This window comes from Cheilinus undulatus, linkage group 4, assembly GCF_018320785.1.
Source record: "Cheilinus undulatus linkage group 4, ASM1832078v1, whole genome shotgun sequence".
NCBI classification, from domain to species: domain Eukaryota; kingdom Metazoa; phylum Chordata; class Actinopteri; order Labriformes; family Labridae; genus Cheilinus; species Cheilinus undulatus.
The window spans coordinates 6,248,727-6,492,519 of NC_054868.1; the positions used below are offsets into that span (position 1 = coordinate 6,248,727).

A 243,793-nucleotide genomic window follows, 5' to 3' on the forward strand; every position below is an offset into this window, starting at 1 on the left:
CACAACAGCAGGTGGCAAGAATGGAAAAAGTGGCAACGATTTAAGATTAAAAAACTATTTAATTTTATATAACCTGTGTCTCTTTTTGTTGTATACAACAACGTCAGTCTCAGAGGGTTAAAATCACGCTTTGGGAGGTAAAACCGTCTCTGAAATGTTTAACACTGAAACGTCAAAAATCCTATGTACCAAGCTGAGCTAACAGGCTTCTCCTGGAGACTGGTGTGTGAACTAGTGTTGTAAGGCCATACACGCTTTCTACTGAGATAGCTGATAAAGTCCCATAGAGCTGAAAGCAGGCACATATGGCACTACATGGAAATAGGATTGACATCATTCAACCTGTTGAAAGTTTTTGTGCTGTTCGATTGACTTTTTAAACTACTAATTAAAATTCAAATTAAAACTGTTGCTATGAAGTACTGTGAAAGAAAATACAAAATTTAAAGTGTAAATTACCTGGTTAATCATGTAATCAGTTTGATCTAACTAGCAAACGTTTTCCTGTTTATTTCAAAATAGTGTCAGCTATCTGGACAACAGAGCTGCTGCCTGATGCTGCTACTGAGTAAATAACAGCATCAGCTCAAAATGTCGTTGGAACTGTTTGTTTTGAACGCTCAATCTTGGCTGTTTTTCTTCTGTCCACAGGCTTTGACTCAAGCTAAGCTAAGCTAATCCTCTGCTGGCTTGAAGAAATGTCAGTTGTCTTAATTTTCTCATATAACTGGTTTATAAGTTAAACAGAAATAATAAGCTCTTTCAAATGTGTCACAGCTTGATTTGATTAATTTAATTCAGAGTTTGTTTAAGGCTTTAAAAACTGAACAACTGTCAAAGCATTTTCTGACAAATACTTGAGTGTATTAGCTCCAGCTGTGTTTACACGACGGCCGTGTGTTTAAACAATCCCTGCACCGATGAGTGGATGGATCTAATATTCATACATGCATTAAATGCACATCATCTCTCAACATCACATGCATGAATTCACGCTTTTCTTATTTTTATGATCTGCTGTCTGTTGCCTTCAGGCCTGTGACGCTACTGCTGAGTTCATACTTGAGTACCATCTGTGTCTTTATGTGCTTCACACTCTGCTGCTCTCTGAAGCCTGCATGTTTAAGTTTCAGTGTGAGTGCAACACAGTCAGGCCAAGTCTCATGTAAATACACAGTGGTAGCTTTATTCCAGCATTTTCTTTTTTACACAATAGAATAAATTATGATCATATGCACAAACTTAAGTAATTCTCCACTCCTTGGATAAAGCGTGATGATTTGTTGGCTAAGTTCTCGTCACATTACAGCTAAGCTACCCGTCTCAAACAAATGAACTGTTTGTTGATGTTTTCTGGCTCGGGAAATTACAAAATACTGTTGGCCGGTTGGTTGAAGAACAAAAATGTTACTCTCAGCCCAGTTTTCATTATTCTTTTCCATTACAACATCTCACAATTAGCTACGTCTGTCATGAAATGCCCTCTATGAACGTTTCAGTTCTTGTGTGCTAGAAAGGGTTGATGCGGATTCCTGTTCCCAGAGGAGAGAAGGGGTTTACTTTAGCCCACATCAGAGCATCATTCAGGGAGATCGCCGATTTACCATCCTCCAGTAAAAACACCGGACCCTAAGAATAAAGAAAAAAAACATGAGAAAGATGAGGACAGAATGGCATCTTGTAGGAGAAGTGCAGGTTAACTGGCATAAAAATACAGTGTGTGACCTGAGTAATCATGCATTTTCCCAGGCATGTTCAACATTCATGGTTGTCCATCCATCAGCAATAATAAATACAACATAAAAGACTAGGGATGGAATTTTTCTGTATTTTCAGTATCAAAAGTACTCGCAGAGCCTAATGAACGAGTACTTGAGTACTCACATATTATGATTACCACTAGAAAACCATCACACACGGGACTGCAGGCAGCCTGCTACGTTAATTTCTATCCTCTCCTGCCCATCAGCATTTCAAATCCCAGCTCTAAATGAATTTACAGGATAATGTTACCGAGGGCTGTTGACTGTATAAATATAAAGACAACTTCAATGTGGAGCTCTGCAGTAGTAACAAGAGAGTCCTAACATTATTCAGCCATCCAGGCCATCTCCTCCACAGACCAAAACATGCTACACTCAGAGAAAACCTAACTTAAACTAGACTAACCCCTCACCAGGTTTAACTTAATATGAACTAGCCTCCCTTAACCAAGCCTGATCTAAACTTACCTAACCTTGCCTAATATAACATAACTAACCTAATCTAGCCTAGCCTGAACAAGCCTGGTTTATCTTTGTTGTACCTAACCTAATCTAAACTAACCTAGCCTAATCTAACCTAGTCTAGCCTAACCTTATTTAGCGTAGTCTTGCCTTACCTAGCCTAGTCTAGCCCAACCTAACCTAACCTAGCTAAGCTAAAGCTAATCTGAATTAACCTCATCTAACCTAGCCTAATCTAACCTCACCTAACATATCATAACATAGCCTAGCCTAGCTTAACCTAACATGACCAAGCCTGGTCCATCCTTGCCTCACCTAACCTAATCTAGCCTACCCATACCTAACCTAACCTTGTATGACATAGCAAAAATTAACCTAGCCTGACCTCACCTAGCCTAGTCCAGCCCAACCTAACCTAACTTAACCCAACCCAACCAAACTAGCCTAGCCTAACTTACCCATACCTAATCTAGAGGAAATTAACCTAATAAATAATTGTGTTTTTTATCTGATATATTTAATGCAGGTGGCAGGACATGATGTGTACAATAGAACTGAATAACTTTCCTCAAATGCATTAAAGACTGCTTGAAAAAATTTGGGTTTATAAAAAAATAATAAAATGTAACAAAAACACTAAAGTACGGGTACTTAAAAATCTTCATTAAGAGGAAAAGGTATTTGTACTATCTATACTTTCATGCCTGGTGTAGAAATTGATACAATCCTATAAGCACACACACCTGTATCCTGTGTCCAGTGAAGCAGGAGAGCTGAACGTCAGAGTGACTCGGCAGATTGGAACCCGTCACATAATCAGCACCACATAAAACTAAAGCATCTGAGAGAAAGAGACTGTGTCACTGGTTGAAAGATTGAAACACATAATAACATCATAATCAGGGGCAGAGCCAAAAGTGTAAAATATCCAGGGCTTAGCTGAAACTTAGGAGGGTCTGAGGTAGGGAAATGACTAAACTGATGCCTTAGGGCTACTCCATTATGGGAAAAACCAAAACCAAACAAAGGATTATTTTTGACAGATTTTGAGATCACTGTTAATAAACACAGTTACTCCTTAATTTTAACATGTCTGCATTACATGCATTTCTCAACTTAAACACTCACATTTGAAAATTAAAGATAAAATGACAAATAAGTGACAGAACCTAAATATATAGAAGTTCAGATGTAACAGTGAATAAAAAATAATTATAATTATATATATGGCCAACAACAAACACTGAAACATTTACCACATGACAAAACCGTTAGGCAAAGGGAGTGTAGCACGATGCGGCACAGAAATGGTATAATTATGATCGATGGAAGCCAAAATTGTCATTGAAATTGAAGGTGATTAAAAGTCTACGTATCTGGTATCATTTTACAGCATCATGCTAGCCTTTATTTATGTGAACAGGTTGGTAAAGTTGGAGCCTATGAGAAAGCCTATGAAATATAGAACTATGCACTGCTAAACTGTCAACAAGAGGGGGAGGACCATCTGATGAAAATAAAACAAACCTTTAAAATAATTTTAAGAACTGTAATAGTATTCATATTAGTACTCAGTGAGTACCTGAATCTAAGTACTTGTTATATCTATGCATTCCAAATCTGAAGCTCCCCCATAAACTTGTTCCTTATCAGGCAGTTACACACACTATTTACAAGCCATCTCATGTACAAATGTAGATTTAAAACGCCAACAAATCCAATCAGCATTTCAGCAAAAGTCATACAGTTCCACCTTCGAAAAACATCCTTTAGAGCCAACATAATTTTACAATCCTTTTTTCTCAAATTGTCCAAATCACTGTGAAATCAACATGTTAAAGATCAATTATTTTCATTTCTGCCTCCTAAAAAGAACAGTGTCTGATGTTAATTACTCAAATAAAGGTAAGGAAGGAATTTAGTATAAAAATTTGCTGGTGGCAAAATTTTTTATGAAAAGGAGCATGTAAAGTAAAATATCTGGTTCCTGCTTCATGCAATTTGGCTAAATCTTAGAAAAACAAATACGACAAAACAACATCCAGGTAGATGTATGCTATATTAAAAAATCAAGGCTGTCCTGATCGCTTGTATCAGACTGGAACAAATTTAAGCATTTTTTAATTTATCAGTGTTCTTGATTTGATTAAATCAGCCCAGCTGATTATTTATGTCAGCTGTCGTAAACATGTGACAGTTCGCAGCAGGCCGCATGAGTAAGACAACAGAGTGGCATTAGCAACATTAGCAATCCTGTAGCTAAAATGACAGTGGACTGGAAATACTTTAAGTTTGAGGGGTAACAGTCTAACAGCACCTGCAACATGACTGTTTCTCAAGGCAGTGGCAGCAAAACTGCGTTTAATCCATTGGATCCAACATCTTTGAATTCAACATGCAATGGAAAATGGTGACTTCACTATAGCAACATTTTTGGACTAATTACTAAAGTGAAACAGAGCTACTACACCATTTTGGGTAGAGATGGTTTACGACAATGTTGGCTGTACTAAGTTAACTGGAAAAAAGCTTGAGACATCTAGTGGTTATTCTGTGTACTCAGGTTATTTTTGTAAACAAAAACCATTGAAACTCAAATATGAGTATCAGATTGGGACTTGGAATCGGTAAAAAATCAGATCAGGATCAGAAGCCAAAAATGCTGTTTGGGAAATTGCTAGAAAAAAATTCAAAGTGCTTAACCTTCGCACCAGCAAGCCCTGTTGGTTTGGTTCTAGTTTGTCACATAACTTCTTCCCCCTGCAGGACACTTAGAAATAAAGCCTCTAAGTACATAAAAAATGCTCTATAATACTGAACGATCACTATAAATATGGTTTCTTCTGACAGCTCAGCAGTCAGGCTCTTAAATTCAGCTTCTTTGATTTGTTAACAGACTTTCTTGTTTCTCGGTGGCACATCCAGCAGATTAACACAATCATGATTTATGAGTATTTTATTTCCCTAATCCCACTGAAACCCTTTGTATTCAAAAGTTATAATTTTACCAGGGTCTGTAGGTTGGATTCTCCTCTCGAGGCAGCTGAACTCATCTCTCTGACTCTCTGATGGAGGACTGTTGAAGACAGACAGACAATATGATAAATGTGATGCTGTCAAGAACCATCAGAGATGCAAAGTCCTTATAGAAACAACAGTTACTGCAACACTGAACAAAACCTGACAAAAACATGCTCTCTGGTTTAATATCTGTATGTTTTTTCCCCTTGGACTGATTTCAACCTCAAGTAGATCTAACAGTTTGAGCTGCAATGTAAATATTCTAACAGTGTAAGACGAGGTCATGAGCAGAGTCTAAAAGTCTGGATTTAATGCAATCAATAAAATCCAGACCTTTTATTTAGTTGGCCTCCTTTTGCAGCTCTAACAGCATCCACCCCTCTCGAAAGGCTTTCTACAAGAAGGCTTTCTGTTCCAGTTCATCCCAAAGGTGCTCAATGGTGCTGAGGTCAGGGTTTTGTGCGGGCCAGTCAACTTCTTCCAAACTGAACTTGTCTCATCAAACCATCTTTTTATAGTCCTTGCTCTGTGCACTGAAGCACAGTCATGCTGGAATAGAAAAGGGCCTTCCCCAAACTGTTGCCACAAAGTTGGACACATAGCATTGTCCAAAATGTCTTTGTGTGCTGAAGAACCTTAAGAGGATTAGCTGAAAAAATGTTGATGTCCATCTAATTTAAACAAAAAACTTTCTTTGGGCGAAGGTGGCTTGGCAGTTAGGTTGCTCCCCATGTACAAAATCTGATTGTCCAAGCAGACAGCGCAGGATCAAATCTGACTTGTGGCTCCTTTCCTGCATGTCATTCCCCACTTTCTCTCTTCCTCTGATTTTCAACACCTTCTACTGTCCTGTCTGCTTTAAAGGTATAGTGTGCAACATAGCATTTAGTGTATCATCATTAGTCTTTAATCACCAGAACAAAGGAAATTGTTTGTATTATTGTTTGCTCCCTTCTGTGATGCTGTAGAAACATGCAAGATGTAAATATTCAAGATGGCCGAGTCCAGGGTGAGGACCCTAATAATGTCAGATGATTAAACACTAATTTAAAGGGGTGTACTTATGACTACTATGTTCCATTTTTACCAAGTTTGCTTTGCTAAATGCTACTTGGCAACATTTTACACGCTGTACCTTCAAACAAATAGCTGAATAATGACATTTAAAACTTGAGCTTCTCTTTGGTTGAGTTTTCTTTTTTTATATAATGACCTGTGTTGTTGACATCTTGGCCAGATCACAGCTGTGAAAGAGATCTCGATCTCAGGGTGTCTTCATCTGGTTAAATCAAAGTAAAATAAAAACTAAAAAAACAGGCACAGGAGGAGGAGGAGGATGACTTCTGGTGATTAGTGACACCAGAGCAGAGCAGGGAGAGCTCAGTGTGTCTTTGCTCATGTGTCATTGTTGGTGTGTGCTGTCAGCTCTGTCACCCTCTGCAGCCTGACACATCAGTCAGACTCTACCTCTCATGCCATCACAAAAACAAAGTCATAACCCGGTTATTTCACACAGATAACAATGTCTGACGGCAGATTGTCAGACACTCAGGATTGTGCTTGAGCCTGAATCTTGTCATGAGACCTCAGAAACATGTTTTTATCTCCTGTTACCTGATCTGTCAGTCAGGCTGCAGCGTGAACATCTGTCATTAATCAGACAGCACTTCTGTTGCCTCAGAGGGGGTTATACCCTGTTTCTTTGTTTTATACTACGAGATTTTAAGGTAGATAAGTCTGTATGTGTGTATAAATGCCTGTGAGTGTACATGTATGTTTATAGAACAGAAAAGAAAAACTTAGAGGAACACTTTTTTACTTTTGCATGTAACCAAAACATTTTCATTTATAAAAATCAGCAATTTGATGTTTGTTTTTTCTGCATTTATATATTAACTTCCCAGCTACCTCATTAGGTATACCATTGCAAATGCTCATAAAGGCAAAGATCTACTCTAGTATTAAAAGCATTTACAGTGTTATTGATAAGGACTGGGATTTTTAAGGTGTATCAGAAAGGGTATTTATATCTTTAAAAGCTAACCTACAGGGAAAATACTCTCCAATATGTCCTTGATCAAAGATATGGCAGTAAACTCTTAAGAGTTTATCTTAAAGAAAGGGAGATTGGTGATGGTTTTGACACTGGGAGAGTTGTAACACCACTATTTCCACAAATCAGGGAGACATGATCATTTCAGTGTTAACCCACTTCCTCTCTGATTCCTCGTGGTGATTTTCAAGACTGAGGACTGTTGGCATGTGGATTATACGTAGGAAAAAAGGATTTTGAGGTAAGAAAGTAACAATTATTACAGTAGAAGTGTTTTCCATTATTGTTCAGCCAAACTTTTCTCCATTTTCAAACCTAAAATCAGATTTTTGTCTTGGTTTTTGGATATCTTCTTAGTTATAATAACAATATCTTTCAGTATACGTGTGCATGTGCATAACATACTTGCTGTTACTTTGTGTGCAGGCCCTCCAGGCATCGAGCTCCACGGACAGCTGCTCGATCTTCAGAGGAACACACACCTCCCTCCTCTTCAACAACTGACTGAGAATCAGAGGGAAACACAGTAACTGGGCTGATTCAATTTAAACTTCATTATCACAATTATCCCAGGAAAGAAACATCGAATGAGCAGCATGACATCAAATTATCACCCAAACCCCTGAGAAAATTACTGCTGCGTACTCCAGTTTGGTCTGAAACTCCTCTACTGTAACTGCTCTGACATTTTTGGCTTTGATTGTCTTGTTTATTTCCTATTCAACCCACTAGACCAGTGGTTCTCAACCTTGGGGTCGGGACCCCATTGGGGGTCACGAGACACTGAAAGAGGGTCACCAAAAAACTCAGAATATTTTTAAAATTACACTGTTGCCACTTTACACAAATTTTACCAAATTTTAACCATTTTTCATCACTTTTTAACACCAAACTTGCCAATTTTAGCACATTTTTGCCACTTAAAACCCACTTTTTTCTGCCTGTTTTGGTCACTGTTAAACCATTTCTTGCCACTTTTTGCTTCATTATTGCCACTATTATGCCACTATTAACCACTTTTAACACCCCTTTTTGCTCATTTTAACCACAATTATCCCATTTTTGCCAGTTTATATCAATTTTTCATACCAGTCCACCTAATTTCCCTCATTTTTTTGCATTTTAAAGCCGTTTGAGCCACCTTTAATCCACTTATACAACTTTGTGTGCCCATTATTGCCAATTTAACACATTTTGGTTATTTTTTGGCCACTTTTATCTAATTTTTGCCACTTTAAACCCATTTATGTTCTTTAAAAATCCAATTTCAACACCTTTTTCCACCATTTTTTGCAATTATTCACTAATTCCATCTTAAATATGTTTTTAACAAAAGCTATTTAATTGTAAGAAGGCTATTTACTACACAAATTAATAGAAATAATTTTTTTCTTCATAAAGAGTGGTTATTACTTAGGTCAAATATAAAATACGGTTTTCATAGCTTAACTTCCCAATGGACCATGATTTTGCTGACCTCCATGGGCCCCAGGTTTGGCTGGGTCCCACAAACCTCCCCCTTTACCCCTCCTTATGGACAGTCTTGTCTTTACACGACTATTCTTGAATGTGAATGGCTGTGTTCAACCACCTTCAGGTACAGCGGGGGTCCCCGGTCTTTGGCACCTATATTTTGGGGGTCCTGGGCTGAAAAGGTTGAGAACCACTGCTCTAGATGACTAAGAAATGTTATAACGCTGCTGCAGTTCACAAGTAAACTTCACTCAAATCACCATTTGTTGACATTGCACCAAAGAGGGAAATCTATAAAAGCCCATACTTTTTACTTTGGGCATGGCACATTAAACCTTTTAGACACATGAAATTCTCCAGAAAGGGATATTGTTTGAAGTTTTACTGAATGTTAACAAAAAAACACATTCTCTCAGTTGTGTGTCTACCTGGTGTACTCGTAGAGAGCAGGTACAATGCTGGAATACTGTCGTCTTATGGCGAGCAGACCTCCGATATAACCACACAGGATCAACAGCTCACTGCGAGTTCTACACACAAAAACACACACGACAATAAGCTCCAGCCCTGTCTTAACACATTAACACGAAATATTTAAATATACATTAAAGTAACACATGTTCTCACTCTGTGAATTTGGACACAATAAGGCGGTCTGTTCTGATGTAACTCATCAGGTCAAGGATCGGATAAACACTGTCCAGCGTCCAATCAGATTGAGTCAGCTGTTCTGGTGAGGAAGAAAAGATTAAAATAAATAATATATTTACATGGATTTTCTCTGTTATTTATTTAGCTGTGTTGTCTTTTAATCTAGGAGTATAACTTCATGATTGGTAGAAGGGTTAGCGCTGTTTTCCACCTCAAAAGTTAACTTGGCAGCTCCATAACCCACTGAGTCTATCAGGTTTATCTTTTCTATAATAGATGTGGGGTTTCATTAAAATTCTGTGGGTTTCTACTTCAAAAGTCAACTTTTTCTCGTTAATGGCATCGTAGTAGTTTTGTGACCTCCTGATGACCTGATACTTGTGCCACAGGATGAGACGCGATGTTGATATAATGCTGATTTACTGTCAGGAGTCTGTGTATTGTGTTGTATTTGAAGTTCACCAGATACCTTGCATGCTTTCCAGCTGTTTACAGCCATGAAATTAGACCATCACAGTGCAGCTGGAGTATGTGTAAATTAGGGGTCAGCCATGCCAGGTAAATACTAGGAGGCATAAATCCAACGCTAACTCCAATACCACTCAAAGATTCTCTGGGAATGTGAGCCTTTATTCAAGTCAAGTGAATCTACCTGAGCTTTGACATTACCTTTTGTGCCTAGTAGTCATTAAAAATACATTGCAGGTTTAAAAATAGAGGGGTTCCCCTTTAAATGAACATTTCAGTGTTGTTGTGTCATGTGAAAGCTGATTTGAATGAAGATCTGTCTTCGCTATTAAATGTTACAGTTAACCTCAAAATCACAGTAGGACTGAGCTGTCAATACCTTTAACGTGATCTATCCCGATCTGCAGAGCATTTTCAGGTTCAGAGCTCAGCAGATAAAATTTAACCGCTGAAAACAAATCTTTTTCCCGCTTTGCCTCCTCAGCCAAGACCTTACACTCTTCTATCGAAGGCAGACCACACTGGAAAGACAGAAAAATGCATAATCTTAAAGGTAATCTTATCATATCGCATACAGTACCTCTATCTTCATCTAAAACGTGTTTTAGTTTAAAGTTAATGATTCCCACTGACCTTTTGATGTAACTGGTTGATTTCAGCAGCACTTGCGGGATACAATGCACAAAGCTTGGCCAATAAAATGTGATTGTCGGGGATCATTTGCAAAAGTTCAGCAGATAGATCCCTGGATGGAGATCAAGGTAAAGAAGAGAGTGATTTTCAAAGACTTCATCTTGGTGAAAGCCACACTGCACGAATGCTTGAGCACAACCAACTTACAACTTGTAAGATAACTCCTAGCTTTATTTCTGCTCAGGTTAAAGCAAACGTACCTACTGCAACACGTGTAAACACCAACAAGCCAGAAATTGACCTGTTAGTTTGAATTACTATTACAGTTTTTGGGTACAGTGATAGGGTATCCACAAATGGGACATATGTGAATAAAGACGTACCATGAAGGTGTGCTCATGTATTTCCTGGCCAAGAGTTCAAGGCAGTAAGCTGTGCACTGATTGGCTGGCTCTCCCAGGACAAGGCCCACACACGCAGTTAGCTCCAGCTCATTTCCTCTGATCAGACTGGACATCGCTAACTAAAAACAAAACACACACATACACACCCTGAATGCTGGAGTTTTTGTATCATTAATCATTAGCTGTGGGAAAGGAGGCAGGCTTGCATGCAAATACAATATGTGGCTTTGAATAATACAAAAAAGTATTTAATAAGCTAAAAAATCAACTGTGAAAAAGTTTATGATACTATAAGCTTAATTTTTGCACTGAAACATCTGTGCAAGTCAAAAATGACAACTCCCATGAGATACACCTATATAAGATTTTTTAGAACTTTAATATTACGTGTCTTGTTAACATGGCTGTCATGATGGAGCCACCATGACAGTCAGGACTTGATTTTCATTGCTATATAAATGCCGGATATTGCCTGAAAGACTGCGACTTAACAGTGTTAATTTCATCGACTAAAACTATGACTAAAGCTATTTGTCGACAGCATTTTTTTCCATGAAAAAGTATACTAAGACTGTATCTCTTCTGTCTCTCAGCTGTAGAAAGCAGGGACCCCAGGTTTGGCAGAGCGCATAGAACACACTACCATGACTTGGTACCAGATTCAGGCAAGAAAATAAATGCTTGGACTGAAAGTAAAGACTAAAAGGTGAGGACTTCTTATGGACTAAAACTAAAAAGGATAGAACTGACTAAAATGGGACTAAAACTAAAAGACATTTCATCTAAAGACTAAGACTAACATTAAAAATATCTGCCAAAATTAACACTGCTACATAATGAAGACGGAACTGCTGCTGCAACCTGCTGTTCTGTTGCTGTACCTCATTCATGTTTTGTGCTGCTTACTTGTGATCGATGACGGATATTCTCTACTATCAGTTACGAGTTCAGTTACCCAGGCTCGCCCCTGCAACGGGGACCTCCATCCCCCCTCCCCCTGTAAACACTGTAGCCCCACTAGGCATTTCCAAGAGACCAGATGCACTACTCAAACGTTCTCATCTCTATAGTTTACCTCTGGATCTGAAGGGAGGACTTTGCTCATTAAAGCTACACTCCATAAGGTGTTTTACTAAACAGTAAAGCAATGTTTTGGTTTCATGGATGAATTCCACATAATGAGGGGGAAAAACCGCTTGCGCTACAAGCATTGCTTTCCTGACAACTTTGTGAGTAGTTTGCACTTTAATCAGAAAGGAAGAAAATGGTGGAGATGACTCATGTTTTTTTTTTATATAAACCTGTTTCAGGTTTATCTCTGATGGAAACTCCAAGCATTGCTGCTTAACACTCCCTGCAGCATCAAACCATTTATTAAATAGGCATTTTTTAAACTAGTCACTGGATATTAAGTACTGCAAAGAAAGTGAATTAATGTGTCTCTCCAGATGTTAAGAAGAAAAACTGTGACTTTAAAATTTTGATGTACTACCAGATGAGTGGCTATAACTGAATTATATCAGTTTATGGTCAGGTGTTATCAACACATCCAGTATTTGTATTAAAAATCTACCACTTGATTCAGACTTAAAAGTGTACCTTGCACAGACATGATGAGGACTTACTGTGATGTTATCCACAGCTAGATGGCAGCACGCAGCCAGAACAGAACACCCATCCTGGAAGTACCACTCTGCTAGCTCCTTACAAACCTTATGGAGGAGACTGGACATAGAAGAGATGAAAAAAATCAGAGATAATGATCTTAAATGTCAACTAAAACATATTCAACAGTCATAGACCAGTGAAAAAAACACTAAAATTTCCGTTTATTTCCGTATGGTCTGGATACACAACAGGGCAGGGCACACTTTCTTGCATTGCAGGCTTCCTTTTCTGGGCTGGCCTATTCAAATGAGGTTTGAAGAAGACTTTCTTAAGATGTTAAAATAAATATAAACTTTAGAAAAGAAACAATAATACAAATATGTTCTTGCTGGCCTTGCCCTTTATGCCAACAGCTGGGTGGGGATGTCTGTCGTGCAACTGTACTTTCAATGTCCACATCTGCAGCATCACTGTCAAATCTGCTGTTTTTTACTTACTCATTTATTAAAGTGTACACCACTGAACTACTCCCCTGTTGGACTAAATCTGTCTGTATTTCTGCTAAACCATCATAGCTTAGTCTCTGTAAAGTGAATTAATAACAGAATAATTTAATTGGTGTCTAAATATGTGTAAGAGAGAGTGAAAAAGAGTGGTGTGTGTGTTTTACCTCTGGTATTGCTGTCTGTTATCCACATCATTATTTGTGTGGTTGACTGCAGAGCTCTGAGGTGAGCGAATGTTTCCTTCACACGCTCCCTGAAAACAAAGATTATTTCTTTATTTTACCATTTCAGAGCTATCTTATCACAACTGACACATACACAGTAATTTCTGACTTTCTCTCCTTGAGCTTGTAATTGCCTGTGCATTTTTTATTTTGGATATCTTCTTTCTATCTTGTCTAATCTTTAGATGTATTAAATGATCTGAAACATTGAAGGGCGACAAATACACGAAAAAGAAAAAAAATAGGAAGGAGGCAAATACTTTTTTTCTCTTTATCCTCTCATTACCTGTGCTACTATTAAGGCTTCCAGTAGTTGTCCCCTTCCTGTGAAGAAAGTTACAAGTTTTTTTATGTCTCCTGTGGCAATGCAGTACGGGATGGCATCATCATTATCCTCTGCCATCAGCTGATCAGCTCTCCTGCAGAACAAGCAAATGTCATTATAATACAGACTTAAAGGAGCAGAATCAAAATGCATTGCAGATTTTTTTTGTAATTTGGTGCATATCTATCCATATGAGTATTTGTATTACTTTTTAAACATATAACTGGCCTCTAGATTTAGGCTTTTGCATCTGACATCACAGTATCTGTCCCACCCCAACCTGGAATGCAAAAAGGAGTAGCACTAGTGGTGTCTGATACAGGCTCAACAGCTAAACAGAGAACGAAGAGTCTGCTGCTGGAAGCCTCCTGTAATACACAGATCTAAGTGTGGCGTATCATATTAGATTTATAAAAAAACACAAAACTTGTCCAACCTTTAAGTGATTCAAGCAGGACAGCTGTTCTCTTTCTACCCCCTTTCTTTCTTTCTCATCATGAGGCCATTTATTACAAGAGAGATTATCAGTTGAAACAGGCTAAAACTTTGTTCTAACCCCTCCTTTTATCAAAATCAAGATGTCAGTAAATCAGAAGTAATCTGGATTCCTCACTGTAACATCATATGCCACAGACTAAGGGTCAATCCAATTTCTACCCCTTAACCCTTCCCCTTGAAACAGAGAGGTAAGGGGTAGGGGTGAAAACCTTCCCTTAAGAAATGAGACGCGACTTGATTGCTGTTCATCATCACACAAATTGCTGATAAATAGCAGCGTCATCAGAGGTGACAATAAAGCTTTGACCATCTCATTCATACTATGGATCTCCCTGCTGATCTTCTCCAGTTAGTTACACAGTTAATAGCCCTGGTTTACACATGTACATACAATAAATTTTCTATAATCATTATGCTGAAATCATTTTTACACTTCTGCGCCTCCTTTTTTGTCTGATGTGCCACTTTTCAACTGAACGCAGTGCATGGAGGGAAACTCATCATATCCCTTGGTTTCAAGTGTGGCCCTGGAAATCTTCGTTTCGAGGGCTATGTAGGCTTTGGACCTAGCTCTAGATTCAAAAGAGAACTGGGACACCCCTTCACCTGACGTGAATGCGCAAAACCAAGGGGAAGAGCTAAGATAAATGTACTATATGCCAATTTAATAGGCCCCCATGTAAAGTGTGAATGGCTGAAATAGAGCACAAATAACTATTAAAGTCCGCATTTCCTTTTGCTTTTGTTTTTGGCTTTCGATTATGTACATTTATATTACATTTGTAACACTGTGCCATAGGATTGGGGGGACTCAGTGATAAAAAGAGGAAGAAATGCTGGTATAAATTTGTGTTTATATGTGATTTATAACCTTGCAAAGCAGATGGATATGCCCGTTTCCGTGTTTCTCACTGGCGAATCCATCTTGCAAAGCTCCCGTCTGAACCGTTTGGGCCCGGTTAGAAAATGACAGGACCAATCAGTGTCAAGGGGCAGTACTTTCAGGCGCAGTGGAGTCATGATGTAAGCAAGCAGCAACAAGAGGATAGTGCCATTATGGCGGAAGACATTAGTGTGGATGCTGCTAAAGCACCAGTTTTATCAGAACTTGATGACATTTCTTCATTAAAAGAGGAACAAAGAACAGCAGTGAGTTGTTTTCTTTTCAGAAATGACAAGTCATGTACTGACATGTCCACAGTTGCCATGGTTCATGGTTATGCAGTTCTATATGGAGTTTATTCCTCGGTAGCTGCGCATGCACACCTCGGTAGCGGCAACGATGTCACGTGTTTTGTTGCTCTGATTGGCCCTTAAAGATGTGACAGAACGTTCATCCAATCATCCTCCAAGTATTTTTTCAAAGGCTCTGCCCTTTCCCAAATGCTGTATATTGAAGGTTTTCCAAATGGATGTGTGAGACAAATCCATCTGGCGTGTCAGGTTATGTGATTTAACCTTCATATTGAAAAGAAAAATTGTTACAGAAAATATACATATCATAAGAAGAATCATTAGTGTATTGTATTATGATTAAACAGGTGATTTACACCCCAAGACAGTACTAGCATTTGAAACACACTGATCTATTTTTGTACGTTAAAGTGAGCATAAATGAGCCTGAACTGATGTATGTTAACTCTATTATGTTACCTTATGTTTCTTTTATGACAGGAGGTCAAATACAACTTGGACATAATTATAGACTAAAATGCCTTGTAGCTTAATGTCAACACCAGTACTTCTGCTGTCCAATGTAATGAGTCCAAATCGTGTGTCTGCAAATGACAGACATGAGTATAAAATCCCTGAAGGTGTTTATAATGCTAACTGCATCTCTCAGCTGTGAAATCAGATGTTCTTAAAGCGCAATGCAAAACAAAGTTGGTGGCGTTGGTTGTACTTGAAGCATGCTATTAAAATGCTGAAGCTGCTTGATGCAATGCATCCTAGTATATGCAGGCAAACATACTCTCATTTTAATAGGATGGCTCCAGGAATCAGATTTTTAGTTCGGTGGAATTAAAAAAGCAAAAATAGATGGTAAAGTATTTTTGAAGTGTTTTTTATTGCTAAGAATTTATGAGTGCGATGTGAAGTCTAAATCAAGCTTTACTGTCTTTTTGGGGTTTCCAAACGTGTTCAAAAAACTAAAAACCAACCAAATCATGGCTTACCTCTGCATGAGCTTTTTCCAGTATTTCATGGAGACTCCTGGTGCCACAGATAAAGCTTTCTCCCACTGAAACAGAGATAATGATGCCAATGTTATGGATTTCATCAGTTTCCTTTCATTCCTGTGTGGTCCTAGTAATAAAAGCATTACTGCAGCAGCTGCAATTGAAAAATAAAGAATAGGCTGGTTTGTCTGCCATGATGCCCACATGTCATGCTCTGTCACCTTGTCACACACCTCTACACCTGGTGTCCGTCTGTGCAGGTGATACATGTAGCTTCATGTCTGTGCCTGCTTTAACGCCTCGCTCTGAGATTCCTTTAAATCTGAGGTTTCAAATGTGACTGCTGCTTTGAAAAGTGTTTCATTAAGATAAATCCAAAACAAAACAATTAAAACCAAAATGTGTAATCTGTATATTTTTTATTTAAGAAGAGAGCATAAAATCTCAGAAATTAAGGTATGCACACGATCTATCCATCCATTTTCTATCCCACTTGACATATAGAGGCTGACATGAGCATGCAGCAGCTCGGCCGTGGAAACCCATTCATGAAGCTCCAGCCACACAGATTTTGTGCTTACATTAAAGCCAGTGGGAGTTCAGAACTCTTCAGCTATATAACCAGCACCTTGCACCTTAGCAGTTGTTGACCCTGTGATTTTACGTGGTCTTCCACTTTGTTGCCGAGTTGCTTTCATTCTCATATGTTTCCAGTTTTTCATACTACTTACAGTTGACTGTGGGATATCCAGCAGGGATTGAATTTCATGAACAGCCATATTGTAAAGCTGGCCTCCATTTCAATACCATGCTTAGAGTCACTGAGCTCTTCCACATGACACATTTTACATCACAAATGTTTGAAAATAGAGACTTTATGGCTAGGTGATGATTTTGTACACCTGTGTAAACAGATCTGATTAAAACATCTGAATGAAATAACTAAAAAGTGTGGCCAAATACTTTTGTCCATAGAGTATATAACGGATTTTTAGCCGGACTCTCATAATCATAAAAATAAATTTTGAAGGTGGTGGTGTGTTATTAGTACTGAAATATTCCACCTGTTTATTTTTGTCATTGCAAACTGTTTCTACTGTATACACCGATGCATGCTGGTCTGTGATTTGGTCAATACAGCTCAGGCTACAAATGTACCAGAAACTGTAACAAAAGACTTTACATGCTGAAAATCCAGCACCCTGTGTCCAGTTTATATTTTTATTTATTTAAATAGAGTTTAGAAAAAACGTGAGGCAACACAAGTCTAGTAGAAAGGACTGGGCCTTCAATTTGGATGTGCTTTGGATGACCTACATTCATTTCATTGCAACATTTTAACATAATATGCAACATTTTAAATCTTAAATGCAGAACATTAGAAGCCATGACTTCTTAGATTATTATTTCTCACATGTTTCACTAAATGTATACACATCAGTAAGGGAAGGGGTGGTTCTGTCAACCATTGGCAGCTTTACAGCCACTAGATGGCACTGTGACTGCGGGGTTTGATGTTTCAAACCTTTTAATCTTTTTGTACATGAACAGAAAAAAGTCAGCCCTAAACATCATAAGATTCCATCCACCAATAACCACCTGATGATAAAGATGATCCTAGGAGTTGATTTATGTAAACACGAAACCATGAATACTGACACTGATGTCTGTGGTATTTCTTGTTTTAATCGTAGAAAGAATCAGCAAAAACAAAAAACTCTGTGTACCTGCCCCAGCTCCACCATTAATTCACAGTATCTCTGAATCTGTCCCAGCCTCAGGTGGATGTCTGCTGCTTCTTTCAGCCTCTCCTCTTTACTCGGAGCTCCGATTCCTCCTCCAAACTTTGACATCTTCACTATGGTCAGCTCCTGTGCTTCAGACTGGAAAAGATGACAGAAAAATTAAGGGATGAAAAATATCCAGTGTTCATTTCTTTAAACTAACTTTTAATGACCTATTTGCACATTAATTTTGTTGTATCATTATTGTATCATACTTATTGTGTGATTCAATTCTACAGAGTGTAGAAATCATCAGCAAGATGAAAATCAAGAAGACTCCACATTATATATTTTTACACTACTACATTTTGCTTAAAACTTAAGTTCTAAAATATTTGATGAATCAATATTTTCTGAATACCATGTTTTAAAATGATATTTTGATGATTAAAACTTTATAAAAGCAGCAAAAGTAAAAAAAAGGAAATGTTTTTCTTTGGACATGTGCATAGGAGGGGAATGACTCCATCTCAAACTGCATCTTGTAAAAAGTTAGAGACAGCAGTTAATGTAGTACAAATTATTTTACTGGCAACCTTAATAGTATGTTCTAACCTTTTTTATCTCCTCATAAGAGGCCACCAAACCAGGAGAAAACAGCAAACGTTAGGACAGATTCAATCATGGAGTGATAAAACAATGACAATAGTTTTCTGCACACTCCAAACTGGTTAAGCTTCCTGAAGAAGTGCAGTCGTTGCTGTGATTTTTTTTTTTATAAACTACATCAGTAGTGGAAAAACAGCTTATTGTCCATGACAACACCACGGTACTTATAGCTGAGAACGTGCTCCTGAGTCTCCTTCCTGGTAGTAAAGTCTGCATGTCCAATGTAATGAGGCTGTCAACCTTTAAATGGGTGACCAGGGTCTAAATCTGGCCGTAGCTCCTTTCCTGAATGTTATTACCATCTTTCTCTCACCCTCCACTTTCTGAGTCCATCCACTGTCTCAAGAAAGGAATAAAACAGCCCAACAACAAATCTTCAAAAACATAAATGAATAATGAAATCTGCACCAAGAGTAAGAGAACAAACCCATTTTAAAAAATTCCTTTAGTTTTCTACAAAATTAAGAAAATATGTTGTACTTATATATATGATATATTATAAGTAAATTAAAGTAAATATTAAGGCACACTGCTAAAACGTTTTCTCCTACGTTCTTGTGAAAATGAGAATAAAATAGCAAGTCAAAGTAAAATACTTTAATCCTGCTCTGCTGCTTGGTGAACTTTGATTTTCAGGATGTTTATGCACATGGGAACATCCAATAAACAACACAAACGTTTCCATAGCTAAGTGTCACATCAACATTATTGACTATTTATTCTTTTATTCATTTGTTTTTAATTTAAAGATGGATTAAGCAGCAGTTCAGTTCTTTATCTGATGTCTTTTCTGCTTAAATATTGACTCATCATGATCCCATGTACTCACTGTTTTAAACTTGAGCAGGTGTTTCATGTGCATCACTCCTTTGCTGTAGCTGGCAGGAAGCAGAGAGTCGTCCTGACCGTTCACAACTGACACCAGATCCCACAGGTTAGCGCTGCCCCCTGGAGGCTGAGACGAGAAAGTGTACATGTTTAAGAAGACACAAACACACGTGGATAAAAATCAATGTTACATTTTTATGTCAGAATCTGTAGTCACCCAGTTGTTTTCCTGTTGAAGAATAAGAAACTTGAGCTCTGTTGAGTTTTCACAGACTTATTTTTCATCATCTCTGCAATGCGCTGCAACTTGCATGTGACTGTTACATGAAAAAGTAACCCCAGAGCAATCCTTTTTTTAAATGTGGTTTTACTTTGCCGTTTTTTTTTTAACGATTGTAGATCAAGTTTACTTCCATGCAGGGATAAGAATAGAAGAACACATTAAATGTATTGCAAAAACAATTGGAAATCAGAGATAGGCAAAAATGAATTAATCAATTTCTATTGTGTTTTTTGTTTGTTTGTTTGTTTGTTTTATAAAAGGAAGATTTATTAAGTCATTGCCTTGTTTTCTCTTCTATCATTCCTTTTAAATTAGCTCTAGATAAAGGGTGTGTTTTGTTGAATCATTTTCATCATAGTATGTCACATATTTGAACAGATGGTACAAATTGACAAAGGAAGTAAGGATATATACTTAATATGTCAGTGATTCTATACTCATATTCAGAGGGGGATAAACTATTATACTATTGTACTCAAGTGGAAGTACAGTTACTTTGGTTAAAATTTACTTAGTAAATCATTCAAAGTTTACTCAAGTTTACTCATTTTTGAAAAAAATCCTATGTGCTCTTAAAGTGCTGTAAAAGAATGGCTTAAATAAATAAATAAAGATTTTAGAGTGGCCTTGTCAAAGTCTGGACTTAAATCTGATTGAGATGCTGTGGCATGACCTTAAACAGGCTGTTTATGCTGGAAGACCCTCGAATGTGGCTGAATTAAAACGATTCTGCAAAGAGGAGTGGGTCAAAATTCCTCCACAGTTACGTTAAAGACTCATTGCAAATGCTTGCTTGCGGTTGTTGCCGCCAAGAGTGTCACAGCCAGTTGTTAGGTTTAGGGGGGTATAACTATTCACACAGGGCCAGGTAGGTCTGTATGACTGTTTTCCCCTCAATAAATGAAATCATCCTTTAAAAAATTCATTTTGCATTTACTCAGGTTATCTTTGTCTAATATTAAAACTGGTTTGATGATCTGAAACAATATTTTTCACAGCTCAGTAATCTGTATATTGATGAGGTAACGTGTAGTCTATTGACAGATGAAAATGCAGACATAGACTGCAACAGATCTCAGAGGAAGAGTCTGGAGCAGTGACAGATCGTTGAAGATTTCACAAATATTCAGGTTCCATACAAACACTGAGTATATCAATGATCAGAGGGCTCTGTGAGTGAGATTACCGAGAAGCATTCAGAGAACCAGCGCAGCTTCTTTTCCCTGATGTCTAAACTCAGTTTGTCAAGCTCTTGTTTGATGTCTCGAGAAACTTTACCGCAGAGCAGCGGCGGCGAGCCGGGAACCATTGCTGTGTCTGGAGATACACAACCAGAGTGGTTAGACCAGGTTTAAAAGCATTGAATCCAAAAATAATAGACCTGGAGAATGGATTCACCTGTGTTCCCAATGATCCTCTCCCATGGCTGGTCAGTGAGGATGTTCAGCAGCAGCGGAGAAATGAGAGGTGTGAGAGACCAGAGTCTCACTGTGCTGTCTCTGCTGCAGCTCGCCATGGTGAATGGACGGCTCTGATGGCACGTTAACCCTACACGCATACATGTTTATCAGTATAAACAATAAATAAACAACAGGATAGTTTATATAAGTAAGCATGTAATGATGAAACAAAGCAGAATAACTTTACTGCAGTATTACTTTCTAAAAGCAGTTTTAAATGGCTTCTGCATTTTTCCGACAGTTTTATCTAGCCACAGCTCATGTTTTCAACTCATTTCAACCAGCGAACAGTGTGGTTAATATACTGATTGTATTTTTTGAGCCTTTATTAAAACTTATTTTCCTCTTATTGTAACTCTTACTACTGTTATTGTTGCTGTTACTGTCTCATTATTAGAGTTTGTAAAGAGTATTTATCCATGGATATCTAGCCCAATTTATTCTGTCTTTTTAAGCATTTATTTTGAACTTTTATCTTGTTTTATCTTGTCTTAATGTCATGTGAATGCCAGGTTGTTTTGTGCATTGATGCAGTGCCAATAAAATGATTCAGCCCCTTGTATGTTTTACCTTTTTATTGATTCTATTAATCAATCATGGTCAATATAATTTTGATGCTTTGACCAAAAATTATGAAAAAAAAAATACTCTTTAATGTCAAAGTGAAACAGATTTCTACAACCTAATGTCTGTTTAATAAAAATATGTCATGTAAAGTAAGTGACTGCATAAATATTCATCCCCTTCAGGTCAGTATTTATTAGAGTCGCCTTTGAGTCTGTGTGTTTAGGTCTCAATCAGGCTCTGTCAGGTTGCACGAGGATCAGGCGTGAATAGTCCTTTTCAAGTCCAGCCACAAATTCTCTATTGGACTGAGGTCTGGGCTTTGACTCGGCCACTCTGGAACATTCCCCTTGTTGTCTTTAAATCATTTCTGTGTCGCGTTCTCTGTATGCTACTGGTCACTGTCTTGCTGGAAAAGAAATTTTCTTCCAAGCTGTTGATCTCCTGCAGACAGAATAAGATTATCCTCAGATTTTTTCTACATTTTGCTGCATTCATTTTACCCTCTACCTTTACAAGCCTTCCAGGGCCGGCTGCGAAGAAGCACCCCCACAGCATGATGCTGCCAACACCATGCCTCACAGTGGGGATGGTGTGTTTGTGGTGATGTGCAGTGTCTGGTGTCCGTCAACCAAGACGTCTTTCCTGATGGACAAAGAGCATCATTTTGGTCTCATTAGACCAAAGAACTTTTTTCCACTTGACCATGGAGTCTCCCACATGCCTTTTGATGAACTCTAGTCCAGATTTAATCTGAGTTTTCTTCAAAAGTGTCTTTCTCTTTGTCACTCTCCCATTAAGCTTTGACAGGAGATCAGGTGATCCCCATTTCATTAATTTAGAGACTATTAGCAACAACTGGCAGGACCTCTGTTGAATCAGGTCAGTCAAAGGGGGAAATATTCATGCAGTCACTTATTTTAAATCACATATTTTAGTTGAATTGGCATTACTTTTTAGAAATCTGTTTTCTCTTTGATGCTAAAGAAGTTGAGTATAGAATTTTTTTTCTTTTCAAAAAAGCCAAATTATATTGACCACGATTGATTTATAAAATCAATAAAATGGTTAAACATGCAAGGGGGTGAATACGTTTTATAGGCACGGTATGAAAGTCCTTGTTCAGCATATTTTGTACTTCGTTATAAGTCTTATTCTCGAAACCAAAGAATATCAAAACTTTGGGTTAAAAAAGGGGACAAATAAAAAGATTTCTCTTTTTCTCTCCTGCAGTTCTGTCTTACCATAGACATCAGCTCCGTGATCGTAGACTGAATCCAAACACGTCCCATCTCTCGTATCCCAAACTCTGATCGTATAATCCCAAGAACCTGCAGAATAACACAACAATACTCAGTTTAGGCACAGAATAATCCAGGAATCCTGTATTCCAGTGCAGTTCTAAACCATTACAGCACTTACTGAGCAAAGGAGACCACAAAATATGAGCAAATATGTCTTTCAACTTTCATTAATGGGTTTCAACTAATGCTATTTTAGATAGAACAAAAGAAGTGGTAGCTGGCCTGAGCATCACATTTGCAAACATTTTACATTATAAAGGCATTCCCTCAATGTATTCAGTTTTGGCATTAAACTTATTTAGGATAAACTGAAGGCAAACATCTTTAGCCTTTACTGTGAGTTAAAATGCAATATAACAAAAATCGGTAAATACAATATAAAACTTCATAATTTCAGCCTCTTTCAGATCTCAGTTGGGAAGTATGAGGATATAATTTATAAGCATGCAGCGGCTTCAACTCTCACTCCTTTTAACATTGCCCATCACTATGCCCTAAGATGTATACCTGGTGACAGCAGTAATCCCTGTGTCCTGAATTAGACAGTAGGCTTGCCTACTCTGATTGGCTAGTTCTTAAAATCTTTTTATGTTGCACTGAAATAGGTAAAACTGTATTTTCCTTTGATGCCCCAAATTCAGAGACTACACTCCAACAAATTCTAGAGAATTAAGTTCTTCCCTCTCTTGCAGAATTTAGGACTTTAATTTCTAGCCACTTCATTTCCAGATGTGACTGTTTTTTTTTTTGTTTTTTTGGGTTTTTTTTTTTGTTATTTCTTTACTGTTTTTGTGATTATATGTGTTTGATGTCCTATTTAGTTTTCATGTGTTTAAGGTGCTCATAATCTCAACAGCATTGGAAAAAGGGAAACCTCAATGTTATTTTGAGAATGAATAAATAGTCTCAATTAAATTAAATTAAATGAAAAAAGTATTTTTTTGTCACCAAGCATCAATATACTTCCTTTGTGCAGTCAAAGCAAAGAGATCAACATTTCTTGTGTTTCTATACATGTACCAAAATCAATTCTGTAAGTTTGGGTGTGGGTACAGCATTGCCAAAAATGTATGCTCATGTTTATATTTGTATTCTTGCACACTTAAAGTAGGTGATAAGATAGACTTTAATGTCCCTGAGGAGAAATTCGTCCTAGACTCTGACACAGAGTAACAAAATCTATAAATACATAGCTAAAGAGAGATCACACGAAACACACAATGGTACATCCCATAAGAGCAGCAATTCCAACTCTTTTTTTTTTCATAGTCTTTTTATTGAATTTTGCACATCCCCACAAACAGACAAACAAACAAAAAACCCTACACCCACCCCCCACCCTACAATCCCTTATCCCTAGCTGCCACTCAATAATCCAGTCTGCTACACTTCATTGCAAAGTTGTATACAGAGTAAAATAGACACAAAGAAAGAAAAGATTAATAGAAGACTTTCTGTGAATATGTTAATGAGATAGTAACAGCAGTAGTAACCCGCTGTATTAAAAAGAAAAAAAAAAAAAAAAAAGGTGTGACATGTCAGCGTCGGGCCACAACCCGCATCTCCAAACAGAACTATATTTCATAGAATAAACACTGTATTTCCACATGTTCTACCATGAATATCATAGCACCATGTTTGACTCCTTTCATGGGTCAAGACTTTTAAAAAACCCACTAACAAAGCAGATAATTACCTACATAAAATTTGGGGAAAAGAAAAAAAAAAAAAAACAGAAAAGAGGGTAAAGTGGGATCAATGTCACTAATAGAAAGAAAAATAAGTACAGTAAATTCAAAATAAATAGACAGTAAGAATTTAAAAGTAAAAATTATGAGAGCCTTAGATAACAAGCCACAGCCCAACACTAATACAGCGAAGAGTTAACCAGGAACAGCAATTCCAACTCTAACGGTACAATTACAGATACAGTTTCCTGTTCTTGCAATAGACTGCCCATAGAGTGTTTGAAGAGATGGATGCTTTTTGACAGCCATGATTTTCATTGCAGTCTGCATGAGACGAGTTATCTGTGATTTCAAATGAACAGAGAAGTGACTGTACCAGGCTGTGATCATCTAATTTGGTATCTACTAATGCTGTAGAGGACAGCAGAATAAAACAATAACACTAACTTCTGTTAAAGATGAGAAAAATGCATGCTATTGATATTCTTTTTCTTCCAGAAGCACTTTATGGAAATTTAGAAATGGGCCTCAAAATGTACACATATTTTGCACTAAAAGACAAAAGAGACCTTCCAGAAGACACATTTCTGCTGAAAATCCTGTTATTACCACCCACCACCACTGGATGCCACTAAAGAGCCATGACATACTTGTTGTCAGAAGGAGTCAGAGTAGTGTAACCTCCAAATCATTCAGATTTATCAATAACGTCTCCCATCACTGTCACATGTAACAGGATATCAAACAGTTAATGAGTCATTAATTTAATCTGAACTACTGTTGTGGTATTTTCAACCTCGGCTCTTCCTGCTGATACACAAACTTATTGTTTGGCTGAAAAAACCCACAGGGATTTTCTACATAAAATATTTGCTGCACAAGAACTCAACAGTATTTGGAATAAAGATTACCTGAAATGAGCAGATACGGTACTTCCGTGTTCCACATCAGTCCTCTGACTGGAGCTGTGTGACCACTGAGCACATTGATGCAGGCGTCCTGTGTGTAGTCCCAGATGCGGACAGTGCTGCAACAGATACACATTTTGATTAGATACTGCTGGGACATATTCACATTTGAATGCAGAGTTCAGGTTACAGATAATAAATCATTGCTTTCTTCTCTAGTTGTGCAAAAAGTATTTTTGATAAATATTTAATGTTTAAATTTGTAATGTTATCTTTGTTTCTATCTTAATCTTGTGTATTTCTGTCTGTTTTTGTCACTATCTTTGTCATCTGCTGCTGTCTGTCTTGGCCAAGATACTTTCAAAAAGGAGGTTTTTCATCACAACACTGTTTTTCTGGAAGAATAAAAGTTAAAAATATCTTAACAGTATTATAACTTGTCCACATTTTTGCCTCTTTATAGCTCAATAGCAGGTTTTAGTTTCAGGTTCTAAGATTATGAATGAAAATAATTCTTATAAGAGTTCTAGACAATTAAAAAATGTTCACAAGAGAAATGATAGAAGAAAGAAATAATCCTTGACGCGTTTTGGACTGATGATATCATTTCTCTTCTTTTATTTATCACCACTGTGGTGGATTTCTGTCTTCCAATTCATTTGCACATTTTTTATTTTTGCATCATAAAATCTGACAAGAAACACTGTAAATAAATAAAAATAAAAACACTGAATATCACCAAAGTTCTGTGTTTGGAGGAGGTGGAAAGTTGGCTTATTGATAAATGAGGAATGTGACGCTTTGCAGTGAAAACACATTTAGCTAATAAACAATGACATCTTTGGATGAAAAGGCTTAAGTCAGCACCCAGGGCTGTTACTAGAATTCTTTTAAGAGCACATTGGTTTACTAGCAGCTGTTCTAAAGTCACCATTGCCTCAATAAATCCTCCTTCATTTTGTTCATTTCTTTACTAGCTTTAGTGGTACACTCTCTGGACAACAGCTTATGCATACAGGATGAAGCCATCTTTTTTCTGCAGTATTTTCCCTTTTTGAATCACAAGTAGCGCCACCTACTGCTCGCTTCTAGGACTCCTAATATTCAAATAAGAAGAGTGGTTGGAAACTAGGCCTGAACAATTTTGGAAAATAATCTAATCACGATTTTTTTCTACAATATCAAAATTGTGATTTGATATGTGATCATTCCTTAACTCTCTTTTATTCCTAAACAAGGGCTGAAAAATTCTTTAAAAATATCTAATTCTGATGATTTGGAATCATATTGCAAATTGGATATAATTGTTGCTTTGAGGGGGTTCTGCCATTCTCATATTTAAAAAGAAAACAGTAAAAAAATGAAGGTAGGATTTTTTTATGGACTATTCCAAATAAATTGAATTTGAATGACTGCATATGTCATGCATAGCATCTCTGCTGCAAAAAAAGTTTAAAACTACTTTTCTTGACACAGTTTCAGGTAAAAAAAATATTGCAACCTCTGCGATTTGAAAATTGCATCAGGCCAAATTGTGAATTAATCTCATTTTCAATTAATTGCTCAGCCCTATTGGAAACACATATAAATAAAATGTAAGTTTGATAAATTTGCTTCAGTTTTGCATCTCATTTGGATAGAAATCCCACTAATGTGACTGCCTGCATTGCCATAATTGTGACATTGTTCTGAATGTATTACTGCTGTTCAAATTAGGTGTTTAAAAGATTAATCTAAATTTAGTGTCCGTGATGCACCAATGCATCGAATCAGGTCAGTAAGGTATGGGAGCATAAGCCAGTTTGGCACTATGCTGTGTCAACCTTGGCCCTGTACTACTCCAGCCTGGTTATCATCCAGGCCTGCACCAGACTCATGCTCCATCTCTCCAAGGTATCTTCCCAGCCGACCCCTTCACGATGCATGCTCCCAACATCTGGTCCAGCTCACTGGGTTTAGGTCACCCTTTATGAGGTGTATGCATGCCAGGTGCCCTGTAGAAGCATAGCTGGCGCTCCAATATCAAGCAGCTGACCCTTCCCATCCCCGCTCCTCTTATCATGGCATCATTAAACACGTGGTCTTGCCTACAACACTCAAAAATGCACCAAAGGTAAGACGTCACAAGGAGTACAGCCAGCGCCTCTTGCCATCAGTGAGTGTCTAGGCCTCACAGGAGTATAGTAAAACCTGGGGGACCAAGGACTTTCATTCACAGGCTCAGATACTATGAACTGTTGGACACTCTCTGATTTGTATTCAAGGCCAAACACAGGAGAAAATGTTGACATATTGGAAGTGTTACACCAAAAGAAAATGTTTTTTAAAAACACGATTATCAGCCAAATTGTTATTCTAAATGTTAGTATCAGTCCTATTTTTGTAGTCTGTGCATGTCTAACAAATGTGGTCCATATTTGCCCATAAAAATCTTTAAAACATTATGTCCACATTTTCTAAATGACATTTAACTCTTCTTGTTTTTCCACTTAGTGAGTCCTTGCTGTGTGTGTATTCACTCACCCATCATCTGATCCAGAACATAGTATTCCCTCTCTGAGTGGAGACCAGCGAACATGAAAAACTTTAGCTAAGTGTCCAGTGAAGACCTTCAGAGGCTGATCTGAGCTGGTAGCCAGGTAGTACACACGAACGTTTTTATCCTCACAGCCTGTTGCTATCATGTCTCTAAAGAGAGAGAGAGAAAGAAACAAAGGGAGTATGATATACTGTGTTAAGTGTCTGAAATGTCATCCATGCATATTGATGCTTAACATTAAATTTCCTCCTAAGTTTCTCATACTTGAGCTAAAACAAACACTTCTGCAGATTTTCGAGAACACCCCACTTTTTCCCTGTGATGGACTACAGATGGGGTCTTACTTGTTGTTTTGGCTCCAGTCACATCCAAACACAGCAGCAGGATGTTTGTATTTGTGAAGGATTTTTCCATCAATGGTGCGGATAATACTGTAGTCAAACCAAAGAAAACATTTAAAACTCTCTATGTAAAAGAAATATCCTGATCCTTTTCACTAGTACAATAAAATCTTTGAATAACAGGCTAACCAAAATGATGAAGACTCACCAGAATCCATCCCCACTACACGTTGCAATCCTCTTGGAGTCCTTGTGGCTCCATGATATACAGAAAATACCGTTCTTTCCATGCTGCAGGAATACAAAGGAAGTCAATGGACACAACATAAAACCAGGGAATTTTCCTGATCAGATTTGTCTCAAAGCTTTGGCTGAAAACAAAAGAATTTTAAATCTGAACTGAATTTGGAAGACACAATCTCAGAGCCAATAAGCTATTATGATCCATCATTGTCTGATGGTGTATGCCTCTGGGGACAGACATGAATTCTTAGCAATTCAGGAGAAGCTAGTAGTTAACCCCTTAAAGCCTGAAAACACAAATAATAGCCAGAAAATTTGTTTTTTTGGGGGGGGGGGGGGGAACTGAAATGTTCATTTAACTTTCTACTGAAATTTAAAAAAAATCCAAATTTCCATAAAGTTTAACAATTATATTTTTAGTATCTCATTTTATTCATTAGGTGTTTTTAGTAACCTGTAATCCACTTTAGGGCATTTTTTATCATTTATCAGATTGTATTCAGAAGTTTTTTTGTGTAATTTATTGAGCATATTGAGCAGATAGAGGTATCATAAAAGTATGTATCAAATATGCGACAATAGGCGTTAAGGGGTTAATGTTAGATGACCTACAAGCAAGTTTTTCTTTTTCATCTAGCAAAAGCCACCATCATAATCCGTCATTTCTATGTCCACCATTCACCTTTTGAGTCAATCATAGAATGAAGGTTATGGCTAGAGTTAGGGTAGCTACCATGCATGTGGCAGCTTGGCCATCTGCTCCATAGACATAACAAATGTAGACACTGCACTGACTTTGCCCATTGCTGCAGTACGTTAGCATGTCCGCCATATTGGAAGAGGCAAGCGTTCCCCATAAGCATATACAAGTATATGCGGGAAATGTGGGTTTTCTGAATAAAAAGCAATGGTGTTTACATTGTTTTTGTACTCAATGATCCATGTTCATGTAATAATAATGACAGTAACTGTGACAAAAAATAGGCAAGGTCTGTACATCATAAACATCGCAACTGACGGTAAGCACTGGATATTAGTAATGATTTCAACAGATACATTTAAAAATGTCTGTTACAATGTTTTCCTAAATGTCAGGTAATGTGTCATTTTTTTTCCACTTATTTTTTTAATACGTCATTGATTGCAGCATTTGTAAGAAGCCTGTCTGTGTTTGTAGGTTTGTGCGTGAGTTGGCAAGATAAAAACTAAGTACACAAGTTGGCCGCTGTAGCTCTCACTGTGCAATTAGTATGTTCAGTGTGGACCCCAAGGCAAGGTCCTTGACGCCATGTGCACCTGCTCATCTATACTTCAGATATGAGTACAAACAATTCAATGGCTCAGATGTCGCCCAGGTAAACAAGGTCTGCGTTTGGTGTTTGGGAACCAGGGCGACCTGATGATACATTGGCTACTAGAACTAGACATCAGTGGAGTTGGGTGGAGAACATGGAACTGTTGGAATACTATGCAAGCAACCCTAGGGAAAGGGGATGGATGATTACTTCGACACTATATATCTACTATTTACTACTAAAATAAAAGAAAGGAGATTCTGCTTTGTGTTTCACTAATAAAACATTGATTTTTGTCTCAGTCCTTATTTATACTTACATGAATATGGATCATTAAGTATTACAATCCATTAAAATCATAATGCAATCATTTGGGCTTTCTTGCACTTAGATAGTCATTGTCTACTTGTATTGTTCCACATAGCGGACCTGCCCATAAATATGGTGGAGATGTCGACGTACAACTCAGCCAATCAATACAGCATCTATGTATATCTATGATCCGGCCCCCCAAAACTTGTGAAATGCTTTTTTTAAATGGAGGTCAGAGCGATCTTTCTTCAGTATTTTAGGACATGAGGAAAAATAAAATCTGATTAAATTTATCTACACGGCTTCATTTTCATTTGTGACTTAAGCTGACATGCTAATTGATTGTTAGCTGTACTTATTGCAAGCATCTGTGTAGAGAGACAAATGAATCATTGTTAGATTAATGCTGACATAAACTAGTGTGCCATTAGCATAGATAAGGTTGGGTTAGCGGTTTTGGCCTTGGTCAGTGAAGCTGAGATGTCAAATGTACAACACATGAAAACCAGAACTCTTAATATGCTGAAAACCAAAACCTCTTTGTGCATTTTCTATACCTTTTAGTTCAGTCTGTGAATAGAGATGATGGAAGACATGTTTTTTAAAATAATTTCAGGCCACATTGAAGTATGTTTCAGTGAGAGATCGAAATACCTCATTAAACCGAGTGATAATCTTTCCTTTCCTGACATCCCAGATGAACGCTCCGTTACGGGACGTTGCTCCTGCGATGCAGTTCAGGTCTCCTTCAAAAGAGAGAAAAGTCAACACCTTTTCCACTGTACCGCATTTTACTGAGATATTTCTTCTTGAATAGGAAATGAAGTATTTAAAGTATGCTACGTAAACAGTTTGCACGTGTTGCTTTTTAGTGTTGCAGAGGCATTATGCTTTATTATGGTTGTGTAGGTTTGTTTGATTTATATTGAATTGCAACAGATTATAAAAGTCAAACTTGTTATTGAAAGAACCTATGAATGAATCGGACAATACGTAAAATTCTACCACTAAGTCAATTTTTGTGGTTTCATAAGCCACAAAATTAGCGTTTACACCTTTGTTTGCCACTTCTTTTTGCCACATTTTGCCATTTTTTGCCCTTTTCACCCATTTTACCACTTTTTTGCCACTTGTGGCCCATTTTTGCGATTCTTTGTCTCACTTCTCACCCATGTAGCCACTTTTTGCCTTTTTTGCCACTTTTTAACCCAGTCTTGCCCCTTGTGAACATTGCCGTATAAGCATAAATACATAAGTAATTTTTGTTGCTCTAGTAAGAGTGGTTAACATTTAGGTTTCCAAATAATAATTTTGTTATCATAGCTTGAATTTACAATGGATCATGATTTTGCTGACCTCCATGGGCCCTGTTTGGCTGCCCCAGAAAGCTCTCCTCTTTATCCCTCCTTATAGGCGGCCTTGCTCCAAGGGAATGTCAGAGTTGCTGTTAAGGAGCTTGCTATTGCTTATTAAAAGTTGGCAAGGGTTTTGATTTAATAGCAGGAAATAAAGTTTAGGAACTAAATGTCGAAAGTATGAGTGTAGGATTGAAAAACTAACTGTTTATTTGGTATCTATTCCTCCACTCAGTATACCAAATAAATATACTATATAGCAGAAAGAGAATACATTGTAGAACATTCTTTGTATTGTGCTGCCCTACTCTAAACCATTTTAAAAAGCTCTAACAGGAACAAAAAAGGGGTCCTTTATGGGCAAACTGAAAAGCTATTATACATCTAGTTAGCACCTTTATTCCTCAGAGTGCATGTGTGCTCATGTGTGCAGAATGGTGGAAGTAGGACTACCTGGAGCCCAAGACAGAGAGTAGACCACGCCCTCATTGCCAGGAGAGGTGTAAACAGCTGTCAGCGTGTTTGTGTCCCAGATTTTAATGGTTCCATCAAAACTAGCGGTGGCGAGCAGGTTTGGATCGTCAGGTTTAAACTTGCAGTCAAAGATCGTCTCTACATGACCCTGAAGAAAACAAAAAACATATTCATTCAGTCAGGTGTCAGCATGTTTAAGGTGTTTACTCCACAAAAATGTAACAGAATACCAAGTCTCGTAGGAAGTCCCACTTCTTGGCCCCCATGTCGTAGAGTCCCACACCCCCATCCATGAAGCAACACACGGCATGGCCCGGAGGCAGAGAGAAGGACTGGTTCTGTGACAGGGTTGGTGGGGGGATGGCCTCGCTGGTGGAACTGGTGTGCTGACTTTTACTGGGAGAGCAGGAACTCTGAGCTGCAGAGCGAAAAAGAGAAGAGAGGAAGAAAGACTGGAGAAAAAAGATAAGATTACTCTGACAATTGTAAAAGGCTGATCAAGGCCTTAATTCAGGGATAGACACTACTGACTCAGACAGCAAATATACAAAGAAAACTAGAGTAAGTGTGCCTCACTCTAGGCATACAGCCAACCAGACAAGATTCAGCTAACATCCATAATTGTTACACTGTTCAAAACTTCCATTCAAAAATATTTAAATCCATTTATTATCTTATTATTGTTCATTATTCACCCATGAGTACAGATAAGCATCTTTGTTTCAAAATACTAAAGGCAAAAAATAAGCCCTAATTTCTTGAAGTGAGCAAGTAATTCCATCATTCAGGTAAACAAACTTTAATTTTTGAGATTCTTAAAGTCCCTGTCAAGTTGAACCTAACACTTGTGTCTCAACACACTAGATATGGTGGGAAAAGGTTGCTGTAAACATGTGAAAACACTGAAATCTACATGTGACTGATTTTTTTTAGACCATTAGAAAGTCATTCACCTCTTTCATGGCTGGGTTTAATTTGGGCAGAACAACTATAGTGCCCCATGACATCACAGGGCGCTATGGAAATTTCCATTCCCCCCTAATGCTACAACAATATAAAATCATGAGCAGTTCATCTAAATACAGTCTGTTGTTAGCTGGTGTCACTGCCTTCATTGAAAATTAACATCCAGTTAAATGTTGTGTTTTTGTTCCGTGTGAGATCAGTTTGCCAGATCTATCAGCTACAGTGGTCTACAGATCATTAAGAGCAACCTAAAAGAGTAATTTGAGACAGAAAACAGACCTGCATTTATCCGCTCTGGGACAGAGCCAGGCAGCTGCTCTGGCCATAGTTCCCCGTAAGATCAGGGGGCACGCTAACTGCTGGAATACTTGCCTGTTTTTCACTTGAACAAGGTGCAGCAGGAACAAACATCTTACATGCTGAAGATGTTTAAAGCCATATTTAACTTGGCTTAGTCCTGGATGATTTGTGGCTTTGTCTCTCTCAAAGCAGCAAAAGTTCAATTCCTCCTGTTTGATAGCTTCGTGATAATAAAGTTGAGTAAAGTATCGGATGATAGACACATTCTATTCCTGCTAGTCTCTCACAATAAAATTCTCTATATCTAATCATTACTAAAGACTTTTATTTTGAAGATTACTATTGGGAAATGAAGAATTTTAAGCAACACCTTAACAACTCAGACGTCCCAAATATGAGATAGAGACTGACCTTCACATAACTCAAAAAATTAGATGTAAGTAATACCTGAAGAGTTAAACAGAGGATGGGAAAATGAAACAGGGACTTTTTAGCACCAAACTGTCTTTATGTCTTCACATAAATGTGATTGTTTCTCTGGTGGTCTCCTTGTGGACACAATGAGTGTCTGTATTGGCAGGCAGTTTTACTCCCTACAAGCAATTAGTAGTTGTTATCTTCAAATACATAATTCATCCAGAGTAATCAGTTAAATGGACTCGCTACAGAAAATAAACTCCGAGTAGAGACACCATGTCATCTGCAAACTCACTGCTTTCTGTTGCCTCCCTCATCCTATACCTTCTGTACAAGAGCATCATCCAGCCCATCCTGTTCCCCCTTCTCGCAGCCATCAACAAAACAAACTCAGCAAGATTTCACACACTGGTTTCAAAATCATTCAATCCCACATGTCAAACCTTTCTGACCTCAACCACAGAGCCATCATATGCCTTAGACAGACAAAAGCCAGTACTTATCTGCATCCACTACAAAACCAACCCTGCATTTAAGTACATGTTCAGTGTGTACTTATGGGTCCACGTGACGTATGGGTGCTTACATTTCCATCCATCCATGTATCAATCTAAAGGGGTCTGAATTGAGTGCAACGACATATTTTGATCAGAAAAATGAGATCTTGAGTTTTTGACGTTTACTTATAGAATGGCAAGATACCCTCTGCCAGGTAAGAGTTATACTATGTAAAGTCTTAGTTTCCTGTGTGTAGTGTGCATTCACCTCAGAAGTTTCTAGAAATTTTCAGGGGTTCTGGGCATGTGTGAAAGGGGGCTTGATTGTCAGTAGAGTGTTCTGACAATGGCATAACCAAATAGTACTGGAGGTTGTCCATTAATTTGTCGTGGATGATTTCAATCCTCCAGGCCTTTTTACGATGTGAAAGAGACCCAAGTCAAGTGACCTCACACCTTCAACTACAAAAATTTTAACTCCTGTCTTAAAGATTGTTCATGCAGGCAAAAAGACATATCCTTCCACAAGAATTATAACCTGTTGTGCTTTGCCGGTGGTTTAATTAAAGATAAAAACAGACAAAAACACAGCTGTCCCTGAGATGCAGTAGTGTTTTGTATTTCATGCATCAGTCTTACCTTTCTTGGCCAGAGGGGAGTTGAGGACATGTAAAGCATGAAATCCGGTCTTTTTCAGTTTGAAGCTGTCCAAAGGAGTTGAGCGTGACACGTTCCAGACCCTCAACACACCAACCTGTGAGTCTGAAAGACACACGAGGACAAAACAATTAATCAATTAATCAACAAGTCAAATTTCTTTATAAAGTAGCAATGTATAAAAACACAGCATCAAAACACTCCTAGGACTCAAAAAGAGAAGAAAAGAGAAGTAAAACCAAGAAAACAGGGCACAGTGTCTTCTCGGGGAATCTGACACTGGTATACTGTGAAAAAAATGTACCTAGATGATGAGCAGTTAACGAAAAGGTTGAATCTGATCAGAGAGAAGAGGCTCTCAAGCGGGGTACACTACAAGATAATCATGCTGATTTTGGTTGGTTGTACCTGAAGATTATCTTGCCAGATTTTCCTGCTATGTGAGGAGTGTTAAGAGGGATCTTTCCCTCTCTGATCTGCTCAGAAGAGCCACTCCTGTTTGAGGTCATAAATATTAAATATTTTTAAGATCTACGATCAGAAATACTGTTGTGTGACAGAGGGACAGTCAAGCAGGCACTCTGTTGTTTGTTATGTAGAATGGAAAGATAGCAAGCTGACTGAGGAGGAAGCACAACAAGCACAGCCACGGCAACAGTAATAAACATTTAGCATAAAGTTAAATGGATGTCAAAAATAAAGGAGCAGCTTGTTGATTTTTAGCAACATGTTTGTGTGTCCAACCTGATCTGCAAATCTTTATACAATCCAACTGACAAGGAGAGGAGCTGGACCAAAACTGTGATGGATGTAGCAGGTAGTGTACAGCTGGCCACATTCAGCTTCTTTACTCCTAAAATCGCCAGGCAAGATTTGGAGTTTGAGTCAAGACTGGTTGTTAGAGAACTGAATCTGTTTGTGTGTAGCATGCTGTGTTGGTCATCTCGGCGCACACCACACACTATGAGAACATTAACTGTCTTCATGTGTGGGGTCTTTCCCACTTTAAAATCAGTCAAATTTTTTTAAAAAATCATTCAATGTGTGTCAGGCTTTGCACCATCAAGTGGCTGGTACAGCACCTACAGAGTCTTTTCACTTATAAAGTGCATGAAAATTTTACATCTTGCAGAAATAAAAATGCAGAATCAGTCACCATTATATAGGCTAAAACTCAGGTATATAAATAAAGACAAAAACTACCTGCCTCAACCTAAAGTGAAATAAAGAAAGAGACTGAAAGTAAAGCAAAGGGGCTGGTTTTCCTGACAGGAGACGCAAGCTGGGTAAGCTCTCCTACATGCCGGTCAGCTGGGCCTCAGGCCTTGTTTGCTCTTGAGTGCATTGGAATGAGCAGTGCACCCAGACTTCGTTGGACTTCTGTTTTAGTTTGGTTGAATCAGAAGCAGATCTGACCTGATACTTGTGATGTCATTTAAAAGGTGGCACTACACCTGTTTCATACGCACCTGTGGAATGGTTCATTTAAGACTATCGGACAACCCTGTGACGTTTCAGCACAGCTTAAACCAACATGAGAACCAGAAATTTGAAGAACCGAAAAGTAAAAAAGAAAACAAAAGAAAAGAGGAAATGTGAAAATGTAACTGATCCGCCTGCAGCCTTTTGTTAGCATCTCTATGAACTTCATTTGACTGAATCAGTCCGATTTGTCAAATGTTAATGTGCTTCATAAGCCAGTTTAAGAGGCTAGTAGGAAGCCTGTTTATAGGACTGATAATGACTTTGATGCATTTTTTGACCGTTTGCAGGTGGGACAGGGAAGACCAGCTGAGCCAAGTATGCATGGAGTTACATTAACTGACCCAGAAGGAGTTGAAAGCATGTTATGAATCAACATGAATGTCTCAAAACCTTCTCCAGAAATTATGTTGTACATTCTTGATAAGACAATTTACCCCCCTCCAGAACAAAAAACAACTATATAGATACATGTAGATATAGATAAATATAAAGGCAGTCTATTATATCACAGCTCTATAATACCAAAAAGGTTATTATGATTATAAAAAGGCAAAAATACTAATTAATATACCAGCCAGGGAGCATGTGCGGACAGATGGCCCTGTGAAACAACACATCCCACATACCAGCTGCTTGGTATGTAGGAGGTTGAAAGGCAATTTAAACCTGTAGAAATAAGAGGGGTTAACATGTAATGAATAAAGATATTAAAGAAGACAATATAGTTTATTTAACTAATTGGTTAATCTTTAGTTTGTCTCCATCTTCCTTTTCTGTTCTATGATGGTGAAAGAACAACTATGCGCTCTGATCCTGGTTTGTTTAAAGGGGTCATATTTTACCCCTTTAAGGCATTGTAACTGCCTAATCTTGTGATGAGTGACTAGTCGACTTCAAGCAAAAAGAGTCATCACACAGCAGTAAAGTCGACTAGTCTACTAGTCTATGCAGCCCCTAATGTGAAAACACATCAAACGTAGCAGGCAGGAATACAACTATGAAGTAGTCATTAATAGCTTTGCCCTGGCCTTTGCTAAACTTGGCACTTTTCAAATGAAAAGGCACTTCGCTGGCATTGGCCTGTGGCTTGGTGCAACTGATGCTTTGTATTTGGTTTAAAGTCTGTCCTTAGGGATGACTCTTATGTGGCTTATAAAATCTGGTGTGTTACAAATTAAAACCTGCTGTGTTCCTCTGGAACACCAAAAAACTTCCACACTAGTAACACTCATTAAGTTGCTGCAGCTGCACTCTTCTTGCTGTTCTTCTTGTCTGTGCTTACTAGTGGATGACATACCACCACACTACCTACTTTTTCAGAATGTGTAGTCTTGTGAGGGAGTAAAAAATGCTTTGATTATTGATAAAATCATTTGTTAATATTTTACAATAGAATAATAGAATAATATAAAATGTTTGCTACATCAGCTAATAGTTAATCTTTATCCTGCGTCCCTGCTCTTTACCTCCAGTGATGAACATGCCGGGTGCAGAGGGGACCCAGGCCAGACACTGAACTGAAGCAGCAGCTGAGGGGAAGCAGAAGGAGGTGATACAAGCCAAGGCCTCGCTGTCCACCAGTCTGATGCCATTATGGAGGTTTGACACTGTTAAAGAGAAAATTGTCACTCATAATAAAAGTACTGTAGTATAAAATGCCGCTACGTTGTTTCAGCTACAATATCAATTCATATTTTAAAATTTAAAATGCTCTGGTTATAAAATTTACATGAGAATGTTTTTAAGTGTTTTGTCCAACCTAGTAAATAGTCCGTTGAAAGAAGGTCCCATTCCAGTGCACTGACAGGATCCTCTTCATCTGTCCCCTCTAATGACTCTGGACGCAGAACATGCTTTTGACTTTTACTTCCTTAACAAGATAGGATGAAAAAATGAATACAGTTCATGTTAATGATGTTCTGTGTTACAATCCTTCAGAAGAAGAGCTGTGCTATGATTTTTCCAGTTGGGTTTGAAGTTGAGATGCCTCAAGAGAGGAAAAGGAAAGAAAAAGGAAAAATTCCCAAGACATATAGTGGTGCTGTGTATCTGAAACTGTATTCAGAAAGGAATTATCATTATCAGCAGTTATGAAAATGTCTGCCAATATTTGCTATACTTGTGCGTTATCCAAACATCCATCTTTTCCTAGTTTAATTCAGTATGCCTTTAAATGTTGTAATTAAAGCTTTTTACATCCCTATAAATTTTACTTAATTGTTTGAATAGTCTTAGGCCGGTCACACACTAGACGAATGTTTAAATCTGAAACGATTTTAAAACCGTGTGAGACCACAGGTATGAGGACAATTTCAAAATATTTTTCATCTTTAATCCACCGAGCGCACACACGAGACAACTCAGCCACACTGTCAGATCACTGGAGACCACACACCTGCTGACTTGCCAACGACCTCAGTGATCACGTGACTTCAGAAAAAACAAGCACGGATGTCGGTCAATATACCCTCTTGCTGTCCCTCCACAACAGGTTGCCTTTGCATGCATTAAAGGTGCAGCAAAAATTATAAAACACGGGAAAGACTCAGGATAAAATCCTGGCTGGAATTAAGTTAAAGCTGTGATTTTGGTTGTGAGAGGTCAAAGTACATATGATCTGGCTGGTGAGGCTACCCTGTTTCCTCGCTCTCATTGGTTGTTGTGGGTACTTCATCAGAGGAACTACAACCTAGAATCATAAATATCAAACATGTTTGATATTACTATTAAGGATTTTGGAGGCTATGACGTGATTTGGAGCAGAAAAACAATCATGTTGACACCACACACTTGAGGATTATTCAGGCAAACAGTCGATTGCGACGAGGCTCCTCTCGGGATACGCCCCCACGATTGTCGGGGGAGAAAAATCTTGCCCCAAATTGGGCTTAAAACCCTGTAGTGTGTGGCCGGCCTTATATAGACAAAGTTTAAATGATGAACTGATTATAATAATAATCAAAGATCGATAATTCCGCCATCACAGACACAGACAGATTATTTTTCTCTGAAATGTATTAAATCTTGTTTGATTTTGGTTACACAAACATACCTGGTTGAAAAATGGACAAACTCCCGTCTGTGTGTCCGAACACTAGTTTGCCTTTCTTGGTGGGATGCCATCTGAAGAGGCAGATATCAGACAGGAAGGAGTGGGCTTCTTTGTGCACAGTGACCCCAGGGTCAGGACCTCCATAGACCCAGATGTAAAGTGGCCCACGCTGGGAGACAAAGGCCACGCCGTCAGCTGAGTTCCAGCACCAGCTGACTGATGCAGGGATGCCTGAGAGAGAAGCAGAGATTATTTATTAGAGCTAACCTCATAAAATTAAACTAAACTTTAACCTCCTGTCAGCTAATGAATTCAGGTGTAGACCCTCTCTCACCTTTAGTGTTTTCAAGCCGAGCAACAGCCTTTTGTTCTGCTACGTTCCACACGATGAGGAGGTTATCAGCAGATGCTGACACAAACAGGTCTGGGTTGTCAGGACACCAGCTGATGGCTGTTATGGTCTTCTTGTGTTCAGACATGATGGAGCGCAGCTTGAACTCATTGTATTGCTGATCCAACTACAAGGCAGAGTGAGAGAGCTGGAGTATTTAATAATAGATCTGGTTTTTAGGCAAATAAACAGTAAGTCAAATACAACATATGACGGAAGAAATATTATTAAAATATTTACACAAAAAAAAACAGAAAACATTGTCAGTAAATGTACAATTATTTCATCAACGCAGTCTGAGGTCTGAAAAGTGGCAATAATGGCTTTTTAAGTTTATAAAAAAATGTACTCTTTAATGCAAGCATATTTCTCGGTAGTGGTCCTGTCTGCACCATTGTTAGACATTTATAGAAAAACAGGAGCCTGTCAGTTACAAACACTAAATGGATAATCTCTATTAAGCCAATGCAGCTTTTAATCCCCCAAAATTACATTACAGCCAATTTCCTGACAACTTGTTGTTACTTTCTAGTCTTTTAGACCCCCAAAAAATGAAGACACAGGACACTAAAATACCACAATACAAAAATACCTGGTAGATGTATATTGCCAAAGTAGCACAGTAGGCAAAGCGGTCTCCACTGGCGACACACACGTCTTTGTTCCAGGGCTGACAGCCTGCTGCCAGCAAGCCCACCTGCTTCACTTTGGCCATCCTCACCTACAGATACACATCAAGCAAGTTAAAGGTAGCACGTCATGATAATTATTAAAGTAAAGCCAGCAAAAAGGAAATGTACATTTTTGCAAACAACTTACTAAATTAGACCATTCATGTGTTTTATACACTTTTCATGCACTCCCTTGTACATTTGTTTCTTCTCTTTAATCTTCCCAGAGTCAAAGAAGAAAACATATTGAGCTGCCCCCTTAATTCAAAGGTGAATTAACATGACTGCACATCCATTAACTCAGAATAAGCCTTTTATTTATACATAGGGAGGGTCCCCTCAACAAATGCCGCCATCTTGGATTTTTGCATTGTTAATGTTTCTATTAGGGATGAGTTTTGAAAACCGGTATGGAAATGGTACCGGTGCCAACATATACCGGTACCTACTGGATCGAATTACAATGCAGGTATCCACACTTCATTTTGATATCATGCCACTCAATGAAAGCAAGAAATGGTCTGTCATGCTTAATAAATGGATCTTTGCTTTTTGGCTGTCTCTGACACACAGTCTGTAGTCTCCAAATGCTTGCTGGATAGGCACTTTGCTGGCATTAGCCCGTGGCTTAGTGCTAGGCTACTGCCACTTCGTATTTCTTTAATAGGTCATCATTGGGATGGCGCCCTTGATGTGACTTCTAAGGGTTGTTGTGTTAAAACACAAGAACTTTTTCTTCCTCTAGGAATCTTTGCAGAGCATTTTTTTTTCAAATCACAAAAGTGTTATGCTTCTCTGCAACACCAAAAAAAAAAAAGTCTACACCTGTGACGCCATGTTTAGTGTCTCATGTGTTGCAGCTGCACTGTTGTTCTCCGTCTTTTCTGTGCAGAGCACATACTGCCACCTTTTGTTTCAGAATGTGTAGTCCTGAGAGGATGTAATGAATGCCATTAGTATCAGTTGATTTTATTGGTTAAAATGTTATAATCAGACTAAGAAAAATATGAAATATTTCCTAAACAGATGGACAATTTAATGTCACCAATTAATATTTTGTGCATCTTACTTTTTTTTTAAAAAAAAACATAGGCTTTTCGTCAATGCAACCTACGTGATGCAAGCTTCAATTCCAACAGAAATCATCATCCCTGTGTCACTCTACTTGCAAAGTCCGAAAGAAACTTGGAGTTTAAAGTGATAACACAAGGCACTCAAAGATTATTTTTCAGCAGGGAGACTGTCTGCTTTTTAATTGCATTGTTTATATTATTTTGCAATCTCTAAAAACAAACTGAAAAATAAAAACCAACACTCTATTATATTTTATGGATTTCAAATTCAGTGGTAGTGTCTTTAAGTACCAGAGTAAGGCTCCCAGCATTTCTTAGATACGCCTCAGAGTCACAGGTTGAAGAGGATAAGATGATTAAAGAGAAGGAGACATGTAGAGAGGATTGAATTAATCTCTGCTCTGATTGGTTAAGACTGCTGCTTATCTTCTGACTGAACAGTCTCTGTGAGGAACTAACTCAACCTGCAATTTGTCTGGCAAAAGAACATACAGCTTATGGTTGATTTTTAAGAATGTATTACTCTGTGTTAGTTAAATTATTTGCCCTTTTAAATTCTGTTAAACTGCAATGTTCTTTGACTATCTTCCAGGAAATTATCCAATTTAAACTCCTAAACCATTCCCAGTTTTTAATTCAGTTACCGTAAGTTAAATGGAATAATCACATTAAATTTAGTGAATGTGGAGAGGGAGGTAAGAGGAGTACCTGCATCATTGCAGCTCTGGGGCTTGACTGAAGTCATTTAGAGTTATATTATTTTGGAGAGTCTATCTTAGAGTAAATATAATTAAGTTTTCTAATATAATCTCAAAGAGAAAAAAAATCTTATTATTTGCCAGTAGTTTGCAGCTACAACTTGATTATAAAAATTTTGCTCTCTTCAAGTCCTCATGAACTTTATTGAGGACGTCTCACACACAGTATGCTGCAGACTTGTGTATAGATAGGATACAAGGATTCATTTTTTGACACTGAGGTCTTAACATTTTCTCCAATATTTCCATAGGTTTTCAGACAGAAAAACTCATAAGTTTTATAACTGTAAGGGGATATGTTTCGTTATGGCGGCTGCCATCTGGTGTAAGTTCAATTGCCCAAGCTCACCTCTGTAACATAGAGCCCCCTCCCACGCTTTGCATTTACAAGAAGTCGAGACCAGCATCACTCAGCGTCATCCACCTCCCACGGCCCCCTTCTCAATTCTACTTCTCGTTTTCAATTGATGAGACCGTTCAATAAAAACAGCACCTCATTAGGCATATTTACCAAGCAGAGAACCTATGTTTTGTTTTCATTCATAAATTCCTCATAATGAAGGAGAGAAACACTTAAAAGTGCACTTACATGTTTGCACTAAGGGCGATGTCAAAGCACTTGTGCATCCTTGGATCCCAGTGCACTCTGGGACTGCTTCCAGCATGAAAGCAGAAGAGCACTTGTTTGTGAATTTCTCCCTTATTATGAGAAATTTATGAATGAAAACAAAATGTTGGCTTTCTGTTTAGTAAACACGTCTTATGAGGAGCTGTTTTCATTGAACAGTGCTTGCCCAGGGCGCTCTTTGACCAGCACACTGTTGCAAATGAGATTCACACTCTCAATTAGGTTTACCTACGAAAATAAATTTAAATTAAAAAAATAAAATAAAACAAGAATTAAACAGCTGAGATGGTGGACAGGGCAGCACCGGTCTGTATTCATCACACTGTGCTGTTGTTCTGGTTGAGAGACCCCTGGTGCAGAATTTTACACACTGTGCATTTGAATGGATTTTCTTCCACATTTGCACCAATGTCCACCCAGAATCAGTGATTAACTGATTAGAACTTTGGGATCAAAGGTGAGTGTCATGGGCCTCATGTTCATCTCTTGCTTTCTAGACCATTCTTGTGAACATGATATCATTAGAACTTTTTGAGGATTTTTTAAAACTTTGCACAAATGTCACTTTTAGGATGAACTGATAAGATTTTGGAGATCAAGGTCAAAGGTAAAGGTCATTAGGCCTTATGGTCAGCCCTTACTTATGGCATTTGCACCACAAAACACCCCGCCCCTTCTTTTAGACCCAATTCTGTACTTTCACTGTCAACTGGAAACTTTGTGGAGGTATTTAACCACCAGGAGGCGGTTGTAGTGCAACTTTAATAAGATGCTGGTAAAAATCAAACATTGATAACTGTTTGGATACAGCAGCAGGACAAGAAGTCCTAAGCACTCAACATTGGGTAATTTAATTTTTTACTTACTAAAAATTTCAGGCAAATTCCTGCACACTGTCCAGATTACAGATACACATTTGCAAAGTTTCGGAACTGAACTGAACAGAACTGAGAGGATTCTGGGAGTTTGCCTCCAATCTTGAAAGGATTTATTTCTCTCCTGCACATCAGTGTTCTGAAAAGAGACATATTTTGTAAGTTTTGCAACTTCTCTATAAAATCATTAATTAAAATGATTATGGTTGTTTTAAAATACATGGTATCAAAAAGGGGGCTTGCATAAATAAAAATTCTGGGTAATCTTGGAGTGAGAAATCAAGTTGTTCACTTTCACTAACTCACTTGAACCTATTTTGCTGGATTCTTTTGAGTTTTGTGCATGTGTGAACATTTAATTGTGATATCCTTTAGAAAGCAAACTTCAAGTCAAATATACAGAAGAAGTGCCATCTTAAATAAACAACTATACTCTGTATCTTTAGGGAAAGTATATGAGCAAAAAAGCTCCTAAAAATTCAAATATCTGAGAATTATATAAAGAGATATCTCTAAGTAACACATGGAATAAGAAGAGTATTCAAACAGTCACAACAGGATGGGCTGTAATGGGAAATCAACATGCATACGTTTCATTGTAGACTGTTAAAAAAGGAGGTTTGTAACACAAAATGAGAGATTATCTTAAAAATGCAGGTTCACCTAAACAACAGCGGAAATAAAGACCACAAGGAAGGGAAACAGCACTGCAAAGGGTTTGTTTTTTTTCTCTAATCAAAGGTATAATCTTCAAAAACCAGCCCACCAGTTATCCTGTAACCTCTTCCTGTAAGATGCAAATTAGCTTTTTTACATGCAAATTTCTCATTGACCCTCTCTCTTTTAATAGATTATGGTGCAAAAAAGTAATGATGTGGAGTCATCACATTGACTGCACTGCACTTTGATCAAGCAGAGTGCTTTAACACAAGGAGGTTAATGTGCAGCAATCCCATTTGCCAGTGAATGTCTTTAGTGCATGCTATTCCTCTATAAAAGTTTAGTTTTTAGTCTTTATTTCTGTTTCATTGTCTTTTTACTTTGCTAGCTTGGGTTTCTGAGTTTGTTTTCTTCCTCTGTTCAGCCTTAGACATCCCAAACATGAGCAGCAGCACCAGCATTTCAGTGAACACTGACTGGTACTATTTAGGGAGCTCTTAAACACTGACACCTCTTAAGGTTTAAGGGCTTCGACACGCAAGAAACATCTTACTCTAAATTTAGAGTTATTTCTACAAGGTTTTTCATTAGTGTAGACTTTGAGTTCATGAAATCAACCCATCAAATCAGTCCATCCTTAGGGACTAAAAAATGATCTAAGATTAACTGTTTCTGGAAAGTTGTGTCCTAAGATGTTGCAATCTTGCAACCTAAAATTTAGACTCATTAAAAACTCTGATATTGTTGTTATATGAAGAGACTTGCTCTAATACTGACATAAAAGGAGAGAGGAGGATAAAATACAGATGATGTAGGGCTCTACTGTTGTAAAGGGATGAAATTAACACTGCATTATTAAAGAAAGACACTAAATTGGCTATAGTTAGCTTCCTGCAGCAGTGGGGATAAAGTAGCATTGTAATTCTTTGTAGCACAAAATGTGGGTGAGGTAACAACTGAACCTTAGATTTAAGACCTTGTTAGTCTACCACTTTGGTTTCAAACTATATTCTGGATCAGTCTAGAAACAGACAAAGGGGTGAAGCTGAGGGGGGGTTAAACCTTCAGACAAAAAGCTACATATCAACCCCTCAATAACATCTTTAAGTATCATCAAGATGATATTACTTAGAACAAATGAGAAAGTGTGAAGCATGCAAACTGACTCTCGAGTTCCTGTCTTTCTCAAATATTAGGTACCCTCCTCTGTTAAACCTCCTGGCAAACAAAAACTTTCTTCTTTTTTCAAATAACACTATAACCCTCAGATTCTTATCTCATTAATGCAGAAAAAAACATATTTCTATTTATTTTTTTTTTTCAAAAGAATGTAATATGCTTTCAGATAATTAAAACACCCTTTTTAAATGCCACATAAAGAACCTTACTGTTTATTCCAAGAACCACATGAACCCATTTTTGAATGAAAACCTGCATTTTCAGGTCAAGTACATCGGATCATAAATACAAGTCTGTTGTTCGTGACAAAAAAACAGCTTGGAAATGGATTCACATTATTGTAGTTTATAGACAATTTTCAACATCTAAATGTCGTTGATATGTAAAGTTTCTTTCAACATTTGAATGTGTTCTATCGCCTCCACCTTATTCCTGGCCCCCATGATTCTTTGTGTGAAATATGGGAGCAACTATTGGTCGGTTCTATCTAAATGGGACTTTGCATTGAAACGAGACGCTAAACAGGATGATTAGAGTGATGTGGATACCAAAATATGTAAACTTTGACTGCTTCACCTCAAACAGGATAACATTATTATTTTTCTGCCCTCGACTAGAGGGTACAAAGTGACGACATTACCTCAGATAACCTAGACAAGCATGTTCAGCTAACTTTATTAGCTTCATATCAGTATAAAAAGAGATGATCACGTTTTGTTAAAGGAGTTTGGACACCGCCTTCAGATAGCAGTTCTAGTTTTTAGGGTTGCTGAAATCCTTATTCTACCAACTAATCCCTCTTAAAATGTGGGAATTACATTGATAAAACTATCCATGTCTCAAGTTGTCAGCTCTTCAGTTTGGTAAATGTCAAGTTTTGTGTCAAGAATTAATGATAAATTAATATTTGAAGAATCACATCCCTGATGCACTTAGTGAACAGCACATTTAAAACACTGTGGTGAGAGACAGATTTATCTTTGTCACAGTACCACGGATGTAGCAACAGGTACTGAGCATTACAGAAAATATAAACCTTTCAGCTCTGATTTAACAAAAATGAAACAGCATTTATTGCAACAAATATTTATTTATTTCCGAACAACCACCGTTGACGCTAAATCCCTTTACTAAGCCCTTGGAAGAATCGCGTTTTTGCTATTGAAGTTACTGTATGGGAAGTTTGACCCACATTCATAAAACCCCAGGAAAAATGTGGTATCCACCTTATTTACTTATTTACAATACAAACAATATGAACATGTGATTACAAAAATATATCAATATACATGCATTTAACTCATTGAGTGCCAGCCCTTTTATAAAATGGAAAGTGTCTTGTGCCAGCGTTTTTGGCCATTTTGAGTCATCTTTCAAGACCCACAGAATATTTTGTACTATGATACTGAAAACACCAAATAGCTCAAATGAAAGAAGAAACTCTCTATTTCATCATGGAAAAATCGTTTGTTTGTAGCTTGTTCCGTTCTTGATTTATCTGAAGTTGAATAGAGGCTAATTTCACCAAAAAGACCACTTTTTTCTAGAAAGCTGAGAAAAATGCATTTTTGTGAAAGAGAGTCTGTCAAGCAGAACAGTGATTTGAATGTTATAATTTTTCCTTCAATAATATAAAAGACATCTGAAAATTGTATTACAAATGTTATTTTATTGTAAAATAAATAACAATGCTTCCAGTCACTGATATGCCATTCACACTCTGGAACTGGACGGCCTCCACGGGACCTCCCTATGCACCCACGTCCTCTCCTGCTTGTTGCTGTGTGCATCCAGCTGGCGAGAGGCTGCCTTATTTCTCCGAGGCACGGGAGGGAACCTCGCGGCATTCTTTAGCCTCCCGACCACATAGACAGATGAATTAAAGTGCCGATCCCTGGATTCGCTGTCGTTAAGTTCAGTGTCAGTTTCAGTGAGTAAGCGATTTCTCAGGCAAAAGTTTAAGTTTCTTCCAGCATCTAAGTTAGAACTTTTAGCTTAGATTACCTCTGTAACGATCGCTCTGCTCTTTGACCCCAGGATCTCCACCTCTGACGTTTGATCTACCCTCACTTCCGGCTGTAGTGTTCCGACTATGTATCCCAGAGGCCTCAAAATTACTCACAGGGAGCATGAGAGCACCCCCTTGTGCCAGCCGCCAAAAAAAACACTTCGATGTATATATACGTCTATGGCACTCAAGTGTTGGTTTTTAAATGACGTATATATACGTCAATGGCACTCAATGAGATAATGTATTTCCGCTTTAGCACCGGAAGTTTTGCCCATACTCAGATTTACAGTAGTGGCCCCAGGAAAAAGGTGGATAAGAAGAACTTTGTTAATGGGCAAATACTCTCTATATGAAGACATTTTCTCAATGTAAAAAATTATATGTAGACATGTAGATTTAAAAGTAGTTTATAAATAAACCTATGGGCTGTTTTAACGTTTAAGTGTGGTTTGTGTAGACAAACCACATCTAAAGAAGTCAACACTGAAAATATCCATGGAGGGTTTACATTTCAACCTGCATTCATGTTCAATTTTGGCTAAAGTGGATCAACATGAGAAACGCCAAACTGAAAGATCTTTGTGGCATTTCACTTGTCCCACTGTTTTTGTAGAAGAGACTGCCACAAAAGCCTTGTGTGAATAAATAATGAAAGAACTGATGAAATCATTAAAAGAAAAAAAAGCTAGGCTAATGTTAGCAGTAGCTCAGCTGGAAGTCCCCTCTCAACAGCCTGCTTTACCTACAGTTAGAAAAGACTGTTCTTTGTTTGCTTATCAAGAAACAACGTAAGCACAAGTTAACAAATACATTCTAATTTAAACTGATCAACAGGCTGTTTTTTCATTATCAGGAGACTCCACAAATCTGCAGCAGATCTGAATTATAATAATAATATTTATTGGTCAGTATATGAATCCTTATTGTTTTTGCCATATATCATAGATACTTGTCAATGATAATTAGTCCTGCTCTCTGCCTGCCTTCACCTGTCAACATGTGACAGAACATCTATCACAACTAAAGATGTTCCCAGGAGAACAATTAGGACAGCTCATCCTTGAGAGAGGGAGAGTGGAGACTGGCTCACACTTTAACGCCAATGAGAGGTTACCTAAGCCAATGAGGGGTTACCTTTTGGATTACCAGTGGGTTCATCCAGGTCTCATTGGTGTTGATTGCAGCTGTTATTGTGCGCTTTTCATTATCCCTGTTCTAATTTGGATTTTTACATCTGTATGTTTCTCCCATTTGGACTTTTATGATTGTAATTTACAAGGAGTTTGCCTGTGTGGATCCCAGGAAGTGTAGCTGCTACATCAGTAGTGACTGATGGAGAGCCAAATTAATAAATAATTAAAACACAGAGCTGAAAAGGCATTCCCATAATTAAGAGCAGAGCTTTCTTCACACAGTTATTTGTTAATTTAAGCATATCAATAGTTAATAACTATTACTGCCAATGATGAGCAAAAATGTATCTATTTGAGCTCATGCATGATTAGGTTTAATTCATTTTACATATAGTACTCATATTTTTGACCATCAAACCCCATCACCTCATACAGTCTGTGATGCTTTAGTGGATGTAATTATTTTTCCTATTCATTGTAGACTTACCACACGCTACCTGGGTATAAAACAAGGTAAGTGCTCTTGTAGAAGACACATGACTGGATGACATGAACCTAATTCTAAGAAAAATATAGTTTATTCATATTCAAGGAATATAACTACACTACCCACAATTCTAAGCATCACAGTAATGTCTCTAAATGGTGGAATCAGCTATTAACATTAAAAAGTTTATGGACCCTACACGTCACTCAGCTCTGGACAAGCTGACATATAAATTCACCTGCAGTAGCTGTATATCAACCTGTAGAGGGCAGTCACTATGCATATTTCAGCATAATGTGTAAAAATTAAATACTTTGAATTAAAATGTTGATTCTGATCACAATAGCTCAACAATTCTACACCCAATATATAGGTTTTCAGGTGAAAGAATAGGCCTGGGGGTTCAGTTACGAAAGTGAATAAAGAAAAAGACCTCAACTGACATTGCTCTGTTGGTCCTGCCTAAAACTCCACGAACTTATTAGTGCACAGGGGCGTAGCTAGGGATTTTGGGCTCCCAGAAAGAATATTATACAGCCCCTTATCCCCACCCTCACCCCACCCAACTGGCCATTTAGACATTTTAAGGGAGGGGCAGAGGACACTCAGTATTTTTTTTTAGTCTATTTGATACAGATTTCAGTCTGTTGACCAATTCATTTTGTTGCTTTTGATTCAGAGACACTAGAAAAATTGATACAAACAAACTTTTCATTGCAGGCTCCTCAAGGGCCCCTCACTATTGCAGGCCTGGGTAATCAGTGCCCTTTTCCCCCCTTTGCTACGCCCCTGTTTGTGCATATTACCTGAATTTAAAGTTGACATATTCTGCTATTTACAGCCAAAATATTTGTTGTAAATATCTGCAGAAATGTTTATAATAATGTGCATTCTTAGAAATTACCCCTTTTTGGTCTTGAATTACTATTTTCTATGGTCAGAGTTGCTATGTTATCTGATTTTTGACTAGAGTTATAAAGAAGTTTACATTCTGGTATCATGATAACTCTGGACAAACAAAGGTGAAGATAACTAATGAGTATTTGTTGTAAATATTGAAAAATACCATGGAAACAGTAACACTTTATAGTAAAATCTTGGTTGGAAATTTTAATGATTGTAGGTTTACATCTAGAGAGAGGTAAAACAACACGACAAGAATAAAACAACACCTCTTGTATGCAGCTTCTCATTATATCAGTAAAAACTGAATCAAATGTGTTTAGATAGAAGTACATTCACCATTATAAGCCTATAAGATTCAGTTAACTTACACTTTCACATTCATCAATGGCAGATTTTTTCTTTACATTAAGAATAGTAGGTCTTTCTTAAATAAAGCACATTTACACTTTGCTTTTCCTGGAATACCAAGTATGTTATAATGTCTGTCAGTTTGATTACGTTGCAGTTAGTAGGTATGAGGCAAAATTTATGGCATTTGTAAGGCTTGATTTACAATTGTTCATTAAATGAAGTTATAAATTTCTACAAATCAGAGGTCAAAACAGTGAATTTAGCCTTCAAAGTCAGAGGTGGTCCTTACTGAAAAGCCGTTTATGACATAAAAAACATCTCACTCAGACGAAACGGGAACCCCATCAGTAGTATTTACTTAGCGAGGATTTATTAACACAACAGTCCGTTTAAGATATCCTAATAATGATCAATTAGCTCAAAATAAGAAGCTCGTCCGGGGCACCGTTAAATCGATTTGCTAGCCTTGTTTCTTAGCGACAAACCAGCCAATTTCTAACCAAATTGCTGCCTCTGCTTGGCAACCGGACGCGTTTTCTCGTCTCTTTTCTGTCTCTTCTCTGATAGAATTCAGTCAGATGTTAATGGCATCAACAGGTTTCGGAGGCAAAAACTAATCCGTGTTAAAACTGTCTGTTATCAGGACACCTGAATGTCGCAGATGTGGTCCGTCACAACCAAACAACGCAGGTTTTTTGGGGGGAAAAGGTGAATTGAACTGAATTTCACGGCGTTGTTTTGTCTGTCATCGCTGTTGACTCGTTTTGCAGTGCTAGCATGCAGCTAATGTGTGTGTCCGTGTGTGTGTGTGTGTGTTTTCGTCTTACCGTTAGTTGTCAGCAGGCTCGTGCACAACGGACAGCTCCCAGGTACTGAAATGCTCCCTGCTCACCGTCCTCCGCGTGAGCTGGGAGAAACCGATGGCTCTGATTGGTCCGATGGAAAGTCGGTTCTGATCACCTATTGGCTGTTGGGATTGTCAGTTGGTCGGTCTCTGTGTAAATCCAGAGGTGAATCTAAATTCATGACTCCAGTCAGCATGATGTATGATTTTATTATAGAGATACAGACAGACACGGTTCATTTACAGCGACACCATTTTCAACAGGATTGGTATAATTCCGTTTAAATGACTGTTTTAAGATCATTAACGCTAAGCTATTTTCGTAAAATAGTTTTTTTAAAACGGTTAAATCAGCAACAGATGGTCAAAAAACACAAATATTGCCAAACTCATCATCCTAAAGGGCAGAGGTGATTTGTTGATCTGAGAGTGTTTTACTTCATCCTTTAAATTTTTTAAATTTCTTTCTTTTTGAACCAATTTAACTATCATAATGTAATTGTCTCAAACGCCTGGAAAAGAAGAAAAGCTCGTCTTTTGAAGTAGTCTTTAGTGTTTTTTTTAATTCTCCTCTTTTGTTTCATGTAATTGAAAAGACCCACAATGCACTCTGATCCTGCACTGAGAAAAATATTCATCCCAATCTACTTAGAAAAACCTAGGTAACTTTTTGCATTTTTTTTTTTTTTTTTTTTTTGTAGAATAGCCAGATTAATCTTGTAAAAACTACTTCTCGGTTTTAGTTCTTGAACGAAAAAATCGAAGTGAAATTTACTTACATTTTCAAGTAGATTCAACAAGACGAATCTTTGTTTTACTTAAAATTTGTCTTTGAAACTTGCAGTTTTAATGATTGCAAATGAAGTATTTGCATTTTCCACACTTTCTTGATTTTCCCTCATCAATTAAATTCACAGAGAATATACACTATATTGCCAAAAGTATTGCTCGCTTATCTTGACTCGCATATGAACTTCAGTGACATCCCATTCTTAATCCATGGGGTTTAATATGATGTCGGTCTCTCTTTGCAGCTACAACAACTTCAATTCTTCTGGGAAGGCTTTCCACAAGGTTTAGGAGTGTGTTTATGGGAATTTTTGACCATTCTTCCAGAAGCACATTTGTGAGGTCACACACTGATGTTGGACGAGAAGGCCTGGCTCTCAGTCTCCGCTCTAATTCATCCCAAAGGTGTTCTATCAGGTTGAGGTCAGGACTCTGTGCAGGCCAGTCAAGTTCATCCCCATCAAACTCTCTCATCCATGTCTTTATGGACCTTGCTTTGTGCACTGGTGCACAGTCATGTTGGAACAGGGAGGGGCCATCCCCAAACTGTTCCCACAAAGTTTGGAGCATGGAATTGTCCAAAATCTCTTGGTATGCTGAAGTATTCAGAGTTCCTTTCACTGGAACTAAGTGGCCAAGCCCAGCTCCTGAAAAACAACCCCACACCATAATCCCCCCTCCACCAAACTTTACACTTGGCACAATGCTGTCAGACAAGTACCGTTCTCCTGGTAACCACCAACGAATGTTTGTAGAAACAGTCTGCATGCCTAGGTGCTTGATTTTATACACCTGTGGCCATGGAAGTGATTGGAACACCTGATTTCAATTACTTGGATGGGTGAGTGAATACTTTTGGCAATATAATGTATGGCTACATTACCAATTCAGGCAGTCAAACTCATTTTCAGGAAGTACTCTGATCACTCATGGTGCAAAAGTGACCATCAAAATCAACAACAATCCATCAGAAAGATGAACAAAGGTATCACAGCAGTAATGTCTGTACAACATTCAACATCTAAACTCACCTGATCACATTTAAGCATATCTAAACACATGTAAACACTCTGCCCCAGGGAATCATGGGAAAATTCTGTTGTTTCCCACCAGCCTGATCTATCATCACTGCCATGTCTTCAGCTAGCAGTTCATCTACTCCTGATTGTTAGAAAAGCCATTTATCACTAATTTGAAATACCCACAATGCATCACAGGGGGCATTTATTCATGGATAATGTCTTATTTTGCAGTTTTGAAACACAGAATGAAACTGAGTAAAGGTAACAAAGTCAGGCTTAGTTATGTGGATAAACTTTGGAAGATTGACTTACATTACCTGAATTATACCTGTTTAGGAAAAAGTTCACAGTGTCTTGTATTTTTAACAAAAGAAAATGACACTGCTGGATTGAAGCCCTCCTACAGTCCTGCCCAGCTCTCCTTGTGTATCTGCCAGTCCTCTGGTCTCTCTTCCATGCTCTTGAGATTGTGCTGGGAGAGTCAGCACAGCCTCTTGCCCCTGCAAAAGTACATGTGCAATCTTTGGACTGGACTACCTGTGGAACCTGATTGGACTGCAAATATCGCCTAACAGTGACAGCAGTGACAAGGATCAAGCAGAAATGGGGGAAATGGATTCACTGTCACCCAAGATGCAAAATGGACAGGTACCTTGAAGTTGGTGTTACACTGTGATTTCTTTTCTTTTTCTTTTTTTTTTTAAGATTTATTTTGGGCATTTTTGTGCCTTTATTTGATAGATGAGGACAGCAGATAGAATAGGAAACAGGGACAAGACATGTTATAAATGGCCTCAGGCCAGATTCGAACCCAGGCCACATACATGGGGTGCGCCTTAAACCACTAGGCCACCTGCACCCCTACACTGGGATTTTTAACCTGTTAGTTTCTAAAGCTGTCTATGTTTCCAGTGGCCTATGAATCTTACGTAACCCATTTAGACCAGATGTAATGCTTGCATGCATATGCAGTATCTGTAAGACTAAATGAGACCTCCATGCATTCTGGATGATTTAAACAGCAACAGGATTTGCTACAATACAAGTCTGGAAGGCAGAAGGGAAAAATGCTTTGGTTAACGCTTTTTGGCTTCTACACTAAATAAGTCCATGTATGAAAAAGTTTTCAGTGATAAATATGATGGCTGACAACCTAAGCAAGGAGAGTGACACAGAGGCGGACTAGAACAGACTAGATGAGACGAGACATCCAAGATTATGATGTGACTGCTGACCTGCTAGACAAGGCTCTGCGGATAAGAGGCATGTTTGGAGGAAGAGGATGGTGATGATTTTGATTTGACTAATGAGTTAAAAAATGAATTTAAGGGCAAAGGCAATGACCGACTATGAAAGCCAAGGACTTATGCTTTCATGAATTTTTTTGTTTCATTTCCTGGTCTGCAACAAAAATTGAGAAATAATGATTTTGGTAAATGTTGAGATCCTGTGCAGAAAGCCTTCCAGTTTTAGAGCATGTTTTTAGACAGCCTGAGGTCTACATGAGTTAATATTCCATCCATCCATCTGTGCATGAGCTGGTTTGTACCTGTTACTGTAAATAAAAAAGTGCAGCTTTCTCCTGAACTGACTTACAAAATCTTTTAAATGCAGGATGATTAGCTTCCTGTTCCCCACAATCCCTCCAACAAGCAGAGCTACCTGATAACTTGTATTTTGATGTGATTTTTGGTGTCATAACAGGGTTCATGCATGTGTTTAAAAAACAAATTCAAGACTTCTTAATACCTTTAAAAAAAAATAACACTACTTTTGTACAGTAAACAGCCAGTAAATGAAAGGTGTATGTGATTTTTCAGTACTCCAGACCAGGGCTGTATTTTCTGCTTTAATGAACCGTTTATGAAATGTCGACTGGTATAGGGCAAATAAATATTTGGTCACTAACACATAGATTTTGATGATTTCTGGCACATTTAATGCCTCTGTTCTGTCAATATACCATATACTGACCTTTATCAGCATCAGCAGCACAGCTGCTAATATTTATCAGGTGTGCTGAGCTTATTCTAAAGCAGGGGTATCAAACTCAAGGCCCGGGGGCCAAATCTGGCCCGTAGAACAGTTAAATCCGGCCCCCAAGATGGTCTCATATATCTGTTAAAACTGACCCATCAGTATGAGGTCTTCAGATATCCTCAAGTATATCCTTGATTTAAAATATCCTTGTTAATTCATAAAATTTGAAAAAAGTAAGGAGTAAAAAGCATTAGATAAGAAGTCAGGAATGTGGGAAAAGAAATTAATTTGTGTTTTAATTTCACATTTTCAATTTTGCATCTGGCAATGAGCACTCAAACTTGCATCTAGCAATCAGCACTCAAGCATTTCAACTCATAATTTTGACTTCTTATATAATTTTTGAGCTTTTAGATTCACAATTTTAAATTTTAAGTTATATTTTGACCTTTTTAACTCATTACTTTGTATTTTAACTCATATTTTTAACTCCCAGCTTTGGTCTCACAATTCCATAGTTTGACCTTTTAGACACAATTAAAAAATTTGAAAAATATTTTGACTATTAATTTCATGATTACAAATTTTACTTCAGATTTTGACCTTTTAAACTCATAAATTTGATTTTCTTGCTCATATATTTGAAAGTTTCATAAATATTAGTTTAAAAAACATTATTTTTCAAGTTCATGTTTTGACCATTTTGAACTAATAAATGTACTTTTCTCAGATTGTGAGCCTTTAAACTTATCTCTTTAACTTTTTAAATTTCAAAATCATTGATCATCAGGTTAAAAAGGTGACCCTGTTAGGCCCTCAGATTAGACCTGAATCCAGAATCCTGCCCCTGCTGTGATTGAGTCTGACACCCCCGTTCTAAAGAATGTAACTCTTAAAAAGTAGACTAATGCTTTTTAAATAAGGGTGCCCAGATGTTGAGTAAATAACTGTTTAAATAAGCTACATTAGCTCTCTCACCCACAGTCTCATCAAAATAGATTTCATTTTAAGATTCAGTAACAAACTCAAGTTGCTTGATTTCAGAATCACACAAAAAGCATCAATAAAAAAAATGCAGTTTATTGAGCAGAATACTTCTGACTTCAAGCATGTTAAAACAACATTGTAAAGAAATTATATAGCCTGATTTCAGTAGAAACATAAAGATGGTCTAAAATAAGGTTTAGTTTTAACATATATTTAGATTTATTTCAGGAGGAACCAACTTGTTTTAAGACAGAGCTTAATCAACTTTACTACTATTTAAGATTTTTTTCTACTAAATTTGACAATATTTTATTATATTATTATAGTTTTTCCAGCTTAATTTGCTAAAAGCAAGACATTAAGGACATTAATTTGCTTATATTAAGAATAGTTCACTTATTTTAAGGCTGTAGGAAGTTCAGTTTTAAGCATTTTCAGCTTAAAACCAGCATTTTCTGCTTATTTTAACCTTTTGAAGGGTTCTGCCGCCTTACTTATTTCTAGATTTAACAATCTTATTTCAAGATATCTTATTACGTCAAATGATCTTGCTGCATGGACAGATCATTTCTTCAGTTTTAGTCAACTAAAATGATTTTTACGTTTTAGTTATTTAGTTAACTATATTAACCTTGATACTCGCATGCCCTCTCAAAGTCTGAAGTGTTCTCACAACCCAGTTTTCCTTCAAGAATTGATAGTGTCAAGGCCCTTTTTCTCATTCAGCATGAAAACATTTTACTTTACTTTACTTACTACTCCTTTCACTTTATAATAATGTAAGTTCGACTTCTCATTCAACCTCCCCAGGAAACTTTCAATCACTAAAAATACTCATTAGTATCACAGGAGTGGCCTTTTCTCAGGTTTTGCCATGTTATCATTCTAGCATCACCTTTTAGTCACAGATCACTAAGAGCAGCTTCTAGTGAATGCTGAATTACAATACAAGAACTTTATTTATCCCCGAAGGGAAATTCAGTGTGAATTAAATGGAGATCTAAATATTTGTAGCTTACGTCTTGAGCTCAAGTCTAGTTTCATGACTTATTAGTAATATTTTTGACTAGTTTACTGTTCCAGTTTGAGGTCTGGGTTTGTCAACTACTTTTGTTATCTTTAGCAACTAATATACTTCTTCTAATGCACTGCATTTCCAATAAACTCTTTAGAGACACACCAAACAAAATTTACAGTGGTCGGCATGGCTTTCACGTCCATTTCAAGCTGATTTACAATTTTCTTTACCAAAAGTTTAGTTTAAGTTCTTCTTGGCAAGTTTGGTTCAAGAAAATTACAGGCACATCTAAAAAAAACAGAATATCATGAAAAAGTTCAATATTTTTTATCACTTTTCAGAAAGTTAAAACCATATTATAGACTCTTTACAGAGTGAAATGTTGATTATGGTTCAAAGATAAATTACATAAGATCAATAAAGATATATTTTATTAACCCTTAATTCCAAGAAATAAAGGCTTCAAATATTTCCCTGTGTAATGAGTCTGTGGGTTTCACTTTCTGAAATGAGTGACAAAAAATATTAAACTTTGATATTTTAATTTTTTGAGAATTACCTGTACATTTTATCCCACCCATCAATAACGAGGAACTACCGGATATAAAACTTTCAGAGTCCACACATTTATAATCAATATACAAAACTTTTATTAAAAAAAAGAAAATCTGTTCTACATGAAATTTTTAAGTTCCACATTAAAAATGGCTGCAAACAGTTTTAATACTCAAACTACAGAAAAACCCTGGTAGTAAAACGACAGTGAAGACAACCAGCACCACTAAACCAAGAAAAGCAGTGCTTCCAGAAAAAACATTTTTAAAACTTATGCTGCCTGCATAGAAGTTTCAGTCCATCATGTGATCACATTTATTTCATGTAGCTGGCTGGTTTGATAGCAAACGGGGCTTAAAGGGGGAAAAATCAGAGTTCAGCAGAAAAAGATCAAAGGGGGCTAAGTAACAAAAGAAAAACATCATCCCTGAATTTAAGGAGGAATACATATGATGCCTGATGAAGAGGCAGACCAACAGTGCAGACAAATACTGTTGGGACCAACCACGCAAAAACAGGAGTAAAACAGAACAATGCATTGCAAGATCCACAACCCTTCAACACACAGAACCCTTAGTCGTCATCCTCGTCATCATCATCCTCATCTTCTTCCTCATCCTCGTCCTCATCGTCATCGTCGTCATCATCATCGATGGGTTCTGCTTTCTTGCCAGCGGGTCTGCCAGGGCCGCTCTTCTTTCCAGCATCGCTCTTCCCTGAACCACCCTTGGCTCTGTAGGCAGCGACATCCTGGTGTGGATTGAACAAACAGATTTACCATTAAATAAACGTGACTTAATAATTTATGCTAAATTAAGTGTCAAATTTGGCCTCCCATTGCCAGAGTTGTCAATAACATACACAAAACATTTAATCCTCTGACACCTACAATTTTAATGTTACGTGCTATGTACCTTGTCATATTTTTCCTTCAGTTTGGCAGCCTTGGAAGCATATGGGGCCTTGTCTTTGTCGCTCGTCTTACTCCACAACTCGCCGAGCTTCTTGGCAATGTCACCAATGGCAATACCAGGGTTCTCCTCCTTGATCCTTGGGCGGTGTTCGGAGCAGAACACGAAAAATGCAGATCTGGAGAGAATTTGCAACACATTAATGGTCAGGAAAAGTCCAAGCACCTTAAAGAGTTCTTGACGTATGAAAAGTTTCTTACGGTGGCCTTTTGGGTGCATTGGGATCCTTCTTCTTCTTCTTGCCTTTGACACCTTTCGGGGGGACGTATGACTTCATTTCCCGGTCATATCGGACTTTGTCATTTCTAGCCATCTCCTCAAACTTTGACTTCTCCTTGCCTGACATGGTCTAGGAAAATTGAACAAATTAAGCTTAACTAACCCGAATTAACAAATTTGGCAAGTACAAAAAAAGTGTCCAAATCATTTTTTGTATGATCAGTACAATCAAAACAACCGGAATATATAGCAGTTTCAGAGAGTATTAACACAAATATGCCAAATAACTTGCACTTTTACTAACAAAGATGGCATTTAAGTGCCACAATGTGCTACTTGGCTAATTTTAATGACTTCACTTAAACCAGACTTACCTTCCATCTCTCTGAGCATTTCTTGGAGAACTCTGCGAAGTTCACTGAGGTCCCTGGGTGTTTCTTCTTGTGCTCCTCGCGGCAGGTCTGAACGAAAAATGCGTATGAAGTGGTCTTTCCTCTGGGCCTATTTGGGTCCTTCATGGTGCAGATGAACTAAAAACATAGAATAAAACAAAACGTGAAATTAAAGAGCAGCTAGCAGACTGCATAAAGCCATTTAAAACTTTTTCTGCGTCAGTGAAAAAGTTATATCCCGCGTTTTAATGTCCAAGTTACAAATACATATTCACATGTATAGTTGTTCTAGCTTTCAAAGGTGTTACTGTGGCACAAACAGGGCAAACAGACGCCCGGAGCCGTTTTAAGGCTCTAATCGGATTTCTGCTTCACTGTGACAAAAAGACACGACTCCATTTTGTATCTTCCCGCCTAAAGTTAACTGCGCCAAAAACCTCGCCCAGCAAAGTGACTCAAAAAGCGCACTTTTGAGTTAAAGTATGGGCATGTCTTTCCTTATCTACGTAGGGCGAACCCATATCAGTCTGAACCAAACAGGAGCGTAACTTACACTGCCTTACAGATAGCAGTTTTTACCTCGTAGCAGCTAAGCTACATGACCAAATGGCGTTTGAACTACATGCGCACACAGCGTTGAATAACGTCGACACATATCCTCCACACCCTGAAGAGAATAAAATGTTAACCTCTGAGACTTTTTGCCTGTGGAAATGATCAGTTTTTGTCGAATTTTCTTTGACATAAGTATAATTAAAGGGCAAAATCATTTTTACACAAACACGTATACGTCTGCAATTCATAGTTAAAATAAAACTCAGTACACGCGGATAATTGACCCAAAACTTTTACGAAAACCCCTACAAAAGTCGTCAAATACACTAGCTCGTTTTAGCTAAATACGTGTAGAAAGACTTCAGACTCTTACCTCTTCTCAGCAACACCAGTAGTAACGACTGAATGAGGAAGAAAGCTCAACTGTTTTGTCACTGCCTGCAGGGCCGACCGAACTTAACTAGAACTACTTTTGCAACTCCTCCCCGCCCGTCAGTGGATTGGTCAGTTAGGTGTATTTTTATTTGAACATGAGGCCAAAGGAGAATACAGTGTTTTGATTGGCTGTGGTGTCAAGCACTGAGGCAGCGGGTTTGGCTGTGTTATCTGAACGCTGATTGGTTGAAGTGGGGGTTTAAACGTGCGGCGCGAAAACTCCTTTGTTCGCTTGGAGTCAAAATACGCTCATCTGTTGTTTTGCTGTCGATGGTGCGTCAACGTTTGAACCGTTTGTTTGTTAGAAGACGGAAATCACCAAACCACTTCAATTTGCTGCGCTAATTTGACAAAGAGAGATTTAACGCGGACGTTTTTTGAGAATATGCTCTGATATCCAACTGGTTTTAAACGCAAATATCGTTTAAACATTTCCTCCGTCCCTTTTCAAAATGCATCCATCCCATGCTCCAATATCAGATAATTCAGTAATGAAAGATGTTAAAACGCATCTGAATGGATAACAAAACTACTGCAATTTATTAACTGATGTCTGGAACAAAATGGGGAAGGAAAAAATGTGCAGTCAGAAAGAAGTTTTTTTCTTTTCTTTTTTAATGCAAATGGTTCCTGTTTTACTAAACTAGCCTTTACAAACTTAAGAATGTTGTAGCCTAATTCAAGAGCTGAAAACATTTTTATAATGTTAAAATGAGACTCCAATATAAACCTTTATTAGTGCAATTTTTTTGGTTCATAAACAGGGAATTTCAGTGCAACCCTTTTGTCCTCAAATATATTAACATTACTCAAAACGGTTTTGGGGTCACAAACTACAATAAATAAGCCACTGCCATTCATTTTCTTTACAGCAGGTATCTGAATTTTCTTTTCTTTTATTTATCAATGCAAATATACTTTGTGGCCCAGATAGCAGTAATGTCTCAGAAGACACTGATAAATTCTTAAATTCTAGTGGTATAGTTGAATGTTACATGCAGTGTCACCACTTAATCCAACACCAGCTGAACCATGTTACTGGTTGCATACATCAAACAAAATAACTGATGAAATGGTGACATGAGTTATAATTTCTGGCTGTGTTTTGTTACTTCTGAGTTTTAAAATAACATTGTTGTTAAGTTTATTTTCATCATTACAAACAAGCTCACTTTTTTAACTGCAATGATTTGGATTTTTAGTTATTGTAAATGACGTCTCTGGGCCTGACCTTTGGAAAGCACTGTCTTTAACCATATCAAAGTGATTAGGTTTAGGAAAAGCCTTGCAACACTTTTAGGGCAATGAAATACACTGCTTGACAGAGTTGATTTTTTTCCATAGGTAATGATTTGCACACCAAATCTGAAAAAATAATCAAGAAAATTGGTTCTTGATCAATAAGATATACACTGAGTATTATTGTATCGTGTCTTGAAGTAGCACAGTTGCAGATTATGTTTTCTTAAATAGTCTATGACTCCTCATTGCTAGGTCATCAGCGTATTTGCAGCTTGACTACACAGCTTATAGTTGAAAAGCAATTGTCCATGCCAAAAGCATAATATACTGATTATAAATTTTGCTGTATCTAAAAATATCAGAGAAGTACCAACTTTTCTGAGTCAAAATAAGTCCAGAAATCAGTTTTTTGTCATCACTGCATGCAACATCACATTTAAGGCAGGGATCATCAACTACATCTGTACAAGATGTCAAAATCATAAGTTTACAACAGTGTAAAGTCACAGATTTCCAAGAAAGCAAACTGAACACAGACATTGGTAAGTTTGATTTTATATTCTCAAAAATTATATCTACAAAAATGACCTTTTAGATTGAGAATTTTTGTTTTTTTCTCGAATTCAACAGATCTTCTTTATCTTTTTAAAAATATCCTTGTACGCCATTTTAATAATGAATAGTTGATTTATTTACAGATTTGTTTTTGTCAAGATCAAGTGAATATTGGCCTATTATGTTGGGATTTGTCAGTGAAAACAATTAGAATTGATGGGTTCCTTTTTCCAAGTGGGTACTGAGAGGCCAGTCTACCTGGGTATCATTGCTGACCATGTCCATGCCTTTGTAACCACAGTTTATTTCCATCTGAAATCATCTTGAACTGGTTTCTTGTATGGGATAGTGAAGCAACTGCTCTCAATTGGCCTCTACAGTCACAAGATTTAAATCTGATTTAGCATCTTAGAGCATGAGATTTGCATACTGGATGTGCAGCTGACAGATAGGTCAAACACATGTGTGGTGTTTTTATGCTAATATGGACTCAAATCTAATAGGGATGTTTCCATCAATCTTTAAGGGGGTCCAATCAACCATCTCTTGCAAGGTGCACCAAAGAAAGTGCAGAATGAATGTATTCTTACTTTTTAGCTACAACGAAGAAGCTAAAATTCACACTCAGCAGCAGGTGGCGACATGCTCCTTCTTCATTGCTATACCAGCACAAATTGTTTAAAGAGAAGAAGTCTCTCCCTCCTCTCTAGTAGCATAGTGTTGTAGCATAGTTGTCAGTGTTGTAGTTCAGGCAGCTTCATTATTCTGTGGAGGGACTAAACAGGGAAGAATAGTCCTGAAAACAAACGGAGACTGACAGTGAGTAAACGATCACTCTACACCCGCAAAGGAACCGCTGTCTGTGATAAGACAAAAAATCAAAATCATCCTAAACAGATCGGAAACAGAAGAACTATAAAATGGGTGAAGTGGACTCAAGCACGCTCTGCCTCTTCGACGTTGATGGTACATTGACAGCTGCGAGACAGGTAATAAATGTAGACGTGTGAGTTTAAACTCATTGTAACACCTGACTCCATTCATACGAATGTCTGACAACACGTATTGTCAGTGCAACATCCGGCTCCACGTTGTTATTGTAGTTCTTCCTAGCTTGAAATTGTTCCGCTTAAGTTATGCCTTTGCAACACAGTTCCGCCCGGAACCATGCCGCTCATCGGGTTGGGACGTAAACTGTTCGAAAATACAGATAAGGTCCAGCTTTTGAACAAACATTTTTTACTTTTTTATTTTATCAAAACATATTTGAAAGGGGACATTCATGTGATCACTTTCCATGCGCTTTAGCCAAAGACGTCTCAGTCGAAAGTCACCACACAACACGGATAGTGGTCCAAACAAAACACCGGATGTGCCAAAAATTAGGGTATCGCGCTGAATGTGTTATCCCATTTTGGCCGTTTGTCTGTGTTTGAAGTAAATTTGAAAATCAAAATCTGCGCTCCCTGGCACATTTTGGAGCTGTTGTCACTATGATCACACAAAATATTCGTAGCATGATCACTGAAACAAGTTTGTCCGGTTTCCTATTGCTTCTGCTAGCATTTAGCTAGCAAGTTGAACCAGCTTTACAAGTTTTCCTTTTGTCAAAAAGATAATTTTACCAAGCTGATCCTATGTCCTGCAAGGGAACTGGTACAATACCTGCCTAACATGACATGCATTAATGGCACTATATAATATTTTTATTTTTTAAGTTTACAACGTTTTTTTTTAATAGGACAAATAGATTAGCTTTAATAAGGACCCAGCAAAGGGAAAGCATCAGGACAAAACAAAAGAAACCAGAATAGACCTGAGAAAAACAATTGTTGATGCTCACAAAGCAGGAGAAGGATGAACCAAGGTATGCAGCATTTCCAAGTTGTCAAGAACTGGAGTGAGAAGGATCATCTAGATATTCAAAGAGAGCCAGACAGTCCAGAACAACCCCGGCAGAGGTAGGAAGAGAAGGATTTCAAAGACTATGAAAAGAAAAAGAACTAGAGAGTAATGTGTCTAAAGATCCCTGAACAACTGCCAAGACATGAGTGAATGACTTAGCCAAGTCAGGAATAGTAGTCTAAGAGAAGACCATTGCTAGAGCCCTGCACAGGAATGGACTGTGAGGATGCAGACCAAGAAAAACACCATCTCTGCAGAAGAGACACCCCCAAGCCAAAGACTGCCTGGAGAAATATTCTGCTTACTGGAAGCATGCCCTTTGGTCAGATGAGATCAAACTAGAGCTCCTTTTTAGGCTAATCTTTTACATGGTTATAATTTTATGATGTCTGGTTTTGTCCCTGGGATTAAGGGCTGGGCAATATAGCCTTAGAATTAAGTCTTTAATTGTTTTTCCCTCCTGCTTAATATTGCAACATGTACCCAAGGATTAGAGAGACAAACTGATATTGTCAACTAGCATATTGGTTTAGAGGGCTATCTTATGTGGAGAAAAAAAAAACTTCAATAGTTGGCACAGATTTCTTAAGCAGGCTACACATTTACATTCTATGAAATGTTGATTAAATCAATGTATCACTCAGGCTACTGTGATTGTTTATTGATCTTTTTTATTTCTTATGTGTTTAAACATGACTTGCATGTCTGTGCTTTCAGCGAGTGACTCCTGAAATGTCCGAGTTTCTCCAGAAGCTGAGGACTCGTGTTCGAGTTGGAGTGGTCGGGGGGTCGGACCTCAGCAAGATCAAAGAACAGCTGGGAGAGGATGGTGGGGCACTAGCATGCACACATCTGTAGCTTTCCAGTGGAATGTTTAGGCATCCTTATATGTTTAGGAGGTTGATACTTTTTCAAGAATGAATGGGCACAAATTCCACAGAAACACTCAAAAATTTGGTGGAAAGCCTTCCAAGAAGAGCGGATGCTGTTATAGATCCAGACAGGAGGGTTAACTCCATATAAAATGCATGTGTTTGAATACAATGTCATTACAGTCCCTATTACAAGGACATACAGGACATAGGATATAAAAGCAGGCATCATTACTCTTGATTTCTTATAGGATCATATCCAAGTTAAATATTCTGGTATTGTGGCGTCTCTATTATGTTATAACTGCAGCTCTGTTTTTGAACCCTCACAGTCATCCAGAGAGTTGACTATGTGTTTGCTGAGAACGGTCTGGAGGCCTATAAAGATGGAGAGTTTCTCTCTGTCCAGGTAAGATTTACTTTAAAATGTCCAAAACTCATCTACTCTTGCGTTCCAGGGTCGATACATGAAGACAAAGACGGTCTTATCCTAGCATATACTTAAAATATGAAGCTGCATCATAAGGTAGTGCTTTAACTCTTCTTCTTGCTGTCATCAGTCCATTCAGGCTCACATGGGAGAAGAGCTGCTGCAGGATTTCATCAACTTCTGTCTCAACTACATGGCCAAGATCAAGCTGCCTAAAAAGAGGTACAGAAACAACAGAATTATGATCATTGAGGTAGATAATTATCTGTTTTATATTATACAGTGGGATGATTTTTAATACTACTATGTCATGTTTAACATTATACAGGGGTACATTCATTGAATTTCGTAACGGCATGTTGAACGTCTCACCCATCGGACGCAGCTGCACGCAGGAAGAGAGGAAAGAATTTTTCGAACTTGACAAGGTAACGCACATGCTCAGGTTTGGTGGTTTGATTCAGAAGGAGCACAACTTAAAGCATCACTTCAGTCCACGACTGGCCAACAGCGCTAACTTTCAAAGCCAGTGTGACCCTGGTAGGAAAATGCAGACAGAGCAGAGACTTTGTTTTGGCCTGATAATTCAGTCTGGTAGGTACTGGATGTGTTGGAACCGGTTCCAAGTTTCAATACTAAAGTGCACAGAACTTGGGGGCATGCAAATCTACATTTAGCTCTCTTCAAGATGCAATAATTAACTATAGAGGATGGATTAAGTGGCTTAACTATGGTACAGTCCTATCCTCTAAAACATTCATTCCCAACCATTTTTCCTTGGATTAGTTTACAGTGTTCAACACTGAATATGAGTTGCAAATTTTGCTGAAGTTCTCTTTTACTGAATCAGTAATTTATTAACTGTTTAATGTTTGGATTTGAAGGATAATAATGATTAAAGATGTGCTTTTCATGTTTCTCTTTCAGAAAGAGAAAATCAGAGAGAAGTTTGTGGCAGTGTTAAAGGAGGAGTTTAAAGGAAAAGGATTATCGTTTTCAATCGGTGAGTGGTCACAGAATTACTTATAATAAGTTCAGAAAAAGAATGGTTGGGTAGCAGCTTAAAACTAAACTACTCCGGACCCACAACAGCGTGAGACATCAGGGAACTTGTGTGTTTCTCTGTAGGTTAACTGTGATGATGAATTGTCTCTCTGCAGGAGGGCAGATCAGCTTCGACGTGTTTCCTGATGGCTGGGATAAGAGGTTCTGTCTGGGGATCGTCGAGAAGGACAACTACTCAGTCATTCACTTCTTTGGAGACAAAACCAAGCCTGTAAGCTTGCTAACAACAAAGAGGACATACAGCAGGGGTCATCAACTCTATTCACAGAAGGGCCAGCTTTTTCTTGGCAGATGCTGTGGGGGCCAGACATTGAAATAAACTAGACTAAAATCAATATTTTGGTCAAGTTAACAGAATCTCGTAATAATATTATTTCTTTAAAAAATTAATGGAACTTGCAGCTTTTAACAATGAGGCAATACTTATCCCCTCTAATATACTTATCACCTATCAGCCAGCCACAAGGGGGCGATTGAGATATTTTAGCCATATATTTCTGGGGTCCTCTTGATGTCTATTACTGAGTTTGATGCTAATAAGCTGTGCTGTGATTGGTCACATATACATGCTGGAAACAGATCTTTTGCACAGATGCACAGAAAGGAAAATTTCACCCTCGAAGGGCTGCTTTAATCAATACAGGAATAAGTATTTTTTACCATGCCAAATTACAGAAATACAATATCTATTTGCTTCTTGTTTGCAAAGTTGAAGGTTTTATTTAAACGTTAAGGAAAAAAGTTCAACAATAGCATGCCATTTTTTTCCCTTCTCAATTTTAATTTAATTGTTCGATGGGGGCCGGATGGGAAGCCATGGGGGGCCTGATGTGGCCTCCAGTTGATGATCACTGACACACAGCTTCTTTACAAGGCAGGTAAACACAGATTACCTCAGACAGCAGAGTAAAACCAACATAAATTACACATTTTGTGAATGTATGGCTGCCTAAACAGTAGCCTGGTGGTAATTTTCTGTGGTTTTCTTTGTCTTCTTTAACAAACAACATCCCACCCCAAGTTTAGCTTCTTTACATGGGCTTCCTGTTAGTTTTAGAATTGATTTTAAGGATTTTACCCATCATTTTTAAGCAGGTATGGGTCTATTTCGGTAATATTTTGGCCCCCAGAGCTCTTCATCTTTTCCCATTTTATATCTTTAAACAAAACAAAAAACAGAAGAAAACCCCCACCTCTTTAACCTTGTTCATAAAAGGACAACTGTCTTGTAAGTTGTGTTGTCATTTCAATCCAATCCCCCCCATGAGTTTTTTTAAAGGTACATCATGGCAATATGAGGGAGAAAAGTAGTTAAAGAGGCACTGCTAGCCCCATAGCTTGTGGCTAATTCACCCACATTCATGTTTCTTTGAGCAGCTTTACTGCACACAGCATGTAGGGAAACTAATCCATGGTGAAGAGCCACAGAAATGAGGGAGGGCTATTTGGAAAAGAGGCAGCTCAGAGAGCTCAGATATCAGGCCATCAGTGAAGATGTGCTCATGCAGCCATTTGGTATGTGAATGCTCAAAACAGATGCTAATGTGAGGTATAAACGATCCACTAAGTGGGTTCTTCACATCAAATAAAGGATCAAACTGGCAGCTGACAACCACCTCCATTCATTAACATTTTCCTTTCTTATTGAGAAAGTGAGTGCCGCTGACTTCAAGCAGAAAACATGAAGGGTGGTTGGTTTATAACCAGCCACACTGCTGCTCTTGAATACTCTCTAAATGACTTTTTAACAACTACTTTTTCAACTTGACTGTTGGGGATGCTAAGAGAGAGAAGAACTTCAGTATAAATCTTTAAAACATGTGCTTATCACATTAATAAAGTAAATAAATACAGTTATAAATATAGTTTTGGGGCTTTTTATGCCTTTATTTATGGAAGAGGACAGTGGATAGAGTCAGAACAGGGATAAGACTGGGGGAGGGAGGTGCGGGAAAGAAGCCACAGGACGGATTTGAACCCAGGCCGTGCACATATATGGGGAACGCCCTAAACCATCTGTGCCCCTATTTTCATGTTTTATGCTCTTATTTTTGTATCCTGACACACCAAACTGACTATTTAATTATACCATTACAAGACTAGTGAACAGTCAGAAGACAGCAGTTTATCCTGGCTTCTTTACTTCTCTGACCTGGAGACTAAAATCATAAGGGAGCTGGTTTCTCTGCCATATAAAGTATCTCGGTGTCTTAAACTCTGGAGACAAGGCTGGCTGAACTGTGAATATACAGGGACGTGTTATTTAAATGATTGTTTTCAGCTGCAGCATTTATCAGTGACCAGTTAAATAGTTGTACTCTGTACTCTGTAATCCACCACATTTCATAGATCATGTGGACCTTATTGTAAGAAGACTTCTTCACCCAAATCTATGCTGGTGTCTACGCAAGTATTATAAATGAGGGCCATGGTGTTTACTAAGGCGGCCCAGACATATAGACAGGACAACCTAAATGCCTCTGGTCTCAGTTAATGCCGTCATATGCCCTATTCACACGGGATTAGTATTACCGTGGGACCTCTGGTAATTTATTATAATCTTGCAGGACATCTGTGTTTTTAATCCCATGTGAATCGACCATGGCCGTAATTTGCAAGGTAAAAGTTCCAGGGTAAATTACTGACCATATTTCAGCACACTTAGACATCCACAGGTAATACTAATCCTGTGCAAATTGGCATCTCTGTAATTTATTCTTTTTGTGAGCCTTTATCTGCTAAAAAAATAAGAGAGGCTGTATAGATTTTGGAACATATAGGTTACAACTAGTGCTTCATTCCAGTGAATTTCATCCTAAATTGTGTAAAGATGCCTTTTTTTTTTACTTTATTTAAACTCTGCTGTCCAAACGTGCATGCGCACACACCACTGCTCTCTTATATACACAGCGCCTCTGTTGTGCTTCCTACAGTTTCTCTTTGCAAGTGCCTGATCTTATTCCAGCATTATTTAGCCATACATTTCATGCATAACACAATTTGGGATTTGAAATGTGTCACTCAACATTCAGTGGTTAGGCTTCAACAGCTGATCTGCACAAGGAGAGTTGTTGTGGATGTGTAATGATCCCATATTTATGAGGTTCATATTTAACGTTAGACGTCTCTCTTTCTCATATATTAACTGGAGGTATGCTTGACTTGCTCTCTCTCTCTTCCTCTGTCTGATCAGCTGCTGATATGCACAGTTGACTTATGCAACCTCAGTTCTTATGGCCACATGCAGGAAACATCACCTGCAGAATACAGTGTGCACAACATTGCATTTTTTAAAAATAATTTTAGAAGTAAAAATTCACTGCATTTTCATTGTTGCAGCCATGCAGCACTCTTATGTTCTTCAGAAATATCTATAAGTTTGAGTACATTACAGACTTCGCTTATCCCATGCAAATGCACCACCATCATGGGGGAAATTCATAAATTATTAGAGGTCCACTGGAAATGGTAGTCCTGTGTGAACAGTACTATAGAGACATAAAATCTCCCCTTGCCTTGTGATTCAGCACATAAGAGGACAGTGTAGCTGAGCTAACCTCTCTATTCATGTCTTTCTTCTTACAGGGAGGAAACGACTACGAGATCTACAGCGACCCTCGGACCATCGGACATGAAGTCTCCAGTCCAGAAGAAACACAGAGACTGTGTGAAGAACTTTTCTTCTCCTGAAGAAGAAAAATCAAACTGCTCTTTTCTACTGTTACAAAGCAGATCTGTTTGATAAAGAGTCCGTCTAAAAAGAATTTGAGGCACACAGAGGAGGATTATTAATGCCACAGGATTTACCGTCATGAGTCTGCTATGAAGGAGGAAGGATTCTGGATATTTTCCCTGGCTTTGATTAGGAGCTGTCATGGGTTTTAGTGTGAATAATGTTTTTAAAATGAGCTTATGTATCAGCTGTGCCACAGTACGAGAGGAGTCAAACAAACAGACACTAAATAATGCATCATTCACTGGTACTCAGATTAATTTTGTCTGTAGTACATCTCATCCCATCCGATGTTTCTGACATCAGTGTGGGGTTTTTATTGACCGAGCCGGTTTCATGTTACTGTCCGTGTCACTCAGAGATTTCAATGCAGCTTTGATTTTTCTCAGAGAAGTATTTTTATTCAAATGTTGTCACTTCTTCTTTTCTTTGGAGTTTGTTTCAAAGTCTTCACACAATTTTTATTCACTTTATAATCACATTTGTCCTTTTATGACACCTAAAAGCTGAAAATGAGAAGTATACAGAGCTAATCAGTGCAGTTCATTCAGAAAGTATTCAGGCTGCAAATGTGCCAAAGGTGCTTCAACTAAGTACTGAGTGAAGGGCCTGAATAATGTCAATGTGATTATTCAGTTTTTTATTTTTCATGAAGTTGCAAAAAAATTGTAAATTTTTGCTTGTTGTGATGGGGTACTGAGTTTAGATTAATTGAGATTAATCTCCCCCGGCAATCTTATTAATGACCAGCAGGGGGCGATGAGTCAGGGAGCAAAGATGGTCCTAAATGCACAGAAAAAGATGAAATAGGGGCCTTTCTGACATTGATTTGTTGTCAACAGATTCTCTGAGTGTTTGGTCTCAGTTTAGTTTCAAGTCTTCTTTACTTCAGTGTGATTATTTCTTCACTGAGTCTCATGTTACAGCTGCAACAACATTTTATGTACAATCTTAAATGCCGTTTGACTTTTTCCTCTTGATTTTCTTTTAAATGTTACCGAAAAATAACGTCCACAGTAGTTCAATAGAAGCATCTTTATAAAATATGCAAACATTCCTGCAGAGTTGCAGCAGGGGTGTGTAAAGTCTGGTAAAGTTGTTTGTAAATGGGTAGCACTGAAAAGACTTGAATCATAATCATGTATAAAACCAGCTGTAAAGAGAACCAATTAAAAAAACGGGAACAATTCTCAGCCATGTGTCTGTGATTGAAATGTGCAATATCCACAGATTGAAAAAAACTCTGCAGTTAAAAAAGTGGTACAGATCATGTTTTCAGACTATTATCGGAAATGTCCTTAAATGTATTTTAATGAAACCTTTAATTTCTCTGATGTCTAAACTACAGAAGCTAGATGAGGACATCCATCAGTTCAATTTACTCCCCTGTTTTTCTGTGATGAGGAGTTTGATTTGGTTGTTTTCTCAAGATCTCAAAAAGTTAACACCACAGAAAAAGCAGATTTCTCAAGATCAGTGTTAATATTTGCAGCTATTTTTAATTTTAGTTTGAGTATTTAAATTAAATGAATTTTAGTTTTAGTACCATTTTAGTCATTTCTTTTTTAGTTTTAGTCCAGCTTTAGTTGATGAAAACTCAAAACATTTTAGTCTATTTTTAGTCCATAAAAAGTCCTCTCATTTTAGTCTTTACTTTTAGTCCAAGCATTTTTTTTCTTGCCTAAATCAGGTACCAAATCATGGTAGTGTGTTCTCTGCACCCTGCCAAACCTGGGGTCCCTGCTTTCTACAGCTGAGAGGCAGATGAGATGCAGATGCATTGTATTTTGACAGATTTACCCACAGTAGAGAAATATCACAGATTTTGAATGTCCAACAAAAACTAAATTACATTTTAGTCTAGTTTTAGTCAAAAACTAAACTTAGTTTTTATCAGTTTTAGTAATCACAGATCTATTTTTCTTAGTCTTAGTCTAGTTTTTGTCATGGAAAAAAGGCTGTTGATGAATAGTTTAGTCATAGCTTTATTCGACGAAATTAACATTGCTAAAGATAATGCAATAAGTCAGAATCTCCAAAAATAGATGGGAGTTGCTCATTATCAAAGAAAACTGGAGCAAAATTAACAGTATAGATGTACACATACTTAACTCACATTTAACCAGTGACAGACTGGCCATGTGGATTTTTTGGAATTGCCAGATTGATGGCCCAACTATGGGCTGTTTGAGCCAATCAGACTGCCTCATCATTCCACTAATTACAAAAACCAAAAAAAAGGACAAAAGCATATAAAAATGATAATAATAGTATTAATTTAATAAGTGTTTTTAACAAGAAAGGGATAATGATGAAGGCAAAAATGTTTGAGACAGTCCTAACTACAGTGTTGTGAAAAAGTGTTTGCTTGCTGATTTCCTTTCTTCTGTTGCATCTTTGTTAAATGTTTCAGATCATTACATTTTGATACGAGACAAAGATAATCTGAGTAAATACAAAATAACATTTTTAAGAAATTCAAGACCAGATGAGAAACAAAGTCATTGACATCTATCAGTCTGGAAAGGTTCACATAGCCATTTCTAAGGCTTTTGGATTCCAGCGAACCAATGGGAGCTTTTATCCACAAATGGGGAAAACTTGGATCAGTGGTGAACTTTCCCAGGAGTGGCTGGCCAAACAAAATGACTCCAAGCGTGCAACAACGACTCATCCAGAAGGTCACAAAAAGAACCCAGAACAACAGCTAAAGACCTGCAGGCCTCACTGGCCTCAGTCAAGGTCAGAGTTCATGACCCAACAATAAGAAAGAGACTGTGCAAAAATGGCATCATGGGAGAGTTCCAATGCCAAAACCATGGCGGACCAAAAATAACATGAAGGCTTTGCTCATATTTGCAAGAAAGAAGCATCCTGATGATCCCCAAGACTTTGGGGAAAATATTCTGTGGACTGACAAGACAAAAATGAACTTTTTGGAAGGTGTGAATGATGATTAAATGACTGAAGTTGGTGAAAATAAATGTTACCCCCAAACTGGAGGAGAAATATTTTTATATAATTTTGTAATGATTGTTTAATCAAAGTGGATATTTCTAACCCTGAATGTCTCATTAGGGTGGTAGACTTGAATGATACTGGAAGATTCAGCAATTTAAAAGCCCTTATAGGGTTTACCTTCAGATACTGTTTGCCATGTTTAAATAAAACACCGGACCCAGTGTGTTGCAGTGTTTCTCCCTTTAACAGTGCATTTATTGATAGATCATTTACATGGATGGATACAGAACACACACGCTAACACACACCACAGGCTACAGTGAAATTTACAAGAGATCCAAGACCTTCAGCTGGAAAACACCAACACCTTCTCATTTATTCTAACTTTAAACAAATATTTAACAGCAGTCTAAAGAGGGGGAAATCTTCTCTCATGTTCTCAATGTGGCCGATTTAATAGCAAGTGTACACATGATTTAATCGGGTAAATCCACACGTTGAAACAGGGCAGCACAATATAACCAAACCCACAAATATAACCATTGATAGATTTAATGTCACTGCTCAACAGTGAACACGTCAGACTCAGCAAGTTTCAGCAATAGTGTTTGTCTTTAAAGGAGAAGCTTTTCAGTTTCAGCTTTGAATATCCAAACATAGCAATTACTCCCATTATGTCAGTTATGTGCTCGTTCAAATCTGGATCACACTTCATCTAAAAGATCCCTGTAGGCAGTCTATTGGTGCTTTTCTAAATGTGGCACTGGCTCCACTTGACTGCTCTGTTTTGGTACTTCACACTTTATCTTATTACAGTATAAGTTGATAGTACCTCCTCAAAGTGGGCAGAGTCATCACAGCACTGCTGTGTGAAACTGGTGTGACACCCAACACAACAACCAACACTGAGGACACTGAGGCAAAAGAGTAATTGGTTCTTGGGTTAAAAGTAGGGATGCATGATATCAATATTGGCAGATATTTTAATATCTGCTAATATTTACAACCAATAGTTTGGCTTTAATAATCTGCCTATATAATCTGTAAATATTAGCCAAACAACAAATAAGTTACTGGAGTTTTAAGATGGACCAAAAGTCCTGTATCAGCTGATGACTGCCTTCTTTCAGTATTTTATTTTTAATTAATTTTCAAAGATTTTTTAAATTCTGTTTTCACTTTGTCATGATGGGCTACTCGGTGTAGATTATTGAGAATAAAAAGGATTTTTTTCAACTGTACTGTCAGCTGTAACAGAACAAAATTGAAAAGAGTGAAGGGGGTCTGAATACTTTTTGAATGTGCTGTAAGAGCTCAAGAGAGATGCTGATTCCCGCCTGATATTAATTTGTTAATGATGGGAGATTTAAAAAAAATAAGGCACATATATTAACATGAATCTCTCAGACAAAGGGAGGAATTTTTCAGGGGCACAGTCATTTTGTGAGCAGACCTGTCTCTTTATCAGTCAGTGTCACACTTTAATGCTGATCCAGCTTTCTAAGAACATCCCCAAAGGTGGTTTGAAAACACATCCACACATGACCTCATGAGGGGAAAATCTGAGAACGGCTTGTTTCAGCACACATTTTCTGAAAACTGAAGAAAGAGAGGGGAGGGAATGGATTTTTCTGATTCTTGGGGGGATTGTGGACAGGCCAGGGGCACACATTTTTGTTAGAAAAACCCTTACAAAAGTGATTTTTGCGTAATATGTCCCCTTTAGAGCAAGCAGAAGCGAGTTGAGCCAGTACCACATTGTGGAAAAGCACCATAAAGTTCTTAAAAAACGACTTCAGCTGTGTTGTAATCATTTTGGACATTTCTCCAAAGCTGAAGCAGGAATGTTAAAGTCACAGAAACCCTGAAAGGAGACGAACCTTGATTTCTTACATGTCAGATGACATTCAAATCATGTGTTTCTGAGGATAAATGATGGACATACGGTGTTAAACAGAGAACAGAAACATAATAAAAACAAACAAACAAAAAAAAAGGCTTTAAAATGACATATTGCACACAAAAGGACAAATAAAATACCATTTTTCAACATTTACTTGTAAACATTTAAATTTTGTTCACATTTTGCTCCTTTTTACTCCTTTTATTCTTATATTTATTTTTTTGTATTTTTTTTAAAGCCAGGATGCACACTGAGTTTTTAAAAGAACAATAAATTTTGATTTTTAGCTGCTCATATTTGACCACTGTAGTTTCTAGTTTGATTTTAGCTTTCTTTGATCTCTTAAAGTCTAATTACTGACCCCTAGAGGCAGGCTGTTGTCTAATAAAGAAGATACAATAGGTTCAGAAAGATTACAAGTGAGGAAATGAGTAAAAGCTTTAATTCTGGAACCAGTTCAGCTCAGTTTATGGTGAAGGAGTCCATATATAGAGTTTACAGTACACAATGCACTGGTTACAGGTTTTAATCTCCATCCTGGAGCTGTTTGGTGCATGTCTTCCTCCACTTTCTTTCCCATCTTTTCTCACTTCAACTGTCCTATCTGCTCAAGGAAATTCAGTGCAAGATGAGGCTCAAAGTCAGTTAACATGGAGGAAGTTGTAGGCTGATTTAAGCTGTCAGCTCATCAATACTCAGTGTTTCAACTCACAACAGGCTCACATTTTCCCTTCAAACATTTCAAAGCTTATTTTATTTGTTTTTGGTGTAAGACTTCAAAAGGGGCTTTTGAAGTCTGATATTAGCACAAGCTGGAGACTACCTATGTCTAAAACCCCTCAAATTCTGCTTTTACATAAAAGAATAAAATGATTTTCCAGAAAATTGCAGTTTCTGTAGACTCTGATTTGCTTTTTATCACGTTATAGGTGAAGTACAGACTTTAAACCGAAAGGTATGCTGGCCCGACATTAAAATACATTTAGGAATCTGTTTAAATTCTAGTAAATCGTATTGTTTTAACTTAAAAAACTGTCTTACTTCCTTCAACACTTAAGAAGAAAAAATATATTTTCCTACACATAAATTATTACATTTATTTTAAGACTTGGTGGTGCATTCTGTCAAAACCCTGCTTGCGCATTTAAAACTTTACTTTCACTCAGATTTACTCTGCCTGTCTTTTACTTTGACCCTGTTAGCATTTTGCATAAACATCCATGCTGGACAATCAGATACCAAGTTGACTGTACTTTAGTTTGTGTGTTCTCACTGTGCATTAACAATATGCCGATGGTAAAAGAGCACTATTACTTTGTTTAAAAAATACTCAAGTAGGAGTAAAATTACTGGCCAATAAATCTACTCTAGTAAAAGTTAAAAGTATTTCATTAAAAGTTTACTTAAAGTAATGGGGACCTATAGAGGAGCTGTACAGTAGAATATGATCTTTTCCTAACTGCAATAAAATCATAAGAATACGAATCTTCGTTCAGATAGTTTAGGTTTAGACACACCTTTACAATAAAGTGAAATGCTACAGCTGTTTTTGGATCTGATATGGAATCCTTCTCTCTTGTTATGTGAAGTTGACCTTGCTGGTCACTTGTCATCTTGGACTGAGTTGTTATTTTAATCTAAGCACTACCCCAGAAGGTTTAGTTACTAAACAGTACTACATAGTAAGTATGTTTATGAAAAAATGAAGGAGAAAAGCTGTTAAAAAGGCACTGCTAGCCTCTTTTCTAACTGCTAATCTGCTTCATTTTTAAGTTCTGCCAGCAGCTTTACCCACCATTAGAATACTTGGACACCTAGCCACAGGCTAAGAGGCCTGCAGTGCCTCTTTTAACAGCTTTTCTCCCTCACTTTGTCATAGGCACGCTTTTTAATGACACAGCAATGCCGATAGAAGAGAACAAGGCAGTAGCTACAAGTGGGGTTTAGTTGCACTGCAAGATGGAAAACAATGGCTGCCAAAGGCTGTGACGTGATTAGCTTGGACGAAGCTGTAGAGGCAGTTTTACCAGAACTGGACCAATTAGAGATGTGCAAAGAACTGCATTGAAAGCTTTTTTTGGAGGAAGATATGTTTTTGGTCCTCTCCTGATTTATGGGTCGCCCCGATGGATATAAAGTACAGTATATCCGATGCAATGGGTACATAAAATGGTCTTTCTGGCCTGTCAGGTTAGCGGTATATTTTTTAAGTAAATAAATCTTCTGGGGTTCTGGTTGGATTAAAGTGATAGAGACAAGTTACGAGGGGCTTGTGGTATATCGTTCTCAAAAGAGTCAGATCAGCAGAAGAGCAAAAACATATTTCCCATCATGAAAAGCTTTTAGAGTTGTTTTTTATTCTTTATTTCTTTAGTTCCTACAGGTCCAGTTCTGGTCAAACACCATTGCAACTGGCTTCTAGTATAACTAAACCCTGCTCGTAGTTACCACCTCGTTTTTCTCAAATGACGCTGATTTGACAACAGTGTGGATTGGAGCTTTTCAAGATAGATTTGCCTGATGACAGAAATAGTCTTGCAAATCCATCTGCTCTGAAAGGTTAATGCTGTTTATTTACCAGAGGAATATAGCAGATTATGTCAGTCATGGAGGCGGTCTTTAATGCATGCCGGTATGAGTTGTGTCTACACAGCTAATCCAGTCTGGATGTAGGCATCACAGACCACTCCTGTATCGGATATCAGACTGTCATTAGTATGCACTTCAGTGCTTTGACTCTTAACATTAAGGAATAACACTTGGCATGAGAATATCAAGCATGAAGTGTAACTGGGTCTTTGAAATACTATTTTTTTCAAGGTGCGGCTCAGTCTACATTTGCATGTATTTGTTTTGCTCTGCTCCCATTTTTATACACCTCAAAAATCTTAGGACGAGCAGGGACTGTCTTGAGAGTGAGGGCAAAGCTTTTAAGAGAAAAAGTGACAAATATTTATGGTCTTGAACTGAAAGATTGAACTATAAAGACCAGATCTCTGTACATTATGAGGCTGGATTCATGTCACATTCATCCTTCTCACAGTAGCAACAGTGCATTCTTTAACAAAGTAGAAACAACAGGTTTGTGCCTAAAAACAGCAAACGTATAAAAAAAAAAACAGCTTCTCTGCAACAAATAAGACATTAAAAAAGAAGTTTTAAAAAACACTTAAGTGGTGTCTTTCAGTGCCTTCATCAAACAGCTGAACTGAAAACAGACAGCAAGGTTTTTCCCTTCAATGTTAAGAAAAAAAAACAAAAAATAAACTCAAACTGCCTCTCAGGTAATCAGCAGCCATCTTTACCTGCTCACACTCTCCTCCAGGTGCATGAATAAATATTGTAGGGTTGTACTGTGAGAGCCAGACGGCAGGGTTCCCTTTGTTAGTGTAAGTCAGGCAGAAGCGAAGGCGGCCTCGTTTGTGTCTGGGTCTTTGCCTTCGTCTCCGCCGCTGGATGAGCGGCTGCTGAGGTCGGCCACGCCCGACTCCAGGTCGCTGCAGGCAGAGAGGTCATCAGGCTCGTGACCTTTGAGATGTGTGTGCTGACCTAGAGGCAGAGTGAGAGCGGGGTCCTTCATCAGAGCGTTCTGATTGGCTCGTTCAGTAAAGAGGGCGTGGCCATAGTCCTGTGAAGGGCTGGTGATTGGGTGTGTGTAAGTGGAAGGCGGGTCCGGCCCGCAGTGTTTCGGTCTAAGTTGATTAATCCTCCTCCTCGGAACCTCTATCTTCTCCCACATGATTGGCTTCCCCGTCAGGGCTGCAATCCTCTGCAGAGACCAGAAAGTGACAAGACCAGACATTTTTAACAAGATGGAATCTTTACTTAATTCATCAGCAAATCATCCTTCTCTGTACCTGTCATTCACTAGAGTCTATGCAGTTGTTCTGGGGTCTTTAGACACATCTCTCACTAGTTTTCTTTCCAGTCTTTGAAATCTTTCTTTTCCTACCTCTGCCAGGCTTGTTCTGGATTGTGTGGCTCTCTTGCAATTTCTCAACGATACTTCTCTCTCAGGTTCTTGACACTTGGAAACGTTGTAATACCTTTGTATATCCTTCTCCTGCTTTTTGAGCATCAGCAATTCTTTTTCTCAAGTCTCAACGGATTGTTTTTGTTTTTACCGCAATGCACTCTCCTGTTATAAGACTGTGAGTAAATATGACGATAACCCTCAGTTTTAACTTGATTTTACAAGCTTTGAGCATTACAAAGTTAAAACAAATCATTGTACAACAGTGGTTTGTGCTATAACTCAACAAAAAGGTCAATTCTAAAGAGGGCTAAGAATTTAGTCCCTGGTACTTTTTAGTTCTTGTGAAACAATTTTGTTTCTGTGTGTGTGTAAAATAGTGTAAGCATCCAAAATGAAACTAGGATGTTTGGAAAAGCTGTGTTATTAATTCCCTTCTCTGTTTAACAGCATTTGGGAAATAATTAGGAAAAACTGAAACCTCTTATAAGACATCAGTCAATTAAACAGACAATAGTCACATGCCAATCTTACTATACCTATGGTGCCAAAATAAAATTCAGCACAGGTTTTAGCACCAGAGGGAAACCAGTACATCTTGGCTTGTCCTATCAGGATAAAGTCTGTCACTGGAGGCGTGTGTAGATCCTGTACTTTGATGTGATTTTTATGATATATATATCTGTTGAATTGGGGTGATGGTGGTGTCCTGATAAAGGTGTGTCTTTGTGAGTTGTATGCCTTGTCTGGAGCCCGGGTGGTGGTGGTGGTGGTGGGCGTTTCCTCCTGGCGGTACCTCCTGGTGATTGGTCAGCTCCTCCTCCAGCTGCCGGGATTCTTCCCTCACTGCAGACAGGTAGTCTGAAGGTGACTGGCGAGGAGGCGTTGTTTTCTCCACATGGTTATAGAGACCCTTCCACATCCTGGGAAAAGAAAGAGAGAATGTGACTCATAAAACTACGTTTAAGGTTTTAAAAGTTTAGGTTTGTAAAGAAATGGAGAAAAATGGAAAACTCATTTACAATAAGGAATAATCCAATACTGGACACTTTCATGATTTTTGGTATTTGGAGTGATATATGCTTTAAGGCCCTTGCACACCAAATGCATTTTTAGTGAGTAAGTGCAAGTTTTCATGGTTTCGAACAATGTTCAATTTTTTTCAAAGTTTCAGTCCAACGAGCAAACACCTGACCAATCAAAAACACTTGTTGTTGCCTATGGTAGAGAGGTTTTAAAGCAGACAGAGAAGTGAAACCTTCTCCTATTTTTTTCTTTTTTTGTGTCTTTCCAGTGACAGGTTATTTCAGTCTTTAATCTGATATTATGTTGTCTGGTAGGGGAGGGAGACAGGCAGCAGACAGCCTGGCTCTGGGTCAATCATCTCCCTAAAATTACTTCTCTGCCCAGTCCCCTATCACAAAAAGGTGAGTCCCCCTTGCAGGGAACCTCCAGCGTGTCTTAATATTATCAATAACATGATTTAATTTATAGAAAGAATAAAACGGTGAAATAAAACTGCACTGACCTCCTACCTGTGCATAAGGGTGCTATTACACATGGACTGGAGGAGACAGTGGCAGAAACCACATTTTATCTTCTGCTCTTTTATATCTCAGTCTACCAGAGGATCGTGTAAAACACACTGTGGACTTTTGCAGGGCAAGTGTTTTACAGAATCTGCATAATTTAGTTGCAAAATGGTGTCGCTCCTGATGTGAATAGAAAGGTGCAACAAAATTAGCCTCTGAATTATCCACAATTTCTTGTTGTTTGTTCACAACATCCTTGGCCTTAAAAAATATGATCTTTATATTCTGAATTCATCTAGGAATCTCTCTTACTCTCCCATGTATTTTCTTAGGAATGTTTTCATCGAAGAGCTTTTCCTTTCCAAGATGTTTTTCTCATAAACTCAACGAGGAAACAGTTTTTCTGTTTTGCCAACATTAGTTTGGTGCCTATTTTTCTCCTGAAACTTGAACTTTTTATTATTTTTAGATATTTTTATTGCATTGTCTTTGTTGAGCAGCAAGTGTGCAGATTGTGTGCTAAAAGATCCTCATGTTCTCATTATTATAATAAATTGAGATACTTCGCAAAAGGACAAACAACCAAAGGGCAGTTTTATTAAATGTTATTTTTCATGTTCAGCATCTACATAAGAGTCAAATATGTGGCATCTGTGTATCTGTATGCGGAAGTGGCTCACTTGAAGCAGTAGGGGGTGGTGTTGGGTCTCAGGACGCCCTGACTCTGGCTCTGCTCTGCCTTGTAAAGAGGGTTGGTGTACTCGGCTCGGTCCTTCCACAGCTGAGGCCACACAGAGTGACTCCGCTCGTGAAGCCTGGGGACAATAACAAACACAAAAACACTTTATTATTATAAAAACAGTCATTCAGGGGTCAACTCCACACTCCTGAAGTCAAACAGGCTCTGTTTACATTTTGGACTTTTGGATACCAAATGACTGCTCTTCAGAACTGTTTCCATACTATGCATTAAAGGGATATTTTGGTCATTTTGAGGTTGGGTTGTATGAGGTACTTCGCTATGGTATTGCCATTAGCCTCCACTGATTTCAGTAAGCGTTGCCCATTGAAACAGGATGTGCTTGGAGAAGCTAGGCTACACAGCATAGGTAGGTGGGGAAACTGTGAGGTACTGAGAGGTACTACTGTCTTGAGTGGGACTTAGTAACAACACTTCTTCAGGATATCTCTGATTGAGGATAGTGGCTCACAGACACCTGCAGCCTGCATCACTCCCCACCCATAGTTCCCTCTTTACTGAACACCGGTGTTTTACTGACCATCAACTTTCCAAAAGGGCTGGGCAATTGACTGCAAATTAGATTAAATCACAATATGAACCGTTGCAACTTTCCAATCGCAGAAGGAGCAATATGTCTTTGACCTGAAAATACTCGTTCAAAACCTTTTTTTGCAGCAGTGATGTTACGCATTGCATGTCATGCAATCATTCAAGTGCCGTTTTTAAAGAAAAGCCAACAAAAAAATCCTACTTTCTTCATTTTTGTATGTTTTTCTTATTGAAAAGAGAATGACATAAAGAATATCACTCCCTTCAATACAAGAATTCATGCAATATGAGTCAAAATCATCACAATTACAGATTCTTCAAAATTGTTTAGCCCTTGTTTAATTTAAAATTGCGTTGGTTATAGTACTGAATGATTTATTGCTTGTTTTTTGGAAAATACACAAGATGAGGAACTTTAGAAATAATTGCAATAATCACAATAATTTTTTAGAAGATTATTTAAGATTATTTTCTCAAATTTCCAAGGATAAATTGGAGAAACCAACCCCGATCAGAAGAGCTGAATGGAACTTTTTCATCCAAGTGAGTCACTTTATTCTTCTAAAGGCTGATAACAAGACAAGCTACAGTCAGCAAGATATGTTTACTTGGTTAAAACAGTGTCAGCTGTTGAAGTGGAAAAGCTGAGCTGAAATGACCTGCTTTAGGTTAATAGACTGTTGTTTCCTCTGATGAAATCTGCAGACTCAAACAGCACTTCAGATATACTGAGGCGAAAGAGAGTAAGCTAAGCTTGTATTGAAAATAGTGCCAAACACAAAGGCTTTCTGGGTGAAAAAATAACTTAAAACATTTCTATATAGCAAACAATTCAGCCAGCATTGTTTTTTGGCCCATTTTTCTGTTAAACTCACTAAATTACACAGAGGAAGTGTAACGTCTGCTACGCTGTATAGCCTAGCATCTCCAGGTGCATCATGCATAAAGAGGCAACAAGACTGAAATCCCAGCCAGAGCCCATGCCCAGATCCTACTGAAAATTTGAGGGCTGACCTGAAGATGACTGTGCTGGAAGAGTGGGGACATTTACAAAGTCATGACAGATAGACTCCTACCCAAACATACCAAATGCTGTAATACATCAATAGGTTCAACACGGTTAATCAAAGGGTGCACCATGTTTTTTTCTTAATTTTCATCAGATCCTCCTAAAAGATTTTGGTTATTTTTTAACTGAATTGTATTTGTTAAAGGTCATGTCGGAAGTGGAAATAGTTCTGTAATGTTTATCTTTGCTTCATTATTTAACATTCCATCAATGTGGCTTTTTAAAAAGGGTGTAGACTTCTTATGGCCACTGTTGCCAAAAAATATCTGAGTGTTTGGTCCCTTGATTTTGTTTTATTAGGGAGTGACAAAATTAGCATTATATTTATCCACCCAAAGTCCTTCCACCTTCAAGATTACCTGATAGCTAGTTATTTCAAACAAGAGGCCAAACTTTTTATTCGGAAACAGGCATAATTTGGTGTCTGAGATTAGATTTCACTCACTTGTAAATTTGTATTTTCTTCATAAATAAAATGGGCATGGGTAACAGCCTGGCGTTACACCTATAAACCTATTTGTGATGGGGTTAACCACAGACCTCTGATTTTTGAGCCTCGTCATACAACCAATCGAGTATTAACTCTGTGTTTGTGTCACTGCTGTTACCTGATGTCTCTGCGTTCCTTCTGGCAGTTTCCAAGGAAAGTCCCGTACTGACAGGAGTAGACATGAGTGTGTATAGCAATAAGGAAGCGCTCATTGAACTCGAAGGCACACGGGAACTGCTCGGACAGCTGCCAGACACACTCCAAGAACTGATCAATGACTGGGGACACCTCTTTGGGATCTCCGTCTAGATGGGCATACCTGCAGGGACACACTCTGTTCTTACTGAGTAAAGTATGGAACAATCTTAAGTTATTCATTTTTTTGTGTTACCTAAAATGTTTATTTGGTGTGACATAGACTATCACAATGTTAGAGATGTAAAAGTGAAGAAAACTGCTCTCAAAACAGAGAAAGGAAACACAAGGGCATAAAATTCATGTAAAATAGCTCTTGCTTGTTACAAAGTGCACATTTAAAGAGTTATTATTTTCCATTGAATAGTTTAGAGCTAAAGTATATGCAGTTTTCATTCTCTGCCTGTCACAAACAAATCCAACAACTTCTCTACAGTTTCTTAATTAATGTATAATCACAAAGAGTTTTTCTCTGCCACAGTCTTTTTTCTGCTCATTCTGTAATCATCTGTGAGGCATTACACTAAAAAAGGAGGATCTAATTTATCTTTATTTTCTTGAAATGTGTTTTAACTGAGTTACATCACTGTGATTTTTGATGTTATAACATTTTCTGAGACACTAAAAGATGCAGTTTTATGCTTTGCCCTCACATTAAAATCTTGAATAAAGATCTAAAGCAAAGAAACAGAAGAGTGAACAGTTATAGAGTGTTGGTTGGCCATGTTTAACAAAATAAAGGCACTGAACAGTGTGTTTTCCATGTCACTGACCTGTGGGAGAATTTGTGTCCAAAGGAAACCCAGTCTCTCTCTATTAGCACCTGAGAGAAGGACAGGAAGTAACAAGAAACAGAACAAAGAGGGGAGGAGAGGAGAAACAGATTACAGAGGAAAGGGAGGAAATCAGAGATAAGAACTGGAACAGTTTCAGAATAAGAGTCTGTGTCAGTGCTTTGAGCATTACCATGAGTCCTTTGATAGTTCTGTAGTAGGGGTCTAAGAGTATACTGGCTACAGAGCAGGCCTGAGCCGTCCTGTCCCAACCGTCTGAACAGTGAACCAACACGCTGACTCCTTCATCAGCTACTGCCTGAAGAGGGAGACAGACAGAGGGAATTTCCCCCTCTTGTGAAGATCCTTCCTCTGTGATCAGATTGCAAGTGGATGACTAAATACAGAGTTCACACGTTGCATCAACATGCCTCTAAAAAAAGTTTCCAGTGACCAACGCTGATCAGATCTCATCTCCCTTCATATGCAAATCAACACAAAGCCTCATTCACCTTCATAGGAGAATTTTTGCACTTGTTCTGCAAAGTACAGAAGGAGAGTGGTCTGTTGGGCTACTCCATATGATTATTGCCTTAAATGCAAGAAAAGTCCTTAATGTCGCCCAGAACATGAGCACACACAAGAAACCAATGGGGACAAAAGTGTCCTAGACAACCTTCAAAGTGGTCTGGACTGTTTGATCTCAGTGCGTCCTCACACCAAGCAAGGAAGTTTGTTAATGCAAGGTACAAACAGGTTCAACTCAAATGTCTATTAGTCTGTTTGTGCACATACCCTGGCGATGAAGACTCCAGCATCTAGCACAGCTTTTATGTGTTTGAGCCAGCCTGAGTTCTCCAGACCCCACAGGAAGTCAGTCATAGATGGAGTTCTCATCTCACCCACTGCAGGGGAGGAGAGAGAAGGAGATGAACAGGCACATAGGAACATGTGAAAACGCATCAGTATGTTTAGTGAAAGTGGCTCTACGTGTTAACACCGGGGCTTTTTCTCCTCTTCTCTCAGCTGTTCCCTGTCTCCATCCCAGGCTGCCCCTTTATCATCAACCGTTTAAAGGAACTGAAACATTTTTTTTCTATCCATCCCCTGACTTCTACTTTTTAATAACCTTTTCTCTGAGTTGCTTGGAGTGTTCTTTTGTCTTTATGGTGTAATGGTAGCCAGGAATACTGACTGACCAGTGGCTGGACCTTCTAGACACAGGTGTCTTTATACTACAAACTCTTGGAAAACATTGACTGGACTCATTGATCCCCATTTCACTACTAGTTGGAATACTAGCACCAACTGGCTGGATCTCTGTTGAGTTAGGTCGATCACTTTAAAATGAGTGAACATATAGGCAGTTACTTACTCTACCTACAAATTTTATTTAATTGACATTGCTTTGTATAAATCTGTCGTTCACTTTGACATTAAGGAGGGTTTTTTGCCAAAAAAAGCCCAACTATATTGACCATAATAATAATAATAATACATTTTATTTATAAAGCGATTTTCATAAAAAAATCTAAAACACTGTACAAAGCAGAAAAAGATAAAATCACATAAACAGTACCATAAAAAAACAGATAAAGTCAACACATGCAAAAACAAACAGACAAAAAAACCCATAAAGACAAAGAAAGATCAGAATCACAGATTAAAAGCTTGTCTAAAGAGGTGTGTTTTGAGGAGTGATTTGAAAATAGGAAGGTCTATGCAGTTTTGATTTATAAAATCAACACAAGAGTAAAATATCCAAAGGAGAGAACACTTTTTATAAGCACTCTATCTCTCAGATTTAGCTTTGCTTATCTTAACACATGGCCACTTCTCAAGCTCTGAACTGGACAGAAAGAACAATACAGCACAAGGAAGGGTTAGCTGGAAGTCATTTCACAATAACTGCTGGCTTTGTTTTTAGTTTGCCAAGGTTCCTGAAGAAAGACATGCATAATCATCAAATGATACCTGATAGGGTCTGATGTCAAGGTAGCACTTACTGAACACTTGCAAGTTGCTAACCTCTTGCTTTTCTCAAACTCCAGCATCTCACTAAATGGCCACTTCTGGATCAGAAACTAAGAGAGGCCAAGCCTCAATGCTGACTAACCAAAGGGGACTCCACCACAGTTGTGTCCACTTCTTGAAAAATCATAAGGTATGCTTATTCTTTTCTCTGAGACACAAAAACCCACTCTTTTCTCACCGTCAATGATTTTCTGCTGGCTGCTCCTCATCACGTGAATGTTTTCAATGCCGATGAACTGAAGCTTGATGTTGGTGTAATGATCCTCATTCTCGTAGCCTTTACCTGCTGCTCGGTTTGCCATGGCGTTCAGCTGAACACACACATCCAGACAAACACAAACAGAGCTGTATATAAGACTCTTGTAACCTTCCTTTTATTTTGGAAGTTAGAGTGTGTGGGCTACCTTAGGCCTGGTGTCCACCACGTAGATGTATTCACTGCCAGGGTTGGACTTCATCAAAGCCTGCAGCATCATCTCGTCCTCCTGACAGCGTCCACTGAAGCCTGACAGTGGTTGACTGCAGCGGCACACTGCTGCCTGAGTGAGCAACAAAAAAACAGCATGTTTAATGGCTTACCAATTCAGCATTAACACATTTTTAACTCCTATGAAGTCTTATTAAATTAGTAGTGTAGTGGTAGGATAACCCTTCGTCTGTGTGTACGAAGTTATTTGTATGTTTTATCTTTTATTACACTGACCAGTGTGTCCTGATGGAAGTAGGACAGAGCAGGAAATCGTCCTCGACTCCTAAACCTCGAGCTGCCTACGATGATGGCAGGTGTGGCCGACTTTGGGACAAACAGCTCTGACGGGTACGTGTCACACACCTGAGAGAGAACACACACACTGATATGATGAGTAACTGTTATTTGAAGATTACATTAACTTTATATATCTTGCACTTATCTGACACAACAATCACATCATAGTCATTTTGTTGGTTCCTGTCTTACTGGTGAACAGCACTTAACCCTCGGTCCCTACTATGTCCGTTTTGAGGACATTCATCATTTTTATCATCGTTTTTTTGAGTTAATAGTCACCTTTTTATAGACTGAGGCATCAAGTTTGGCCAAAGTTATTATTTTTCTTCATATAAAAAAAAATGTAAAAATGAAAACCGTGTGTCGGCCATAGAACACCCATGACGCGAAATAGCTACATCCAGCCTTGTTTGTCCAAAATCGGACATATAGACTTCCATTAAAAACACGTTTTTTGACTGTGTGTCTATGGCACCAAAACAACTTATAGCAACTGTTTTTTTGCAGTCAGTCGATCACCAGGGATCTCAATTTCACCATTCCACAGTGATCTACAGATAGTGCAGCGCACCATTTTAACCCTTTCAGCAGCGCAGACATGGTTTTCCTTCCATGCACTCAGAGTGTTCGGAGCGCTATTTCACCCTCTACGCATCATCAGAATTAAATGAACCGATTCATGCCACTAGATATGGATGTCTGAGAGTGGGCTAGATGTGTAAGGAAAAGTCTGTGTGCTCCTACGTGTGTGATCGGGTGCAAATCCGCGTGTATGTTTACAAGCAAACATGCCATAAGTGAAGTGTTTACATTAGGATATGTTACCTCTGGATTCTGCCGTCTGGGACTAAGAAAGAGGGACATTTGGACAATTTCAACTTTGCCCTCACTTCATAACAAGTGGATTAACAAGCATGAGGATGCACAGGTCCTTTCCATCAATAGGTAAGAATATATCATATCTCAAAGATGCAGTAAATTTATATCTGCGTGTAGTTGGCTTATTTGTGGTCACATTTTGGTTAGAGGTGGAAATGTGCATGTTCGTGGTTCATATCCTACATATATCCTCTGATTCTTTATGCCTGTACACAAAATAAACCTAACATGAACAAATGCATTCACTCGCATTAGATTTGGTCGAGGAGGAGGCGTGAGAAAAGGAGAGTAAAACCGGCATGTTTTACGCACGGATGGACTCATCTGTTTAGCATGGACGAATCTAAGTCATAGGCGTAGTGTACAGTAAGTGGCATAAAAAGGGTGTAACATTGAATTTAATTTTTTTTTTCAGTAGTCAGGGTTGAAGTTGTTGAATAGATCTGAAGCAGTGAAAGTAAAAAAAAAAAAAAAGTTGAAAAATGAGTATTTTATTAACACCTTTCTGCATGTCCATTTTCGGACAAACAAGGACAGATGTAGCTAAAATATGGCATTCAGCACTACAGAAAAAATGTCAATGCATCAAAATCAATTTTAGTACTCATCATTGGCATGGCCCAGACTCTATTTATAAAAAAAAAGATTTTTTTTCTAGATCATTATATATGGGCATTATGGTGTTTTTGTGTTTTTTTACCATAAAAAATAGCAGTGACGTGGTGTACAATAACTGGCATAAAAAGGGTGTGACATTGAATTTTTTAATTTTCTTTTTTTTTTTAAGTGGTCAGGGTTGAAGTTGTTGAAGAGATTTGAAGCAGTGAAAGTAAAAAAAAAATGTTGAAAAATGAGTATTTTATTAAGACCTTTCTGCATGTCCGTTTTCAGGACAAACAAGGACAGATGTAGATAAAAATTACAAGGGACCAAGGGTTAAGTTGGTAAACATTGTGGTTGGAGCTGGTTCTACTTGGAAAACAATAAAATTTGAGTCTGAATCTACTTTTAACTCTTACTTGAGTAAATTTATATACTAGTACTTTTACTTCTACTTAAGCAAATTTTAACCAAAGTAGCTGTATTTTTCTTGAGTACAATTACCTTGCACTTTTTCAACCTCAGTGAAAGAGCCATGTCTCCTAATATTAACAGCATTAGAAATTAAACTTATTATTTTGATTATTAGATTCTTATTTGATACTACATGCTTTAAACAATTTCATTATTCTGGTGTCTCTCATCTTCCTCTTCACAATACTTCAGAGATTCTTTATGGGGTTTAGGTTTGATGAGTTGGCTGGCCAATCAAACACAGTAATATCAACCATTCTGTAGTTTTTGCTTCACTGTAGTCAGGTGCCAAGACTTGCTGGAAAAGGAAATCAGTATAAAGCTTCTCAGCAGAGGGAAGCAAAAAGTGCTCTAAAATCTCATTATGGAGAACCGACAGCATTGACTCTGGACTTGATAAAAACCAGAGGGCCAACAGCAGCAGATGGCATGGCAACTCAAACCAGCAGTGACTATGGAAACTGAAAACACTGGACTTGAAGCATCTTGGATTCAGTGCCTCTCTGAACTTCCCCCCAGAGTCTGGGACACTATTTCCAAATGAAATGCTAAATTTACTTTCATCTGAAAGCAGGACTTTGGACCACTGGGCAACAGTCCAGTTCTTTTTCTCCACAGCCCAGGAGAGATGCTGCTGTGGTTCAGGAGCGTCTTGATACTAAGAACACTAAACTTGTAGTCCATTTCCAGGACACATCTGTGTGGTGGCTCTTGCTCCACTGACTCTGGCCTCTGTCCACTCTTTGTGAAGCTCCCCTAAGTTCTTGAATCTTCTATTTTTGATCCTCTGAAGGCTGAGCTCATGCCTGTTGTTTGTGCACTTTTTCTTACCACACTTTTCTCTTCCAGTCAACTTTCCATGAATATGCTTTGATACAGCACTCTATGAACCTTCTGCAGCTTACCCTCCTTATTGACAGTGTCAGTGACTGACATCTGGACAACTGTCAAGTCAGCAGTCTTCCCCATGATTGTGGTTTTAATATTTGTAGTTGTCTTGAGTTAATTAGCTGATTACAGGTCTTTTTGGGACAGAAATAACTGACAACAAGTTGGACTTTTCCAGAATATTCTGAGATGGTTATTATATTTTTGTCAGCTGTAAGCAGCAACCATCAAGATTAAAAGAAACACTCTTTGAAATAGTTCACTTTATGAGTGTTACATCTTGAATATACAGAATTTCTGCTTTTTGAATTAAAAAAAAGAACATTTTCATGAAATTTGGTTTTTCAGATGCAGAGATTGAGTTTGCTCACCTGGAAACAGGGACAGACACCTGCAACAGAACAGCTATGAGGATATTAGTGTATGTTGGATGGGGCAGAAGGACAAGAGGGTTATGTAAGACTATACCCTCTAGTGTAATAGTTCTCAACCCTTTCAGCCCGCAACCCCCAAAATAAAGGTGTCAGAGATCAGGGACCCCCACTGTGCCTGAGGGTGGTTAAACACAGCCATGCACATTCAATAGTCATGTGCAGACAAGGTCGCCCATAAGGAGTGATAAATGGGAGAGCTTTCTGGAACCCAGTCAAAAAGGAGGCTAACAATATCATTGTCCATCGTAAAGTTATTCTGTGGTATCCATATTATATATTTAACCTGATTAATAATCACTCTTATCAAAGAAACATATATCTTTTTGTTCATTTGTGTAGTGAGGAGTCCTCTTAAAAATATAAATCCCTTTTCTTAAAAACAGAATTAAAATGTGTTAATTATGGCAAAAAAAGGTGGATAAGGTGGTGAGACTGGATTTTAAAAGTAGCAGAAATGAATTAGAGGTGCAAAAAGTAAAACAAATGGAAAAAAAACAACGGCAAAAATGGGTATGTAGAGTGGAAAAAGTGGCTGAAATGGCTTTAAAGTGGCAAAAAATAGGTGGAAATTTGGTAAAATAGGATGAAAAGTTGATATGAACTGGCAAAAAAGGTTAGCTGAGGCAGAAATGGGTTAAACTGTCAACAACGGCCATATCAAAAAGTGAAATGTAGTTAAAATGGGCATAAAAAAGTAGTGAAGAGGGGTCAACAGCGCCAACAATAGATGGAAAGTGGCAAGATTTGGTTTAGAAGTAGGAAAAACAGGCAGAAAAAAAGTGGTGGAAAGGATTTAAAATGGACAAATATGGGTTTTGGGTGGCAAAAAATGTGCCAAAATTGGTGGGAAATTTTTTTTGCCAGAATTGGTGTAAAGTGACAACAGTGTCATTTGAAAAATATATGAAGTTTTTTCAAGGCATTTGGAGACCCCCTCTCAGTGTTTCGCGACCCCCAATGGGGTCCAAACCCCAACATTGAGAACCACTGCTCTAGTGGATGAGGCTTTGCACCTTATTCAGAAGTTATAATACTCACCCTGTATTCACTGTTAGCTGCTGTAGTGACCCAAAGGTTATTAGGAACTCCCATCCTCTTGTAGTCAGCCATGAGGTCTACGAAGCTCCACGACTCCTCTCTCTCCTCTTTGTTCACATTGGGATTGAAGGACATACAGTAGAGCTCACTGTATTTCTCTGTGGAGAGGAGAGGATTAAATATGCTGTATACAGTGTAAAACAGACACACCTGCTCATGCCACCCCGAAAGACGACTGTCCATCCAACATATTTAACCTCTTAAATAAACACACACCTGGCCGTGACAACCTGACCAACGAGGTGTGGACGTCTATACAGTCTCTCTCCTGTGGAATCAGGATCTGGTAGACCCGGAAGTCCTTACAGCGCAGGATCAGCTGACTTCCAGCAGGGATGGTTGGTGGCCTCTCCACGCTGCTCACCATGCTGTGCAACACCTTAAACACACAAAAACATTATTTTCTTTTGCACATTCTCACTATTTAAGAGTTTAACTATTAGTGCAAAAGGCATGCGTTGTCAGTCAGCAGTATAAAAACCAAGCAGCATTAACATGTGAAACATTATGTAATTCATCTTGTGATTAACAACATTCAGGAAGGACTGTCCACATTATTTTGTGGGGACCCTCCTGTGCTTTTCTCGCGTGGTAAAGAAGGAGAAGTAGACAGTGGCTTTAGCATCTTTTTTAATTTAACAAAAAACAAAGTGGTCTTCTTTGTAGCAGCTAATCCAGCAGACACAGTCTGTGCCTACTGGGTGAAATCTGAAAGCCCCAGGAGGCCTTTTTCTTTTTTAATCTCATCAGGTCCACAGAGACAGTCCAGTGTCCTCTTCCATCCCCCTATCAAGAAGGGAAAGGGGGGATGGGATGGTATCTCTCCTTCCTGTGTCTGGAAAACTCAATTTTTTTTCAGTGATGAGGTAAAACAAATTTTATAAAAGGTTACATAATGAAAACTCCGCTAGTGCATGCTGTCTTTAAAAGAAGTGACATTGACGATATCTTTAAAAAGAACTTAATGACACTTTTGTTTAGTATGCTTGAAAAAACATACTGCATTATACATATATATTTTGCACATCAATTCAAATCATTTACATTTGTACTGACTATGCTACATCCATGTAAATTACAACTATTTTGAAGACAGTCTGGCTGCAGACCGCTCATCTCTGACGGCTCATCTCCGACTCACAGACCGCACATCTGAGACGCAGTGTATCTCAGAATGTAAATACATGCAAAAACGTCCAAAAATAAAATCGGTTTTAGCTTCCGCTGTAAATCTACCACTGAAATGAACACAAACCTTTCAAAATAAAACCACATTACACTTCCGGATTAAGCGTTTTAGCTATACATCTATTTATAATGAGTTAGACAGTTGAAAGCCTTTGTTTTGCGTCTGAGGTGTGCTGTTTATTAGAACCGTTACATGTGAAATAGTCTATGAATAACGACGTCAATTCCTCTTTTTCTTCATTGGTGTTTATATGCGGTTGGCATTCGCTTTGTTCTTCTTCTTCAATACCAGTACTTAGCTGTCGTCTGAGATATGCAGCGTCTCACATAGGCGGTCTGCTGGAGAGCTGTTTGAGTTTGACGGTCTACAGCCAGACTCCTCTCACTAATTTAGTACAATTTCTAGTGCTTATGGTAACTTGATACAATAATTGAGCAATTCATGCATTGACTACTGAAGACAATCTGTGTCAACAAGCAGTGCAGATCATGAGTCTATCACTGAGAAAAAAACTGATGAGCAAATTAATGTCACAGCAGTAACTAAAGTTTCTCTACAACTCTTTCTCCACTGTATCATTAATAAAGTTTAAACTATATGATGATCAGAAATGTTATCAGCCAATGTAGGCCAAACACACATAAATCAGTACAGGCTCATATCTTTGATTATTTTTCTCTACGGAAATTGAATTTTTTTAGGGACATTTAGAAATGGTGTCCTCAAATTGTTTGTGCAGCAGGGTTCACTCTTAACTAAAGACTCAAAAATCCTCTCAGTGTTATCTGCAGCACATCTGAGCAGAGCAGCAACCCTAAGCAGACAGCAGTCGTCAGTCAGAACACAGTCAAAAAGAGCAAAAACACAAAAACAAGCATTAAACTGAGGCATGGTGAGATGACCCTCATCTGAAACTCTCAGAGTGCCCACAATCCTTTTCAAACAGTGGAATGCTCAAAAATGTGCAATGTTGATCACTTTCTTACCAGTTCAAATATTCAGCCTTACTTTTCTGCTAATCGTCTGCATATCTGTATTCTACAGATATGACACTATTCATACCATCATTCTGGGTGGAGCTCCAGTTTGCTGGCTAAGTAGACCCATTGATTCTGCCTCACTTATGGTGTTCTTTGGAGGATTTTGTGTTAACTATCTTTCAGCATAATGTTATGACATAATTTGTGATCCTTTTGGCACGCAGATTGGCAGCAAACACAAGCTCCAACCCATTCTGCCCTCATGACTGACGTTATGTCTCATCTGCAATTGGAGAGGATTACAAACCTCACTGAAAGAGTGTGAAGACAAAGTCCTCTGAGCCTGGCAGCCCTACATAGAACATTTAAAGAGAGGCGCAACCCCCCCCCCCAATCTAGTCTGGTGAAGTGTTAGAAAACTCAGTTCAACTTCAACTACCTGCATCCAACATCCTTGCTGTGTCACTTAAATAAGTACTTTTTTCTATTATTTCTTTCTCTTCTGTCTTCTATGTATTCAACGTGTGTGTGTATACATTTGTGAAAACATGTCTTTTTCATTCTTTGTGTGTTCAATATTTTTGTGACTTGAATTATATTTCTCATCTTTTGAAACCTCTCTAGTTGTATCCCAAACACCAGGAAACCTCAAATATTTAAATCAAACAAACAAACAAAAACAGGATTTTAACCTCTCACAACACAGGATTTGAACATTTACAATTGTTTAACCAGTTAAATGGTTGGTAATAATTTGTATTGTTGAATCTAAGTCTGTCTTTAAATCTAAATCCAAACATTTATCGAAGAACCTTGAAGTTCCAGCAGCAGTACACAAGCAACTCTCCATAAAATATTCTGGCCAAAGGAGTCTGTGGGCTTTGAATGGGCTAAAGAATAGCTGCCTCTGGCTTAAAAGTCATCTGACTCTCCAAAAATGGTTTATCTATGCAGTGATCCTTCACAAATTGTTCCCAGACCATTTTAACAACATTCTGTTGCCCAAAGAGATAGCATCTGCAGCTGGCTGAGCAGATCTACTGCAGCAGTTTGCTGTTTTTTTCACCCTGACAGTCATTTTAATCTCTAAATATGTTAAAGGTAAAATTGTATACTCAGGTAACACATACAGCACGGTGCTTCCAGCTTACCCATGTCTCCTTGCGTGTCTCAGGGTTGTTCTCTACAAAGATGGTGTGTGTGGCGGACAGATAAAGTGTCCCAATGCTGGCCTTCCTTTGACCTGATGAGCGATCCAAGAGACGCACATTTTCCACCTACAAGAGTGGAACATGTGAGATATTAGTGGCAAAAGCAGTCATGGTTAGAGTATAATGAATAATCTGGAGAAAGATCCACAATGCATCTTTTCATTCTTGAAGACATTCATGGGAAGACGAATCAGATTATTTAAGAGCAAAACAAAATCAGTCTCCTCTGCCATGACTCAGCGTACTCAAACAAAAATATGAAGGTCATTCAGTAGCTAGAAGTTTTGTGGCAAATTACCCTGAGCTTGTTTCCTGCATTTTAATCATACCTCCCCTAGAGAAAGATTTCAAGGTGGTCAATGCACATTGTATTAGCCGGTTAAAGGAGCCTACGGTTTGATGTACCAGTCAGGCTCAAAGATGGAAACAAATTAGATGAGGTTTTCTTGCTGTAATTCATGTGTCATTACAGACTCTATACTCTGGTGACTTTAAAACTTTTCAATCTCTTTATAAACACAACCAGATCACAGTCATGTAAAATCTTTCAGGCACTACTTGAGACAAATGCTGTCAGCATAGCAAATAATCTAAAACTTTGATATGGTTCTTGCAAAAAAACACATGGTTTCTATCCTGTTTATATATCGAGGCAACAAAAATACTTGTACTTGATACCCAATGGAGAGTTTTTCTTTTAAAGTGATAAAAAAATGCAGGCTAACTGCTGCACACGGTCTAAACTAAACAAATATGTTGGAAATATTTCACAACATGTTTTCCATTGAAAATTAAATTGAACTATAGTGAAGATCTTAAGTTTTGTTAAGTTTGAGAACTTATAAATGTTAGCCACCATTAAAAATACAGATTGTATCATTTAAACATGTGGTTAAAGAAAACGTTGAAAAGAATTGCAGTATTCTACTCAACTCAACTTAATTGTATAGCACTTTTCATACATGGGACATGTAGCCTAAAGCGCTTTAGAGGGAACAGACACACACCAAAGATCAATAAACAAAAAAGAACAACAGACAGTTAGGAATAGAATAAAAATAAAATTAAGGGAAAAAAATCAATACAGTAGAAACCAAAACAAAAGTAAAAAGGCAATAAAATACAAAACCATCAATTAGAAAAATGATAAAACTAAGGCAAAAATATAAAAGAACAGTAAAAAATTACCTCATGTTAAAAACGAAATTTTAAAAAGATGTGTCTTCAGCTTTCTTTTAAAAACATCAATGGAGCTGGATAGTCTAATGTCCAGGGGGATTGAACTCCAAGGTTTTGAGGAACAGAAACAGAACGCTCTCTCCCCGGTGCTTGTGTGGGTCACACGTTGGACATTTAAAAGTGAAGCAGTCGAGGACCTAAGGGATCTTCTAGGGACATAAAGTAAAAGGAGGTCTGTGATGTATGGAGGAGCAGGGCCATGCCCAGCTTTGAAAAACAATTAAGAGAACAATAAAATCGATTCTAAAAGAAACTCTCTTCTTTCTGGTTAAAATTCTTGCAGCAGAATTCTGAATGAGCTGTATATTTTTTTATTGACTTTGGGGGGTAGTCCAATAAAAATAGTTACAATAATCTAAGCGGTTGGTAATAAAAGCAGGAATTAAAATATTACGAATTCTGATGACCTTACTCAGACAGTGCTGAGAGAACTGTAAAAATGTAGCTGGAGTGCAAAAGGTAGGATTGTATCAATTACAAATCACCTTGAGCAATATTTTCTGCAAAATTAATCCTGACATAAAAAATGGCACATACATATCAGAACATATGTAGTGACCTTTACTGTGTATCTCTCTTGGCCAATGATATTGGTCAACTGTGTGACGTTTCAGTCAGGCCTTAGTGTAAGAATGGTCATCGCTGTAATTCATTACAGATTCTGTACACTGCTTTGCTTACTCTATAACTCAAACTCATGTCTGTAATAAATGTTAACAGATCACCATGATGCAACAGCTTCTGGGTCCTACTTCTGACAGTGGAGTATTTCAAAAAATAGAGATGCACAGATTGTGAAAAAGTAGGCTGATATTAAACCAATGTTTAAAATAAATTTGGCAGATTTCCGTTACATTGGGCTGTTTGAGGCTGCATCAGAGTGATTCATCACAAAATCCCACTCGTTATTACCGTCGTAGCACAGAAGCACAGTTTCACAGCACATACACTATATGGACAAAAGCATTTGGCTGCCCCACTATTACAACAACAGGGACTGTAATGACATAGTATTCAAATACATATGGAGTCGGTCCCCATTTTGCGGCTATAACAGCCTCCACTCTTCTTGGAGGGCTTCCACAAGATTTTGGAGTGTTTCTGTGGGAAATGTTGCCCATTCATTCTGTAGAACATTTATGAGGTCAGCCACTGATGTTGGACGAGACCGCCTGGCTCGCAATCTTCGTTTCAGTTCGTCACAAAGGTGCTCAATTAAACTGAGGTCAGGGGTCTGTGCAGGCCGGTCAAGTTCTTTGAAACCAAACTCTCCAATCATGTCTTTATAGTCCTTGCTTTGTGCACTGGGGCACAGCCTTGTTGGAATAGAGAAGGGCCTTTCCCAAACTGTTGCCACAAAGTTGGAAGCACAGCATTGTCCAAAATGTCTTGGTATGCTGAAGCATTGAGATTGTTCTCCACTGGAGATAAGGGGCCCATACCATTGTCCCTCCTCCCCCAAACTTCACAGTTGACACAGTGCAGTTAGGCAGTTAATGTTCTCCCGGCATCCGCCAAACCCAGGCTTACCCAGCTGACTGCCAGAGACATGTGATTGATCACTCCACTGAACATGTTTCCACTGCTCCACTGATAGGAGGATCAAAACAAGATTTCCATTTACTATTTATCTGCTTGCTACATTCCCAAATCCGCTGTGGCCAGTTTGATTAATCAAATTGCAGGAAAGATCATCAGCCAGCTTGATTCGAGGTACATCCAACAGCTCAGTTGACACTGAAAACGGTCTCATTGCATCACAAAGTTTTGGTCTGAACTGGGCTAAGGGCTCCCACTAATGCCAACATTTATTTTCATGTTTGAACATAGAAACAGATCAGTGTTTGCCCAGCAGGTGGCTTCTTCTGCCCAGTAAATTTTTTTTTTTTTTTTAATTCAACAGGTAGATTTGCCAGATGCAAGCATTAAACTGAATGGAGACAAAAGATAAGCATTGCCACCTGATGTCTGTTTATGCAACATTATGTTTGTCAACACAGACAGCAGATATTGAGGTTAAACTGATGCATCAATGCATCCCTAGTTCCAAAATGTGTGATGACTCAGTCCCACCCTACTAGATCACCAGGTCACAACAATGTGGTTAAAAGGAAGATGGGTCATGAGGCCTGTGTGCGTGTCAGAGTGGCAGTCAGGAGGACTATGGTGGTTATCAGGACAATGTTATGCTGTGTCATGTCTAGGGAGAAGAGTGTGAGCAGCGAGCTTCGACTATATTACATTCTTATTTTTAATACGTTATTAAGACCTAACCAGGAGGTGCCAATGAGTATTATAACATTCACATGGGTTTACAGCTACGTCAGAATCAGCAGCTGAGTCCATTATCGGACAGAAAATGTTTGCTTGGCAAAAATTGTTCACTGAACAAGATATTGTAACGCACAGGATAAATTGGTCAAACGTGTCTGAACGCAATGTAATACATGTCAATAGCAGCGTAACATAGGAGACAGAAAAAGTGGAATTAAAAGACGTCTTCCTGACGATTGCCCCATAACGGAAAGGTTCAGTTTGGAGAATGTACAGCATGTATCAACATTGTGCAGACTAAAGGTGGCAGAGGGGTTAGGATGGAGAGATGTTAATGGTGAAAGGAAGGTGGAAAAAGAATACTAAACAAACGGGCAACCAGCAGAGGAGAGACAAGGACAAAGCACGGAAAGAGACATGTCCCTGGTGCTGAAATGCTAGCTTGAGTGTTGTTACCTTGGGCGTCCGGATGTGCTCCATCACTGACAACCAAAATGGAGGAGATGGAGAAAGAGGAGCCCGACGTGCCTGGTGGTTTCTAACCGACAGCGATTAAATTCCTCGTTTCGGGCCAGTAGGTGAGCAGTTTCCTCTACGGCTGCTGTTCCAGATGAGTCGTGAAATGTTTCCCATGATTCCCGCCCCTCTGTATCCCTAGTTCGTTCGGTTTTAATTGGAAGAAAAGGGTTCTACATTCCCCCCACCCGTTAATAGCGGTACCCAAGCTTCCTCTGTCCCTGTCTCCGTTAGATAGTGACGCTGATAACAGCTGCGTTACTGCGTACTACACAATTGTGAAGTTAACGGTCATACAGCAGTCAGCTTCCGGGTTTTACTTTCAAAATAAAAGCTAAAACTGTCCTCAAATGTTCCAAAGCTGACATCTCCAGCGATTTTACACAATCCTAGACATATTCTCACTAAAGCAACCATTGAATATATGATTTTGCAGATAAAAGGCGATTTCACTTTTGACATTATTCAATAACTTAAATAGCTTTTTGCCCTTATACTATTTTGAAAGACCTCCCTGACCGTTTAACCGTTCATTCTTCCCAACATATCACCAATTCACAGATCGTGCTAGGAGCGTGCTCGTGCGCTCCAAGGATCAGCCACAACCGCGCGTGCGCAAATTTCATCCTCTGTCTCCTGTCTTGTAAAGCTTGGAATTTAAAGATTATTTTTTATATACATTTTGTATTTTAACTGGGTACTGTGGACTCATTATATGAATACATATAATAAAGAAACATAGAAATCTTAATTCTACGGGATTAAACTATTAACATTAAGAAAATTAGTCATATTTCAAGAATATAGTGAGACATTCATATTAGCATTAAGGCCCACCATAGGCTGAAAGAAAAATATAGATAGAATTAAAAAAAACAATCTCCAAAACACAAAATTCTGGATGTTACTGTCTAATATTTTTTTTAATTAAATTATTACTTCATTTTCAAATTATTGCAACTTAAGGCACTCTGACTTTAATACTATAAAGATTAGGGATGAACAGTATTATTAGCATGATATCGGTATCTGCAGATATGGATTAATAAGTGAAATATTGTAGATCTATATATAAAAGCATACATTGTTCAGACCTTCATAACGTTGATTTTTTATAGTAAATGACATGATAAAGGGCTGAGTACCAAAATATTTGGACACTGTTGGAATTGCAACAGCAGAAACCAGTGTGTTAGAGTCTTTGTTTTCTACTTCTACTTCTATTTTTGTTCTTTTTTCACCCAAAATAAATATTTACTACTCATAGTTTACATATCTAATATCAGCGGGGCATTTTTCATCCAGTGTCCCTCGAATCATTGTAGTGTAGGAATGATGATGAATAAAGAAGAAGACTACAGCTAAAGCCAGTATTTATATCTGATAAAGGCAGATTTTATAGCCAAAATATCAGTTGTAAATATTGGTAGAAATACTTATTTCATACTGGTAATCCTGTGCCTCCCTAGAAATGTCTGTTCTGTACTCTTAGGTTGTCTCATCTCTGATTTCAACTATGACTCACATTTTCTCTCTGAACTGGTCTAGACTGGTCCAAATCATCAAGTGTTTTCAGTTTTGACTGGCTGTGTTTAACGATGACATCTCTGCTTAAATTGTGTCTATCTTCTGCCATCAGTGGTTACCATTCTGCATCACAAGAGCATCACAATGGGAACGTGTTTTACTGAGTGAGGTTGTGTTTAGAGTTTGGGAAATAGAGCAAAGAGCAGATGAGTTTTGCTGATTGTATCTAACCAAGAAAAGTGTTGAAGGTTTTACCAAAAGGGGGGCCGATATTGGCTAAAATTAATTAAGATACATCAGCATATCAGACACCAGAAAATTCTTATATTGTGCATCTCTAAGTCTTTATACCCATAAAATTAAAACTTTACGTTTTCCTTAAATAACAACTTTATTCTCCAACAACTTAAATCATTTAATATTAGGGCTTCATTTTTAAAAAAAACATGACTTTGTACTAGATGTCTTATGCCTTTATTTCTATTTCTTTTATTTCAAACATTTATTTTTCTATAAGGTGGCCTCAGTATTCATTTGCTATAAATTCACTGTGGGTTTTATTTTTATTTTTAATTGTGTTTAGTCTTAGCTATTATTTTATTTCTTTCTAGCAGGGTCCCTTGAAATATTCATCACTGAGAAAATGAAAATTTTTTTGTTTGATGTTTTGTAACAACTTATAACTCAAATAAAATAACTTTTTAAGCAGCTGTATTATTTGTAGAATCAGTTCAGTGGTGGAGAAAGGTTCATCCAAGGTAAAATAAGTGGATCCCTGTTTCTAGGTAACATAAACTGAGATTTTACGTGACCAAGAATTAAGGAATTGTTAGCTTTATATCTTATTCATTAGTAGATTCAGGCACGAGAGCTCGGACAGCAAACCAGAGCATTAGAGCATCTCCTTTGTATCTTGATTGGAAAAGCTATGTTCTATAAACAATTAAATGTTTATTTTGGCTAGTAAAAGTTTTAAACATGGTGAAAGAAAATCAGAATTGTAATTTTCATTTGAGCCACTGTCTAAAGGATCCTGAAAGTTCAGCCAATTTCCCCTTTAAGCTTCAACAGTATTACAGGGCAAAGCGACCTGCACATTAACTGCAAATATTTTTAAACTAACTTAAAGTCACAACACTGAAGAGAAATATCAACTTGAAGGAAATAGAAGATAAAGTTTTCAGAACAGGTTTTGCTAGACTTGCAAAAGCTTTCCAGAGTTTTACATTTTGCCAGTCAGGATCAAGAAACTTGCAGAGCAGATTTAAAAAAGCTGACTGTGTGTTTGAGTTGTGCATGTGAAATGACATTTCCATTCCAGACACCTGGGTGATTAAAAGAATTTTATTTTAACTAAGCTATTTCAATTTTTCATAACAAAAATTATTCTTGCAAAATTACAGGTTTGTCACGTGCCGTGTTGAGCGCTCACATTCTTCTCCCATCGTGTGTCTTGTCATGAGTTTGTGAGCTGCACAGTAATCAGGCAGAGCAGATGGAAGTCACATTGCAGAGGGATTCACTTTGGTGAGTAAGAACAGTTAGGGTTATTATGAAACTTGTTGTTATGCAATATTTAACACAAGTCATAAAAACCAGGAAGAAGGAGAAGAGACTGAACAGCAGAGGTGATCATGTATGCATTTAAGGAACTGGTCGGTTGTTTGGTGCACTCATCCTGATTTATCCGTTTGGCCTTTACAACACTTTCATGTGAACTACATTCTTTCCATTTATTTAAGCAATAATACTGATGCCTGGACACTGCAGGTGGAAGGAAAAGGACTGGCAAAAGGGGAAAGGGTGCATTTATGTACTTTTTGTTTGTTTGGATTTGTTACTATAAAGGTAAAATATGCAGAATCAATCATCAGGCTCCTCATGCTAACTTGACTCGTGAAATTAAAGAAGTCCTTTAGATGAGAAAAACAATCCAAATGCCAAAATAAGCTCTTATTACATAGGGAATTGTTTTTATAAACCTATTACAAGGACGACAACCTTAATTTGAAGCTTTAAATAAGTCATTTGCATAATTGAGGTGCAGTTATAGACCTGGGAATTGTGGGAATTGTGACAAACCACAATTTCTGCTGTGGGGTTTCATGATAACATTTGTGATTTGGAGTGAAAGCTAAACAAAGAAGTGAGCATTTTTATGTTACTTTCTTTTTAAAGTCACTTTAAGTGTTTTTGAAAGTGATAGAAAGAAAAATAGGAGAACCTGAAGAGTTCTTAACTGTTGTAATAGCTAATACACACTTAAACTTTAGGGGGAAAAACAGGAAGTACACAGTGCACAAGCTCTGACTTCATGAAAAGTCCTCATATGAGAGCGGACACCTTATACACATTTACTATATACACACAGGTGACTGACATATTCTTTAAAAGACCATCAGCTATATAATCATAATTATCATCAATTAGAATGATGATAGTTGAAAAACCCAAATAAAACCTGAAATTCAGCATCTCAGAAAATTAGAATATTGTGAAAAAATTCAATATTTGAGACTCATGGTTTCACACTTTAATCAGCTAATTAACTCAGAACACCTGCAAAGGTTTCCTGAGCCTTTAAATGGTCTCTCAGTCTGGACCAGTAGGCTATCATAGGGAAGATTGCTGACTTGATAGATGTCCAGAAGACAGTCACTGACACCCTCCACAAGGAGGGTAAGCCACAAAGGTCATTGCTAAAGAAGCTGGTTGTTCACAGACTGCTGTATCCAAGCACATTAATGGACAGTTTAATGGAAGGAAACACAGTGGCAAAATGGAGCACAAGCAACGGGGATAACGGCAGCCTTGAGAGGATCGTGAAATGAAGCCCATTCAAGAATTTAGGGGAGCTTCACAAGGAATGGACTGCAGCTGGAGTCACAGCTCTTAAGAGCCACTACGCACAAACATACACAGGACTACAACTGTCAACTGTTGCATTTCTTGTGCCAAGCCACTCCAGAGCCAGAGACAAAGTCATTGGCATCTTACCTGGGCTGAGGACAAAAAAGGACAGGACTGTTCCTCAGTGGTCCAAAGTCCCTTTTTTCAGATGAAAGTACATTTTGCATTTCTTTTGGAAATCAAGATCCCAGAGTCTGGAGAGAGAGAGGAGAGGCACAGAATCCACGCTGCTTGAGGTCCAGTGTAAAGTTTCCAGTCAGTGATTGTTTGGGGAGCCATGTCATCTGCCGGTGTTGGTCCAGTGGGTTTTTTTCCAGCAGGACTTGGCACCTGCCCACACTGCCAAAAGTACCAATTCCTGGTTTAAGGACCATGGTATCCCTGTGCTTTATTAGCCAGCAAACTAGCCTGACCCATAGAGAATCTATGCGGCATTGTGAATAGGAAGATGCAAGACACCAGACCCAACAACGCAGAAACGCTGAAGGCGGCTATCAGAGCAACCTCCATACCAGTTATTCATGCAAAAGGAGCCCCGTCCAAGTATTGAGTGCTGTACATGTTCATACTTTTCAGTAGTCCAACATGTTAAAAATCCTTTTTCTTTTAAATTACTTTAAGTAATATTCTAATATTCTAAATTAGTGAATTTGTGGTTTTCATTTGATGTAAACCATAAATGTCAAAATTAAAAGAAACTAACACATGCACCAGTCTGAGTGTAATGGATCTATATAATATATGAGTTTCACTTTTTGAATTGAATTAATGAAATAAATCAACTTTTTGATGATATTCCATACCTGCTAAAGATTAGCTTTGCATTTTTTGATGGGGGAGGGCTGACCTAGGCCCAATAACACACGAGTCTGTAAAGATAAGAAACTAACAGCTTATATTAATGTAAGAAACGATCAAATTTGACAGATTGTTGACAATGATAGCGAATTTCTCAAACAAAAATATCCCTGATAATGATACTAATACTCTTTGCTGGTTAAAGGCGGTTTCCATATGATAGCATCCAACAAATGAAGGGGTTGCCCATATCCCAGCCCATCAATGAGAATCAACGCTCCCTGGAGAATTTTTAAAAAAGCATCCCGTGGGATGCAATTAAATCAGATTTAGATGGTCGCTTACCCACGAGATGGCAGTGTTATACATGCAAAAGTCCACTAGATGGCAGTGTTATACATGCAAAAGTCCACTAGATGGCAGTGTTATACATGCAAAAGTCCACTAGTGAGGCAAGTAAGGTGAAGCTGGTATGAGCTGTTTATTCTTGTCCTCAAATTAATAAAGAATCCGTTTAAAACAAATCAAAAAGCATTATTAATTAAATAGCGAAAGAAAATAAAGAGTTATAGAAATAATTCAACCAGATAAACAGTTTTTTCTTGAAAAGAAAGGGAAATTTAAGCTCATTTTATCTTGATTTAATTAGCCCTGTTTTTTTGTCTTTTTAGCTTAGACCTACTCTTAATCCATGTCGATGAAAATTAAAGGCTAAGTTGGTTCTTTTCTCTTAAAATCTACAAATAAGTGTAGGAAAAATATCCATGACATAATGGATATGAGTGTGACATCAGACAGGTTAAAAGCCTAAAATGCGTGAAAACTTGTTCCTAAATTAGCATGAATGTGCTTTAATGAGAGTATCACTTACATAATAAATGTCCTCCTGCCATTGTAGTCCCTGAACACGTGGACAGACCAGCAGGAAAATAATTAATTTGATTGATTAAGTCTTTATCCACAGGTGTGTGAGCTGTTTCTGTGAATGTAGGAGCTCTGTCGTGACTCAGCCGATCAGGTTCGTGGGCTGAGGCTATCACTGACCATCTGAAAAAGATAGCCCATTGGAAGCAGCGTATTCTTTCCAGAAAAATACCTTCATGAGGATTGGAAGAATCCGCAGTGGAGAAGTGATTTGAAAGGGTTCGCGCAGTTGTCAGGGTGTTTCCAGGTGAAAACAGCAGGTTGATACTTTACGACCAAGGCTGGACAAAGACGGTAAGACAGCTAAACTCTCAGTCTCTAAGATGCAGTACTTTCCCTTTGTCTTTACATTATCAGTTTTAATTTTTATTCCGGTGCATTAAGCTTGAGACGTTAATTAGCCTGTTTCTCCTAGAGCTCGGTAGCAACGAACTTCGTTAAAAAAAATTGAAGTGTAAGGATTACTTGCTCGTAGTAGATTAAGGATACTCATGAAAACGCTTTTTACACTTTAATAAAGTTGGCACGCTGTCTTGGAAAATTCGGCTTTGGTTTGGAACAAAAATCTCTTCAATTTTAACTTTAAAACGAATTTTTGGGGCTCGATATTGCAGTCCGGAGCACGGTTACTGTTGTCTTTAACGGTTGGAAGCATTTTATTTAGCAAGAATTTACACAGCTAGTGTTATTTTCTTTTTGAAATTCATGTGAATAAAAACAGAAGTCTGAATTTGTGGACAAGCTGAAAAAAAAATGGTACGCTATTCAACCGTTGTAATTTTTGCAGCCAACCTAGCTTAAATTGGTAATTTTTTGAAGGGAGTTTGGCGTCACTTCCTTTTCATAGCAGCATTGGACGAACTCCGTTAACAATATTACAGTTTTATGATTGCTCGCTCACATTGAGATGCAGGTAAGTAATTTAGTTAATTTTCACAATTTTTTCGAGCTGCCAAGATTTTCTGGAATATTCGGCATAGGGTTGAGACAAAAATCTCCTTAATTTTTTACTTTTTAACGAATGTTTGGTGCTAGATATTGACGTACTGGGGACTGTAACGGTTATCTTGTACAGTCGTAAAATTATTGAATTTAGCAAGACTTTATACAGAAAGTAAGAACGGTTCTTTTTTGAAGTGTATGTGGATAAAAACAGAGGTCTGAATTTGCAAACTAGCTAAAGACATGGTCAGGTATTCTATTGTATGCAATTTCTGCTGTCAACCTAGCTTAAATCGGCAAGTTTTTATATGGAGATTGGCGTCACTTCCTACTCACAGCAGCAATGGACGAACTCCATCAACAATTCAAGACATTTATGATTGCTCACTGACTCTGACATGCTGGTCGTAATTTAACCAAATATTTACACTTTTGTGAAGCTTCAAGATTGCCTGGAAAATGCGGCATAATTTTGGAACAACCAGATCAATGTATACTTTAAAACTATTGTATTGCCTGATAGTGCATACCCGAGCCCATTAACGGCCGTCTTAAACTGTGAGAAACATCACTAAATGTGGTCAGACTTCATTACAGAAACGATTCTATTGTTTTAATAGTTTTGTCAATCAAATACCATGCTCTTATTTTGCTCTTCTGTTCAAATTTGGTAATTAATTCTACCTTATATTACCTCTGCAGTAAACCTAGATAAAACTGACTCATTTGTGAATGGACTTTGGTGTCACCTCATTCTCACCGTCAGAAATGACGTTTCTCTTTAATAGCCTGGAAAAAAGTTAATTTATATTAATTCCTATGGAAAATTAAGGTTTTTTTTTCTTAAGGCTTCAAATATGGATGGTCTAAATATGCAAAAAAAGAAGAGCTAAAAACTCAAACAGTTTAATTTAACGTCTTTTATCCTGAATAAGATGTATATTAAGCAAATTTAAATGAGTCTTGAGGTATTTAGATGGTATACTTTCAGATAGAAACCCAAGCTGTTAGGAATCTTTTTGTTCTATGGCTCTGCATTTGCATTGGGCACACATAGAATTGCATAAAATGCTGCTTTTGGAGAACTATATGTGTAGCCTTAAACCAGTGTAACTGCATTATTTTGTGTAGGCTAAGTGCACTGCTGTTTACATGCATAAATATCCACTCATGTCAGTCTGCAGTTATGACTGGCATTGTGCAGTAATGTCAGCACTGCTGCTGTTGCTTGTAGCATTGTGTTGGTGTGTGTCCACTGTGAGTATCTATGCAGTGAAGTGTGCCGGTGTAATGGACATTTCTGCTGCAGCAGCGTTATGGGTGTTACATAACAGGTTGTCCTCTGCATCATCCTGCAGGGCTGCCCAGGATTAAATAAAGACTCGGTGCTTCTCCTTGGCATGGTGGAGGGCTTTGTGTGTGTGATATGAGTGTGCACGTCTCTGCTACTTCATGACGAACAGACTGAGTGCATCATTGTGATGGTGAATGATTTCTTTCCTGAGGAAAATTAAAGTCACATATGCCTCTCTAGATTTCTGCCTATTAAAATCCTTAAGTGTGCCTATTTGTGTTTTACTTGAGCAAAAAAGCATTTTTGCTGAGTCATGTCACATGGTGATAAACACTCATGTATCGCTTTATGTATACCTGTATGTATACCTGTTTAGCTGCTTTTTCCTGCAAGTATCTCATCAGTCTACAACATGGTAGCCATTAATGGTTTTAGGCATGTAGACATGGAGAAGATGTGCTGAAGTGCTAACAGAATCAGAATGAGGAAGAAAGCAGATTTAAGTAACTTTAAACATGGCATGAGCACAATATTTAGTCCTTGTGGCATTAGGCAAACGAGTTTATGGTACCGTTGGAATGGATTCACTGTGGGTGGGTGAAAAGTCCTGCTGGAAAAGGAAATCAGTATCTCCATAAAGCTTCTTAGCAACTGGGCCAACAACAGCAGATGACATGGCACCCCAAACCATCACTGACTGTGTTACTTAAAATTGCTTGTCTTCAGGGACCTTGGATTCTGTGTACTTTCATCTGAAAGCAGGACCTGGACCACTGAGCAACAGTCCAGTTCTTTTTCTCCTTGGACCAGGTCAGATGCTGATGACGTCTGTGGTTCAAGAGTCGCCCAGCACTCAGAACGTGACACTTGTGGCCCATTTCCTGGACCTGTCTGTGTGGTGGCTCTTGATCCACTGACTCCAGCTGCAGTCTACTCCTTGTGAATCTCCTCTGAGTTCTTGAATCTGCTTTGTTTGACAATTCTCCAAAGGCTGAGCTTATCCATGTTGCTTGTGTACCTTTTCTTATCACACTTTTCCCTTCAGTGAACTTTTGATGAATATGCTTTTATACAGCCTCTGAGAACAGCCTGACCTTTCAGCAGTGACCTTCTGGGGCTTACCCTCCATATGGACGGTGATAATAATTGACTTCTGGACAACTTTAATTGAGCAGTCTTCTCCACGATTGTGGTTATGTGTAGGGGAGAACAGCATTGGTTGTCACGTGGGTTGGTTGTCACACTCACTGTGTATCGTCACCACAGGGCAATGCCTTCCAAAATGTGTTATGGAAATGTCCAGAATTGGTACCAAAGCTCACCTACATAGTTTTCTCTGGAGTAGGACAGCTGAACTTGAGATCAAAGGACTTTTTGAAAATACTTGGCTCCTCCTCCAGTATTTTTCCTCAAGGGTTTTATACAATGGATTTATAACAAAACAATTGCCACCCTTAAAGTCTGAAGGGAAAGCCATAGCTATAGTTTAGGTTGTTGTTAGCCTAGATGCTGGTAGGAATTTCCATTCAGGGTTGGTTGTCACAGCTGTTCAGGGGAGGTATGGGAGTAGTGTTGCATGTGCAACCAGTGAGCACACAAGCTCTGCTTAGCTGGAGTGCACAAACCCATATACACACATACATTTGCTGTCACCTTAACTAAGATTGTGAAAGTGTGTAGCCTAGTTGGGTAGGCTATTTTTGTTAGGCCTATTTGATTTGTTCTGTAAGTTGCTATAGGCTGCACTAAAGATGCTCCTTACTTATTTTGTGTTAAGATGCATTATGTTATTTACCAATTTTAGTTCTGCTTCCTTCCTTCTTTTTTAAGACTTTTCCCATTAAAACAACATTGCGACAACTCCATAGTGTGTGACAACCATCCCCATGATGGGGCTGGTTTTCACAATGTTTCAGAGTCTTTGATTGTTAATTACCTCTTTGTTTCGATAAGCTGGAAAATGAGAGGGGTACACATTTCAAGCCAACACCTTAAGCTTCAATTAATTTAGGATTGACTTTTGACATGTTTTGATGATGTTTTGAGCAATTCACACTGAAGTGTGACATCCAACCGCTCCTCTCCCCTTCTGAACCAGAAGTTGAGGTTAAAGGTTCAGCAAACCTTTGCAAGTTGAACTTTTCCAAAGTGTTCTAATATTTAGACATATTGTGTGTTTTTTGTATGAATCATGAAGTTTAGGTGGACAAACAAATACAGTATAGTACAGCATAAATGCAGTGTTTGTTCAGTCTTATTCCTGGGTGTTGTCTATAGCCCTGCCTCTCCTCCTTTCCTCTTCCCATCAGTTCTAATAACTGATGATCTCACACCTTTGTGCCATTGATCAAGTCTCAGCCTGCAGGGAAGGCCTTAAGATTGCCCTACTGACATGATGACGATTGTGATCTCAGCTTTGCTCCTCGTCATCTCCAAGTTATTCCACCTTTCAGAACTATCACCATAACAACCATATTGTACAGAGGACTTTACACCTACTTAGAGCTATGTGTAGGTGTAACTTCTGCCTACATTGGGACTAATTCAGCTGGTGCAACACCTTAAATGTTAAAAGAGCACGAACTCCATCCTAGCTTACCTAAATAACATATTTAAACTCAATAATTGAACTTGCTCAGGTGTAGTGAACCCCCAAGCTAGTAAATCTGTATTGCCTGCAGTCAGTCCATGCATTTCTTGTAATCGTATGGTTATTTGACTCCACAGTTAACCAGAAGTTAGCAGTGAATTCTTAACCCTTAACCCCAGAAAAATCAAAAGTATAATATTAAATGCAAAATTAATCTTAACTTTAAGATCTTTATTTGGAGCTCTGTTTTTTTCATCTTCTGCAGTTTATCTGTACAGATGTGGATGCCTAGATGAAGCAGACAGGTGATTTCTGTCAATTCTTGAAGAGAAAACTTTTTTGCAGGAATAAAACTCCAACTTTGCAGCTTTAAAAGGCTGTTTGCATAAAAATTCTGTTTCTCCTGCTTTCCTCTGCTTGTTTGTGAGGATTTGTCCTAAGCAGGGCTCTTCAGTTGATTCTATATTCTGTTCACATTTTAAACCCTGCTTTGAGTGTTACACTGCATGTTGGGTGTTTCTGCAGGGCCTTGCAGACTCTTCTCCTACCATACAGCATTTGCCTCGTCGGCAGTAGAGCTTAAAGCATCAAGTGCCAAGTTTCTGCAAGTCTAATCCAGCCATTCCTCATTCATCAGAGTGATTGTGCACTCAGATGAGGCTGTGTGTGTTCCTGGGGAGTTTGCCATGATTGGCATATTTGTGTGTTTGGTATTTAAAAGGATTCCTCTGCCTGGACTTGTCGCTTGGATTAACACAGTAACATGCTGTGATTGATGGAGCTATTATCCAACAGAACACATAAATGAAGCAACATTTCTCTTTGATGCCATTTTTTTCTCCTCCAACCCAACTCTAAACCACAACAGCAGTCAGACTTCCAACTTTACTAAAGCAGAGATTGTTAACTGTCAATCAGAGTAGCAATGGTTCAAAACATCAGATCTGCAGATTCTCATGAGAAACTTTCTTTACTTAAAAATTGTTGTTTTTCTTAATTGTTATAGAATATATCCTTTCATTTTCCTCTAAAAATGAATTTACTTAAGTCCACTCATCACTGGTTGGGAAACAAAGGAAGTATGGTTAAACATTTAGAGTCTGAACAATAATATTATAGAGGAATACTAATGCATCTGAGCATGTAGATATGTTCTTTAATACTAAAATACTGAAAATGTCCGAAACAGTTTTTGTGGCTCTCTGATGCAAAGCCATAAAAAATGCATATTCACTCTCAAAAACACTATTTGTTATATTTCTGGAAAATACTTTTTCTGCAGATATTTGAGGCTGTTATCTATTAAACTCCAAAAGTCCAGTTATCAGTTCAATTTGCACGAACCCATATTTTATCCACAATCAAAAGTAAACAACATATCATATGTTGAAAGTGAGGCATTTTACCTTTTCATGAAAAATATGCTTATTCTGAATTTAATGGCAGCAATGCATCCAAAAAAATAGAGCCATGTTAACCATTGTTTAGAATTACCTTGTCTTTTAACAACAGTCTGTGAACGTCTGGGAAGTGAGGAGACCAGTTGCTGGAGTTTTGGGAGAAGAATGTTAACCCATTCTTCTCTGATGTCATCCTTGCCAAATTTGTGGTTTTATGATGTGCCTGTTGTTTTCTATGGGTGAAAGGTCTGGACTCCAGGTAGGCCAGTACCTGAAAGAGATGTTGTGTGGATGGAGCGTATGTTGCTCCAAAACCTCCATCTACTTTTCAGCATTGATAGTTCCTTTCCAGATGTGTAAGCTGCCCATGCCACAGGCACTAATGGAACCCCATACCATCAGAGATTCAGGCTTTTGAACTGTGTGTTGATAAAATGGTCCCTCTCCTCTCTAGTTCACAGGATAAAGCATCTGTGGTTTTCAAAAATAGTTTCAAATTTTTATCCGACCCCAGAACAGTTTTCCATTTTGCCCCAGCCAATTTTAAATGAGCTTTGGCCCAGAGAGGATGGTTTCTGGATCATGATCACATATAGCTTCTTCTTGACATGATACAGCTTTAACTTGTATTTGATGCTGAACTTGGACAGACAGTGATTTCTGGCAGTGTTTCGGAGCCTATGCCGTCATTTCCAGTACAGAATCATGCCTAATTATATGCAGTGCTGCCTGAGGTCCTGAAGATCATGAGCATCAAGTATTGACCTTTGGCCTTGTCCCTTGTGCACAGAGATTTCTCCAGATTCTCCATATCTTTTGGTGATGTCATGTACTGTAGATGGTGGGATACTCAAAGTCTTTACAATTTCACAATGAGGAGCATTTTTCTGAAATTGTTCCACAATTTTTAGGTGGCATTTTTGGCAGATTCATGGACAACTGCCCATCTTTACTTCTGGGCAACTCTGCCTCTCTAAAATGCTCATTTTTTATTCCAGTCATGTTACTGACTTGTCAGTTAACCTAACTGGATGCAAAATGCTCCTCCAACTCTTTTTTTTTTTTTCAGTAGTACTACAAAATCTCTAGTCTTTTGTTGGCCTGTCCAAACTTTTTTTTTTTTTTTTTTGCAATTAGGGTTGTATTTTGCTTTTCTGTCTTTGGATTATCATATGTACATTAAACATTGCCTCTGCTGTTCACACCGTAAACGTTTACACAGCTTAAACATTTCTATACCAGTGCTGAAGTTTTTTTGATCACCAGAGATTATCATTGTCAATATTTTAAACAGTGACAGTATTTCATTCTGTTGAAGTGTTCTGAAATAAGCTTACCTAGTTTCCTATTTTATCCTTTCTTTTTTTTTACAGTATTGCATGGTAGGTGTTTGGTATCACCTTTGATTAAAGGTTAATACTAATAATAAGAAAAAAACTACTATTGTTTATTAGCTGAAGCTACTGTGGCTCTAAACGCCATAAAATCATCAAAACTGCTTTTAGTTCAACTTGTATGACAAGTCAGAGGAGTTGGTTTTGTGGCACTCACTCCCATTTAAATCCATGATGATGCGTTACATAATCAGAGTACTTCTTAGTGTATGAAGTCACCTCTTTGAGCTGACGGTCTGTGTAATGAAAACAGACAAGAGCTGCAATTTCTGGAATGAAATCTGAATGTAAACACAGCACATAGAGTTTAAAGGCCACTGAATATGTTTTTCAAGCTTGCTTATTTGGGTTTGTGGCTCTGTGACTTCTTTTCAAGGTCCTACGACCCTAATAAAGCCAGGATTTCATTTCTGTATGCCATGTGTGAGCAGGCTTTTCAATGTGATGAATATTTTGCTTCTGTGGAAAAAAGAACCATGGTTCCCATTTGAGCAATTTTAAGAGACTTTTAACATTGAGTCTTCATGCACATTTAAACTTACATAATTTGAACTGGTTTCTGAATTCAAACAAGGTAGCAGATGGTGGAGACACACTCCCACACACAATTTGCTCCTCAGTCCGTGGCTAGAGTCTATTTTGGGTTGTTTTTCAGTCTTTCACACAGACACAGAGCAGCTCTCCTCTGCAGGCCTCAGTTTGTGAATGTATCTCAGGTTTATGTGACCAGGAGGAGGCAGCGAGTGCACAGTGGATCTATTCAGCCACAGCAACATCGTGTTATTTACACACCATTTATAGCAGAAATACGGTATATCATTACCATTTTAATGGCCTCTATCTATGATACCATGTGATACTAGACTTTATTGTCCCATTGGGAAATTTCTCTTGGACTTGAAGTGCTGCACACATTTTCCTCCCTCTACAGTTAAATCAATAAATAAATCAACAGAAACAAACAGTCCTTGTATGTAGCAGGCACTTATAAAAATGCAGTCAAAAACAACATCCCTGCAATGAATGATACAACCCTATTTCCATAAAAGCTGGGACATTTAGTAAAATGTAAATGAAAACAGAATAAGATGTAGGGAGACATTTGTTTTTGAGAAATTTAGACGGTGTGTGCAAGAGTTTGCCTGTATCTTTTTTTGAGATTCACAAACATTAGCCTAGATATTTTATCAAGAGTTCATTAGGACATTCCATTTTTTTGGTGGTTGTGGTTTGTGTAATATTTCAAAAATCATTCAAATCAATCTGAATGAAAAATCTTTTAATGGGGATTCTGAAAGCGCTGTTTCACAAATGCTGAATAAAGTGATCTAATTATGATGCGTACATGCAACAAGCAGTTAATGAGAATAGAAGCATTTGTGCTAGACATGTGCAGAGCTGTCCCAGATATTGGTTCACTCTATTTATAAGGTACAAGTTAATTATGTTTTTGTTAATGAACATACAGTATATATTATTCATGCATCATTACTAGCATTTTTTTCCAAGCACCTTTTGACATCTGATGATTAATTGGTCATAGCTACAGTTGACATAAGCAGACTTAAGAATCTAAATCTCACCAGATAGAAGAGCTGGAGTGGAGTGTTACAGAGCAGTCGATGGAAACAGTGCTGACTCTTTGTTTATCATAATAGCTATACACATGCATAGACACACACTTGTCCCTCGCACGCCATGTGCGAAAGGGACAGGAATTGATAATAGTTTCTATTTCAGTCTATGTTTCCAGCAACTCCAGTGGCTGACAGATTATCTAATCTTCTGCTGTCACTGCCAACCTCAAAATAGTCACTACTACTTTTCACTGTTCGCATAGTTTGGCCGTCATAGAGTTGAGGAGTAAAATCCTGCATAGCATGACCAGAGGGGTGTATAATGAAGCCACCAGTTGACAGGTCCAGGCTTTCTTTTCCTAAAGATGGCTCAACAAACCTCAAAGCTCAGTCAGAGATTACTGGTATGAGGAAGGTGGTTATCAACTTTTTCTTCTAATCTTTTTTTCTCATAGAGAAACCAAGACACGTTTGTGCAAGCTGGCCATATAAAATCCACATAGAATGAGGGCTGTGTCCAAAACGGCATACTTTCACAATTTTCATACCAAATGTGGCAGCATGTTGACTGTAGTGCATTCCAAATTCAATTTATGCAGTAGCCTATCTGAACTCAGCTGCACTCACCCAAAATTTTTAAGTATGAAACAGGAGCATGCTGTTTATACTGGGCTGCCCCATAATGCACTGCAACTTGTAGTGAAGTTACCTTATGGTTACTTTAAAAATCAAGTAACCATACGGTAACACCTTTGGTGTAGTATTTAGTCAGTTGTTAGCATTACAGTGTCAACGTGTATGACTCAAGGGAACACTTAATGGGATTAAACAGAGGTATAAGTAAGGCTGGGCAATTCATCGCAAATTAGATTAAATCGCAATTTGGCATGCTGCCATTTTCAAATCGCGGACAGTGCAATATTTCTTTAACCTGAAAGTATCAAAATAACCACTTTGATACAATCTTTTCTTTTTTATGCTTTACACATTATTGAAACATTCAACTGTCTTTTTTATTGACAAAAATCCTACTTTTGCTCATGTAGCTATTTATTTTTCTTCATCAAAATGAGAGTAATATGAGAAATGATCACCCCTTCAATATAGCAATGGACATCATATTGGCCAAAATCGCAATAAGATATCTTTGTCTAAATTATTTGTCTCTAGTTTAACTTTTCTAATATTGTGCTTTTTTATGTGTTGAACACATAAAATGAGGAACTTAAATAATGGCATATTAAATTGCAATCGCAATTTGTGGGAAAAAAATTGCAATTAAAATATTTTTACAAATCATTCAGCTTTGTTTCTTAGAGGTTAGTCTTATCTTTCGATTTTTTGAAAGAGATTCAGGCTGCAATCCCAGTAAAATAATCTGCCAAACTGTAACATAACACTCTGCCATAAACTCAGGCTAATGGCTGGTGTCATGCTACCATAATACTCTTCTACCGTGATGTCAAAGGTGTAAATCACCTGTTTCGTCATAATACAATAGGATTAATTAATTCTTTGGACAATGATCCATTATTTTCGGATGCCAAAAAAAAAATCTGCCACTATACAATTTCAAAACGATTCAGCAGTCATTATCAGAAGATAGTATGCGCCATTTAGTTTTGGTAATTAAATACTGACAAGTTTCTGCTTTTTAATGAAAAAATGTCTTTTCAACAGAACAATGACCTGAGTTTCACCTAATTTTCCAAATGTTTTTTATTTCAAAATAATAAGCTTAGCTCAAAGGTGACCATATAGATTGATGTTTTGACTTTCAGTCATTTTGATTTGAAAATTGATCAACCAATCAATATTAATCAACATCGATGCATCATTACACCCCTACTTGATGTAGGGGTGTATGTAATCGAGGACAGTGGGTGGATAGCATTGATAGCATCTTGTTGGCACAGTGAGGGTTGGCAGTATTTTGATTTAGAAATAAAGTTGAACTCAGGCTGTGTCAGGGTATATTTGTGTTTAACATTTCAGGAGTTTAGACGCTAACCTGCTAGGAAGACTGAATGCTGACAGTGCACTCTCTCAGCAGACCAGTTTCACATTTGTTTATTCACTGACACTGTGATCCAGAGTTTGCATGATTCTTAGTTTGATGGTTTTCTGAGAAATTTCTTAGATTAAGACTTGTCAGTTAAACCCACGTACAATTTGTAATTTAAAGGATTAGAAATGAGTTGCCTAATTTAAACATTTTGACTGTGACCGGTATGGTCTTTTTAGTTAAACTGTCACAAATCCTAAATGGGGTGCCACAATTAATCTACTGCCAAGATAATCTGCAAATCTCAGTGATGTGCTCAACTCTTGGACCCTCTGACCATTCTGAATCAGTTTGAGTCAAAAAGAAAATACTTTTTTTGTCCACAGATGCATGCACAAATTAAAACAGCAAGGTAAAATGTGCAGTTTTTTTTTAAGTTAAAGTCCCTTAATTGACCCTTTTTTCACCATTTGGTTGCTTGATTTGAGCTTCAGCAGCTCATCTTGATCATGTGAACATGACTAAATGCATTGTTGCTCATGTCATATTTCTAATGAGGTGTTTTCATTATTGAGGAGTTAAAGGGGTATACCAATTGAAGGAATTAGTGAAAGTACAGCTTTGGATTTTAAGCTCTTTAGCTGTTGCTATTTGACAGGTACTAACTTTATTTTTATGCACATTTTTTACAGTGTAGGCTCAGCATACCTTGCTCAGTCTTGCTTTATAGCACATCATCTTCATTGCTCTGTAGGTTTTCTGTGTGTTATCACATAAACTCTTGGTATGTGCACACTCATGCAGAGACACGTTTGTAATTTTTATGTCTCTGTTCTTTTCATTTAAACTCTGTTAAATACAGGAGCACTAATAGAGAGAGCCTTAAGATTTCAGTATTGACTCCCTCAGCTTTATCTGCCGTGTTTGTGTGTGGTGCATGTCTGTACCCACATGTGGTGTTCTCTGAGCCTTTGCATGCTTTCAAGGCTTAAAGTTTGAGCCCACGCGACCACATTAGCTTCACTAGTGGAAGGTCTTTTGTTACGATTTGAAGTTAATCCCATTATTATGTCATGAATTATTTCAACAAGTTTCACAGAACATTTGAAGTTAAAAGACTCCCTTTCTATTGTTAAAAGTTTCTGACTTGTTTAGACAGTTATAGTAAGATTGTTTCCTATGTGTTTGTCTGTAACATGATGTTAACCTACATTCTGCTGATCCATTATGCACAGGAAAGTAAGGTTGCAGGGTTTACTTCACTAATCTCTAGCATGTGCTGCAGTGTGTGACTTCTGGGATTAAGTTTGATCAACTTTCTCTCACATCTACCATAACAATTCCTCTTCCTATTTTACTGTAAAACCTAATTCTACGTATATTTATTGGTGCCTAAATCCAAAAATTAAACAAGTACAAACTCAGTCAGGTTTCATGGAGAAGTTGAATGCATTCCTTCTTCTTCCGGGGACCTACTTCCCACAGACTTTTCCCAGTTTTTGTACTCAACCTCTTATTTCGCACTTAATCTAATACAAAGTGAACAAAGAATGACAGGCAGCTTGTCTTATATAATTCTGAAGTAAAAAAAAATCACTCCAGATATTATTTTACCCACAGATTGTTCTCCAAAAGTATTTTGTAACTGCAGCTGTAAGCATTTCTTACACTCCACCTCTCCACCAGAAATAAAATCCAGTCTGAATGGAGCTTTGGTTGAACTTGTCTCATGATCAGACTCCATCTGATATAATTAAACCACCAGCAGGCTTATTTAAGATTAAGACCTTCTAATTGTTCGACTCTAGGACATTCTTGTTTAGAAGCTGTTGGTAGACAAAGTGCCTTTTTCTTTGGCATTTTTAAGTTCAGAGGAATTATTTTTTCTGTATTTCTGATATATTTTAAACCATGCTTTCTAATTGGATCGTGTTTAAATTAACATCTGCAGTATTTGGACTCTCATTCATAGTGTTTGCCCTACTGTTAATTTGGGGTTAGACTTGCTCATAAAAAGAAAAAGAAGCTTGTTTAAGACTAATGGTTTTAGCTTGTTTAGAGTCTCCGTTGCAGTGAAATCCTCAAAGGTTGCTTTAACTGTAACTAAACATTGACCAAGACCCAATGATTAACTTATTTCAAAATTGCATGATCTTACATGAGGAGAATTAAGTGATACAAATGAAAACAGAACAAGTAAAAGACTGTGATTCAACTGATGTTGCTTTCTGTCACTTATCACTCTGTTGGATTACATTTATTTACCTGGTACCGTGGCTGATAGGTTGAGTAAATTCACCTGACACTGCACAAAAAACCAACCAAACAAAAAACACCTGCATTTGGCTGGTGGCAGTTGCTGTCTTCCAACCCTGGCACACACAAAAGATCATAATTTATTCCCCATACTCAGTGCTTTAAGTGGGCCGGTATGCAGTGGTACGCAGTACCTGCACTTCTAAATTTTGCCCTTTGGCATACCGGGACTTCTTCCAGTGTACCGTCACTTCTCATCGTTTGCCAGTACACTCTCCTGTCCTCTCCACAGCTGACAGCTTTAATTAATGATCCATGACAGTATCTAAATAGGTGCATTATGTAGCACACAGCGCTCTTCCCGCTGTATGTGACGTTTTTATCTGTACACAAATTCAGGTGAACTCACCTGCCACTGTTGAAAGGAAACCAGAGATTGAATCGTTCACCTGTCCTGGACAGTGACGCGGCGCGCGAGTGCAGCGCCTCCTCCACCAAGGAGCTTGATGCTCCACTGACACCTGTTTGCACTGCTGTTGAACGAGACATCAACACTAATAATATTCAATAACAGTTTCAAAATGACCTATCAGACTGTTGGTGAAAGGATCAAGGGCTGTAGTTTTGCTTAAAGAACAGCTGACTCACTGACAAAGACAAAAAGCCTGGATCAACGATGGCAAAGTCAACTCACAGCCGGAGCAGAGACTCAGGGTGTCAGTGAGAGGAGGGGCTGATTAATCTCTACATTTGGTTACAAAGAACAACTATTAAACTCACTGCATTTTCTATTTGTATTTTATCAAACAGCCTTTTTACTTTTTATGTACAGTATATTTTGGTTTTATTTTTTATGTTATTATTTCATGTTTTTTAAAGATTTATTTTAGGGCTTGTTGCCTTTATTTAGAGAGGACAGGACAGTGGACGGTGAAGGGAATCATGGTGAGAAAGTCAGGAATACTAGGACTATGAATCACTAACACTAATACGCTTACTGACCACAAAATCATCTATTTCAATGCTGTGTCCAGTGGGGAAGTGGCATTTCATTTTTCTTATTTAAGGAGCTTTATTGTTTAATAGTGTCTTCCCCACACACGTAGTTTATTTTTATTAATTTTTCATGTCCATGTTGACAATGATCAGGTTGCTGTTCATAAAATTGGATCATCTGGACATTTGATCCTTGTGGATTTGACTTAGAGGTGACTGTTTTTGTTAATTCTTTGTAGATTAAAAATATTCAAATATAAAACATGTATTGCCATTCAGCTAAATTACTACCAAGATATGATTTTTGCTCCACACCGCCAACATTAGTTCTGAGATTGTGTGAGAAGAGAGTACCGGCACTTATTTTTTTCCACTTTAAGCACTGCCCATACCGTCCCCTCTCATCATTTCTAATTTTAACAATTATGTATTTAAATTTAAATAGAGATTGGACAATCGGCACCACTAAAAAAAAAACCCAAAAAACTTTACATCTGGTGTCAGCTTAAGAAAGTAGTCGCGAAGTTTATTTACTCCTCAACAATTAAATAATTGAACCAAAAGAACATTAATATATAGTATATTTACATTTTTAAACTCCAGTGCAAATAGCCATACTTGTTTGAGTTAAACACAGATTTAAATTATTTTATTTTTCCTTTTTTATCGTAAAAGACAAATTACTTACCTGTTAAAGTGTACTTTATAGTTATTTTTTTCAAATGCAGTTAATAATTTTGTTATAAAATCTACACTGTAAAAAATGTCCGTAGAAAATACGGCAAAAGACTGTCAAATAGCAACAGTAAAAGACCGTAAAACAAATAAACATATATTACTGTATAAAATACACAGAATTGCTGTAAATCAAGCAACGGTATGAAACATAAATTTTTACAATTAAAGTACGTAATAATTACAAAATTGTACCGTTTAAACGAAAGAAGATTGTGAAAATAAAGGAAAAATACTGTAATCTTCAAGACGGGCAATTACTCTAAAAATTACAGTAGTATTTTGTTAAAATTACAGACTTTTCTCTCATGTACATTTAAATTCACAGTAAAAATCTGTGAAAAAAATTGCAATCACATACCGTAATTTTAGCAGGGACAAGAGGTTAAAAATACTGCATGATCAGGAAAGTTCTGTAGAAAATACAGTAAAAACCTGTCAACCTGCAAAACCTGTGAACAAGCACCAATTTGTTGTTATGTCCACATTTGTTTCTCAGTGCTACACCACATGATGCTGCCTTGTGAAATAAGCGGACAGTTACAGTTAATATGAAAACCTTATTGAAACCAAGAATGGTACCAAAAATCATTTTGTTTGTTCTTAATTTGATGGATGAAAGTGGTCAATTATTTTAGTTTAACTGATTTATTGGAAAAGAATGATGTTAATTGCTCTCACAAAGAATGCCATTGCATTTGTAAAGCCATTCCACTTCCTTTAATGCATCTAACACAAAATACATTGATGTACTTTAATGTTTCAGTCAATCTTTCAGAACTGAAATTGGATGACACATATTACCGATAGGAAATATAACAAGGTAATTGGAAAGAACTATTTTATATATACATAAAGAGAGAGAGAGAGAGATACATACTGTATATATAATATGTATATAATACAGTTGAATATATAGTATATACATTATATAAATACAATAGTTATTTTTACTGGTTAAACAACTTAAACATGAATGCAAATAGAATGACAAGAAACCCTCCATAATCAGTTTTAAAAATGAATGGGAACTGTGCATATAGTCTATCAAATTGATTTCTAAGGGAAAAAAAATTCTTAATTGAAAAACTGTTTCCCGTCGCCATTCAACCCTGTCTACACAGGAACGATTTCTATTCTGTCTGTACTAGAACAGCGATTTGGGTGTTTAAAAATGGAACAAATTGAAACGAGCTCCAGAGTGAACAGTTTCCAGGCACCTCCTCCATGTACACTAACAGTGCTGCTTTCTCCAAATGCGTTTGCGCACTGTGGTTGCAGTCAATTGCCATGCGCGAATACGGTTTCGCGCAGGCGCGGGGAAAGAAGGCCCTTATACGCATGCGTGTGTGGTTCGTTGGAAAATCAAACCGCCAACGGCTGCCTGGTAAACTACAGCGTTTTCGTGTCTTCTGTGGTCTCGTGTGCGCGGAAATATTTCATAAAGTTGCTGTCAGCTCGTAGAAGCGAGCTGCAAACGAAGATGGAATACAAAGCAGGACATTGGCGTGTATTAATTCGACGTCACCCGGAGCATCAGCCTACGAGCTATTGGTAAGGTATGTAGAACTTCTTTTGTCGTAGTGTCAAATATTTCTTGAGTTCTTTTCATTCAGTAACACCACGTGTTTATAGGTAGAAGTTAAATGGGTCAGGAGGCATTTTGTTTCAATTCTAGACCAGCCAACATTGCTGTTTGATATGTATTTTTTGCTGTCATTTTAGCGTGGAGAACGTTTAACACTTGCTGTGTTGGGGACCATAAGTGAACCCCAAGCTCAGAGCTAACTCCGCCCACTTCAGACTTTTGAAAAATGCACAAAAAATGGGCGGTTGGATACTGGGAACACTGGGAAGAGGGAAAGAAAAAGGACGGAGTTTTCCAGATGAGGTGGGAGTGACCGTGAGGACCGTGATGTCCCCTAGCCAAAAAGTGAGAGTCCCGCCGCAGCACTGCTGCTTCAGAACGACCTAAGGTGAAGGATTTTTCCCCTTCAGAGTCATATTCATATCTGTGTTCAGAGTCCCCTGAGGTAGGCTTTCCAGCTTATTCCTACCCCTCCATGAATATGGGCGCAACTTCCGCTCCGTTCTATCTAAATGGGACTTTGCATAGAAACGAGATGCTAAACGTGACTATTAAAGCAATTTTAATACTAAACTACATAAAGTTAGACTGCTTCACCTCAGACGGGATAATATTATTATTATTTCTCTAGCCTCTACTGGAGAGTTCAAATTGATGACATTACTTTAGATAACCTACAAGGGCATATTTAGCTAACTTTAGTAGCTTTATATCGGTATAAAAAGATACATTTCTAGTTTGTGGAGTTGCTGAAATTCTCATTTTACAAACTAATCCCTCTTAAATATGGGAATTATATTTATAAAATTATCCATGACTCAAGTTGCCAGCTCTTCAGTTTGGTAAATGTCAAGTTTTGTATTAAGAATTAATGATAAATTAATACTAAAAGAATCACATCCCGATGCATTTAGACAGTGGACAGCATGTTGTGAGAGACATATTTAACTTTGTCATAATATTAGTACCATGAACATAGCAACAGGTACTGAGCATTACAGAAAATATGATTAAAACATTTCAGCTCATTGATTTAACAAAAATGAAGCAGTATTTATTACCGCAAATATTTATTTTTTTCAGAACAACCACTGTTGACACTAAATCACTTTAGTAAGCCTTTGGAAAAATCATGTTTTTGCTATTATTGTTACTGTACTGGAAGTTCCACTTCCATTCATAGCTACAGTAGACCCCCAGGAATAATGTGGTATCCACCTTATTTACTTATCTACAGCTTATAATACAAACAATGTGAACATGTGATAACAAAAATATAAATATTTACAAATTCCAGAAGAATTCCTATTGAAACAACTGTCGTTCTTTGTTAGCATCTATAGTTAGTTGCTGTACTAGAATACATGTATTTAATGTAGCCTACTTCCGTTTTGGCACCGGAAGTTTCGCCCATATTCACATTTGCAGTAGCGGCCCCAGGAATAAGGGGATAGTGTGGTGGTGGACTGTGGTGGTCCTGGGCACTACCTGTTGGCTCCAGCACCTCCTAAATGCACAATGGGGATATGTGCACGTCAGTGTCATGGCACTAAAGATTTAATAGCTCACTTGATTTTTGCAGGATGCCACAAAGCTCAAGATTCAGAGAGGACAGTTGGAGGGCTGCTCAGAGGACATAAAGGGCTTCTCTCCTGTTTCGACAAAAAAGAAGACAACCTCTTTTGCCTTGTTGAAACATTCTTGCCAGATGGGGTACCAGTGGAAAGCCTGCCCCATGTATTGTTTTTGTAGTAAGTGGATCTCAGAAACACTTTAAAGACTCATTTGGATGGTAATGGATGATTTGCTTGTAATTCTTTTCTACTTTTATCATCCTCCCAGGAGCCTCTTGCTAGGCTTCAAGGCAGCTCATGCTATGCATTGACCAGCATTGGGATCCACTCAGGAGTTCCTACAGAGGTAATAATTTTTCCTCTTTAGAGGTAGTTATATGGTATAGTGTAATGCTGGCAAAATGTTTTATTTCCTTCCAGCCGTGTGCATCATATGATACAATATCAGTTATTTTTATAACTGTGTTATTGTCACCTGTAACAACTGCTATCCTGAGGAAGACGGTTCAGGACAATAAGAGCCAAAACTAACAGACTGAAAAACAGCACATATCCCAGAGCAGTTGCAATAATAAACTAGAAAAGCACTCAGAGAGCGCAGACCTCCGCCATTAGCCCTATCTCCCAATAGTGAAGAGTCCTTTAAAAATTCCTAGATCCAGACGATGATCTGGATCAGTCCCAAAATCAAATCAGTTCTTCCTTTTGCCATTTCTGACATTCCCTGAAAATTTCATCAGAATCTATCCATAACTTTTTGGGTTATGTTGCCAACAAACAAACCCTGCCGATCACATAACCTCCTTGGCAGAGGTAATAATAATTGCACTGAATGGAACTGTGCAAAATTTCGTTGTACTTGTGTACAATGACAATAAAGATTCTGGTTCAGATTTTTAGGTTTGATAGTATCCAAATTTTCAAATTTAAAAAACAAAAAAGAAATAGATGTGCAGCATTTTTTTCTAAACCAAAACTGTTGTGAGCAGAAAAAGCGCAAGGGCAAGCAAGATGACTTACAGAGCTGTGGGATCAACACACACTCTAAGTGGAGAGGGTAGCACCAGTCACAGCTTAGTGTTGATTTTAGAAGAACATATAAACACAGCAACACCCGTCTGATAACTGCTTAACAGCTGGATCACTCTACATGTATGTCTGCATTTTGTGTCTGCTGTAGCTTCTGCCACAAAACACAAGGGATGTGACAAGACATTCAGCTCACGGGACAAGAAGAGATTGGGTCCCCTCCTTTTTTGAGTGAATTCAAAAATTGGATAGTACTTTGCAATCAGTGCATACATAAGTGTTCAAAACTTCTAAGTTGACATGATTTGGTGCTTTACCTTGTCTTTCTATTTTTCCTTACTCTTTTTTAAGGTCCTGTTTCTTCTGCTAGTGGTGACTAGGACTCCATTACTTCATACTGTCTCCGGTATTCCACTCTTCTAAAAAGACGCCAGTTATCAAGGAAAAATAATGGTAAGCCTTGCACAGCATTTGTACATACCTCAATAAATTCTTTAGATTAATCTTTCTTTAAGCAACATGAAGCCATTTTATGTTTATTTTATGTAGTTTACACCAAGCACTGCATTAATCTGGTCATGTAGAAATACCCAGAATACTGCCATGCCACTGCTTTGTCCAGCTTGTTCTCAGTGTTCTGATGATCACACCATATGGGGGCCAATACAGTTTTCTGTGTGAGTCATATGTTTTCATTATGATTGATTTAAAATTCAGCACCCATCATCTTTGTTACAGCAAAATCCTTTTGTACCCCAAAGCATTTAGGGTAAGTGTACCCATTAGGCCCACCAAAATCTAAGTTCACATATTTTTCATAGATACTAAGATGGTTTATAAACATGATCATTTGTAAGAATGAAGGATTAATCCCTCATTTGAAGGTATATTTATTTACTTATGCATATTTTAGAGAACAAATTAAAGAAATGTTATGAATAAAGTCAAAAGTCTGGCATGGGCTTAATTGGTACCTAAGTACCATTTAAGCCCACGTGTGTTCCAAATAAGCCCACAACCACGTTTATTGACAGAAATTTTAAAAATTATTACATTTTTCAAGTAGTAAACATATATTAATTCAGTAACATGTTATACATGTTAAACACAATTTATTTTTTGAACTTGGATTTAATGTTTGGCTTGTAACAATGGACCACCACAAACATGACTAAGTAGGCCTAAACCTAATTTTCATTGGCTTCAGTATTTAACATTTCATTGAACATTTTATTTAATATTGACAAAATTTGATTCAATATTGACAAAATAAAAAAAATGTGTTTGTTTTTAAAAGTATTAAATGACATTACAGTGAATCAACAATATCTTATTGAACTTGGATTTAATGTTTGGCTGTAACAATGATGATTTTAGGACAGTTGCTGTAATTCCTCTTTTTGTTGGCATTTTCTCACTATAAACAAATAATTATGCAAAATTAACTGACATAACAATTCTTCTGGTCAGTGTGTGATCTGTGATGTACTCGTGTTAATGAAGTTAGTATAACAACATCCAACACAGGATTACAGCGAAAAGCTATCAAACCTCAAAATTTCATTTTTTTCTATTGAAACACATCAGATGGGCTTAAATGGAACACACTGGGCTTAAATGGTACTACAGTGACTACCAGGGAAATGAAGATAATATGTTCTCACCAAAGTTAAACAAATGTTTAAAGAAATGCCTGTAGGCTAAATATGCTGCAAAACTTGCCATCACAGTTATTCCTCTTCTGCCAAACTTTCTGAATTATCAAGGAATTCTTGTTCAAAGTTTTATGTAAGATTTATGTAAAATGAATCAGAAAACACTTAGTTTGTGTACTTATCATTTTTAATCATTAAGCAGTGTATCTATCAGTAGGGCTACATGTATTGACTAGTGATTAGCTTGCTACGCTAGCTAGCATGACTCATCTTTTCACATAAAACTAAATAGTAAGAAATTACAAAAAAAATACCTGTTTATACACAAAAAAACAAATCAATAATCTCTCAAATTACATAATGTGAATGTACTTAACAAGTCAGTGGCTGAAAATGGTTGAAAAGAGGTTCTTTCTGAGGGGTCCCAAAACACCAAAGTTTTGAGGCGACTTTATCTGAGCCTCCTTGAGACTGCACAAATGTAGGCGGGCCTTTTTCAATATCTACAAATGTGATTGGTGTCAAACAAAAACTGACATATAATTAAGAAATTGTGTGATTGGACAAAATAATGTATAGCATAAGACAGGCCCCTCTTCTTTTTTTTTTTTAAATTGACTTCAAAGTCGCAAGTGGGCTTAAATGGTGCCTGGGCTTAATGGGTAGGCTTACCCTAATACAATACAATAATAACTTTATTCAGCCCCGAAGGGAAATTATATAGAAATTATATATAAAATTATATATTATATTGACATGTAAAAGCAAATTCTATATTTATTTGGGTGGTCTTACAGGTAAATATATAAATAAAGAGCATAGTTTGCAAATATTTATCTTGTGGTTCAACTACCTAAAATCACAATATAACCCTTATGAATGGTTCATACCAAGGTCTTTTGCTAACACTTGTGGTTTGGGCTATGGTGTGTAGCTTTAAACCAGTGTTAATTTAAATCGACTAAAACTATGACTAAAAATGTTCATCGACAGCTTTGTTTTCCATGACAAAAACTAGACTAACAAAAATAGATCTGTGATGACTAAAACTGACAAAAACTAAGTTTAGTTTTTGACTAGAATGTAATGTAGTTTTCGTCGGACATTCAAAATCCATGATATCTCTCCACTGTGGGTAATTCTGTCAAAAAACAATGCAGCTGTAGCTCTTCTGTCTCTCAGCTGTAGAAAGCAGGGACCCCAGGTTTGGCAGGGTGCAGAGAACATCCTACTATGACTTGGTACCAGATTTAAGCAAGACAATAAATGCTTGGACTAAAAGTAAAACCTAAAATGTGAGGACTTTTATGGACTAAAACTAAATGGACAGAAATTACTAAAATGTGACTGAAACTACAATTCATTTCACTTAAAGACTAAAACTAAGACTAAAATTAAAAATATCTGCCAAAATTAAAACTGCTTTAAATAATGACATCAATTCAAATTTATGTTTAGTTTTTACAGCAATAGCTATGTCACTTTTTTGTGTGGGTCCATATCTTCTTGGATATGTGAAGGAGGGGGGAGCTCAGTGGATACAAGCCTGGGCACCACAGCTCTAAACTATAAAGGAAAAGCAAATTGCAATTAATATGTCATAACTGTCTCATTATAATCAATAACGGAAAAAGTAATTGGCTGTTGTTAGGTGATTGCTGACTTAATAGCTGGCACTTGTGGGTACATTTGCGTTTCTTCACCATATTCTATTATAGAAGCGATCTGTATGTACTGTACACACTGTTTATTTTATTCTGTTGTGCTGATTGTAAGCATGGCTTATTAGAGCCTAGTTTTCTCAAATTTACATCTGTGTAGGCATTAAACTGAAGCACTGAATCACTCTAACTTTGTTTTGTATATGTACTTCCTGCAGAGAGGATGGAGCCAGTCCAAAGTAGAACACCTGATGAACTGTGCTCAAGTCTTCAAGAAGATGAAGTTTCTTGGCCACGTGAAGCTTCCCAAGTGGAAGGCCTTCTTCAGTCAAGACTGGACTCATTACTCTTGAATCATTTAGGGGCAAATGACTTTGTTTCATCTTCATGCATTACACCAAGGACTACCTGTCGTACATATGGACACAAGCTTTTTTTTTCCAAGATCTAAACTGCTTTGTGAGTATACAGACAAGTTATCACATGTGTTGAAAGGTTTTTTATTGCAAACATATAACTGCAGAGTTTCTTATTGTTTATCAGAGAGCTTGAATCTTTTGTTAAAAGTAGGAGTATTAGGGCACTACTGCAAAAATCTAGCAAATTAACTGAAATTTCACATGTTTTGTACTGTATTTTTTACAGTAAATTTCTGGCAACCACAGCTGCTGGTAATTTACAGTAAAATTTAAAGTAAGGCAGTATTAAGCTACTACTGTAAAATCTGCAAACATCAGCTGTAATTTCTCATGTTTTGTCCTGTATTTTTTACAGTAAATTTCTGGTAACCACAGCTGCCAGTAATTTACTGTAAAATTTAAAGTTGGGCAGTATTTTGCTACTACCGTAAAATCTGCAAATATCAGCTGTAATTTCTCATGTTTTGTACTGTATTTTTTACGGTAAATTGCTGGTAACCACAGCTGCCAGTAATTTACTGTAAAATTTAAGTAGTTATAATAAAATACCGTTTAACATTATACGGGTCTACTGTTTTTATTACTGAGATAGATTGTATTTAGGTTTACAGGATTTCTGGTGTTTTTACAGTAATTTACCGTAAACAGGTTCGTTTCATTATCGTTATTTTTACAGCCAATCCCTGTAGAAAATGTTGTAATAGAGCTGTAACTTCTACATCAAATTACAGTAAGTTGTACAGCAAATTACTGTAAATATGGTTACAGTATAACTGTTATTTTTACAGCAAATCCTTGTATAAATGGTTACAATATTGTATTTTTTTTAACAGAAATTTACAGTTTAAAAAAAACAGGTTTGAACTGTAATATTTACAGTTGTAGAATGAAAACACCGTTTTTTCTCATACATTCTCACCGTAATTTTTACAGTAAATCTCTGGTAACCACAGCTGCCAGCGTTTTACCGTAAATTTAACGGAATTTTTTTTACAGTGTACAGAACAAATCAAACATAAAATCAAAGATTATTGTACAGATGGTTCTGTGTTTTTAATGTTTTGCATGGTGGTGTGGTGGCTTGTCAGGTTGTTTAGCTTCATGGCAGACTCTGACAAATTGGGAGAAAAAAATCAATTCTTCGATGCTTTGGGATGTGGAGGTTGAAGATTCGGATATGATTTATAAGTATCCAATAATTGATCATTGATAATTTAGATATCTAATACTGTGGAATAGCAGAAAAAAAAAGGTGGAACTCTGACACCCAGTGCTTAATAACCCGATTTAGATAACCAGTTCATCTGTTGAAAAGGACATTTTTGTGTTTGTAATTTCTGATATGTTACAAGGAAAGAATGCTTCTACCTTTGGTTCTGCGCAATTGTAAATGTCCAGTTTATACACATCTCCCATTAGAGGACAGTGGAACCTTAATTTCTCTTTTTCTAAACACAAATGTAATGTTTTTGTTATGTTTGATGCAGTGAGAGCAACAGAAATGTAAAACAAAAACCAAATGCATCAACATGCATCAATAATCGATTAAGGATCGAATCATAGTCCTATGAATCTTAATCGAATAGAATCGTGAGATTCCTACCGCTAGTAAAAATTGGACCCAAAGTGAATCCTGGGCCACCACCTTTCCGCACTGTGCTCGAGGAGTGTGTCTAAAGATGAGAGATGAATGTTTACAGGGTACAAATGTAAAAGTTATGAACTTATCTTAAGTTTTGAATGAGAAATTTTAAAAAGTTGGGTTTGAGAAGGAGCTGAGTAGAAATGAGAATCTGTAATCTGTGCAAGGCTCATTTGTTTAGAAACTTGCTTTGAAATTCTTATTTCAAAATATTAGATTCAACCAGGTTTGGTTTCTAAATGACTGGCAGAAACATTGAAATCCTCTTCCTGTTATTGACATTAAAGTACGTTAAAGGTGAGACGGATATCTTTTCAATGCAGGAGAAATGGTGTGATTCCAGCCAGTGTGGTCACCATTGTTCAGTGTGTCACTCTCCCTTTCCCATATCATTGTGATGGACATGAAGTCATGTAGTTTTCTTTACTGGGCCAGTGGATTGCTCAATCAGCCGTGTTCATAGACCACAGTTATTTCCAAAGGGGAGCTTTAGCTGCAGGGTGTTAGTGGTGTGTGGTTGCCCACTTGAATTATGCAATCACTGTATTGAATCACAGTTTGGCTCCAGGAGAGTCATGTAAGTTTGTGTTCTGTGACCACAACATTACGCTGTAAAAAAAGGTGCAAATTGCACCATAAAATTATTACACCGCCTTATTTTATACAACCACGCCTTTATCTGTCATAAAAATGAGCTCCAACTTTTACCACTGAGATTTTGTAACACTGACAATCAGTCAGTACTTTACAACACAATAAAGCTCTATTACAACATAGCCCTAACATTTGATTGTTGATTAATGGCAGTGACTCAACCGTAACTTTACAGGAGGTTTCAGGTTTGTTGACTTTTTAAGATTTTTTTTATTTGAGCAGGTTGAATAAACCTATGTAGGGCCTTGAATTGCTATCCAAGTTGTCAATATTTCCAGTAGTTTGACATTTTTTAATGCCAAGTGTTTTAATGATTCATTGTGTTGCACATCCAACCTGTACCTCATTTCTGTGGTTCTGTTTTCATGGATTGGTGTTGCTACTCGCAGCGTTAGTGAGGCCGCTAGTGATGAGAATGAATGAGGGTGAATTAGCCATGAGCTAAGATACTAGTGGTGCCTCTTCAACAGCTTTTCTCCCTCATTTTGTCATGAACAGGCTTTAAATGACGGTGATATGCATTACAAATTAAATCTTGTGGTTAGATTAACATGACTACTCAGTTCAAGATGTGCTGTTAGTGGGTGAGTCACTTCTACAAACTCTTTTTGTGATCAACAGGAGCATATCTGCACATATCTATATATAATCAATATCTCAGAGATAAATATCTGCCTGTATTGGCTGCAATTGTTGGCTCTATGCACAGCTGTAAGTTGGTGGAGTTTTATGTTGGAATAAAAAACATCTATGACCCTTGAAGCCTTTTTCTTTGGTTATCGTCTTTCCTTAAACTTTAAAGTTTGTTTTAAGGACTGAAGTTTTAGGGCTGAATTGAATTTATATTCTGGCAGCAGTATCAGCTAAAATTGATTTATAACTATATCAGCATATTAGACTTGGGCAGAAATCCATCATTGTGCCTCTTAACTGATTTGACTTTTTTCTCTTTTAAAAATCAAAGATAACGGTTGTGATCAAAACTATAGAACCACAACTTGTTGTTTTGCAACACATCAGAATCACAATACAAATTGATTCATCACCCAAGAATCATGATAAAATTGAATCAGGACTAAAGCTGATTGGCCCAGCCTACATTTAGCACCTAATTCCTCTCACAGCCTAAAATAGACAACGTTGGTCCACACTGATGCTAAGCTAATGTCAGTAATAACAGTTAGTGACTGTTAATGATGCTAACACTGAAGGTAAACAGCCAAATAACTGCTTTGTGACTTTTTATTTGAATGGATTGTGGCATTGATTACAGAATAAAATCTAAGCTGTGCAATGCTAAATTCAAACTACACATCAAGCTGGTGCATAGAAAAATTACAACAATGTGAATTTGGATTAAGATTAATTTAGAATACAGTTAAATGCATACTGCTATTTACATAAAACCCTAATTAGGCTATATGTAAAGGCCGTTGTGGTCTTAGGTTTTTAGTGGTTTAATATGTCGTGGCCAACAATACACACATTTCGTCTAAACATAATGCAAAGATAATGCATTTCTGTGGGATCAAGTCAACTTTTCTGTAGGATGGGATCTCCTGGCAGCCTTGCAGCAGCAGGGAGTGACAGAATTAGTTCAGGAATCAGGGCCAGTGTGTCTCTACGTGTCTGTATCAGTGTTTGCTCTGTCCCTGAGTTTGAGACCATTTTGTCTGCTGAAGAAATGTTGTAAGAATATAATGAAAAGAATGTGCAGTCATTATTACATGAAAAGGATCAACAGTACCAGTCTAGTTCGGGTTAAAGCCTCTGCCAGTCCACTTTGTTATTGTTCAGTCTCCTGGCAGTACATATTGTAATCTTGCCTCGATTGTTTCTTGTATTAGCCTACCAGGCCCTCCCTCTCCTCCTCCTCCTATCGTCCTCTCCATCAGATTACATGGACTACTTTTCCATTACACTCATTGCCCCTTTTCTTCCTTCACCCCTCTCTTTTTCCCCTCAGACTTCTGCAGCCAATAACAAGGAGGGGTCTCAGTGCAGCTTAGCAACAGCCAACCTCTTTGGACGGAGCAGGACCAGCCTCTCCCTCTTCTCTGGGGGTGGAGGGTGGACCCTGACCGGGGTAAGGTTACCTGGAACACACCAGCTCTCTGTAAACACAGACCGACTCTACACTCCTACACTAGAAGTGGAGGAAGGTGTGTGTGTGTGTGTGTGTGTGTGTATCAACGTCACTCAAGTATTTAGGTCCCTCCTTAATGATTTCTTAAGAATGAAAAGTCAAATGTTGTAGTAATGGTATTGTAAACAGCCTTTAGAGCTCACTTTTTATTATATTGGACCTCTCAGCAGTCCTGTTTTGAATAAATTGACAAGCGGGGGTGTTGAGGGGGAGTAACTAAGTACATTTACTCAAATTACTGCATTTGAGTAGTTTTTCAGTCTGTACCTGTTTGAAATTTGTACTTCTTTTACCCGAGTAACTGTACTTTTACTTAATTACAATACTCTTATTTTTTCCACCTCTGACTACACGGTAGCAAAGCAGCTGTTGTAAACAGCAAGAACTTGAGTGCTGATAGCTCTGGTAAACATTTCAGAGTTGATTTTAACTCATTCTGAGGGAACTGGTCATGGGCGTTATTCGACAGTGTTGATCCACCAGCGTTAGTTTAAGTTTTGAAGTGCGACCCATTCGCAACATGAGTGAAGTTATCCACTGAGTTAAGAGTTTCCGCCTGTGACTTCAGGTATTCCACAGGGATGTATAATGAGTAAGAGTTACTATTAGATTGTATTTACTGTACAACTCCTGAGTAGCTTCTAAGTATTTACAGGAAACTTTAAAGTAAATATTTTACTTTTACTTGAGTAGATTCATAGACCCGTACTTTTACTTTTATTTAAGTAATTTTTAACCAGAATAACTGAACTTTTACTTTAGTACAATATGTACTTTTTCCACCTCTGATGACAAGTATAAGGAACATGAGCTTTAATGCAAACCACAGTAAGATTACCCCACAGTTAACAATACCTTTAAATCTTAATTAAAACAATTTGCCATTACTGCACTTTAATACCATTGTAAATAATGTCCAGACAGCATGCAAAATTGGTTTGTTTATGGAGGTGACTTTCAGAAACATCCACAGGTCAATTTGAGGTGTAAAAAAGAACTTTAAGGTACAAGGTGTTATCACTTACTGTCTCCTACTATTATGTCCACACCATAGCCATATACTGCACTGTTGTCAGAAAAGAAGAACTTACTCCTACAAGGTGGCTGTGGGACAGTTTTTCTTTGAACGTGATCGTTAAAAAGCCTTCCAGACCGGTGCCGTCGTGAACGACAAGAAGTTTCACAGTTTGTCAAAAGTTAAAACTTCTGAACCATAAACTGTGTCCTCTTACTTATTCTTCCTCTTGAAGCTAGCCGTTGTACCTTCAAATTGACACTATTGATGCCTTTGAATCCCTTGTGGCAGCACTTTCAGTGAGCCTGGAACCTCTGTGACTTCTGGGGACTCAAATGGTTAAATCCACACCAGTAAACCTAGTATTGAACGTCTGTTGTCCATTTTAATCAAATTACAGTCATTTATTATCACTAGCTCAATAATTCTGCTATATTGTTTACCCTTTGTGAGGGTCTGTCAGCCAATGGCAGGCTGTTTCGTAATCACGTGATGCTGCCTGAATAGAGCATAGAGAGGGATAGAGAGAGGCTGTGATGCAGCCCCTGTATTATTATTTAAATATTTAGGAGTACAACTCAATAATCAGCAGAAAAACAACTTTAGGGTCACAGAGATGCTGTACATTATGATTCTATTTGTTGAGCCATGTTCTGAGTCAAATAGATAGGTGTAAAATAATTTGCTAGTCTGCACAGTCAGCCCAGAAAGTTCCCAGTGGTATCAGATCAGTTCTCAGTACCAGTATAGCCACCCCCTTGGTATTGGAATCGTATCAGGAAGGAAAAAATGGTATTGGTACATCCCTAAGAAATTTACAGTGAGGAACATTTTCTGAAAATTGGTAGACCTCTACCCATCTTTACTTCTGAAAGACTCTGCCTCTCTAAAATGCTCCATTTATACCCAGTCATGTGACTGACCTGTTGCTTGTTATCCTTATTAGTTGTAAAATCCTCCTCCAGCTGTTTTTCAGTAGTACCTTTTCTCCAACCTTTTGTTCCCTGGCCCCAACTTTTTTTGATGTGCTGCTGCCATCAAATTCACAATGAGTTAGGCTATTTTACATGAGATGGTAAAATGTGTCAGTATTTAATGTTTTGTCTTTGTTCTGTCCTGAAGGAAATAAGGGTTCATGGGATTTGCCTTAACTTGCATTCTATTTTTTTATTTACATTTTACACACACCCCAACTTTTTTGGAATTGGGGTTGTAAAGCAACTAAACAGATGCCCTTGTTTGACTGCTTTGATCTTGATGTCCAATATTGGTATCATAGGACAGTATGTGTATGTGATAGGGAGCAATCTCATGGAGTAACCTTGTTAGCAGCATTTTAATCTCATCTTTTGATCTATTTGTTGTTTTTGAATGATAAGAAAGGCTTCCTCAAAGGCATCCTCACTTAATTTTATTGCAGTGGACCTTTAGTTTGTTCTATAGGAAACTATGTGTGTGTTTGTGATGGAATGTTATTTCCTTTCGCGTCATTGTGGGCAAGAAAAGCAGATTGCATTGACTACAACTGTCATGCTCTCTGTTTCTCGTTACTGCAGCACTGAGCAATGTGCTCGTGTTTCAGAACCAAAAAGGGAGGTGTACCCCCACCCCTACCCCCTTCTCTCCCTCCCCATCCCTCTTATGTCTCGTCCCTCCCTCTCTCCACCACCGTCACAGCCTGTGTCGTCCTCCCTCGCCTGAGCTCACTCTAACACGCAGCAGAGATGGGATAAGATACGACGCATGAACGTGCAGAGCATAGCAGTGCAGTGCTGGAGTGCGTGTGTGGTAGATCAAATATGTGTGTGAGGACAGCCATTCGAGCCAAGAGCATGCCAGTGTTAGGTGACGAGAGCAAGCAGAGGGAGCTTCCATGACTTTTCCTGGATGTTGTTTTTGCAGCAGTGCAGATAAAAGTAAGTAATGGCCCTGGCAACAGTTACACATGGTACAGCGTGTGTATATTTTCTACTTTATAGGTGTGTGTGCGTGTGTGCAGCATGGGGCATAGATCTCCTGGAAAAGGAGTGTACTTTGAGTTATTGACTGGTGCAAAATAAGTCAATCATTGAACATTCATTGGTGTCATGGTTGATTATTTGCAGCAAGCTGGCTTAAAGCACATAAACATTACTTTTATAGCAAAGACCATAGTCATAACTCATTTAAACTATAGTGATTGCTTTTCTAAATGTGGCTAAGTAGAATGCTTGATTTTCTAGTTTCATTTTTATACTAACATTTTACTTGTAGGGCAAATTTCTGCACATTTTGTCTTATTTTAAAAGTTTTGATCAAAAGAACAATGAGGTAAAGATGCTGTTGCAAAACTCGATGTACAAAGCAGTCGTGGGGTCTTTCCTCTGATGGTAGGTTTGATGGTTTCCAGATGCTATGTTAGATGATTGCACATGAAACTAAATCCCTTCACATTGTATGCACAATGTACAGACAGAGCATTGTTTCACTGAGCAGCATGAAGTGTTTAAGCATTTGTCTTAGTTTAAAAACTGCCTGTAGAATGAAAGTTAAATTTACAGAAGAGCAGAGAGAAAGTCAAGAACTGACAGTTTTAGCTGCAAAAGTATGGCTGAAAAAGTTAGTGATTAATTAAAGTTCCCCTGAATATTGTTCTATAAAAGACTAACATAAGAATGTTTTAGGATGGTTTTATTTTATTTCATGCTTCAGAACTTAAGAGTGGTTCTAGGCCTCATCCGCATCTGGGCGGGTATTTTTGGACCAAAGATTTCCCCTTTAAAATGATAATCCCTTCCACACGTTATATTTTTGAAAACATCTTTGTCCATATAAAAATGCAAAAATCTGCTGTTATGAGCTGTAAGGAGCATGCCATGTCAACATTAGTCTGGTATTCTGATGATGCAGAGTTGATTCTGTCTTCTAAAACTCCGACTACCTTTTTTCCATGAGGACTAGACTAAGACTAGCTAAAAATAGATCTTTGATGATAATAACTCAGATGAAATGTAAGTTTAGAGCTCCTGAAGGAGACTAAAATTACACTAAAATGTAATTTAGTTTTCGTCAGACATTCAAAGTCCAGGATTTGAGAGAGCACGAGCCGTTAGGTTGAATCTGCCGGGTTTCTGCCTTTCAGCTGTAGAAAGCAGGATGCATAGAGGACACAGGTAGGAACTGGCATCTGATTCAGGCAGAAAAAAAATGTTTTGGCCAGAAGATTTGACTAAAATGTAATCACTTCTCATTGACTAAAACTAGACTAAAATGTTATCTAGTTTTCAGCAAAAAAAATTAGACTTAAACTATGAAAGATGGCTGTGACTAAAATGTGACTGAAGCTTAAAAACACTTAGATTTACTCTAATTTGTTGGATTTAACTTGGCTGCCAAAACCTAGACTGCTCTGATGATCTGAAGATGGTATTTTTCAATGCTGGCCCCCAAACCTAAACCAGGTCTCTACAAAACTTTATTAGCAGGTTTTGTATCCTCAAAGTGTTGTGTGAAGCAGCGATAACCTCTGTAGTCCATTCAAGCATCTCTGTTTATCAATATAGTGGGAGAGCAACAGTTTGGACATGCTTACACATATACAAAGTCCAGTTAGCCACGTTAACACCAGTACAAGTTTAGCACCCGCCAATACAATGTCAATGAAGGGGATAACATCCCACATCAGTGAGAAACCAGTGCACAGTGTGAAGTTTCAAGCCCAGATGATGTTTCCCACATCCTCACTGTAATGCTGTAAACTGAGTTTCTAAAAATCTTCTTAGACTGTAGAAACATTTGGATTTAGCCATAGTGATTTCAGTTGTCTGGTTACTGACCGAAGCTTTTGAGTCCAAGCTGCACCATGTCAAACTAACTTTAGATCAACGTTGTAGACAAATGTGAAGCTGAGGCAGGTCTTAAGCCTCCTGACGAACGGCGACAACATGCTAGGTTGTAGCTAAATTAGCCATTCCCATAATTATATTATAAACCAATATGGACAAGTGTGTGCCAATAAAGACGTTACCTATTCCTACCACCATTGGTTTTTTGACCTGTCTGTAAGCATGTTTATTGCTGTTGTGAAAAATGGACATTTTAACATGGAGTGTGTATGTGCGTTCTGCAGCTAGTCTCTAGTGGACACTTGAGGAACTGCAGTTTTTTTGCACTACCTCAATGGTTTGTTTTTTAACCATGGAGGTTGATGCTTGGGGGTAACGCCAATCCCTAGTCCTGACCGAACACACTCAGCATAGTCACAGCTAGCTGAGCTAGACACACTAGACTGCTCTGCTAGTTATTTTAGCTAATTCTGTTCAACCAGGAACAAACAGTAATATAATGCAAGCAGCAGTTATGCTATTCAAGCAATTTGCTTCCATTGTCAAGGCCACGCTAGCAACACTATCATTTGCTTTTATATTAAAGCAGCATAATCTGCTCTAGTTCTAAAGACTGAATAATTTGTTTAAATTTAGATTAATATGGCCTTCTACATTTTTCAAAGTACAGTACTTGAAATGTGTCAAAATACCAGTTTAATAAATTTTTATTGCTGAAATGTTATGCTCTATACATTGTGCAAATTTTCAAGTGCAGTGTTTTAGAATGATTTGCAAAAATCCTACTTTTCTTTTCTTTTTATGTATATATAATTGTTTGTTTGTTTTTTGTTTTTTTTTCCAAAATTGTTTAGCCCTACTAGTTTTCCTTTTTCCTTATTTTTTTCAAAATTTCACTTCATTCTTCTTTGGTTCTTTAATTTAAAAACTTCTTTTTTTTCCCAGGAATAATGTTTGGTTGAGACTTGTTTGATGGGACCCCATCCAGGGGTTTCCTACTGTCGTTGCTATTTTTGCATATTTTTAACTTTGTAAAGTTTGTTTAAAGCCCTTTTTAGCCCCTCCTGGCCTGGGACGCCAACTACGTAGTTTTCTGCCTTGCCTTTTTCAGAGCAACACTGCTTTGTATAGTAATCCTTAATGAGCTTCAGATTTGTCACAATCCTAAGTTACCTGCTGCTAGATGGGCTAGCTTGAATATTTAGTAGGTGCCTCAGCTATGTAATGAAGCTAACCGTCAAAAGTGATGGATAAACAACACCAGAAGATGATATAAGCCTGTGCTGATGAAGTTCAGTTGTCAGAGTTGAAGCGTTGCTGTTCCCAGAGGAGGCTCAGTCTGTATAAACAGGATCATACAGCTGTGATTCATCCCACAGGTCTCACAGAGAGAGAGTGAGCCTGCTTGGAGCGGTTTTTAAAACTTTGAGACACTGATGAGGACTTTTTAAAGCCCCAGAGTCTGGTGGGTCTGAGCAGTATGAATGAGACTGCTTATTGCAGGATTTTTGGTTCATGAAGTAAAAATGACTGCAGCTCAGACTGTGGGAACATTTCTGCCCATGTATGGACAGATCACATGGTCTGATCCAGTTCTGTATTTCTGTTTATCCCCTCTCACGTGCCTTACTGCTGCACTTTTTAAAGAGCAGTAACTTACAGGACTAGTTTTTAAATAAAAACAAAACACACCTGTGCCAAAGTAAGCTTATTACTTTGTTCCAAATGTTTAACATACTTTGGGTTCTTACATAATAGGTTTGATAAGTTTATTTATAGAGCACCATTCATATGTGAGGCTATGCTACAGAGTTAAAAAAAAGAGCATTTATAACACAGAGAGGCATATTGAGCAAAAGTAAGGCATTTTAAATATATGAAAATAAATAAACTTAAAGCAGCAGTAGGAAAATGAATTGAGAGAATTCAAATTTTTTTAAAGTGGACTTTTAATGACTTGCAATCTGCTTTTCGTGCCTTATGTTACTGTTATAGTTCTCAGAAGTCCCTGACTGATAGATGCCGATTCACCTGCCCATCTTGTCCAAATAAAATGGATTATGTATAGAATACACATGAAGATTTAAGCTCCCAGTTTGCTCCAGTAAGCCCTACACTGTACCCTCCATGTGGCTAAACTGACCTATAGTCTTTAAATCACAACATCAATTTAAACTGAAATGTTTCTATCATGCTATAATTAATGGCTTATCTTTATTTCCTGTCATTCTATATTCTAGCAGGTCAGCCATGAAAGAAGCTGTAAAGATTGCAATGTAACCCTTCAGGGTAAATTACTCAATAGTGCTTAATTGAACCACTGGAATGCTGAAACATTCAAAGTGTCGAGTAACAATTTGAAAGATATAAAGAAACAAGATCTTTTCTGAGAACAAGAAAAGGCCATTATAAAGCTTTCTTAAAAGCTGAACTCCCTTGACAAAAAACAGAACAAACAAAAAAAACATGAATTTGACTGGACAGAATGCAGGAGTCACTGTTTCATTAGATGTTATTAAGGGTCTTAAAAAAAACCCTGTACAGCACAGCTATACAAAGACTAACAGACCAAGGCTGCAGTTGACCACAGTCCCTTGTTTTGCTTGATAAGTTTTTTTAATGGAGTCTAGTGGCTTTTAAGAAAATGATCCAACTGTTTCTAGTATAATTAGAATTATCTTACCCTTTTAAGTAAGTCTAACTCTGTAGGGATCCTTCCCTGAACATTGTCAGATGCTTTTTTTGCAATGTTGATGGTATTTTTGTGTGAGTTGAAGGCTGCAAGGTAAAAAAAAGTCTGCACTTTAGCTGTCAAACAGTGGTAAACCAGTGCATCTTAATGAAAAAGCTGTCCTAGCAAAAAAAAGAAAAAAACAAAAGAAATTCTGGAGCAAACAGTTACTTTGACTGTTAATATCTGGGGCAAAACTTTTCTTTTTTTTCAGCTTTGCAGGACTCTCCCTCATAGCTAACAGAACAATGTATAAAGGCTACTTTTATGTAGTCCGCCCACATGTAATTGACAGTCTGTCATTTGTGGATCATATTTTAAATGCCATTCATACAGCTCACGTGATATCCCAAACTACAATACACAATCACAAAAGACAGTTTAATAGGAACAATGATAATTAAAGCATAATTATAGAAGATATACAAAAACACAGAAAAAATGCCCCTTAAAGCTTTAATTTACACACAAAAAATGCAATAGCACAACACTGATCAGGCAAACACAGCTCAGTGGCTCCTCTCAAATTTAGGTGATAAAAAGAATTCCCTCATGTCAAGGGGCGATTTTGGTAAATAAACTCCTGCAAAGAGACACTTTCTGGATTTTAACACAATACCAATGAGCCTTATGGTCTAAATCAAGATATAAAATTATCATTCAAATTATATATTTCTTGTAAATTGTGCTGTATGCAATTCATTTACTACTATTGTTTGTGTGTTGTGTTTTTTGGTATCACATGGTCAAATGTGCCTCCTAACGAGAGTTGCCATTCGTACATTTTTACATGCTGTTTGCTCTGAGGAAGACTCCTGAGGTCTGGAAACATCAGTATGTTTGCACCTTTTTAAAACTGCTGAATTGACTGTGGGCTCCATTTTAATAAATTAACTTTATTAATCCTAAAGGACACTTTTGTGCCAGGTTTCTCCAACATAGTGCAAAAAAGAGTAATGTAACAGTGCATTAAATTTCAGTAAAATACAAAGGAACCATGCTAATTTTCAGTCTGTCTCAAACTACATGATGTCCTTTATAGCTGCTAAGAGATTACATAACTGCTAATGAAGCTGCAGTCCTGTTAGTCCTCATCTACTGCCATGTTCTCAGGTATTGATCTGCAATGACAGTGATGCTGTTTAGGCGGGAACAGGGACATCTAGTAGGTTACATAATGGCTCAATCTATACCACTGTTTAACCTCGGGACCTGCTCTGATTGGCGTGGCTGCTATCCACTCAGCTCCACCCTGCACCTTCATTATAAGTCCCTCTATTAGGATCTGTCTCAGGACTGTAATGCTGCATTTTTCTGCTTCAGTAGTGACTCAGATAGTTTCACAAGGTTTTAAATGACACTAACTGGTGCTGGTCTTGTGTCATACCTGCTGTCTGTTGCTTTAAAGTTGTACTGTGGTATTCCTTTCAGATAATGCACTGACACTGGTATGATGCCAGTTTTTCTGCTGTGCTATCATCACTTTTGTGTCTGTGTTGAAGCACATTTGTCCTTTGCGTCATGCAAACACACACACATTGTCAGCAGTGTCACATTTCCTGATTTGACCTTGCTTGCAGTGTTTGTGTCACATCAGAGTAGAATATCAGATGCATGCACACAAATGACACACTAACATCTGCAGTGGCTGTAGGCAGGAAAATCCTGACGGCTGAATGACATAAGTGTGTTGTTATGTCACACACAGAAAAGCATTTGCAGTATCTTCTCTCAGAATGACTAAGCAGTCTGTTTATCTCCATGGCAACCACTTTTCCTGTGTTGGGGATGTCCTCTGTGTGATGCAGTGAGAGGATAATGTAGAGGCGGCCTCTCATTGTGTTAATAAGTAGCTGGTGTTGCTGTCGTGGGGTGTATTATGTCCTATGTGGATGCTGTAAGTGTGTGTGCTGCTGTAATGTGATGCAGTGGTGACGCTCTGCCAAGAGGGAAAGGTGAGCCTGCAGCCTCCTGCCTGTTAACAAGCTCCCTGATTGGCTGTTTGCCCAGCTGAAACAAAAACCATCAGCACAGAGCTGCAGGCTTTTTTTTTTCTACATCATGAATAAAAGAAAGCGGTTCAGATCAGAACCAGCTCAGCAGATACAGATCACTGGATTCTCTTCATAACACTAAAACAAGGAAATCGTTGCATCATTATTGGCTTTTTTTGCTGATGCTTTCTGTTGCCTGTGTAACATTAACTCAGTTATGTAAAAGCAACCTAAAGCAGTGGTTTTCAACTGGTCCAGCCATGGGAGCCACCACCTCCTTTTCACGAAATCGTGACCCAAATTTCTGAAATTCTTCAACCACTTAAATTCATTTAATGAAAAATGTTGCAGTTTGGACCCTAGATTGAACAAAAATGTGACTGAACAAAATGACTGGATGAAACTTTGTGAGGAAATGCATGAAATCAGTCTAAAATGATCCATATTTGAAATAAAATAAAGCCAGAAATGAGAACCCTTCACTAAGTGATGGAACATCGGTTAATCTGTGGAAATAATGAATAGGGGCCTATTTTTTTTTTCTTCCAGGTGTAACCACAGGTCTCTGTAAAACTTCACCGTAAACGGGATCATGGTTTAATCTGTAACGCTAGTGTTGACGTGAGCCTATTTAATGCTTCATTCATATGCTGATTTATGCTCCATATATAACTTCATAATAGGGTGTTCTTTTACTGGTTAGCAGTAAATAAGATGTCTGTTTTGGTGTCCAGGTAGGGTTGGGACTGAGCTGGACAGATTGTGATGTCACATGCAAAAGATCTATAGATCTGTACATTTCATACAGGCCTTGCAGCTTACTTTCATTAAAATACAATGCAAGGCAAGGGAAGTTTATTTGTATAGCACATTTCAGCAACAAGGCAATTCAAAGTGCTTCACACAGGTCATTAAAATACATTGACAAAGGGAAAAAGAAACACAAAGATAAAATCCAAAAGAGATAAAAACACACATAAAAAGTTTTTTAAAACAGCGAAAAAAAGGAAAAAAAAAGAAGAAAAAAGCTACAGTGCAGAGTTGGAGCAAAAATGGAAAAATTGAAAGGTAAAAAGTTTTTTAGTCAAAGGCAGCAGTGAACAGGTGAGTCTTCAACCTTGATTGAAAAGAACTCAAACACTCAGCAGACCTGATGTTTTCTGGGAGTTTGTTCCAGATATACGGAGCATAGTAACTGAATGCTGATTCTCCATGTTGTACACTATGCACACTATTCCTCTATCTTATGGTAAGTTTTGAATGTAGAAGGCATGTAACTTCTATTATGCACTGTAGGTTTCGGCTGATATTGGCTTTTTGTTCCCTTTATGTGTATTAGACTTTTCATACAATTTTGTTGAGCTATTTTAGTGCTTTTACTATTGTTTTAGTATCTCTTTGTTCCAGTTTCATTTTATTTTAATTTATTATTTCTTAAATTTCATTTTATATTACTTTGTCTTTACATTTTAACCTAGCCTCTAGTGTTTCCTCATTTTTGAATTTTTAAGGTGCCGTTTCCTCAGTACGCACCTTCCTGCTTTTACTGAATCCATTGCTTCATTAACTTGGTAAATGGATTTGACCTTGTATTGCGCTTTTCTAGTTGTCTGACTACTCAGTGTGCTTTATGATATACTTGCCGTGTGTGTGAGGTGACAGAGTCGTGAATTCTTTCTTTTTCTGCTTGTGTGTAAAGCTCTCTGTGCTACCTTGTTTTGTATGAAAAGTGCTATACAAATAAAGATTGACTGAATAATTGGCCAGTCCGATAATCGGTATGGCATAACTTGCTATACTGTTATCCTGCAGCATAATTGCGTTGCAAAGCTTTAATGCTGTTTTACTTCCCGGTGAGAACCTGGCACAGGTGATACATAACTTTATGATTTGATGCAAACATGTTTATTTCTGGTGTAGAGAGGACATTTAAATACGATGTCCTATACTCTCTTTTGGTGGACACCCAGGGAACTGCATTTGCATTAACTCGGCTTAATGTGTCCTCTAAAGTAGTTCCAAAGGATATCTAAAACCAAATACATTTAAGCTATTTAGTATCTTGTGGTGTTTCTTTGTTTCATCATAGCAGTAGTTTTTTTTTCATCTGATGAAAATCTAAGCTGCAAAAGTAGTGTTGTTTTTATTTAATATCAGAAAGCGTTATTGTGTGAAATGTTGCACGTGTTAGTGTTGGCTCTGAAGCTCGCATTGAAACCACATCTCTTCAGATCCTAACCCTGGGATCATAGATTACTCAGGCATTATTTAATCCCACTGCCATTGTGTCACTTCACATCCAGAGTGAGAAGAGATGGACCAAGCAGGGCTTCCCCCAAAGATTCACATTAGTAGAGACCAGAGTCAGGTCACATTGTGTCACTGAATGTCTCCAGTTTTTTAGCTCCTCCATTGAACTTAGAATAATACAGAACAAACAGCAATAATAATGTAACTTTACACGTAAAATCTCAATGATGAGATGTTAAATGTTTTGTTATTTTCCACAGTAACAAAAAGACTTGAATCTTGAAATCAAAGTTGTATGCAGCTCTTAAAACATTGTTTGTGGTAACCAGGAAATGATTTGTTGTTCATTCGTTATCTGAATAAGTAGAAGGATCTCTGGGTACTGGGCTGCTGTGCAAAGAGAAATATGTAGCATACAAGAAAACCAACAGAACTGTCTTTTAAGAATGTAAACTTGTAGATTCACTGAAAACTTCCTTGTGTCTTTTTGTAAAAAAAAAAAACGAAAAAACAAAAAAATTCTGCAGAGGTGTTAGACTGAACCTTCAGCAGGTTTCATAATGATTGTATGAAAACAAAGGAGGGCTCTGTTTGTCACCATGAGTAGCTTCTAGTGCTGTCAGCTGTGGCTGGCACAGTCTATTCTGAGGTTTATTGCTTTGTCACACTGAAAGTCTTCTCTATCTTATCAGGTCAGCAGACTGACTTTGATTAGTGTGGTGACAAAGACGAAGACACAGTGATAATCTGAGAAAAGGGGAAAAGCTGAGGACTTCAGTCAGAAAAAATCAAGAAGCAAAAAATATGTGGACCAGGAAGGGGATGGTCTGCATTAGCCCAAATAAAAGACAAATGACCAGCTTTTACTCAGGGTAGGGCTGCACGATTAATTAAATTTTTATTGTGATAATAATTTTGGCCAATCATGGTAAAAAAACAAAAAAAACAAAAAAAAACATGACAACAGGGATTTTGTAGGGAGTTGCCATAGCAGCCATTTTTTGCTGTTTTATATCTTGCAGATGCAAATCACCGCTAAACAGCAGTTCTTATTTTGATTATATTTTAAATATTTTTTACTCTTGATTTTTACTTTGATTTTTTTTCTTTATTTCCACTTGAATTATCTTGATCTTTTACCTTTTATTTTTTAAATGGTACTCAGTTTCAGAGAGGCAACCTTGAAAAACAGTAATCAGTCCTGGGGTGCTTTCACCTTTATTTTCAAGTATATTTTCACATAGAAGGAATTTGAATTTGCATTTTGGTGCACAAACATGGGGTAAAAATAGTAAGATGCTACAGAAATACTTCTACTGACCAAGAGCTTTGATAAATTTGTACAGAAATTGTAATTGTCATGCAGAATAAAAAATACAATAAAGATGCAGTGAGGGAACTGTTGAAATGTACAGGTATGTTAGTGCAAACATTAAAGAATAGAAATACACAGTTGTATAATTGGCAAAGTCCAGTCTATGTTGATGTACTGCATAATTTTGTTTAAATGTGCATTATTTTGGTGTCTGCTTTAGCGCTTGATGAGTGGGTTATCTGAGGGGAGGGCTGGAGTACTGTTCATGAGGATGATGCAGAGGGGAAGAATCTTTTTTGTGGCGTTAGGTTTTTGTCCTGATAGACTGCAGCCTTTTGCCAGCGGGAAGGACCTGAAAAAGTCCATGTCTGGGGTGAGAGGGGTCAGCCATGATTTACCTGCATGCCTCAGGTGTACAGGCCATGACAAGGCATTTGGGGAGGGATAGTTTGCAGCCAGTCCTCCTCTCTGTGGAGCAGGTGATGCACTGCAGCCTGTTCTAGTCCCTCACTGTAGCTGCAGTGGATCAGCCTGTGATGGAGGAGGTGAGGATGGACTCAATGAAGGTGATGTAGAAGTGCACCATCTTTGTCTTTTGCAGACTGAATTTCTTCAGCTGCTGCAGGAAGTGGTGATGGATGAAGGGTTAAAGGGTGTGGGTGGCGTCCTGAAATCTACAACCATCTCCGCTGTCTTCAGAGCACGGAGCTTTAAGTTTTTCTGTTTGCACAACTTCACCAGATGGTCAATCTCCCACCTGTAGGCAAACTCACCCCTACCAGAGATGAGTCAGATGAGTCCTTCACAAACTTTAGGACCATCACAGATTTGGTCATTGTGAACTCAAGTGTACTCTACTTAGGCACCATGCCGAGTTCACCCAAAGAAGTGGTCTCAGGCACAATCCATGTGGATGTGGGATCATTATGGGAGATGTTGACACAACTGAGCCAACAACAGGGTGCTCATCAGTGAGACTGTTTGCAGAGCAAATTGTAAACATCTCTTGTCTCTTCAAGATCAAGATCGATGTTACTATTGTGAAAGTGGATGAGAGGGGGAAGATGAGATGGGGGAGTGAATAGGCCCCTTGCCTATTGAGAAAACACCCTTGTAAACTTAAGGCAGAGGAAGAGCAAATGAAAAGAGTGTCTATAAAGTTGGGACAGTCATAAAACATGAGATCAGCACACTGATGTCATGGTGTTTTTAAAGAAAATATATATATATTTTTTGTTTATTCTCTGATTCTCTCTGGGTAACAGTAATTGTTACCATCATGGCTTGTTGTTCTTCAGTCAAGCCCGAGGGCTGCCCCCTTGAATAAAACAAACAGCCCCTTTAGAGATTCTGCCATATGAAGTGATATAACCTCTGCAGGAGGGGTTGCATAACTTCAGACAGAGGAGGGGATGTTTTTGCAGAGTTCCACTTTAGAGCTTGTGTAAATATTTAGGAGTAATAGTAGAAAAACTACAAAAACATTCATCTGCAAACTATTGAACATCTTTGGTCTGTAAAACAAAAACATCTGTGAGTGAACAACAAGACAAAACAGAAAGTCTCAGCTGTCTTAAGTAAAAGTTGACCTTCTTTGATACTAAAAATCCATTGATAAAACTCTAATCCCTGTTTACAGATTCTGTATTAAAAGACTAAGAAATATGGCATAATAAACCATTTTTAGCACTTTGATTTTAAAGACATTTTGGAAACTGCTGACCAGAACAATCAGAGTCAGGGCCAAAGTGAAATTTGTGGGTCTATGCCAGAAAACAAACATTACAGTGAAAATTAATTTAAACACAATCATCCTTCACTGTTAATAATGCTGCAGGAGCACAGCTCTTTGAAATGAAAGAGATAATTGATCTTATTTTTATTGTTTATTTAAAATTGGCTGGCAGATCCCCAAAGTTACAATATTGTTGCCATCATCAATTCTTTTATCAATTACATTCATTAATAAGTCCCTGTAAACTTACATCTGGATAAATGTGGAGCATACCATCATCTCCTTGCCCTTATTTACTTTTAACACCATTCCAACTTTAAAGTTTATAGTTGGACAACAAACAAAACCAAACTGGTAAAAATTCTTATCCTGACGTCCGTTGCCATATTGAAAAGGTCTGCAGTCACTTCCAGACACTTTTAAAAATATATTTTTTAAATCAGATACAAAGAGTGCTTCACGCTTTTGATTCACAACTTTCTTATATCCAACTGATCATTAAAAGCTGAATTAGAGTACCTAGCATGAGCTAACTGAGTTAATATTGAAGCATTTTAAAGTCCTCCTGGTTATTAGGCCTCCTGTTGTAATTGCAGAGCGAGTGCCTCTTTAATCTCGTGTTCACTCGTGTCACTCTCTTCCTCTTCGTCTTTCTCCTCCGCTCTCGGTCCAGCTCTGATCAGAACCTGCTTGACAACCATGTCTTAATGCACAGCGGGCTCCAGCCGCTCAACAATAGTCATTAAACTTGTGGATTAGCCCTGTTATTCGCTTGAAAATCATGCACACACACACACTCGCTCTGTTGCAGTGAGGCCCTGCAGGCCAGCAGGGAGGCTGATTGTAACAGGAACAGATAAGACGTGGGTCTAGTGAAGGACAGCTCACAAGTTTTAGCCACAGAGAGTCAGTTTGGCTGTGAAGGCTTCATGTCATCTCACACTGCCTGACAGTGGGATTCTTTCTTTGTCCTTCATCTGCTCTTTATTATCAAAGAAGTCTGAGTAGAGTCAGACCATTTAACTCTACATAACGAAGCTGCAATAAGCTGTGGCCAGACTTTGTATGTATTTTTAAACTTTGTATTTACACAGTTGGCTGTGTCCCGAACACACTGCAAAATCCACATACTGTAAAATCTGGTGTTGTAGATTTACTTTAAAAAACCATTTTCATTAAAAAGGTAACTTTATCTTAACATTTCAAAGCCTAACACGCATCATGAGTTGGGGTCTTAAACTCACATCTGATGGTTTGAAAGATTTACTGATGTGTCCTATCAGCAGTCCTTAAGCATCCCCATTGTACCCCAAGCTGGGGCTCACAAAGCCTCATAAAACAGTCATGTAATCCAGGCAAAAAAACCCAAAACAAAACATCAGCCTTCTTACTTCATTCCTGGGTGGATTCACTTCATCAGACAACCTTTCAGTGATGGAAAAGTGCTCTGAATGACCCCCATGGCCAGGTTGAACCTTTTACTTTAAGGACTCTTGATGGGTTAGGGTTATGGTATCAGTACTACCACCTGTAAAATATCTGCCATGCAATGAAACCATCATTACCATTATACATTGTGTTGTTGCACACACAGAAAGCACAACTGATGCTGCCTTTCACATAGCAGAGTGAGATGTCACAGACAACAGCTCAGAGTCCAGTCATCAGCATGTTTCAGACAAGTAAACATCACCCATTCGTGTCAGTGCAGTTAACTCTAATCACAGCAATGCAGTAAAACATGTTTGCTCCTCTACAAGTTTAACTTTATAATAGCAGCATTTATCATGTATGCCTGCTCTGCAGAGCATGAACTTTGGCCTGCCTTGGGCTTTATCACGAGCTCTGCGCTGCAACGGAGCAACTCAGTTTGTCTTTAGCCCAGCACTGCTGTAAGTAATTTTTTCTAAAACAGCTGTTTAAAGGTGTGCTCAAAGTCATGACTGGCTGGTTTTCCACAAGAAAAGTAATCATTCAAGTGCTTTTCATCAGTTTGACACACCTCAACAGGAGAGAAATGAAACTTAAAATCTGATAAACATCCTTCTGTGACCTGCTCAGACTTGAGTTGAGATATCACATGTTTGTTTTAGGGGGAGACTATAGCTCCTGAAAATGCATTTAAATTTGATCTCTTTAATTTTATGACATGATACCTTTCCAACAAAGAACAAAAAATAAATACATTTTAAAGCTATTGTGAATTTAAGTTCAGGCTGTATCAGCCCGGGCAGCCATGTTATGATAGATGTCACACTAGTATTAAATACTGCATCAGTAAAACACACTTATTGTGTCCAGTTAAAAAAAAGACTTTCTGATATTACAGATGTCTGATGGGTACTCAGAGATGCTAAGTATTCAATTTACTAAAACTGTTGATTTGAAATCAAATTTAACCTTGTTCGAGTATTTTTTTTTTATTTTTCTTTTTTTTTTTAAAACAGTATTTCATCAAGGCCTGTACATTTTGTATATTTTTTTAGAGTCTTATTTGTATTGCTTGCAGCTGTTTCAGCTTTTTATTATAAAACTGTCTGGAAATCTGTGGAGATATTTGTGGAAACCCATCTAAAGATGAAATTTAGAAAGATTTTGGTGCTTCTAAGCTAAAAATGTGGCCAAATGTTTGATTAGTTTTAACATTCTGAAAGTAAGATGGACTTAATGATTCCTTTCCGACGGAGCTTATAGTTTAACATACAAAAACTCAAGCCACAGCAGGCTGGACTGATTTGTTTGAACTTCTTATAACTTTAAATTTCTTTTTTTTTTCTTTTTTGTTTTGCTGCTAAAGTTAGTACTGTTTTCACACAAAATCAGATTAAGACTCTTGGCATAGGAGTGGACTTGTGTGCAAAGTCCACTTTCTTTTCATGCATGGCGGAGCAGATTTCCGGGTAGAGGAGCTCCCCGGCCCCTCCTGACCTTTCATCACACTGTGAGTTGGAGTTGCGATGTTTCTAGACGGTCTGAAAAAGCTCTGTGAATGCCTGAGGGCAGCCTCTGTCTCGTTTCCTGACAAAATATTTCTGATAGATGGGACGGACCAACTCACCTGAAAGGAATTAATCACTATCACTTTAAAGTGATGCAAGAAATAGCCTAACGCCACAGTCAATCATTGTTCAGTCATCTGGTTCAATAATGAACCAACTAAGACATTTTCAAATGAAGTAAAAGAGATTTGATATTAAACGTTATTGTTGGCTAATGTTACATTAGATAATATGTAAATAATGCAATTTAAAACAGGTGAATAATGTTAGATTTGCAGTGAAGAATCTCTAATAAGTCCCTGCAGAATTGAGACCAATGCTACTTTAAGAAACATTAGCTGAAGCTGTTGCTCAAAAAATCATTTCATTTCCCATTTATCTACACCAGAGGCTACATAGCGTCATATCAAAATTCACTGTTCTGGTGTTTTCTGTGGTGGTACTGTTAAACAGGACAGGCTTGTCATTGTAAAAACTGCTTGCAGGATTGTGTTTTTAAAATTTCAGTGTGGAGCAGCATTACCTTCCCAATGGGGAAACCAGAGACTCTGCTCCTCTCATGCTCTTTCTCTGCATCTGTTTGGATAGTCTTTTTAGCCTAGGAAGGTTTCTAGCTGAGTGAAACCATGTATTTTAATGTTGGCCATAATAAAGACTTGAATTCTCTAAATATAAGAAAGGAGCTTCGTTGCTTTCTTTCTTGTCTCCTTTAGCCTAGGAAACACTGGACCATCCTTTACTAAAGGAGAGAAGAAAAGACCACCCACAATTCCTTGCATCAACTTCATTTAAAGTGACGTGCCTGCTGATCGTTCATCAAAACAAGTGATCAATATGGCTAACGTTACCTTCACTGAAATAAACAATAAAGTCATTGCATTTTTGGGACTTTTTGGACTTCCTGTGTACCTCAGGCTGCAGTGTTGATTGGCTAGAATTCCAGTGACATCTTAGCCAATCAGGTAGTGTTGAGGGCAGGACATACTGAGCCAGAGAGAACACACAGGCAGCAATTATGTTGGTTATTGGTAGAGTACATTGTTGATACTGGCAAAATGCCAACTATTGGTGCCGGTAATCAGCCAGACTGATAAATGACTCAGAGCACAGTTAGCATCTGTGCTTTTTTCTATAAGTTATTAGTTTGATTTTTGAAACATTTACTTTTCCAATTGACCAGATGTGACATGACAAACAACTTTCTCCACCAGTAGATGGCTTTTTTGAAGTGTTTTGGCTAGGGATGCACCGATCGATCGGCCAACATTGGTATTGGCGCCGATTTCCTTAATTTTAGGAGATCAACGTTCGGCCGATCCTTGTAAATAAGATCGGTGGATAAGATCGGCTTCATATGCCTCTACCTACTAAAATGTGAAAAATGAAAGACTAAAGGAACTGATATAATTTAGTAGTTTGGACAGCAATGCTTTAAACTTTTCATTTATGTTTGAGAGAACTACCTCTTGTGCAGTTAAAACAACAAGTTTGTATTGTCTAATGGGTATCGTTCAATGTTTTTCAATAAAATAAGATTGGAACATTGAAGGTGTATGCTGTCAGTTATAAAAAAATCGGTATCGGCCAAAATCGGAATCGGCAGGTCAGGCTTTTTAAAGATCGGTGATTGGCCAGAAAATTGCAATCGGTGCACCCCTAATTTTGGCCCAGTTGCCAACATTGCATCAGCTATTTGACACAAGAAAGGAACTTCAAACACCGAAGCTTGCATTAGTTGTGGTATTTTCAGGGATATATGAGGCACAAACATGACCAAAAACACTGGTGAAATCCTGGAGTGTCTGTTAAAGCTATAGAAAACCATCCTCTGAGACTGAGGGTCTAATGGATCTGATGAATTTTTGATCCCAGCGTTGACTCGGGTCAGTGTGCTCTCAGGAGGTGGAGCTGACAGTCAGCAGGTCAGTCAGACTGCACTGGCATCATAAATATTTGATAAAGCCAGACTGTTCTCCACCTTCACCACAGAATACCACACATCAGAACAGGTGGCTTTTCAGTTCACTTATGTTTTCATTGTTCACAGTGAGGAATACATTTTAATGCAGCACTTTAGTTTTTTCCTCTAGCTTTCTCGTCTGTTGCTTTTTTATGTTTCATTTAAACTGCCCTTCTCTGTAAACAGGAAACTAATAAAGCGGAATCACGAAACAGGATTCCAGTCGATTAGCTTACAGGTAGCTCTGCCTCTGCTGAAAACTTTCCCTTTCCCCTCATCCTGGATTGTGTATTAGATGTGGACATAGCAGAGAAGGAGCTGGTAAAATCCTGTTGATTTGTAAGAAAAGATGGATTATATGGTTGTGATAAGCCTCGAAATCAGGCCTAAAATCATCTTAAATGTGGCCAGCCTAAAACTGAAAGAGAAAACAACCCAGGTATGACAGGAAGTAATATTAAAACAATAATAAAAACAAGTTCAGTCTCTGAAGTACCAAGCGAACCAAAGATGACCCAAACGTTTCCTCTCTAATGTAATTGATGTCACTGTCTCCTGAATTGCATACCGTGTAATTCTGCTTTTGTTAAAACCCATAGAATGATTCAGGCGTCCTGTTTCAGTGTGGTAATATTTTCCAGATCACTTTTATCTTTGGGCTTCCTCTCCTTCTGTCTTTCTTTCTACCTGGAAGTGCGTTTACTCTCTGTGTCGCTGTCGCCCAGAGGCCCGGCTGTCATTACCAGATAATGGAGCCTGAGCACTGTCCTGAATCTGATCGCCTTTATTTAGCTGCTCCTCTTCTTTCCCTTTGTCCCTGACCCACATACATGCACAGGCACAGTAAGGAACACAAATAGCAAGTGTCAGTCTCAGTCATGAAGGCAACTATGTGATAGACGTTTTAATTTTCCAGTGTGAAACAGTTTTTTCAGAGGTGTTCAGATGATTTCAAAGTTTAGGTAATGTCTGTCATCAAAAAAGAGGATCAAACCAACAATTTGAATATCTTTATTAGGTCTTAGGTTTGTGGCATTAATCTCTGAGAAAGTGGGGAACATTTTAAGTAATAGTAATGACTTTAATAGCAAGGATGACACCTTACAAGCTACAACAAATGCATTAAATTGCACAGCTCTTGTCTCCTTGGTGGGTTATGTCTCTCTCTAAAAATTTTTTAACCAGTCCAATAATTACAACTATAACATCTTTCTTTCACCAAGAAATACCCTTTGTCTTTCAGTTTGAGTTTTTAATTCATGGCTTCACATACATGCCCTTTAAACGTAGATGTTTGTGTTGAAAGAAACACTAGCTCCACGCAGGAGCTGATAGGAAGTCTAAAAAAATTAGGGTATTTTTCCAGTTTAAAAAAAGATGCATCGGAAGAATGACGTTTTTGTCTCTGAATTTTAGAAGAAATGCAGCTCGTTAATAAGGAAAAGATCATGGTTCAGAAGTTGCACGCTAGCTCACAATGCTAAAGCAGCTTACATAACGATCTCTAATCTGCTCTGAAAACTTGGAATAAGTGCTGCTACCAAAAACTACCTCTACCTTTAGTCTTATTTTTCTTTTAATAGTGATAAGAGCAAGAACTATGGATGATGTCTGGTAAACAATGACCCTACACGATGCTTCAGGTATTTATATCTAAACTACTATGACTTAAATGTGTTTGGATATGAGATGTTGTCAGTTCTTAAGCTTATAAAGTCTCCAAGCATATATGTGGAGCTGCTTCTTTTGTTTGTTATTGATATGATAATCAAAAGTATTAACCCTTAATTTTAATCTGGTGCTGAAAATGATAAATACAGGTCAAAAATCAATATTCGTGCCAAATTCAGCACCTCCAGAATGAGTCTAAATTGCTGAACCTCATCCTTAAACTCATTTTATTGTGGCTTATTGAAGTTTTTTGTCAATAAAAACACTCATGAGTTTTGTTATTATGGCTGCATTAGTAGTGCACCAGATCTGCTACTACTTGGTTGTAGCCTGCAGGGGGCAGCATAACTCTTTCACCATAAATCTGCTGCGTCTGACTCGTTCCAGCTGCAGACAGTCTGCTGAGCCTGGGGAAAATCATTCATAAAAATAAACTGAAGTAAATATTTTTAGAATAATGAACTTGAGTGTTACACACATCAGTTACACTGAAATGATCCAAGATGTTTTTTTGTCATTATAGATGTACAATTAAACTTTGTCCTGCCAAAATGTGTCACATAATTTTATATATATAATTACTGGCTTAAAAAGAATAAGGTCCAAAAGCAATAACAAGATATAACAATAAATGGTAAAGTGTTTGCATGCATGCTTTGGGGGGGTTAGGCAAGGGCCGTCTTAATACAGGTTTATAGACAAAAAAATGCAGGTAACATGCTACCTGCTATCTAAATTGTCTAGATATATTGACAATATTTCAGCAACCATGCACTTTCTCTCATAGCAGCTTAGGGTTAGAGACTGTTTTTTTTTTTTCTGTACTTTTTTGATGCTTAAAATAAAGAGTAAACAGATATCGGTTTTTCAGGGCTGATGGTGATTATTAGTTGTCCATGAGTCTGATATTTGGAACCAATAATTTTTTTAACATACAAAATGTACATAATGTGGCAAAAGTTGAAATAAATGATAAAAAAATAAAAGGGAAGAAAAATAAAGTTCAGCCCACTGTTTTTCAGCATGAGAAATGGCAAAGAGCACCAGAGTAGTAGCAGGAAAACAGGAAGTGATGCCATACGTTCACTGTGTCAGTGGCACCAGAAGTTCAGTGTTGATTGGCTGGTATTTGTGTGACATCTGGCCAGTCAGATTGTAATGTGTACAGGACATTTGGTGAGACTGAAGAGTGTAAAAATAAAGCCAGAAGGGCAGACAAACATTTCAGAGGAATCAAAGTAGTGCACTTTATGAGTAATTAATTTAATTGATTATCAGTACAATAAAAAGCAGATACCAATAATTGGTCTAATGATTAAGGTTGGCCATGTTTTGTGAAAAGAATTGGGGCACAGCCTTATAAGCTTTAAAGTAGACATAGAGACCCGGGTTTTAGTTTGTGTTTTTATCACACAATTAGCTGATTGCTAACAGCTCACTGTACTTTTACGTAGGGATGCATCGATGGTTTAACATTGGCTTCAGCTGATACTGGCCTAATGAACAAACATGAGCCAAATGTTGCATTAACAGATATCAGTTACCAATGTTTATCTGCTGGATTTGTCAGTTTTATGCTGGCTTCTGATGCATCGAGCTGCTATGTCATGAGAGATTTACCACTTGGCAGATGAAGCGAGCAGCGTGACAAACTGATACGTTTTAATGGTCAAATGTGAGAGAAAATGTTGGAGTCTTGGACCAAAAAAATGAAATCAGCAGTATTGGTTACATTGTAATGTTAAATAACATAATTAACAAGGGCCAAAATTTTCACACTTCATGCATCTTTATTTTCAAGTATGTATATAGTCTGCACAGCTAAAATGGCTCATGTCTTTTTATTTCAAAACTAGCTACGTTAAAGCTCCTCATAAATTTTAGCGTGGGTACTTGGAGAAGTATCACAACACATTTTAGTTTGTGGATGTTCTGATAGTTTCATTATTTCACAAGTCAGTCTCTCTTTTGAAATGTTTTTATTGATATCCATGATTTATGTTGGTCGACTTGAGATTGGATAAAATCTGGGATTACACTTAAATTTTGGAATAATTAAATCCAAGATAAACATTAAAAAGGGAACAGTATTGTTAAAGCCACAAATTTAGCTTAATCTGGTTATCAGTACAGCAGGTACCAGACCTCTGCGAGGACATGTAAATGTAATTTAGCCAAACACGTGATTAAAAAATGAAGCAGTATTTGCTAAATAGAGGGTCAATTCCTTTCAATAAAACATCTATTGGTGGTCATCCACTGGGACAAACATATTTTCCTACACCTGCTGCATCACTGGAAGCTCCACCTATCATATCTACAGTACAGCCTGCAGGAATACAATAAGATTGCTTTTGGGAATCATTTGTGTTTTAGTAATATTTAAGTTCCTTCTTTTCTTCTTTTTTCCAGAGTTCTTCGGCAGCCAAGTCCTGAAAATGTGGTTCTCTTTCTTCATGCAACAAATGAGGATTCTGGCACTTGGAAAAGAACCTTAAATCCCAGTTCAGTGAACAGGGATGAGATGACTGTTTGGAGGATTTTTGTGCAGCCTTAAGGTTCATTATGTGAATGGACTGAAACTCTGCAAAGACTGAGGGCTAAACAAATCACAGATCTAGACAATGCAGCATACAACACAGAGAATACCTTTGACATTCTATGATATGTCAAAAACAGAGTATCGAAAGGATATTTCTTGCAAAGCTAGCAATAGAAACAACTGATAGAAAGGCCTACCCGCTCCTAGATGCAGACATGAGTGTTTCTCGGCCCTCTGATTGTTTCCCCGTACGGGGGAAAACTGGATCCACCATGAGGCTTCCTCTCCACACCACAGGAGACCACAATGGAAATGCTTTCCCTATTTCCTCTTCCTCCTCATCCTCATCATCCTCCTGTCTGGGGGAGTCATCCCCTGAGTCCCTACGGAGTCTGAGCAGCCTCAGCGGGAGCTGCATCGACAGCCCTCTAGACTACGACATGTTTGAAGTCACATTGGTGACGACTGTGATGGCCACAACAGATGAAATGACAGGTGTTGTCGTTTCAAAGTGGGTACCAGAGGAAGAGATGGAGGAGGAGGATGGTAAAGTGGATAATAATGATGAAGTCTCAGCTGGAAAGATGCTAACAGCAGGAGAGGTTACAGAATCCAATGATAACTCTGTGTCTGTTTACCTGGATGCAAATGGTGGCGAGTCCTGCAATGACACCTGGAATGAGAACCTGACCATGGCCTTGACACTGACGATGAAAAGCGGGAGTGAAAGCAGTGAGAAGAGGAGGCATGGCTCCTCAACTCCAGACTCAGATGCAACAGAAATCCCTGCAGATGATGATGATGAAGAGGAGGGTTTGTTTCTCTCTGTGAGCTCTGATGTGGGTATGCGGAGAGCCAGCACTACTCTCACAAGCCTCGCAGCCGGGCTCCAGACAGAGGGGACTGAAGAGGAAAGGTCAGGGGTCGAATCAGATGAGCCTGTGATGGTTTCTCCTCTCAATACAGAGCCTCCTGTCTCTGAGGATCTAAATGAAGCCCCTCAGATATCTTCCCCATCTGGGAGTCCAGCTGTAGTTAATGAAGTCGCATCCCCTCCACCCGAGGAGGAAGCTGAAAGACCCGAAGTATCCCCTAAAAAACCACAACCAAACACCAGAGCAGCAAAAACCAAATCAACAAATACGACTCCAAATGCTCTAAAGACAGCAACGTCCACCGCAGTCACACGATCAAGTCAGGAGGTGAAAAGAGTCTCCAAACCTGACCTAAAAAATGTCAAGGCTAAAGTTGGATCTCGCTCGAATGCATCTCCTGTTAAAACACCTGTCAAGGTAATGAAGTGTTACTGCAGAGTAATAGTTTATGAATTTTTGACCAGTCATATACATATTAGTCATAGGATTGTCACTTCCAAATTATCATGCACAAGGGTCAAAATACTTTTATTGAATTTAATTTTAATCAAATTTAATTGCATTAGATATATGTCTGTTTAATGATTTCTTTAAAAGCTGAGCTGTAATCCCCCTGTGAAAAAGTCAAATTCATTCAAAGAGTGCCATAAGTCAAAAAGTGGCATACACCAGTTTCCTCTCGCTGTTTTTATGTAAACTTTGTGTACAAATGAAACCCCTTGCCTTGGTTTCGTGCTCAAAACAACAAGGAGAAATAAGTAGGTTTGTTTCACATCGTACTTTGATAGGGAATATGTAAAAGCACAAAATAAAATGCAAAAAAATGTGCACCTTAATATGCAGTGATTAAAAAAAATGTAAATATATATGCAAACAGAAATACAGAATGAGAATTCATGTCATTTTTGAAAGCAGAATTCCCTATTAATAGTTAAGAAATGATTGACCTGATGGTTTCTAAACTGTCAAAGAATATCAGAAAGAAAACCTGAGTGTCTGTCAGTTTCAGACCCAGTTTGATGCATTATGAACCAGAGACCCCTGGCCTTGGTCTTTCTGCTCAAAATTACAAGGTAGTTTTTGCATTACATAAATAAAATAAAATTAAACTATATTTGAAAAATAGATAAATAGACAAATTAACAGCATTGATTTATATGCATCTATTAACAAAGATAAGAATGCATACAGAAATAATTATGAAAACAAATGAAATGTATACAGTCTTTTTTTTTCCCAAACTTTTTTACATTTTATTGATAATTGATCAGTGTTTTTGACTTATTTTTGGTGCATATTCAGTTTATAGTTTTCAGCCTTTTTCTATCTTAAATTTTTACTTTTGAAAGGCAAGCTTTAAATCACCCAGGGTCTCATTTATGAAACCATGGAAAAGTAGAATTTAAACACATGTGTAAGGACCTTTATTTGTGTATACCCAGTGTTAACAAGACCCCTGACCTCGGAAGTATATTCAGTAAATTTTTACAGCTTAGCTCTGATTTAATTAAAAAAAATTTGAGAAATATTTATTAATGTGCATCTTGTGAAGACCTGGCATAAAAAAAATAGATGTAAATATCAACCTTAAAAAGACGCATTCTGAGTCCATAGTGTGTTTTTAATCATTTACAGTTTTAAAAAAATGCTTGCCTTTGTATTTATTAATTTTTGAATGAATAGAAAAAAAAATTGGAGTCCATGTGCATGGCTTAAGTGGGTGATGTATTTTATTATGAAAAACATGGGGAAATAACTGGCTGCATCATCCTTTCATCCTTATATCGCTTTAATTGCACAATTGATATTGTTTACCACCGATGTAACCGGCTTTTGTGCTGTCATGACTCATTAGTTCTTTTCCCTAACTTTTATAATTTCTCTCCTATCAGCAAAACAGTCCTGCTCCAGCCAATGTGAAGAGAGTGGCTTCCAGGAGGGATGAAATACAAAAAGAGGAGGGGGATAAAAAGCAAAGATCACCTGCAGGTCCAGTCAGAGCTGCAGTGGTGCTGAGACCTGTTAAAGGAAAAAGCAGCAACTTGAAAACAAACCACAGGCCAGCCTCCAGCGACTCCACTCAGCCTGACAAGAAGAGTTTGTCTGTCAGTCGAAAACTTTCTGCCTCCACCAACTCTCTGGGGTCTGAGGATGGACCACGGGAGTCCCCAAGGAGGGATGTCCAGATTGTGTCCAATGACCAGGAAAAAACTAATAGAGTAGAAATGAAGAATCAGGGTGAGGATGCTCATGAAGAGTCTGCAGAGGACCAGAGGGAAACTTCTGGAAAATGTGGACCAGAGAAACAGAGGAACAATGTTAAGGTTTGTACAAGTAACCTGTTTCAGTGTGTTTAGTCTGTTTACTTCATGGGGAAAAATGTATGGAAATCCATATTACAGCAGTTTAATAATTTTTGCTTGTGCATGGCAGATATCCAAACATCAGCATAACCTTTTTTAAAACTTTAACACAATTCTATTTTCAGTACATCAAGGGAAGCTTAACACTGGACATTTGGACCAAAAATGCATAGAGAAAGTGTTTACTGGAGTCATAAATGAATTCAGAAGTAGTTTTTGATTTGTCGAAGACTTCTACACTTTGGAGAGTGCTCACTGGTAGAAGTAATGTCCCCTTCTTCTGAACAGGCATTGGCTAAGCGCCTCTTCCATGTATGCGTTTAATTATAGGTGACATAATAACATGATGTCATTTTAAATACAATAGCCAACATGGTTGCAGTAACAGCTCTGGCTCAGATACAGGTTATGCAACACGACCGTTGTGAAACAGAGGTGTTACCTTCCTTGACAGCACCTCATCTGTGATATAACCTGTGTGGGGAGGTAATTATTTGATCAAGAATTTAATTTAATAGATGTTTACAGTGTTTTTCAGCATGAGGTTCAAGGTTACACATCTTTCAACAGTTTTCTTATTAACCCCATGCTCTGCAGATAAAGGAAAGCAGCTGCAATGGCATGTGCAAAAACATTTTCAAGATGTTAGGAACGTTGTGATTATGAAAAGAATGATTTATAAACAGAGTTAACTAGAAGACACAAAAATCGAAAGAATTATCTGATACCCTGTGAGATGGTTGGTTTGTTTTTTGTTGTTGTTTATTGTTGTTTACACATAGGAGATTCAGAGTCATAGCTGTTTATAGCCATAGCAGTTACTTCAACCTTGACGGACTCACGAGACCCATTAATAAGAGGTTGTTAGAAGAGCTACAGTCCAAAAACATCCCTTTTCCTCTGAAAAACAATAGAGCTCAACTGTGCCTGCCCCATTTTTTGTCAGCTCGGGTTCTGCAAGTAAAATTCCCTGTTCAAATCCCTCACACATTTTCACATTTTGCAAAATCCTTATTCCAAACCTTAAAATGCATGAACCAAGCTAACCAGCAACCTGAATACTCATGACTATAAAACATTTCATTCAGTGCAAGAACTGCATTCAAAAACAGATAAAAATGTAAAGAAACTCCACTGTGTATGTATTTGTTTACAAGGGTACAGGAACTACATATCCCACAACCCATTGTGATTCATTGTTTTTTTTTTTTTTTTTTTGGTTAGGGCTAGTTTTCAAGCTTTCAGACCATGTATGTACCGTTTTTCTTCACTTACCTTAGTAGTAGCTTTCACATTTAAATTATAATATTTAAATGTGCTGGCATGCATTGTCCTCAACAGTATTCATGCTGGTGTGGTAGAAGGCTTTTCATGGCTACCAGAGACTCCACCAATCAGAGACATCACTGTGACACTCTTAGAACTCTTAGATTTTGGTTTATTTTTTGGCTGAGATTGTGAATAGACTGTTTCTCTTAAGAAAAGGCTGATATTTAAGAACTTTTGTCTTGTACAGGAGCTTACATCATAATTTCGCACACAGGTAGCTTGTAGTACGACTAACTTTAATATTTCTGACACGGCGTTTAGTTGGCTATTATGGATTTCAACATTGGATCACTGTTTAAACTAACGGTTCTCACCACAGAGTTTAGGAGTGTTTACCACGGCTTCATAGAGTGGATGGTGATAACTGTCCTGCAGCAGCAGCAGTCAGTACTCCATGTCTGAAGGCTACTTGGTATCAGATGATGTTCAATTATGCAGGAGACTGGTTAGTAGTATTGATAAGCTCAAGCGTTGATTTTTGTGTTTGAAAAATAAAGATGGATTGGCAATCAGAGCACAAGACCTGGTATGAATTATTGGTTGGTTGATACAGCTAGGAGAACAGGAACCTGCAGTCGGTTGATGTGACTTGGAATCAAATGTTTCTACGGCTTATTTCTGGGTTTGGGGTAAAGTTAGACTTAAAGGTCACAACTATTCTAAAAAGAGCTCAGGAGCCGCATATTGCAAATTGCAGGTTGAAGGTGTGTTTTGAAGGAGGGAGTGTTGCGTGTGCAGTGTGTGTCTCTGGTATGTGTTTTTTAAAGATCCAGTGAGATGGCGACAGGTTTCAAACCTGCCCTGACGTATTTTCTGACAGATAGCCTTGGGGGCTTTGTGTCAACACAGGTGAACTGTGTGTAGATCTCTCCTACAAACACACACATACAGCAACAAATACATTTAAAGCAAATGTAAATATCTGTGCTTTCTGTGCATTAGACTTGTTTGAAGAAATGCTCCTGAGCTGTTTGAGTTATCAGTTTAGAAAACGTTGGAGTCAGCATAAATCTGTCAAATCTCTGCACTTTGTTCCTTTTAGCTGCTGCATTGATTGAAAACAAAGAAAAGACAGAGCAAACTCGAACTTTAAAGTGTGTATTTTAAGTGCTAAAGTTTTAGGGATGAACTACATTTAAATATCTATGCCTGCTAAGATTAATTTGTAATTATCTGCATATTGGATACTGGTAAAAATCCAGTAATGTGAATCCATAGGTTTTATGGTAATTTAGATGCACTACTTTTCCATCATAGAGGCTGACCTTAACCTGAAAGGATGAGATAATAGAAGATGGCTTATTTGCACATCAATCCTTGCATACCATGCAGGAAAGGCACATCACAAGAGAGGGAAATCGAGGGCAGAAAAGAGCCATCTGATGGATGAGATCACTGTGACCAACTGGGAAAACTTGTAGTTACATGGATGAAAGTGAACCGGACAACATTGCTGCATCTTCACAGCAGATTCCGAGCTAAATATTTATTTACATTGCAATGACGTTGATACTCATTTTAGTATATCGCTCTTTGATGTGTTAGAAGTTGTGATTTAGGTTTAACATGGTGTGAGATTCAATTAGCTCTGCACTGAAACAGTTGGTTCAAATGTCCTCAAGAGGGACATTTAGTGCTTTCACACTTGCACAACTCCTTAAAACTCCCTGAAGTTTTTCAGGATGAGCTGCTTATGTGAAGGCAAAAACTATAATTTGTCACCCTGACTTAATCCAGAATTTTTACCTCTGATGTGAGAAGGCAGCAGGCAATATTAAGGACAAGAGTAAGAGAATGTGTGAACTTTTCCACCTCTGCTGGGCAGTGACCACTAACAGCAGTGTCTAAGTTTTCCTGTAAAGAGTCAGACGTCAGACCCTCATCTCCAAACTCGCTCCATGTGTGCTTGTGTTTAGAGTCAGAGGGGGCAGGAACATGTAGGGGTGGGGGTAGGTGTGACAGAAGGAGAGGAGAGAAAATTGGCCTGGTCAGTGCTGGGATCCTCAGGGGGAATGTACAACACAATAGCAACTTTTTTCTTACTCCTCTTGTGGCTTCAACACACTCCCAGTTTTCCCTCCTCCCTCTCTTTCCTTCTCTCTCTTTTTTCTCCTCCCCCCTCTGTCTCAACACTCTCTCTGCCTCACTCCTCCCTTCTGCTCCTTCGCTGCCTCCCTCTCCCCCATTCCACATTTCTGACTCCAAGCGGGGAATGGCTAACACCATGGTCTCGGTGCGCAGCGCCGAGCTGGGGCCCCTGGGCTGGGACGCTGTCACTAAACGTCAGCTCTTTCTGCAGAAAGTCTCCTCCAAGCTGGGGCCCAACGCCAGGCAGCAGGGGAGTAAGGGGACCCCGGGGCTGGCTCCAGCACCTCCAGGGACAGGCACTGGACCTCCAGGGAGCAGGCAGAACCAGAGTGAGGGCTCCACAGTGAAGGAGGGAGGACAGAACGGGGGAGGATCTCCAACCAGACGCAGGCCGAGTCACAGTCAGAGTCCGGGTAAGTGGACACGTTTACCTCATGAAAGCATGAAAGCAGGAGGTAAACACACAGCAGCACACATGCAGCATGGAGTGAGGGTCTGCTCCTCTGTGTTTCTGTAAGAAAAATGGTTGTGTCTGTGCTGCAGATGCAGGAAATGAGCAGGCTGACACTGCAGAGCTGCCAGTTAAAATGCCTTTCACATACCTCTACACCACTTACATGTACACTCAGTGAAAGATACATTCTGTCTAGAAGGCTTGAACACACTCTGTTTCATGATTTACACACTTTGTCACACACAGAGCATGCTGCTGATGGACAGGCATGTACGCTCAGTGTGTGTGTGTGTACTGTAGAAGCATGTGTTTGTATCTGTATTAGATTCTCCTCATGTCAGTCTCAGCTGCAGTGTTGCATAGGAGCAGAGTTTCTTTATGTCTTTAATCTCGGTCTAACTTTGCTGGACACTCAGACTGTCTGTGTGTTTGTAGAGTAATTTTACCCAGCACCTTCTTGTTTGTTTTCAGAGGAAGTTTGAGGACGCGTTCTTCTCCTTAACCACATGAAAACAGTCAGGGATACAGCAGTGGATTGATGTGAAACAGTCGCAGTCTTCAGCATTGAGTAAATATTCAGGCGGGTTTACCCACAGTTGTTGAAGTATTACTCTCAGAGATGTGAATCTTTCAGCATCCCACAATTAAATTTAGCTTCAATTCTGGGGGTCAGGATTTGATTCAGAATAGATTTTTGATTCAAACAAATTCCTGATTCAGAAAACCTTCCCTGTTTATTACAAAGAGGTGATTATTTCAGCATCTACTCCTGGCTCTCGTGCACTAAGGAGCTGTAAATTCTTATTTGACATTAAAAAAGCTTAGTAAGATGTGTTAAAGAGAGTGCATTCTTAGCCTTTTTGTTAGGTTCCAACCTAGGAATACCGTATCCTAGGGTATTAATAGCTATGATATCGCTTTAATTACTGTCATGAAGGTAATGCTGTGTAAATAGTGCATGTTTATGCCTTGAGAGTATGTGTCCATTCCCACTAGCACTACTGTCAGTTGCTTTCAAGGTGAATAAAGAACTCCTGCCAATGATGTACCAGTGCATAGAAACATGTGCCATGGCCTGGCACAGCGCTGCATGGCACCGTGGTATGGTTTTCTTTCAAGTCAAACTGTGAAACGTGAACCGCTGGCTGTAATTTGAATTCTTCTTTCTGCGTTAAAGCAGTGATGAGACTTGATGGAGTTTATTAGTAACCACACACTCTGCATTCCACAGCAGCAGCAACTGCAGGCATAATTGCAACCCTTGAAGGTTTTTAAAAGCATTCAAACACTTTTATGTTTAAAAAGTTAAATCAATCTTTGTTTTTGGTTATTTTAGGCACTGAAGTAGTCTAGCGTTTTATATGCTTCCTATAAAGTGAACTTGTGGCAGGAGAGAGCTTGGCATTATAGCGCTACGTGGAAATGACATTTAAGGCTAATCTTTATCAGTTTAAAAGCACACTGAACATGACATAACATTCCCAGATCCTACATGATAAAAGTTGATTTTTATTTCTCATACTACCTCTGGGAGGAGAGAAGGGAAGATACAGGAAATGAGAGTGCATCTGTGTTATAGATGGAGAAAAAAGAGGGAAACTTCATTCGAACCTCTGTCCTGAAGTAACTGTTTACTTGTGTGAAAAGCTTTAACTGTAAACGCCACCCTAAAAATGTTGTTTTTTGATCTGTAACATAAAGCATTAAATGAAATGAAGCGCCTGGAGGCATGCTCTTGAACACGCACATCAGCAAGTGCTTGTATAATGTGTTTTTTTTTTAAATACATGCCAGTAAAACCGTATACCCCGGTAAAATTTGGAGAGGGTATGACGGTACTTAAAAATGAGTACTACCCAATCCTACAATCTGAAATGATTGTGCCTGGTGTTACAACGGACCTGACTAATCAGCCTCATTTGAGGAGAACAAGGCAGTAGCTCCAGGTGGGATTTGGATATACTGGAAGCCAACAGTAATGGCTGTCTCCACTGTAACGATTATCTTGGAACTTATCTTGTAACAATAGTATATCGACAGTTGCAGCAGAACTAGACTGCATCAGCAATCCTTTGCAATCCTCACAGGCAGGATTTGCTTGTAGTGCAAGGCAGCAGCAGTGACTGATGCCTGGTTAAGCTATTGGCTCAGATGTTGTTTTACTTTTTATCAGATAAAGACAGCATTTCTTCATTGAAAGAGGAGCAAAGAACCACCTTGGAAGCTTTTCTTGCTGTAGATGTTTTTGCACTCATCCTGGCCAGCCTCTGAAGGAGTTTTATCCAACAAGAGATCATACACAACCATGTAAACATTACAGACACTAAGAGTTAGCGCTGCTAATGCTTACAGCACAGCTGACGGGCCACACACATCCTATGCTAGTTGGAAACATGCATGGAGGAAAACACCAACAGTTAAGCTGTGCTCAATCTGTATGCTGATGAAAATGCACTCAGGAAGTATTGAAGTTTTTTTTTTCTTAGATATTGATTTTTTGACAGTTTGAATTTATTCAGAATTGTAGAAATCAGTATTTCTGGATCTGGCGTGGATACATTTTTTTCCAGCACCTCTAATAACCGTTGAACTTTTTAATGATAATGGCATGATTTCCATCAGCAAGATCATGCAGGAGAGGAAGTTAGAGAGAGAGAGAAGTCAGCTGAAACGTCCCTCCTGTAAGTTAAGATAGTCATTGTAATACCCTTCATAAAATGAGCCTCCAAACAGGCTAATCAACTGATGTGATATTGGATTATTTAGCAACATGATGCTGTGAGAGGAGAGGTGTGTGGGTTTATGAAAGTGTGCCCCCAACATTTTCTATTCCTCCTCCCAGGTATGGCATAATTCTGTGGGAATCACTTAATCTTGCGTAAAAACCAAGCAGAGCTTAGATCGGTCCCAAAATTCCATCCTGATCCTTGCCTGGCTCATCCCATTATTTCAAACTAGAAAAGCACTCAGAGCGCAGACCTCCGCCATTAGCCCCGTCTCCCAATAGTAAAGAATCCCTTAAAAAATTCCTGGATCCAGACGGTGATCCGAATCACTCTCAAAATCTAATCAGTTCTTTCTTATGCTATTTCTGATATTTCCTGAAAATTTCATCAAAATCCGTCCATAACTTTTTGAGTTATATTGCTAACAAACTAACTAACAAACCCTGTCGATCACATAACCTCCTTGGTGGAGGTAATTAATGCTGGTTATAATGCTGGCTAATTTCAGGGATACTATAAGGGTTAAACTTATGAATATGTCACATTGAGGGGAGACTGAGCGGGTGCTGCCTCCCTTTAGCGGCTCAGTCGTGGACATCAGTAGGAACATGAACTCTCATAGGACCAGTCTTTGCTCTTCTTCTATTCCTCTGGGATTTCAGGTCTGTTTTTGCCTTTGTATCTTTGTCTTTCCAGAATAGTTTGTGAATTTGAGAGAGCTACTGTCATCACGTCAGACTCATCCTGATTTTGTGTTTCTGTTCATAAATACAGTTTGTAACGCTGGTGATGAAACGCTCGACTTAAACATGGTGTCTGCTGTCTGGTGTTCTATGGCCTGTAATTCCACCCCTGTATGTACTGTATAGGGGTGTGTGGGTAACTTGACCGTTGTTTTCCACAGTGACTAAACTACAGTGTGTCATTTACATAGCGGAAAGGCTTCTGTGCATATTGTCTGTTTGTGTGTGGATAAAATGTCTTGGTGTATGTGTGTAAAAGCAGATCTTTCTCCTGATAAAGGTCACATTCTAACAGACAAAAGCTTGTCTGTGTCTCTGCAGGAACAAACGGACAGCTCTTGACCTCTCGCCATCAAAGGGCTCCTTTCAGTGTGGGCCATTCAGCCATTTTGGATTTGACTTGATTACGTCTTCATAGATCTTTTCCGTCACAGACCTAGTCGACCTGCTCACATGCTCAGTGTTTTTATCTCTGCTCTGATGTGACATTAGCTTTCAGTAAACAGCTGAAATAAGATAAACAGAGTTTACCTCACCCAGAGACGGTCAGGTTTGATCCAAGGGTCAGTTTAGAGTCGGTCTGCTTCAGCACTGCTGCAGTTTACAATAGATTGTCTGACTGGTTCAATACATCTTAAACGTAAACATGCATCTACAGATACGACACAGATATCAGTATCTACATCTCTGATTCAGCATGAGGGAAATCCTTAGGGCAGCGTTATTATGGCCAAAATGATTAGCACGGTTATTTATTTTTTTTAATCAATATTGAGGTCACAATTTTCATGGCTAATCCTTTATTTTGAAAAGACTTACCTCTACAAACCTATAGCTGGGGCTAGACTGGGATAAAAATTCAGCGATGACAATATGGCCCCTAATAGTTGATCAAATATGACACAGCAGCGGCCCCTAAATGCACCAACAGCTCCACTGTTGGGCTACACTGTTTGTATTTCAAAGCAGACTAAGTAAGAAGTGAATGTCAAGGAATAAGACCTAGTGTTCAGTATTAATCCTCATCTAAGAATGTAGTTTATCAAATAGTACTTTATATTTTAGCTTCATCTGACTGCTTTTGGAAATAATCAGCTAAGTTTGATGATAAAGCTTAATGTTCTCTCTTGTTTCTAGTGCTTCTAGTCTTGTTGTATATCTACAGGAGTAACTCTTGTTGTGAAAGAGAAGTTCTTGATCAAGTTAAAAGAAAAATGGCACGTACATGTTTCGTCCAAACCAAAGCTAAGGACATGTGTGCTGATTGAACTGAGCCTCCATGCTTGAATTATATGTTACATCTTGTTTATGTAGAAGTCAAAGATCCTTGATTGCACAATTAAGATCTGGCATTCTTCCTCTGGCCATTGAGGTTTGTTGATGCATAAATATTCCAAGAGAAAACAGACTTTGTGAGTTGTGGGCTTTAGCAGAAATGGGAAGCGAGTCCAATATTCTCTGCTCTGTTCAAAATATAATGACCTCAGAGCTATTGCTTCATGAAATGGTGAGTCAAAACCTGGAAATTCTGCAGTGGCCTGATGAGCAAAAACTGGAGTAGCTGTTTGAATGTGATGCATTTAAACGTGCTAATTTTGTCTTAAAGCATGAGAAAGACGACAAGATAAACTGTTAGTTTGTCTCCTCTTCTGTTCAATGACAATGAAAGACTACTGAACACTCTGATCCTGATTAGTTTAAGTTCTTGGTGTCCTGTAAGCACATGTGGGCTGGGCATAGGATTGTATGTATGACACAATAATAGAACTAAAAACTTAAAACTTCAAGCTATAATACAAGATATATATAAGAAGTAATTTGAATGGACAAGGACATAGTTTTTTATGGGCAAACATACAGTATTAAAACGTAAATAATCGCCAACAATTGTGTGAAAGTCAAAATCGTGATTGTGATAAATATTCAATTAACAGTACAGCTTTAGCACTCTGATCGTTTTATGGCCCTGAAAAAACAGAACACAACAAAAAAGAAATCTTTCTCCTCCACTCCAAAACCCACAGAGTAAAGTTGCCTTTTTCTGCATCCAACGACACCTGAGGAAGCAACAGAGGCCTAGGAGGGGCAAAAGAGGTATCACTGGAAAAACTGGCAGTGGCATTAGCATCGTCACGATACCAGAATTTTAACTCTGATACGGTTTTAATATGCACAAACCATTAAACTCTATATTAAGGGAGACATATTTTACCCTTTTTAAGACAAGTTTATATTGGTCTCAGAGGTCCCCAAAACATGCCTGTGAAGTTTTTTGCTGAAAAAACACTCCAGTATTGGATTTTTGCATGTCTAAAAACACCTCTGTTTCAGCCCTGCTCGGAACGAGCCATTTCTGTGTCTGTGTCTTTAAATGTTACTGAGCTGTGTGACCCCGCCCCTGACTCCACCCCTTTTAGGAAATGGATGAGGCTCAGGAGAGGAGGGAACTTTCTTCCAAGCGAGGAGGGCTAACCGAACTTGGGGGCGGGGTTAACTCTCCACATGACATCATGAGGGGAAAATCTGAGAACAGCTTGTCTCAGTACACATTTTCTGGAAGGTGGAGAAAGAGAGGGGTAAGGGAATGGATTTTTCTAGTACTTGGGATTGTGGATAGGCCGGGGGCATTTATTTTTTTAAGAAAAGCCTGAAAAAGGGATTTTTACATAATATGTCCCCTTTAAGAAGTTTGATGTAGACATACAGTCAATACAAGAAAGACTTGTCTCGGTCTTGTAAAATTATCCTGACATATGAACAAAAACAACACATCACAGGGAATATTTTTCTAAACTTGTTTATTAACCTGGCATCAATCAGTTATGCAAATCGGGATCTCTGTCTTATATTGACTCCGAAAGTTGCAGTTTTCTGAAATCTGACATTGCATCTCTTAGTTTGTTTTTCTCAAAGAACAACAAAGAAGACGGCACAGACTAACAGCGTTTCCATGAAAGGGAAGAAGTGAATTAGTTCCTCTGCTGCTGTTTGTTTGGACTCAGATGTTGGTGTAGAATTAGGTTAAAGTCCCGGATTACAAAAGGAATGCAGTCATTTAAAGGGAGACAGCAGTGTGTGTGTTTTTGTGTATCAGCAGCAGGCACGAGGCTCCTAACTCTTACCTAACATCGTATCGAAGGTAAGAGACTCCAGCTGCTGGCTTTTCATCAGATCTGAAACCAAATGAAGCCAGATGTTTCCTGCTGGCTCCAGTCGCGGTACGAGTTTTACTGCTGCTCTACCTCTGCCAGCAAACACGGCCTTTGTGTGTGTGTGTGTGTGTGTGTGTGTGTGTGTGTGTGTGTGTGTGTTAATGTGAGGTAATGTAATTGCGGTGAACACATGTAAAGTTTTTTCCCTCTCTTTTTAAAACAAGCCCTCTTTTCTTTGCCGTTCTCGGTGCTTTCTGCCTCCCTTGCTGCCAGCCAGAGCTCGTGTTTGTTAAAGTCCAGAGAAAGTTTGAAACTGTAATGATCTCTGGGGATAAACAAGGTCGCTGAAGCACAATAGGATACAAATAAATGAGCAAATCGTTGGTTGTAAACACAAAACAGCTCGTGTTAAATGGCTTAGTTGGTATTTGAACTTTAGCCTTCTATGTTTTCATGTTAAAGAGTCTAAATGGCTGAATGCACGCACTTTTTCTGCATTCAAGTTTTTGTACTCATCAGAGTGGTTGTTTTTTTTTTTTTTTTTGGCAGCGCCTGACTTGCATTGTTGTTGTTGATGTGTGACAACATTGCAGAAAGGATAAAAAAACTTTAAGTTAAAGTATAAGGTGCTATTTTGAACTAGAAACAGTCTTTAGATTCCTCTTTTTAAACCAGATTCCACTGACAAATACAATAATTTAAGCTGCAGAACACTCAGTTAGTCAATGTAGAGATGCTCCAGTGTGTAAGCTGTCTGCATGACTGTGTTGTGCAGATAATGTGCTGGATCTGAACTAAGCTTTTAAAGTAAGAAAGTCACAATTAGCACAGACTGAAATAGAGTTCTGGGGGGTAAATTACTGTTTTTATCAATGGAGACTGGTGGATAAGTAGACACAGATGGAGAAAGAAGCACATTACCCAAGCCTGCACCAAAGAATCTATTACACTTATGAAGTCAGTCATCAAAAGTGTTGGCAATAAATTGATTTATCAACTTGTCTCACTGTGCAACGCTGTTCACAATGTCTGCAGATAGTGGATAAACCTTTTTCTTTTGCTTATTACTTTAAGGTTATAATTTTAAAAACATCTTTTCTAGTAAAAACTCCAGTGGAACTGGACTTCTGTTTTTTTTGTTTTTTTTGTTTTGGTTTAAAACACAACAGGATAAAAGCGAGTGTTTGGTTGTCAGATCTTTAAAATCCATTATATTTGCCCCCCTGTGTGTCTTTTTAATTTCTGTCAATAAGAAGAGAGGAGAGCTGTGAGTGCACTGCAGGTACAGAGAAATAAAAGCAATCACTTGTGTGTGTTCGTGTCTGCATTTGTGCGTCAGTGAATAAGAGCAACAGAGACGAGGAGCCAACGCTGCAACAAGCTTTTAAGAGCAGACATCTGTAGACTGAGGTTTTCCTTCATAAAGATGTATTTAAAAAAGCTGTTTGATTAGTTCAATCCATAACTCTTAAGGCTCAGTCTACAGGGATTCTGCCAGATTTTGGCCCAGCTGAAACGTTACAGCTCATCTTCAAAACACTGGCCCAATTATGAGTGTCGGGATCTACAAATGGACATAATTAACAACATATCCAGGATGCCCCATGATTCAATAAAACTAGCAAGTCAGGGTTTTTCTTCATGACACCTACCAACAGGAGAGCATTTTCTCCTTTCTTTGAATCATTATTTACAAGAATCCCTACTCTTTCTCCCTTTTGGGAACTTATTTGTACTTTTTATTTTATTCACGTTCTCACATGCATACGTTAAATTTTATCTGAAGAAGAGCCAGTTCATATCGTTGTCCCCCTCCATGCATAATTGTTTGTTGTGTTCTTCTTTGACAAGCAAAAGACCACTACAATCACATACAGTGCTTCTGTTGTAGAGTGATTGACACTCTTTGATCCGCCCCCATGACAACCTGTCAACTCACACACAGTCACGGAGACCGTGGTGGCGTCGGCATATGATAAGCGGTCAAGATCACTCTCGTAGTGTTGCCAATCTGTCGGCCAAGACGGGGCAAGAGTTTAGTTGCAGGGTCTGACATTATGCAGTCATGAAGGACCAAAAAAATCGTGTGGTCTGAGCGGGCCTTTACGTGATGTTTTGTTCGAGGTGGTTGTAAAAAATACACTGTGATAGTGTCACAGCCATGTAGATGGTGTAGTCTATACTACTAGTGTAGTATAGACCAGTGGTTCTCAACTGGTCTGAAATTTTTAAAATTTCAACCACCTGAATTTGTTGAATGAAAACTGTTGCACTTTGAAACCTTAATGGAGCAAAACATGATTAATAAAATCGCCAAGACAAAATAAACATGTTTAAAACCATCCTATCAGAAGGAAATGCATGCATAAATGTAATTTTACCCCATTTCCACAAGACATCATGGAAATGTGGTACCTCCACAAGGAATTTTGCTGATAAATTGGAAATTTATCAACAAATTTTTCCAATTTGTTGATAAATTAATAGAAATCTTGAGACAAATACACTGAGGCTGTCCATACATAGACTTTTTGCCACATTTTTTTTTTCCTGGCACACATTCGGCGACCCACTTGAAAGAGCTTAATGACCCACTTTTGGGTCCTGACCCACCAGTTGAGGACCACTGGTATAGACAGTGTAGTCTATACTACTGGTGTAGTACAGATGGTGTAGTATCACTGTGATAGTCTCTGGTTTACAGTGAGTTAGTCGGCCTGTTTTCAGACACAATCAACAGTACAGGCCAACATGATAAAATGAAAGCACTTAAAACTGTTGTCAAAACTAAGAAACGGGCAAACCTTAGTAAAAACGAGATTAAAAAAAGGTGAATCAAAGTAAGATTAAAAAATGGAGATATCATGTCAGTTGAAATACAATTAGAACATGCATGATAAAAAGAAAAAACCACCAATAAGTAAAAACAAACAATTATGCTATCAGAAAAACAAGATTAAAGAGAAAAAACAGATTAAAATGTTAAAATATCTAAAAATCAATAAATGATGCTGAATTCCTCTCCTACATCACTGGAGCTGTATTGATGACCTGGGACAAAGCTATTTTTTGTTTGTCAGGTTTTACAGGCTGGTGCTTTCTACCTTTGCCAGATGGGAGAAGTAGAAATTCACCTGTAACTGTCAGGTATATCTAGGCTGGTACTCTCTGTTCACTCAACTAGACCTTTTCACAAACTGATGTAAACAGTTTTTGTTTCTGTCAGGAGATGTTACTTGATGTTATGTCACATTATATAACATCAGGTACTCTGTGTCCTCTCTGTGTTCATAAAATATTCACAACCTTATGTAAACAAAACATGCCGTACATATCGGCAGTCACTCCTGATCACATTTGAGATGTGACCATTCAAGTGAAAGAAGATGCTACATGTCAGGTTTGAGCCTTCTGAACAGGAAGTACAAGATGTTTATGTATTTTAATTCAATATTTGTCACGTTGTGAGGCCTTCCATTTTAACTTTTGAATATAATCCACTTGTTTTTTTTCCCAGCCCTGGAGCATTTTATGATTATTTTTGTAACTGCTTTGTTCTCAACGTCACGCCTCATAACTTTGTTTTCCAGAGATTTAAATAAAAATGAATGAATGAATGACTGAACAACACAGCAGAATTCTTAAACATCCTGACAGAAACGCTAATACCTGAAAGTTTGAATTTCTCCAAATCATGCTAAACTTTATTGAGAGTTTGCAGCTAAATGAGGAGTTATTTTTAAAAGGATCAATGAGAAATGAATGATACAGCATGTTTACACAAGAGTGACAGCCCAGGCCAAAGAGAGAAACCAATCTGCTTTAGAGCAGTAGTTCCTGTCTTTCTTTTTCCTTGCTGCCCCTCCTGCTTGCATCTTAGAAAAGCTGAAGCCCCCCCCAAGACCCACACGAATAAAAAAGTACACTGCTGTCAAAAACCATCACGTATTTCATTTGAATGGTAAAATCTTAAGAAAACAGGTTGTTTTTCACACATTTTTCTGACAAAAGATATTGGCGCCTCCCCAGGACTCCTGGATCTAGGTTGGGAATCGGTGCTTTAAAGTGACTTAAGTTATCATCTATAGAGACAAAACTACATGATATATAGTGATATACAGAATCTGTAGTCTGTAAATCAGTGGGGACTTCATGATAAACATTTTTATAAATAAGTGCTGTTGCAAATAAATAATGTGTGACTCTGCTACAGTAGGGGGCGATATAACCCTTTTTAGTAAGTTAATGTTGGACCCTAGTAGACCTATAAAATCCAACCAAAACATCAACAAACAAATAAACAAACATCAAACTGGTTGTATGTCAAACACTGTAAAGGTAGACAAGATTACAGCTCTGAATATTTTGCATGTACAATACTCAACACTTTTCTTTTGGTCCAAAATTGTATGGCTCTTCTTTCCCTCTAGCACTCTGACTCTTCTTGTCTTGTTTCTTCCTTTTGGTAATGTTTATGCAGTTTGCCTTCTGGATTAAAGAATGGTGCAGGAACTATGGAGCATGCTCAAACCCTAGGCCACTTTAGGCTAGACTGAGATGTAAACATGCAAGAGAAAATCACTTCCCAACCATATCATCTGGTTGTGTTTGCAAGACTTAAAAGAAATTTGACAATTTCAGGCAGCCTGACATGTTTAGGTGTATTTTAAAAATCCAGTTGGGGTTGAAAGAGATTATAAATCGTCTTTTTGAACGTTATAGAAGCAACCTGCCACATGGGTCCTTGTATAGTAAGGCTTTCTGACAAAGTTACTGTTAATGGGGGCCTAGGGGTTCGGTGGCACCTCATACATGCACATGTCTCGGGTTAAAGTCTGGCCTGTGGCTTCTTTACTACATGTCTAGACCCCCAATCTCTCATCCCTATTTTCAGCTCTATCTACCTTCCTCCTTTTTAAATAAAGGCAATAAAACCCCCAAAATAAATAAAAGACATACTGTATCTCTAACAATAAGACTGTAACATAGTGTTAGAATGAGGTGGATTTCTTTCCTAATGGTTCCTTGCACTGCTCAGTAAAAATAGAGTTCATCACTTACTTCTACCTTCATTTAAAAGACTAGAGAAGGAACCCTGGCCCACCTTCTCTACACCATAGTTGCAATAATGGCACCCTAAAGAAAAGTAGGACTGTTAGGATCCCCCTGCCCACCTGGAGATCAGGCTACAGGTCTGAAACTGTTAAAAATATACAAGCATGTATAGCGGCCTTTGTTTAGAAAGGATGGTTTGGAAGACAATAAATGACTTTTACATAAGCTGTTACACAGATAAATAGTTTTAATTCAATGTAAACTTGCATGGAAATTAATTGTTAGGACTGGTTTGCAAGACAATACAAAAGCAAGATGTTTGAGCTGTGAAAGCTGCTGGGTCTGAATGATATATTCATAAGATTTTTCCCTGTTTTTATTCAAAGTAGAGCTCTCCTTTAGCAGTTTTTAATCTTCACCTCACACACACTACCTACTATCTTGCCCTGTCCTTTCACTGAAACACTTCAACAGCTCCTCGTGTCCCTCTTGTCCTTCCGTGAAGAGGGCGCCGTCACGGCTCTCAGAGGAGTTTGTCCTCCTTTGGTTTTAGAGAGGAATGTGTGATTCAGTCCATTAAAATGATGAGTCATGCCTCACATTTCAATAACTCCACAAGAGCAACGTGTTCTGAAAATATCACACATCCTCTGGATTTCAACAAAAGGTGCTTTCTTTGATTCATCTTTAGAAATGCTTTATATTCATGCAGTTTTCAGAGTCCTGAAAAGGTCAACTGACTGTGACTCTGACATTTAAATACGGCTTTTGAAGTGAGTGAGGCTTTCCTAACGTCTTTTTAGCTGGCTATGACCTCAACTTTTAAGGAACAGGTCTGATGATTTGTTCTTTCATGCATTGAGATTGCAGTGGCATTTCTCCAAAATTATTTTGCAGTGAGAGGTGAAATCAGGCTTTTGCAAAGATGTAATTACTGCCCTTTTCTCCCCACACAAAAACATTCATAAAGCATTTTACGAACACAAATAACGCCATGTGATTTCAGAAGGCTTAGGGCTTAAAGGCATAGAGACCCCTGGGTACCTGCGCCAAATTCTCAGATAGCTGACAGAAATGTTGGTAATCCATTTGAAATCAGATCTACTCTTCGTTTTGGGTGACACTTTTATTTTAGCAGCTATAAATATGAAATACATCCTGAAATCAGTGTGGGAATGTGTGATCTTGTCTCAAAAGCAATTTCAAAGAAACCTGGTCCAATCATTGACATTTAACCACTGTTTTCAAATAGATGTTTAGGATGAAATCAGCTTGAAACTGCTTTCACATATTTAGTTGTGACTTTTTCAGGTATTGTTTTTGTTAAGATAAATTAGATTAATTTCTTTCCGTACATGCTCACTCCAGGTCTCCCTAAACCTCGCACAACAGCAGAACGAGCGTCCACAGCTGCTTCCTCTGGTCCCCCAACACCCAGCTCCAAACCATCAGCCGGTCAGCAGCCAGTGTCAGGAGGACGACCTACTCCACCCACCGCCACTTCTGCATCAAAACTTCCTGTTAAGGGATTAACCACAAGCCTCAGCTCCTCCTCTCTGGGAAGCAACGAGAACAATGGAGGCACAAAAGGTGAGGCTGTGTGTTGGAGCACTGAATCATCAGAGGAGGTTTTCTTTGGTGTGGCTTCCTTTTCCCCGCTGACTTCGCTTCCCTCTCTAAAGTGTGTCTCAGGCTTTCACACAACATAACCAATCTACTGTGAGTCCAAACACTGATAAAGATTCCTGTAAAAACAGGCTGTTGGTGGGAAATGTACAGTCAGAGCCTTTCTGCTCGCCCTGGGAGATCTGGGAGTTTGTGATTGTGTGAAAATCTGCCCGCTTCCTCTGCTGGGGTCAAGGAGCACATCTGGCCAGGATTCAAACACAGGCGGCTTGTGTTTGTATTTAACCTCATCTAGAAAAGTTCTCTTTGTTCTGATTCTATCTATTTAATCAGGTTTAACATTAAACATGGCTACAGATGCTTTAAAAATCAAAACAAACAAAAAAATCATCTTGACTATGAAACTAAACTTAGAGAGGAGTATGAGTTATTAAAGCATCAAAAAGAGGAGAGATTTTTTGCATTAACATTTATTCTATAAAACCCATATTAAAAAAAATCAACCTTAGGCGCCGGTTTAGCTCAGCGAGTAGAGCAGGGGCCGATATACAAGGGATATAGTTCTCCACACTGTGGTTGCAGGATTGATTCCCAGCCTCTGCACTGTTTGGTGCATGTTTCCCCTCTCACTCGCTCTCCATAATTGCTGTCTCTCTTCAGCTGTCCTGTTAAATAGAGTCAAGTCAGCTTTTCTCCTGCTGTCTAACCTCAGAGGTCTAAAGTGAGTTCAAGACCGAATCACTGAGGTTAAAGCTGCTGCAGGATGGAGCAGATTTAGTTAAAAGTGATTAACTTAGTCTTTCATATTTTCTATTCTAGTAACATGATGTATCTTTCATTCACAGGGTTAAACACTGTACAGAATGCCTGTAAGATAAATTACCTAACAGCATGAATTTCCACACATTTTTTTTAATTTAGACCTCAGCTAGATGGTTATATGGAGTCATATGAGGGCCATTAAAACCAGTGAACTTTAACAGGAATGTACTGAAAAGTATTTTTTTTCTCCCCCCAAGGGAAGTCCTAACAAAGCTAACTTTACTTAAAAAAATATCAACATTATTTCTGCAATTGAGAAAATCCCAATGAAGTTAGTTTTTTTGGGCTCATACAGCTGAAGTCAGAACAAGTAATGATGCTGTAATGTGCTTCTGTATTGGACCCATCAGATGATCCGTGCTACTCCAGGGGTGATTAGGACAAAGAAATGTCATTAACACCGCAGGCATAAAGTTACATGGAAAAGGAAATCTCTCCTGGGAGTCACTGAACAATACCCACTGGTTTCACTGGAAGTATAGGCAAATAGACTTCCATTCCCAGAAGCATAAAGTGTTTTTCAGATGATAGATGATGACTGCCAACAAAGCACGTCTTTGTATTTGTGATATTTATGGTGTACCCCTCACACTTAAAGTTGGTTTTCATGACTTAAAGATAGTCTCAGTTTACATCGACTTAAAGGCACAGGCTCAAGAAAAATGATAGTGAATTATCTTTTTAAAGTTTTTCTATACTTGGTAGGAGACCAATCTTGCACATGATGTTTTGTATATTTCAGTTACATAATATTTTTTCCTGTCACATGCTAACAGTCTGTGCTACATGCCTATTTGTAACTGCAAATTAAATTATGTCTTGGCATGAGTTTCAAGTTAGTTTTCATGACATACAAACATCATGGCGCTTAAGTTCAACTCAGAAGTTCACCTCTCCTATCATTTAGATATATTGATATTTAATATCTCCTGTACATTTTCTTCTTCCTTAATCTCCCAGGAGCTCCAGGACCAGCAGCACCAAAGCCAGAGGAGCGACCCAGCAGGAACGCTGTTCCTGCAGGCGGTCAAAACACGGCAAAGACCCACCTCTCCAGCAGCCCCAGTTCTCCCAGTGAAGCTCTTCCCAGTGTAAGCAGTGGAGTCACTGCAGCTCCAAAACCTGCTGCCATTAGGAGCAGAGCGCTGTCTCTGCAGGCCAGGGCCCTCGCTACAGGTGGGCAACAGATGTTCACAGCAAAGTACATTTATACGCATAACCCTGCTGGCTCATTTAGATTAATAAAGTACGAAGATCCAAACGTTCTGATGCTCCTGAAGATGGTTCTCAGTGCTACTATGATTCAACATTTGTATCAGACAAACAGTGTCATATCAAAGTGAACCAGATCAGATTTAAGATAAACCCAATCGATCCCAAACTGAGGAAAAATGTGTTTAAGCAACTAAAAAGTCAAAATGAAAAGATGAATAGCTGGATAACTGTGCAGAATAATTGCACTGAAATTCTAACAAACACATAGTGTATTTATAGCTTTCAGTCTTGTGACCAGCACAGATGGCAGAAAAAGCTTAGGATGTAGCAGCTACTGCTGACTGCAGCATGGAGCTGCAACATCGGGGCATTTTAGGTACACATACTTTCAAACCAACAAAAGTTTACAGCATCAGAGACATTATTTAAATGGTTATAACCCATATGCAGCTGTATTCATACCATTATTCCTACAGCAGAAGAGAATCATTTTCCTTGCACGGCCACCAGGGTGAAAAACCTACAAAAGAATGGATGTTTTTTGTAAACTTAACACAAAAAGTAAGGAAATTAGTATTTGGTAGATTATTTCTTCATTGTAGTGATGCTTCTTGCCAGTCAGTCTTATACCATTGAAAAACCTGTTTCCCTTTCAAATGGAGCCACATTTGTAAGGATCATGCATTTCTGGGATGAGCAGCAGAGCTGAGTATGTGGGTTGTGCACATAAATCTCTCAGGATACCTTGTATCATTACAGCCTTTATCCACATCTAAATCATTTGATCGTTTTTCTAAGTTCTAACTATGTAAATGTCAACAAACCGCAGGAAAATAAACATTTCTGATGCTGTTCTATGGATGTCTATAAATCGGATGTCCATGTGCATTGTGGTGCTTTAAGAAATGTGATCATCTATTTAAGCTGTAACAAAGCTTTTTAAGATGCTACAGGCTTTGACTTCTTCTGTGTCCTCTCTGCAGGTCTGAAAGCCCCATCAGTCACCAATCACATCACAGCAAAGACATCATCCGCCAATCAAACTCCAGTGAAGACGCTTCCTGCAGCCAGTCAGTTGCTGGCGAAACAGCCATCCCAGAATCCTTTGCAGAGAAGTGGCTCAGCGAGACTCAGTCGACTGAACAGCACAGGTGAGGGAACGTGAGAAAGCTACCTGTCTGTGTCTGTATGGTGGTTTTGTGGAGAGATGTTTGTGTGTAAGGTGCGTCGGCATCTCAAAACCGCAGTAATCCCAGGATTTTTGGCAACAGCGACCATGGCAACCATCCAGCGTTATCACAGCGGTGGCGTGTGATTTATGAGCTTTGATGAGTTTGGGAGCAGCTTCAATCAAAACACCTGAAGCTGTGGACCTTTTCTCTCTGCTTTTTCTAGGGATTTATTTCGGCAGGAAAACTTTATTTTTTCAGTCTATTTCTTACTTTGAATTCTATAGTATTCACACTGACTTTGATTTTATATTTTTATATACAAACATGAGGGGGGTGGGGATGATGTAGCCTGTTTGAATTCAGGAACCAAAGCTTTGGATGCATGTTGTTCATACTTGCTGGCAGCGCTGATAAAGAATACCAGAGAGTTTCCAAACGCCTCTGAAATATTTGGACTCATATCACATCAGTGTTACATTAGAGGCAGCTCTGTTGATCCCTTACATAATAATTATGCAATAAACCTCCCTGATATTAATGGCTGACATTAGATTTAAGAGTTTTAACTTGTTTCTCAGTTGGAAATTCATCACCCAGGAATGAGTGAAGTAATTTTTCAGTGTTGGTTTTAGATGAAAACAATAAAATCTAAGAACTCTCTGAGGGATAAAAATCTCTTTGAAGTAGAAGAAGACTATTAACCTTTGACCCTTGTTTTTATTCAACTTTTGGATCTGATTGGCTCATCCAAAGTTTTGGAAACAGTTCCCAACGAGGTGATTTTTTAGTTTTTTTTTTCTTTAAAGTAGCGACCAATCGATTGGTTGGTGCCTAGGTGTGATTTGGTCAACCAAGTTTTTCTTTGGTTGACTGCAGGCCTAGTTCCCATGTCGTTTGTCTTGCAGTGTGCAAAGGGATACAACAGCCGACCACAACCTGACTCAACCTGACCAGCTGCTCACAACTGGCTGGATAGAATTCTTGCATGTTTGATATTTTGGTTGAATGACTCCAGACACTCCCACAGGGAGAGCAGAACCACGGGCAGCATTTTCAACTTGTCCTTTATAAATTGTCAGACAGCTTTTTAAATCATCCTGACAACAGCAAGAATGACTTTTTAATGTTCCCACCTGCTATAATAAAGGTGATGAACGAGCAGGAAATATTCCTACCTGTGGACCTCCAGTTGACAGTGATGGTGATGTGGGTTGTGTGTGTTTGTGGGGGATAGAGAGAGAGGGTATGACTAGATACAACTTAAACCTCAGTATATCAGACTTTTCAAATGAAACTCCACTGATTTTTGTCACGGTCTATCCCAGCTTCACTCGATCAATGTGTGCACATATGTTGTGCATGATGGTCATGCGTCGTCAGCCATTAAGAGTGTACTTTCAGCAACAGCTGTCATAGTTGGCTTGAAATTGCACAGTGTATGCCCGGCTTAATTTGGCCATAAGATGTCAGTATTGGAATGTAAAGAAGAATTGCTATAAATTCTATCATTTGCAGACGTTCTTTATTGTTTATAGTTGTGTAGGAGCAGCAGTTCGTAAGGTAATTTACATTGCTCTAATATACATTACACAGCCAATTCCATAAATAATTAACCGAGAAAATAATTACCAGTCATCCATTTCAGTTCAATTCAGTTCAATGAGCTTTATTGCATGGGAACATGGCATTGTTTAAGCACTGTACAAAAAACAAATTTTTACATTAACTGAAATAAAGATTACAGTTTTATAATTGTATATCGAAAATCTAGGTTCAACTTTACTAATAAAAGATTGAAATTGGAGTTTACATTTGGTATTTGCAGATCAGTAGGTGATATGCAGTTTATAATTTTGCTGCTGACAGCTTGAGGTTTTCCTTCAAAATCTTCACACATCCTTCTCTCTTCATGATTCCTTCCACATTTGAGATTCCCAGTTCCAGACATGCTGAAGCATCCCCACAGCTTTATACTCCCACTACTTTACTGAAAAGACAGTGTTTTTTGAGTGATACGCCTCTCCCTTCTAAACAAAAGCAATGTCTCTATGGCCGAAGAGCTCTAGTTTGGTCTCATCTGACCAAAGGACATGCATCCACAATGCAGAATCTTTCACCATCTCCAGTAGGCCAATGTCTTTGGCATACTTCAGTCTGTCTTGTTGGGGTCTCTTCTGCAGAAGTGAAGTTTTTCTTGGTCTGCAACCTCTCAGTCCATTCCTGTGTAGGACTCTAGTGATTGCAGCAACAGCAGAAAAAAGAGGAGTCCCACCCTGAGTCATCAGGGCACTGATGGGATCATCCAGTCAGCGTGGTTGAAGAGGAGGAAAGGGCCAGAAACCACTCTTCCTCATCTTCAACCCTCTGACTCCTCCTCAACCCTGGTCTAGTCTGATCCCTCACACCTCTCCAGCAACCCTCTCCCACATGGGTTTTCTCAGGGTAGATGCACCTGAGCCGAAACTCTGGGGTTTAGTTTCTCTTTAAGCAAACACAGCTGCTAACATAGATGGCTACACTGGTTACTTAAATGAAGCTCATCCTCTCTGAAGTGCTGCTAGTGTCCTCCACATGGGTTCAGCATCCTCCCCCATGTGGTGTCTCTGGTCAAGGTCTTGGGCGCCTGGTGGCTTTCCCTTCTGCGGCCAGTCCTGGATAAAGATCCTCCAGGGACTGTGGGGAGCCACCGCTCACAGACATGCAGTCATGACCACCCACACACATGCACACCACACATGCATTTGATTCATGCTCCTCCCTCTGTCATTCACACACACCACAGCAGCCTTAGGCGACAGTGGTAAGCAATGACGGCTTTTAAAGCACTCAGTGGCTTTCTTTGACTCTATTTAACGTGAACTTTATTGACTTGAACACACACACAAGACTCTGGTTTGTGTAAATTGTAAATAAGAAGACATGTTAACTCTGAAGAGATATTTGAGTCATGGCTGAGGCTTAATTTCTAAAGTCTTTGAAATTTGTATTTCATTTAGATCTTTTAAATTGCTCTTTGGATGTATACACTTATTTACAGCAATGTTATTTTGTTATTGACGCTTTTTAAAATGTTTTGACACTAACGTCACGCCCGCTAAAACTTTAATTAGCTCTGAATAGGAACGTGTCATTCAAGTTAAAGTTGTCTCCACCTAAAAGTGGGAAAGGCAAGTTTATTTATAGAGTGCCATTCATAAAACAGAAGCTCAAAGGGCTAAACAGACTAAAAGCAAAAATATGACCTCATAAAATACAGAAGCCAAACAAAGATTGATAAGCAGTTGAATCCAAAATAACACTCCTGTCTCTTCTTCTAAGATGACCTTGTATCTTCTTGCAGTGTATGTTGACTTCCCAAAGGCGTTTGATTCACTGAGCAGGGATGTACCGCAGGATCCCACCTTGGCTCATCCAGGTTACACCAGCCCTATAAGGGTCTAACGGTATTTGTACTTGTCCTGACCCGTGATGGTTCAGTGCATGCAGTCCCATGATGAATACGTGTGAATCCTCACCCACCAATATAGGTGGCAGTCACACTTGTGCCTGTTAGCTAACATCTTTAAAGAACCAACGAAGAAGAGGAAGAAGCAGGCAAAACAAAAAACTACGGATGAATTTAGCTACGGATGAAGTAGAAGAGGAAAGTGAGACAAAGACTAATTGCTTCTTCTTCCTCTGAACAATTTCTCCAGGGTGTTTTTTAAAAACCTCTGGATGGGAAAGCAGTGAGTGTTGAGGACTTTAGCAATGTTAATACATTCTAAAGGCAATATGTGGATGTGCAGAAGTAGAGAACAGCAGCTACAAGAGTGTATTTAGATGCTGTTAAAATTCCCCATTTCATGAGCTTTTCTGTGGTCCTTCACTGATGAATATAAGCTATGCTTTTGTGCAAAAAACACACTTTGGCCACTTTAGCCTTTAAAATGCTCTTTAATAACTATGTGACAGCATCACAGCATGCCACATAAACCATAAATATGATGTCTAAAAAGGCTCTGAAATACACATTTTGTTTTCATCATTATGTTGCATTAATTTTATAATTCTAAGGAGATATTAGACTGTTCATTTCTGTATCATTTTTTATTACGAACTTTTTTTTTTTTCAATTTATTTTTCTTTTTTTTAATGTTTTATATACCCCACAACTATTACAGGTGGTTCTCACACTAGAAGGATCAAACTGTAAGCTACACTACTGTCAGCTTATAAATGAAAGAAACCCAGAATAGGGCCTATAAATGTGGGTCTTTATTTTCCTTTTTTACCAAACCGTGACCTGAGAACCTCTGAACTGTTACACCTCTACGTTCCTATATTCTGGTGCAGAGTGCTGTGTGGTGTGGTGGCTCTACCCCTGACTTCTTCACAGTTGATTCTGGGGTGAGTCAGGGATGTGTCATAGCTCCTACACTCTTCAGTGCCTGTATAGACTGGATCAAGTGGTGGGTAACAGGGGCAATGAACTGTGGAGTGTCATTTGGTGATAGCCAGATCACTGATCTGGACTTTGCTGATGACCCTGTGATCCTTGCAGAGAAGATGTCCTTGTGTAACTTGCTGAGTGAAGAGGCTGAATCGTTGAGACTACACGACTCCTAGACCAAAAAGACCAGGGGATGCCTTGATGCTGCCATTAAATCTGTGTCTGTAAATGAGAGCGTGAAAGTTGTCTTGGACTCGCACATGGGGCGATGGGTTCGCTGGGCAACACATATGTGGCGCTCACGGTATCTACACATGCATACGAAAGTCAGTGTCTTTGCCTCTGGTCATCCTAATCTTATTATACTTGTGTGAGGCCTGGAGTGTTGTTGTGTGGAGTTGCACTTGTGTAAAAAAGGTCAACCTCAGTCACTAACAGCTGTGTAGATCTAAAGATTGCAGCTAAAATGTGAAAAAAAAAGAGTTTAATGCAAAGCTTTAAAACGTGTTTTGTTAAAACTGCAGACCAGGAAATTTATTATACAGGATTTTCCTTTAGAGGACCCTGTTATAAAATTTAAATATGTTCAATTAACGGACAGATGATCTGGGCGTGAAGTGTATTTGCTTGAAAACAAAGGTCTTTTCATGGAGCGTCTGTGTTTGGATGAAAAGCTTCAATACGACACCTGCCACTGAGGGATGAACATACAAACGTTTGTGTGAGAGGCTCCTCCAAACCCTCGCAGGATTTCTTCTTCATCCCTCTCATTTCATCTCATCTAACCTTGACATGATTCATGTCTGACTCTCTCTCCCCATCAACATAGAGCCTGAGAGGGCGAGCGACAGAGCTGAGGACGTAATGATGGAGAGAGAGCGAAGAAGAGAGAGAGAGAGAGAGAGAGATTATTCAAATCCCACCCACTCCCCCTCCCCCTCCTCCCTGCAGCATCCCTCCCTGTGTGTGCTAGTGTGTGTGGCGGGTTCACAGAGCTCTGAAAACAGCACTCAGGCAGTGTGTTTGTGTAACGGCAAACACGCTCACACGCCTCGCAGATGTGTGTAACGGCAGAGAGGACAGGCTGATCATCAGCAGTGTCAAGGATTTTCTCTCACTCACACATTCAGTACCACCTCTCGGTCTCGTTTCCCTCCATCTTTACGGTTGGATGATTCACAACCACCTGGACAACGGTGAAGCGCGCAGCTTTTTTGGCGCCATTTTCTCATCTTCTTCTATTGGCTGTGCAACAGAAACCTACTCTTTTTGTTTTCTTTCACACTCTGAAGCTGTAAATCGATGGACGGCGAGCAGCTTTGACCCATTCCCCCTTTTTTTGTTTTGAGTGCTTCTTCTATCTTCTCATCGAAGCAGATATTGGATTAACAATCTTGTTTTTGTCTTTTTTTTTCCTGACTTTCTCTTAGAGTTATGAGGCAAAAATTTTTCTAAGATCATCTGTTTTTCTCAGATTTTTGCTTCTGCCGGGATTCAAAAAGGAGTAATATTTGAATTTCCCAAAGAGCTCACTTCAGAGGAAAATTACACTCAAATATTCTTGCATGGTGTTGTTTATCCAAAGGAAATAATATCCTTAAGGTGAGATCTGCATCACTCGACGTTTTGACCACAAGAAGTAAAAGTAGGTCAGCGTTCCTGCAGCCCCGGACTCTGTGAGAGGAGCATCAAAGGATTAAGAATTTAGTGTTTTTACGCCCAAAGTTTTATAGACTTTTGGATTATAATCAGAGACGATGTTATGGTCTCCCAGACTCTCGCTGTCCAACTTCCACGTGAAGCTTACGGCCAAAGGACTCTTCCGAAACCTGCAGCTGCTGTCAGGATGCAGGAAGAACACGATGGTGTTCCACGCAGGTCTGGATGTTTCCCCCCACCTCCATGCCCTCCCATCATCATCCCACCTTTTATAGTTTATCCTTCCAACATATTCATCTTAAAACTTGTTGATCCAAACAAGTTTACACCAACCAGCTCATTTATCCATCATCTTTCCCCTCTCATCCTCATCTTTGCTGTAAATCATCCCTACAGGCCTGACGCTGCACCGTCCCTCATCCTCCATTGAAGCACGTGGCAGGGTGGGGTTTAAATCAGATGCTACCACACCCAAACAGAGCAGATAATTGTTTAATTTGAGCACAAATCCTCTAAGAGTAATTTTTGCAATTTTTTTTCATAACATTAAAGTCTTGAATTTGATGCTGCCTCACAAGCAACACTGTGCTAAAAAATATTACCAGGCTTTGCATGCATCCAGAGACTTTAATGTGATTCTAGTAAAATAAAACGATATTGTCAACTGTTTTGATATCAAAGCATCAAAAATGGAAGTCCTGGGATCCTAATATAGGATTATTTATTGTTTTTAATACCCAAAAATTGTTGGGAATGTCATTCCCGCTATCGATGCAGTAAAAGAATATTTTGTTAAACAGACTTTCTATGACTAAAAAAGCTCTCATTTCTATCTTCAAAATCACCAAAACCAATTTGATCTTGCAGAACATGTGGGCTCTTGTTCTGCTGCTGCTTTTATTGTTTATTTTGTCTCACAAAGATTTTGTGTTGGATGTGGAGACGCTGTTTAAACCTCAAAAGATACACAACTAGAAAAATGAATCAACCATCTAATCAGGACAGTAGTAGAGCAGCAACTCTTGTTTTTATTTCGGTGTTCAATGACTCTTGGCAATTTTGGTGTCTTTCAGTGGAGTGCAACAGTGACAAAAGGTCTTTTTTCTGTAGCAGGCAGAACACCGCAATAACACATTTTAAACCTCTATACAATTCTAGTTAAATCAAGATTCCTGGATTCACCAGAGACTAACATGGAAGTATGAGTCACTCAATATTGAGAACTTTCTCACCTTTAATCGATATATCGCAGACAAACTTCTGCACTCTGTCTATAGGGATATTGGATTATTGCCAGTTTCTATTATTACAACATTTACAAATTCATTTCAGCTGATAGCGATATTGATTCTCGTATATAAATATTGTTCAGACCCAAAACCTCTGTCCTTAAGACACACTTTAAAGTTTAAGGATGAAGGTAAACAAAGAGAAAGAATTCTTACTAGACTACTAAGACAATTTGCTGCCAAGCAGACATTTTCATATATTCCAATATGGATAATCAACTTTTAAGATATCTGTTGATACTGAAGTTATGCTCTTATAATTGTGCATCCCTACTAATTGCACAAAATTATTTTTTAATAACAGTGCCTTTTTTCAGTCAACGCTGCCTTTGACTAAGAGAATTGCTTATCTGTTTTCTTTAAGATTTAGCTCTTTTTAGTTCTGCACAACACTGGTTTTCAACTGGTCGATCAGGGCCCAAAAATGGGTCATGAAGCCATTTTCAGTGGGTCGTGAGAAGCCACTTTAAAAGGCTGAAAAATAAAAACTGTTTGGCAGAAAGTACTACTGGTTGAATACCCTTCACAATACAGGGCTGTTGAGTATGTAACCCATTGAACTTGCTTGCATACTTGAAGCTTCATGAGCCTTACTGTGGTTTCAGCTGAGGTTGCACTTTGTTTGTTGGTTTGTTTGAGCTGAGAAACAGCGGCTAACTAAATGCATTTGAGATCAAATATTTTCCATGCCATTTTAGTTGAACATAGAACCTCTTCTTTGTTGATTTTTCTCAAAAAATGCACAAGAATAGAATTAAATTACAGAAGGGCTGTCAAAATATTGAAACCCTTTCAATACACTTTGTCATGTCAGCATCTCTCTTGAAGTAAAATAAGTCCACCACTGCTCCTTAATGTCTCATTTCACTTTAAAAAACTCAGACAGCTCAGTGGATGAGTCAAAAGTCATCGGCACCTTGTGTTATCAAACATTAACTTTTTACTATCCCCATGTTTCCTGAACAGTAAACAAGCTCCTCCATGGTTAAATTAATGTTAAAATCCTTAATTGGCCTATAAAAGCAGGTCTGTATCCAAACAGGGAGTCAGTAAGACACTATAAAAAATGACACAAAATAATGTTTATTGCAAAATAGTGGAATTTTAAAATGTAATTGAATGGATATAAGGCAAGATACAAAAATTCTGAGATTAATTGCTATTAGTTTTATCATTGTTTTGCCAGCCCTAATTCTGAGTGGTTGAAAATGTCAGAAACGGGTCCTGAGTGTAGTCAAGGAAGAGGATGCCAAGGTTAGATCAGTTGAGAACCGTTGCTATAGATCATTAAAACAGATATTTGTCATTTTAAATGTGTAGTGTAAAAAAAGATTGTATTAAAAATGTTGACAAACCTACTTTGCCTTATAAAATATGACCAAGTATTTGATTTTTGTTTACTTTTGACTCCACCAACTCAAAATCTCTGCCCTGCTCTTATGGGTGTGGTCGCCTGTGAGTATATTTAAACGTTCATCTTCCTCAGCCTTTTTTGTGAGCTGTTTCGTCAGTAGAGGGATTTAAAGGCTGACTCCAGATCAGCCTTAAAGGCCATCTCACCCTCCCACGCCCCCTCCTCCTCCTCCTCCTCCTTCTTCTGTTTTCTTGCACGGCGTTGGCAGCCATTGTTGCGTCCATCTCTCCTCCTCTGTGGGGGCTTTCAGCATTGTTGCAGACCGGCTTCCACAGCCGGCACTCACATATCTGCTTACAAAGGGGCCGTCAGTTGTCTTAATGTGTGTACACAAGTCCTAGTGTTTGTGAGTGGAGGCTTTCTGCACGAGTGCTTGAACAGTGGCGTGATGAATCACCGTGGCTGCCGGCTCCCTCACAGCCGTGATACCCACGCCTAAAGGGGGCACCGATCACGTGACGCACACACAAACGTGAACCAGAAATAGAGGAGGCTTTTACTTATTCAGCCATTAAAAGGCTTCTCTCTCTCTTTCTTTGTAACACAGCAGCAGTCCGTACTCTCTTAATGGTTTACTTCTTTTATACGGGATGTTACTCTGAATGTTTTTGCTTTCAGGCGTTTTATTTTGAAAGAAAGGAGCAGTATAATAGAGGTGATGTCAGGAGCATCGGCCTGCCAAACAAACAACCCACATGCTGTTTTTTTACTAATACTTAAGTTAGCATACTGCTCATGTAGTACACCGTGTACTTTTTCAGGTTGAGTGTTTCTGACAGATTGTGTCGTCTCAAATCTAACAGGACCGCTAACAAACCAATTCAGCTCTATTTATATAGCTCTTTAAACACAACACAGCTGATCCAAAGGTATTTAAAAGCATAGACAAAGTAGAACAAGATGAAGAGAGCGAAGGAAGTATTAAAGAGAAGTGACCAATCAAGAGTGAAGACAGGTTAAGATTTTAAAGAAACTTGATGAAATAAGTGATCCCACATCTGATATTTTAGTTGCTTTTTCAACTTTCAGAATTCAAAAAAGCCAAAATATCTGATTGACTGTGCTGTTACTGTTTAAATTGAAATACTGTATGAGCTGAATCTGTGTCTTCTCTTCAGAGACCACTGAGGTTAAAGTTATCCAGATGCCCTTAAAATCTTATTGGCAGCAGTGAGGAAACCATGTGGGTACTTGGAATAGATGCATTAAGCATTTATGAGGAGAATCAGCCCACTTGCACTAAAGTAAAGCAACTGTCCTTGACAATGAGTTAAAACTCAGTGACAGTGTCAGCTTTATGTTGGATGCATGCAGTGTTAGCATTGGTTTAGCTTCTACGTCAGCTCTGCAGTCTGACATAAAAACAAACTGTTCCAGTAAACCAGAGCTAAATGTGTAAATTCCTCAGAAAAGCTGCTTTAGGGTTTAAAAAAATGTTTGCCGGCACGTGATGTGTCAGAGGCTTAGGGTAAGACAAAAACATCCACTGCCAGACACTTAATCAGAAATCTGTTCAATAAGTATAAAGGGTATTGATTATGCACATGTAAGATGTGTATTTGAATGTCATGAAGCTGGATGAATCCTAATGAGAGGCCCCTGAGAGAAGATATTTGTTTAAACAGTAGAGGAGGTTAAAGCCAAGTGAAACTACACGTTTTATGCACAGTTGGTCTCCACAGTCACTGTCATTTTCAGCACACGGCATCCTTAGGAAGCACCAATCAGAATTAAGAAGGGGTGGGACTTGCAATACCAGCTTTGACAACAACAATGGCAACAATTTTGACTTCATTGAGAAGGTTACAGGTCTGTAGCAGCAACAAATACCAGGACAGGATTTCCTCGCCTTATGTTTCCTTGGTGGTGGTATTAAACCTGAATAAAGACAAAAATGAAGCACATGGAGCTGTTAAAAAACGCTGTTTTGGATATGACAGAGCAAAGAACAAGTCAGCTTTTGAAACCAAACAACAATAAACGCTGCAGAGAAGAGCCCTGAAACTAAGGCTGCAGGCACCCTTAGAGCCTGATCCAACACTCAGGCAAGAGTCTTTTCTGGCAAATGTTAAAAACACAGTTGGAACAGGTTAGCAAGTGTACGTGATTCTGCCATTGGAACAACTTGCCCATATACACAGTGGCAGAAGAAATCAAAATGGGAGAGGTGGTAACAACAGCCTTTTCAACTTTTACCCTGCACGATCTAATATGCTATCAAACTATTAATATAATCATCATATATGATGACAGTCAATACATTTTTGTTTACAGTTGTTTTTCCAGGTATCAAGTCATGCAGCCCCTCTTCCTTCCATCACCGTCACAGTGGTCTTGCTGATTGATTGCATACCTCCATTTGCCCTGTCAATCGGAAAAGTCACAACACAAATTCGATTGCTTAATCTGAAGACAGCCGTACCTCTGTATTTGCCATCTTCGTTCATCCTCTGGGTTTAAACTCTGCAGCATTTCTAACATGTCTTGGCTAAATTACTCCTTAATCTGACAAATCATTTGATCATGTAAGTGCCTCTCTTTGCTCTTTCATGTTCAGCTGCAAATTATCTACAAATCAGCCCATGCTCTGCAGGCATTTTTTTCCGTGTGTGGTTATTGCTCATAGAAACATGTTCCTCCTGTTTATTCAGCTCAGCCTCCACACTCTGCCATCATGATGCTTCTCTCTGAGTTGCACTGAGTGTATTCCCGCCGGCCCATCTGAGTCGAGCAGCACGTGTTTGGCTACAGCGTGTTTGCTCCGTCTGAGCTCCACAGACCCACTTCCCTGCTGCTGCTTGCCATCGTTTTGGAATATAGGTTACAGCAGGCTTTAGTCACCACGAGCGTGCACACAAACACTCACAGAAACGCGTGCACGCTGCACAGCGGTTCAGCTGAGGCTGGCCACTCGTGCAAGCTTTAATCTGATGTGGAGGTTTCTGTTTTTCTCCTCAGATGAGGGCATTAGGGGCTGAGTGCGCTGGAATATTCTGGTAAATTTGAGCCGTGGTTATGTTTGTGAAACTAGATAGAGATGTTCCTTTAGTAGATCGAGGACACACACGTGGTTTTAATGTTTCATACACATCTGGAGTGTCTGATCTACAAACCTCATTTTGACTTGGAGGCCAAATTCTGTTTCATTTTTCAATGAAAAGCAGACGGTGGTTCAATTGGTTGGAAGTATTTGTATATTAATGATACAGCAGTTGTTTAACCTTGTCTTAAAGAAGGAGCAAAAACTAATCCTTTTTGAGTCAACATCTGCTTTTTGACTCTTTGGTCTCTGTCCATGCAGCTGAATCACCTCTATGATGATAATTACTCTCCTTTCCTGTGGTTTTGTAGCGCTCTATTTTATAACCTCTGCTCACTGCAGAGTTACCCATTCATAAGGTCATAAGGAGCCACTGGGTTTGTTTCTGACTGTCAAGTCCATTTGTGGCAAACCTTTAAAGTGTAGCCAAAAATAAAATGCAAATGAAAGTGTTTCCATGCAGAGTAATGAGACTTGAGACCCTGTAAGAAGCAGACGGATTTAAGGCATCTTCTAAGTTGGATTAGTGTTGGTAAACTGTGCCATTTGGCCTTCTTAAGATGGCCACAACTTAGATGGAGAAATATAAAATTTAGGTGCAGTCACAGCTGACAAATGAGAGCAATTTTTTTTGCCCTTAAATATCTACATTTATCAAAACAATGGCTACCTATGTTTTTTTTTAATCCTTAATCTAATCAGGAAAACTTCATAGAGATTAAAAATCCTTTTCAATAGTTTAGCACAGTTAACAAAGTCACAGATGGCCAATGAGCAGTCATACGAAAAAGCAAAAAAAGCAGACTGAAAAACATGCAATAATGAAATAAATGCACCTTATGAAGTGCAGTTTTTATTGAATATATTATTTGGAGAGAGTATGATGGTATTAAGATATAAATACCACCCAACCCTAATGTGGGTTTAAGAGTAAAAATCAAACACGATGTGCATGTTTTTAATCTGGCTACCAGACCTAGAGGCCAAAGATGTCAGGAGGAGTATAAACTTCAGCCTCTGCTGAACTGAGAAGAACTCAGAAAGATGCAAAACAAACCCAAAGGTCCTTTGAACAACTAAGAGTGACTGATATTCAAAAATGTAAAGAGTCCAAAATAATCAGCATGACCTAAATTATTACATAGAGATGCAACATTTCCACACAGATGCATACATAACTAAATACATGGACAAATGGAGCAACGCCTAGGAGCGAGCGAGGAGTAAAAAAATTACTTAGGTTGTTGCTAGGTGACAGGATGGTCTAGCTTACATGTAAACGGGTTAAACAGTGGACAGACACACTTGTGAACAGTGACATGTTCCACTCTTGTTTCCATGGTGATGATGATGTGGAAGCTGCATCTTCAGAGCAGTGATGATAAAAATCTGTTTGTTCCTGATCATCAGCAAACTGTGAATGTTTCCAGTCCTCTAATGTTTCAGTATTTGTTTAGGTTCTGTTGCAAAATCTCTGATGATTGAAGAAAAAAGTCTTTGTCCTGAGGTTGATGTCCTCCATCAGTGTATGAGGACATTTCACAGCTATAGTAAGGTTGATCTGGTCTGAATAATAACTTATTTATTATGTCACCACATCAAGTTTGGTCCGTTGTCACACAGTAGCATTTACAAGCTAAGCGGACCAAAATGTGTGATGTGCAATGCTCTTATTGGTTACAAGATGTGCAGATTTCAACAAAATAATCTTAGCTGATACTAATATTGATATCAAACTTTAAAAGTAGTTAAGACCAAAAACCTCAGTCCTCAAAACACACAATTTAAAGTTGGAGGATAAAAACATGAACAAATTGCATGCCTTTAACACACTCTAAGTGTGAGGGATGACGAATAAAGGAAAAAGACTTCAGCTGTAGGTCTGTTAATCCAGTCTAAAACTCCAAAACATATTTGTTTATACAGACAATATTTACAGCTGATATAGCCTGAGTTTATAGCCAAATTTCAGCAAATTTTCATATCTGCCAAAACTGATAGTTCACTTTTTGTAGATATTATACCACTAATTTTGTGCATCCCTATTAAATACTATAGGTTAGAGTGTTTTTGATTGTTGGAGATATGCTGTAGAATATGTAAATAAATGTTATTCACTCATGTGGGCAAAAACTGGATGTCTCTCCTGCTTAAGTAGGTGATCCCATTGTTTTTTGTTTTTTGTTTTTTTTTCATAGGGTAAAGAATATTGTTCTCATGTTAAGAGAACTAACTTCTGCACTGAACAAGCTCATCTAAAATGTAAATCAATAAATGAAATCATGAAGGACATGACTGTCAATATGCTCAAGACTAAACTAACTCAGCTTTTGATAGCACAGAATAAAGTTTCAGTTTGTTTCTGCAAAGCTTCATTTTATTTTAGTTTCAGTTAAAGTGGGAGTATTATGCCTTTTTTCAAGGCTTTACATCATCTTTCTGATACCCACGTAGTAGCTTTACATGGTTTACAGCTCAAAAAACTCATGTTTCTCACACTGGTGTCCTGAAAAACCCTCATTTAACCTCTGTCCGAAATGCTTCGTTTTCGCTGCTGTCTCTTTAACACCCCCGCTCCATGGACCTGCTTTCCGCCGTTTGGCCAGGGGCAGAACTTAAAGTTTTGTACCTGCCCGCTAATGTGGCTAATGTTGTTATGCTAGTAGTTGAAATCTTTGAATGAACCGGTCCGACTGAGTAAAATATGGCAAATTTTGATATTCATCTGTACGTGTTAGACCTGGAGTCTGATCCTGATAGTTTGGAGAGAGAGGGGGAAGAAAACCAGCAGTGAAGGATAGAGCAGGACGTATCTGTTTGGTAAGTGTTTAATTACTGTGTTTCAATGGCTAAATGGCTAAGAGGCCTTGTGGAGTCGGCCTGTTCTGTTTTGACGGCAGCACGGACGGACCACAAACCAGGCAAGAGATAATATTGCAATGACCTCATCAGTTCCCTCCCTGTTCGCTCCATCGAAATGTTGGAGAGATTTTCAACAAACCATTTTCATCAGTTTACATGCTAATTCCAAGATTACTGCCACATACGTTTATCTTGCGGTTTGAAAATTTGCATACGTGGAGTATGGACATCCAACATTGTGACTTTATATCTATGTTTTAAAAATCAGAAAAGTATAATACCTCCTCTTTGACTAAGATTATTTTTTATTATTTAAGTAATTTAGTGTTAGTTAAATATAAAAACCTAAAGAGTAAAGCAATGACTGTCTTCCTCAGCACTGTGTCTGTCTACGTTAGTGGCACATCAAAAGAAGATCGTGTGTGTTAATTATTTGATCTTGGATCCTGTTGCTTCACCAGAAATAGATGAATAAATTTAACATAGTCTACTTGGGGCTGATGCCCAAGTTTAGTTCATGTGTGGGAAACGCTGGATTACATTTGTAACATTTCTTGGAAATGTAGAAGCCTGATAACCTGACACACCAGATGGATGTGTGAAACACATCCATCTGGGAAACCACTCATACAGAGCGCTTGGGAAAGGGCAGAGCCTTTGAGATAAAACTCTTGAGTGTGACTGGATGAACGTTCTGTCACATCTTTAAGGGCCAATTAGAGCAACAAAACACATGATGTAGCCGCCAGCGAGCTGCGCCCCTCCCGAAGGATGAAACTCCATAGAGGACTGCATAGCACGAATCATGATGACTGTAGACATGTCAGTACACGACTTTTGTCATTTTTGAAAAGAAAACAACTCACTGTTGTTCTTTGTTCTTCTTTTAACGAAGAAATGTTGTCAAGTTCTGATAAAACTTACGCCTCTTGTTGCTGCTTGCTTACGTCACGACTCTGCTATGCCCAAAAGTTCTGCCCCTCAATGCTGGTTGATCCTGTCACTTTCTTACCAGACCCAAACAGTTCAAACAGGAGCTTTGCAAGATTGATTTGCCAGTGAGAAACATGGAAACGGGCGTATCCATCTGCTTTGCAATGTTAGAAGCCTGATGGGTTGAGAGAAAATGCACAGATCTGTCTGTGGCCTGTAACGCGTGCTCACTGGAGACGGTGGCTGGTTTAATTCAAAAAAGCTCAATGCTTTCTGGAGTTAGGTCGGATTGAGGTTGATTCTTATTCTTACTACAAATAAACAACACCATGGTCTGAAGAAAAACACACAGAGACCCACCTTTTCAGTTATCTGGGTAAGGTTGTTTGTTTTATACCAGGGTTTGAAAGGCAGATTTTACACAAGTATAAATGAAAGGCACCAACTCTGCATATGAACAGACCGAACATATTACATGTTTTATGATAAACTTGTATCTTGATTTTGAAGATGCTCACAAAAACAATGAACTATAAACAAAACTAAAAACATGTGAATGGGAAAAGTCAACTAATACAGCCATTTCTTTCACAAAATAGAATAATAATTTATTATAAAACATAGTAAAAACTCTGGTGCTAGATACCATACAATACAAATGTAACTATTCATTAAAAGAAGACAAACATTTACTGTAGCATACAGTGCATACAATAAAAGATACAAAAGAATACATGATTCTATACTTTATGACCTTAAAAAGAAAGTTGTTTCAGGTCCCAAACATGCTGAGTGATTACTTATCTTAGTTTTAAGTCACCCAGCTGGTTATTAAACTTAGCGTGACTGACTAGCGGATGCAAATTGAACCTCTGCTAAAAATGCAGCCTATGATCAACCATCCTCTGTTGGAATCTGCCTCGATGAAACCGGATGGAATCATAATTTTGTTGATTTCAATCATCTGAAAACATCAGATAAAGACGATAATGACGACTACCTGCAGTGAGTGTGATTGCTGTGCTGTCTCGGCTCATCCTGCTCTGCTGGCACACTTTTTCATCCTGCAAACACACATACAGACGAGTAATCCTGCGTTAATCCATCTCTGAGGAGGCCATGTTTAATTTGACCAGCAGGACACGGTGGCACAGAGAGATGGTAGGGTTGAGCCTCTGTCAGCTGACTTTATAAAGGATACGTCTGAGTTTATGTTATGACAGACAGATCTGCATCACGTCTTAATCTCATTTAACCTGAGGTTCTTACTTTATCTATGTCAGATATATGAAAGATTAATTTTAACATTTGTTTTTACCTGTTCTGATCATTGGGGTATTTATTATTTCAGTAATGTACATGATATAGTGATGTCCCCTGGTGAATATTTTAAATTTTAATGAATCCTAATTTTCAACTGTCTTTAGTTGATTAGACTGAAGGTGAAAACGCACTTGGTCATCTTTGCAGCTTTTCATGAGATGAATGTCTTTACATAATGCAGTGGTTTTATGAGAGTATAACCTGAGAACATGAAACCCTGTTTTCTGGATTGAAATAGTGCTGAAGGTGGCTCCTACAAGATGCCACTTGTGTGGTTTGTTCACTGTTGTTTACATCAGGTTAAAGAGCCTTACAGCAGCATGGCGATGGCAAATAACCAAAGCCACAGTGGCTACTAGTAGCAGGAGGCTGCATTACAGTTTAGAAAAAGCATTTGACTGTAACTGTAGGCTTAACTGGCTAAAAATCTTTAAACATACGGTTAACAATCTATTAATTATTATGTTGACCACTGAGGGAAAGGGTGTTTAATTGTTTAGCTTACAAATTGCATGCATCACATTCATTATGGTGTTTTTTTTATTTTTTATTTTTTGCCTGCTGCTCTCTATGTTTCAATATGTCTAGAATGCAAATGAGGTCCATTAAAATTGGGTTTGGCTGGGTTTCACTGCCTGAAATATAATAATAGAACAATTAAATTAAACCAGTGTTATGTTTCAGTATCAGCCTTATTTGAACGGCTAAAGTCGACTTGCATTCATACCTTTTTTACTTTCTTCTTGTTACAACTAGTAAATCCCTGTTGTTTTCTTAGGACCTGTTTTTTATGTAAAAAAAAAATGTCATGTTCAAGATAATGAAGCTGTTTTTTCAGTGACAATCAGTTAGGTTCTTGACTTAAAAACAACAGAAAGTTGACCATTATCATAGGAAAACAAACCTTTTTATCTGTCAATAAAAAGACACATTGGTGTCCATGAGGAGATGAGAGAGGAGATTTGTCAAAGTGATTCATACTTTGTTTAAAAAAGCCCCCACTCCTTCTGGTCCTCATCCTGTTCTATCTTTCCCTTCCCTGTCTGGTGAAAGATGATCTGACTAAAAAGCAGCAGACAAAGAGTGATCATGAGAGTTGTTCAAACTGTAATTTCCTTAATTCACAGATCAAAATTTTCCCTTTAATCAATGCATCCCTTTTTCTAAATTTACAGTGTTTTATAAGATAATTGCCTGTGTAATTGCATGTAATAGAAGCCATCTAACTGAAAGAGACTCTCATGACACACTTATCTGTCTGCTCTCGTGCTGTTACGTGTTGTGCATGCTAACTGTGTCGTTTCTCTCTCAGTCTGGGCTCAGCAGCTCTGCATGACTGCTCTGCAGACTTCAGGTACAAACCATCATCATCACCTACACTCTCACACAGAAACACACACAGAGACGCACCAACCCTCTCAGATGTGCTTGTGAGCTTTATGAGCAGCATCTTCTCTGTTGTAAGTTCATAAAGGCCCAGCTTTGGGTTACACCAGTGCTTCTGGACCTGAAATATAGCCTGTTCTGAAAGCAGGAGTTCCAGCCTCTGGCAGAGTTGAGGCTCCTCTAATATTTAAGCTTAGATCATTTTAATGCAGGCTAAAGTAATAGCTTAAATCCTACACCTAGCTCTTAGTAATGGTTGTCACGTTGTTTTGTTTTGAGACGTGGAATAACTCTGAGGATCAGGAGGAGCAGTGTTTAAGTGGCTGTTTGGTGTTAGCGCTGTGATATTTTACATGCATCAAAAGCTCATACCTGAGCTGAGATTATTTAAGCCATTTAATAATAAAGTAATGTTATGTTATTCCTGCTTTCACATCTTGATATGAACGTTGTTATATTAGACTGGCTGTAGGCTTAGGCCAGGGTTTACAAGATGGCCACATTCACTTTCTTTTAACCGCCAGAGGGCCAGACTGCAACAACATGTAGAGTAATCTCAATTCAGCATTTTTTGATATCTCTGTTCAATTTGGAAAATTAAAATTTTAAGTGCAGTAAACAGTAAAAAGTTTTACTCGAAGTAAAAGTATATTTTCTTACATTTCTACTCTTACATAAATGCATTCATCAATATTTCATGAAAGGATTTTGCAGAATCAACCACAACCAGTTAAATCAACTAATTTTTTGCAAGGAGCAAAAACTATGCAATAAGGCAAAGCTCATCAAAGAAATATTTCCCCTTTTAGTTAGGTTGGACATTGCTACACATCCAGCAAAGATTAAACGGCCTGGTTATAACTTGCTCTTGTGTATTTGCCACACCTAAAAATGGGCCTTTTTTCGCATTGACCAAGCACTTCTGCTGCCTGACTCCAGGTAGAAAGGATCATTCTGAAATTAAGATGTGAAAGCAAGCTGATACAAAGTAGAGCTGGCAGTTTCCTTCATGTTGTTGGATATACCAGAGAACTGCAAAGTATGACCCACCCTACTCCACCCCTGATTGGCTCTGCTGGATATTCTTACCCAATCAAACAACTAAGGCAATAAAAAGTTTTACTCAATAAGAGGCAGAGTAAGGCAGGTCATGTCTTTGCCATCCTGGGGGAAAACTGCATCATATGACTGAATGATGTTAATCAGAGGGGATTTAGAGGACTGAGAAAGAAGTACATACTATACGGGCGTATACCCCTGCTGTACACATCTGCTTATGTTTCTGGAAACAAAGCAATGATACAACTCCATTTACAGCTAAGCTAGTTTCAACATGAGATTTAGTATTGACTTTACACCAGAACTGAAGACTTGAGCGCAGATGCTACACCAGGCCAAACCCATCATACAAGATTTCCCTTTAAAAGACATATTGACATGAAATAGAACTGGAAATACAGTTTCTAGTCTTTATTGAGAAAATTACACACATTTATATAAAATGGTAGGACTTTACACTGTTTATCAAGTGTTTGAGAGTCCATCTGAGGCTTACATTCATGCAGCCTGTTCTCACCTCAAATTTCAGCACCCTCCAACATTTTCACACTTGGTCATTAAAAAAAAACATTTTGTTCTACCAGTATCAGAGTTCAAAAGCATTAAATCTGAGTCTTTATGAATATACTGAAACCTCTTTGGTGTTGAGGAGCTTTTTGACCTGTGTGTGGTTCAGTAAAGCATGTTTTTGTAATGAACCTCAACTAAAGTCATCTATACAAAGAAAAACGCGAAGAAAGAGAGTGTGAAGATTCCACGTCCTTAAGAGTGATCTGGATGTTTCTGTCATTAGTTCACTCATTGATTAAAAGTGTTGTTAATGTGAGATTGACAGCTTTTAATTCGACTGTCAGATGAACTAATGACTTTCTCTTCACATAATCACTCTCCTGCTGAAGTTCACAGCAGTCAAATCCATTTTAATTATGTTCGACCTTTTCTTGTTCCTGACTTGGGGGCTTGATTCACACACATCAGGCATACACACTAGCATGTTCTGTTCGCTGGCTGCCAGCAGGTGGCGGTGTCTTTAAGTAAGTCAGTACAGCTTCAGGGCTGTGATGACCTCTGAACACACACACACTGCAGAGCTGTTTGGAGTCAGTGGAGTTTTTACATGACCCTTTTATGGAAAGTATTTTAAATTTGAACAAATACACTGTAAACCATTCACTGATGGGCTTACATTTTATCACAAATACTTAGATTTATTTCACATTATTTTATGAAGCATTAAATTCAAAACAGCCAAAACCAAAAGGGTACCAAATGATGCTTGCTGCTGAAAGATGTCAATATGTATTTGACAGTTTCATCTGAAAGCATCAAATATCAATCCACGCTTATAGATTTATTCCTACCTTTACAGCAACGACAGCATCATTGCACATCTGAACAGAATCTTTCTCACAGATCATTGAATTATTCAGAGGTTTGCACGCAGGTGTGATTCTTCAGAGAGCCTGGCTGTCTGTGGGGGAGGAGAGACTGTCTTCACAGCTCCATGTGGTGGGATTTCTGTTGAATTTTTGTCTCTGAAATTCATCAAATCAGTGTTAACTGTCAGATTGGTAGAGGTGAAGATTGCAGTAAAGATGATTTGATGGGTTTTCCAGCCTGAGCCATAAAGTAACTTGAGTGAGGGTCGTGAATGTCACAGAGTGGATCCCTTCAGGGCTGAACAATTTTGGAAAATAATCCTATTGCAATTTTTTCCCCCATTATTACGATTTAATATGAGATTATACTTAAATTCTTTTTTTTCCTAAACAAGGGTTGAACTTTTTTTTTTTAATATCTAATTCTGATGATTTTTACTCATATTGCAAATTGGATATGAATTGTTGCATTGAAGGGTTTTTATTTAAATAAAAAATACAAAAATGAAAGTAGGATTTTTTGTAGACCACTCTAAAAAGTGGCATTAAAATGATTGCTGCTGCAAAAAAGTTTAAAACTGCTATTTTGACACAAATTTCAGGTCAAAGAAATATTGCACCTTCTGCAATTTGAAAATTGCGGCAGGCCATATTGCAATTTATTCTAATTTTCAATTAATTTCCCAGCCCTAGATCCCTTGAGATAAAGTAATCTTTGTTAAAGTGTAAGGGGCTTTTTTTAAGCAGACACAGCTGTTGGATCTTTTGCCTCCAAGCTACCTGACTGATTTACAAACAAGTATTATTTACTCTAATAAAGCCCTGGAGCTTCTTGACATCTGATTTGTTAGATTCATTCTTGTGTTATTGTGCTGTTTTTGGACAAACTGTTTAAAACCCCAAAGTCACAGACGCCCTCACGGCTCACATGTAAGAGCATGTGGTAGAACTGGGCGGTATTCAATTTTTTAATGTGTCAAACCTTCTAAAATTTTACCAGGGTATACAGTATTACCACCAGGTGTTTAAACACCTCATTATGCATGCACTTGTCAGCGTGCATCCACAAACACTGCCATAGAGCACGTGCCTGTACAGGCACTTCATTCATTCCTAAAATAGTGACTTTCGTAAGGTGACATTTACAGGAGTGCTGGAGGTGATTTAAAGTTGCAGCATTGTTTTACTGTTCACTGTTTTAGGTAAACTGAGTTACATCAGGACAAAGGGTCAGATAAAGTTTCTATCTTACTCTCCCTCCATGGAGCATATGTGCTGTCTTTATCCTCCCTCTTCCCACTGATTAACTTAATCTAAAGGGGGGGATTTTAAACATTAAAAACACTGGGATGGTTTTAACTGCTTTTTTGTTTGTTTGTTTGTTTGTTTTTTTCACTTTTGCTGCAAGTAGCATGTGTGATGATTAAGAAATGTCATTTCTTATCACTGACCAACAACCAGAAAGAACAATTAGAGCATTTTTAAACTCACATTACAGCCAGTTTGACTTCGGTGAGGACCAAAGCTCTGCACCAGGCCATGGTGCACAAGTATTTATATGCACGTTTGCCAAATTGGTCCAACATCATTAACAGGAGGTCTGCCAGCACTTTTAAGGCTTCTTTACACACAGGTAATGGTGCTGCTGATGTAGACGGACACATATTCTTGAGGAATTTATTATAAATATCTGCCTGTATCAGATGTAAACAAGTGGAGTTTTAGGTTGGACCAACAGACATACGACAGCTGAAGTCATTTTTTTAATTCATCACTATTCCTTAAACTTTAAAGTGTGTTTCAAGGTCTGAGATTTAATTTTTTTATCCTCAAACTTAAAATGTGTGATGATTAAGGACTATAGTTTTAGGACTGAACTGCATTTAAATATCTGTATCAGTATTGGTATTGGTTAAAATGTATTTGTAAATATCGATCTATTGGATATCAGCAAAAGAAAGAAAACACCCAAGTCTACGAAAAACGCTAATAGAATAACCAGAGAGTCCACTGATGTATTGATTCAACATCTGCTGGTTTTAAATCTGTAAAAATAATTTCCAGGTTCCAGTATCTCAGATTTCCCCTTAAGGCTTTTATTCCTTACCTTTGAAAGACAGTGATGCTTTATTTCCTGTCAGCCTGTGATGCTGGAAGCTGTTGAGCTGACAGACAACCGATAAAAAGATGAACAGATGGAGGGAAACCGAGAGAGAGAGTAAGGAGATGTTTTACGGAGAGGGGGAGGCAGAGGAGATGTGTGTTGATCTCTAATTGCTCTGTGTCTGGTAATGCACTCCTTAATGCTCGCTCAGGGTCCATCACACTCACACAAACACACATACACAGAGACTGGCCAGCATTACCACGCAATCCCATGATGCATCAGCCTCCAACAGTCAGCAGGGCGTGTTCTCGTTTACCAGATGAGAGCAAGTGTATGAGTTGTTTGTGGTGTGTTTATGTTTGTTTGTTTGTTTGTTGTTGTTTGTATTGTTTATATTCTGTTTTTAAGTTTACACACATGTATTTTGGTTGGTGGTGGTGGAGTGTTTGTTGTTTATTGATGATGCTGCCTTTGAGTGTTTCTTCCAGTCTGTCAGTGGGCTGAGTGAGTCTACAGTGTGCATGTTTGTGCGTGTTTGGACACCATGTTGAATGTTATACCCACCGCCCGCAAACTAAGAAGTCGCCGTTGTCTTGCAGTGGACAAAAACAAACCTCGGGAAGCTCCGGCAAGACCCACCAACACCAGCAGCGGCTCACAGGGAGCAGCAGGAGCAGTGACTGCAGCAGGAAACAACCAGAACCAGCAGCAGCCTCCCCCTGATCTGGTATGACTCTTCTTCTTTCTAGATGTTAAGATGCAGACACTTCACAGGGGTCATTACAGAGGGAGATCTGGTTGATAAAATATGTTTTCTCTGACTCGAACTCCACACTTCTGCCTCATGCCTTTCAAATCCTTGCACTGTAGATGCCAGTGGCTGCCTCTAGTTCTCAAGTTTCACGTACATTATGGCTTGGTTTTATTTTGCTCTCAAACACTCATGACCTGAGTTTCAGGACACTTCTCACTAACATGAACTGTTGCTGGGTAACAGACTGACCCACAGTATTTTAGCTTCTTTCAGTGCTGATCATCAAGTTTGTTGTTTATCGTTTTTTAGGCTTAAAGTTTTCTTTTATTCAAGGAAAGTTCACAGAGGACTCATAAAAATAACAAAGTAATCTGTCACTAAGGGCAGTTCTAGCTGGAAATTGTTCAATCAAAAAAGATAAGTCATGTTAGTTTCTCCTCCTCCATCGTTGTCAACAAAGATATTAGAAGTCCTGCTCTGTGTTGATTTTGATTGGCCATAGGGGGAGAACTGAAGGGGATGATCTGGGTTCAGAAAGTCAAACTATTTTTATATTACTATTTTTGACCGAGAGATTCTTGTGTGTAATGACCAAAAACAGTTGTCATCCATTGTGTTTAAGTTAGGAAAGCTCAAATATTGTTAGTTCAACCTGAACTGAGAAGTTAAAATACAAGTAAAAATAATAGTAAAAATACAAGTAAAAATAATAATAATTCTTGAGCTACTTTTGTGTCCTGAAATGAGTGAAATATTCAGGCAATTTTTTTTTAAAGTAACTGAAATGCAGTAGGCAGGAATTAAAAAAGCCTCTATCTAAAGCCTGGACGAGCAGTTTCACACCCCTCTAGTGTATGGTCCGTTTCCACAAAGCAATCTGGTTCGGTTGAGTACAGTTTTGCCATGGTTTTGAAACACTGAGCTTCACTGGTTTATAAAGGAAAAGGGGCACTGCAAAGTTTTAAACACCATTAGGGAACACATCCCCTTAACTGCATACAAGTTGGATTTGACAGTAAAAGAACCACAGAATACAGCACAATGCCCGTTTATTTACATGTCTCTTTTTATTTCTCATGTTAAGACCACGTCCTCCTCTCATATTCGAGGGTGTTTTGGTAATAGAGCATATTTTTAGAGATATATACTGTTTTTGTTTAAATGACTGATGCACAACATTCTGTAGAATTACTCCAATAATACCGAGAAATCATCCTGAAAGAGTTGAAATGGCTTTACTGCAGCCTAGTCCACATGTAGGTGGGTATTTTAAAAACAGAGGTTGTTCCATGCATTTTGGCCTTTCAACACACACAGCTTTTAAAGTCACTGAAAATGTACATGTTGAATCACTCCTTCCAGTATGAAGATTTACAGAAACTCTGTTTACAACGTTTATGTTCAGATGTTTTAGAGGTTTGTTCTCGTAGCATTAAAGTGTGCACCAGTTCCCCCGTTTGCTGTCACTGCCTTGCGACTGTATCATTTTTGTTCACGTGGTAATGGCAGATGTAGCCGAACTTGTGCTGGTGTTTTAGGGCTAATTAGACTTTTTAAATGCTTAAACATTTACACACACAGTTGGTCACCCACTATGTTGATGAACAGAGATGCCTGTATGGATTGTGGAGGTCACTGCTGATCATGTGACACTCCAAAGACACAAACCCTGATGTTGATGCCGGTGGTTTTGGGTGACGCCTGGTTTGGGTTGGTACGGTAACTTTGAATGAGGCCTAGCTGCTTCTTCCTCACAGTGAAGGCAACTGTTAACATGGCATGATTTTCACAGCACGCTGGGGTGTGTTTTTGTTTGTCATGTGGTTGAAGATGTTTCTTGGAACATAGCATGTGTGAACCAGATTATTTGGAAGAAAACAGAGGAGGAAGACGCCAGCATATGTGTGGACTAGGCTTTAAACACATGCTTCTGCACCATCATTAAAATTATTATTTTTACTCAGTGTCTTTACTGAAGAACCGATGTGTTTGATTTGATTATAGGTACCAGACGTGGTGAATGCTAACAGACCCAACACACCAGTACCTGCAGCTGAAACCACCACCACTGGGTCAGGAACCACAGGCGCCTCAACTCCAGGGTTTAAAGCCAGAACAGGCTCTCGATCCAGCCCCAGAACTGGACCCCGCCTGCAAAATGCATCAAAGCCAGTCACAGCCAGCGCTCCAGCTGCTGTGGCAGACGGGACGGTGCAAACTAAACCGAGCCAGAGCAAAGAGCAGGTGGAAAAGAAGAACAGCCACCTGAAGAAGCTGCTGGTTCAGGGGAATAAGAAGGTGGAGGCTCTGGCTACAGTCATCCAACATCTCTTCTCTGAGGTACGGCACGTTTATATATCTACCTAGCTACCTTTTATACGTGTGTGGGTGATGTTTTGGCTCATCTTGGTTACTTTAAGTAACTTTTAAAGCACAAATCTGTTGGAAAGACATTTCAGATTGTGATTCTAAATAAAATCCAGAGGCCAATATCACCTTGGAGGGAGAAAAAAGGGTGTAAAGAAAACAGAAAACAAATATGATAGGTAAAGAAAATGTCTTCCAATCATTTTTTGAGTGTTTTAACTTTTTATCGCAAAGCTTATTTGTACCTCCATTTGGCTAGTATTTTTCTTTAAACCATCACACTTTTTTCTGATCATTTATATGGTTGATTTGAGTCATTACATTCTGTATTGAAGGGTCTTCTCTGCAGTAATACCCCTCCTCTTTAAAGGCTGCTGAGCTGGACGTGTTGCTACATGTTCATACAGTAATGATTGAGTGCTGCTTTAAAGAGTTTAATGAGGGGAAACAGTTATCAGCACACACTCCTTCCCCTTTGGCAGAATCAAAGCAAGCCTGTAATTAAATCCTAACTCCACTGTTGGAGGTGATGGTGTTGTTTTTAAAGGAGCTGTGATGGGGAGTGTTAAGGCAGCAGAGGGAGGCTCAGCTGAGCGAACATGATGCTGTTATTAACAACAACGGGACATAATGCCATGTGAACGTCCCGCAGCTGAACAGATATACTTTTGACTGTTGGAGGAGCTGCTCTTTATTGGCTGATGAATGATATGTCTTTTTAAAACTGTTTTTTATATTATTGGGGCATTTTATGCCTTTTATGAGACAGTGGATAAATTTGGAAACTAGAGCAGAGAGAGAACCTAAACTTGGCCACACACTTCAAAGACAACAGCCTGTTGACATGGGATCCCTGACATAACCACTGGGGTTATGGCTGGGCGATTCATTGAGTGTTAATTACAGTTACAGTTTTAGCTCCCCACAGTCATAAAAAAAAGATAATCGAGGCTAAACGATTACTGTGCCACATGCAGTGATGCACCCCTGTTGTTATGTGTGGGAGAAACCTGCAGCGTTGGGCCTTAATGTGCTAAATGTTCATATTTTTTGGTGAGCAGAGTTAAACAGTTGTTTAGCCGTTTGGGCTGCGATGCCCGTGTGGTAGGGGAAGTAAGATAGGGACATCTCTGTGCTTGCATGGTGGGTGGTGGGAGCTAGCATGGGGCGGTGCTGGAAATTACTGTTCAGCCCTCTGGGGGTGTTGTGGGACTATCTGTACAAAACGATGACAAACGGGGGTTCATACTTGACAACTCTGGAGATGTGTTGACTTTTAGCTACCCATTGGTCTGCAAGGTTGACTTGTGGAGGCAAATTATAAGGATTTAACTGGGGTTAGGGACTTTCTAGCTGAGTGTTTATGCTTTCTGTAGAGCACAAGTATCTTGTTTACTTGAAATCAAAGTTTATTCATCATGAACAACACCCTCAGCTTAGCTCAATCTGAGACCCCTGACCTTGTGTCCATGCTGCTTAAGATACATGGAGTTAGAAACCGCTGTATCCCGAATTCACTGTCTACAAACTCTGCATCCTGTCTGTCATTATGTCTATGGAGAGACTCTAAGATACTGTACACTTCTAGTGTGAACCTCAAAGTAAAACACCTTTTTTATTTTAAGACTACTAAAGTTTTCTGTATATTTCTTAAGCTCATGTTTTTAAAATTCAAATGACATTATTTTCTTCAGATCAGTATAATAACCACTGCTGTAAGGTATGACAATAGCCTGTAAATGTGGAGTGATTGTTTTATTAAGTTAGTTGAGTACACATCTCTTCAAACTTTCCTCTGTAGAATCAGTCCTGATGAAATTCATACAAACTTTAGCTGAGGCTGCCTCCATGCAACACATGAGGCCTTATCGTTTGAAATTCACACATAGTTCCAGATGTAAAGTCCATTAGTATTCGTGATTTTGATTTTTGCCATGATCTAGCTACTGTAACTGAGATTCTGAAGGCCAAATTGTAATTTTACAATATATAATCTGGCACTGAAATAGATAATGTTTTATAAGAAGTCATATTTGTGTATTACACTGCTTAGGATTTTTTTTATTAAAAAACCTTTATTTGGGCACTGTGTTAAAGTAATGACAGAAATCAGAATTGTAAATATATTGATCTAGTTCTAATTAAAGTAATGGTTGTTCTTTTGCTTCTGTCAGTCTACAGTTTTATTAGAGCAGATGGCATTTAATACTGTAGTGGGCGGGCTTAATCACAGACCAAAGACAGCTGCTGATTGGTCCATTCAGGCACCCGGATGTGTTGATCACAGTGCCGGACATGAGAGTCTGCTCAGTAAATATTTGTTCCCTGATTAGTGGGAGGAGTGATTTTGTGTTTGCTGAGCTAAAATAACAACTTCAATATAATGAAGCACACACTGTGTACATGACTGGAGCTGTAATAACTATAGCTACACAGGGAGCATCCTATCAAGTGTGTAAAACCTTTTATATGGGTTTCCTCTGGGTGAATGAGCTACTTTTTAAAATTATTATTAATGTATTTTTGTCTAAGGTGTGTTGCACATGCAGAAAAGCTCTCTGACCTTTAGTTGGTGAGCTCAAGGGTTTTTTAAATTCATGTGACTGCCTCGTGTTGCTGTTTTTCAATCCCCCGGAGTGTTGGTGTAGATTTCTTGATCTGTATCTTCACACTCGCTTGTACAACCTTATTCCCTCTACTGATTATCACAGCTTTGCATGCTGAAACTTTTTCTGCCTTGATTTTTTTTTTTAGAAATTTATTCCTCCTGTTTTTCTGGTGATATAGGATATCTGATAGTTTACAAAGGAAAAATGCCTCAAAGTTGAGGATTCTGCTTATGGTTCTGCTCTTACCATGGGAGTGTATGCAGTCGTACAACCAAAACATCAAGCATGCCAGAAATAAATCGGACCAGTCTGGAGTAGCTGGTCAGGCCGTAGTCGAAAAACAGCGTTTTGTGCTTGTAGTTGCTCCTCTTCTGGTTCAGATGGGTTTGCTGTTAATTCGCACCCCATGTACACTGGCCACCCAGGTTAGACTCCCTTCTCGTGTGCTATTCCCCGTCCTCCAATGCCCCTTCTCTAACTTTACCCACTCTGCCTCTAAAATAATAAGGGCGTAAAAATGCAAAAAGCATTTCTCTTCTAAAAGTGAGACTCGGGGAAATACAGTGTGATCTCAAACTTTTTTGTGCATAAAATAACATTTGATTGAAAAAAAAAATGCTGATGAAGACATATCCTATCAGTCAGAAAATCTGCATGATGCACATGAAATAACATGTTTTATCATCTCTAAGCTCTTACTTTCTATCACATACTGTCCTGTGTGTATCTATGAGTGAAAGTGTCTCTTTATCTTTGGAACAACCTGTTATCAGCAGTAAAACCTCTGCACATATAAGTCTGTCTATATGACCATTATGTAACTCTCAGCATAACTTTCTGATTAAAATGGTTTAACCTGCTGCCATAAATGCTTTTTTCCTGCAGCTTTGTATAAGTACCTGAGAGAGTGCATAGGTTAACAAGAGCTGCAGCCCACCTGATTATTGATTAGACTGAATGCATGCTGTAAAGAGGGGAAGTAAAGGGGGATGAGATGGATAAATGAGAGGGAGGGGTGCAGGAATGCAGCAGCTGCAGTTGGAGCCCTGGAGCTCTTTAACTTGTGCGTCTGAGACGATAATGTGTGTGTTTTTATCTGAAGCATGAATACCAAAGTTATCTAATCTGTACCGCACACTTTAAAGGTGACTAGTGAGAATAAACTGCTGCTTGCTGTTTTTACCTTGAGGCGGGGGGAAGGGGCTGTACAATTTTAGGAGGGGTGGAGGCTTTTATCTGGGCGGGTGAGGTTATCCATAAATTCCTTCCCTTAAAGTAGTACTGTTTTTTTTTTTTCACAAGGACTTCTTGCCTGTTTTGAGTCTATGATAGTTTGAATACAGAAGAATGGAATGGAAGACCATGTAAACTCACAGAGTGTTATCAACAATTGCTAAGGTGCATGATGGCGCATAATAGTCACCAACTCTCTGCTGAAGAGTTCTGAACTTCCACTGGCATTAATGTAAGCACAAATACTGTGCAGCAGGAGCTTCATAAAGGGTTTGCATCATGGCTGAGCAGCTGCATGCAAGCCTGCATCACCAAGTCCAATGCCAAGTGTCGGATAGAAGTGTAGAGCACACCAACACGAGACTGTGGAGCAGAGGAAACGTGTTCTGTGGAGTGACGAATAACGCGCCTCTGTTTGGCGGTCAAATTGGTGAGTCTGGTGGATGCTGGAGAAATTACCTGCCTGACTGCATTGTGCCACCTGTGAAATTTGGTGGAGGAGGGATAGTGGTATGGAGCTTTTTTCAGGGTTTGGGCTAGGCCCCTTATCTCCAATGAAGGCCAATCTTAATGCTTCAGCATACCAAGACATTTTTGCTATACTTCCAACTTTGTGGCAACAGTTTGGAGAAGGCCCTTTTGGGTCTCATAAATGCTCCACAGAATGAGTGGGCATGAATTCCCACAGAAACACTTCAAAAGCTTGTAGGAAGCTTTCCAAGTAAACTGGGGGCTGTTATAACAGCAGAAGTTATAACAGCCCCCAGGTCATTACACAACACAAGGTCATTACAGTCCCTGCTGGTATAATGGGCAGATGGCCGAATACTTTTGAGCATGTAGTGTATCTATGAACTGCAGCATACTTTGTAAACTCAGTCTTATAATTTAACATAAATGCTGCATTTGAACAAATAAAGACAGAATACCAAATACTTGCATAAAGGCAGAGAAGGAGTTAATATTAAAAAACTAAAACTTTATTTAAATTTGTTTTAAACTCTTTAGGTCATTGATAAACTGTCATTTCTGGAATGGGACTATCCTTTGTAAACATTCAGCTTCTAAACCTCTAGGTATTGAGTATCTAATATTGTTTTTAAGGGTTTTTAAACATCTATCTCTTTTAAATTAAACGTGTATCACTGGTTTGTGAATAGATAAGTAACTCAGATAAGAGTTTAAATAAAGACAAACAGAGCCACGAGTTCATAATGCCGATCCACCAGTTTAGTGTGTAAACCGCTGAGATAAGGATAAAGATATAAAGAGAAGAAGGTGGAGCAGAAATAACTCGCATTCCTCTAATGTACAAGCAGCAGGAGGAGGAGGAGGAGGAGACGCGAGAGGAGGAGGAGGACAGGGAGCTCTGTGGTGAACAGGTAGAGAGTGGGAGGAGGGGCCGAGCGAGCAGAGAGAGAGAGAGAGAGCGTCCCATCCAGTAGGAGGGCAGAGAGAGAGAGTGAGTGAGTGTGTGGAGTGTGTGTTTTCCTCTGGTGATCGAGGGAGGAAGGATTTACAAATAGCAGAGAGGAAAGGAGCACGTTTGAAGTGTTTACGGAAAGATGGGCACCGCGGCGAGTAAAACAAACGCAAAACCCAAGAGGATCCCCACGCATCGGCGCAAGAAGAAACGCAAGGTGTGTGTTCTCCTCTATTGTTCCTCCTGTTGTGCTACGAGTGTGATGAGCACTTGAAGGGATTAAAGCCAAGGATTTAAACATCAGGTCACTTTACAGGACTTTGGCCGAGTGTATTTCAAAAACCTGGATTGACATGTTGATCACATTAGCTGCTGGATTTGAGCCCAGTCGGCCTCATCTGGACCTTGGATGTTTCTGAAGTTATGTCATAACACTCCTCACGCTGCTGTTAAGGCACTTTTTCCTCTCTGATGATCTCTGCAGTTTATAATCTTACTTTGGAAACTTTTGGTCAATATTCTCAGCCTTCTAGCTCTCTTTGTTGCTGTGCCTATGTCTGCTTTTTCACTTTAGTGACCTCTCAGACAACAGATGGACTTTATGGCTCTGGTGTGGTGGAGTGTGTGCCCTTTGTAAATTCCACTGCTCGTGCTGTAAAGCCGCTGTTATATTATGCGTGAAATCTGGTGTGCTGGAAGGAGTAAATGTTATGCTAGTTTAATGGAATATGGGACAAAGTTCTCCACCTGTACTCATAAAGCTGAAGACTGTGTAGCATGTGTTTGACAGCGAGTCGTCTAATGGTAGAGAGAGAGAGAGAGAGAGAGAGAGAGAGAGGTAAGAAAAAGGGTAGGAAGAGCTGCCTCACTTTAGAGATGTTTTCCTAATGGGGTGATTTAATTTTAACGTTAAGCCTTTCTTAAACACAGCAGGACTGGTCCAGCTTCATAGTCAGAGTATTTGACACAACAGTCCATTGTGTTTATTAGAATCAGCCTTTGTTCATGAGTTTCTTCTCATATTTTGTAAATCATATTATCTTTAAGTGCATTCCTACTACTAAAAAACAAGTTTCCTGAAGTAAACAGTCCTCAGCAAGAGACTTGAAAAATATCATGATAAGCTTCACTGAAACAAAGCTACCCCAGCAAGCTACAGCAACATAAGCTAGCTACAACAAAGCTCATTTCTTCTTAGTCTTCATCCTTGTCTTCTTATTCCTTGTCCTCTTTCTTTTCACTGCTGTTCTTCTTCATCTTCATTGTCTTCTCCTAAGACTGGCCTTAAACTACCCGATTTGAGACCAGATTCGCCTCCCTGACTATGGTGGGGGTGCCTCCCAAGTCAAGGCTCATCGCAAACAATGTTTTGTCAGACTAATCTTTAAGTGTCGGGTCTCAATACGATTATTCTGCTGCCCAAAATTGCATCGTAGCCTCCTTGTAATGTTGTAATACGCACAACTACCAATGCAAGCATGCAGACCGGGATGTCACCCACCTGGTGTTATGTAGGCATACTTCAACTGCTCACAAACATAAACACAACTTTACCTTCCTATCAGTCAGGATTTCATCTTGAGTCTCCTGATTTTTGCAGCAACTGTAGTACGGCTTATTGTGGAGGGACCTGCCAAGGGTATTGATAGACCTTTTTTTTTTATTTTAATTGTTTTCCTTCTGAAGTCATGTGAGGTCAGTGGCATGTCAGCAGGTGTATGGTCTCAGTGGTCCCATAGTCTGACTGAGTTGTCTAGTTTGTGCACTTAGTGGATAACAGGAATCTTTATAAGTTATCATTGTTCCTATGGTCTCTTTTAAAATTGTGTAAGATTTGAAAATTGACTAGTGTGCCAGCCTTCGTCTGCTTCGTCATCTGTGTCTTCCTATCCCTTGTTTCAGTTTTTTTGCCCTCTTAATCATCTTCTTTGTTCTTTGTCCACAAAGCCTACGGCACGCTAAATGATGCCATAATTGCACGACACAACAAATCTATGAATAAATTCATTTCTAACTCTTGTCATTTTTTAACGATTTTATGGATTTGTTGTTGCAGCACTAGTCCATTTCTTCGTTGTCGTCTTTCTAGTCTTCATCTTCGCCTTTTAGTATTAATCTTCATTGTTTTATTACCATCTTTGTGTTCTTCATGTTTTGTCCTCTTCATCTTCCTCCTTGTTGTCTTCATCTTCTTCATCTCTGTCTTTTGTCCTTGTCCTCTTTGGCTTTTTCGGAGTTGCTATCATCTTCGTCTTCTTTGTCCTTTTCTTTGTTTCTTCTCCTTCTTTATCTGTCCAGTTATATTTTATTTCTTACCACCAGGTTTTGTTTTTTGTCAGTGCTGTTTGTGTTGTTGGGCTGCTCTGTGCTAGAATTTAAGTAATTTAATTTGTACATGGAGAGCTACATTTTGGCCAGCACTCTTGAAAATTAGATTTTAATGTCACTGGGGTAATAAAGGTTCAATTAATCAAATAACTACATTTGAACATGGCATGCTCAATGTTTCTTTGACAGCCAAAACAATGTTTTCAGTTAAGATTAAAAAACCTTTCTCTGAGTCTCTCCCAGTGACAGCTGGACTTAACCTAAAGTAAAAAGCAGCAGCTGTTTTAGGTAGAAATGTGGAATCAGTCTCTCACAGTGAGCTTCTGACTGTCATGTGCTGTCAAAGCCAAACTACAGGCCAGTTTCATGTTGTTGGTAGAAAGCTTAGACCTCCTTGTTTTGAAATTCAGTGGGTTTTTGTGTAGTACTTGATCATTTTGAAATTGTAGAGAAGTACAGTACTTCCCCCATATTTTACTAAAGTAAAAGTAAAATGACTGATTATAATAACAACTCAAATAAACACCCAATAAGAGGAACTTTAGTCAATGTAATTAGTTGCTCCCCAGGATTTTTCATGTTTATTTGGTATTCATCTGAGTTCCCTGTTATGTTAACTCATGTCCATCTGTCCATCTACTCATCAGCAACAAGGACATAAACATCAAGAATTAGACAGCAATGTCACTGTCTGACAGAAGTAAATGCTTCAAATACATGTCTGTGTATCAGTCAGGGTCTTCAGCTTGACCTTAGGAGATGGATTTTGGACCGTGACAGAACAGTCTGCTCTCCCATGCAGCTGTGGCTTGTTTGGAAGCTATTTGAGTCATTAAACAACAAAAATACAACAACTCTACTATTAAATGTTACACTACTAGCATCCTATTTTTAGACATTATTGCCCAACACTTGTGGTTACATTTTATAGGGTCTATATGGCTAACTAGTGCAAAAAAAGTAACACCAGGGGATTGCTCATGTGGGCAAATGGCAGAAAATCTTACAAGGCTGGTTTAGTCTGTGATGTACAAATAAACCAAGTAAGAAATTCTGATCAAACATCTTTTTTTTGCCACTGACAGGGTCATTTTAAAAATGTGACCTAATGCTTTGTTTGCTTTACCGCTGCCTTGGTTTTCTAGTTTTGCTGACTTTTACAAGCATATTTGGCTAGATCCAAACCATTCATCCATCCCCAGCCCCACAACAGAACTAATGCATCAATCATTGTGGCAGGATTGGAGTTAAAAAAAAAAAAAAAAACAAAAAAAAAACTCCTTATCCTTGCATGTAAAATAACTTCTCTTCATGCCATTTGGTGACTTTTAATGAAGCAATATAATGGTTGTTTTCTGTTTCAGAAATAGATGTAAGCTCCAACAATAATGTATCTTTTAGAAGAACTTGATTTAAAGACTGCTAGAATTTATAATAACTGATCTCCTTTTGGAGCAAAAACTCAAAATGCAAAAGTCTTTGACTCTATTTAATAAACAGTACACTTCACTGTTTAACTGCATTTTTGTTGTGAGTGAAAATAATTTAACTATGTATACCTCCTTGGATGTTTTACAGTTGATTTTATAAAATCAGTGGAGTCTCCTACATGACTTCTGGTCATCTTCTGTCAAGATTTAATGATAATTGCCACTTTCACATAAAGCTTTGACTGGTGAAGAGCCCCTTCAATGCAGAGTCTCTCTCATCTCAGCTGCTGAAGATTGGAACTCCTTCAGAGTAGTCATGGGTGTCTTGGTGGCCTCTCTCACTAGTCTTCTTCTTGCACGCTCACTCAGATTGTGAGGACGGCCTGATCTGGGCAGATTTACTCATGTGCCATCATCATTTCTTGATGATGGATTTAACGGAACTCTGGGGGATGTTCAGTGCTAAGGAAACTTTTGTGTCCAACTTCTGACTTCTACTTTTCAATAACACTTTCTGAGTTTCTTTGAGGGTTCATTGTCTTGTGGCTGTAGACCATACTTTTTGTTCTATCATTTACAAAGACCCATCATTAATCCACCATGAGCTCAGCACTGAGGAAAATTTAGCAAAGTTAAAGCAGGAATGAAAACCTTTTACCACCTGGCAAAACCCTCAAGTAAAACCAGACTCATGTTGAACAGCAATCTGCTGAAACTGAGGCAGTTTTTTCTCCTCTAAACTCACTATCTTCCTCCACAGCATGTACAGAACAGTAAATGCCTCAGGACACAGCCTCAGTTTGAATTTTCTTCTTCTGTTGTGTGCAGCGTGAAGAGTCCTTGAGGCAGAAGAAGGAGCTGTCGCTGGAGCTGACAAAACTGCGAGATGAGCTGGGTAAGAGACGCTTTTTACACACCAGCATCCACACACTGGTGCTCTACCAAATGCTAATCGTACACACGCTTCCTCCCTCCATCTCGCTCTCTGGAGCGTATTTGCATGACACACAGATCCACACACACTCGCACAAAAGCTTATCAAGGCCGGGTCAACTGCCATTCAAAACCTGGTGTTATTTCTGTGTCATACTGACGTTCAGCTGCTCCACACAGGCAGAAACCTGTCAGCATGTCTGTCATCTGAACCGAGCACCTGTTTTTATATGCACAGATTGTACATAACAGCGATAAGCAGTGAGGATTATTATCTTTTTAAGACTCTGATGTAATATCAGTGAGATGTCAGTTACCTGAAAGTCTATGCAAAAGGGTTTGGTGCTGGTGTGTGATTTGTAAAAGTTTTTAACTTGTTGCTGTTTCACTGCTCTATGCAGTAACAGCAGAGCTCCAGGTATCTGCAGTGAAGCTCTTTCTTACACATCCATTACCTCTGAGTTCTCTTAAGTTCTTGTAGAGGCTGGCAGAGAGGCTTTAGAAATTAATTTTGTGATGACAGCTGTTGGATAACAGAATTCTGATATCATGACGACTAACAAGAAGCTGATCTGATTTGGAATGAACTGATTCACTGACTAGCTTTATAAATTCATGTACTGTGGCTTTGCTGCTTGTTATTATTTTTGTTTTCCATACCCTCGCTCAGCGTCTTCAATTTCGTGAGACCCGAGTTGACCTTTAACCTGTCCATAAGAACTATGTACTAGCAGTTGGTCCTTGCTTTGCAGCTAGGTGTGTTACATGGAGCTGAAGCATCTGCATTGTTGCAGATGTCTAATATGCTGTCATTTTAACTGATAGTAGATATTGATTAATAAATGCAGATCAGACCTGAAACTGTAGTCCCCAAAACACACCTTAGGTATTTTTCACACCTGATAGTCTGGGTGACTCGGTTCATTTGGAAGTGAGATTACAACATTGTTGCTCTCTCTTATGCTTTGGTTTAGCATTCACAATATCCTTGGTCAAATGAACCAAACTGTACGTTTATGGCGCTGGCATCCCAAACAAAGAACGGCAAAGAAGAAAAGGAGACATAGAAGAACATGAAATTGGAAATCCGTATCCTTCCGCCGGTCTTTTTTTCCACATAAACAATGAAAAACAATGAATTTACACTGTCTTGGGATTTCTGCTTTTGCATTGGGACATTACGAGCAGCCAGTGAGCTGTCCAGCTTGTCATTCTTTACATAAGATGAATAAATCGGCACAGAAGAAAAAGGCGAGCTAACATGTGATCGAGAGACTCTACGTGTTGCTATACCCACACAGATGCCAAGCGAGGTACCAACACGTATTTTAGTGTATTAAATCACATATAAAACCCTTAATCATTGCACTTTATCCCACTTCATGCCTTGGTTCGCAAGTTGGTCCGCTTTGCTTTCACACCTCATATGGAGCGCACCAGGGTTTGTTTGGAAGCGAATCGAAACCCCTGTCTTTGCCCAAAAGTTGAGGATTCTGCTTGTGGATCATTGTGGGAATATGTGCAGTCATACAGCCAAAATATCAAACATGCCAGAGGTAATCCAACCAGTAGGGAGCAGCTGGTCAGGCTGTAGTTGGGTTGTGGTTGTACAAGTAATAAACAAAGCAGGATCAGACTGATCTGTTGTATGACTCGAAATTTGTCTCTGAATCAGATGAAATTCACACGATGTACACCTGGCTTTAGAAATTCTTTTAGAGGTTTTGTCCTTCCCAGAAACTATATGGCAGTTGCCTAGATGGATGTGAGATAAATCCCATGCATGATAACGCTGAAGCATAAATCTTTTTAATTGTAAGTAGTCTGTAGGTATGAGAGTCAACAGCAGCCTCAGCCAAACCACTTCAATGGAAAGTTTTTCATAATGACAGTGGATCTGCACGTTTTAATGATAATTCTGTGTAATGTCACCAGGGAGTTCTCAGAAAATGATTAGGGAACAGTTTCTATGTCTTGTGTTAAAGGTGTGTGTGTGTGTTTTCTAGGTGTGTTCAGTAGCATTTGGCGGTGTGCCACATTACTGTCACTAAGACAATTCACATGTTTAAGTTTGATCATTTCAAACAAAGCAGACAGGAGAGACGAGGCGACACCTCAGACATACATAAAAAAAATATTTAATAGTAATTTTGTTTTATGTAAGTCGTTAAAGTGATAGTTGTTTCCATTGTGATTCGACTTCTAAAGGAATTTAGTTTATGATCTCAACATGTCCCTGACTGGAGTTTAACTCTCTTAGCATCAAAACATGACGTCTACTGGAAATAACATCGGTCTGTTTTCTAAATACCAGCTGATACTGGTGCGAGTGTCATGTCAATAGCAGCTCTGCCTGTCTGGCTGATACAGCAGGATTAAAAAAGATCACAGACACAAGCACACACCTCTACTGTCTATTTACACTAGGACGTAATGGTGACACATGCACGCAACATGAAGGAATGCACACAAATATGAACAGAGAAATATGCAGTCATAGGGCAGGGAAATATGGCAGCAAAGACTGTTATTTAACCTATTTCTACCATTGTAGCTGTTGACTTTTGTCTCGATTTAAAATTCAATAAAGCTTCCAGGTGGAGGATTATCCTCATAATGACAACGTGAAGAAACCAGACAGTTCACACGACAACACTTAGAAAGGGCGTTTGTTTAGTTTCAAGGTCTGACTTTCTTATAACAAGTACAAAAACTCTCTCTAGAACAGCAGATACACTTGTTCAGTGTCTTGAAATGAGATGCAATATAAAAATGAGCCATTTTCAATAATTATAAGCAATTCAGTCCTAGGTTTTTACACTGTATTGAAATATCATGGATCCACCAGTTGACTGTGACTTAAAATTTGTAAGAAATTTTTGAATGAAATCAGACAAATACACAAAATAAGATCTAAGGAAAATAAGAGTTTACTCCATGTATTTTTTAGGCTTTAAAGGAAATAAAGCTATACTTACTGTCATCTAGTGCAGTGGTTTTTACTGGTCCAGCATCAGGACCCACATGTCAGTCTTACGACTGATCGCAACCCAAGTATCCCAAAAATTTTCAACAACACATGTTTAGTTAAACGAATATGTTGCAGTTTGGAGTATGATTGATTTGATGATTTACTTCATTATCATGGGAAAAGTAGCCATTTACTGCAAGAAGAGGAGATTAGTTTAAATATTGATCAAACATGTATATTTACCCAATTTCACAGTAAAACAGGGTTAAATAAAAGGTATCGATGCATGTCCAATAAAGACTTCAGGGCTTTGCCACCATTTTTTTTTCCCAAACACCTAGTTGTAACCCCCACTGAAAACTGCTCCGCAACCCACTTTTGGGTCCTGACCCACCGGTTGAGATCCACTGGTCTAGTGGTCATATAACATGAAGATTAGCCAGCTCAAACATTAGCTTTGTTTTACTGGACATTAAAGATTTCCAGGTCCTTTTCTCACTTAAGCAAATAAACCTTTTTGGTTTAAAAAAAAAAAAAAAGAAGAAGAAAGAAAATGCAGCTTTAATCAAAATGCTGGGCCTCTTCAGTGTTAGAGGGGACTGCAAGCTGAGCCGCAAATACTTTAGTGTAGCTTTATTTGAGGTGTCCTCTTCTTTTAAGGCTTCTCTGACTTCCAAATGTTGTGATTTAAAATCTAGGATTTAATTTTACATTAAGATTAAGGAAGGCTCCAGCTAGAGATGTTTAAGTGATTAGAACAGAACCTTTAAACTGCAGACTGACTCTCTGATTGCACCACTGTTTCTGCAGTGTGATTGGCTGTGAGATTTATGGATATTGGGTAAAGATGACAAAGTTTAGCATTGTCATAAACAAACTTTAATGGAGATTTTGCCCTTGGATCCTTAAACAGCACACTCCTATGCAAACATACACCCACATGCACAGCCACATATCACAGAGTGGAAATCAAGAATAACCCCAACTGTCATTTAAAAATATCTGAGTGCAGCCACACACATTTGCTGTGGATGCCGGGTTAAATTTGGCCTCCATATACACACTCAAACAACCTGCCCACACAGAGAAGAGCACAAGCTGTACACCCTCACTTTCTCTCTTAAACACACCCTCCCACACACACTTTCCCTCCGTCTGTCCGTCACTCTGAGCTGCACTGACTGTAATCCTGTCTTTTACTGCCTGTTTGACCTTTGGCTCGTCTCTGTACACACAGAGCTGAGGAATGTCAGTAATGAATGCACCCCCTGCTGTCTCCACACTCACACATATAGGACAGTCTTCATAGTTGTCAAACTGAACAGGATCAGCCAGTTTTTTTCACTTTAACAGTTTTCCTGGAGAACTTTAACAGCTTACTTTAACCCTTAAGGCTGACTTGTACTTCTGCATCCAGCTATGCGCATAGTCTGACCAGCAGCTCCTTAAAAATCTAACTATGCATCCAAACAATATAGACTCTGAGCCCTGATTGATCAGCTGGGTTGCATCGGGTGACTGTAAGAGTAATGTCTGCAGACATATTGTGTGCACTCCGATGTGAGATCAATATCTGCAGACAAACCAATTAAATCTACTTTCTTGCATCCAAACATACTGAAAGTGCATTTCCATGTCCTTGTTTCTTAATAGTCCAGCAAGATCTCTACATTCCCTCTGCCTCAGCTGATTCAGTGTCTATACAGTCCTCTCCTCTTCTTTGCAATAACTGTCATAAAATCAGCAGCTGCTCAGTATTTATCAGCTCTGATATAATACACTTGGTTTCGGTTGCCATGATTTCTTGCACACGTACAAGCAGAGAACGTGACAGAACCAAAAAGTGGTGATACAACAAGCATAGAAGTTGCAGTGCCAACCACTGTTTTGATGGAGTGTTGCAGAGCAACACAGACGCACCTCTGCACACGTACTCAGCTCTTATAAAGGCAAAGGACAGCATGGCATGGCTTAAATTTGATAGAGTATAAACTAGCCTCAAGAAATCTGGTAGTTTCAGACACCTCAGATCCTTATCATTTTGAATATGTCCACTCAGGTTAATAAATACTACTACTTGATAGAAGCATGAATATTTTCATCTATAGAAAAATTCTAATTATGAAAATATTTTTCAACATGTTCCCTCTAAAAAGCTTTAAAACATGTATAGTGACATGGTTAAAGTCACTTCTACAGGGATGAATGTAGCACATGGAGATTTTTGCTCCTGAGGCATGTTAAATCTTTACCTGATCACAAGGAATGAACAGAATGTGTTCAAGTTTTATCACTGTCTTTCGAAGGGACAGGAGGCTATAAAATATCATACTTTCAAAAAAGAAGCTGTCAGGTAAATTTTTTTGAATGCAAAGCAAGTTTTCCCAGTTTACATTTCTGCAGTCAGTGTTGCTGCATCTCAAGCTAAATGTTCCCAGTATGCACACTGTAGATGTGCTTGCAGATAGCAGTTAATCCTGAAACCAGTGAATATATATGAGATCTCACATGTAATACACCCCTGTTCACTCTTATATTACTATTTGCAGCATCTGATAACTTATTAGTGTTCTTGAATGTCCTCGTTCTTTTTTTTTATTGACTTTTGCTATATTAACCTTTGTTGTTTTTTTGTTTTTTTTTTACTTTATGTGGCTCGATTTGCCTCCTGTTTTTCAGCTGTTAGTTTTCCCCTCTTCTTCTGCATCTTTGGCTGTCTTTATATAATTGTAATAGCTTTTCTGACTAAACTTAATTTCCTGTATGCTTCCCACATTTGACATAACTTGTCAAATTTATGCTCTCCCTTTCCAATAAAATATGCAGGATGTCACCATGTGTAATTTTAAATAAATTCAAAGTTGATCTAACAGGACAGTAATTTCAAATGGGGATTTCCCGCCCATTTTTCACTGAGTGCTGCAGTCACCTGTTTTCAGCACCGTATAACTTTAGCAATGACTGTTCTCCCATGAAAGAGTGAAAAGAGGCTGCAGGGCAGCCTTCAGCCAAAAAGAGGCCAGTTAGCCTCTCTGTAATAAAGAAATGATGATGGATGAGCTTGGAAGAGAAACAGAGAGAGGGACCAAGCTAGAAGCCGGACTTTTGGAGACATTTGGAAACCATAAGCTGCAAGTTCGACGCCTAGCTGGCTATGTTGCTGTTTAAATGGTTGAATAATTTGCTTCTAGTCTATGTGCAAACAGTTTACAAACAACAGGCTGTAGATGCTAGCAGAGTCATATTTGTTCAGATCCTAATCTTTTAGTGTGCATCGTTGGGCGACATGGTTCTCTGACGACTTCCGTCTTTGTCTGCTTCACCACCTTCTGTCAACAAATGCAGAGGAAGGTAACAGCTCTGGGTTTTACATGGTGCATTCACACTCAGGAGACCTTTAGGGAGCACCAAACCAAATCCTTACATATTGTTTCTTTAAGTGTGCACTTAAAAGTACTTTAAAGTACCCTCATCAGCTGTTTTCTCAGTGTGAAAGCTTGTCTGCACTCAGCAGAGCTCACAGAAGAATTTACACACTTGTCTTGTCTGAATAAGTAATGAAAATAGTCTTTCTTCCCCTCACATTCCCCTGAAGTGACCCCTACACAAACATTTTCATACTGTGTAGAAGAAGAAGAGGGTGACCACTGAAATGATGTCAGTATTTTGCACTAACCACCTGCTGTGCACCTGCTGCTTCAGAGTGTGTCGTCCGGTCTGTGACAGAACGGGTTTATGTCTCAGCTGCTCTCAGCTGTCGCTGGCTTTTTGTCTCTATCACCACAGCGACAGGCGCTTGCTCTCGCTCTGTAGAGCTCCATTCAGAGGGAGACGACACGTGTGGCAGCTACAGCCAGCTGTTTACACACATTTATATAAGCTAGGATATTAATATTCCAGACAGTCAATGTGAGAGAGTGGAGGGTTGATCAGTTATGGATTCATGACTTAAAACGTTTAAATGTAAAGACGTTTTAAGATTCAGTGAGATGTTTTTGTTATTGCAGGTGTTCCTTTCCTCACCTGGATATCATCAACCGATCTTCCAGATTGTGAACAGACATAAATCAGTGTAGCGTGTGATGACGGGGAGTGACAGAGGGGAGCGTGCGTGTGCTTGTGAGGTTTGAATCAGTCATGACAGGAATGAGTCGTCTGCATACCTCTGAGCTGAGCTGCAGATGTTTTTCAAGGTTGGAGCTCAAGTCTGCAGTGAGAGTCGTTCAGCTGGAATGTAGCTGTCTCATATGCACTCATAGAAAATCTGTTATTGGTTACCTGTTCAGACTCTGACCGCTGCAGGCTCATCTCCTCTCAGTACAGTCTGCTCTGACATAATGTGATGATATGATTGTGGTGCTGATAGTACATTGACATGCACAAAAGAGTCGAGCTTAAAGGCTCAAATAATGACACGACAGTTGATCAAACAGGAATTAAAAACACAAAGTATAATAAAAACAAAAGCTGCCTCCTGTTTCATGGCAAGTTCTGCAAATGAAGGTTCACCAAAGCCAAGCCCTTTGAGTTTTGTTCATAAGCCAGAGGATTTTTTTGTCATTCGTCTCTTATAGCTGTAAACTAAATTTTATCTAAATTGGTTTCGGATGAAGGATTTTGGATTTTTGCCAGTGTCTGATATGCAGTTCTAGCCGATACCTGTACTGATACAATCACACCTTGTAAAAAACAGTGTCCTGTGCAAAGAGGCTGAGCCAAGCAGAGCTGAGAAATGAACCATCTATACCTGATGGTACAACTTTGTACTTTTTGCCCATGTTTTAGGCTGCTATATAATTGACTGTCAAAATGTATGGCTGGTATATCGGCTGTAAATGTTGCCAGAAATGTTCACATCTGCTAATGCTGATATAATGCTGTACTATTAGGTACATCCCTAGAGTTAGAAGAACTTCCCTAGGAGGAGTTAATCCTTCAAAGGCCCCTGTAAATGCCTATTAAACACTTAATTTAATTGATTTGTTTAAAATGGCAGATTTCATGTTGGATTTGGAAAAAAATTTCAAGCCAAATGAGCTGAATGTCATTCACCTTTTTTGTAAATATCAAATGGGCACTATTGAGCCTTTCCACAATCATAATCCGCAAAACCAGGCCTGTCAGGCCTGATGTACTCTCAAAATTAGTTGAGTTTTCAAGGATGTTTAAGTGGCCAAATAAGTAACAAATGGGGCGAACAGTTTCTGTAGTGAATCACAGTTAATGATCTTTTTTCTACTGTATTGCATTTTAAACAGTTTTAAACAGTTTCATTTTGGATTTTTTTACTGTCTTTAACTGAGAGTAACTGACTTTCTGTTGAGACAAAGACCTGCTTTCATTGATACATCCAAGATTTAACATGAACTTAACCACAGATAAGAGGACATATTGACTGAAAAGGAAATAAAGGGACAGTATGAAGGTAACTGTTGCTGGAAGGAGGGAGTAGCTGGTAAAGCTAGCTGCTATCTTTAGCCATACTCTCTTCGCTGAAACAGCATGGCATCACAATTGCACCATTAGCTAACTTTCTGCCTCCAGCCAGGCTCCGCCCACAAAAATGTCACTAATCTTTACAAACACAAAATTTGTCAGTAAATGTTGAAAATGAGGTCACCTGATTATATCAAAACTATTAACTAACTTGTCTGTCCTCTCCTCATCTCCTTTTAGTTGCATCGTCACAGTGCTGCAAACATCTGCAGAAGGAGAAGGAGGAAGTGCGTGCCAACCTGGAGGAGGCTCTGAAGACACTGGAGGAGAAGCACAAGGAGGAGCTGGCACAGCTGGAGGACAGGTGAGCCTTTACCTCTGCCGATGTGCTTACACTGATGTAGACACTTTGAATTTAACTACTACATCTTTGTTTTGAAAGTCTGCGTTGATTTTTCTTCTGTGTGTCAGTTGATTGATTTGTATGTTCCTCTTTGTGTCAGACTGAGGAGCTTTTACCAAACAGAGTGGGATAAAGTCCATCAGCAGTACCAGGAGGAGGCTGATAAGTGCCGCATGCTGATGGAGCAGCAGGTCAGAGCACACAGACACATTCTTTAATTAACCGTCGTGACAGTCTCTCCTGTTTGTTTACACACTAACAAGCACAAGCCTGTCAGACTCATAAATACGTTCCTTAGCTGCATCTCAGCCATAAAGTTCCAAATTTATTATGAAGTAATTACACAACCAGTGACAAAAACAAAACACTGTGAACATGATGGGTTAAATATTTGATGGATAGACGTAACATAGCTGCAGGAGAGATTTAATTGCTGTTTGATGATGAGCAGATTTAAAGGATTTAAATTCTGTCAGAGAAACATGAGGCTGCATCTACAGTAATACTTTTCCAGATGTTATTTTTGGAAGTACGTTGTTCATTAAGAGTATTTTAGCAACATTTCAGTAGTAATTCCAGCCCTTATTTAACACTAACAGATCATAAAACGAAGCATGGGCCTCTCTGTGACAACAGGCACATGTACACAGTAGAGCTACATGTAGATAACACCACCTGACACTGGGATTATTGAGAGAATAGCTTTCCTGCTGTGCATGTAAGAAAGACAAGGCAGCTATCTTTTAGTCCATTAGAGATGCTGCGGTACTTAAAAGTCCCCAACAGATGAACGATGATAAACATCGGTATCAGACCAAGCTTTACAATCAGTGCATCTCTGATTATCACTGTCATTCCATAAAGTAAATATATGCATCTTGTTCAGTTATTATTGATCTAATAGTATTGGATTACTCACATTTTTTAATAAATGGTCTGATAAATATCTATTTTGCATTTTTATTATTAAAGGATTTAAATGAATTTATCTGTTGACCAGGGCTGCCAGTGTTGACGCATTAATCATGATGAGATTAAGGTCCAGAATTAACTAGTTGAATTATTTTAATCAGATTAATTGCTTGTTGTTTTGTGGTTTAAGGAGGACAGTTTTTAAGCAGGAGTTTAGTGGGGCAGCACCTGGATGCTTCTAATGGGAGCGTCTTCCTACTCCTAGAGTGATGTAGAATAAGGGCGCAGCTGCTCTTTTGAGTGTCCCATTTCACTTTAAAAACCTCACATATTCTTTTTTGAGCCTGGTCAAAGGCTGTCGCCTCCTGGGTAGACAGTAAAGTCCATCTATGTCCAGCTATCGGAAACTTGTGATTTCAAACATTTAACTTATTTAACGTTCCCGTGCTGTTTTTTTACTTTTTTGATACAAAGTGTTCATACTTTTTTCCCATGGTTCATTTTTCAATAATAAATCATGATTTTAAAAAGTATTTCTCTAATAGCCCAACATTGCATTCCTATGTTGACTTCAGTCTCATCTCTTTTTGTGAAATAGAGTCTGGTGCATCACTTTGATACGTATAGAATCATGAGTTTCAGTGCTTCTCAGTTTAATAGGTTGAAAGTACAGTTATGTACATATTAAAGCTCTGGGAGGCTGTAAATGTGTTGGCCTCATTTAGGGGGAGTTGTCATGTTGTGCTTTTTTATATCATCTATAGTCAACAGAGAGATGTATTCACAGTTTAATCAGAGGTGAGACTTTAAAGATATTTTCAAGTTCAGTATTTTTTCACCCTTGTTTCCACTTTTGTTGCATACCGGAAAATAGTCCAACAGCTTCTTCAGCTCCACAAACTTTATCAGTGTTAACGCCTATGAAAAAGGAATTTAGACATTATTTCTCATATGTAATAATTCAGATTATAAAATACAAGAAGCTAAAAGAGACTCAACACTCTGACACCTTTACCTTTACTTGACACCCTGTTTTCTTTTTTTTTCATGCAGGTGGAGGAGCTGAGAAACCGACAGGAAGCAGAGAGGAAGAGCCAGGAAGAGAGTCACAACCAGAAGCTGCAGTCACTGAAAGTGGAGTATGAGGCATCTGTAGAAGGTGAGTGAACGACAAAAAATAACACAGTATTCTGTCATTCGGTGATGCAGGACCGTACAGATTTTATTTTCATGTCTTTTTTTCATATTTCATTTAAAAGCAACCCTAATGGCTGAAATACTGAATGCAGAATTTCTGATTCTGATATTATATTATTACTAAAAGTCTGGGAATTCAAAGAAGAGGTACTAAGAAATTTACATATAAAGAATTGTGCGTTTTTAATGATTACACACACACACACATACACACACACACACACACACCCTTGTTTTGTCCTAAGAAGTTTGTTTTTAAACATTTTTGCCTTTTAATTTACCAGACTAATAATTTGAAAAAATTGTATTTATTTATCTTTGTTTTGCTTTACTAGTGTCAGTATTTATTTATTTTTGGCACCATCTATTTTGTTCTGGATATGCTTTCCATTTTTTGATTGTTTAATATCAAACAAATATTCTATATTCAAATTATTATTCTTTTGTAAGTATTTTATAATTGGCTTTTATTTATTTATTTATTTATTTATTTATTTATTTTTGCATGTATGGTTTTATATTAATTTATTTAATTTTTAAATATTATTTTATTTAGTTTTATTGAACTTTTTTTTGTTGTTTATAATCCATCAGTCTTGTTTTGTTGATCAATACTAAAGCATTTTTGTTTCATTCATTTCACTGCACATTTTAAAAATGTTAGATTGATTGTTGATGTTTTATGCTATTTTTATTCATTGCAGAGCTGAAGAAAACTCAGCAGACAGACCTGGAGAATCTGCAGAAAACACTGAAGGAGACTGAAGCATCGCTCTCAGTAAGAGACCTATAGATATATTGCTACGTGCCCTGAAATAAATAATACAACTCTGTTATTGTAATGTTTGGTTTATAAGAAGCATTTGAGACGTGATTTTAATAAAAATGTTGGCTGCATATGATGCACCAGTGAGACTATTTTACCAGAATAAAACATGCTCTGTCATCCTCATAAGTGCAGCCAACACCATCACACACTGAACACATCCTGATGCTGCTAAAAATCCCACACACATAGTTTATTTCGAGTGCCCACTTGACAGCTCAAAGCATGCTGGGATACAGAGTGATTCAGACCAGGCTAGTGGCACCACTTTTTCATCTTTTCTCCCTCATTAGTTCATAACCCTGCTTTTAAATGAAATAGTGTCCTACTGCTGAGAAAATAAACTTGTGGAGTACTCCTTTGATTGAAACTCCTCTGTTAAAGACAAAAACTGACAGTACAAAAACAGCTGCAGAAGACAGTTTAAACCTTGTTTCCCAAAACAGACTGAGTCTTTCATGTTTTTAAAGAAGACATGGGGCTTTGAAAGTAGCTATAAGGTGAAATGGCCTGAGCATGCACAGTTTGAAACTTACTAGAAAGGGTTAACGACAGTGATATAAACTGCATTTTGTAAAGATTTGTCTTGTGCAGGAATCTGATTTGTCTTGTGCAGGAATCCAAACACAGACTTTTCTATTTTAAAAACAAACACTGCTGAAAAATGTAAAACTATTTAAGTCTTTATGCTACCTATTATGGAAATATCTGTCTGTTTCCTCTCAGTCAGATTTACTGCTGATTATTGATCATCAGCAAGGTGATTTTCTGTCATCCTGCACAAAATGTTCTCAAAAACTAAGCTATGGTAGATGGTTTCTGGTTTCTACAGGATGGCTAAAATGTGAAAGAAAGAGCATGTCAGAGTATTTCCAGGGTTAAATGTATTTTCAGCTGCTGTGCCCTTTTGCAAAAACATTGAATAAGCAGCAGAGTGGCGCATTTACCTGCTACATATGTGTGAACATTGTTTCCTAAAAAGACCCAGTGATAACTTCTGTCTCTGTTCTCATCTCCTCACAGGAGAAAGTGTCCGAGCTGTTGGCAGAGAGGGAGGCTCTGACAGAGAAGCTGAACGCAGAGGAGGAGAGGCGACAAAACATCCTCAGTGATAAAAATCTGGTAAATATTTGTGCATCTCTCCTTTAGCTTTCTCCCCCACTGTGACTTCAGACTCAAAAGAATTTAAAGAATATGGAAATTCTGTCATTGCATGAAAATTGCTGCATTTTTGCATGCAAAAAATCAAGTTGAATTCCTCCCTTATGGAAAGATTAAACGCTACTGTGTGCTTTCTGTGTGTTTGTGCAGAAGGACTCGCACACCGTGTTCCTAGAGCAGGAGCTGGAGAGTCTGAAGGTGGTGCTGGACATGAAGAACAACCAGCTGCACCAGAAGGACAAGAAGCTGATGGAGATGGACAAACTGGTGAGAGCTGATCTCTAGTTTTATATTATTACCTCTGAAGAGAGCTGGGGCTCCACTGTGGTCTTTGGCTGCTCCAGGGTTCAATGTTTGGAGAAAAATAACAATATTAGGGGTGAAACGAGGTCACAATTCAACAAGAAGTCTCAGATGCATCTTTCTAGGTTTCTCTTATTCATTATTTTGAACTCGCAGTTGTTCCATCTGGTGTTATTAAAGACCACCTGTGGTAGTCAGTATTACCTGTAGTCAATTAAACAAAAGAAGTGCATATAAAGTATGCAGTCACATAGTTGTTGAAGAGCAGCAGGTGTGAGCCAGTGATGGACCACGGACTGGTTTATGTAAATACTGGAAAGGACATTGTGATGAGGCCTGAGGACTTTAAGTACACAGCTGATTCTGGGTTCCTCTACCCGTGTATCTGAACGTAACCTTTAACATTTAATTATTAGTAATGTCTTAACCCTCTCTGCTTTCACATCCAGAAATAGTTTTTTTAAAAGTTCAGAAAAGTCGAAGAACAGGAAAAGAGAGCAGGCAGATCTCGTCTCCGTGTCTTCTTGCTAGTTGCTACTGCATGTAAATTTTATTCATTGACTGCGTCTCTTAAATGATCGATCCTCTGTTGAACCAGAAGTAATTTCTGGCTCAAGGTCTTAAAGATCATCCTGAAGCTCTAAGAATGTTTGGAGGATAGAGGATCAAGGATGAAGGACTGAGATCTGATAACTGATAAGCGAGGACACATGAGAGCAGGCTTCCTGGAAATCTTTTTACTGAAAGACACACCCCCTTATTAGATATCACTCACTGATTGGACGCTGCAGCACAGTGGACTTCAATGAAACTTTAAAACGTCAGCAGAGATTAATAAAAGAGAAAAGACATATTTAAACAGATGAACACAACAGATTATAGACCGATTATAAATATCACCAGTGTGTGGTGGGGTACTTAAAGTGTTTGAAATGAGTATTTACACTGACATATTGTCCATAAATTTATTTAAATCAATATAGTCCAGTCTATCACTACAGGGTTTAGTATGCTTCAGCCTTATTTGAAACCTGAAGATCTTCAAGGGCCACCAAAACCCCTCACACAGCCATAACATGACATTGAAAGTTTTCACCTTCAGATTTTGATTTCAGAGAATTAAATTATTATAGAATTTTAATCTGAAATGCCAATTTCAGAGACACTAACATTACTCAGTTTGTGGGTTCAACGAGTACAATTAATTCAGCCATTTTATTTTGTTTTAATCAGGCATTTACTAGGTAAGTTTTCTCTTCTAATATTTATCTCAAACATACTCTGTAGCCAAGAAAATTCTTAAAATCAAGAAGGGAGCAGTACAGTACAATGTTTAAAGTAACACCAGTGAATCCAGCACCAGGTAAACCATGACACCGGTTCTGTACATTAAACAAAATGAATGACCAAAAGGTGACATGAGTTAAAACATCCTCTGCTGAGTCTTCAAAAAATAACATACAATTAAGTAGTTAATTTGATTTTATTGATAAATATTAAAAAAAGAAACATTCCTAAGGTTTTTAGTTTTTGTGCAGTTCCTCTATGGCCTACCAGGGGGCCCCAGCACACATTTTGGGAAGCACTGATCTATTTGGTTTGTTTTCAAAGTGAACATCCAACAAAAAAAAATTTTCAGTTCTTAAAAATCAAAAGAATCATATGTGACATTTTTTCATGACCAGTTATTTTATGTGTTTATTAAAGAGAATTAAAATCTGACAGAGCAGGAGTGTTTTTGTCGATAAGATGTTTTGCATCCATCACAGTGTAAAATGAAGTTTTTATCTTGACTGACTGTTAATAACAGCATTCTGCTGGTAGATTTGGTTCTTTTATTAACTGCAGGTTGTTTCTCATGTTCAGGTTTTTGTAATCAGACATACTGAGACAAAACTGTTGATTATGTATTCAACTACAAACAAAGTCTTTATTTATGCAGACTCAGTCAGCTGTTAAAGCAGACCGCCAGCTGATTGATGATCAGCTGTGGCTGTCACCACAAACAGACGCCACTTGACTTGTCTCTTAAAACATTTCCTCAGTCCTCCCTCCTCTGCCTTGATTCCTTCAGTCTGTCCATGTGTCTCTGGTGAGGCAAAGAAAAGACTCAAGTGAGAGACATGGGACGCAGTCTCTTATTGGTTGTTTCCAGAAAGCGGTCTGGTTCAGTTTGGTTCCGGCACTGTACACATTTATTTACGTTTCCATTATCAAAAGTTGGGTACCAAATAACCGACTCCTACTGTCCAACTATTTTGGAACCTTTCCACAGGGGTACCAAGTTCATCTGTCTTTTCCTAAATGGTGTGCCTACACAGTGGACCACTGTAGTTCACTGATTGGTCAAAAAATCGTCACTTCAGGCTGATATTTTTAATCAGTGCGTTATACAACCCCATGGGTGACCTTGGAGATGCAGACCTTTCTGCTGATTAAATGATGAGGAGGTGCAGAGGGAACTGGACAACATTGTGAGGAAGGAGAAAGTGTTCCAGCTGGTGGGGTAGCCTCGCCATCCAGCACACAACGCCACCCACCAAGTGAGGGTACGAGTTTCTGTGGAAACTATTTTGGGGTTTACCAAACTGAACTCTACCAAACCAAACTCAATCAAATCAGACCACCTGAATGCAGCTTTAGTGTTTAGTTTTGCCCGTTTCATCTTTGTTTGTTGTTTACCAGCAATCATGGGAACTACCACCACCTGGGCTGGGCTAATGTGTGGAGACTGTGTTTGCCTCCATTCAGACGCTTTCTTGATTTGACTATGCACCAAACCACGGTGTCTGAACTGTCAGACTTTGGGATAATTACAAATACTGTTACACCCCTAATATTATATGATATATAATAATGTAAGTTTTTTAAAAGCAATCATTAGACCAGTGTTACTCAATGATTTTTATCAAATAAATCAGTGCTTTATATAATCTCTACATTTGACTTAAAGTGGAACAATTCAAGCTTTTATTAACCTAATTAGTGTTGTAAAAAATCATGGACAAAATAAAAAATAATACTTTTAACATTGTTTGCATCACAAAAACCAGGGAACAGATGAACTAAAGTTTACTTTACCGGTCTGAATGAATCAAAGGCACTAACATCATATCCTGGGTTTGTGTGCTGCAGATTGAGACTAACGTGAAGCTACAGGAGTGTTTGAACAAGGTCCAACAGGAGAACGAGGACTACAAAGCCAGGATGGACAGACATGCCGCTCTCTCTAAGTACGTACTGCTGTTACTGCCGCTACTGCTGTGTTAGTGAGTCAAAGATGGGGCAAAGCCAAAGTGCATTTAGGACTACAGCCTCTGTATATGGGTGTCTAGTTTTGTATGTTTTCAATGATTATTTCACAATAACAATTGAAAACACAACTCAGATTTATTTTCTTTAAATTTTTGCAGTATTTTCTTTATTTTTTATTGTTAATTTCTATACATCATTTTAAAGTTGTGCAGAGTGAAGTGATGGGAATCATGTCAGCTCACTCCTCACTTTTCAAACCTTGCACCTCAAATTTGGGACTCCCTTGGTGCTGCATCTAACAGCTCTCTGTCTCCCCCTGCAGGCAGCTGTCCACCGAGCAGGCCATCCTCCAGCAGACACTGCAGAAAGAGTCCAAGGTCAACAAGCGTCTTTCCATGGAGAACGAGGAGCTGCTGTGGAAGCTGCACAACGGAGACCTGCTGGCCAGTCCCAGCCGTCGCCTCTCCCCCACATCACCCTTCAGCTCGCCCCGAAACTCTGCCTCCTTCCCCACAGCTGCTCCCATATCACCGAGATAACCCCGACATGGACAGACAGCAGCTCCTCCCTCTGCTCTCTGATCCCGTGACTCTTCTTTGAGGACTGGGTTGTCGGATGTGGAACTTGTAAATCTGAACCTTTTTAAAGACGCTGACTCTGTGAGCGACACACTGCAGTGGCACCAATGCACTTAAGAGTGAGCGTGGGACTGACCTTGCTCTCTGTCAAACGCCTGTTCTCTGAGAAACTTTTCTTCTTTTTCTGAAGAAAACCTAAACAACAGGCACACCTCAGGGTCTGTACATATCGTCTCACTCTCGTTATGACTATCCTTAAACCTTTTTTTGTTGTAAAGTTCAAGCTCAGCTCAACCCGATCTTTTATGGCCTCTTTTCTTTAAGGCAGAGCGTGAGAAAAACCTTGGATTTGTGGCGTTTATGGGAACAGACTCTGAGTTGTTTGGGTTTGTGAGTCATGAAGTAAAATGACGGGTACATTTTGGTGGATTAGCATGAATTGTTTTGCCTTTTTCTTCTTTTAAAGAGGATGTTTTTTTTCCCCTCCAAAGAGCGAGGCTCAATCAAAGATCTGCTTTGGACCTCTGGATGAAGCAGATGGACTCGTTGTGCTTCGGTCAGATGAAATATTCAGTTCGTTCATCCGAGGAACTCACCTGATTTACTGACATGAACCTTTGATCCAATGGATGTCTGTTCCCCCAGTGAGCTCCTCACAACCTCTACCTTAATCTACTTTGTGGAATGTAATCACCTTGGATGTTAAATCTGAGCAGGCCAGTGCAAACACATAAACCTTCTCAGAGCCAAATATGCAGTTTCTCCTGCTCTCTTTTCCCTCCAGTGTCCCTCATTAACAAAGAGAGACGACCCCCACATCCTCTGAAATCACCTCGTGCCCAAAGAGAAACAAGGCAAAGCTGAATAGCGACTGATGAGTGATTCTCCGTCTTTGCTTTGGCTCACTTTTTAAATCACCAGTGATCATTTCCACAGAGAAATCTCCCTGAAACCAACAGACTCTGGTTTTACTGAATCCAAAAAATGAAACTATGTGTGTCTGGTGTTTGTCCTGAAGAACCTCAGATGTACCCGAATTGCCTCAGTGTACCATGTTCTGCTTTATTTTGGACACAGAATAAAAACAGTATGAAATATGATGAAAGTAACGTTGTTTTATTGCAAAAATGAAATTCAGCTGTGCACGTTTTGAAAATTGCAGAGCAGATGTACAGAAACAAGCTGGATAAGACAACTACTGTAATGTTTCAGTGTGAAGAATATGTTGTTAGACCAGGGTCAGTTTTTGAGAAACTAAATCTTCAGGTTTCATGACTTGTTTGTGCTTCAGTCAGGAGTCAAGACTGCAACAAAAGCCTCCAATCAAAATGTTTCTAAAAGTGCGTCTTTTTAAGATTCACAGGCCTGGATTGTTAATCTTAGTGCCTGCAAACATTACAGAAATGATCCCTACCAGTGTTGATTTTATTGACTAACATTGACTAAACAATATTTCAAGTTCAGTTTTCCACGAGAAAGATGAGACTTCAGTTCTATTTGCACAGGACCAGTATTACTTGTGAACCTCTGATAATGCATGAATATCCCCCTGAGGTCAGTGTTTGGTGCGGTTCATTCGCACAGGATAAGCAAAGTTTGTGATTTGCTAGATTTAGGCTACAAACATTTCTGAGGGAAAACATGAAGGTACTGCATGGCTGCAGCAATGAAAATGCAAAGTGAGTTTTTATTATTCATACAAAAAAAAAAATAATTTGTGCACATTGCATTCTGCAGGTGATGTTTCCTGCATGTGTCCTATACATACTGTTAACCAGAGTTTATAATGATGGAATGATTGCTCCAAAACCTAATTAGTGGTTTGGCCACCTTCCAGGTCTTTACATGGTCTCGGTTCTTCTGTGACCTCCTGGATGTGTTGTCGTTGCACTCTTGGAGTAATTTCGGCAGGCCAGCCGCTACTGGGAACGTTCACCACTGTTCCAAGTTTTCTCCATTTATGGATAATGGCTCTTCCCTGGAGTCACACGGCTTTAGAAGTGGTTTTGTAAACCTTTCCAGACTGATAGATGTCGGTGACTTTGTTTTTCATCTGTTCTGAATTTTACAGGCCAATCAGAGCAACAAAACACTTGATGTAGCCGCTACCGAAAGAGTAAACTCCATAGAGAACTGCATAACACGAACCATGGTTACTGTAGACATGTCAGTACATGACTTTTGTTGTTTTTGAAAAGAAAACAACTCACTGCTGTTCTTTGTTCTTCTTTTAACGAAGAAATGACATCAAGGTCTGATAAAATTGGTGCTTTAGCAGCATCAACACTATTGTCTTCCACCATAATTGCACCGGCCTCTTGTTGCTGCTTGCTTATGTCACGACTCTGCCACACCTGAAAGTACTGCCCCTTTACGCTGATTGGTCCTGTTTTAATCATTTGTTTAATGATCTAAAACATTTAAGTGTGACAAATATGCATTAAAAAAAGGAAATCAGGGAGGGGGCAAATATTTTGTCACAGTGCTTCATATATATAATTGAGGTATTGATGAACACCCCTGGTGTTCTGCACAATCTAAAGGCTGTTCAAAGAAAACCGTTGGCTTGTATGTTTTTATATTTAGGAGTATTTGTGTCATTTTTTAAATAAGTTTCAGTTAACATCAAAACCTGTAAATTTGTAGAAAAAGGCCAAAGATGATTGGTGGTCATACTTTAATCAGGAGCATTTTCAAGGATTACATTGTTATTACAGCAGGTTTTTAAATCTGCAGGCTTAAGCAATCTACAGAAGCAAGTCCAAAAAATTGTCACAATCAAGTCATTATGACTTCAAAATTACAGGTGTAATAGTGAAAATGGAGCAGAATTTGAATTACAGAATGACGTTTTAAGTCAAATATTAACAAAAACAAAAGTCTTCCAGCAGGAGAGATGAGAGACTTTGGCCTACTCATGAGAAAAATCGATCTCGTTGCCTGATGTTTTGCTGGATTGGAGTTGCTCCGGTAACGAGGCAATGCCCTGTGGTGGATCCTCGAGGTCAGCGGCTCGCACCATCATGACGACTGATTTGATGGAGTACCACCAGCCGTGCCAGGTGTACCACACCACCCCGTCATCGGTCATGGCCTTGTACGGTCCTTTATAGTAATGACCGTTGAGGTTGCCTGAATCACACCTGTGAGCAGAAATGAAATCAAGTTAAAAAGCGATGCAGTAATCGTTGCTCTGGGTTGTTGTGGGCTTGTCTGCATAGTGAACCAAAACCTTGTCCTCTCTCATGCATGTGGAAAAAACTGGTTTAACTAAAATGTGTTTTTTCTTTCTTCATTTCTCCAGAGTTGTACTTCCACATCTTTGCTTCCTTGTTTTATCCATAAATGCTTCTGTATTGTTCCATTACCTGCTGAACCACCAGCCCGACCTGCTGTGTCTGATACAGCTGGCGTCATCGTCAACGTCACCAGGAGCGTCATTCAGGTGGTCGTAGGTGCTGAATTTAATCCCGTCAGACTCCCGGCCAGTACCGGTCCATTGCTGCCCAGTAGAGTGAGGGCCTGCCAGGGCGTTCCCAGCATTCCCGTTGTATTCCCCCAGGTGTAACTGGTACTGGTCCTTTAAATCAACATGGGTGAAAAATTAAAACATTTACAATACAAACATCTACAGAAGAAGTTTGGGTCATTTAAATTCTTATAATTTATATGAACATAGCATTATTAACCACAAAGGAGTAATAGAGCAGCATTTAACATCCGAGTATTTAAGAATGAAGCCATCAAAAGTCAGAGAACTAACCCTTTATGGGGCAAGTTATCATATATGGTCTCTTCAGTAGACTTCTTTCAAACTCCTCCCAACTCTGTGATACAGTAGAGTCAGTATGATTTTTCTCAGTGAATATCAGTCAACATCATACAAAATGACATCACACCAGCCAACCAATCAGCAGTGGCCCAGAGCGTCTCAGACTTCCTGTTTCCTCCAGAACTCACAAAATGCAGTTTTACATCTGCCTCTTCTGATTCAGGTTTTGTTTGCATACAGTTTCTATCAGTTACTGCAGTTTTATTGTGAAAAATGGAAGAACCATATTTGTTCATACAGTTTAGGGGTGTAAAATGTCTTTATTAAGACATACAACCAATTCATCTAGCAATGTGGGACAGTAGTACTACTTAGTGTTGTTAGAAGTTTGTTAAAAAAAAATAAGATTGATCCAGTGGGGAATTTGACTAAATTAGAGATATTTCCAGGTATGAATAGTGTGAGTAGTTGGGATTGCTGGACAGTTTTATTATACTTTCATGGCAGTAGTTTTTTTTTTTTTTTACTGATTCTTATTTATGCTTAAATTAATTCAGACATGTAGTATTTGTGGGAGGTTTTTTAGGCTTTCTGATGGAATTATAAGGAAAAAGTGGTATAACTAGTAAAATATATATGGATTTACTCAGTTTTACAGCAGTGTAACAGTTTTAATATATCATATATCAGTTTTTTTGTGGGTCTCATCACTGCTTAAGTCCATAACGCAATGTCACAGGTGTCCTCAAGTACTTAAAAAAATTTCGAATGTTATTCAAGAAAGAACTCATTTTAACCCATGACTAAAAATAAGGATTTTTTGTTTACAATTTTTTAAATTTTGGTTAGTTTTGTGAGCACACAGTATTGTTTTAGTTTTTCTAAAAAGCTTTATTTTTATTTTAGTTTCATTAACTAAAATATTTTTTACATTTTAGTTGTAGTTATTTTATTGGTTTTAAATTAAATCAAATCCTAGAACAAAATATTGCAGATTTAAAGGAATATCAACCCACATTTTTTCTTACTCTCATTTTCAACCAATAGCCAGGTTGTAATATTAATAGCGGTCTAAAACTCAGAGTGAGAATGAAGATATAAAAGAATAAACGCCTTTATATTAAAGGAATAAAGTAATTTTTTTCTATAATAGCCTAAATTACACCAAGAGCAGCCTGTGCTTGAACAGAGAGGTGATCATTTACTGTAAATGAAACCCAAACTACAGAGTAACCTACAAGGTGCTCGGTGTTCCTGTCAGACTTAGAGGCCGACGTCCTTGCTATGGTTCTCATAAAGAGCATACATACTGTAGTCTAAATAAGACTGCTGTTTTGGGAATTAAAAAAAAAAAGGCGAGGTTAAAGACGTAAGAGGAAACACATAGGGAAGGAGACATAGAATTATAGAGACATCAAATTAAAAGGCATAAATCTTAAACATTAAATCTTATTGAAAGACGTCAGTGATATTTACAACAGTGTCTAAAATTCTACCTAGGACAGCATGATAACCTTTTTTTCTGATATAACTGTGCAAAATCCGAAAATTAGTGACAGGAGTCAGTTTTATTTTGCAGCAGCTTCTAAAAGTCAGATGTGGATCAGATTTATGGAGCGCCCTGTACTTTAATTAATCCAAAATTCAACAATATTGATACCTGTTAATACCACAATAATAAAATAGAGGTCCTGGACACTCTACTGGACAAAATCATTGTCTTTACTAAAAATGGCACCAAAATGCTGCACATGATCTAAAATGCACCAGTACATCTGGTGCTGAAACACGCCAAAGTATTTTTGATGTCAGGGGATCAGGATAAAGTCAAAATGACTCTTTGTTTATTCTTCTTCAAATCGTCTATTTTTACCTTTTCATCGTCCACTTTGAATTTTCTGTACTCTGCAAAGCGCTGATTTCCCTCAAAGTCCTCCATGTCAATCCGCAGGTCGTAGTTTCCTAAAAACACATTTTGATTAGTGATGCCTCCCCTGTAATGTCCAAACTCTGACACACACTCAGGTACACACACCTTGTGTGGTGAGAAGGTGCAGAGCATCGTTGCCAAGCCAGAATTCTCCATCAGGGGAGAAGAGATCCCCAAATCCATGTTTGTACTCCACCCATGCTCTGCATACAAATAGAGGATGGACTTATTTAATGTGACATGCAGAAGGTCAGTTTTTGTGTGACGCTGAAACACACACTAGGGATGTCACGATATCAAAATTCTAAATTTAAATATGATTCTAGTAATAACAAACAATATACTTTCTTATATCACACAACAGAATCAGTAAATCTAGGCTCCTACTATTGGGTAATGTCTCAGATGAACACCTGTCAAAGCTCTCCTTGCCATCTCTCCTCCTCTGGAAGACGGTCCATCCTCCTCCGTTGTTCATGTCACAGTAGACGCTCAGAGCAGTTGGAGAACCATCCGGACGGATCACGTACAGCCCGCTCGCCACGTTACCATCCGCAAACACCTCAGAGCAGTCTGAAAAGAGGGCATAGATACACCGGTTATTTTAGATTAAACACAAACACACAGAGGCCTTTTTTCTCCTGAAACAGCTGAAAATAGCCGACTTGAAAACTGATGCTGACGACTGATTGGTTATTTTTATAGTTTGGCAGTTGGGATCAGATTGAGACTAACAGGAGCTAGAACCCACCAGTCTCATCCTCATTTTCTCCATCATGATTTAACAAAGATATGATAAATTCAACCTGGGTTTCATGAGGAATACTTTAAGAGTTTATTTAATATTTCCAATAAAATCCTGTATTTGATTTCTGACATTGCTAGTGAGGAGAGCTTACATTTCTTTTTTCTTACTTTTAAAACATCTGACACCGGAGGGCTGCTACTGCACAGATAGTTTTCTTTTGGTTTCTTTTGGTTGCTCCTCAGGCCTCTGATACACATCTGGCTGTAGATGCTTTGATTAATTCACAAATATAGTTGATTCTGGTAAATAGCTGCTGCTTAAATTGTTGTGTGTGTACCTTTGATGCATATGGACTACATATCTTGTATTATGTTGTTTGTGTATGACTTTTTTGTCTGTCTGGTACTCTGTTCACTGCTGCTGTCTTAGCCAGGACACTCTTGAAAAAGAAATTTATAATCTCAATGAGGTTTTCTCCTAGTTAAATAAAGGTTAAGTATGATATGAGTGCTGCATGATTCGGTAAAAATTGTGCGATTCCGATTATACTGGACAATATTGCAATTTGTGGTCAGGGTATAATGCATAAATGGCATCATGAGTCTACTTGCTTGGTTATCAAGAAAAATGCAGGGAATAATGTAAGTTTTGAAGCAGTATTTTTCAACTCAAAACATGCAAATAGTAAGTAGCATAAAAATACAAAACCTAGAGAATTTATAGAAGTGCTCTAAAAATAGAATATTTTCCAAAAAGTAAAAGTTTTTCCTTTTCTGAAAATAAAGGCACTTCTGCTAAGTGAAATAGTGGCACTATTGTAGACTTAAAGGCCTTTCTGCCGGCATTTTTGTAAACTTTTCAAGCATTTCTTAATACAAAAATAATTGCAGTCTTTTTGGTGATTGCACAGCCTGACGCTGTAATTGCACTTAGATTAATTGTGCAGCGCTAATAGAGCCACATTTACCTTGTTTAGGAAGATATGCATGTCCACATTTGCAGAATATGATTGCATTAGGCCTGAATGATACTAGAAAAACTTACTTGTATTTTGAAAAACTCAAAGGAGGTGTACCATACCTGTCCAACAGCAGACAATGCCTGGTGTAAAAGCTGTGACATTGTGAGCTGGAGCTGACTCGTGCTGCAGTCATCACTCAGCAAACACAAACACAATGGACCTGAGATGGACACAATCTAGGAAACTGTTTGCAACTCTATAATTGGTCCCTACCTCTGTACAGGTTGTCAGAGCCCAGGTGTGAGTTGGGTATGTGCTCCAGCTGCTGGGCCTGGCTGTGGTGAAGCTCCTGGATGTAGTTATGCTGGTCGTTGATGACGTTTCTAAGGCCCTGGATCTCTGCCTCCAGACGGACTACCTTCTCCTCACAGCGCACAGGGGCCTAGGCGCAACAGAGAGAGATAATATCAGTGAGATGGAGGCTAAAACTGGACATTAGGACCAGTCATGGCTCTGTGTAAATGTAGAGGCCAGAGCTAATAATGCTCAATACTCCTTCATTAGAAAACATCCGTTATTTAGGTTGTGTTTGTAGGCCTTCAGCCTGACCCTAACCCTAACTTGATCTGATTTTATTTTAAAGATTTAAGCATGTATCTCCATTTCACAACTTCAGCATCTTAGAATAACAGTCTGGGAGAGGGGGTGTATGAGAGCTATGGTCTGCAGCGAGACCCCTATCAGTTAAGTTACTCAAACTCACTCCTGTATCATGAACCCCCCCCCCCAACACACACACTCAGCATTTCCAGCGAGTTAAGACAGGCACTGCTCAGTGCCCCCTAGCCCTTCAGCCTCCTTCTCAAAACTACTTCTTGTTTTAAACTGAGGACTGTTCAGTAAAAATGGTAGAGCTGTGTTGGCAAGAATCTGGCAACATGACATGTATCATGATACAGGGGTGCCGATACCAATATGTGGTAATATATTTCTTTTTTTCAGTAGCATACATATATATTTATATCTATTTATATAACTATGTACCATGTACTACTATTCACTTTTAAGATAATTAATATAGAATATAACAGAAAATAATTCAGCTATTAATAAAAAACATAGTCCTGCATCATCTTGCATTTTGACTTCTGTCTAAATCTGTTCTGTCTTTAATGTTTTGGAAGCCAAAATAAGTCCACAGATCAGTTTGAATGCTGCAGAAGCTGCTCTGCTGAGTAAGCATGAGTGACCAACTCCCTCAGGAAGGAAAGCTTGTGTTGTGAAGAGGAGGGAAGAGTCAAATGCCTGCCGCCAACTAGTGGTCAGAGGTTGGCATTACATGACAAAACTACTGTGCCAACAAATTAAGTTATTAATTAATAAAATATCCACAGCATTTGAAATTATCAATACAGCATCACCCAGCAAAATATCCTGATATTTTAGACTATTGATATCTTCCAACACACCAAAAATTGGCACATCATACTTACAAAACAAAAAAAGAAGAAGAAATTAGATTTTCATAAATTTCTCATTATGAGGGAGAGATGCACCTCTGGAAATGTGCAAAATTCTGTATGACTTTAACAAGGAAAAGATGATTAAGTGAAAAATTGACAAAAAAAAAATTAAATTAATATGATACTAAGGAAACAAAAAAAAATGAAGTAAGATCCGTACAAAGGTTAAGAAAACAATAGGTAAAGGGGAAACTGTTGTCTTTCATGTCAACTCATATACATCCAATCTGCCTCAGAACCTGTGCACATGATCCCATAAACCCTCACATTAAATTAAGACTGATTTAAGCCCACAGCTCTTTGATTATTCAGATTAAATGGAAAGTCCTACCGCTCGACAGGCAGCCAGGTGGAGCAGAAGGATCACTGAAGTCCTCAGGAGTCCCATGATTAAAGATCTGTAGAGCGACTGAACCAAACTGTCTCTAAAGTCTCAGTGTGCCGTCTCTGCTCTCCTCAGCTCTGAATGTTTCAATGTGTGGGAAATGGGATTTTTCTCCCCCTGACTCTCTCTGGTTACGATGATAAACAAACTGACTTCTTAAACCGGCCTCCATAGTGGGTGGAGAACAAGTCACTATCTACTGCTAATGTAACGTATTCACCGTCAGTAACGATTAGAATCATGATGGAATTCCACGACTTCATTAACACAATAATTATCTCAATATAAGATACAACATTTTAGTGTTACTATTGGACAGATCAGTCTACTGCCATACAGTGCCTTTAAAAGTATTCACCCCCTTGGATGTTTTACCCTTTTATTTTATAAATGAATCATGGTGAAAATAATGTGGCATTTTTAACAAGAAAATATTACAAAAACAAATTAATGTCAAAGTGAAAACAGATTTCTACAATGTAATATCATATAAAAATATGTATGGTGAAATTAGTGACTATAAATATTCACCTCCTTTAAAGTGACTGACCTAAGTCAACAGAGGTCTAGCCAGTTGGTGCTAGTAGTCTCACAGGTAGGGAAATGGGGATCACAGTAGAGTGAATGTGTCTCAAATGATTTTAGTATAAAGACACCCCCAGAATTCAGTTAAATCCATCATCAAGAAATGATGATGTCACATGTGTAAATCTGCTTAGATCAGGCCGTCCTCACAAACTGAGTCAGCGTGCTAGAAGGAGACTAAAGAGAGAGACCACCAAGACACCTATGACTACTCTGAAGGAGTTACAAGCTTCAGCAGCTGAGATGGGAGAGACTTTGCAGACAATAACTGTTGGCTGGGTTCTTCACCAGTCAAAGCTTTATGGAAGAGTGGCAAAGAGAAAGACACTGTTGAAGAAAACTCAGATTAAATCTGGACTAGAGTTCACCAAAAGGTATGTGGGGAAACTCCATGGTCAAGTTGAAGAAAGTTCTTTGGTCT

At 38.4% G+C, this 243,793-nt stretch overlaps 6 protein-coding genes across 10 annotated transcripts; 2 read left to right on the forward strand and 4 right to left on the reverse strand.

Annotated features, from left to right (window-relative positions):
• Window positions 1-1,189: 1,189 nt before the first annotated feature.
• On the reverse strand, window positions 1,190-51,632 carry wdr17 (WD repeat domain 17). Its single transcript, XM_041786030.1, has 32 exons — window positions 51,581-51,632; window positions 40,614-40,742; window positions 39,965-40,148; window positions 39,631-39,861; window positions 38,338-38,448; window positions 38,045-38,185; window positions 35,076-35,198; window positions 32,487-32,674; window positions 32,236-32,404; window positions 31,082-31,173; window positions 28,786-28,868; window positions 28,581-28,667; window positions 28,221-28,385; window positions 25,701-25,816; window positions 23,042-23,128; window positions 21,172-21,321; window positions 20,960-21,090; window positions 19,492-19,617; window positions 17,997-18,152; window positions 16,267-16,331; window positions 13,553-13,685; window positions 13,207-13,295; window positions 12,554-12,653; window positions 10,908-11,047; window positions 10,525-10,636; window positions 10,271-10,412; window positions 9,400-9,502; window positions 9,201-9,302; window positions 7,705-7,803; window positions 5,234-5,301; window positions 2,969-3,066; window positions 1,190-1,629 (listed from the first exon to the last, which is right to left on the reverse strand). The coding sequence occupies exons 2-32, from the start codon at window positions 40,734-40,736 to the stop codon at window positions 1,510-1,512; spliced, it is 3,834 nt and encodes a 1,277-aa protein (XP_041641964.1). The 5' UTR covers window positions 40,737-40,742; window positions 51,581-51,632; the 3' UTR covers window positions 1,190-1,509.
• Window positions 51,633-57,918: 6,286 nt separating this feature from the next.
• Window positions 57,919-60,587, reverse strand: hmgb2a (high mobility group box 2a). Its single transcript, XM_041786061.1, has 5 exons — window positions 60,459-60,587; window positions 59,513-59,668; window positions 59,120-59,268; window positions 58,863-59,037; window positions 57,919-58,698 (listed from the first exon to the last, which is right to left on the reverse strand). Exons 2-5 carry the CDS (start codon window positions 59,654-59,656, stop codon window positions 58,522-58,524), a joined length of 645 nt encoding a protein of 214 aa, XP_041641995.1. The 5' UTR covers window positions 59,657-59,668; window positions 60,459-60,587; the 3' UTR covers window positions 57,919-58,521.
• Window positions 60,588-63,012: 2,425 nt separating this feature from the next.
• On the forward strand, window positions 63,013-71,510 carry pmm2 (phosphomannomutase 2). Of its 3 annotated transcripts, XM_041786053.1 has the most exons (9): window positions 63,013-63,136; window positions 63,215-63,306; window positions 64,940-65,051; window positions 65,427-65,503; window positions 65,655-65,746; window positions 65,853-65,952; window positions 66,452-66,527; window positions 66,685-66,800; window positions 70,175-71,510. In XM_041786053.1, the coding sequence occupies exons 2-9, from the start codon at window positions 63,238-63,240 to the stop codon at window positions 70,277-70,279; spliced, it is 747 nt and encodes a 248-aa protein (XP_041641987.1). In that variant the 5' UTR covers window positions 63,013-63,136; window positions 63,215-63,237; the 3' UTR covers window positions 70,280-71,510. The 3 variants fall into 3 exon arrangements, with proteins under 3 accessions (XP_041641987.1, XP_041641988.1, XP_041641989.1); XM_041786054.1 differs by lacking the exons at window positions 63,013-63,136; window positions 63,215-63,306 and adding an exon at window positions 63,408-63,532; XM_041786055.1 differs by lacking the exons at window positions 63,013-63,136; window positions 63,215-63,306 and adding an exon at window positions 64,074-64,278.
• A 2,006-nt stretch (window positions 71,511-73,516) lies between these two features.
• Window positions 73,517-99,334, reverse strand: LOC121508899 (myotubularin-related protein 7-like). Its single transcript, XM_041786034.1, has 14 exons — window positions 99,035-99,334; window positions 95,006-95,131; window positions 91,902-92,064; window positions 91,626-91,783; window positions 87,247-87,375; window positions 86,948-87,082; window positions 86,722-86,854; window positions 85,305-85,414; window positions 84,703-84,828; window positions 84,510-84,559; window positions 83,660-83,860; window positions 81,372-81,506; window positions 79,956-80,082; window positions 73,517-78,955 (listed from the first exon to the last, which is right to left on the reverse strand). The coding sequence occupies exons 1-14, from the start codon at window positions 99,056-99,058 to the stop codon at window positions 78,581-78,583; spliced, it is 1,992 nt and encodes a 663-aa protein (XP_041641968.1). The 5' UTR covers window positions 99,059-99,334; the 3' UTR covers window positions 73,517-78,580.
• Window positions 99,335-105,320: 5,986 nt separating this feature from the next.
• On the forward strand, window positions 105,321-234,568 carry LOC121508895 (microtubule-associated tumor suppressor 1 homolog). 3 transcript variants are annotated; one of them, XM_041786028.1, is made up of 19 exons: window positions 105,321-105,547; window positions 132,631-132,750; window positions 156,717-158,138; window positions 159,614-160,045; window positions 163,713-163,914; window positions 177,000-177,221; window positions 179,040-179,255; window positions 180,278-180,445; window positions 203,949-204,076; window positions 206,108-206,443; window positions 216,322-216,388; window positions 225,074-225,197; window positions 225,337-225,427; window positions 227,202-227,307; window positions 228,050-228,123; window positions 229,195-229,293; window positions 229,483-229,599; window positions 232,771-232,868; window positions 233,213-234,568. In XM_041786028.1, the coding sequence occupies exons 3-19, from the start codon at window positions 156,966-156,968 to the stop codon at window positions 233,427-233,429; spliced, it is 3,870 nt and encodes a 1,289-aa protein (XP_041641962.1). In that variant the 5' UTR covers window positions 105,321-105,547; window positions 132,631-132,750; window positions 156,717-156,965; the 3' UTR covers window positions 233,430-234,568. The 3 variants fall into 3 exon arrangements, with proteins under 3 accessions (XP_041641962.1, XP_041641963.1, XP_041641961.1); XM_041786029.1 differs by lacking the exon at window positions 132,631-132,750; XM_041786027.1 differs by lacking the exons at window positions 105,321-105,547; window positions 132,631-132,750 and adding an exon at window positions 135,551-135,741.
• A 1,575-nt stretch (window positions 234,569-236,143) lies between these two features.
• Window positions 236,144-242,790, reverse strand: LOC121508903 (fibrinogen-like protein 1). The gene is made up of 7 exons (XM_041786037.1): window positions 242,734-242,790; window positions 241,153-241,321; window positions 239,584-239,743; window positions 239,276-239,373; window positions 239,114-239,202; window positions 236,837-237,048; window positions 236,144-236,611 (listed from the first exon to the last, which is right to left on the reverse strand). Exons 1-7 carry the CDS (start codon window positions 242,788-242,790, stop codon window positions 236,380-236,382), a joined length of 1,017 nt encoding a protein of 338 aa, XP_041641971.1. The 3' UTR covers window positions 236,144-236,379.
• Between the last annotated feature and the right edge of the window lie 1,003 nt (window positions 242,791-243,793).

Excerpts from the sequence above, each read along its gene's own strand:
- LOC121508895 (XM_041786028.1), top strand. The coding sequence starts at position 156,966 with ATGATATGTCAAAAACAGAGTATCGAAAGGATATTTCTTGCAAAGCTA. Across the intron at positions 179,256-180,277 it reads GGCCAGGGCCCTCGCTACAG|GTCTGAAAGCCCCATCAGTC; the intron begins GTGGGCAACAGA and ends TCCTCTCTGCAG. Across the intron at positions 228,124-229,194 it reads AGACTGAAGCATCGCTCTCA|GAGAAAGTGTCCGAGCTGTT; the intron begins GTAAGAGACCTA and ends ATCTCCTCACAG.
- LOC121508899 (XM_041786034.1), bottom strand. The coding sequence starts at position 99,058 with ATGGAGCACATCCGGACGCCCAAG. Across the intron at positions 91,784-91,901 it reads GGTCAGGTTGTCACGGCCAG|AGAAATACAGTGAGCTCTAC; the intron begins GTGTGTGTTTAT and ends TCCTCTCCACAG. Across the intron at positions 85,415-86,721 it reads CCAGCAGAAAATCATTGACG|TGGGTGAGATGAGAACTCCA; the intron begins GTGAGAAAAGAG and ends CCTCCCCTGCAG.
- LOC121508903 (XM_041786037.1), bottom strand. The coding sequence starts at position 242,790 with ATGGGACTCCTGAGGACTTCAGTGATCCTTCTGCTCCACCTGGCTGCC. Across the intron at positions 241,322-242,733 it reads ACCTGGCTGCCTGTCGAGCG|GCCCCTGTGCGCTGTGAGGA; the intron begins GTAGGACTTTCC and ends TGTTGCGCCTAG. Across the intron at positions 237,049-239,113 it reads TCAAAGTGGACGATGAAAAG|GACCAGTACCAGTTACACCT; the intron begins GTAAAAATAGAC and ends GTTGATTTAAAG.
- hmgb2a (XM_041786061.1), bottom strand. The coding sequence starts at position 59,656 with ATGAAGGACCCAAATAGGCCCAGAGGAAAGACCACTTCATACGCATTT. Across the intron at positions 59,269-59,512 it reads AATGCTCAGAGAGATGGAAG|ACCATGTCAGGCAAGGAGAA; the intron begins GTAAGTCTGGTT and ends CAATTTTCCTAG. Across the intron at positions 58,699-58,862 it reads TGAAGGAAAAATATGACAAG|GATGTCGCTGCCTACAGAGC; the intron begins GTACATAGCACG and ends AATCCACACCAG.
- pmm2 (XM_041786053.1), top strand. The coding sequence starts at position 63,238 with ATGGGTGAAGTGGACTCAAGCACGCTCTGCCTCTTCGACGTTGATGGT. Across the intron at positions 63,307-64,939 it reads CATTGACAGCTGCGAGACAG|CGAGTGACTCCTGAAATGTC; the intron begins GTAATAAATGTA and ends CTGTGCTTTCAG. Across the intron at positions 65,052-65,426 it reads AGAACAGCTGGGAGAGGATG|TCATCCAGAGAGTTGACTAT; the intron begins GTGGGGCACTAG and ends GAACCCTCACAG.
- wdr17 (XM_041786030.1), bottom strand. The coding sequence starts at position 40,736 with ATGGCCAAAGTGAAGCAGGTGGGCTTGCTGGCAGCAGGCTGTCAGCCC. Across the intron at positions 32,405-32,486 it reads GGGACTTCCTACGAGACTTG|GGTCATGTAGAGACGATCTT; the intron begins GTATTCTGTTAC and ends TGTTTTCTTCAG. Across the intron at positions 9,303-9,399 it reads ATTGTGTCCAAATTCACAGA|AACTCGCAGTGAGCTGTTGA; the intron begins GTGAGAACATGT and ends TTTTGTGTGTAG.